General features: G+C 39.2%; 1 protein-coding gene, 3 long non-coding RNA genes and 4 pseudogenes across 7 annotated transcripts; 3 read left to right on the top strand and 5 right to left on the bottom strand.

The window, feature by feature from the left end:
* Positions 1-110,842: 110,842 nt before the first annotated feature.
* On the bottom strand, positions 110,843-145,829 carry AQP7P3 (aquaporin 7 pseudogene 3; annotated as a pseudogene). Its single transcript, NR_026558.1, has 4 exons — positions 145,762-145,829; positions 144,612-144,662; positions 120,687-120,857; positions 110,843-111,082 (listed from the first exon to the last, which is right to left on the bottom strand). The product of NR_026558.1 is annotated as an aquaporin 7 pseudogene 3 (transcript).
* Positions 128,558-145,860, bottom strand: LOC112267859 (putative aquaporin-7-like protein 3). Its single transcript, NR_172916.1, has 8 exons — positions 145,762-145,860; positions 144,612-144,662; positions 138,283-138,412; positions 130,577-130,700; positions 130,012-130,149; positions 129,685-129,803; positions 129,257-129,474; positions 128,558-128,898 (listed from the first exon to the last, which is right to left on the bottom strand). It is a non-coding gene; the product is annotated as a putative aquaporin-7-like protein 3 (long non-coding RNA).
* A 268-nt stretch (positions 145,861-146,128) lies between these two features.
* Positions 146,129-186,433, top strand: LOC101928195 (methylenetetrahydrofolate dehydrogenase (NADP+ dependent) 1 like pseudogene; annotated as a pseudogene). Its single transcript, NR_135597.1, has 5 exons — positions 146,129-146,284; positions 146,727-146,829; positions 147,704-147,811; positions 150,153-150,305; positions 186,184-186,433. The product of NR_135597.1 is annotated as a methylenetetrahydrofolate dehydrogenase (NADP+ dependent) 1 like pseudogene (transcript).
* BMS1P13 (BMS1 pseudogene 13) lies at positions 191,707-195,283 on the bottom strand (annotated as a pseudogene).
* Positions 197,996-202,437, top strand: LOC107987071 (uncharacterized). 2 transcript variants are annotated; one of them, XR_001746686.1, is made up of 3 exons: positions 197,996-198,271; positions 200,001-200,171; positions 201,035-202,437. It is a non-coding gene; the product is annotated as an uncharacterized LOC107987071 (long non-coding RNA). The 2 variants fall into 2 exon arrangements; XR_001746687.2 differs by lacking the exon at positions 197,996-198,271 and adding an exon at positions 198,728-198,865.
* Positions 202,438-203,734: 1,297 nt separating this feature from the next.
* LOC124902171 (formin-2-like) lies at positions 203,735-207,642 on the top strand. Its single transcript, XM_047424302.1, has one exon. It carries the CDS (start codon positions 205,931-205,933, stop codon positions 206,552-206,554), a length of 624 nt encoding a protein of 207 aa, XP_047280258.1. The 5' UTR covers positions 203,735-205,930; the 3' UTR covers positions 206,555-207,642.
* A 13,733-nt stretch (positions 207,643-221,375) lies between these two features.
* LOC101928381 (uncharacterized) lies at positions 221,376-232,282 on the bottom strand. The gene is made up of 5 exons (NR_121570.1): positions 232,201-232,282; positions 224,932-225,082; positions 224,276-224,679; positions 222,356-222,492; positions 221,376-221,864 (listed from the first exon to the last, which is right to left on the bottom strand). It is a non-coding gene; the product is annotated as an uncharacterized LOC101928381 (long non-coding RNA).
* IGKV1OR-3 (immunoglobulin kappa variable 1/OR-3 (pseudogene)) lies at positions 251,934-252,255 on the bottom strand (annotated as a pseudogene).

Genomic DNA, 262,325 nt, shown 5'->3' with positions numbered 1-262,325 from the left:
AATATGTATATACACACACTGAGAGATAAGGCATTGACATAACATCTCATTATAGGTATTAGAAATGCAGTCTCAAGAGCAGGTTCTCGTGGGGTGACAGGCAGGGTATTCTAGGGGAAGGAATATCCCAAGAAAGGTGGCATTACAAAGGAAGAGGAGAAAGAAAGATGTAAATGAGGAGACACTGATTTTCTTCCATTGCAAAGTTTTCCAAGGCTGGCCCCTTTTCTATTACATTCTTACCCAGTAACTCATACTTTCCCTAGAGCTCTTGCAAGAAAGAACTATTGAGAAAGTAGCCCATCTGAAAGTACATTTCCTGCTGTTTATCTGCCTCCAGAACTGGCTGAAGTTTACTTTTTGGTTCTCCAGAGACCTAGCTTCTTCCAATGTGGTCTATTTAATCTCCTGTCATGTGGGAAATTATATTCAAAATCTCCATGATCCTCTGTCCATAGTAAGTTATGCATGTAGTGAGAAGTACATGCCACAAGGTCTTGAGATTATATCTGCAATGTGTTGCTGCTGGCTGTTGATCAAGATAGGCTGGGAGAAGATCATTTTCAGGTGTGAAAAACTGTCACCTTTATCAAATAATTCTTCTTGCATATTTCCCAAGACGTTGTAGCCTGTCTAAACTTGGGAGGTTAATTTTGTAGCATTCATTATGACCGAAAATGTAGTTCACACAATCATGATGCTCTCTTTATTAGGTGTTACTGTTAAACAATATTAAAATACACACAATGTGGCTGGTCTTTTGTAAGCTACATGGCATGTTTACTTCTTTGCCAGGTTTCTTAATTGCATCTCTTCATCTTTCCGAATACCAGTGTCACTGTCACCCACAATATTTGCTGTTTTGAGCACATGGTTTACCTTTTATTTTGCCCAATAATAGAATATGATGGGGACATCTTATCTGAGTGTTTCATAGTATGCTGTAGTTTGAATTCTTGGCTGTTGGTTTCCCAGAGTCCCAGCTCCTGCCACTGCATTCTGCCTTTGTAAATGGAGAATAATGGCTCTAAAAAAAATTCACCTAAGAATGTCATGATAGTGGAGAGGGAGGACCATGGAAATGCTAAAGCCACCCACTCGGCTTCTGTAAATCATGCAGAGGATCAGGAAAATGATTGAAAGTAACGTATCCCAAACAAAGCAGTCAGCTGTACAATTCAAGACCTGTGTCTGGCTGTAAAAAAAAAAACAAAAAACAAACAAAAAACACAAACAAACAAAAAAATGGAAAGAATAACCTTGCTACTCATCTTGTTCAAAAAACTGGAGCAGATTGAGTATCTAGACTCAGTTTCAGAAGAAATGTTAAATATTGACAGGGGCATATTCAAGATCTTTAGGATTTTTTGGGGGGAGGAGAGGGGAACATAAAAAAGCAATAATAAAGATAAATTTGAATGCAGGAAAAATACACATAATCCATGAATCTAACACCTGTTTTCGCATGTTTATCATCTTTGTCCCTATGTAGATCTATGTTTTCTTTCACAGTTGCAGTCATAGAATATATTCTATTCTCTAAGCTTTTATCCTTCAACATTATAGGAGAATGTTGTTCCATGTTACCACATAGCCAACTGTTTCAAAACTTGTCTAGTAAATTCTGTGCTGTTGTTTTCACAGGGAGAAACATGCACATGTATATTACTTTTTTTTTTCTGTTGAATCATACTCTTGGAATAAACTTTTTTCAGTGAGGTTTTTGGTTCCAAAAAGTATAAACATTTTGGTGATCTTTAGTAAGTTGTATTGCTTTCCAAAGAAGTGATAGGAATTATACTTGCCACCCCAACAGTGAAAGAATTGCAATTTAATTTCAATGTAAAAGAGGATGCTACTGTTGCTATTATATTTTCTATTATAATGAAAACCGTTAAAGATTTAAATCAAGCTGGATTGTCTTTCAGGAGCTGCTGTTAAATGAACACCTTGATATTTTCGTTCTTGGAGAGAAATGAGCCAAGGAGGAAGACCATCTAAAAAAAACCACTAGACAATTTGTGCTCACTGGAGTGGTCTCTGCTGGGCAAAAGGTCTTTAGAATGACTCGTGGATTTTCTGGCAAGTGGCAAACCATACAAGTGCTATGTCAGGCCAGGGAGACAGGTGCAGCCCTGTCAGTGTCAAAGAAGAACACTGGTAGCAGAAGAGCTAAGAGTGAATGAAAATTGAATTATCTTTATTTCTAGGACTTGTCTATTGAGAAACAACAGTGCTGGCAACCATTTACTACCAACAAGAGGCAGTTCCAAGAGAAGAATATAAAATATGCTCTGCTCAATCCCACGAAACTCAGAGTGTCTCACAATGGCCAATTTCTTATTTTTACCCTGTCCAGAGACAAGGAAGGATGCATCAGGGAGCTGCTAGCCTCTGCGATGAATAACTTGAGTCAGGCTGCAACATGTGAAAGAATTCAGCTGATCAGGATTTATAACACTAGCTGGATTTTTTGCTTTCTTTGGGGTTCATGAAGCATGGTGTTGTGAGATACCACAGGAGTCCCAGAGTAAAGTTACATACCTATTTCTCTTCCTTATTTTTATTTTTTTGGCATGTTCATACTATTTTATTACCAACATCGTTGGCATCCCTGAGTATGAGAGTTCAGAAGAAACTTAGAGGCTATTGTCTGATTCAATCCTTGCAGCTTACAAAAAGAAATGTGGGGAGCAGTCACTGTGTGACTAGCCTGAGGTCACTCAGGAAGTTAGAGGCAGAACTGCAGCCAGGGTCACCTCTCTTTACTGCTACTAGTGTGCTCCTTCTACTGCACCCTGATCATAAAACATCTCCCAACCCAGGAACAAGGTCTACCGCATAGGTGGGCACAGCAGCGTGATCACTCTCTCAGTCGTCTGTACTCCTCCTTTGCTTTGACCAAAGACACAGGAAGGGACCTTTTGCCCCACATAAAACACCTCTCAGAGGCTTGGCAACAACAACAGATAATAGAGAGCATTGACCTAAGACCAACATTTCAACCATGGTGTCAAAACAATATTTTATTTCAGCAAAGAAAAACTATGTCACAAGTGGATTATTATTACTAATAATCAGACTAGTGGTACTTGCGAATGACTTGGTTTCATACTCACACTTGGACAACTATGCACACTGAGTATAACTGACCTTATGAGAACATCATTCTCACTAAGATTATGATGTGCTTTCTCACGTGGGAACTGTACATAATATTGCGTGTACACTTGGGAGGATGTCCTGCCTGTGATGTTGTCTTTCAGGGGAAGAAGAATGGTTGAGAACTGAGGGTATATTAAACATTTACTCCTCCAGATTTTTCAAGATTTCTGTTAAGCCAGATCAGAAGAAAGCCATCTATTTGGATTGCATCACTCTAACCTGGTAAGTCGAATTGTCTACACAGAATTATAATTTCACGATATGTCCAGATTACTTACCAAGAGCCAATTTGAGACACCAACAGGACTAGTAAAACATCTTTGCACTGTGGGTAGCGTTGCTATCAAAGACCTTATACATTATGCCATTCAAGAACCTTTATATTAAGATCCTTATGGAAAATCCTTCCCAAAGTTTAACCCTATGATAAAGGGTTTTTTTCTCCTGGTAACATAGTGGGCAATTGGGAACTGTTTAACCCAATGCATTGATTTCATTGATTGTTTTGGTTGCCGAGAAGTATGGATGCTCAGAATAGGTTTTCTTGTTTTCAACTGCTAATTCCTTTATTTAAATTGTAATAAATGTTTCCCTTTACTTCTTTCCTTTTTCTTTTTAAGAAATTTAATGTATTTCATAATAAATTATAAATTATCAATAGATCAATTAGCATAGAATAGTTTGGAATAATGCTTAGAGATCTCCCATTGAAAAAGACCCCAGTACCATAGGGTTCACAGCTGAGTGTTAACTGAACTTGAACAAATTCTGATTTTATTTAAAATGTTCAAAGCCTAGAAAAAAAACTCCTGCAGATCACATGGGGCACATAATAACTAAAAAAGAAAGAAACAAAGAGGGGTGGCTTTCTTCAATTAATTTTATAGTGTAATATCAAAGCTTAATAGTTAATATATTTCATCTAATGTAGAATGTCAATGTTTAGAAATCAGACATTATTTCATGTACCATTAGAGATATACTGCCAATTAAACTGTGACTTCCTTAGCAAAAGCAAAACAAGGAATTTTAAAGATATTAAAACATGTAAAGAAGAATATAAGCACTATACTCCCAACCCCTTCAAGTAACATGTTAATATTTTATTGCATTGGTTTTCAGTAATTACTTTTAATAAAATAAATCATTATTAGCTAATGTTCCACCCCTACCACTCCAATCTCATTCTCCTTCTAGGTCCCCCAGGCCCAATTGCTAAAATAAATTTGTTGTACACTTTAAAGTCAATTTTCTATACGTTTGCACATAAATATGTGCATTCGTAGAAACTATTTTTGTGCCGAGAAGGTAGAATAAGCCCTTCAAAGTTGTTGATGTTCAGATTCCAGTTGGCAAAAGTCTTACACATGTGGCATTAAATATTTTCAGTATTAAACATGCACATTCCACAAGTTCAGCAGTTCTGTAATATACATCCAGAGTCTGCCCTGAGGGATGCTTACAACCTTAGTATAAACTCTCACTCACCCCTTTTAGAGAATAAAACTTACACCTATGTAATGACCAGTCCAGGTACAAGGGTGTCCTCTGAGAACATTCAGGAGAAAGAGTGGTGGCATCGGCAGGAAAGTGCAGTGGAAAGGAGGAGCTGACTTTGGCAGGAAAAAGAACGATATTACTTTGAATTTATCAACACTGACGTAACATCCTGATAAAAAGTGCCATATCCAAATCACGTTGAAGATTCTCAAAGGACAGTACCAAAGTTGAATAAAAACACAGTGCCTCAAATGGGAAGTGGTATAGAAAGGCCTGAGGCTGGGGTATGGAGGCACACGGTGTGCCGAGAACGAGGGAAGAGAAGAGTGAACAACTGCTCGGGGTCGGGTTGCATTGATGGCGAGAGATGGGTGTAACATGCATTTATGAGGACAGACATGATCAGGTTTAAAGAAAAAGAATTTTTTCTTTTTCCAGCAGTCCCACTATGGGGCATTTATCTACAGGAAAGGAAATCAGCATATTTAGGAGATACCTGCACCCTCATGTTTATAGCAGCCACTATTCACAGTAGCCAAGATTAGAATCAACCTAAATGTCCAAAAACATAATAGATTAAAAATGTAGTATCTATTCACAGTGGAGTACTATTTAGCCGTAAAAATAATGAAATCCTGTCCTTGGCTGCAACATGGATCAGCCTGGAACACTACATTAAGTGAAATAACCTAGGCACAGAATTATAAATCTTGCATGTTCTCACTCATATGTGGGAGCTAAAAAAAAACGAACTGAGCTCATGGAAGTGGAGAGTAGAATTCTGGTTATTACAGGCTGGGGAGAGCAACAGGGAGAAGAGGACAGGGAGAGGTTGGTTAACAAATACAAACTTACAGCTAGATAGGAGTAATGAGCACACCTATGACACCAAGCTGGGAATCGACAAGTGTGACAACTCCTCCACGTCCCTGAAGATGGGATACACGCAGGGCGCTCATCAGAGCGGCCAGGCCTTCGGCATGGGCCTACAGATATACGACCCCAGGTACTACTGGGGAGGCCCAGTGGCCCACGGCGCTCCCTCGGGCTCCGGCCCCTGAATATCTCCCTTACTACCAGGAGGAGACCGGCTACTGAGGCTCCCAGCACGCTCTCTCCACACATGATCTCCCCTCTGGGTGTTTGGGTTTTTCTGTGTTTTCATCTTTTTTTTTTTAAACCTGTTCAGTGCTGCCAGTCAACCGAGGGTCTGTGAGTGGCAGCGTGGGATCAGGCAGCAGGGATTTTTCCCCACCTCCCCCTGCTTTGGTTCCTTCTCAGGACTGAGCCACCGGGCTGTGGGGGAAGGGATCAAGGCCATATCCTGATGCGTGTAGGGTGAAGGTGCCCGCTGGCACTTCCAGGCTGTAGGCTGAGCTGTGCTGGAGAGAAGAGACCTGGACATGGAGGGAACCGGTCCCTGAAGGTTTCTGGTTGCCTCTCCTCTTCCCCTTTTCTCAGCCTATCAGTAAGTGGTTTCTGTACCCGCAAAAGTTTCAGGAAGTATTAACAAAATAAAAAAAATTTTTTTTCCCCGAGGAATGGGGCGGGGACAGTGGAGAGGGTGCTAGGAAGTGTGTCCCCTGGGAGAGGGGGCTCAGCCACGATGCTAAAATATCTCAGGCTCCTGAGCGGCTGGATTTCCCTAGGACCCTCAGACCAACAGACCTCAGACCTACGCTGGGGCTCCTTGAGGAAACTGAGGCCCGTACAAGGTAGTGGAATTTTGAGTTGTCAGGGTTAAGCCTGACCCATCTCCATCCTGCTCCCCCACCTCCGTGGCCCTCAGTAGGGCTTTTTGTTTGTTTTTGTTTTTTTGAGATGTAGTCTCACTCTGTTGCCCAGGCTGAAGCGCACTGGAGTAATCTCGCCTCACTGCACCTCGGCCTACCGGGCTCAAGCGATTCTCCTGCCTCAGCCTCCAGAGTAGCTGGGACTACAGGCGCCCACCACCACGCCTGCCTAAATTTTTTGTATTTTTAGTAGAGACGGGATTTCACCATGTTGGCCAGGCTGGTTTGGAACTCTTTCCCTCATGTGATCCGCCTGTTTCGTCCTCCCAAAGTGTTGGGATGACAGGCGAGAGCCACCGCGCCCAGGCCCTCAGTAGGTCTTAAGGAGCCCCGGCCCTCCTTCTCCCCTTCCGGGCCTGACCAGGTCTACTGCTCTATCTCTCCCGGCCCCAGGCCACGCCAAGTACTGCACAGAGCCCTCCACCCAGGGGCCCTGCGCTATGAGATAATGTGAAATACCGACTGTGGACCAAACGCAATAAAACCTCTGTTTTTAAGAAGAAAATGAAAAGACTTAAAATTGGCATTTTAAGACTTTACTATATATTATTAAATATATATTAAATATAAATGTTATACAATTTAGCGCCTCTATCTCCCAGTCTCTGGTTAGGAACTTAACTTTCCTAAGCCTCAATTAGTAAACACTTATGGCCTAGCCACGTTGACCCGCCTCTCTCCTAACATCATCCAGTACATTTCGGAAGCGCATGCAAAACTCTCCCACCTTCTGTTTCAACAGATATGTCAACTGATACAATTATACAATAATTGCATAATATTAGATTTAATCTCACAATCACACTCAGCTTGATTACTAACCCTTCTCCTACACCTTGCTCACCTAAATTTATCTACATTTTCTATGAATTGAAATAGCTTAGAAATGTATGTTGTCTGTGTATTATAGTGTAAGTTATTGTAATATAGAAATATGGACTTTCTTTAACTCCCATTTGCTGCCTAGGAAATACCAATATTTTCTAAGCATGGCAAGTGTTTCCAAGCATTCAGAAGTGGAGAGTGTAGGAAATCCACTGCAGAATGAGGTCTGCTCGTCATCCTCTCAGTCTCAACTGCTCTCCCTCCTTCATCTCTCTCTGTTTCATTGGTGAGTATAGAAGATCAGGCATTTTTATATGAAATGAAAATTGATGGAACTAAGGTGTTGATTTGAATATCCAACCGACCTTTTATTGAGTGTCTATTACAAGTTAAATTGTGTTGTAGAGAACAGCTCAGGAAACGAATGCTTGACATTGATGTACATAACAGAAATACAAACATGCCATTAAAAAATCAGACCTCTTATGAGCATCCAGATTCTCACGTAAGTTTTGTGAAGCTCTTTCAAAATGAGAATGTAAAATTTCAAAAAAAACATCATTTTCACAAGTCATTCTTGAGACAGAAAAGTGGAAATAGAAGTTCATATATGGTTGTTTCACTAGCTCTAATCTTATGTACAGTTTTTAGTCAGTTGACAGCCATATAATTCTTAGTTTTATATACTGATAGTCATTAGAAATTACAAATTTTAAAAAATATTCATGTCTCATTCTACGAATCAATGTAAAAATTTCATTCACTTGGTTATATTTCTTCATTTTACCTGGCCTTGACTACTTCTTTCCTGCCCAGCATTAAATTTAATTAATGTCTAATTTGTTTACTTGGTTTAGTTATTTTGGCCATGTTCAGTACACTTGTTATGAAGCAGGCATGTAGGAATGTTGACAAGTTTATGGTCCTCACTCTTCCAAATCCCTAATGGCGGCACCCCAACAGACACATACCACAATGTAAATACATACACATACACACAATCCACACCCACCCATACTCACCCACGTACACACAGACACACACACACACTCCAGTGGATCAACACATAAAACACTCCACAGGCAGGCATCGTACAGCAGGGATCTCTTAGTGCACTACACACTTCTGTAAATTATCAGGACTCTTCAATTGAGGTGAGTCTACAGAGATTTCAAAAGCTATTTGAGTGTTAAGCTATCTAACTAGTGGTTGGACACTATTTAAATAATGCATTAAACACAACTCTTGAGGCTCTGAAGAATTTCTGTGCTTTCCAATTCACCAGGAGTTACAAGGTCCTGAAAACCACAACTGTGTTACATCCTTTAATAGATAAAGCAAAGCTGATTTTAATGTGAATATACTTTATAGTTATTTCTATTCCTGTTAATTTTTGTTTGCTTGTAATACACATTTTTATGTAACTGGGAGTAAGGAACATCTTAGGAAAAAGAAAACAAAAAATAAAATTTCGCTGTTTACACTGTGCCTTGGTCCAGTAACCCTGCACTGCACATATACACTTTAAATTGGTGCCTTGGGGAACCACTTCGGTATTTCTTTTTTTTTTTTCTTTTATGTTGTAAACCTTTCTTGTAAAAATAAACAAAAAACAAAAAAAAGACAAACAAACACATTAGACTATGTCAACATGAGGTCAGGATAATCAATATTACTGTCTGAACCTCCACATCTTGTCCCACTGAAAAGGCTTCAGAGATAATTACACTCATGGAGTTGTTATTTCCTATGGTAATGATGCTTCTTTCTGTAATACTTCCTGAAAGATTTGCTTGAGGCTATTGTACAGATTTAACTGTTTTTCCATAAGTAGAAGGGGTAATTCTAATGATAAAAATTGTAGTATATAAAACAAATAAACCAGTAACAGAGTTTATCATTATCTAATACTATGTACTGCACACAATTGTATGTGTACTTTAGTATCACTGAAAGAAGAGCAAATTTGTTTACACCATCATCACCACAAACAGTAGCAATACATTTTGCTACAATGTTAGGTGGCTTACAATATCACTGGATGATAGAAATTTTTCAGGGCCATTAGAATCTTATGAGGTCAACATCATACATATATGGTCTGTCATTGACCAAAACATAATTATGTGGCACATGAGTGTATATATCAGATACATCAATCAATATATTCAACATTTCTCCCCTGCTTATCCTAATGATAAAGATGATATAAAATGTAATTTAAAAATATAAGAAGAAATGGTGTAATGGTCTCTATATTAAAAACTAGAGTTAAATTGTTTAAAAAATTATAAGTAGATGCTAAATACACAGATTGAAATACATTAAATACATTAAGAATGTTTGTTCTGTTTCTTATATATTGCTGGTTTTCTGTCATTGAAAGTTTAATTTAGACCTCCTTATTTCATGTAATCACCCCAATAATTTGTCTTACAAACAATTAACAGAAGTTAACACTATATAACATAGTTGTATATTGTCTTACTCTTACAATGGGATACTTTACTTTTCATGAGGGAAACAGTAAGCTATAAAGTTTACACAATCTGAGATGTAGATAAAGATTGATGTGCAAGATTGCTTCTAGATATATCACTTTATAATGGTAACATAAAAAAAGGAAAGTAATGTGTAAAATATCTTCTAATGCAACCCTTTCCACTCTTCCTGACTCATTGGCCTTTTTTTTTTTTTGACTTCTCACGAATACATTAGGAGGCTCCCTCATCCTCTGGCTTCAGGTTAGGTTCAGCCTGTGGAGAACCCTGTAAGAAGGCAGAAAGGAAGAGGAGAAAAGGGTCATGGTGTTTATTCTGTTGGTCTCTTCCCCATGAGGCTGTCTTCCCTACATGTGTCTCTTTACAGAAGGTCACTTTTGTTCTCCAGGTGGTCTGATCTTCTACTCCTTCTTTTTCCATGTTTTGTTTTTATCCTCACTGAGCGCCAGTTCCAGATTTATTGCTTACAATTCTTTCATGCTCCTTCCTTTGTATGGAAGCATTCCTCAAATTATTCTTAGTTGTATTTACCAACTGTTTTCTGTTGAAATTCTGACTAATCCAGAATATAAAACTTTTTAGAGTCCAGTCATTCTTTGCCATGTTCTGTTTCCCCCCATCTCTGTGGCTATGAAAACATGTATCAAATATTTTACCTGACTCGCAGGAAGGGGAAGTCCCACTGCTTTGCCTGTTTTGGATAGGTAGCATCAGTTAAACTAAACCTTTCATAAACTACTGATACATCAGTGGTTTCTTGTTACATAGAATGAACAGTATTCACCAGAATAACATCCTGACTAGCAAACACATCAATTGCCACTCGATGTTCTAAGTGTTATGAGTAAAATAAAAACTGAATAAAGATTTTGCCCTCAGGATGTTTATGTTCTCCTACGTGAGAAAGATAATTAAAAATACAAAATATAATATCAATTTTTGAATCATAAGTGTTACGCAGAAAGTGAATTAGGGTAAATTTCCATGCTTGTAGTTTTGCTTATGGTTTACTATTTGTATTCATTTTTTAGGACTGTCATACAAAATACCACAAACTGGGTAGCTTAAAACATCAAAAGCTTATTCTCTCAGTTTTGGAGGTCAGAAATTCAAAATCAAGATGTTAGCAATACCATGCTCCCTCTGAAACCTGAAGGAGAGAATCTTTCTTTACCTCTTGTCTTCAGGTGCCAGTTATCAATTCTTGGCACATTTTTTGGCATGCAACTGCATCAGTTTGTGACTCTGTCATCACAGGACATTCTCCCTATATGTATGTATCTCTGTGCCCAATTCTTATAAGGACAGCACTCACCTGACCTCATCTTAACTAGTGACATCTGCAATAGCTCTATTATCAAATAAGTTCACATTTTAAGGTACTGGAGTTTAGCACTTCATTGTATCTTTTGAACAGACACAATTAAGCTCATATGTAATAAATATTAGTATTCAAATTAAGTATATCCTACACTTAAAATATACTGATAAAATAATTTGTAATTTCTAAAGACCTCATAATCATACAATCAATATTTATAACAGATTTCTCTTCATTTTGTTATCTATAAATCTGTATTTTTGTTTTTAGTTACAACCATGACATCCCCAGAAAGCTTTTCTATACAGAGAAGTGGCTCTGAAACTGTTATCAACATCTAAACTTTTGTAAAAATTGAAACTATTGTAATTTCAATTTACCTGAAGAATGTTTTCTTTTGATGTATTTGAACTGAGTATCCCTGTGATTGACAGGATGAAATGTTTATGAAATAGATCAATATTGCTCATTGTGATATTCATCATTGAATAATTATATTTTTATTTTGTCAATTCTGAGTTATTTGGAAACAAAAATCCACAGAATGTTACCTTATATAAATATGTTAATACATTCTTGATTATTAATAAATCTGTTACTACAATGTCATATCCTCTCAGTAATAAAAGCATATTTAATTTATGCTTTTATCCATTAGAAAACAGTGAAGCTAGAAATTATTTAAAATTTTCCCCTAAGAAATATGTGGAAAAAATAAGAAAATTTATATTTTAAAATGAAATTGCATTAAGAAGCCAACATTGATGCATTTATTGACTAAAGACCAGAGTTTACATTAGGGTTCACTCTTTGTATTATACAGTTCCATGGGTTTTGCTAAATGCATGATGTCATGTATCCACCATTACAGAATCATAGATAATAATTTCACTGCCCTAAAAATTCCCTGTGCTCCACCTACTTATCCCCCACATGCCCAACTCCTGGTAATGACTAAACTTTGCACTAGCTCTATAGTTTCGCCTTTTCTAGAAGATTATATACTTGGACTCATACAATATGTAGACTTTTCAGACTGGCTTCTTTCACATAGAAATATGCATTCAAATTTCCTCCATGTCTAATCATGACTGGATGGCTTATTTTTTTACCCCTGATAATTATGTCATTGTATGGATATAGCAGAGTTTGTTTATCTAATTAAGGAATGATTACCTATTAAAGGATAAGCTGGGTGCTTCTAAGTTTTAGTAAGTAAGAATATAGCTGCACATGCAATAAACATTTGCATGCAAGTTTCTGTGTGGTACAGTATACCATTTCTTTGTTCTTAAATACTTTTCACTGGTGTGAACCAATGAGATGCTAACATTGCATTGCTCGTACTTGGTTGGTTTCTAAACTTTACTTACTTTTACAATTTTTAAAGAGAAGTTTCTATTGCCAGTTTTTTAAAGTGATATGCTCTGCTGGCCTTGACATAACAATACACCATCATTAGCTTTTAAGTCCTTAATATGCTCAAAAAATTAGAGAGCAACTATATCCATGAACCACCATCTAGATTGCAGGAATTAAAGGGAGAACAAATGTTCATTGAATAGATGCAATTTACCAGGACTTATGCTAAGCATTACAGATCTATAATCTCTTTATATATATATATATATATATATATATATACACACACACACACACACACACACACACACACACATATATATATAAGAAAATTAAGGTGAGAAAGTAATAAACAATGCTAATTAGCTCTGTTTTTAAAAGTAACAATCCAAACTTAAACTCAAATTATTTTTACTGTAAAACCACTGTAGAAAAATAAAAACAATTAAATTCAGAGTTCTATATTGCATACTAACTGTAAACCACATCATTGTTCAGATTGATTTTTTTAACAGATCAAAACATATTTAATCCGTTGCATTGAATTTAATGCATTGTGTTGCTACTCCTTATTTTATTTTGTTTTATTTTACTCAATTTTATATTTTATTTTCTTTCTAGTAGACTATTAGCAGGTACATCTGAATACCAGAATGTAAAGAAAGGAAGAACAGATCCAAATAAATATTTAAAGTAATAATGGCTAAGAATTTTCCAAAATTAACAGCAGATACTGAATACAGATTCAAGAAGTGCAGAGAATACCAAGCAGAATAAATGTCAAAAATCTATACTTAGGTATATATTTTTTAAACCAAAGAAAATCAAAGACAGAGAGACATACTGAAAGGAGCCAAGGGTAAACAAGAAAACTTACCTGTAAATAAATAAGGCTAAGAATTACAGTTGGTTTTTCATTAGATGAAAGGAAGAAGAGAGTGGGGGGAAATACTTAAAGTGTTGAAAGTGAAACACACAGAGACACACACACCATCTACATTTCTTTTCTTTTTTTTTTTTTTTGGAGACTGGAGTGCAGTGGTGTAATCTTGGCTCACTGCAACCCCCACCTCCTGGGCAAGCAATTTCTCCTGCCTCAGCCTCCCGAGTAGCTAGGACTACAGGTGCATGCCATCACACCTGGCTAATTAGTTTTGCATTTTTAGTAGAGACGGGATTTCACTGTATTAGCCAGGATGGTCTCAATCTCCTGACCTCGTGATCTGCTCGCCTCGGCCTCCCAAAGTGCTGGGATTACAGGTGTGAGCCATCGCATCTGGCCTACATTTCTATATCTAATAGAATTATCCTGCAATAGTGTAGAAGAAATAAAGACCTTCTCAGACAAACAAAAACTGAGAAAGTTTATGGTCAGTAGACATGCCTTGCAAAGAATGTTCAAAGAAGTTCCTAGGGAGAAGAAAAAGGGTATAGGTCAGAAATTGGTCTATATAAAGAAAGGAAGAATATCATAGAAGGAATGAATGAAACTAAAATAAAATGTTTTATTTTCTTATTCTTAATTGACCTAAAAGATAATATTTTGTTTAAAAGGAATAACTGTAACAATGTATTGAATGAATATAGTATATAAATGAATACATTAAATGGCAGTAGTGTCATAAATAATGGTAGGAATTGGGATTACTTGTATCTTAGTTTGCTCAGGCTTTTATAACAGGATACCATACACTAGGTGGCTTATAATCAACAAAAATGCAGTTTTCAGTTCTGAGACTGGGAAGTCCAAGGTCAAGCCATGTGCATATTAAGTGTCTGGCAAGGGCTTGTTCATAGAGGATGGGTCACTGGGATTTCACACGGCAGAAGAGCAAATTAGCTCTCTAGGGTTTCTTTTGTAAAGGCACTAATTCTATCCATAACAGTTTGCCCTCATGACCTAATCACTTCCCACAGACCCATCTCCAAATACTCTTACCATAGGGATTAGGTTTCAACATACACATTTTGGGGGAATAGGGGAATACAAATATTGAGTCTGTAACACTCTTGTAAAGTGATATTTGTGTTGAGTTATTCAAAGTCTTATTTAAAGGTAGATTGAGATTAGTTAAAAATGTGTATTGCAAACTCACATAAATCACTAAAACTGTTCTAAAGTATAACTGACATGCTAGGAGAGGAAATGTAATGGGATTATTTTAAGTGTCAATTAAAACAATAGAAATAAGAAAAAGAGTGATTGTTGGGAGGCAAAGAATAAATGATATGAATAGAAAATAGTTATAAACATAATAAATACCAGCCCAACTTTTTTACCACCCAATAATTACTTTAAATGTGCATGATCTAAATATACCAATTTACAAGACAGCTGTTGTCAGAGAAAAACAAAATAAGACATCTAGTTAACAATCTTTTTCTTTCTTTATTTAATAAACCTGAACAACATTTTACATCTAATTTAATCCCAGCACTTTGGGAGGCGGAGGCGGGCAGATCACGAGGTCAGGAGATCGAGACCATCCTGGCTAACACGGTGAAACCCCGTCTCTACTAAAAATACAAAAAAATTAGCCGGGCGTGGTGGCGGGCACCTGTAGTCCCAGCTACTCGGAGAGGCTGAGACAGGAGAATGGCGTGAACCCGGGAGACGGAGGTTTCAGTGAGCCGAGATCGCGCCACTGCACTCCAGCCTGGGCAACAGAGCGAGACTCCGTCTCAAAAAAAAAAAAGAAAAGTTGATGAGTAATTTTTGTCATATGGAGTTCAGTGATATTTATAATAAAAATTGCATACCACACAACTGATCAAAGCACAGCATATCCGTGCCACCGTAGTCTTACTTATGGCTACCTGTCCAGAGCTCACTTTGAAAAGTCACTTCCCTACTGAAATTCATGACACTTATGGAATTGTCAGAATCTATAAAGAATGTATAAGGAATTTTTATAAATTATGAATTACTCTAAGTAAGATATTTTGTTAAAGCAGCAGGAATGTCCTAAAACACCATGTGATGGGAACAAGAAATGACATCCTTAGTCATAAGCAAAACTTGTTGATGAAATGGCTAAAAAATAAATATGCCCAACTCAGCATCATTAACAAGGGAAATCTCATAGGTGATAAGGAACAGAACCTGGCCCTAAGGTTTCTAATAGGGCCAAAGTCTCCCACTTCATGTTTTACTCCTTTGGGTGTCTCTATGCAGTAAACTCACTAGTTTAGGTACTAGGGAACAGTTGGTTTAGAAAGGTCATGCCAAAAGGTCAATATAAATTTCTTCACTGGCCTTCTTTTAGAGTAATGAGACCTTTCTGTAAAATAAAGATGGTTTTGTTGCATATCCATACAGCAACCTATCATTTATAGGAGCTATTCTTTCTGCAACATCCATATTAATACCCAGATGAAAAGTGAACCAAAATAAAAATAAGATAAAAAGATGAATGAATTTTTTTTCTTAATTTGGGCAAAATTACTTCAAAATGTTTACAGTATATACAACATCTCAAAATATGTAATTGGAAAGAAAATTTTACAAACTAAAAATATTTACATTGTGCATGTTTTGTTTTTTTATTTAGAAATAAAAGCCAAACAGGTACCCAGAGAAGCCAAATACAAGATAATAATTACTTTGAACACTTTTTCATTCAAGCAAATTTCTAACTGTGAATGTAGGGTTACAAGTACATTCCAGAAAGTGAAGGTACATTCGGTCTACTAAATTTCTTGGCCATGATTTTCTAAATTTTACTGAACTTGGAATCACAGCACTGGGGAATATTCATTGGGGAATATAAAAAGTAGCTTTCTCATTTTTGCAGTGATTTCATATAAAAGAAGAAACATTATTTATATAAAATATTTTCTTCACATGAAAATTTGGTTGGTATATCTGTGCTATTTTACCTTTTGCTAGATATATGTTAATAACTTCAGAAAATATAATACGTGACACATTTTGATTTATCTTCTGTCTTCATATATCCCAAAGCTTGAGTTAAAATGAAGATAAATCATAAAACACTCAATGATTTTGTATGTTATATTCAAAATAAGGCCACATTGATCCAAAATCACTCTGTAGTATTCAGTTACTTAGAGGAGCATGTTAAAGTTTTCATACCCATATAGGATAATCAATTGTAAGAATTTCTGTCATTTGCCTCAATGGTGGTAACAATGTTTATTTATTAGTAGAATAAAGAGAATTTATTTCCAAGAAATGCAAGAGTTTTATGTATTTTGCATTTAAAAATTAAGTACAGTTCAATGAGTGTTTTGATTTAAAAAAATAAAAATGAACAGAATTTTAAACTACACTTATGATGTAGCCATGTGGCCAAAATACTAACAATCTGACTTAAAATATATCTTCATCTAATTATTCCTTCTGTGCAAAAGATGAATTGGATTTGTTGGGAAGGATGCTTTGAAAGCATGAATTTAATTTTCCTTCTTCCAGGGTATCTATTTCTTCCATCATTGTAAGTAGGAATTGCTTGCTCACATGCAAAAATGCAAACACTGGTTTTTAAGTGCTATCTGGAAGAAATACTAGAATACATATATTCTACATACATATAATATTTACAATACATATTCAAGATATCTATAGATACATAAAAATAAACATTTAATGAAAATTGAAAATATTAGAAAGGCCTAAGGTACTTCAGGTAGGTAATCTCATTTATTTTTACAGGAAAAGGATATTTCCCAATAACATTAAAGCTTATATAAAATTTGATAATTGGTTAAGTCAAGCTTCTAATAAGTGGTAAATAAAGATTTACTTGTTAGTATCCATTATATGAGTATTAGTTCATTCTCACACTGCCATGAAGACATACGCAAGACTGGAGACTGAGTAATCTATAAAGAAAATAGGTTTAATTGACTCACAGTTCTGGGGAGGCCTCAGAAAACTTACAATCATGGCAGAATGCAAGAGAAGCAGGTACCTTCTTCACAGGGTGGCAAGACTCAATGAGTGCAACCAGGGGAAATGTCAGATGCTTATAAAACCATCAAATCTCAAGATAACTCGCTCACTATAATGAGAACAGCATGGGGGAAACCACCTTCATGATCTACTTACTTCCATCTGGTCCTGCTCTTGACACATGAGGATTATGGAGATTACAATTCAAGGTGATATTTGGGTGGGGACACAGAGCCAAACCCTACAGTATGTATGGTATCCTACTATGTATTGCTTGAATCTACACAATACAGTTCTGTCTCTTCAAATGGATTCCAGCTGAGGATAGTAAGGAACAAAATTGACACATAATATGTAGAAAATAATGTATCAACAAAATGTATTATATAATAATTTTCTTCATTAAATAATATTTTTTAGTAAGAATTATGTTAGGTGCTGTAGGAATAAGAGAATAAAACAAGTGTGTATTTTACTCTTTGGAGAAAAGTAATACAAAAAAGAAAGCCAAAACAAAGCAGAATCAAAGTTGGACCTTCATATAGATATGCATGTAAATATATATGCATTTGTGGACTTTCAAAAAATTTAAAAACATTTTTATTAGAGAAATGATAAAACTTTATGATAAAATTGCATTCAATTTGGATTTAGAAAGGGTAAAATTATGTGTCTTAGACCATTTTGTGCTTCTAAAACAGAATACCATAGATTGAGTAATTTATAAAGAACAGAAATTTACTTCTTACCATTCTGGTGGCTAGGAAGTCCAAGATCAAGATACCAGGCTCTGAGGTCTTCTTGATGCATCCTCACATGGTGGAAGGTGGAAGGGGCAAGAGAGAACCAACTCTCTCTGTCAAGACCCTTTATAAGATCACCTCATCCCATTCATGAGAGAGGATCTCTCATGGCCTAAACACCTCTTAAAGGCCTGACCTCTTAGGACTATCACATTGGCAACACTTGAATTTTGGAGGAGATTCATTAAAGCCATGTCAGTATCCATTTCTTACTAAAGGTAAAAAATAATTTGAAGTATGAAGGGAACACAAAATGAATAATACCTCCAAGAAATATTCATTCATTTGTCCACTCACTCACTAAATAAATATTGAGAGACTGACTTGTAAAAGCTAATTTACTCTCTTCTAAGCTCCATCATACCAGGCTGGGAAACTCCCAGTAGATAATATGGGCACTAAGATCCAACCTAATATAAACTCAGATCAATTTACTTCAGATATCAGGATAAAAAGTTCTGCACCATTGTGAGCCAGGGTTCTTCCAGACAGCAGTACAAGGAAGTAGAAGAGACAGAGTTGATCCAAAAAGCAATGAGCCTGGGAAGTTTTTATAGCAGGTAATTTCAAATAAATCATTTTCTATACAACTGAGATTCTTCTATTCATGAATAGAACCTTCTTAAATGCACTCCAGCATTTCTCCAAAGTGGGGCATTGTAAACAAATAAAAAGAGGGCCAGAAATGGCTATTTATCTCACTTAAGCGTAATAGAGCATCCAATACCAGCATCCAGGCTGGGTCAATGGAAATCTGGTTCCAGACTTTGCTTTTGCCTTTGAAGATAATTTTTTTTTTCTTTAAACTGTATTTGAAGTGAGATTCTATATGGACTGCTATGTAAGGGAAGGGATTCTTTGAAAATGGGTCCAACCCACTAGAAGAAGAGATAACAAATGGAGATAAGCTGAACCCTGATTACTTTACTTGGAGCCTGAAATCACCTTTAGCTTAAATCATACTACCCTTGGGCTTAGTTACTTTAGTCTACTTTTTTTTTCCATTTATGTTACTTGCCCCCAAATGAGTCTTAATGGGGACAAATGGTCATTCAGGTACAGGCCTCAGAAGAGCATTCCTGATGAGAGGAAACATTTCCAAGGAATGTTAATGAGATTGTTCTGGGACAGGATAAATAAAAGAAATACATTTAGAGGAGTTCTACATTTAAGGAACAGCACAGAAAGAGAAACGTACAAAACAGCTAGTGGTGGAACAGTAATAGAATGAAAGGGAAAACCAATTTCTTTGAAACGTTTACAGTCATGCCCCACATAATAATGCTTTGGTCAATGACAGACTGCATTTAAAATAGTGGTCCCATAAGATTCTAATGGAGCTGAAAAATATCTTCCATGTAGTGACATAATAGCCATTATAACTTCAAAGCTCAATGCATTACTCAAGTGCATTTGGTGATGCTGATATAAACAAACCTATCGTGCTGCCAATCATAGACAAGAATAGTGCATATAATTATGTACAACACATAATACTTGATAATGATAATAAATTACTATGTTACTCATTTATGTATATACTTTACTATTTAATGTTATCTTAGGGTATACTCTTATTTATTAAAAAAAATTATCTGTAAGACTGTCTCAGGCAGGTCCTTCAGGAGATATTTTAGAAGAAGGCATTGTTATCACAGCAGACTACAGGTCCATGCATGTTATTGCCCCTGAAGACCTTCCAGTGGGATGAGGTGTGAAGGTAAAACACAATTATATCGATGATCCTGATCGTGTGTAGGCCTAGGCTAATGTGTGTGTTTGCATTTTACTTTTTAACAAAAAGGTGTACAAAGCTGAAAAAGGAAAAAATCTTATAAAACAGAGCTATAAAAGATGATATTTTTGTATAGCTGCACAATGTGTTTGTGTTTTAAGCTAAATGTTATTATAAAAAATCAAAGCGTTGAAACATATAAAAGCGTTAAAATATATTAGATTAAAAGGTATAGTAAGATAATGTTAATTTCATGGTCCTTAAGTGTATCATTTTTATAAAATCCACAGTCATATACAGTAATGTCCTAGGGTTTCACATTCACTCGCCATTCACTCACTGACTTATCCAGAGTAACTTTTAGTCTTCAAGCTCCATTTATGGTAAGTTCCCAATATAGACGTAACATTTTTCATCTTTTACGCTGTACTTTTACTATACCTACTCTATGTTTAGATACGTTTAAATACACAAATACTTGCCGTTATGTTACAATTGCCTACATGTTCAGTATAGTCACACGCTGTACAGGTGTGTAGCCTAGGAGCAATAGGCTATATCTCATATAGCCTAGATATGTAGCAGACTATGTTGTCAAGGTTTTGTAAACATCTATGATGTTTGCATAATGACAAAATTGCCTAATAATGCATTTCTCAGATCATATCAGTATTACTGTCACATGATTATACATATTTAATTTCTACTGGTGAAATATTATTATTCATATTGAACAGAATTGAAACTCTAGCTCTATTACTTATCTCTCCTAGTTAAAGCCAAGCTTTTTCCAACAGATTGGAAAACTATATGCTACTGAGAAAGTTACTGCTATTGGAGTTCTAAAATACATACGTATGTCTCTTAGCTCTCAAAATTATTTTGTAATATCATATGCCCAAATACAAAAATATAAGTGCCCAAATATTTAGACTTGTATAGTCAATGAGTATAATTAAGTCTTGACACTAAGTAATATTCAAAGAGGGAAGTTTGCTCTTTATTTTCCTAATTGCCATGGGCAACCATCAGTTATTTACTTCATTTCCTTTCAATAGTTCTTGCTCTCAGCAAGTCGGGATCTCTCAGAGAGAAAGATTCATAGAGGCCTGAGAAAAACAGAAGAATCTAGGGACAAATGTAAAACCATCTTCCTAATTACAATCCATTTATTAGATACACCATCCTAAATTTTGTCCTAAAGAATAAGCAGGGCTCATATTCTATTTCTTATATTTTTTGAGGGACGATTTCAGTGTAAGCAACAAAGCAGTGGAAATAATTTCAAATGCTAGAATAGTTTTTTGAGTAAAATCTGGTCCTACTAATGATTTAAGAGCTGGAACACAACTTCTTGCAGATCTAGAGCTGGATCCTAGTCCAAGTGTTCCTGGAAGGGATGGGGTAAGGGTGAATGGAGTGTGGGAATGCAGTCCTGCTGAGTATGGGCAGCTGTTCTGGAGCCAAGCAATTCACAGTTTCACTTTGCCAAAATAAATCCACTTGAATGATTTTTTTTTCAGGGATGAAACTGAGAAATTGGTGGTGAGTAGTTCTGCTTAGGAAAATTTTTGACATTTCAGGATAAATGACAAATATTACACTTTTTCTGAGACTATCTTAAAAATTCATTTACATATCTAATTCTCATTATTTTGCTAAACTTTCTATACTTGCTATTCACTTATTCACATTTAAATTTTTATTGTGACAATTATATAAATGGAAATAGCTGTATCTTTTAAGTATAGAATCCCTATATTTTTCTTCTTGCTAGCCATATCTATCTTATTTATAGTGAGTATCCAACTTTCATGAATTCTGAAAGTGTTCAGTGACCTCAGAAAGCAATACAATTGTGTGGTATACAGAATATTAGATGGTCATGACCTTAGCCTCCCAGTGTTACTTTGATGATTATATTGTATTACATGGCAAAATGGATTGCGCAGATGTAATTAATGTTAATAATCAGTTGATGTGAAGACAGGAAGATTATCCAAGTGTACCTAATCTAATACAATGAGCTCTGTAAAATTTTATTTATTTTTGCCCGACTGTCTTATTTCTGAGAGCCAGTTTTCAAGCTCTGAGGTCCTTTCCTCAACTTGGTCCATTCTGTTGTTAATACTTGTGATTGCATTATGAAATTCTTGTGGTGTGTTTTCCAACTCTAGCCAGTCAATTTGGTTCTGTTTTATACTGGCTATTTCACCGATCAGCACCTGAATTATTTTTTGTGTTTGTTCCTTAGTGATATGGTTTGGCTCTGTGTTCCCATTCAAATCTTATCTGGAACTGTAATCCCCATGTGTTGAGAGAGGAACCTGGTGGGAGGTGATTGGATCATGGTGGTGGTTCCCCCGTGCTGTTCTCATGATAGTGAGTGAGTTCTCATGAGATCTGATGGTTTAAAAGTGACTGTCCCCCTTCACTCTCTCTCTCTTCTGCCACCCTGTGAAGAAGTTACTTGCTTCTCCTTCACCTTCAGCTATGATTATAAGTTTTCTGAGGCCTCCCCAGCAATTCAGAACTATGAGTCAATTAAATCTTTTTCCTTTATAAATTACCCAGTCTCAGAAGTTCTTTATAGCAGGGTGATAACAGACTAATACACTTAGCTTCCTTGAATTAGGTTTCGATGTTCCCCTGAATTTCAATGATCTTTGTTCCTATCTATATTCTGAAATCAATTTATGTCATTTCAGCCATCTCAGCCTAGTTAAGAACCCTTGCTGGGGAACTAGTGTGATCTTTGGGAGGAAAGAAGACATGCTGGTCTTTTGAGTTGCCAGAGATCTTGCATAGGTTCTTTCTCATCTGTGTGTGTGTGTGTGTGTGGGTGTTCCTTTAATTGCAGTGTAAATTGAGTACAGTCAGTAGACTTCTTTCCATGTTTTCAGAGTCCTAAGGCTTTGTTTAGGGCCTTTATTTGTAGCTAAATTCTTGTCTTTCTTTTCACAGCAGGGTATGATAGCAAAGTATTATTGGTGTTGAAGTTTTGGGGTGTGATCTAGTAGCTGGTGCTGAAGTGTAATGGTCACTGTGTAGGCTCCTGCTCAGTCATGTGGCTCCTCCGTATTTCCTCATGGGTTGCAGCTATGCTTCCTCTCAATGTTTTGAAAGTCAGTGTAGGCTCCTCTCCCACTTGAGTGCTCACTGCAGATCTTGGCTTGGTGCATCCAGGCTGCACACCATAGTTCTGAAATGATCATAGGCTTTATGTTACTTCCCCAGCTTGGAAGCAGCAGAGGAGACCCTGTGGCTCAACGTCTTTTCTTGTCACTTGGGGCTCCATTGCAGAAAGATGCAGAACTGCAATCAATTAGCATGATCAGCCTGACATGGGGCAGCTGCACTGTGAGCCCACGCTGGGGGGATCCTGTCTGGTGACTAGCAGAGAATGTGGGTAGGACCCGTGGGAGACAGACTGGCCTCCTCTCATTAGAGCAACTACAACTTGCGGGATAAAGCACTCGGAGTCTTTGCTCCTTCCCTAGTTCAAGGGTAAACAGGGAAGTTAAACTGGAGAGGCAGTGGCAGAGGGACTTTTGGTTGCCCCTGGGAGCTCCATCTCTGAGAAATGTGGAGCTGCTGCTACTGGGAGTGTTCAGCCAGAGGGTGAAGCAGCTGCACTGCTTGCCTGAGCTAGAGGCTCTGCTTGTTGGGGAACAGGGGGTCAAGGGCCCATAGCAGCAAGAAATGGGGCTTTTCTCTAAATGGTGGCTGTGGTGTGCTGTACGCATGGGGAGAAAGCAACCAACTTAGAAAACATATTTCAGGATATCATCTATGAAAACTTCGTCAACCTCTCTAGAAAGGCCAACGTTCAAATTCAAAGAATATAGAGAACCTTTACAGGATGCTAAAAAAGAAGTCCATCCCCAAGACACATAATCATCAGATTCTCCAAGGCCAAAATGAATGAAAAAGTGATAAAGTAAGCTAATGAAAAAAGGCAGATCACCTACAAGGGGCACCCCATCAGGCTAAAAGCAGAAATTTCAGCAGAAATCCTACAAGCCAGAAGAGATTGGGGGTCTATATTCAACATTATTAAAGAAAAAAAATCTTCATCCAAGAATTTCAGATGGAGCCAAACTAAGCTTCATAAGTGAAGGAGAAATAAGATCTTTTCAAACAAACACATTCAGAGGGAATTCATTACCACCAGACTGCCTTACAAGAGTTCCTGAAAGGAGTAGTAAATATGGAAAGGAAAGACTGTTATCAGCCACTACAAAAACACCTTTAAGTACACAGACCAGTGACACTATAAAGCAACCACACAAACCAGTCTGCATAATAATCAGCTAAGAACAGGATGAGAGGATCAAATCCACATATATCAATAATAACTTTGAATGTAAATGGCCTAAATGCCTCAAAGAAAAGGCAGAGTGGCAAGCTGGATAAAGAAAAAGACCCAATGGTATACTGAATTTAAGAGCCCCATCCTACATGCAATGACACCCATAGGCTCAAAATGAATGGATGGAAAAAAAATCTACCATGCGAAAGGAGAACATAAAAAAGCAGAGGTGGCAATCCTAATTTCAGACAAAACACACTTTGAACCAACAAAACTCAACAAACACAAGGAAGGTCATTACATAATGGTAAAAGGTTGAATTAAACAAAAAGACCTAATTATCCTAAATATACATGCACCCAACACAGGAGCACATAGATTTGTAAAACAAGTTCTTAGAGACCTACAAAGAGACTTAGATTTCTACAAAATAATAGTGGAAGACTTCAACACCCTACTAACAGTATTAGACAGATCATTAAGGAAGAAAATTAATGAAGATATTCAGAACTTGAACTCAATACTTGATCAAATGGACCTAATAGACTTCTACAGAACGCTCTATCCAAAAATGACAAAATATACTTTCTTCTCATTACCACATGACACATACTGTAAAATGGAACACACAATCAGACATAAACCAATCTTCAGCAAATTTAAAAAAAAAACACTGAAATCATACAAACGACACTCTCAGACAACAGTGCAATAAAAAATGTGGCACATATACACCATGGAATACTATGCAGCCATAAAAAATAATGAGGTCATGTCCTTTGTAGGGACATGGATGAAATTGGAAATCGTCATTCTCAGTAAACTATTGCAAGGACAAAAACCCAAACACCGCATGTTCTCACTCATAGATGGGAATTGAACAATGAGAACTCATGGACACAGGAAGGGGAACATCACGCACTGGGGCCTGTTGTGGGGCAGGGGGAGGGGGCAGGGATAGCATTAGGAGATATACCTAATGCTAAATGACGAGTTAATGGGTGCAGCACACCAGCATGGCACATGTATACATATGTAACTAACCTGCACATTGTGCACATGTACCCTATTATTATTAAAGTATAATAATAATAATAAAAAAACAAAAAAAAACCAGTGCAATAAAAACAGAATTCAGTACAAAGAAAATCACTCAAAACCATACAATTACATGGAAATTAAACAACCTGCTCCTAAGTGACTTTTGGGTGAACAATAAAATTAAGGAAGAAATCAAGACATTCTTTGAAAATAACAAAAAGATAAAACAAGCAAGAATCTCTGGGACACAGCTAAAGTGGTATTCAGAGGGATATTTGTAGTCCTAAATGCTCACATCAAAATGATAGATATCAAACTAAAAACCCAGCATTACAACTAGAAGTACCAGAGGAGCAAAAGCAAACAAACCTCAAAACTAGCAGAAGAAAAGAAATAACAAAAATCAGAGCTGATATCAAGGCGTTCGAGACATAAAAAAAAAAAATAAAAAGATGAACAAATCCAAGAGTTGGATCATTGAAAAAATCAATAAATAGATATATGGATACCTAGACTTTTAAGAAAAGGAGAAGCTCCAAATAAATACTATCAGAAATGACAAAGAAGATGTTACCACTGATCCCACAGAAAAAAAAAAATAACCACCGTAAACTACTTTAAACACCTCTATGTACACAAACCAGAAAATGTAGGAAAAATTGATAAATTCCTGGACACATACATCCACCCAAGATGGAAGCAGGAAGAAATTGATCCTTGAACAGACCAATAATGAGCTTCAAAACTGAATCAGTAATAAATAGCCTACCAAAAAAAAATGCCAAGGACTAGATGGATTCACAGCTGAATTCTAGTAGATATTCAAAGAATAGCCGGTACAAATCCTACCGAAACTATTCTAAAAAATTGAAGAAGAGGGACTCCTCTCAATCTCATTCTATGAGACTAGCATCATCCTCTATGAGAACAGCATCATCTTCATATGAAAACCTGGCAGAGAAACAGCAAAATAAAAAATAAAATAAAAAAATAAAAAAAAACTTCAGACCAATATCCTTGATGAACATAGATGCAACAATCCTCAACAAAATACTAGCGAACAGAATGCAGCAGGACATCAAAAAGCTAATTCATCATGATCAAGTAGACCTTATCCCAAAGACGAAAGGTTGGTTCAATATATGCAAATCAATAAATGTGATTAATCATGTAAACTAAAGACAAAAACCACATGATTATCTCAATAGATGCATAAAAAGCAAAAACCACATGATTATCACAATAGATGCATTCAACACTGCTACATGTTAAATAACCTTCAATAAATTTAGGCATTCAAATGACCACACTGCCCAAAGCAATTTACAGATTCAATGCTATTGCTATAGAACTACCAACAACATTCTTCACAGAACTAGAAAAAATCTATTTTTAAAATTCACCTAGCCCTCAAAAAAGACCCTGGATAGCCAAGGGAATCTTAAGCAAAAAGAACAAAACTGAAGCCATCACATTATATGACTTCAAACTCTTCTACAGGGCCACAGTAACCCAAGTAGCATAACACTAGTACAAAAACAGACACATAGAACAATGGAACAGAATAGAGAGCCCAGAAATAATGCCACACATCTACAGCCATCTAATTTTCAACAAAACCAACAAAAACAAGCAATAAAGAAAGAAGTTCCCATTCAATAAGTGGTGATGGGATATCTGATTAGTCATATGCAAGAAGATTGAAACTGGACTCCTTCTTTATACCATATATAAAAATCAACTCATCATGAATTAAATACTTAAATGTGAAACCCAAAACTATAAAAACTCTGGAAGATATCCTAGGAAATGCCATTCTGGATATAGGAACTGGCAAAGATTCCATGATGAACGTGCTAAAAGCAATCGCAACAAAAGCAAAAACTGACAAATGGGATCTAATGAAACTAAAGAGTTTCTGCACTGCAAAAGAAATTGTCAGCAGAGTAAACAGACAACCTAAAGAATGGGGGAAAATTTTTGCGAAGTAGCCTTCTGAAAAAAGTCTAGTATCTAGAATCTATAAGGAACTTAAACCAATTAACAAGCCAAAAAATAAAAATAAAAACAAACTAATTAAAAAGTGGATAAAGGACATGCACAGACACTTTTCAAAAGAAGACATACATGCTGCCAACGAGCATATGTAAAAACCTTAACATCCACTCATTAGATAAATGCAAATCAAAACCACAGCAAGATACCATTTCACACCTGTCAGAATGGCTATTATTAAAAAATCAGAAAGCAACAGATTTTGGCAATGTGGTGGAGAAAAGGGAACACTTACACACTGCTGGTGGGTGTGTAAATTAGTTCAGCTATTGTGGAACGCAGTGTAGTGATTCCTCAGAGAACTAAAAACACAATTACCATTTGACCCAACACCATTACTGGATATATATTCAAAAGAAAACAAATTGTTCTACCATAAAGATACATGCACACATATGTCCATTGCAGCACTATTCAAAATAACAAATACATGGATCAACCTAAAGGCCCATCAACAGTATATTGGATAAGGAAAATGTGGTACATATACACCACGGAATATATGCAGCCATAAAAAGAATGGAATCATGTCCTTTGCAGCAAGATGGATGGAACTGGAGACCATTATTCTTAGCAAACTAATGCGGGAACAGAAAACCAAAGACTGCATGTTCTCACTTATAAGTGGGAGCTAAATAAGGAGAACACGTGGACAGAAACAACCAACAATGGGGCCTACTAGAAGGTGGAAGGCAGGAGAGAGAGGATTTAGAAAGAATACATACTGGGTACTATGCTTAGTACCTGGATGATGAAATGTTCTATATACCACAGCCTCGTGACACGAGTTTACCTATATAACAAATCTGCACATGTACCACTGAACCTGAAATAAAAGTTAAAAGAAGGAAAAAAGGAGTCTTACCTGGCTTGCAGCCCGAGAAGTCAAAGTGATTTGAATCACAAGAAGGGTTCAGTGTATTGTTGCTGCCTTTGAAGACAGAAAGGGGCCACATGCAAGAACCAAAGGGTGTCTTCTAGCAGCTTGTGCAATCCCAAGTGGACATCCAGAGGAAATGTGAGCCTCAGTGCTACAATCACAAGAAACTGAATTCTTCCAACAACCTGAATGAGCTTAGAGGTGACTTTTCCCCTAGTTTCCAGATAAAAACTTAAAGTTAGCCATATCTTCAGTATCACCCTGTGAGTTCCTAAGTAAAAAAACTGGTGGAGTCTGCCTGGACTTTTGATGTACAAAACTGTTAGAAAATAATTGAGTTTAATGTTAAGTAAAAAATATGAGAAATCAAACCTACGTAATAATTTTGTTAATTTCTACAAGTCTTTCAAATCAAATAGGTAGGATTTTTAAATTATATATTTTGTTGTAAGGTTGTGTATTATTCTCTATATAAATAAATTCAAATTTTAAACTTTATTCCAAGGGTTGGTAAAAACATATATTATTATATTGTGAAAAATGATTATAATTTCAGTTATAGTTCTCAGTTGTGGTTTTATATTTTCTTTCGTATTTTTCTTGCGTGTTTTCTATGTGGTTTTCAAGTGTTTTTAAAGTTTTCCTCCATCCTGGATTTTCTTTCTCTCAATCCATGTATCCTCCAACTTTTTCAAATATCCCCATCAAATTGCCTCCCTCTCCACTTACTAATATACTCCTTTCAACTTTTCAGTTGTTTCACACTTTTGTTTTTAGTTCATATTTTAGTGTTTTAGTTTATTTATATTTTATCTTCCTAAATAAAAAAGTTCTTCCTGGAGCATTTATTGACATTCTCAAAGGATGAACCACTTCTATAGAGCTTAACCAACACATTTACTTACAGTTATATTCCCATATTATCAAAACTTTATACTACTCTAAACTTCTTTTTCTGTAAGCAAAAGCCAATTGGTAACTATAATTTGAATTTTCATGTAAAATGACTTGTACAATTGTTTTGTGCAAATGTTATTTTCCTTTTTCGTGTTGAACAATGGGACCAAAACATAAAAACAACCAAATGGCAAACATTTCTTTGACATATTTACTCTGTAAGTGGGCTATAAAGAGGTCTCATAAAATTATTTTTTCTTTAAAAAAATCCTTCTTTTCTGTATCTTCCATTTGATATTAAAATATAACATTAAGCTACTATTTTTTTTTTAGATGAAATCTCACTCTGTATCCAGGCTGGGGTGCAGTGGCACAATCTCGGCTCACTGCAACCTCAGACTCCACTCCCTAGTTCAAGTGATTCTCCTGCTTCAGCCTCCACAGTAGTGGGGATTACAGGCTCGTGCCACCGTGCCCGACTAATTTTTGTATTTTGAGTTGGGATGGGGTTTCACCATGTTGGCCAGGCTGGTCTCGAACTCCCAACCTCGTGATATGCCCGCCTTGGCCTCCCAAAGTGCTGGGATTACAGGCGTGAGCCATCGCGACCGGCCTTGTGCCTGTTTTACCTGTTATTGCTTACATTCTGTTCTCTTTACTATTTAATTCTATTCCATTTACATAGACTCAATGCCTAAATTTTATTTAACTTTGAATCATAATTTTCTTTAATTATCCTAAATTTTCTCTGCTTTCCTTCTTGACTTATTCCTTCTGGTACTTCATTTCAATTACTAAAATTTACTTGGTTGGTTATTGTTAACCGAACTTCTAATTCAATATAAAGTAGTTCAAAATTATGAGTCTTTATTTTTCAAAAGGTTTTCTTTTCCAGTCATCATCTAGTAATATGTGATTTTAAAATTTCATTAAATTTAGTCTATCTTTTAATTATCTTGGTTTAATGAAGGATTGTTTTAGATATATGTATTTCTTCCTCAATTTCCTTCCTTGATACTACTGCATTGCTTTGTGCATGTGCCCAGCTGTATTTCTTGGTATATAATTTTTTGAGAAGTGTGATGTAGTAACACTTCTACATAAGTGTGATGTAGTAACACTTCTACACTTCTACATATTTCTTTTACTTCTAGTAAAAGAAATAATATTCATGAAAGGATTTTAGAAAAACTTTAAAAATAGGTAATTTAAATAGAGGTTTCAGCAGCATGCCGATGCTCCTCAGTAAGAACTAGATGGCATACATAAAGTCAAAAGAGGTTTGACTTTGACTTCAAAAACAATTCAACTAGATAGAAAAGAAATAATAGGTAATTTAAAAATTACTATAGCCATCCCACCTAAATTGAAATGCAGAAATATGTAGAATTAGAAAGTAAAGTATTTATCAAAATATAACGGTTGATCCAAATTATTGCTTTTCTTGTCAGAAATATTCAGGAACTAGGAAATAATAGTCATTACTTTCCCAAGTCAGTTATTCTTTATGTTCATAAGTAATTGCTTATTTGCTATAGCCAATACTCATGGAAGCCTTTGTCTTCTGTGACATAGCAGGTTTACAGTTCTGCTTCAAATTTTTGAAGTTTTCACTGTTACATTCACTGGCTCATTTTATTTCATGATTTTGAGTCTGGGAGACATTCCCTTGGCTCAGTGTTTTCGTCTATTGTAAATTCACTTCACTCACAATTTGCACCTTTTCTTCATTTTTCATTATAATAAATAACAGTTTCTTTGGTTTGGAAATCTACAGTCAACCTTAAGTTTACATTCATATTATTTTAATTTGTCTCTATTTCATTCCTGCTCTCATAACCCTTACCTAATCAATGTCTAAATTGTGAAGAATAAGCATTGTAGTGACAAATGTCATGCTTGTCTACATTTCTTTAGACAATATCTTTTTATTTATTTTTCTTTCTTTTTTTTTTTTTTGAGATGGAGTCTCGCTCTATTGCCCAGGTTGGAGTGCAGTGGCGCGATCTTGGCTCACTGTAAGCTCTGCTAGGTGCAGTGGCTCACGCCTGTAATCCCAGCACTTTGGGAAGCTGAGGCGGGTGGATCACGAGGTCAGGAGATCGAGACCGTCCTGGCTAACACGGTGAAACCCCATCTCTACTAAAAATACAAAAAATTAGCCGGGCGTGGTGGCAGGCACCTGTAGTCCCAGCTACTCAGGAGGCTGAGGCAGGAGAATCGACAATATCTTTTTAAAACATAATTATTTGATTCCTGAATTGCCAAATCCCAGTCTGTTTTTTAGTCCTTTTCTTATTGCTTTCTAAGGCATAATAAATGTAACTACTGGGAGAAATGTATCAATGTCATCTTTGAAAATTTTTAACTATCTAAATTTGGTGAAATGATAAGATATGGATATATATATTAAAATATTCGCTTGAGCAATGACTCAGTACTTCAGAAACAAGTAGCAGGCTTTAAAACCTGAGGAAAAATTAGGCTTGTGTCACAACACAAACCACAAGAAATCCAAAAACAGTAAGGGTGACTGTGCAAGGAGGACAGAAAAGAAGTACTAAACCACTTTAACACTATCTTACATTTATCAGAAATAACAGAAATTATACATATATGCTCTATAGAATTTTAAACAAAGAAACAAAATGTGGTGCTTTTCTCCAGATGTTTTGGCCAGAGGACATAATCTGAATGATTTAAATTCCTTGAAATTGACTGTGACTTGCTATACAGCCAGCATATGGTTGTTTTATTTTGTAAAATATCCTATATGCTCTTGAAAATAATGTGCCTTCTGTTTCTAAGCCAATTCGGTTAAGTCAAAACAAAATTCTAACTATAAGATAATAATAACCGAGAATAAATAGTCACCTGCAGAGGACCAAAGCATTCTATCAAACTTTTACTGCAACTGGATTGCAAGAAGGTAATGGCATATTAAAAAAGAACCCAGAAATAAACCCTAATACCTAACAGCCAACTGACCTTTGACTAAGCAAACAATAACACAAAGTGGGGAAAAGACACCCTATTCAACAAATTGTGCTGGAATAGTTGGCTAGCTACACGTAGGAAATGAAACTGGATCCTCGTCTCTCACCTTCTGCAAAAATCAACTCAAAATGGATTAAGAAATTAAATCTGGCTGGGCGCTGTGGCTCACGCCTGTAATCTCAGCACTTCGGGAGGCTGAGACATGCAGATCACCTAAGGTCAAGAGTTCAAGACCTGCCTGGCCAACATGGCAAAACCCCATCTCTACTAAAAAAATACAGAAGTAAACCAGGTGTGGTGGCATGTGCCTGTAATCCCAGCTTGGGAGGCTGAGGCAGGAGACTCGCTTGAACCCAGGAGGCAGAGGTTACAGTGAGCTGAGATTGCACCACTGCACTCCAGCCTGGGGCTACAGCAAGACTCTAAGACTCTATCTCAAAAATAAATAAACAAATAAATAAATGAATCTAAGACCTGAAACTGTAAAAATTGTAGAAGATAACATTGGAAACACACTTCTAGACATTGGCTTAGGCAAGGATTTCATGACAAGAACCCAAAAGCAAATGCAATAAAAACAAAGATAAATAGGTGGGAAATAATTAAACTAAAAAGCCTTTGCAAGGCTGAAGGAATGGTCAGCAGTGTAAACAGGCAACCCACAGAGTGAGAGAAAATCTTCACAATCTATACATCTGACAAAAGACTAATATCCAAAACCTACAAGGAACTCAAAGAAATCAGTAAGAAAAAAAACAATCTCATCAAAAGTGAACTAAGGACATGAATAGACAATTCTCCAAAGAAGATATACATAATGGCCAATAAACATATGAAAAAATGCTCAACATCACTAATGATCAGGGAAATGCAAATCAAAACCACAATGCGATACCACCTTACTCCTGCAAAAATAGCCCTAAGCAAAAAATCAAAAAACAGCAGATGTTGACATGGATGCGGTGATCAAGGAACACTTCTACAGTGCTGGTGAGAATGTAAACTAGTACAGCCACTATGGAAAACAATGCGGAAATTCCTTAAAGAACTAAAAGTAGAACTACCGTTTGATCCAGAAATCCTACTCCTGGATATCTACCCAGAGGAAAATAAGTCATTACACGAAAAAGATACTTGCACATGCGTGTTTATAGCAGCGCAATTCGCAATTACAAAAACCTGGAACCTACCCAAATGACCATAAATCAACAAGTGGATAAAGACACTGTGGTGTGTGTGTGTGTGTATACACACACGATAGAATATTACTCAGCCATAAAAAGGAATGAATTCATGGCATTTGCAGCAACCTGGATGAGATTGGAGACTATTATTCTAAGTGAAGTAACTCAGGAATGGAAAATCAAACATTGTATGTTTTCACTGATAAATGGGAGCTAAGCTATGAGGATGAAAATGCATAAGAATTATACAATGGACTTTAGGGACTCAAGGGGAAAAGGTGGGAAGGGGGTGAGGGATAAAAGACTACAAATAGGGTGCAGTGTATACTGCTCGGGTGATGGGTGCACCAAAATCTCACAAATCACCACTAAAGAACTTACTCATGTAACCAAACACCATCTGTTCCCCAATAACCTATGGAAATATATTTTATAAAAAAATTATAGAAGGAAAACAGCTATAATGTAGAATTTTATATCCAAATGAAATGCTGTTGAACATTGAGAGCATTTTAAAAAATATTCCCAGACTCATCCTCCCTCAAGTGGTTTGCTACCCAAAGCAGGGTACTAAAAACATTTTTAGAGAAATTATTCAAACAAGAAATTCAAATATAGATGATATGTCAAGAACTATCAGATGTACAAATCATCTGATGTCATAATAAAATTTACTGTTATTCATTAATTTTCTTTCAAATAAATGTTTTATTGTTGTTTCACACCCCTAAAAAATATACAAATCATAAACATAGATCTCAATGGGTATATCATAATAAACATTCAATGGATATTATAAAATTAAAAAAAGTAAGCTACTATTTTGCAATAAACATAAATAACCATGCAGGTTAGGGAATTAGCTATTACTGACAACCCAGAATTCTCCTAAACTCATTCCTAGGATAATACTTGCCTACCTTTTCCAGGTAACTAATGTCCCGACTTTCAACAATTTTCTCATAATGCTTTCTGGGTTTTCATTTTCAGATTTTGTATTCTAGTTAGAAAATTAATTCCTGTATAATTGATGTTTCTGATGTATTGTTAGAGGTATCTTTTTTTTTCAAATTTCAATTTTAGAAGTTCTTCTTTCCTTAAAAAAGAAATGCAATTGATTTCAAATATTATCTTATAGGCACATACCTTGTAAATGTATTCATATAAGAGTTTATCTGTAAATTGTTCATTTTTTTGGTGAAAAATTATCTTAATTACTTCTCCTCAAGTTCTTATATCTTTTTTATTTCTTCTTTACTTTCTCACTAGCAATTTTGTCAGGTGTAAGGTTGAACAAAGTTGATCATAGTCAGTATCATTTTCTCATTCCCAATGTCAGTAGGAAAATGTTCAACACTTTGCCATTACAGAGGTGCTCATCACAGTCATTTTGGAGGTAGCCTTTAATAATTTAAATATTTTTTCATCATTGCAACTTAGGTAATAGGCTTTGTCACTCATAGACTTTGGAGTTTTTTTTTTTAGTTATAGAGAATGTCATATGATTTTTGGCTTTTATTCTGTTAAGAAAAACACACTGCAGTTTTAAAATTTTGAATATTAAAACACGTTCATTCCTGTAACAAGCCCAACCTATGTTTGTGGTTTACATATTGCGGAGTTTTATGTATAATATTTAAATTATTTTTAGCTAGGTTGTAAGAGAGACTGGACTGTTACTGTCTTTTCTTCTAATGTCCTTGTCACATTTCTATGTTAAAATTATCGGTAACCTTATAAAACAAGCTGAGAAATTTTTCAATAGGGGAAATATGTAAGTAATGTTAGTTTTCTTTCCTGTTAATATGTTTTGGAGAATTCTCTAGTGAAACATCTGGACCTAGAACTTTTGTACATATATGAGAAAAAGTTATTTATTATGGATTTTAAAAATAGTTACAGGAATATTCCGATTTTTATGTCTTCTCATGTCAGTTTTGGTAAGTGACTTTTTCAAGTTTTTTACAAATTTTATTGAAACTGTCAAATATGTACTGCAATAATGTAGCTCATAACTTTGAATTTCTTTCTTCTGTAGGATCAGTAGTAATACCTTTTCTTTTTATATTACTGTGCTCCCTCCCTCCCTCTCTCTCTCTCTCACACTTTTTTTTGGTCTCTGAATTTTGTAAAAGATTATTTTAACATTATTACAAGGAAAAACTTTTGGCTTTTTTTTTGATCCCCTTGATTATGTGATTCTTTTTGAATGTATTATTTTCCATTAATATCTCTTGTATGACTTCTATTTTCATTGGATTTGGTTTACTGTTTGGTTTTCAGCTTCTTTAAATGTACCATTTTTAAGCATGTTCTATTTTCAACCTGTGGGTATTTGGACTACTGGCATTTAATCTTTTATTCTTTGCAATATCACCATTAAGGCTATAGTTTTTTTAAAAAAATCAATAGCTTTAGGGCTAAAGGGTTTTTGGTTACATGGTTTATTGTATTGTGGTGAAGTCTGGGCTTTTAATATAGTCATCACCTGAATAGTGTACCCTGTACCCACTAGGCAAGTTTCCATCCCTCACTCCTCTGTCACCCTCCCCGCTCTGAGTCTCCAATGACCATTTTACCATCTGTATGACTTTGTGTAACCAAGGATATCCATTTTCTTGAGTTTCAATATGTCATACATTTATTCTCATTTTCTTTCTTTTTCTTTCTTTTTTTTTTCTTTTGAAGACGGAGTTTCACTCCGTCCCCCAGGCTGGAGTGCAGTGGCGCGATCTCGGCTCACTGCAAGCTCCGCCCCCCTGGGTTCATGCCATTCTCCTGCCTCAGCTTCCCGAGTAGCTGGGACTACAAGCGCCCGCCACCACGCCCAGCTAATTTTTTGTATTTTTAGTAGAGACGGGGTTTCACCGTGTTCGCCAGGATGGTCTCGATCTGCTGACCTTGTGATCACCCGCCTCGGCCTCCCAAAGTGCTGGGATTACAGGCGTGAGCCACCGCGCCCGGCTTATTCTCATTTTCTTAAAATATTTTCTAATTTCCATTGAGACTAATTTTGTGACTTGTGAATTATTTAGGAATATGTTGCTTGATTTTAAAATATTTGTGGATTAAGTTGTCCTTTTGTAAATGATTTCTAACAGTTTAACTGATGTCAGAAAATGTATTATTTCTATTTTCAATTATGAAAATTTGTCACGGCTTGATCTATGACACAATATAGAGCATTTGAATAAATATTAAATGTGCATTCACATTACATATTCAATTTTAAGTTTATCGAGTTTAATATTATGCTATATATATCAATTAGATCAAATTTGCTAATAGAGATATCTAATTCTTTATTATTCTTAATTACATTTTTTTCTACTTCTTCCAACCGTGTAAGAAAAGTGGGCAAAAGTCCCCAGTATGATATGGATGCATTATATTTCTCCCATTATTACATTAATACAAATTTTAAATTGTCACATCATGGTATACTGCTCATTTTATCATTTTGAAAGGTATTCTTTTGTCTTAGTACTGCTTCTTGCCACTAAATTTATTTCATCTGATGTTAGTACATCTATCTCAGCTTTCTTTTGGTTATGTCAGCCTAACAGACCATTTTTACATTTTTTTTTTCAGACTTCCTCAGTTCTTATTTTTAATAAAACACATTCAATTACTTTTAAAATTCATTTTAGATATTTTTATTAGCCGAAGTATGAAAATCATTTATATTTAACTCAAGATATTTTGATTGTGGTCTACCACTTTGCTATTTTTCCATCTGTTGTATTTTCGACTTGCTCTTTCTTGCCTTTTTTCTCAATTAAGCATTTTTTTCTCCAATATGCCCTTATAATCTCCTATAAGTTTAAGTATCTTTTGATTTTGCCCTAGATATTATTTCATGATTCCTTGACTTATTAGTGTCTGAGTATAAAGTAAAATTTTCATTACTTTTCTTAGACTATGAAGATCTTATAATACTTTTGATATTTTGTTAGGTAGTTTTGTTGATATTTATTTTAAATTTTATATGATGGATTTTATTTATATAGTCACTATTTATTTAGATTTATCCAGATGTTTTGTCCTTTCTTTTCTTGATTTCATTTCTAAATTTCTACATTTACATGTAAAATAATTTTTCTTCTGCTTGAAAGACATTATTATTTCATTTGGTGTAATGTATAAATGATATAGATAGTTCCCTTATTTTTTGTTTTCCTGAACATGAATTTATTTTTTTCTCATATTCCATAATATTTTATTAGGAATAAAATTCTAGTTACCAGTTGGCTTCCATTTGAGAAGTCATCCCTAAGTCATATTGCCACTTTTTGAAGGTAATATGCTTTTTCCTAGAACTATTTTTGAGATAGTCTCTTTGTCGTTAATTCTCTAATATGAGCTATGTAGTTGTCTCCATATTTATCATGCTTCACTCTGGCACTTCCTGAGACTGTGACTTACAGTTTTTCCATCTTTTTTTTATTTTTTATTTATTTATTTATTTTTGAGAGAGTCTCACTCTTGTTGCCCAGGCTGGAGTGCAGTGGCACGATCTCGGCTCACTGCAACCTCTGCCTCCTGGGTTCAAGCAATTCTCCCACCTCAACCCCCAAGTAGCTGAGATTACAGGTGCCCACCACTACGCTCAGCTGATTTTTGTATTTTAGTAGAGACGGGGTTTCACCATGTTTGTCAGGCTGGTCTGGAACTCCTGACCTCAGGCGATCTGCCCACCTCAGCCTCCCAAAGTGCTGGGATTACAGGCATGAGCCACCATGCCTGGCTTCCAACATTTTTGAAAAATGTTAAGTTTACCTATTTAAATGTGGCTTTTGCCCTTAATATTTCTAATATTCTAATGAAATTGCAGCCAATAGTTAATTCTGGTTAACTCTAACTCTGTTTTTTGGAGGGTTATCTAAGGTGTGTTACAGATCATATTCATATAATCAGTGATTAAGCTGGTTTGAGACCAAACTGCAATTATTGTGAATTATAATCTATTTATTTCCATTAATATTCCTAAACCTTTGAAGTGTCAAATGAAGCCTGGGGTGTATAAATCGGCCTTTCTCATTGATAAGTCTTGAGCCATATATTTTATTCTCTTAAAACTATAAGACTATGAATATTTCTGCTTAGGTTTTTGGTCTATCAATAGCCACATACATGTGAGAAAATCTTTCATGGGTCAAGGGATAGTCCATATTGTTCTCAATTCTCTGAAGTGCTGTTTTCTTCGGTATTTTAGCCCTGTAATCTTTAATGCCTTGGAATATTTTTGATACCTCCATGCATATTTTATACAATTTTCATAAGAAGAGAGTTGAGTAGAGAGTCAGTTTATAGTTTAGAGAAAAGAGAAAAACAAGGAAAAAAATAGAATGCAAATTTTAAAACAAAAGCAATTCAGAATTGAAATTATAGAAATTATCTATATAATGAGAAAGATGAAATTGAAATCTAAGAAACACATGACTATGACAAAGCAAATGTATCTTTAGATACAATATACAGATATCAATAGTTTAAGAAAGTAATATTTATTTTCTTATTTAAAATGTTAAGATAATTACCACAGAGATAAATTTAAATACTTGTTAAACTAATATAGTGAGCTGTTCTATAGACAAACAATAGAAGAAATGGGGAAAGGAAACAAACTAAAAATGTGAGTAAATGTATAATATGATGTAAATTGGCCGAACTAAGTTAAATGTAACAATAATGACAATAAATGCAAATAAGTTAAAAGCAGTAATTAAAGGATCCTGACTTTTATAAATTTTTTAATAAGAGCCAAAACATGTTGTTGACATAAGTTAAAATTTAAAAGAAAATATATATGTATATAACTACTAACATTAAAATTATTTTATAACACACCAGGCTTAAATACTAAAAAGCTAGAGGGGCAATATTTACATGACAACATGACATAATATAATTTAAGGTAAAAATATGTACATTGAAATACATTTATTATTAAAGATTAAAATTATACGAGCTCTATTTTTCAATTAAAAATTGGAGAAAGAGCAGTGGAGGAAACCCAATAGAAATAGTTAATGAACAAAAATCTTTAAAGCAACAACAAAGAATGTTATTCTAACCAAAAGTTAGTTTTTGAGAAAACATTTAGGATACAGAAACCTGTGGAAGGTTAACCAAGACAATAAGAGAGACTGTGTAATATGCACAATTAAAAAATTTTAAGTATTAAAATAGCTTCATTGTAATAAATGTGAATGCTAGAGATGGAAAGATGTAAGGACTGTAACAACTAAGATGTATTAATAATAGGAACTAAAGATAAAGAATATAGGATTTTACAGGAAGTATCTAACAATCATTTCAATATTTATTTCTTAGTCTATTAAAGATCATTCCTTCAAATCCTCAGATAAGTAAATTCTATCAGAATTTTAAGAATCTGTTATTTATTATGCTACTTCTGAATATAGAAAAACAAATTGCCTAGCTAAGGCTAGCATATGTTTTATTCCAAAATCAAGTAGGTAGCAGTAATTACTCTTAAAATAATATTTATGCCAGCAAAAGAGCACATCATTTTGTCCGACAATTTGTATGAGACAGCAAACTGTTTTAGTCAGGGGTTTGAGCTAGATATAGATTTTATCGTGATTATCATTACCTTCAGTCCACACAGGCTTCAAATTCCTATAGGAATGGCTGATGTTGGCTGGGTTTAAGGTGGGTCCTGGGGTGCTGGAGGATTTTGTTTAGTACCTCTGTTCCCCTCTCAGCTTTCAGCATCCTTACCTTCCTGCACCGCCGAGGTGTTCTCTGTCTTTCCTCTTTCCCTTACTCAATACGTAGACAGCTGATGCTTATTATTTGGTATCAGGCTTGGCATAGGGGTAAAAAGTGGGGTGTTTTATGTTGCCCTGTCTCAGCCTCATTCAATCTTAGGTATGTCCTGTGTGAAAAAAGTCCAAGTTTTCATTCCTTTTTGTCTTTTTGTTATGTTGGTTTTAGACTACTGTCATTGAATTAAGCTGAATTTTTTTTTTTCTCAAAATGGGGCATTCTTAGTGTTCTTGCATTGTGTCCAACTCATCTATGACAATGAAACTCTGTCTTGGATCTGTGGTTGGTTTTGGGTGGAAATATTTACCACTCTATAGTAGTTAAAGGCTTCTTCTTGTTATTGGTATAGAATCTTAGCCACAACTGTTTCCTAGCACTCTTCCAAAGATATAGGATGCATTCTTCCACTTGTTCCCAAGCCTCAGTGCATCTTTGCCTGTGATTAGTGGAAATGACAGTTGTGCTGTCTCTTCTATAGTGGCTTAAAGCTTTGCTTCCTAAGAAAGAATGTTCTGGGGTAGTGGGCAAGGCTTTTTGCCAGTCCCCCAGCAGCAACTGATTATTACCCGAAGCCTGCACTATGCAGCAGGGTCTCTCTCATCTTCTGCCCAGTTCCCAGTCTTTCCCTTCAACAGACAAAGTTCCGTGTAAAAGAGTTTAAGAAATGACCATTTCTTGTGCCTGAGGCCTCCTGCTATTCTAAACTTACAATTTACCCACATTTAGCCTTTAAGAATTTATTAAAGTTTAGCTGATTTCTTATATGATTATATGGTGACTTCCTCTTCATTTTTTGATTGGTCAAAGATGAAACTCATTTTGTGTCCTTTCCATCCTTGAGGGCTTGTCCCTCTCTGGAACCAGTTTACTTGGTTGCCATGCAACTTCATCTCTGATGGGCTGAAAACAACTTATGACTTTGTAGATAATTCAAATATTTCTCACCTTAAGGGTGGGAGCATCATTCTTTTCACCTTTCTACATCCTAATCAGAAGCTGAAAATCACACTGAGTTTTTAGAAATTACTCTTCCAAGCTGCAAAATATTAAGAATTTCCATTTTAAATCTTAGCAGAAAAAAATTACTCTAGTTGGAGTTTCACCAAATAATCTTGTAAAATTTGAAGTTTTCTTGAGAGACACCTGCCTTCATCTGGTGTGAATTATGAAAACCTTAGTTACACTTGGAAGAGTAAATCCTTACAAATCAATATATTTAACATTGGTAAACAGACAAGCAATAAAAATAAATTATAAAGAAACAACAAAAATAAATCATTTAGATATCTAACATGATATATATGAGGATTTATCAAATTTTACCTCATGGTTTAATAATTTCTTCAAATTAAAGAGAATACCTTAACACTAATCTGCCTTTAACAAATAAAATTTATTGCTTATAGTTCATACATGTTGTCTTATTAATGCATTAGAAAAAACCTTTTAGTATAATTTTAAAAATTATTTAAAAAATATTTAAGTATGTTTCAACAGAATTGGTACCTTTTATAATACTGTGCTTTCCTTTATGCATTTTCAAAATTGTGTTGAATTAGAAATCAATAAAATTAAAACCAAAAAATAAATAGAAAAAAACTGATGAAAGAAAAAAGCTAGTTATTTGAAAACATCAATAATATTGATAAACTTCTATCAAGATTAACTAAAACAAATAGAGATGACATAAATTATTAATACCAGAAATGAAAGAGAGGACATCATTAGTGATCCCATGTACATTAAAGGATAGTAAAGGAATATTATGAACAACTTTATGCACAAAAATTTAATGACGAGGGTGAAATGTACCAATTCCTTGAAGGACACAATCAACCAAAACTCACATGAGGAGAAATAGATAATCTGAACAGGCCTTTATCTATTAAAGAAACTGAATTAATAATTAATACCCTGCTAAATAGAAAGCACCAGGGCTAGATAAGTTCACTGCTAAATCTTACCAAACATTTAATCAGGAAATTATATCGATTCTGCACAATCACTTCCAATAATAAAAGTAAAAACAAGTTATTCTGGAAAGAGGGACCATGGCACAAGAAATGTTTGGCACAGCACAACCAGTCCCCAGAGACCAAAGCTAGGCCATATCTTCAAAGCCCAGAGTGTGCATAGCCTGAGTCAAGCTGAAGGAAGGAATAAAAAAAAATGAGGAGAAAGTCAGGGAATATATGATGAAGCAAAATCTTTATGTCTGATGTTCTCAGAATGAATAAAATTATAAAATGCAAAGTGCATATATCACAGTTTCAGAAGCAATATTGGTCCAACTGCTGATTTTCTAAAATGGAGAACAGATCAACCTCTACACAAACTGATAGTGAGGCAGAATATCCTGGTCTTCTTATTGTAAGAGAAGAAAACGTCTTTCATGGAAGTAACAGTGAAAGAATCCGTTATCAGAACATAGGACAGAACGTTTAGGGGTATTTTCCCTGCAGGCACTAATTAGATATATATCATAAGAGCTATGAGCACACAGGTTTACTATCAGTGAGGCTGAAGCAGTGTAATTTCTGGGAATTATAGGCATGACACACATTTGTGACAAATAAAAGACAATACAGATTAAACTGCTAGATCTAATGTCAACCTGTTTTTTGTAGAAAGCCTAGGGATAACTGCCCAAGGTAAATTTTTACAATATGAGCACCTAGTATTTCCAGGGACTTCTTTACTCCTTTCCACATTGCTTTTTTGATGTATGACACTTTGATTTTGTCTCCGATACAATGACCACAGCATAAAGAATTAGTGCCAGTAAAGTTAGATTATAAAATCAAAAATTTGACTAAGACCATAGGAAATAAATCAATAGAATTACAAGATGTAGATTTTAAAATTACTTGGTAAGAACTTGCTTAACTCAAAATACAAGTACAAAATGATATATCAGACAGGAGTCAGACAGGGGAGCAAAGTTAGTAATGTGTTTTATGGGATAAAGGACTTATTAAAGGAATTAGATATGTAGAGCTGTACAAGTAGCTGGGAAACTCAAGGTCTGAAAGGGAAGTTCAAGAATCAGAGGACCTCTCACTAACAAGTCAATATGAAATACCAAACATATCTCTTTATGTAAGGGTTGCTCCTGGGATGCCCTTTGAGAGGCTGTGATTTTGTGTAGCTACAACCTCTGTTGATTCACATCTAAGAATCTTTTGGTGAGTCTTGGGCTGCTGTTGATGGACAGAGGCAACAGTAGGCAAAGGTGTTGAACGTGGAATAGAGCAGATTTAGGACAGGTTGCAAGCCGGCTGGAACCTCTGCATTGATCCGATACTGCATTTGATTATGATGACCTTCAGAGAATAAGGGCCACCACCTTACTTCCTTTTTCCTAGTTACGTACAAGTTCCTCTTTTGGATAATACAGAGAAGGACATCTTGAAAAAAAATGTACTTTTTTGCCTACTCAAGATGACACAATGCAAAACACCACAAATAATTACCAGAATTGAGGAAAATAAGAATTTTCTTTCTCATGAAAAGTTTAGTTGGGAAAGGTGTTCTAGAATAGCCACATTGGATGGGAGGGTAGCAATGTTTCTCCACTCAGGTGAGGGGAGAGTATTTATAAAGCTCGATGAATATCTCCAAAATTTAGGAGTGGCACAGGAGTCTGATGTTTAATTAATTATTTTCCAGAATTAGAGTAAAAGACAAAGGCTGATAAGCTGTTTTGCTGGTAAATTAAAGAACAGCTGCTAATACATTTAGATTGTCAATTTCATGGGTTTGTGACCACTGTAGTTGTATAAGAACCCACATTCAGTGGATCCTTCAAAACTTTACTGTTACTGTCTTGAAATCCTTAATAATTTTATCTTTGAATTTGTGTTTTGTAAGTGAACTCTGATGGGACAATGGAGCATGAGCCAGGAGCATGGGGCCTCAGCTCACATGTGATCTCACCTTTTGCCATCTTGCTCCCCCACTGATACCTAGAGACCACTACACCACCTCTTACCCAGCAGGGGTCTGAGGCCAAATACAAGGAGACTCAGGGTCATATCCTGAGTAATTTTGAGCGCTCTGTGAGCATCCCTGTTTCCAAGGCAGAGTGAAATTAAGAGCAAAGAAAAAACATCATGACAGGTCAAGAAAGAAACCATAGGAAAAAAAATTCTATTATATTTTCTTTTGTTTGTAAAAGGGATCCTGCAAATTAAGTAGCTGACCTGGGGTTTCACTTTCTGGATTTCAGGGCCCACGAATGCATTACCTTTTAACCCAGATCGGAAATGATCCACATGAGCAATGAAAGATGGCAGATGGCTTGAAGCCAAGTGTGCTTTAAGAACACTTGGGTGGGATTCCATTGCATGGAATGAACTTCTAGAACAGGGGTGTTCAATCGTTTAGCTTCTCTGGGCCACACTGCAAGAAGACGAATTGTCTTGGGCCACATATAAAATGCACTAACACTAACGATAGCTGACAAGCTAAAGAAAAAAAAATCACCAAAAAAAATCCCATAATGTTTTTAAAAGTTTACCAATTTCTATTGGGCCTCATTCAAAGCTGTCCTGGACTGTGTGTGGCCTTTGGGCTGTGGGTTGGACAAGCTTATTCTAGAAAGTGAAAAGTTTCATGGGAATTGACAGTTGTAGATTAAATGATCACTTACTATCAGTTAAGAAAGAAATTTCTCTCTTCATTACCACTCCTATTTCCAGACTTCAGTCCTAGAGTGGTCAGTAGAAGCAGTTATCCAATAGGAGAGGGGGTAAGTAAGGTGAAAACTGCTGAAAAGGAAAAGAAACCAAGAATGACCCCTTCCCACAGCCTACAGATGAAAGAGGTAGGGGAGAAAACATATCTGAATTATATTTTAATTAAAATATAGAAATTCATATTATAATTTCTGAAATAAAATTGTGGTTTACAACATAATATAACTATCTGTTAAATACCAATAACCAAAAGAAGTCATGAAAGCTGCTAGATTTTTTTACAGATCTGGAAACTTTTCCTGAATACATATTTAAAGAACTACAGAAGACAAAAATGAAATTGCATTGAATGACAATTAGAGACAAGTTTGTTCTTTCGAAAAAATTGGATATTTGCTTTGTAATTTTCACCAATTTTATTTTCCTGAATTATTTCTATTTTTAATGTAGAAACAAAAGTATCTGAGATGGGTCTAAGATATCAGAGAATTATCTGTATTTGTATTGAGATATATCAAAATATAATGTTAATATGATTTGTCACTGAACTATATGATAACTCAGTCGTACTTCTGTCTTTTAAAATTGGCTACAGTTAAACTTCAATCTGTCAATAAAGTAAAAGCTACCAAAGTGGGAATTCTAAAATTATAACATGTGATAAAATCTCAGGGAGAAGTTTTGGATTCTGTTGTTTTTATTTTCTGCCATTTGTGCCGATTTGAGCGGTAACTGACCTCATGAAACATGGAAGTATTATTTATGTACAAGGAACTGACCCCTGAGAAATTGAAGGTCAGCACTAAAATAAAAATGTAGGGGGAAATGCAACTAATAAAATGTAGGAAAAAAAATGTGAACAGAAAATATAATAAACCTACATGGTGGTGCTTACGTAGATAAAACTGAAAGAGGATTGTAAATAGAACTGTAAGAATGGATTTGTCTACCATTTATTATATTTTGTTAAAAATAAAGAAATTCAATTTACAATATTGAATTTTACTAGACTTTCTGGTTTGAAAAGCTAGAGTTTCTTTTTCCTTTCAGAAGGCTTGTATTCAGGTAATACTGATGAAGAGAATCCTCAAGACCTTTACACTCTGGGTCAGTTCCAAGATGGCTGAGAGCTGTTTCAAACAACCAAAAAACAACTTGATAGGATTGACAATTTCATGTTTTTTAATAAGTGTTGAATGAGACTGCTAACTACAATCAGCAGATATACATATGTGGTGTCATAGATGTTAGGTTTTCAAAAATAAAGAATGTGTTAGAAAAATGCCTGCAAATCATTCGAATGTTACAACCTTTTAAAAAAAATCTGGCTGTTGAGTGCAGACTGTGCTGTTTCACCTTTTATTACAAAGACTCAGTGAATGAAACATATTTGATAGCTTGGTAATAGAAGAAAAATTTGTATTTAAATGAGGACAGAAGACACTGGGCTGGAATTGATATGATTATGCCACAATTGATGAGTCATAACTAATGACAAAGTCTAGAGCTCAGGAAGCAAATCTGACAACGGGAGTGAGAGGAATGCAATCAGCACACTGGGAGGAAGGCAGGTGCATGCCCACAGGTCGTGCCACAGAGGGGTACTTAGCACAACACTTGCTCCTCATTGTGTATCTCTTGGTTTCTAAGCAAAGGTCTTTGGGGAGAAAAGATGTTATTAAATACTATAAAACTGAAACAAAAATAAAATTGAGCCTAGCTAGGCACTTGAAAATATACTAGTCTGTGACACAGTAAAAGAAAAATCATGTGGATAGGCAACAGATAGTTTTGGAAATTTAAAACTCAGGTTTTGTTTTATGTCTTCATATATGATGCTGAGGTAACAGATATAAAATTAGGAATTTGTCAGCAATAGCTCCTCCTGCCTTTATCATATGTTTTAAATGATTTAACAGTGACATTTTATTGTATTTTCTTTTTTATTGAGATTCATTTCCTATCTTGTCTAATATTCTCCTATTCTCCTGATAGTTTACACACAATTATCACAAAACACTAGCAGTTCCATTAATTTTGTCTTCACTATCCTCAGAGACTTTCTGAGGAAATAATAATATTGTTTCTTTTATCTTTATCTCTGGAGCTTAGTAGGGTACCTTGCCCATTGTAGTTGAGAAATGATAAATAGGAATGACTGAAAAAAAATACATTTGAAAGCAGCTTGAACATAAGAAGAAGCTTGAGATATTTATAATATGGACACTTGTTTTTTTCCTAAAGCAAAGCTATTACTATTAGTTAGAGATTATGTAGATTTTAATTTCTTTATAGAAGACAAAATAAAACTAGTAGATTAAAAAAGTTAGTTCCTGCCACTATTCTTCCCCCAACAAGATATCTGGGGACTGAGTGCCAAAATGAGCAAAGAAAGATTCAAGGACCAAGACTGGTGGAATCCTCTCACTCCAGTATTCTTAGAGTCTTGCTTAGGCTTGAAGCATAACACTGTTGTCACATCACTTGACAATGCATTTACGGAATAAGATTCAGTGAGAAAGAACAAACAAGAAGTGATTATATCCTTTAAAGAGCTTTCTCAGAGGCATCGGCTAGTATCTTGTTTGCTTCTCATTTGCCAGAGTTGCATCAAGTAGCTTCTCCCAACTGCTCAGGAAATTGGGAAGTATAGTTTTCTCAACATTTTCATACCACCACAAACACTCCCAAGAATGTTCATAAGCAGTCTGTAATACACAGGACACGTCCCAATGACCAAGAATTATCTGGTCTGAAATATCAATAGTGGTGAGGTTGAGAAAACTTCCTCTGAAGCACCCGGCATTGGGATAAGGTCTCAAAGGAAACGTTAAAAGACAATGCAAAATGAAGAAGAATATGGGGTACCAAAATTATAGTTATCAATCAACCACAGAACTTAGTTTTCCCCAAATATCTGAAAGGTTGTTTGACTTGTCAAAATGGAAACAATGTATTCAGTACTGCTTCAGAAGGCAAACCTAAACCAAAGTTTGAAATCTGTGATGATGAACATATTAAAATTATAGAATCATTTGAAGGTTATTATTATCCAGCAGTAACACAGTAGATGCCTTTACAGAACTGAATGTAATGAGAGACTAGTATTGTGTCCCTTTGTGAAGTCTTTAAATTATAACAGTTTCAAAATATATGAAGATTTTGACCAAATCAGAACAAAGGCCATTCATGATATAAACCACTTTGAGACAGTAAGAGCTATTGGTTGGGTCTATAGGGCCACTAGTCTAGGCCTCCGATAATTTATGCACCAGGAGAAATGTCTTTGAGGAACAGATAATTGCCTGCATGCCTCTCCTAGACATGTTGGTGGAAGCTGCAACAGGAGTGGTTATTATTAATCCCTTTTAGAGGACAATACTAGTCTCACCTCTGAACCACCCATCAATATTGTGCTCAATTAGCACTTTGTTTCAATTGACAATGAAATTATATACTGAAAACAGCATGAATCCATGACCTGACCAGAAGCATTCTCTAGCCAGTGAATGATTTTTCTATCCTTGCCTCCTTTTCAATTTAACAAAAGAGGATAACACTGAATTCAGACTACAGGTGTGCAGATCCTCATTGTTTTAAGTCATCAGAAAGAACACAATTAAAAATTAATTTAAAAACTAGGAATATTTATATCGTCTTTCCTCATAGTTTTCCTCTTCTGGTCTTTTGCCTTAATAGTTATTTACTATTTCTCATTCATATTTGGTAGAAAGTGTCATTATACAATGTATAACAAAGGTCTTGAGAATACAAATGTATAACTCTTTCATATAATTATAATCCAAAGAAATCTTTAATATATTCATGTTAAACATCGGTTTATATGATATTTGCAATCCATGTGAAAAAACCATTTTACAAAAACATTAAAATAAAGCCCAAGTTTTTGTATTTGAGTGATTCAGCTTAAGAAGACTTATATAATTTATGAAATAAATACATATCATTTGAGCATAATGCAACACACCTTTAAAAACCACTTGTTTGAAAAGAAGCAAGGCATATCCACTGATTATATACAACTACTGCTTTCAAAATTTTCACTTTTAACCAGTAGACTTTTCATCAGTGTTTTATATTGTCAGGGTGTTTTTTGTTTTTGTTTTTATGATTTAATGTATTTAACTTGTTTCTCTATTAGAACAGAAAAAACACATACTTCTTTATTTCTTCTGCATTCCTTTCCATTTGTTGGCCATGACAGCAGTTAGATTATACCCCTTTCTACTGAAGCGTTGTGCTAAGTTTTGGGAGGGCAGGAGAAAATATCTTCAGCTTGAAAAAAAAAATACTTGAATAAACAGGTAATTTTTGTATTAAGATATACAATGGTCACTTTCTTTAGTGAGTTATGACAATCTACCTCTGAAGTACAACATGTTAGAGTCATTTGCTCTGGACAAAGTCACTTTCAGGAATGGTTTTATTACAATGAAAAGGAATAGGTATACTGGCTCTTAAGTGCCACTATTGCCCTTTATGAGAATGAGAACTAGATTAGCTGGCACGCTTATATCCCACACTCTTTATGAGCCTTATATGTTTTGGGGTATTTTCATCATTTTAATCTGGATGATGTTATTTTCAGAAACATCCTAAAACAATTTTCAAAGAAGCAAGGAAAAGGTTAACACTGAACTTGCATAATATTCAGTCATGAAAATGCATTTGAATACATTTGTTTAGCAATGCTAACATAGCAATCTTCAGAAGTTGCCCAGAGATATCTTTTGAGGTTTCATATTATGTTAAACATGCAAAAGCATAAAAACAGGGAAAAAGGAAATGGTATAACAATAAAAAGGTTTAAAATGATGAGGAATATTCATTTGCTTCCCTGATTAAAATTAAGTTATATAATTATATAGATACCAATATATTAGAATTGTTATATACAATCTAATTTAAGGCATAAGAGATAAGTGTGTTCAAGGGGAGTAGCGAAAAAAGTGCTCTTAATTTTTCTTTTTGATTTTTTGCTGTGGTTAGTGTTAATACATGTATATTGAATGGATATCTTATTTTTAAACAACAAAACCTTATTTCAACAACACCAATCTACATATACCTGATATTTTATATAATGCACTAATGAAAGCATTGTGATGTTAAAATTAGCATTGTAGAAAGGAAATTGATAAATGTAACTAGCAAACATTAATTTTGGGGGATGAATATTTTCTAATCTATTTCTGAAAAACTATTACTTGGTTATACTAATTTATTTGAGGGTACCTTCCCCTGTATCATTTTTACCTCCACTTTTGAAAGAAGCAAACAATACTCCTTCTGAAAAATAAATTTTAATTCTACAGCTTTCTATGACAACTTTTTTGTTATTCATACCAAAGATGAAGCTATGCCCATACCTTATTGATTATATATGCAAAGAGTTCTCTATCAGGAAAGTTTCAACATGAAAGATTTCTTCCCACTGAGGAGTCTCTCCATTACAGAAGGTCAACTGGTAAATGTTATTCTGTTTCCACTAATAACCATTTGATCCTCTTTTAGATTTTCATTCACTCTAGTGTTAAATGAATCTTTGCTGAAAATTATTAAATCAAAACTATAATACCTTAATAGAGAAAAATGAATGTTATGAGGCAGTATCTCACCATCAAAGTTGCAGGGACATGTCTTTTCAAAGTGAAATATATAGCTTATCTAGTTAACAAAAGGGCAGCAAATTCCTTTGCAGGTCTAAAATTGAGCCAGCAAAGTGGTGGTTTACAAACAGATGCCAGTTTCAATTTTCATGTTAGATGATCAAATATATATTGAGTCTGCATAGGAAATGCTGTTATCACAGGATTCAACACACAATGTCGAATTCCTGCATAGAGAAATTTCATTTTTTCATTACGTTCTGTACATGCAAACTTCCTAGCTAGTGTGGAGAAAACCTAGGAAAAAAAAAAGTTTAAGGTGAACCTTGAAGGATGAGAATGAATGAAGTACAGACGATTATGTAAGGTTTGAAGGCATGACACTGTATACAATTACTGAGTAAGGATGGAACACATCCACACTAGTGATGAGAACAAATTTATATTTTGAGTGCAGTACATCCATTCATTCTTGATTCCTTCTTAGACATTATTTCCTAAAATTGAGCCACAGGATGGTCAGAATGGTCAGATCTGCTACCACAGGGAACTGGGACTTTTGTTTAATAATACATACTCCACAAACATGCACAACCTCTTCTCCTCTTTTCCCCCAGAGTAGCTGATTCTACTACAGTGATTCATATGACCTGGATGGGTAAAGGGGTATATGCAATCAACTGAGTTCATTAGAATAAGTTTTAAAGTGTTAAAGAAATGATGAGGCTGGGCGTGGTGGCTCACGCCTGTAATACCAGCAGTTCGGGAGGCTGAGGCGGGCGGATCAGGAGGTCAGGAGATCGAGACCATCCTGGCCAACATGGTGAAACCCTGTCTCTACTAAAAATACAAAAAAAATTAGCCAGGCGTGGTGGCAGGTGCCTGTAATCCCAGCTACTCCGGAGGCTGAGGCAGGAGAATCGCTTGAATCTGGGAGTGTCGGAGGTTGCAGTGAGTCAAGATCGCCACGGCACTGCAGCCTGGCAACAGAACGAGACCCCGTCTCAAAAAAAAAGAAAAAAAAGAAATGATGACTCCCTGTAACAATTGCCTGGTGACTATATTCAACTTAGATCAAAACAATGCAAAAAATCTACTGTAAACTGTGCCATTTCTGTATCAGGATTTTACCAAGTTAGCACAGGAGTAATTTATATTTTGAGTTTAAACTTTAGAGCAGAGGTTTTAAATGGAAAATTCTGTGACAATAAAAATTTCTATAATATACTGAAACCTTGGAACAAGAATTAAAGGCATACAATGGTATATTTATGGAACTTTTATTTTATTTTGATTAATTTAAATACAAATGTAAATAACCTCATGCGTCTATTGGCTACCATATTGGATAGCACAACTGTACAGCATCAGTAAGATTTAAACTCATACGAGTATTATCAAATCTACTAAAAATAGATAAGACTTTTTCCTATCTTAAAATAGAACTAAGGTGACATTTTTTTTCCACAGCCATATTAATGGATAGCAACCTTTTCAATACTGTTTCCTCATAAGTGTATGGATAAACGGATTCCAAATATATTTGGTTAAAAGCAAGGCAAACAAATATATTGAATTCAGATAAGGACTCTAGGTCAGAGATCAATCGAAAGTGGGTCCTGATTTCAAGACTACATTATTTTGTGCTGAGTGAAACAAATGAAAGCTAACTAAAGTAAGTATAAATGAAATAAGATTTGTAATATAGGTAAAGCAAAGTGCCCTAGGAGAGCAGGAATATTTCTTTCCATTGTCAGATATAAGCATGATATTTGTGGTGGGCCTTGAAAGACTAGAAGAATAAGAGATGTAAACAACAAGACTTAAAGGCATAAAATGGTATATTATATTTATGGACACTTGGAGTTCTCACTATTAAGTGGGAGGTATTGATAAGAACACATGGACATGTAGATGGGAACAACACACAAACCGGGGCCTTCTGGAGTGCAGAAGTTGGGAGGAGGGAGAGGATCAGGAAAAATAATTAATGAGTATTAGGCTTAACACCTGGGTGATGAAATAATCTGTACAACACATCCCCATGACACAAGTGTACCTATGTAACAAATCTGCACCTTTATCCCTTAACTTAAAAGTTATATATATATTAAAAAAAAACAGTGAAGTTTGAAGTGATGCTAAAAGAGCAATCTGGCAATAGGACATGAAAGGTCATGATGCTATGTCTGGAAATCTGAAACTTACTCTGTGGATGATAGAGCCAAAAATATTTTAAGTATAACAACATGATTTGATCTCTGCATTAGGAAGATAGCCCTATGGCAATATCTGGGGATGACTGCAAAGGTAAGAAATTACAGGCAAGGAAACCAGTGAAGAAGTTACTAGCTATAATTCAAGAATGATAAATACTTGAATCAGGCTAGTATTTTAGAAGGTATGCAAAGTAAAGGCTATCTTTCTGGGCCATTGCAAAGTTGGGAGGTGATTACTGAATAAACCAAGCATCTTCGGGAGAGGAGACAAAAACAGTCTGTGCCATTTCATTTCGAGGCCTGGAATAAAGAGTGATGACACTAAGAGAAGGTTTGGTTCTAAAATACTTCTTTATTTTCCTGATTTTTAGGTTTTTTGTTTCAATTGGAAAATTCCTAGTATTTTTGTGATGTCAGTGAAGAAACTGATGATTAAAGAGAAAGAACATGAGTTAAACAGAATGTACAATTCAGAAACTAGGTTTTCAATTATAGTTATATTTTTAGGAAAAAAAGGTAATGCAAATCTAATTTTAAAATTCAGTCAATACGAAAGTGTGTAACACAAAATAAAAAGCAAAATTAACCTCACACCTACCTGTTAAAAGAGTTTCCACTGTTAGTAATTTGCAGTATTTACTTTCATAACTTTTTCTACATATGTATAAACATATATACATTTTTAAAATATGAATTATTTCTCTTCACTGTATATTTGTATGCAGAAATATCTATAATGCATACCTAATAGCACTGCTGAATTATATACTTGCTTGAGTTGCATAATGTTGCAGCCCTACAGGTACATATTTTTATTTACACAACTTGGATGATTTTCATTCAGTGAAACAATTTATTAATTTATTCCTTCCATGTCAATGTACGTAGAGCTTTATTATTATTTTCCATGGTTTTCAGGGTATTCCATAACACAGACACATCACCATTTATTCTTTCTGTAGTAGACATTTAGGGGATTTAAAATGTTTACATTATAAATACTGACAATTTAGTAATTAGTGTCTTAGAGAATTTATTCCAAGTTAAAAACAAAAATAGAGATTTAATGTAAGTCCAACTGAGAAATCTATAAAGTAGGCAAAATTTTAAAGTTATCATACACATAAAAATTCAAATGTATTCTTATCTACTCGTAGTTTTAGTAACTCCTCTGATAAAAAAGAGATCATAGTAGAAATAATCAGATATGAAAAAAATTAAAGATTTAAAAATTTGGTATGTATTACTCTCCACTGAAGACATGATCTTATTGGTAATTATTGGAACATCATGCTATCTACATACCTATTATTTTAGATATTTATCTATCCACATAGTTTCCACGTCATGCTGACACACACACATCCAGGTGTACACACACAATTTGGGCCCTTTTACACTATATCATTTTAAAGTGATACGTGCTGAGATTTCATCTATGAAATAGTCACCCAATTACAGTTCAGAGAATCTCCATCTGAAAAGAGGTGAACACAATTTTCACCTTGTGAATATTCAGAAATTGAATCCAGGGAAGAAATTTACTGCTAGTGAACATTGTTTGTATATGAAAAATGAGAACCTAGGAAGTGGCTATTTTCATAATGATATAAATCTGGAAACACAACTAGAAATACACTTCAGCTAAGTAAGAATTGCAAAGAAATTTGTACTCGTTCAAATGAAATTATTTCCTGGCAGGGAATTTCTTTTTTCAGTTTCTCTTTAATTTCATTCAGCTCAATTCTATTTTGTAATTACCACCTTCATAAAAAGTAATCATAATAACCAGTTCTTCTGAAGATAGAGAAACAAGAATATGGCCAACTAATTACAAACGTTTGGGAACACTTATCAATAAAATGTATAAAACCAATTCATTTTCTGCCAATAACATGATCATGTATGTCTCAAATCACAAAAGACGATGAATTATGCAATTATTTTTCTCTTGAGATCCTTAAAGATTGGAGTAAGAATAAGGAAGTTATATTATTTTTCCATAGGGACTAAAACGTAATCCACATGCTTTAATATAATGGGCTGCTTGTTTGCCTTTCTGTGAGACAAGGCAAGCATATCCACCATACACATGGCATTGATCAGTCAATAAATCTTGCTATGCCAAAACCACAAATTTAATTGGTTCAGCATTAGGGATCCCATATATTAGTTTTTCTCACGACCAATCCCATTTGGGAAGATTCTAATACATCTTCAAATGCAACTTCTCTATTGTAAAACTGATAGGTCTAGAAAATGTGGAGAAATACAGTGGGAGGAGAGGAAAAGGGGAGAAAAGAGAGATGAGAGAGGGGAGAGGGAAGAATGGGGAGAGAGACAATATATGTTTTTAAACATTTGGAAACCATTTGCTTCCTTTTTTCTTTTACATAAGGCAAATAAGACAATATGCATAGAAGTACTTTATGTTTCAATTTTGAGAGGAATAAGTTAAGAAATGTGATCCTAGGCTTATTGTAAGGGATAGACTCATTCTCTTATCTTCTAGGAGCAATTTTTCTTAATGGTTTTTGAAACTGCTGACCAACCATTGTCATTAAAACCCTCTCTCGGTTTCTAAAATACTGAATTTTCCTTATACCTTATAATCTTCTTGACTACTTTGACTTAACTTTTGACTTAGTTTCTATTTACGATCTACCATAAAATAGAAATGTTTATTTAATAATTATTTATATTCTCTCTGTGTGTACACATAAACACACACACACACTTCCACAATCCTGTTAGAAAGTTATTATTTCTAATTTATAATAAGAATACAATGAAATTGTCCATTTAATAGGAAAGCCCAAGATAAGATAGTAAATCCTGAAGCCACAATACAAACACAATTCAGTCTGATTTCTAAGACTATGTTCTCTCGTCACGCCATGCTACATGTGCCCTTAATACCATGGTTCAACGTTCTTCAGTTCTCTTACTGTCATCATTTATAATTGCCTTTTGAGAGATCTCATCCATTCTTAAGATTTGAATGTCCACTTCTGCATGGATGGCATGCAACATCTCCAGTACTGGCATTTTCCATATATTGCAGTACCACTTTGGAAATGCACTGACTCTTTAAAAGCCACATAAATGTTCAGCCATTAAATTCAAAGTTATTATGTCTTAATAAAAATGATTTCCTCCCATCTCAAATCATTATTTTCTTTCAACTATCATATACAATAACCTGTTACACAAATCCGTACGTTGTTTATGGTATTTTGAAACCATATTTTTATCTTCATTCTTGTTTGTAAAAGATAATCTATTATTGAATTCTTTCACACATCACTCTAAACTCCTTTGCATTTTTCTCTTATCCACTTTTACTTTCAAGATTTTTATCTAACCGCTTTATCCCCTACATTGTGATTCATACGCAGCCCCTGGGAAGTGAGGAGTGCCTCTGCCCAACCACGATGCAACCCTCCAGGTGTGAGGTGGCAGCCTTATGTGTGATCTTTCTGCCCTCCCCAAGTTTGCATTTTCGACACTAAAGTTTACTTTTACATTAAAAATAATAATAATAATATAGAAAAAGGTTTTCCTATTAGAGTTTCTGTTTCTAAATTCTGCCTTAAATCCAGGTTTTATAAAACTATCGTTCGGGCATTGTGCCTCACACCTGTAATCCCAACACTTTGGGAAGCCGAGGCAGGTGGATTACCTGAGGTTAGGAGTTCGAGACCAGCCTAGCTAACATGGTGAAACCCCGTCTCTAGTAAAAATACAAAAATAAGGCAGACATGGTGGTGTGCACCTGTAGTCCCAGCTACTCGGGAGGCTGAGGCAGGAGAATTGCTTGAACCCAGGAGGCAGAGGTTGCAGTGAGCCGAGACTGCACCATTGCACTCCAGCCTGGGTAACAGACAGAGACTCATTCTCAAAAAATAAAATAAAATAAAACAAAACTATCAATATTTCTAGTGAAATTCATATCACTCTAATACCTTAAGATATATTATCAAAATCTCCTACTTAATCAAGCCCTGTAATCTCCCAGCAGTGAAACTCATACATACGTGGGACGGGGAAAAAAACAAAAAAACACCTTTTCTTATTGCTGGAAACCTAGAGTAGTTTTGAATTAGAAATTCAGAGTTGCTTTGAGTTACTGTTATTCCATGAGAAAAACAGTATTTTATGGATATTTCTAAACTTAAAAAGATAGATCTAACCAAAGATGGCTTCTCCCAGTGATTTTTGATCTTTCTAGGGGCAGTATATAATCCATTGCAGGAAGCTGTGGTGCTATCAGAAGCTGAAACATCAAGAACCCAGATTATTCACATTCCCCTGCCTCCTATCTCCTCTCTCTCTCCTTCCCCCACTGCCCCACTCATTGATCATTTACTATTTCTTTTCACAGTGAATTATGCTTTTATCATGAATAGTATCTAGGTTTATAAGTGTACAGTAATATAAATTCTAAATTCTTCGGTTTAAATGTATTAATTTTCTCTCATACTTTACATCCTAGAATGATTATCTTGGATTATGGTGTTCCTAGACATTCTTGGAGTATTCTTTATCCCAAACTATTTCAAATTTAGAGCTTCAATATCTAAAAGACTGTTAGTAAAATTAATTTATTATTTTACCTGCTCACCTCTTTGCTACACTGGGTCTTTCCTATCTGTGGATTCTATATCCATGGACTCAAAGGGACACAGATTGAAAATATTTGAGAAAAAACAATAAAAATAGCAATACAACAATAAAAATAATACAAAAATACAGCATAACAACTATTTACAGAGCATTTACATTGTATTAGGCATGATAAGTAATCTAGAGTTTATTTAAATTATATAGAAGGATGTGTGTGAGTTTTATGTAAATACTATACCATTTTTAATCAGGGACTAGAGCATCTGCAGATTTCGATATCTGAGGGGTCTTGAAACCAATACTTCACAAATACTAAAAGAAGATTGTACTTCTGTATCTATCTGTTTTTTGTACAATTGAAAGATTCAGATTCTTCCCTTTTTATCTCAGTTTATAAGCACCCCCCATAGTTTTTCTTTCATCTAAACAAATGATGGACCATTTAAAACAGAAATTTCATGCCCACATTCTTAGTGTTTAAATCTCTTCATTTATGTTCTACCTTCCATGATGATCACAAGTACTGGATCACTGTACCAATTTTTTTTCTCTTTCTGTATCTTGATATCAGAATGACATTAGAGGAAACCACGTATTTGTGTAGATTATGACACTCTAAACCTCATCTGGTCTATATGAACTAGTTAAACATGATCTTTATCAGTCACCTTTTCCATTTCCCACATAAGTTATTCCAAATGGATACAAAGCACCTCAAGTCCCTCATATTTCCACCGCTACAAATGCAAAGGGTGAATATAATCATATGGGAAATTGTGGTTATTAGTAAGATTCCTTCAATGTCCTGTCTGTATCTCTTTATATAACAAATAAAAAGAAAAGCAGCCGAATTAGAATTTTACTCATTTTCACATCTTTTTCTATAGGCCCACAGGATGAGCTTTTCACCATTCCCTTTTTAGAGGGGATTTTTCCACCAGTGACTTTGATTTCTATACTTTCATTTCTACCATAACCTGAATTCTGATCTCAAGTATTTTCAACTAATGTTCAGACACGGTGGCTCTGTCATAGTTCTTACAGTCAAGTCTCTTATTTTTCTCTCACAATTTCCACCTCCGAGTAGAAACTACCCTAAATCCTCGCCTTTCATTTTCAGTCAAGTTTCTGAAAAGAATATTCTATGAAATGTTTTTCAAATCTGGCTTCACATTAGAGTCACCTTGGGGAGGTTTTGAGCCACACTGATGTCCTTTTCCCTCCTCAAGAAATTCTGATTCCGTTGGTCTAGGGTACAGTGACAGGCATAATTTTGTTGTTGTTGTGGTTTTCTCTTTTGTTTTTTGTTTGTTTGTTTTTAAACTTCCCATGGGATGGGATTCTTTTTTTTTTTTTTTTTTTTTTTGAGACGGAGTCTCGCTCTGTCGCCCAGGCTGGAGTGCAGTGGCGCGATCTCGGCTCACTGCAAGCTCCACCTCCCGGGTTCACGCCGTTCTCCTGCCTCAGCCTTCTGAGTAGGTGGGACTACAGGCGCCCGCCACTATGCCCGGCTAATTTTTTGTATTTTTTAGTAGAGACGGGTTTCACCGTGTTAGCCAGGACGGTCGCAATCTCCTGACCTCTTGATCCGCCCGCCTCGGCCTCCCAAATTGCTGGGATTACAGGCGTGAGCCACCGTGCCTGGCCCTTCCCATGTGATTCTTATACGCAGCCGTATTTTGAAACCACTGTTCTACTAACTCAGACAATGGTTTCTCATTCCTCTCTCATGTACTCCAAATACTTTCTACTTCTACTTCTCCCCTAAAACAGTTCTTTTGAAGGGCACTAATATCTCCCTTGATTTCCAAGTCCAGTTAATTATTTTTAGTTTTTGTATTATTTTTTCATACTGAGTCTCAACTTTTCTTTAAAAGCCTTGCTTTCTATGACATCATTCTTTCCAAATCCATTTCTATATTTTTCTCAGTTTTCAGTTCTGGTTCTTTTTATCCTTCCTTCCTCTCAAAGGCCACTGTTTCCCAACCTTCTGCTCTTTGCTCCTTTTTCGTCCTTCTTTGTAAGCACCCTCATGACTCCCTCCTCTTGCAGGGTTCCATTATTACACATTATGTTTCTGTAGCCCGTACAGACTTTTGCTGTATAACATCAGATTCACATTTAAGAACCTACTAATGGCTGGGCGCGGTGGCTCACGCCTGTAATCCCAGCACTTTGGGAGGCTGAGGCGGGTGGATCACGAGGTCAGGAGGTCAAGACCATCCTGGCTAACACGGTGAAACCCCGTCTCTACTAAAAATACAAAAAAAAAAAAAAAAAAAAAATTAGCCGGGCGTGGTAGCGGGCGCCAGTAGTCCCAGCTACTTGGGAGGCTGAGGCAGGAGAATGGCGTGAACCCGGGAGGCGGAGCTTGCAGTGAGCCAAGATAGCGCCACTGCAGTCCAGCCTGGGCGAAAGAGCGAGACTCCGTCTCAAAAAAAAAAAAAAAAAAAAGAACCTACTAAGTCCTTCCAGAATGGTGTTCCAGATCCACCTCAAATACCACGTTTCTGTCAAACAGCAGCTTCTCCACCTGAACTATTCTTTCTTTAGTATCATGATTCCCCAGCCCTGACACTCATGAGAATCACTTGAGGAAATTTAAAATTCTGAGACTGGGCTGGGTGCAGTGGTTCAGGCCTGTAATCCCAGCAGTACCTTTGGGAGGCCGAGACGACAGGATCACCTGAGGTCAAGAGTTTGAGACCAGCCTGGCCAGCGTGGTGAAACCCCATCTCTACTAAAAATACAAAATTAAGCCTGGCATGGTGGTGCACGCCTGTAATCCCAGCCACTAGGAAGGCTGAGGCAGGAGAATCACTTGAATCCAGGAGGCAGAGGTTGCAGTGGGCCAAGATTGTGCCACAGCACTCCAGCCTGGGCAACAGAGGAAGAAAGAGACTCTGTCTCATAAAATAAAAATAAAATTCTGAGTCTGACTTTCAGAAATGTTGATGTAATTGATCTGGGGTACCTAGACATTGAGATTTTAAAAATATTTCAGGTGCCCCTAAAAGGTTCAGGCAATCTGAAAGTTAGGAAGCACAAGAATGAATTTTAGTATCAGGGTATTCAAAGGTGGTTTCATATTAGAATCACCAGGAGAGCAATTTTTAAATACTATTGTAGACCCAAACCCATTTCAACTGAATAAGAATCTCTGAGGTTGGATTTCAGGAATTCGTATTTTTTTAAAGTTCCGCAGGTGATGCTTATGTGTAGGCAAGGTTGAAAACCATTGCTTTAGTAGTTTCATCTCAATGAATGGCACTGTTTTCCACACAATTGCTCATCCAGGACTGGGAGTCATGTTAAACCCAGACTTTATCCTCACCTTTCTCTTATTCCACACTCAAATAAAATCCACATCCCATGAATCCTACATTTATAAAATATTCCTTTTAAACATCTTCTTTTGAATGTCTAATGGCCATTTCAAGTTTTAACATACATAAAATTAAGTTTTTGACATTTCTACCCAAAACAGGACTTGCAAAGTCCAAAATATCATTTTGACATTTTTTCCTAAAATAGTACTACAAATAAAAAATCAGTATTGCCAATTTTTTGAAGCGAACTTATTTGAATAATATAGACTTTTTAAAAAGATCTTTGGATTTTGTTTTTCTTTGTTCCTTTAGGAAAGAGTATTAAATAATAATATTTAAGATTATAGTACTTTGAGTATATTTAGATAGAATGATAGAACAAGAAATTTAAAGAACTTCTGTTGTTGGAAGAAAAAAACTTATAAAAAGATTTCATCTCTTTGTCATGAGTTAAAAACAAACATTTTAAATGTCAATAAATTTCCAAAGGAAATTTGGCTTATAGTAAAAAAAAGGAAGAAGTAGTAGTATATTGAGAGTTAGTCTCAGCTCCTTGAACTTGAGATGTTTCTGTCTATGCCCGTTTCTTGTCTTTTTAAAAATAATTTAAATTTAGAGCAATAATCTGTTATATTATCCTCTGTTTTTAATATTGATTCATATAATTTCTTAGTGTGCTGCTTCTTTTGTTCTTTCAAGAAAAATGAAACTACCCAGAGATGGATTTGCAATCTAGGTTTTCACTACCTTTTGTGCCCCTGAGAGCCAGTAAATCCAGTCTGTTTTGATAATATTTTAGCCATGACACAGGCCAGTCATGGCAAGGAAAAAAAATGAATTCATAAGAAAAAAATCTGTATATTTGTGAAAAAATCAGGATCTATCATATCCCAAGTTTATTTGGTGGCATTAACATATAATAGTCCATTTGCTTACTCCCCATAAATATGTAAAAAGGCAAAGAGAAAGTAAAAAATAAAATTATTCTTCCACTCACACAAGTGGCTGAATAGGCCTAATCAATATTAACTTCATTGTTCCCCCATAATTCTATATGTTTAGCTTTTAAACCTCTATCTTTTAAATATGCTATTTTTATTAATTTGAAGTTAATCAACTAAAATAGGTTCATTCCTTTCACTTTACCAGTATTACAAGTGACTGTCTAGGAGCCTGAGTTCTAATGAGGCAGCCATTCCAAACATGTACAGACAAAGCAGTGGTTTCCCTGGCAACGAGAACCATGAAAAAGCTCTTAGAATAGTTATTCCCACCCTTACACACAACTCCTTTTCATTTCAGTAAAGCTTCCTGTCAGAACACATTCATCAATGTAATTTGCCAACAAAGTTTAAGAGATTAAATCCCCCTCCCCACAAGAATGTAAAAATAAAAAAAACAAAATAAAACCTACAATCAAAAATCAACAGCTATGCTGAAATTGTAGTTAGGTCATGAGGTAATGCTTCAAAGGAAGTAAAGGACATCCTAAGACTCCTGAATACAGTTAACACCACTTTGAACCTGAGATTAATTTTCATTTGATTTTTATCAGAGGATACAGAAGGTAGATGCATCAGGAGGAGGGGCAGGTGCCTTTAATCATTACCTCTAGCATTATCACTTACAACCTCAAAGCAGCTTTTATTTAATTTAGTAAAAGTTTATAAAAATTTAAATTATTGTATGCATCAAATTAAGATTTAAGATGTCCTTCATAAACATTAACCTTTTGTTGGTGATGTTTACCAAGAAAGGTAAACTCTGAAAACATGATGTCATCGTTTCAATTGGTGGAATTAAGTAAAAGATTTTCAAATGAAACACTTGAACCTATTTTCTATCTATGCATGCAGTAGAAAAAAGCACACAAAACAGGCAGCATTTTGTGTCATGTGGCATTTCAAACAAGAGGGAAAACACATCTGGAAATAAAAGGTGTTTAGTTGAAAGAATTGACCTTAAATAAAACAATTGCAACACTTGATTTGGGCTTCTTACTGGAAATCAAATTCTTTGAGTTTAAAATACACCTACTAAATGTAATACAAAACCAAAATAACACACTTTCAGCATTTCTCAAAATGTTAGCACCCAGCAAATGCAGAGTTTACAGTTCTAGTGATTTTCCCTGTTCTTTTCATGGAATGCATATCTAACCCGTTTTTCAGCCAGCATGCTACAGCAAAGGAAGATTCATGTTGTCCAGGGCTATTTCTTTAAAACAGTATGGAAATTACTTTTACCATAAATTAGGTTGTGCTTTAATGCTGAGAAAGGTCTATTTTGCCTTCATTTTGACCCATGACATACTTAGCCTTACAACAGCATAATGAGCATAATGAGGTCAAAACTAACACTGCAAAATAAAACACACACCCCCACACAAACACACATTATTTCTCAAGGAAGATGAAAAAAAAAAAAAAGGTCACATTGATTTTCTTTTTTTTAAAGCGGGACATTCTCACTACTTTTTTCACCTGAAGATTGAAAAGGAAACTCATTTCAGTTTGTAACATTGCACTGACTGTTCCAGACACAAAATGAATCAAGTCTCCTGTTGGATTATGTGGTTAGCATTTCTTCTCTTCTCTGGTGAGATAATTCGTTACTTAGGACAGCTGTGGTATAAAAACTCAAACATTGTCTTTTGCAGAATGGATTTGAAAAGTGGGCCCCCATTCTATTTTTGTTAGAAAATAATAAAATCACAAATTTTATCATGTATCAAAAATGAAAAGTGAAATATAAATGTGAAAGGTCTGATATTTACTTAATGAATATTTACCAAATACTTAGCATTTGCATATTAAGTACAAGCCTCAGGGAAAAAAATGTAGCCGTGTTTAAATCTCAACTTTATTTCTTCCCCTTGCTTTATTTTTTGAAAAATAAGAAATATTCACATTAAAGAAAAAAGAGAACATATTTAAAAATATTTTCATCTATATTCTAGTCTAACCAGAGTATCTATAATTTATATTAGTTACCAAATGTATTAGACAAATTAAAACACAAGAGTTTTTATTATTATAATGCTTTTTTAAAATATGGACATTCACAATTTTATGCTTACAAGAGAATATATAATTCAAGTACTCCCATGAAATAAAGTACCAGTTCTCTACAATCAAACCTACAGTGCTAAACGTCAGCTGAAAATTACTTATAAAACTTTCAATTAAACTTTTACTAGTTTAGGTATTCTCTTCATAGTTGAGAATATAATGCAAATAAAAGTTGAGTATGCCTCCCTGCCTCCAACTAGGACATAAAGTTGATCTTCCATGTCATGTTTCTTAAAAGTAACTCTAAAATAAGTTTCTTTCAAACCTTCTAAATTATTCTCTTTCCCTAATGGCTTGTTGTATTCTTCCCCAGCAGAAATGACTAAAATAGCCCTATTGCACTTAATCTAATTAGGGATTTTTGGAGAAATGGTGGTTACATAGTTCTCATTAACTGACTAAAAAACTGTACCATCTCCAGAGGTATAGATATTAAAAAGCGGGGGAGGGGGATGATTCCTTTTAAAGCTCCAGAAATGAATGTAAGTGTTCATATTCTGGTACATTAACAGTTTGTTCCAGTACATTGATATTTTATGTGGAAGCCCTACTCTGCAATTAATATGCCTGATGCAAATTGAAAAACCCATAATCCATCCTTCTCTGTTGGAATGTAAGAGTATATTATTATTGAGAAGCTACAGGATACCAGAACCATTTTTTAAACTTGACTGCTCACTACCTTAAATCTGCATATAAAACAGTTTTGCATTCAGACGAGGTAATACATACCGGAATATATTGTGGCGCATATTAAAAAAAGTGCTCCAAATAAAAACGACCTGTGGGCTTCCTTTGTAGAAGAAATTTATGCAGTTCCAGGCATTAGGGATTAATGATAGCTAAGAGCAAAAGAGAAGGAATGAGCATTAAAACATTGTGCCTAACTTTCCTGACTACCCCAAGGCTAAAAGACAAAGTGAATTGTCAAATCTCCTTAAAGGTAAGGACTATGAATTTATATTAAGTAAATATGATATTTGGGGATTGCATCTGGTTCTGTCACATTAGTATTCAGAATATTTCTTATAGCTTTAAAGGAGAAAAGACAACCTTAATGGAGGTATGAGAGAAGAAAGATTTTAAAAATCCTTTGTTTCTAACAGCTTAGAGAGCCTCTTTCCTTTGTCTTGTTTCCAAAATTATGCATACAATTCTTCACAGGACATAAAATGCTATTGTCTGCTATGACTGACAAAATCCAAGATTTTAATGAAATTATACTGTAACTATTTTAAAGGGAAGGGGAATCACACATCCCTAAGAGATTCAAATGTAATATATTCTCAAAAATGGAAAGATCCCAGGGATACAGATTTCTTTCTTTCACGGATTTCTCCTAAGCCTGTTCAATTCATTTGATCATCACCGCCTGTGATCTGGGTTTTATTAACATTTCAGCATTTGATTGGACCCTTCTTACCTCTCTGTCTATCCATCACTTAAGACATTTAGTGCTGCCTACTGGCAGTTATCTGTGTAATTGTTTTATTTCACTCACTAAGTGATAAGATCCTTGAGGCAAGACGCTATGCCATATGGCCTGTATCTTCCACAACAAGTAATCACATTGATTCAAAAGATTCCCTCACAATACATTTTTATTGCAAAAATGATTTTGTATTTATCCATTTTGGAAAAGAAATTTTATCTCTTGAGCCCCTAAAAATGGAATTGTACACATTAAGACCCTTACACATATCACATAATAATCTTCAGGGTCAAACATTATAGTTTTCACCTGCTGCTATTCCTTTGCAGTAGACTAGAATAGAGAATTATATAAAACTTCTATGACTGTCAAAAAAATGATATATTTTTTGAAATCATGTAAAATCAACCTTCTTTATTTTACAGATATAGAAATTTAGATCTGTAAGGACCATCAGTGTGGTGAAGGTCACATGGTAAGTTAATTACAGAATCAAATTTTTCCCTTTCATTTCAATCTGTTTTTAAGTTTTACATGATTCCACTTTCAGGAAAAAGCAATTAAAATACAGACTGGCTTTGGTAAGAGTGATATATATTTTTATGTTTCAGACCAGCATGTTGTTTCATGCTGATGTTAAAAGATAATGGTTGATATCAGATAAATACCCACACATACACACAAACACAAACTAACTTGGGGTCCAATAAAATAAGACTGGGTGGTTCACATATTTTTCCATTAGTGCAAATATTTTACAGAGATAATTTTCTTTGATAAAATCTGTGTTCTTAAAACTGATTAACACATAGTCCTTACTAGAAACTCTTTACAAAAAAAAAAAAAAAACAACAACAAAAAAACAAAAATGAGAGTGCAAAAATTGAGAGAATAAGTCAAAGGAGAAAGAGAAGTTCTCCCATAACTGAAATTCATTGTACCTGTACATTAATCAAAGAACAAAATTGACTGTCATGTGATTTGACTCATGCTAAAATGTCCCTCACAATGAAAATAATCTCTTTTATTGGCCCCTCACAGTGTTTAAAATTTTTCACCATTTAAAAAAAAATTGACTTAAAATACTTCATCTTCTGACATTTTTGTTCACAAAAATAGTAAAAGTAAAGGAAAAAGGTAGATAATATACCAACTTTGCAGGGTATTGCAGGAAGTTCAGAGAGGGAAAGAAAGAGGAACTATAAATAGTTATCATAAATTACAGCTAAATATTTTAGTTTAGCATAAAGAGGGTATGATGAATGTAAACAACATCACATATAGTTCAAAGTAGAGTTGTGGAATTACTTTTCCATGACAATGTTTAAGAATTGTACAGCTTTGCTGTTATCTAGTGATGTGTCCCCACCCAAATCTCACCATGAATTCCCATGTGTTGTCAGAGGGACCTGGTGGGAGGTAATTAAATCATGGGAGCAGGTCTTTCCCATGCTGTTCTCATGATAGTAAATTTCATGTGATCTGATAATTTTATAAAGGGAAGTTTCCCTGCACAAGCTCTCTTCTCTTGTCTGCTGCCATGTGAGACATGCCTCTCACCTTCTGCAATGATTATGAGGCCTCCCCAGCCACATGGAACTGTAAGATCATTAAACCTCTTTCTTTTGTAAATTGCCCAGTCTTGGGTATGTCTTTATCAGCAGTATAAAAACAGACTAATACAGTAAATTGGTACCAGGAGTGGGGTGGGACTCTGCTCTAAAGATAACTGAAAATGTGGAAGCAACTTTGGAACTGGATAACAGGCAGAGGTTGGAACAGTCTGGAGGGCTCAGAAAACAACAGAAAAATGTGGGAAAGTCTGGAACTCCCTAGAGACTTGTTCTACGGCTTGACCAAAATGCTGATAGTGATATGGACAATGCAATCCAGTCTGAGGTGGTCTCAGATGGACATGAGGAACTTGTTGGAAACTGGAACAAAGGTGACTCTTGTTATGTTTTAGCAAAGAGACTTGTGGCATTTTGCCCCTGCCCTAGAGATTTGTGGAACTTTGAACTTGAGAGAGATGATTTACGGTATCTGGCAAAAGAAATGTCTAAGCAGCAAAGCATTCAAGAGGTGACTTTTTAGCCGGACATGGTAGTGTGCGCCTGTAGTCTCAGCTACTCGGGAGGCCGAGACAGGAGAATTGCTTGAACCCAGGAGGGGGAGGTTGCAGTGAGCTGAGATCATACCCCACTGCACTCCAGCCTGGGTGACAGAGTGAGACTTCCAAAAAAAAAAAGATGTGACTTGTGTGGTGTTAAAAGCATTCAGTTTTAAAAGGAAAACAGATCATAAAAGTCTAGAAAATTTGCAGCCTGACAATGTGATAGAAAAGAAAATCCCATTTTCTGAGGAGAAATTCAAGCTGGCTGCAGAAATTTGCATAAGTAGCAAGGAGCTGAAAGTTAGTCACCAAGACAATGGGGAAAATGTGTACAGGGCATGTCAGAGACCTTTGTGGCAGTCCTTCTCCTCACAGGCTGGGAGGTTTTAGAGGAAAAAATGGTTTCATGAGGCAGGCTCAGGTTCCCTCTATGTGCAGTCTAGGGACCTGGTGCCCTGCATCCCAGCTGCTCTAGCCATGACTAAAAGGGGCCAAGGTACAGCTCAGGCCGTGGCTTCCAAGGGTGCTAGCCCCAAGCCTTGGCAGGTTTTACATGTTGAGCCTGAGGGTACACAGAAGTCACGAATTGATTTGGCAACCTCTGCCTAGATTTCAGAGAACGTATGGAAGCACCTGGATGTTCAAGCAGAAGTTTGCTGCAGGGGCAGGGTGCTCATGGAGAACCCCTGCTAGGATATTGTGAAATGGAAATGTGGGGTGGGCACCCCCACACAGAGTCCCCACTGGGGCACTGCCTAGTGGAGATGTGAAAAGAATGCCATCATCCTTCAGACCCCAGAATGGTAGCTGTACCGACAGCTTGCACTGTGCACCTGAAAAAGCTGCAGACACTCAATGCCAGCCCATGAAAGTGGCTGGGAGGGAGGCTGTGTCCTGCAAAGACAGAGGTGCAGAGCTGTTCAAGACCATGGGAACCTCCTCTTGGATCAGTGTGACCCAAATATGAGACATGGGGTCAAAAGAGATCATTTTGGACCTTTAATATTTGACTGCCCTGCTGGATTTCAGAATTTCATGGGGCCTTTGTTTTAGCCATTGTTTTTTCCATTTGCAACAGCTGTACTTACCCAATGCCCGTACCCCCATTGTATGTAGGAAGTAACTAATTTTCTTCTTATTTTACTGACTCATAGGTGGAAGGGACTTGCCTTGTCTCTGATAAAACTTTGGACTGTGAACTTTTGAGTTAATGCTGAAATGAGTTAACACTTTGGAGGACTGTTTAAAAGGCGTGATTGGTTTTGAAGTGTGTGGACATAAGATGTGGGAGGGGCCAGGGTGAAATGATAAGGTTTGGCTGTGTCCCCACCCAAATCTCATCTTGAATTGCCATGTGTTGTTTGAGGGACCCAGTGAGAGGTACTGAATCATGGGGGCAGGTCTTTCCCATGCTGCTCTGGTGACAGTGAATAAGTCTCATGAGACCTGATGGTTTTATAAAGGAGACTTTCCCTGAACAAGCTCTCTTCTCTTATTTGCTGCCATGTGAGATTTGCCTTTAAACTTCCAACACAATTGTGAGGCATCCCCAGCCACCTGGAACTGTAAGTCCATTAAACCTTCTTCTTTTGTAAATTGCCTAGTCTTGGGTATATTTTTATCAGCAGCGTGAAAACAGACTAATACAGCTAGGGTGGTTAAGATAGAGATATGGGCAAGATAGAAATCCTTAACAATAAATACATACATTACATTGTTTCTTCCATCTAGGATGGTTCTTTTAACCTACAGGTAATCACTTTGTGTGTTTCATTAAGGTATTTTCAAAATCTCTTTGAACAGCATAACTTTTAAAAGCAAGTACTAATACTTTATAAAAGTATTTCATAAAGTAGTTTACAGTAACTGAGGTTGATTTGTGCCGTTAAGGAAAAAACTTTTACTTTTTTATTACTAAAAATGTATGTAAATCTCACTGGCACTGAATGCATTTTTCAAACAAATAAAGAGGCTTGAAATGGTGAACAGCTATTCTTTTCTGCCTACTAGGGATGAGAAAGTACAGGCTGTTTTCAAATTAAAACCGGAAGCATATACAATGAGACATTATGTGGACTGTTGTGACTATTAGGGTTGTTAGATCATGTGCTGTGTTACTGTGGGATGTTTGGGAGGATCCTTTGAATATATTTTATTATCAAAAATTTTATTTTTCTGATGTATATAATCAGAAACTCTTGAAGTAGACAACTATATAAATATTAAATGCTCACTTCCAATATAATATTCATTTGATTAATAAAACTGGAGACAATTTATCTTAGTTGGTGGATTATACTATACTCATCCTTGGTAGATTATACCATAAAACTGAAGTATTTCCACCTCAGGAAATATTCCCACCAGTTAAGTTGATGTGCATTGCCAGAGTATAGTTACTTTGTTGAATTTCCACATGTAAACTCTTTTATTGAATTAGATATGTAGAAAAGTCATTGTTCTATGCTTCATCACCAGTTACAAGTGGCATTTGTTCTTCTCTATATAAACTTAACATAGAAAAATTATAACCTACCTATCTGTATATTCTACACAATATAACTGCTAATTTTATCATCGGTGAGATGGTACAAATAATTCAACTGTCAAATTAGACTCATATGAAATAGAAATGTTTAATCATTTTTAGGATATAAAAGTCTAGTGTCTAGAGGCTCAGGGAGAACTAAGGTGAGAGGTTGAGTATTCACTGGATCTCTTCCTACTACGATAAATAAGTTCTGGCACATTACTTACACAAAAGATAAAAAGTATCAGTAATAAACACTTCCATTTTATAATCAAATAGGCACAAAGGATGCATAATATTTTCCAGGAAGCGATGCCCCATATATCCATAGATTCTAGGGTTGCTTTTTTTTTTTTTTTAACACAGGAGATGCTAAACAACCAAGTACATGCTGCTAAAAACACCTTGCAGATAAAAACCCTCCCACTAGCTAACGTAACTAGCTTGTTTGCAAAAAGTCTGCTTTTAGCATGTTTACAAATGTATTAGTCTGCTAGGGCTATTATAACAAAGTATCATCAACCAGGTGGCTTAAGAGTGGGAATTTATTTTCTCACAGTTCTGGAGGCTAGAAGTCTAAGATCAAGGTGTCAACAGGTTTGGTTCCTCCTGCGACCTCTCTCCTTTGCTTGCACATGGCTGCCTCCTTACTGTGTTCTCACATTGCCTTTTCTTGATGCAAGCACTTCACTGGTGTCTTTTCCTCTTCTTAAAAGGACACCAGTCCTATTGGACTAGGGTCCCATTCATATGACCTTAATTAACCTTAATTACCTCTTTAAAGGCCATATCTCCAAATGCAGTCACTTTGCGGGTTAGAGACTCAACATATAGGTTATAGGGGAACTTGATTTATTTCATAACAACAGGGATATGACTTTTATTTCCTTGTCCTCTATATAAAGGAAGAGCCTAGATAGCAGATCTGCTTCCCATCCTTTTTTTCTCAACGAAGAAGGATTTATGTTTTCCAAAAACAAAAAAAAACAAAAAACTCTTGAATTTTATCTCACGAGAGCAAATAAATTCAATCATTCAGCCCCTAAATGCCTCAAAAGTCTGTAGAATAGAGCAGCTTCAAAAGAACAAGTGGGAAGTAATGAGGAAGAGTAAGAGACAAAGCTTCACAAAGGCTGTGTTAAAGAAGAACTCTTACTCCTAGTGAATTCTGAGATGATATCACAGACTCAATTTATATGCAAACCTGAATTTAAGTGTACTAAAAATATAAAATTCACTTTGGAGCTAATGAAGTAACTTTTCATCCAAAAAAAATATATTACTTTAAGTATTTCTCCTGTAGTAAAAGTATTTACCGTTTTATTCATAGCTTTGGATTGAGCAAATATATCTTAAGATATATGTGTCATAATATAGACTATAACATAAAATGCGGGTGAACACAGTAACTCACTTTTACATCATAATCAAGTCATTAGCTTCTCATTTCCGCAATTAAAAGAAATATGTCTTATGAGCTATTCAAAATCTTAGGTTAGAGAAAGTTACCAAGTAATTAGCTGCCATTCTGGACACACAGAAATTAGAGTAACAAAACCAGTTCACACATAGATACATTCTTTGAGAGACAGAATAGTGGATTAACCACAAATATAAAGTAGAGAATGCAGAGAATGCCCCTGATGGAATTCTCAAGAAAACAATTTCTAGTGCACACAGTTGGCTGCCTAACCCTCTTACATTTTCCTTATCTTTCTTTTTTTTAACAGAATCCATATTTTATTCAGATATCCATTCTATCTGTAAATCGTCCCTGTGTTTAGGGAAAGATCAGCTTTATCCATAGAAGGGATATCTGAATAAAATAAACAGAACTCCCCAGTTCCAGAGTTGGGCCTCAGTTACTCTTAGACAATGTGGGTAATTATTTTCCCATTGCTCCTGGTTGTTTCAAAAAATCAGACATACATCAGTCAGTACCTGTGTTTGTAAATTGTTATCTGGGAATAAGCAGACAGTGCAAATAGTTTCTATTATAATATAAAGAAGGAAAGACTTCTATTCATAAAAGGGGAAAACTCTTTCCCTTGTATTCACTGGATTTGAATGAGAAATCCTGTACTGCTCATTGCTCTTACCAGCCATTGCATACTACAAGGGGAAGCAGAAGTAGGATGAAGCTAATAGGTGAACTGCAGGGTGGAGAGGCAGAAAGAATGTGCTTCCTTGCTGAGATCTCTGAACCATAAATCAAGCAGAGCTGAAAACTTTTCTACCTATCTACTTCAAATATATAATATACAATCTCTTCATTGTTTAGGTGGGCTTTATTTGCAGGGTATAAGCTGTAAGCAAGTACTAATACTTTATAAAAGTATTTCATAAAGTAGTTTACAGTAACTCAGGTTGATTTGTGCCGTTAAGGAAAAAACTTTTACTTTTTTATTACTAAAAATGTATGTAAATCTCACTGGCACTGAATGCATTTTTCAAACAAAGAGGCTTGAAATGGTGAACAGCTATTCTTTTCTGCCTACTAGGGATGAGAAAGTACAGGCTGTTTTCAAATTAAAACCAGAAGGGCCAAAGATGTAAATAAATGTGACTGATAGAGGACAGCATAAAAGAAAAAATAAGTTTTTTTTTTTAAAGCAGGACTGTGAGAATTTTAATAGAGTCTAGATTGGTGAATAAAAAAGAATAGAATATCCCAAAAAGTGTATATTAATGCTCAAACCAGTAAAGAAATATGAGTTACCACTTTGTGGAAAAATAACATGGGTAGATTCATATGCCCCTACTGCGTGTAAGATTATTTTTAAAGAGATTAAAGCATTAAATGTAGAAAATAAAACCACAAAGGCTCTAGAAGTAAACATAGGACATTTCCTTTATAACCTTTAAGTGGTTAAGGTATAAGTAATTATAACTAAAAGTCTAGAAGCTAAAAGATTAAAAAATGGGTATATGTGAATACAGTAACAATAACTTCATGAAAAAATATTGTAAACATTCACTTCTCAGTCTTTTGGCTAAGATCAAGTGAAATATTGTAAACAAATTGAAACTACAAGTAATCAAGTAAAGAATAATATTTACTCTTCATATAGTATAATTTCTTTACTATATGAAGTGTTTCTAGAAATTTATGAGCAAAAGACTCAAACTCAAAAGAAATATAGGCAAGTATATAAACAATTGATAGAAAGTAAATGCAGGCCGTCGCGGTGGCTCACACCTGTAATCCCAGCACTTTGGGAGGCTGAGGCGGTTTGATCACGAGGTCAGGAGATCGAGACCATCCTGGCTAAAGCGGTGAAACCCCGTCTCTACTAAAAAAAATTAACCGGGTTTTGTGGCGGGTGCCTGTAGTCCCAGCTACTCGGGAGGCTGAGGCAGGAGAATGGCGTGAACCCGGGAGGTGGAGCTTGCAGTGAGCCCAGAATGGCGTGAACCCAGAAGGTGGAGCTTGAAGTGAGCCAAGATTGTGCCACTGCACTCCAGCCTGGGCAACAGAGTGAGACTCCATCTCAAAAAAATAAATAAATAAAATAAAAATAAAAAATTAAGTAAATGCAAATGACTTTTAAGTATACAAAAGTGTATTCAAGTTCAACCATAATAAAACTACAAATAAAACTCTATCAATATTCTTTCACTTATTAGAATAGCATATTTAATAACACAAACTTCAGCAAACATATAGAGAAGTAGGTACTACCATTCATGCATCCACATGATTGGAGTATAAATTAGTACATATTTATCAAATAAAAAATGCATGTGTGCATGTCCAATCAATTATACTCTAGGCAGATTATCCTAAATAACTACTTACATATAAAACGACATATATGACTATATTCATTGCAGAAAAATATATAAGAACAAGATTCTGAAAACAACAAAGTTTTTAATATAGTACGACTTAATGATGACACATCCCTTTGATGTTCTGCAATAGTAAAAATACTGAAAATTTTCTATATGTATTAATGTGGAAAGTTTTTCAAGATAAATTGCTAACGAATAAAGCAATGTGCCAAAAGGATACGTGTTATGCTGTCCAAATAAAGGAAATCAATAATGTATTTTGTTATCTCTTATATATACATAAAATACTTAAGACACCAAGAAGCTGTTGTTAAGAGGTAAGAACTGGGCAGACAATAGAAAAGGATAGAATGTGGAATTTTCCAATTCTGTATCATGTAAATGCATCACCTGTTCAAAAAATAATGTTCACGGTTCCCTACATTTTCTGAGAAATATCCAACTCTTTAGCCAGTAATTTACAGCCTTTCAAAATTGTTCCGGTAATATTTCATTTTTCTTGCTCATGCTAAACCACCTTCTCATCAAACTATTCAGTACCTTAAATTCTACTAAAATTTCTTTGTGGCATCACACACATACCCATTTCGATACACTCTTTTTCTATTATCACCTGTAGAAACCTACATAACTTCACAGCACATCTCAGATGCCAGCTCTTTCAAGATCTTCTCTGATAAACCCAAGGAGAAATAATTTTTCCCTCATCAAAATCCTTAGTGCACTTGGGATTACATCACATATTCTTCTTATAGGAGTGGTCTTTCTATTAGCATTGAAGGTCCTTAAGAGCAAGATTGCTTTTTAAACATCTGTATTTCTTAAAGTATTCTGTGCAAAATACTATGCTAAACCCTGTATTTACTCAAACATTTTAGCTTAATGAATTAAAATATGACTCAAAATGGAATGGTAAGTTGTTCCATCTTAATATATTAAGAAATATCACCAACAGCAACTACATCAAGAAACCAAGAAGACGACCTTTAATGGAATATTTGATGGACGCTGAAGTGAGTCTATTAACAAAAACAAACAAAAAGAATCAGGGACTACATTTGCCATTAATTCTAAAATTGTTGCCATTTAGGGCCTCACTGAAATATAGGGCCAAATAGCTGTTGCTCTACCAGTAGCAGTTCTCATATTAAATGATGAATTTGCAAGGCATGCCCCCTAGGATTTCATCTGTTCTCCTTGAGAAAATGTCAATAACTTCTATAAAGAAAGAGTGGCCCTAGTTAGAGTTTTTTAGTTCCAAGTCTATGTTTAACCCATTAAGAAATAATTCATACTTAGTATATATTTTTAAAAAACACTAAAATATAGTCTAAATTTTCCTGATTTTTTAAACTATGTAGGAATTATATAATAAAATGTGATTACCTAAGAGAATGTTCTGGTTTTTAGGACATATACAATAAAGTACTTAGGATTAAAATAATAAGATGGCTCCAATTTGCAAATAGTATAGAAAGGAGAGAGAGAGAGAGAGCACACTACCAATATATTCAAATGTAATTTAGAAAAAAATCTGGATAAAAGGGTATATAGGACTTTCTTCTACTATTCTTGCAACTTCTTTCTAAGTTTAAAATTATGTCAAAATGGCTGGGCGTGGTGACTCACACCTGTAATCCCACCACTTCGGGAGGCTGAGGCAGGTGGATCACCTGAGGTCAGGAGTTCGAGACCAGCCTGGCTAACATGGTGAAACCCTGTTTCTACTAAAAATACAAAAAATTAGCCTGAATTGATGGTGAGCACCTGTAATTCCAGCTACTCGGGAAGCTGAGGCAGGAGAATCGCTTGAACCCAGGTGGCGGAGGTTGCAGTGAGCCAAGATTGTGCCACTGCACTCCAGCTTGGGCAACAAGAGCAAAACTCCATCTCAAAAAAACATAGTATATAAAAATAAGAGTTACACACACACACACACGTTAATGTCCAACCAGGCAAACTGAGTCTATGTTAAAATTCGGTCATCACCTGTAAACTAGTTCAACCATTGTGGAAGTCAGTGTGGCGATTCCTCAAGGATCTAGAACTAGAAATACCACTTGACCCAGCCATCCCATTACTGGGTATATACCCAAAGGATTATAAATCATGCTGCTATACAGACACATGCACATGTATGTTTATTGCAGCACTATTCACAATAGCAAAGACTTGGAACCAACCCAAATGTCCAACAATGATAGACTGGATTAAGAAAATTTGGCACATAGACACCATGGAATACTATGCAGCCATAAAAAAGGATGAGTTCATGTCCTTTGTAGGGACATGGATGAAATTGGAAATCATCATTCTCAGTAAACTATTGCAAGAACAAAAAACCAAACACCGCATATTCTCACTCATAGGTGGGAACTGAACAATGAGAACACATGGACACAGGAAGGGGAACATCACACTCTGGGGACTGTTGTGGGGTGGGGGGAGGGGGGAGGGATAGCATTAGGAGATATACCTAATGCTAAATGACAAGTTAATGGGTGCAGCACACCAGCATGGTACATATATACATATGTAACTAACCTGCACATTGTGCACATGTACCCTAACACTTAAAGTATAATAAAAAAAAAAATCTCAGAAACTAGAGTCAGAAGAATAGCCAAAAAAAAAAAAAAAAAAATTCAGTCATCACTATCTTTAATGGATGGAATGGAGTTTAGAGTAAATAGTGCAGGGAAGGTAGGGTTATGAGGTTTTAGTGTTCTCTTTCTTAATCTGCATTCTGATTACCAGATTATTGTTCACTTGATAAAATTTTATCAAATTGTGCCCTGATAATCAGAATGTAAGAATGTCACATTTTCTGTAAGATATCCTTCAATGAATTTTAACAAAAATATTATGAAAAAATAAATTTCTCTTTTTTTTACTTGATTACCCTATTATAGAATGCATATGTTTAGTGACTTTGTATAGTGATAAGAAAATACCTCAAACAGGATTTTAAAAAACGTAAAAAGATGTAAATGACACTTTTCTTTATTTTTTATTTTATTTATTTATTTATTTATGATAGGATCTCACTCTGTCACCCAGGCTATAGTGCAGTAGCATGATCACAGCTAATTTCAGCCTTGACCTTCTGGTCTCAAGTAATCCTCTCAAGGCAGCCTCCCATTTAGCTGGGACCACAGACACGTGCCACTATGTCTGGCTAATTTTTTGAATTTTTGGTAGACAGGGTCTCACTTTGTTGCCTAAGGTGGTCTTGAATTGCTGGGCTCAAGCAATCCTTCAGCCTCAGCCTCCCAAAGTGCTGGGATTATACGCATGAGCCACCAGGCCCAGCCACTTTTCTTTAATTGAAGTGCTATAGCCAATACCAAAGTTGATGGCCTCCCATCCAACTTACAATTTACAGTATAGCACCTATACATTTAGTCTGCTGCTCTAAATGTCTCCCAGTAATCAAACTGTGTGTGAAATTCATAGTATGGGGCATACTATTTTTTAATCATTCTAACTACTGTAATTATGTCCTTATCTGTATTCATGTCCTGAAAGTTTATGCAAGTAAAATTAGCATAATGACATTTAAGTTATTTCATGTTTATGTGCATGCATTTACTGGACATTGCTATTTTTTACAACCTTACATTTTAAATTTCTACTTTTCATCCAAGAACTCTCTCAAAATGTTTGACTTACCTTCTTTTGTTTTTACATTTTTCTGTTCTTCAATTTTTTCATTCATCCAACATATACTTAAATATCTAAGTTTTAAGGTAACTATATGTGCCGGTATATTTGCCTATAAATCATCATGCACATAGAAAACACTTTTAGAAGCTTCCTCTTTCATACCAAATTCAAACCATAAGGTCTAAAGGAAGTACTTAGAGGTTGTGGTATACACACATTTATTTTACTGAAAACTGAAAATAACGCAGACAAAAGGATGAAACTTATTGGGAATTGGTATGATATATAAGATATCTTTCACTCAGAAAAAAAGTAAGAATATACCATACTAAGTTCATTTTCTTCAAAAATTTGGATCCTTTCATTTTCTAGGGCTGCATATCCTTTTTCCTAAAGAGGAACTCCACATTTTATAAGTTGCAGTTCCCATAAAGACTAGATCTGTCCCTAGTTTTGATGAACTATACCTGGGAAACCAGAGGTATGGCAATCCTAAAACAAATATAGGAAAAGAGTTCCAATAGACACAGATTCCCTTCCCCTGGTGAAAATGAAGATAGAAACAACAACAAAAAAAGATATTATGTAATATAAAATAAAACAAATGTTCATTATATTTGAACCTGTATTCTCTTTTCTAAACTGAGTTTCAGAGGGCAAGGAACATGTCTGTCAGATACTACTTTCTATCCAGTACACATAGTAGCTGCACAATAAACATTTATGACATGAATTAATTAGCGTTTCTCTGGCCTGCCAATGCCCTGTATATAGAAAATCTGTAAATTTCCACTAACTTTAAAAATACTCATATTTTCCTGGAACAGAAAGTAAAGATTACATGGCAGACAAAATTGCATCTGTCTACTAATGATTACCATGTAATCTCTACTAGATGGCCTTGTGGTTCTCAGTAAGAGTCAAGTGACAAAGGAGACAGAGGGAGCAAAGCTGAAAGACTTTAATAAACTCTCTTTGCAAATAATGTTTTTATTCAATGTCAACTTCTTATTAAAACATCCCAGGGCTTGACTCTTCTGAGTCTTTTATATACTTTTTTTCTACAACAAAGGAGAAAGCAATCACTATTGATTTGGGCACATATCAAAAAATGAAAAAAGAGAAATAAATAAATAGTTGCATTTCAATTGTGGCCACCATACAGCTAATAGTTTATCATAACTCTTAAAGGTTGGTCCCTAGGCTCTTATACAGGTTCACCCTTTGCTGACCTCTTACAATCTTTCTGTCAGCATTTTGAATGCTACTGATTCTGTGAGTAATATTTTCAACGGAGGTCAGACAGGCCAGTAAGTCCAGCGTGCCCTCTCACTTACGAATTCCCCTTCTTTTGTGGCTTTTCACCATGGGTTCACATGTCATGGACTCTACATCGCAAACTGCAGTAAACAAATTTCAATCGTGAGTGAAAGGAGAAAAAAGCAAATCCTACTTGACTATTGCTAGCTTGTTTACACCATAGGGCTAGAGTAAGCTGAAATCGACAGAGTATAAAGAAAAGAAGGTCCTCTTGAAGTAACACACACACTCATTTTCAGACTCATAGTTTAAATGCAGTCTTTTATTTGTCACTACCACTGCATTGTTATCAGAGGATTTATATGCCTAGAGCTGCCAGAAGTGTCACCAGCTCTGACAATGCCCATTTTGGAGCTTTTTCCGATGGCTTATTTTATTTATAGTCTTGATGAAACTGGGGCAGTCACAAAACTGATTAGCGATCTGGCAAACAGGGCCTGCTCTGCTAATGATCTGTGTAAATATTGTGCTGTAGAGCCTTTCTGTGACAGGTCATTGCTGCTAACAAACCGCAGAATGCAAACAGAGACCTGTGCTGCCTTCACTGCAGATGCACAGCAGCCAGCTTACACTGACAAAGCAAATGAAAATCCTCTTATTGTCGATCATCTCAAGTAAAATGGCCTAAAAATCAATTCTAGGATAGGCTTTCTTTCTTTCTCGAAGCTTTAATCTGGGGATGATGACAGTGATAATGGTATTTCATTATACACATAAAGTAAGAGAGAAAAACGTAATAAAACAAGATATAAAAGATGAATTTAAACAATGGATTGTGAAAGCCTTGCTGTTTGCTTCTGTTTTTAAAAATATTTTGCTATTTTTTCTTGGCTGCTGCCGTTACTACAGTTGTAGTCTGCACAGAATGAAGCCTTAATCACACAGTCATGCTGAAACATGTTTACAAAGGTAAAATTAATGGGTTTATCTTAAGCAAGATGTCTTTCTATGGCATCATTAATATGCTTTAGATTTTTTAAATAAATGTGTTTTTATTCTTCCAGTACATCAGAATTGGAATTGGAGTCATGTCAAGATGTTCTCACTGGCAAAGACAGGAGGAGGTTAAAATAGCTCCTTGTAGGGCAGTAACCTCGGGAGAAAAAGAACTAATAGAAAATAAATGGCGAGTATTTTTTTTGAATCATTTGTATGATAAGCTTATAATGTACTTGTCTCAATGCAGAAAGCACAAGGAAAAAATAAATATGTCCTCATCACATTGGTAGACAAAGCACTAAGCACGTAGGTTGTCAGAAATTCGATATCCCTTTCTCTTTTCTATATCCTCTACCAAACAGAAAGTTCCACATACATCTGAGACTTCAGTGTCTATGTGACTTGAGTACAATTTCCTTTTTCATCTTTGTTTTTCCTTTACTTACTCGTTTCCCTTTATTCTTACCTGAGATATAGAGAATAAAAAATAACACTATAGAATCAACCTTTTTTTCTAGGTAATTTAGAATAAATTTTCCAGAACATAAAAAGGATAATGATGGCATTATGTAAATTTGAGACCAAAATTTTCTGAATTAAATTATTTTTACATAGATAATGGTTCACTTCTGATTAGGAACATTAAATAAAAAGTAATCTTAACAATATGACAATACAACTTAGCCTTCTTGCATTATCTTTTTTAGCCTAAATATTTAATTATTATAATTTGCACAACATCGAAATTATAGTGCAATTCTTTTCTTTACAAAATAATCACAATAAAGTATTTTAATCAAGCAACTGAGCACATACAATTATTATTCTATGTCCATAAAATTTTTTTGCAGAAAACATTTATATAAGAATTTCAGTAGTCAAACATTGAGTAGCAGGAAAATACTATTAAATTTTAAAAACCAAACAAGCATTGGAAACAGAAAAATGGATACGAAGAGAAGCAAGTATTCTCCTGTATTTATAATTGTGGTACTTTACAATATATGTAATATATCTTTAGAAAGATTAATTGTCTTTTATTCTCACAGAAATTCTATGAGCCAGGCAGAGGAACTGTTTTTGTTCCCATTTTACTTCTGTAAAAACTGAGTCTCAAAATAACTGCTCCCCAGAAGTATAGAATGATTAAAGGTCAGAAACAGAGCCTGCATATTTTCATATTTGTTACACTTTTTTAGCTATTGTTGTCCAAGAGTACTCTTACTTTTGAGATACTTTCTTTATTTCACTGTTCAGAATTTTTATATTTGTATGATTTAACAAAATAATTGGTAAATTTCATTTTTGGGGATTAAAAATTAGGTTGTGGAAGCTACATTAGGTTGTGGAAGTTGTGCCCCATCTGAGACAAATCTTGGATTAATCAGTGATTGATTAAATTATTGAAAGTTTAGTTATTCAAAGAAATTGGCATAGAAGTACATTAAGCTAAGCTTTATCTGGTAAGATGGAGAACTAACATGATGTGGGCTTCTTTCTGTGACCACAACCCTGGAAATGACACAGAAATCAGCATCTAATACTAAAAGATGTGAGAAACCTTTGCAGTTACAAACTACAGTAAAGTCTGCGAGTAGAGAAAAAAATGACAGCAAAGAGCAGAAAACTGAGATGTAAGGAAACCAGAATATGCTGGGGCGGAAGTTTTTAGTGGTCATCATTCCTTTTCATTGCATTCCTGTATTTTTTTCTGCTCTTTCAATAGTTAGAGTACCCACAGTGTGCAAGGCACTCTTCTAAATACTGAGAATACACTACAGAGCCAGAAAGACAAAACTTTGACCAAATGGAGCTCCCATTCTAGCAAAACTAGAGTTGAAAAGAGACCACTGCTAACTCCTTTAAAGCCATTTTGGAGTCGGCCAGGCAGAATATGACTCAACCTAGCTTGGAAAATGAGGAAATAGTGACAAATGCAGAAAGACCATCTGAACCCTAGGCATTCTCCTCTAACCCAGCTACTCCATACAATGAGTGTTAGGATGGTGATTAAAACTGAGGGAGACCAGTCTTGGTAAACAGCACCACCCAGGACACGTGAATACACCAACTTTTATGGAGGAGGAAGGCAAACAAAGGGTGGCAGAATCCAGTTATTTCCTAAGGAGTCCTTCATTCTAAACACTTCTGGTGGGTCAATCTTGAGCCTGATTTTAGTGCCATGTATTCTTAATCAGCATAATAAATCTTACTAGGAAAAAATAGGCCTCAAAGGAATTCAATGACTCTAAAATAAAATACATGTATATCAAAGACAACCAGATTTACAAAAATTAACAATAGTTTAAAATATGTGACCATATGTGGTGGTTTACATCTGTAATCCCAGCACTTTGGGAGTCCAAGACAGGAGCATTGCTTGAAGCTAGGAGTTTGAGATCAGCTCGGGCAACCAAGAGAGCCCCTGTCTCTACAAAATAAATAATAATTAAAAAAAATACCTAGGTGTGGCGGCATGCACTTGTAGTCCCAGTTACCAAGGAGGCTGAGGCAGGAGAATCTCTTGAGCCCAGGAGGTCAAGGCTGCAGTTAGCTAGGAGGCTGTCACCACTGCACTTGCTCCAGCCTGAGTAACCGAAAGACACTGTCTCTGAAGAAAAAAAAAAGTTAAAATAAATCCAAAAATATGTATAGTAAATGTTCTCAAAGACATAAGGCACAATATTTGAACCTGAAGAAGAAATTAGCAATCATAAAATATTTTTTCAGTATGAAAACCATATCTGTTGAAATGAAGGATTAAATATATGGTATAAACAGCAGAAGGGTTAAATTTGAGGAGTGCTCATTAGTGAGATGGAAGATAATGTTCAAATAATAACAAATTTTTTTTTAAATTTAGAAAACTAGACTTCACATGTACTGCTGATGGGAGTACAGACTGATGCAACTATCCAGAGAGCAATGTGGAGTGAAATGAAATCCAAACCTATGAACCAGCAGTCCTACTCTTGATCCACATGGCAAATAAACTTAAGTTTAAACTCATGAAAGGATATGATATCCAGTAGAGACAATTGTTGTTGCAGGGAGTTGGAAGGAGGCAAAGAATCTATCACTGTAATACACACACACACAATTGTTTATAAAAATGGAATACAGGCCAGGTGTGGTGGCTCATGCCTATAATCACAGTGCTTTGGGAGGCCGAGGCGGGCAGATCACAAGGTTAGGAGTTTGAGACCAGCCTGTCCAATATGGTGAAACTCCATCTCTACTAAAAATACAAAACTTAGCCAGGCGTGGTGACACGCGCCTGTAGTTCCAGGTACTCGGGAGGCTGAGGCAGAAGAATCGCTTGAACACGGGAGGCAGAGGTTGCAATGAGCCGAGATCACGCCACTGCACTCCAGCCTGGGCAACAGAGCGAGACTCCATCTCAAAAAAAAAAAAAAAGAAGAAGAAGTAATAGTGTGCTGTGCAGCATGAAAAAAAAATGAGGTAAAGATACACACGATAACAATAATAGGTCTTAATAATATAGTGTTGGATTTACAAAAGTAAAAACTATATATACAACATATAACTCAAAAACAACCACAAAATTTTATAGTTTTCAAAAAATGCATATTCAAGGGTCTACCACAAACACATGAATGCAATTGAAGTAAGAGGGAGAAGCAGAAGGAAATAAAAATAGAGATTAGAGATTAGGGCAAGATAAAATAATTAGATAAAATAAACCAAGAAATTCCTATTTTATTTATCATGATAAGAATGTACTTTAAAAAGAGGATGACTACATAAAATGAGTTAGGGAGGAGTACCTCTTTTTCTATTGTTTGGAATAATTTCAGAAGGAATGATACCAGTTCCTCTTTGTACCTCTGGTAGAATTTGGCTGTGAATCCGTCTGGTCCTGGGCCTTTTTTTTTGGTTGGTAGGCTATAATTACTGCCTCAATTTCAGAACTTGTTATTGATCTATTCAGGGATTTGACTTCTTCTTGGTTTAGTCTTGGGAGAGTGGATGTGTCCAGGAATTTATAAATTTTTTCTAGATTTTCTAGTTTATTTGTGTAGAGGTTTTTATAGTATTCTCTGACGGTAGTTTGTATTTCTGGGGGATCAGTAGTGATATCCCCTTTATCATTTTTTATTGTGTCTATTTGAGTCTTCTCTCTTTTCTTCTTTATTAGTCTGGGTAGTGGTCTATCTATTTTGTTGATCTGTTCAAAAAAACCCCTCCTGGATTCATTGATTTTTTGAAGGACTTTTCATGTCTCTATCTCCTTCAGTTCTGCTCTGATTTTAGTTGTTTCTTGTCTTCTGCTAGCTTTTGAATTTGTTTGCTCTTGCTTCTCTAGTTCTTTTAATTGTGATGTTAGGGTGTCAACTTTAGATCTTTCCTGCTTTCTCCTGTGGACACTTAGTGCTATAAATTTCCCTCTAAACATTGCTTTAGCTGTGTCCCAGAGATTCTGGTATGTTGTGTCTTTGTTCTCATTGTTTTCAAAGATCTTATTTCTTTCTGCCTTAATTTCATTATTTACCCAGTAGTCACTCAGGAGCAGCTTGTTCAGTTTCCATGTAATTGTGCGGTTTTGAGTGAGTTTCTTAATCCTGAGTTCTAATTTGATTGCACTGTGGTCTGAGAGACTGTTTGTTATTATTTCCATTCTTTTGCATTTGCTGAGGAGTGTTTTACTTCCAATTATGTGGTCGATTTTAGAGTAAGTGTGATGTGGTACTGAGAAGAATGCATATTCTGTTGATTTGGGGTGGAGAGTTCTGTAAATGTCTACTAGGTATGCTTGGTCCAGAGCTGAGTTCAAGTCCTAAATATCCTTGTTAATTTTCTGTCTTCTTGATCTGTCTAATATTGACAGTGAGGTGTTAAAGTCTCCCACTATTATTGTGTGGGAGTCTAAGTCTCTTTGTAGGTCTCTAAGAATTTGCTTTATCAATCTGGGTGCTCCTATATTGGGTATATATATATATATATATATATATATAATCGTTGGCACTCCTTGTTGCATTGATCCATTTACCATTATGTAATGCCCTTCTTTGTCTTTTTTCACTTTTGTTGCTTTAAAGTCTGTTTTATCAGATACTAGGTTTGCAACCCCTGCAAGGCTACAGTAACCAAAACAGCATGGTACTGGTACCAAAATGGATATATAGACCAATGGAATAGAACAGAGGCCTCAGAAATAATGCCACACATCTACAACCATCTGATCTTTGACAAACCTGACAAAAACAAGTAATGGGAAAAGTATTCCCTATTTAATAAATGGTGCTGGGAAACTAGCTAGCCATATACAGAAAACTGAAACTGGACCCCTTCCTTAACACCTTATACAAAAATTGACTCAAGCTGCATTGAAGACTTAAACATAAGACCTAAAACATTAAAACCCTAGAAGAAAGCCTAGTCAATACCATTCAGGACATAGACATGGGCAAAGACTTCATGACTAAAACACCAAAAGCAATAACAATCAAAATTGACAAATGAGATCTGATTAAACTAAAAAGCTTCTGCACAGCAAAAGAAACTATCATCAGAGTGAACAGGCAACCTAAAGAATGGGAGAAAATTTTTGCAATCTACCCATCTGACAAAGGGCTAATATCCAGAATCTACAAGGAACTTAAACAAATTTACAAGAAGAAAAAAAACAATCCCATCAAAAAGTGAGCGAAGCATACTAACAGACACTTCTCAAAAGAAGACATTTATGTGGCCAAAAAACACATGAAAAAAATTCAACACTGGGCTTTACAGAAATGCAAATCAAAACCACAATGAGATAAAAATGATGAATTCATGTCCTTTGTAGGGACATGGATGAAGCTGGAAACCATCATTCTCAGCAAACTATCGGAAGGACAAAAAAACAAACACTGCATGTTCTCACTCATAGGTGGGAATTGAACAATGAGAACACATGGACACAGGAAGGGGAGCATCACACACCGGGGCCTGTCGTGGGGTGGGGGGAGGGACGAGGGATAGCATTAGGAGATATACCTAATGTTAAATGATGAGTTAATGGGCGCAGCACACCAATATGGCACATGTATACATATGTAACAAACCTGCATGTTGTGCACATATACCCTAAAACTTAAAGTATAATTAAAAAAAACCACAATGAGATGCCATCTGGCATAAGCCAGTTAGAATGGATATCATTAAAAAGTTAGGAAACAACAGATGCTGGAGAGGATGTGGAGAAATAGGAACGCTTTTACACTGTTGGTGGGAATGTATATTAGTTCAACCATTGTGGAAGACAATGTGGTGATTCCTCAAGGATCTAGAACCAGATATATCATTTGACCCAGGAATCCCTTTACTGGGTATATACCCACAGGATTATAAATCATTCTACTATAAAGACACATGCACATGTATGTTTACGCAGCAGTATTCACAATAGCAAAGACTTGGGACCAACAAAAATGCTCATCAATGACAGACTGGATAAAGAAAATGTGAAACATATACACCATGGAATACTATGCAACCATAAAAAGGATTAGTTCATGTCCTTCCTGGGGACACAGATGAAGTGGGAAACCATCATTCTCAGCAAAAATACACAGGAACAGAAAAACAAATATCGCATGTTCTCACTCATAAGTGGGAGTTGAAAAACGAGAACACATGGACACAGGCAGGGGAACATCACACACTGGGGCCTGTTGTGGGGTGGGGAGCTAAATAAATATAAATATAATTTAAATATATACATAAATATAATATAAAATGTTATGACTAAATTCTTTGTTAAATAAAAAGTGAATGAACAAGTAAACAAATGAATCAATAAAGGTAGATCAGTAAGATTGGACCTGTTACGTTTCTGATACACTTCTGTCAGCATCTATGCCAAGCTTTGCCTAATCACCTTAAGCTCCCAATGGTCCCAATTTCTTTATTCTTGACAAATGAACTCATTTCTATTTTATTGAAACCATCAGTGACCATCTATAAAGAGCTCCTTTATGTACCTATAAATCATCCTAGCTCACATTTTCCTACATTTGAAATCACCCATTCTTGAATTTTCAGTGCCCATTGTCCAGACTAACTTTTCCACTAGAACTTTAAATTCAATCAATTCCTTTTATCTCTAGCATCAAATATTCTCTATCAGCTTTAAGCTGTTAATCCTCTGTGGTTCCTCCTGTACTAATGCAGACTCATGCTAGTCCATTCCAAAAGACCTCCTTGATATGGCTACTATTACATAGTCCTTCCTTTATTAAAAATATTTCATCTCTAACTCCCTATTGTAACAATGTGTTGTTATGCTTTAAGTTTCTTCCTAAAATTTTTCATTAATAACCTACTAAGAAATAAAATATACTAACTTATAGTATTCTGTGACTAAGATATCTAAAGTTTGGTTTGATAGTCCATTTAAGGAGTAGATTTTCCCATCTCTCTCTTTGGGAAAAGGAACCTAGCCAAGCCCAGATTTGTGTGTCTATGTGAATCAGTAACACTTCAGGAAGGAAGTATGACATAGTGGTTAAGGTCACAATCTCTAAAATCAGACAAAGTATATTCAAATGCCAATCTTAGCAGTTATTAGGTATGTAAAGTTGAAGAATTTCATTACATCTTCTGATACAATTTTCTCATCTGCAAAAGTGTGTATTGGTAGTACAGGCATTATATTTTTGTGAAAATTAAATAAAACAATAAATACAAAGTAATATTTTTAGTGTTAGGCTCATAGTAAAGTGTTACTATGTATTATTGTCATTTCACTGTGGCTCTTATTTCTGAAGGACAGGACAGTCTACTAAATGTATTGTAATGTAATGAAAATAACTAAGCCATGTTATTCTATTATTTTGAAAAGTATCTCTGGTTTTTCATTCATTAAAAAACATGCCTCTCTTTTGGGGACACTCCATTGTCCTTTTCTTCTAGTCACATTGAAGTCTGTTTGCCTTTGAAGGCAGCCACATTAACTCACTGTCTACAGGAAAAAATCGCACCCCTTTTTATGGGAGGAAGTACAGATTTTTGATTCCTGAGTCCTGTTAATACAAGTAGCACCTCAGACTTTACCTAGATTGATATCCCTCTTTCTCCATTTCTCAGCTTGCAAAATGGAGTGGGCAATTGTTTAAGGGGAAAAGTGTATGTGCTTTCAAATTCCAGTTCACTTCTCATTAGTGAAAACTGTGGATTGGTGAATACAATTAATCTCCTGAATTATACTTTGCAAAAACAACCAACACTTTTTCTTAGACACAATACAATGCAATTTCATACTAAAGAAAGAATGTTACCTATTAGCATAATCATGCCCATTATTTTAATAACAATAAATGGATATTCATTATCCATTTTTGTGCTGAGAATCATTTGGTGTTTTATTCCTTTCCTATAGACCTGAAGGTATCAAAATGCTACAGCAGTAGTAAATAGTAATCTTTGTTGTTAGAGAAAGAGGCAATGGTTTTGATTACATTCTGGTTTGAGGTAATCTGATTGTGATAGCATGTTTGGTGAGAAATTTGTGATCAATTTCTTTCTAACATTATTATTTACTGTAATATTTTTAAAATCTATCAACCTGTCCTTTTAAGGCTTCTATAACATGAACCTATCCTGAATATTTTTGTTTCTGTCTAATGCTTTATTTCTTTTCTTGATTTTTAACTTTCCATCTAAACCATTACTTTTTCTCAAAATAGTGTAAACCATCATCTCTATGTAAATGAGTATACTAAAAATACATCATAATACCTATCCTGAGATCCAGTCTCAAATTTCCAACTTTTTTCTGGCCATTTTCATTTTTCACTTTGTTTTATGTATAAAGAAAACAAACAAAAACTAGCAAAAACATAAAACTGGCTCCAGCTCTTATGCCAGGTGCTATGAGTAAAGGACAAAGTTCCTGACTCAAGTTTCTCCTATTTATGTCAAAGGTACTATTGTCAAACTGATCAAAAATTTGTGGTCACAGACATTGTCATTACCTTGGTTTGCCTATGCCTACTCATATACTTAAATTCTTTTTTTCAATGATTTCTCAAATTTATTTCTACTTTCTTTACCTTCTGTGACCCTTACACTTAAAAGGTGAAAGTGGAAGACAGTCTTTTGATTTTTTTTTTGAATGCACAAAATACATGTTATTCCCTGACTCTCCTTTTGATGGATAGCCCTTTTTTGAGCAATTTACAATCATTTTCTTTTTTTGATTATTTATGAATAAAGTTCAAATTCTCACATCTAATATTCTAAATCCTTCATAATTTGTCCCAACATTTACTTCTAATTGTATATTCAAATATTCTGAAACAATCACATTATTCTGTCTAATGTATGCATTCTATACTTCTGAATGTTTTCTATGCTTATCACCAAATTTGCACTTGTCTTTTGAATAATCCATAATGCACTTTTCCTCTTCCCCATATTGTTGAAGAGTATCACATAATAGGAAGCTCTATTAACCTTTCTTTGATCATCATAGTCCACGATGGCATCTCCCTCCTTAGAAGATCCCCAATATATATTGCATAGCACTTTTCTGAAAGTTACTTTTTTGTGTTTATGTTTCTTATGTTCAGACTTGGATATTAAGTGACCTGAAGATAAAAGATCTGTATTCTACATCTTCTGTTCACACATAGCACTTACTGAGGAACTATACACATAGCAATTCTATAAAGTAGGGAGTGTTTTCTAGAAAAGAAGTGACTATGTGTTGATACGTCTCCTTCAATTTTATTAATAAACTTTCATTTACGAATATGTATTAAAAGTGTCTTTAGGCTCTCTTTGTATGTTTGACCCATTTCGTGGTAAATGTGAACAGTGGAACAAGATAGTTGCAGTGCTAAACTTAGACTAAAGGGAAGAGGAACTCAGGTTCTAGGCCAGCCCTTTAGAGTGAACCACAAACCACTTTCACCTTCCTCCCATGGGGGCTGGGAAGGAGAGTAGAAGGGGAAGTGGCGATGAGTCCACAAAACAAGTGAATGTGCTCATGTGAAACAAGACTCATGCCCATCCATGTGCTATGCCAATGTACCAATACTCAAGACTCTGGATTCCTCTTTAGGAGAAATAAAAGGTCCTAAGATTGCTTTCAAGGTCTATTCAAGGCCATTCCCTACATCAGCCTTTTTGAAGGTGGACTGGTGTGTACAACCCTTGGTCAAAGGGATGTCTCATGAGGAGATGCTGGACAAATAGGCTGCAGTATCTTGGATGTAACAAACCCCTCATCCAGCAAGATGGAAAGAGGGGTGGAAAGAGAATGAAATTGGCTATGACCTGGGGCCTCTTTCCAATCCTCACATTCCATTGTGGACCTCTCTTGGCAGTCCAAGAATGCAGATTTCAATTTAATTTTTTAAGTTGTTATGAAGTTGTCAATGTAGGAATTTCAATACACTTTAACAGTTCTTAAGCTTGATTGATGTCTTATAAATATGTAGTCATTAATATGTGGGTCTAGATTTGCAATACTTCTGAACTTCCACAAATGTTAGGGACAGGCCTGAATAGCTAACTTTTTTCTTTTATTTCAAGTTGACTTAATATTATAAAAAACATTTTATTTTTTCCTTTAATAGAGTCAAGTATACAGTTTCTGTTTTCATCCAGTAACTTTAGCAGAGACTTTTTCTCTCTGCTAGTGAAAGAGAGGACTCAGGTTTAGAGGAAATTTGCTTTTTCAGAACATTTGATCTTCGTAACACATCAAGATGTATTTAGAGAAAAGAACACACGGACTTAGTACTATTTATAAATAGCTTCTTTACCCTTACTCCTAAATTAAAACAAAACTAAAACCTAGGAAAAGCACTTGCATTATACAAAATTTATACTTTAGCTATTTCTACATTTAAAAATAAAATAATATAAATCACCAATTTTACGTTTTAAGCAAAAGTGTATTCTCAAACTTTATATTATTCAGCAATACCTATTACTCTCCAAGTATATGCATGTATCATTTCTCTCATTTAAAGTCTCTGACCACATCTAGAAAAAGTGAAAAATGGTGCAGTCATTACATTTTGGTTTTGGAACTGGGAATTTTATTTAGCACAATATAAATAATTAGGGAGTAATTCCTTTTATACTATTTTTCATCCACTTTTTTTTTTTTTTTTTTTTTTTTTGAGACGGAGTCTTGCTCTGTCGCCCAGGCTGGAGTGCAGTGGCGCGATCTCCGCTTACTGCAAGCTCTGCCTCCCGCGTTCACGCCATTCTCCTGCCTCAGCCTCCAGAGTAGCTGGGATTACAGGTGCCCGCCACCAGGCCTGGCTATTTTTTTGTATTTTTAGTAGAGCCGGGGTTTCACCATGTTAGCCACGATGGTCTCAATCTCCTGACCTCGTGATCCGCCCGCCTCGGCCTCCCAAAATTCTGGGATTACAGGCGTGAGCCACCGCGCCTGGCCTCTTTTTTTTTGTTTTGTTTTGTTTAACCATTTCTGATTTACTGAAACCCAGTCTGTATTTAATAAGGCTTAAACATTTGTATGTTTAATATAACAATATGTCCTCAGTGGCAGCTTGATTAGATTTGGATTTTAAAAGTCACTGTAGAAGGGAGGAAAAATATCAAAGAAGGGATACATACTGGTGACAAATACTTTTAAAATAGCATAACTCAAGTAACGCAAGTCAGTCTCGCCAGCCAAATGAAAATTATAGGTGGAAATCTCACACTGAACCTGGAGAATTTCCCGTTCCTGTTAAAGTATTTTCTTACTGATGTATTCATAAAACAATACTGTCCATTTATGTCTTTCAGAAACCATTCTATTATTTTCATTAACATACCTGTATATTAGAATAAAAACTTTACAAGGTTATGTTTTCATTTTCCACTTTTTTTTCTTGTTTCTGTATTACTTTTTATATCAGTTTAATTTTGGCATTTAACCTAGCTATCTAATACCTTGGCAGTAAACACATTTCCCACCCTTGCTCTTGAATATAATGCTGTCAGAGAGTGGGATATGAGAAAAACAAGAGGTTTTCTAAAAGGAAAATATCTATCTATCTATCTATCATCTATCTATCTATCTATCTATCATCAGGAGGACCTAGAGACATTATAAAAGAATTAAATTCAAATTGTAAGATCATAATAAAGTTTAACACATCATGATTTATAAACTACAGATATAAACTAAGTAACTTGTTTAAAGCTCCAGGTGCTGCTTTCCATAATATTTTAAGTGAAATACTGTGTGTATAACTTAAAACCATTAGGCCATGAAGACCATGGAGAATATTTTAAGAATCAGTCACAATCTGAAGTGACATTATTGTTTTTTGTTTCAGTACACATTAGTACCAATAGTTAATTTTAATTTGTGGAATGAATCAGTAAACAATAAAAGGGTATGAAAGGGTAAAGCACAATTTAAAGTGTTTTGGAAAATGTGGTCAGAAAACAACATAAGATCAGTAGAATAATTCTAGCATATCCATCGAATAATTAATATTATCACTATAGTAAACATGATTTAGCTCACACTATTTGGCGAAAAGAAAATTCACTTGCAGTATTCTGCACATTGTGTTATTTCTGCTCAAATGACATACTTACAATAATTTGATTGAAATCATGTGACTCTCCTGAACAATCATGTTCTATCTTCTGGTTTAAGGCTATGTAGATATTAAGAGACATACAGTGATCCATCTTCTTTGTGTGGAAACGATCAAACACTACAAGTCAGTTAATGTGTTTTCAACGGTGAGGGGTTAATACCAAAAGATTTATATTAGAATTGTATAGCATCTATATTTCTAATCCTTAGTTATTTGTATGAACAATTAGAAGTCTGACCTGTTTGGAACTTATTTTGGGGTAAATAGGTTCCCAAGCCTTCTTGCAAAGGACATGCAAATAATGAAAATATGATATTAAGAACCACTCCACTGTTATTAAATGAAGATGAAAAGAATTAAATCAAAGTCTGCCATAGAATAATTTATAGATACCATATTGAACATTTTCTAAATATGCCCACATTCTTGGAGTGGCAGATAATGTGTTAACATTATAATAAGCATGAGTTAATAAACATTATGCATATTCTCTACTACAGATGAGTATACTTTTTGGCCCTTTTAATGAAGGATGGGAAATAAGCAACTCCCTGTAAGAAGAAGAACAGAAATGGATCCATTTTTGACTTGAAACTTTTATAAAAATAGCTGTATTTAATAATGTTTTACTTATCATGGGTACATTTTTTTTAACTTGTGTTCATAAGGTAGATTCATTCAGCAAAAGAGTAACCGGTACTAGAAGAGAAGTAAGAAATTCATGGCTGAGTTAATATAGTTAAACTATATCCGTCTGAAACTCTTTCTCTCTGAGGAAGCTTTTAAAATTATTTTTTTCATTTTTCCAGACCTTTTTTCTTGATCTCTGTATTTTCCTCTAAAGCGAAGACTATCAATGACATTCTTAAACTTTGAAAGATTTAGGATGAAGGGAATATTTACTTATATTTTAGAAATAGTGCAATTTTGGAGACTGAGAAGTCTCTCAGGTTATTATCATCAATGTAGAACTTACCAGAGATGACTTTGGCTTTCTAAAGCATCTAAAATAAGCTATAGTATGCCCATGTTCCTGCAGCATTGGACTTACATAATTTCAAATGTTAATAATACCTTTCATGGATGCCTTTACAGGTATGCATAAACAAAATATCTCATTTTTTTAAATCATTCTGCCCTCCATATGAAACTATTGGTCTATTAGATATATTTTTATTTTTTAACTGTTGATTTGAAATTATTATAGATTTACAGAAGGCTGCAAATATAGTACAGAGAGGTCTCTCATACTCTTCACCTAGTTTCCCCAGTGGTTACATTTTTTTTGTAGCTACAGTAAAACATTAAAACCAAGAAATTGACATTGAAAAAATGTGTATGCATACATCTGTCATTTTATTACATGTGTAAATTCTTGTGACCACTACCACTATCAAAATATCTAACACTTCTAGTGAAGTGTAAAAATCTTATCTCGTTGGAAGTCTCTTTACCCATCCTTGTTTATATAATTTTAAAAATTTTTCATTTAGGTATTGATAACCATTTCGATGTTACAGTTTTTGATTCAAAAGTCAAACATAATTTAGAAAACTCAAGAAGAAAAATCTGTTGTACTTATTCATATTTTTGCTCTTTCTGTTACTCTTACATTTTTCTGATGATTTCAGGCCCCTTATTCATTTTATGTTTCAAGAACTTTTTGCTTTTCTTTAGGGTAGGTCTGTTTGCAACCAATTCTTAATTTTTCTTCTTCTGAGAATTTATTTAATTCTCCTTCATTTCTAAAGGACATTTTTGCCTAATACAGAATTCTGGATTGACAGTTCTTGTTTTGCAGTACTTGAGAAATATATCACTTCCTTTTGGCCACCATTATTTCTGACAGGAAATCATTGTCATTCAAATTGTTTTTCTTCTGGAGAGATGAAGCATTGTTTTACCTCACTGTTTCCAAGATTTTTTCTTCTGCTGTTTTCTGAAATTGACCTGTTTCTTTGTTGATTTTTTTGTATCTGTCCCGTTTTAGATTTTCTCATTTCTTGAATCTGTAGTTGTATGTCTTTTGCCAAACTCGAAAACGTTTTGGACATTATTTTTTCAAATATATTTTTAGCCCAACCCACTTTTGCCTTTCCTTCTAGGACTCTGATGACATGAATAGTAGATTTTTTGCTATAGTCTTATAGGTCCTTGAGGCTCTGTTCTTTTTTTTTTTTTCATTTTCAGTCTATACTCCCTCTGGTCTTTGGATTAGTAAATTTTTAATGTCCTATTTTCAAGTTCACTTATTCTTTTCTCTATTTCCTCCATTACCCTATTGAGCCATCAAGTATTTTTTAAAGTTTCAATTATATTTTTCGGTGCCAAAATTTCTATTTGTCTCTTGGCATCTTCTATTTCTTTGTAAAGCTTTCCATTGTTTCATTTGTTCCAGCATATTCGCAATTGCTCATTAAAACATTTTTATGGTGGTGGCTTTAAAATCCTTGTGAATAAATCTAATTTATGTGTTATCACTGTGTTGGCATGTGTTATCTCATTCAAGATGAGATTTTTTTTCTGGTGCTTGATATGCTGAGTAATTTTCAACGTATCTAGGGTAATTTGGATATTATGCTATGAGGCTCTGTATTTTAACTCTTGGAAATAAACCTCCTGTGACACCACACATGGTGAAAGTGGGGGTGCCTTGTTATTGCTAGGTGGTGATAAAAATTTATCCCTGCTCAACCACCTTTGGAGAGTGGGGGATTTTTTTCTTGTTTCTGCTCCCACTATGGCCTACACTGAAGGGAAGGCAAACATCAGGAGGCCTTGGACCTTTTTACCACTAGATGATGGTGAAAGTTCCAACTTCTCACTTAGTTTACTTTGACACCTAAGGAATCTGGTGGAGAAGGACGGGGCACATTGTAACTACCTGGCAGAGAAGAAAGTTCTAGATTCCCACACGGCCTTCTCTGATATCACCCAGACATTGATAGGCGGCAGGGCCTGTTAGTTTGTGTGTGTGTTTAAATTACACATTACCAATAGTATCACTTTGCATAAACCTATACTAAACTAAAAGCACGGACCCCACAGAAGATATGTAATTAAAGTTACCTTGTAGTATGCAGGTCTTTTTCACAGATGCATTCAGTGTGTGGTTTAAAAGGAAGTTAAAAGTTTAGTTCTAGTTACCATGCTAGAAGAACTTAATAGGTAAAGGATGACATCATCAAAGGCAGTGAAAGTCCTCTTTAATGTCTCAAGGCTTTTCATTGTGTATCACGAAATTTTGGTTATCTGTTTCTTTTCAGTAAATATTTAGTCTATTTTTCTAAGTTTAATATATTAGGATTTTCATTTTCATTAATCCTTAGTGTTTGTACTACTGATATTTGCACATACAGTATGAGAACATACATTTCAATTGATCATTTTTTAAAAATTTATTTGAGATATATCAAAAGTTCTATACCATATAAAGGAAAGTTATTCTACTATTCTAAAGCAGCTCATAAAATACAATGTACAAATAGGACAAAATACATGCAAGAAGCGGGAGAAATGTTCCTAAGCAGCTCCACTGATACAGTGGAGATATAATCTCTCCTCTCTATTGAATGAATTTGCTGAGGGTCGGTGCATATAGTAGTCAATGGAATACAAACCAATAAAAATATGATAGATAAATAGAATGAAAAGTATCCAAGGGTCAAGTGCTAAATCTGTTCTGCTGATTCCAGCTGGTATTTCCTTTTCTTCTTTAACCCACATGAAGACACTCTACTAAACAGTCATGTATAACTCAGGCATACTGGTTTTCATTTGTAATTTTCATTTTATTGCACTTTCAATTTTCAGGTTTTGTCCATCTTTCTTCCCCTTGGCCCTTCCATCACTTCTGCTACTTGATGAATTCTGTCTTAAACAGTAGCTAGAATATAAACATTTAATAAAATATTAACCTGATTGCTTGCCCTCCCTATAAACAATAAAATGACATACATGAACAAATGACAAATACAATATTTTATGTTGTGTTTATTTCTACCTTTCTCCAAGGCTTCTTTTAATCTTTATTAAAGTTTATTATAGCAAACTACTATCAAATATTTCCATGCATTTAACTGGTTATTGTAACATCAACACAAGAGAGCAAATGAAACTTGTGAAGCTTATACTTTCTATTGCTCTAAGGTGTCTATGCAGATCATTATGTATTCTTCACCACAGGTCAGTTGCTTAGCGACCAGAGAAGTAGAGAACTACTAATTGAAAGTATTCTGTATTGCTGGCAAGGCTTGCTGCAGGACGTTGAACTTGGAAACAGCAGAGACTGTGTCAGATAAAAATGTTGCAGAGGATGAAAGAAAAATTGCTGCAGCATTATCATACTAGGAATGGTTATTATTTACTTTATGGTAAATTCTGCAAAATGCTTTGCTGTGCTTCTGTTTTATAAGATATTAAAATTGATTTTACTATTAAGGATCATTTACACAATCAGATTAAAAATCAGAGTTGTGGCATCTATTTTTAAAAAGTAAAACAGAACACAAAGGAGAAAAAGAAGAGGAGGACAAAAGGGAAGAAACAGAAGCAACAGCACTAAGTTAGATCCAGGTCCCTAAAGATAAGTAACAATATCTGTATGAACTTTTCTGATTGCTTATTTTATTTTGTAATGAAAACAAAGAAAGAGGATGAGGAGGAAGATGAGGATGAGGAGACTGAGGAGGAAGGCAAGGAGAGTAAGGAAGAGGAGCAAGAGGTAAAGGAGAAGAAAAGAAAAAAGAGAGAGAGAAGATTATTAAAAATCAAACTAAATACATATTGGAAAAACAATTGAAAAACAAACCAAAAGTAGCAACACTAACAGAGCAATAGTATAAACAAATTTATTCAAAGCATTAATTTTATATTAGTCTGTATCAGGCTTTCTAACCTGTACATTATATAAAATTAGGATTATTTTCTCTCTTCTTTCCATGTAATGTACAATTCATGTATCCATCAAAAATAGATGAGTGGTCATTGTGTGACATCTTTCACTTAATAGAAAAGACTAGGTCAGAAAAGAGAAAATGTCCTTCACAAGACCAAGACTAAGTTGGCTCAATTTTCCTGATAGCTTATTTGCTACAAGAATTCTGATATAATTCTGTATTTACAGGCTCATTCTCTCTCTCACACAATCCACAGGCATACAAAGTGTGTGTGTGTGTGTGTGTGCACATGCGTTTGACAAAGAGAGAGAGAAAAAGACTTGAATAACTGTTTCTTATGAGAATTCATTTGTGGTAATGGTTGCTACTTGTATTTCTATAAAGATTACTCCTAGTAATGATTGAAAAACAGGACATATGTTAATTAAATGTTCAGTGACTTTATAGTTAAATATACATATAATGCACATTCCAAGTTTTTAAAAAAATAACAATCAATAAATAGCTAAATGTTTTAAATCATAACTGGTCAGAATTTAGTTGTTAATATTCAGATACCATTTCAGTATCGTGTAGAGTCATTATGAATATCATTTGTCTGCAGTACTCTGAAGATAAAGGTGGTAAAACATGTGTTAGTCAATGGTCTACCTGTTATACAGCCTTTTAAAACAAATCCTTGGCATGAGATTGTCATTTGTCTGTTTCTCATAAAAGCTGAGTGTAGAACATCCTAAAAATCCAGTTCAGCTTTTTTATTCTTGTTACATTTCTGCAGAATTTTAATATAACTTTCCTTTTGTGTATTTATGCCTACTGTTTCTATTTACTTACGGGTGGCCTGAATTTTTTATCCAGAGATAAAGTTAATGCAAGAAAGAATTTAAAAATGTATGGTAGATTATCAAAATTCTTAACTTAAAAAAAGGTCAAATCCACCTTTGCTACAGCACACAACCTAATCTTATATCTGTTCATCTTTTTTGTCTTTGTTTTAAAAACACATACTTGATAATCATATTAGATGGTTACAGCTTTCTATTGCTGCATAATAAACCAGTCTAAACATAGCAGCTTAAAACAGCTAAGTAGCACAGATGGACCTGCTCATGATTCTTCAATCTGGGCTGAACTCAGCTGGGTGGCTCATCTCTTCCCTAGATGGTGTCTTCTGCTGGACTATTTAATATGTTTGTATTTAGAGGCAGCTCCATAGGGACTGGAGGATCCTAGCTGGCCCCATTCATATGTTGTGCTGGAATGACTAGAAACTAACTGGGTCTTCCTCTCTATCTTCCCAGTCTTTCATTCCTCCTGGTCTTTTTCATCATAAGGTGTCTCATCCACAAGGACGCTAACCTAGACATCTTTGCACAGTGGCTCAAGGTAAAAGACAGAGTAAACAAAAGCTATAAAGCTTCCTTAAGCCTAGGACTGAAACTTATACAGTGTCTCTTTAGCTGCATTCTCATGGCTCAACTAATTCACAAGGCTAATCTATTGTCTGGTTGGGAGGATAATGCAAGGACATGAAATCAAAGGACATCCATAATTCATTGGGGACTGTTTGGTAAGAATATGAGTTAAGGCTTAAATTTGTTCGAACACAACTGGTTCTAAAGCATCACATTGTTGTATTAGGTTTCCAGGGTTGTCATAACAAATTACAACAAACTTGATGACTTAAAGCAACAGAAATTGATTCTCTCACAGGTCTGGAGGCCAGAAGACAAATGAATGTGTTGGCAGTATTGGTTTCCACTGGAGACCCAGAAAAAACCCATTCCATGCTGTCAGCAATTCTTAGCGGTTTTTGTCTTTCCAGTCTCTCTGACTCTGTCTTCACATGCCTCCCCGCTTTTTCTGTGTCTTTCTGTTATTCTATCTCTTATAAGGACACTCATTAGATTTAGAATTTATTGTAATAGAGGATGAGCACACTTTATTACCTTATTACATCTTCAAAGATGCTTATTACGATTGAGGTCAGACTGTGAGATTCTGGGTGGACAAACCTTTTGGGCAAACACCATTCAACTCTTACGATTTTCTATCAAAATGTATAATTTTCTCCCATACTTTTTCAGTAATCTCCACCATAAAGAACTTGGATTTAGAACACTTGGATTCAGTAATCTCCATCATAAAGAACTTGGATTTAGAACACTTTTTTTCCACATGTATTTAAGCAATATTTCTCAAAGTATATTCCTGAGAAAAGTATTTCAGTTATTCTATGAGTAAAAAGTTTCTTGGTCATGCAATTTTGGAAATTACTGCTTACTATTAACACCTCCTGGATATTTGCTTTGTGCATTAATTTATTAATGAGAAATCATATAGGAAAATATGCTAAAATTTTAGGAAGCACATGTTTTTCCCAAACACCAATAAACACTAAATATCACCAATTTTATTCAAATGATACCTATCAACACCTTACAGAAAAAGGGTTATGTGTACCAAAGGTCCTGATTTGACCTATTGTGTTGACTACATGATATCTGTTTCAAAAATATAAACAAAATTACCATGAGTATTACTAAACATTTTAGTAATCTGTGCCCTTGCAATTCAGCAAGCCATTTCAACTACCTGGAATTTTCTTTCTCCTTTTTATGGATAACTCCTACTGGTCCTTTAGATATGAGATTAGAGGTTATTTTCCAAAGAAAGCTTTTCTTCACTCCCCAAAGATTCAGTTAGTTGTTCTTCCAGTGATTTTTATAGCTCTCTGTTCTTGGTGGTAATATATCACTGAAACACTCTACTGTAATTACCTTGGTTTTTGTTCTTTATTTAGTGTTCAACCATATGCTTGCTGAAGTTTAGGATGTTATTCGTCATTGATTTTTAAGACACAACAGATATTTAATCAATTCTTATTAAATGAATAGATGAGAAAATTTGACATTGGGTAGAAATCCTTTAAAATATTTTGCATGGAAATCACTTTTTGCTTTCAAAGTAATGTAATTAAAGACTTTTAGTTCCCACAGTTTGCAACAATAATCTTAGGAACTTAACTATTTGTTTTGTGAATATCTAGCACTAAACAATGAGCTAGAAATTTGATAAAACAGTTCAAATAATTTTTAAATCTCTTTGACTCAACTAGTCATGACTGAATTCATTTATACCATTAGGATATTAACACATCTTTTAAAAAACAGTGTTAAATGGAGCTGGTCAAGCTATGCATTTTAAGAAGAAAAAGTACTCTCTTTTTAATAGGCTCTGCATAAGTAAGGCTATCCTCTTTTTCATAGTTTTTCAGAAACAATAACTTTGTCATTTTCTATACTTATTGATAATTTCCCCAACATATTAACAATTAAGAAATAAAGTTATGGCAGCCTAATTAGTCGAGTCAATACAGGAAGTAAATTGTTAAGACAGTGGGCATACCATCTTAGTTAGTAAGATATGGACATTCAACCACTCTCTTTCCCTACCCTAAGACACACACACTGTCAGAGAAAATGTTATGATGTGACTGAGAACTTTATGCTCAAAGCTTTCCAAAATTTCATATATAAATATTGTACTTTTATCAATATAAGATTTCACACTGTAAGAAAACATTGGCATAGGAATCATTCTCTTTTACACAGTTTGAAAATGAATTTTAATGACACTCATATCTGATAAATAATATAATGTCATGGAGTAAAAGTTATTTTCTTGATATAAATATTTTATCATTTGAGTATATTCTCCCTGAAATCTAGGTGTCAGTTTAACAAAATGCATTTCTCACTTCACTGAATATGACTCCAGGATAAATAAAAAAGAACATTCATATTCAAAAAAAGTAATTTATTTACCTAGTTTATCCCAAGATTTATACTGTCAATGCCTTCATTACAAATTAAGGGCTAAAATATATAGTAAGTTCCTGAAGCTCTACCAAATGTTATCTATACTAAGTAGAACTAAATTAAATCATTGTGTTAACTTTTTATTCCTATTAAAGGATTTAGTCTTCTTCTAGTTTAGCTATAATAACAAAAGCAAATGTACATCCCTGGTTTCTTGCCAATTATAGCTTGGTCACACCTGCCTAAGTAGTGTTTTATAATAAATACATGGTAAGTAAATTAGTATCCAACCCTCAGGCCTACATGGAATAAATTTGGTGGGGTACTTCTCCCTTGGGAAAAAAAATGTTGTTAGCATTTTTTGTTTGCTAGTATCCTTTAGACCTACTACCTATAAAAACCCCTCTAAATGAAGACTCTGGCAGCATTTCAATAAGCTAACTTCCATAGGTTTCTTCAGTTCATGGGGGTATTTTCCTCCTTTAATTTGCCAGCAGAGATCTGACATGAAAAAGTTCAGGTGCTGTTTTATAATATAAGAAAACATATACATGAGACTCCTTGTTCCTTGTCATAATCACATGTACAGTGCTTTAATTTCAACAAATCATATAGAAAAAAGAAGGTTGGTTTAAGTCATCATCACAAATAAAAAAGCCCATAAACCTACACCTATATTGTGGTCTTGTAATTCACCACTTGTAAGCTTGTAAAACCTAAAACTTAATATGCCTACAAATTTTGAATTTTTTAGAATATACTCAATTTGCTTCTACTTCTTCCATTGGGGTTCATGGCTATCTTACATTGTAAGACAGTTAGTAGACCCAGCAGAAATGACTTCAAAATATTTCTGGTTTCTGTGAAAGTTTGAAAATCTGTTGACTCCCTGGTTGTTCTGTTTGGAAGCCTTTTACGCGTTGCTTTCCCTTTCTTATTTCTCCTTACACACATACAAGCTCTTTTCTTGCCTATTGTGTGTACTTGGCTGATCTTCTGGGCACAGTGCCCAGTTGGTTTAATGTGTGCTTATTATTGTCTATAGCATTCCTGATTCTGTTTTGGAGATAGGTATTCTATGAATTATTAATGATTATTATCATCCTTTAGAATCAACTTTGCTTTTGGAATTTAGAAACAAAAGATGAACATTGAGCCCTATGGGTAATCACCAGCAATATCAAGGCCATGTCCAATGCTTGACTGTAAGGGAAAGGAATAGTGAATATACTGAAGTGAACAAAACAGGATTACTCCTATAAACAGATAAAATTAACAGAAGAAAACTTAAAGTTCAAAATGTATTACTTGAAAAAATGCTCGTAATATTATTTTACCATACCCATTTTACCATTTAAATATTACCAGTAGTTTTTTTCCTCAATATCCATTGATAAGCTTATTCTTTAAAAACAGAAGTGGGGAAAGTGCTAGCTTTTTTGCTTCTTATTCACAGGAACTTGTGCACCTGATGTAGTATAGCACATTCTCAAACATCTAATAGGTCACTTCTGAATTTTTCTCTGAATTTTGAATAAGATAAAAGTAATTTGAATTTAGCTATCATTTCAAAGAAGAAAAAAGTTGCATTTGCAAATTATTTACACAAGCACAAATTTTTAGAGAAAGAAATACTAGAGAAAGAAAAACATAGAGGAAAATAGGTGGTGAAAAAATTCTTTGGAAGTGCAAAAGAAAGAAAACGTTTATTGGCAATGACACATGATTATTAATCCCCATGTCTAAGTAAATTTGGGGTCTTTACCCTTGCTATAGTTTGGACATGGGTTATTCTCTCCAAAATTCATGTCGAAATTTAATTTCCCATGTAAGGTGTTAGGAGATCGTGCTTTGAAGAGGTGATTAGGTCATTAAGACAAATTAATAACTTTCTGGTGAAACTGGGTTATTTTTCATGATAATGGATTAGTTCTCATAAGAGCCGGTCATTCTAAAGAAAGTTGCCTCTTTTATAAAGCAATGATTTGCCTGATTTCCATTTTGTTTCTCTGCCTTGCTGTGACATAGCATGTGGCTCTCATCAGAAGCTCAACAGATGCCAATGCCATAGTCTTGGACTTTCCAGCCACCAGAACCATAAGCTAAATAAACCTTTTTTTCTTTATAAATTACCCAGTCTCAAGTGTTGTTACAGCAACACAACACAGACCAAGACAACACTACACCTGTAATACGTAATATTTTGAAATTAGATTTTAGCTTAGGAACAATACATACCCAATAAAGTGGAACTCAGAAGACATCACTTAAGAATTGTTAAATAAGTGCCATCTTTTTGTTTTTATACTGAAAAACAAATGTATCGATTCTCAATTATTTTCTCCCTAATGTAACAATAATAACATAATATTGTATTTTCCAAAACCATTCCTCCTTTCTCTCAATTGTATGTATTTTTCCTTTTTTCTTTCTCCTTTTTCTTTTTGGAGTATGATAAATATTTTTAAATCTATCCTCCTGAAATTGCATCTAGGATTTGGATATATTTTGCTATAAATCTTTGCTTCCTTGGAATAAAAATATTCTCTACATTTTTATTATTCTAATGTTGATTCAGCTTTGGAGTTAATTTATATGCAAAGCAAATAATTTACCCAAACTTGTAAAGGATATGCATTATCAGAACACAACACCTGCAGGATTTCACATCACGACTATCTGTTCCATTACTTCCTCCATGTTAATGAATTCAAGTCTTGATTTTCTCCAAAGAAAATGGGGCAATGAAAATTGCATTTCCTAAAATTCTCCTTGAATTATGTTTTAACATTTCAAGTGTGTTAATGTAATGCTTTAGAAGCTAAAGGGAATGATTATATAGGAAGCTAAAGTCATCTATGTCTATCCTCGGGATTGATTAAGTTTGCTATTTATACATGTTTCCCCCACAACATTGCTGTGTTGGAATTTATCAGGATAGGAACCATCTAAATTGAAAATGCCCCTTCGTATATTTTTATCACAGTGAAAGTCAAAGCCTAGAATAACAGAAAGGCACAAAATTAATATCATCAGGAAACAATTTACTCAGCTAATTAGCATAACATTCTCATATAAAAAGACAGATGGATTAAGGGATCAGGTCATTCATAGCCTGCAGCAAACTGCTTCAGTCTTTAATCCCCTGCTGTTACCTATCAAATGGTACTCTTTTTATGGATTTGGACAGATCCCTGGGAAGATTTAGATTCTCCCATTGGACTGATTCACCTTGTTCCTTTAACTTTTTATTGATGATATATTTCATTATTTCCTGACTAAAACAACAGTAAGAACTCTAAATTAGTTAGCAGCTAAAGAATTGAACTAAAGGCGTATCTCCACATTTCTCATATAGTAGCTTCTACCACACACACACACACACACACACACACACACGATGCCCTGCAGTGCTAACAAATAGGCTCCGGCTTGAAGACAACCATAGAAGAGTTATATATATATATATCCTACTTCAATAAAAATTGGGATTTCATGCTACATACGCAACATTCAAGACAATTAGGAATAGCACAGTAACAGCCAGTAGTAACTATGAAAAATATCAAATTCTTTACATGGAAGTAGTCAATCAGCATAGATTATAGATTTCCATGAGTCCTTTAAAAATGTTTCCAAAAATAATGTCTAAGAAAACTATTAGTGAAGATGTTTGATCTATTGTATAGAAACCAAAACCAACAAATGAAAGAAAAGGCCTCTGGGAAAAAAAAATTATTTTAAAGTTTTAGGCTACAGGGAGATAATTTATTTCCCTTTGACTATTGTATTAGCTTTCTAGGGCTGCCATAATAAAGTATCACAATATAGGTGGCTTAAAAAAAAAAAAAAAACATTTGTTGTCTCACAGCTCTGTAAGCTAGAAGCCTGAAATCAAGGTGTTGGCAAGATTGTTTCCTTCTGAAAAGTTCTGACTTAAAGTCCGTTCCACATGTGTCTTCTAGTTTCTGGTGGTTGCCAGCAATTTTTGGTGTTCCTTGACTTGTGCATGCATCACCCCACTGTCTGCCTCTGTCATTACATGGCCTTCTTCCTTATATTTCTTTATGTCTCTCTGTGTCCATATTTTCTTTCTTTATAAAGAAACCAGTCATTGAATTAGGGCCCATCCCATTTCAATATGACCCTGTTTCAAAATAACATCTGCAATAACCTATTTCCAAATAAGGTCACATTCACAAGTATTGGGATTAGTATTTCATTTTGGAGACTCGATTCAACACACAATGACTATAAACAATCAGAATGTTAGTTTATTAATTTATAACAAGAACTATGTTATATAAAATAAAATTCTTACTTCAGCATAAACAGTACATACTTTCCACCCAAACGCACATCTGTATGGGAAAACAAAATGTAGTCACATGATAGCTGGGTATGTATTAGATCAGAAAAATAAAGTTCAATGATTAGAATATTTAACACCATCAAGCTAATATAAATGTGCACATGCATTTATTTTTATTGTAGGAAGGCTTACCAACTTAACTGGCAATTTCACTTGCCCAGACTTCCTGCCTCAGGAATTGGACTTCCACTTAGGTGGAAAAGAGATTTATGCCTTAAAGATTCATCTGTAGCTCAGTTTCCATAGGCAACTAATTCTCCTTTCATTGACAGACTCTTTCTATAACTATGTTAATAAATTCAGTTCCAACATAGTAAAATCCTCTGACTTTACCCCCCTTAGGTTAGTTTACAGTGCTTCAGAAGGCATTCTTTCTTCTCTTAGTTTTATATATTTATAAAGGGTTATATAAAACTAAGAGGGTTGTATTTTTGTAGCCATCTTTCTGATTATCCCCATGTACTGAGAATATGTGTGTGTGTGTGTATTGATACATTTTATTTAGATGTGTGTGTGTATATATATATATATATATATGCAAGACTATATGTATATAGTCTTGTCCTATTTGGAGGCCCATTAAAGTATTTTTTCTTCCCATTCTTTTACTTCAACTATGATATACAATTAATTCTGTTATACACACACACATACACATACATATACACATACATATATATGTACGTGTGTGTATACATATGTTTTAATAATCAAAGTTACAATTTATTTTGAACATATTATTTGCCAGAATTTATATGGCATACTTTGAATTCACTAACCTATTTAATCTTTAATATCTAAATGGGATAATTATTATTATTTATTTTTCAAAGATGGAGTAACAAAGGCTTCTGTTACCCCTCAATGTTGCCCATTCTCTACAGACTGTATAATAGAAGTTAAAATTATTTTTGCCCAACATCAAATATCTTGCATCATACTGCATTCCTTTCAGCAACCTGCATTTTTCAGCATCCTGCAATTTCCCTATAACCTGGAAATTTTGAACCTCCATGTCTTCGTGTGTAATATTTTCTGCATGAAAAATGTGTCATTTCAACTTATCTAACTCTTGCTTACTATCTAAGGTAAGGTAGAAGTGCCAACTTTTTCAAGGTTTTAGATAAAAGGTGAAAATAATAGTCTCTTGGTCCACACTCACATAGCCCTTTGTTTATATTAAACACTATATTATATTATGCTATATTAATAGTCAGCTGTTTATTCATCTCCTTCAGCAGACTCTAAAGGCCATTAGGGACTTGCTAATTCATTTACTAATTAATTAAAGAAATTTGAGGAGAATATCAAGAATAACCCTCTACTTGTTCCCGGCCACCATTCATCACTCACTTTCTTAATTGTTCATTCACAGTGTACATATACGGTGATGTCAGAAACGTTACACCATACTTCCATGAGAAACAACTTTATTAACTGGAGCACTGTGCTTGTATACACTTCCTTTCACCTTTAATTTTACAGTCTCCTCTCATTTCTGAAATTACTTATTTCAACGCATTTTTTCCCACCCATCTCAGTGAGGTTGTTTCATATATTTTCAATACAGTTATAATATTTTGTCACACTCTGCATTCCATCTTGCAATCCCTCTACTTCCTAAAGGATAGTTTTTTTTAAAGTTATATAAATTAATGTTTCCTCCTCAAGCTCAAAAACTCTTATGGATTTTGAGAAATGCATAATGTTATGTCCACCATTACAATATCATATAAAATAGTTTCAGTACAGTAAAAAATTTGTTTTCATGTTTCACATATTTAACCCTACTTCCTCTCCCCTCACCTCTGGAAGCACTAATCTTTTATACTATATTGTTTTGCCTTTTTTACCATGTCATATATTTAGCAATATATAATACGAGGCATTTGCTGACCAATTTCTTTCACAGAGCAATAAATATTGAATATTCATGTATTTATTCCTGTAGATTTATATTTATTTCTTTTTTCTGGATGTACCAGTATATCAATTCACTTACTTAAGGTTTAAGGCCATGTAGGTTGCTGTCCATTTTTGATAATTATAAAAAAGAACTCTGATAAACACTCACATTTTTATGTGATATAAATTGTCACATCATTGGGATAAATACCTAGAAGAATGATAGCTGAAGTACGTGGTGAGACGATATTTAGATTTGTAAGAAACTGCCAATCTGTCTTCCAGCGTGCAGTACCATTTTTAAAATTCCCTTCAGCAAACAGCTACTATTGCTCTACATTTTCACCAGAATTTGTAATACTTCGGTTCATGGATTTAAGCCATTTTAACTAATGTGTGGTAGTATCACAATTGTTTTAATTTGTGTTTCTCTAAAGAAAAAAAAATACTGAGCATATTTTTATATGCCAGTTGCCATGGGTATTTCGGGGGCAGGGGTGAGGTGTCTTTTCAGATTCTATGCACATTTGTAATTGGTTTGTTTGCTTTCTTATTATTCAGTTTTCAGAGTTATTTGTATGTTTAGATACCAATACTTTATTAGATATATGGTTTACAGATATTTTCTTCTAGTTTGTGGCTTGTCTTTTAACTCTCTGGAGTCTTTCACAGAGCAGAAAATTCCATTTTAAATTTAACAAACTCTAACATCATTTTTTCTTTTGTAGCTAGAACTTTTCGTATTAATATTATATCTAAAAATCCATTATCAAACCTAATGTCACTCATTACATGTAAAGCATGCTTTCTTTTTCAACTATTCTAGTGGTTCCCCAGAGTATCCAATACACATTTGTTACTAATCTAAGATCACCTTCAAATAGCACTCCACCAGTTCACATATAGTGCAGGTACCTTAATAAGAAGTTACAGCGTGCTGGCAGCCCTTGCTCGCTCTCCGTGTCTCCTCGGCCTGGACGTCCACTCTGGCCGCGCTTGAGGAGCCCTTCGCCCCACCGCTGCACTGTGGGAGCCCGTCTGTGGGCTGGCCAAGGCCGGAGCATGCTCCCTCTGCTTGCGGGGAGGTGTGGAGGGAGAGGCACAGGCGGGAACTGAGGCTGCGCGCGGCACACGCGGGGGCGGCCCTGCACTCAGAGCGGTCAGGCTGGTGCCACAGGCCCTGGGCAGTGAGGGGCTTAGCACCCAGGGCCAGCCGCTGCGGAGTATGCGCTGAGTTCCGCATCACTGCCAGCCCGCCCGCTCTAGGCTCGAATTCTTGCCAGGCCTCAGCCGCCTCGCTGTGGGGCAGGGCCCGGGACCTGCAGCCCGCCATGCCCGAGCCTTTCCCCGCCCGCGCCTTCCCCCGTGGGCTCCCAGCGGCCAGCGGGAGTCTCCCCAACGGCACTGCCCCCTGCTTCGTGGCGCCTGGTCCCATCAACCACCCAAGGGCTGACTAGTGCAGGCACCTGGCGTGGGACTGGCGGGCAGCTCCCCCAGCGGCCCCAGCGCCGGATCTGCTAGGCAAGCCAGCTGGGCTCCCCAGTGAGGTGGGGTCTTGGAGAACTTTTGTGTCTAGCTGGAGGATTGTATATGCGCCAATCAGCACTCTGTGTCTAGCTCAAGGTTTGTAAACGCACCAATCAGCACCCTGTCAAAACAGGCCAATCAGCTCTCTGCAAAATGGACCAATCAGCAGGATGTGGGTGGGGTCAGGTGAGGGAATAAAAGCAGGCTGCCACAAGGGACAGTGATAACCGGCTTGGGTCCGTTTCCGTGGTGTGGAGGGTTTGTGTTTTTGCTGTTTGCAGTAAATCTTGCTGCACACTCTTTGGGTCCACACTGCCTTTATGAGCTGTGACAACCACCGGGAAGGTCTGCAGCTTCACTCCTGAGGCCGGTGAGACCAGGAACCCACTGAGAGGAATGAATAACTCCAGACGTGCTGCCTTAAGAGCTGTAACACTCACCGCGAAGGTCTGCAGCTTCACTCCTGAAGCCAGCAAGACCACAAACCCACCAGAAGGAAGAAACTCCGAACACGTCTGAACGTCAGAACAAATTCCGGACACACCATCTTTAAGAACTGTAACACTCACCACTAGGGTCTGCAGCTTCATTCTTGAAGTCAGTGAGACCAAGAACCCACCAATTCTGGACACGTTAATAGAATAGTCCCAGTTCATCCTTCATATCTTTTGTAACATAACCATCAGGCATTTCACTTACCCACATCCTGTAATTGCCCAAAACATTTACTAATATTACTTTAAACAAACATGTAGTTTAAAAAGATTTACAATAAGAAAAATAAAAAATTTTTTTTCCTTTTTCAACATACTTGCTTTCTTATTGTAAATACAGGTTTCTGATCTATATCACTCTTCTCCTCCATGAATAACCTCTTTTAACACATTTGCAGGAAAGTTTTCTGGCAATATATTCCGTTAGTGTTTTATTGTCTGGTAAATTCTGATTTCCCCTCTGCTTTTGAAGTATAATTTTGCTAGATGTAGAATTCTAAGTTGGTGCATTTATTCCTAAACATTTCCCGCAACTCTCTTCTTTCTTGCCTGGTTTCTTACTGGAAGTGGGCTGAAATCCTTGCTCTTTTTTCTCTACAAGGAATGTAGTTTTCATTCCAGATTCTGTCAAGATTTTCTCTTTGTCTATTTATTGATTTATTTTATTTTATTTTATTCTACATATAGGAAATGCTATGTCTGGTGCTGTATTTTTGTTGTTTGTCATGAATTGTATTCTCTGAGCTTCCTGGACCGGTTGTTTGTTTCATGTCATTATGTTTTAAAATTTCTTGACCATTACTCATTTAGATAGATTCTCCTCATTTCTCTCTTTCTTGTCTTTCTGCTATTCCAGTTTCCCATTTTGTACAACTTTAGAAACTGCCCAGCGGGTCTTTGATGTCCTTCACTTTTTTTTTCCGTTTATTTTTTCTTGGCACTTTGTTTTAAAATGTATTTTTGACCTATCTTTAGTTTCACCAATTCTTTCCCCAAACATGTCTGGTCTACTAATGAAACCATTGAAAGCATTTTAAAAAAATCTATTGGCGTTATTTTAATTTCTAGCCTTTTATTTTGGTTCTTTGTTAGAATTTTCATCTCTCTGCTTATACTAATCATCTTTTATTGAATATTTTCTACATTTTCCACTAGTGTCCTTAACATCTTAATCATAGTTATGTAAATTTCTTGATTGCTATTTCCAAAATATGCATCATCATCACTGAGTCTTGTTCTGATGATCATCCTGTCTCTTCAGATTGTTAATTTTTTTCTTGCCTTTTACCATGTTTTGTAATTTTGTTGCCATTGTTGAGAGCCAGACATGTGGTATCCATAATAGATATTGAGATAAATTGATGCTGAGATAAATTGATACTGAGATAAAGTTAATTGAGGATATATGTTAATCTGTCTTGGAGTTGAACTGCATTTAATATTTGTTATAGCTCAAGTTTCTGAAGGTTTCAAATTCCTCTAGTGTCCTTGTTTTTGTCTCCTCCCTTAACTTTAGGTTTCCTTAAGTACTCATCTTCAAACAGTGTCTGTTTCTTATAGCTCTTTTGTCTGTCTCCTTATATTGGAGTCATGTTGGTTTAAATTTTATGGTATGAGCAGAGAAATATGTTCTACAGTGCTCTGATTGAATATCCGCCTTTCAGTGGGCCTATGTCTTAGGTTATGACTTTTACGAGTGTTTTGCCAGTAGTTTATCTTTTGTCCCTATTACAGGACTGCCAGATTCATATGCCCACTGAGCAGCAATAGACCAATACACTGAGACATCATAATTTGCAGCAGAAAAAGAGTTTAATAATCACAATGCCATTGGGCAAAGAGATGAAGGAATCCTCAAGCTTCACATCTGTCTGCTTGAGGGGTTCTGGGCCAGGGTTTTTAAGGGGATTGTGGCGGGTGAGGTTCTGGAGAATTGGGGTTGTCAATTGCTCAGGTCAAGGAAGATTAAATCATCATGATGTGAAAACTGCATTCTTCTGTGAGTCGGCTCCTTGCTGGGACCTTCAGATCAACTGGCATCAACAATTTTATCAGTATGCGTAACATAAAGGAGAAACTCAAACAGAAAGCATATCATCTCATGTGCCTTAGATCTTATCTATAGAAAAGAAAAGGAACACATTCTTGTGACAAGGGCTACACTATCTTGGGGGAGTAAGAAGTAACTAGCTACAAGGAAGTAGGCCAAATTGGGAAGTGGATTTCATGATTGCCACTGATTATTCTGCAAGCCTAGTTGAATTTTATTTTCTCCCTTAATTGGTTTATAAACTTTTCTTTGGGACAGTTTCATCCTTTATCCCCTTTAGATGAGAAAAGAAGGTTAAATGAGGAGGTGCCAAGATGGCCAATTAGAAGCAGCTGTGGTCTGTGACTCCCATCTAGAAGAACAAAAATGGCGAGTGAATTCTGCACCTTCATCTGAGGTATCCAGATTCTCTCACTGGGAGTGACAAGGTGATTGGCCTGACCCACAGGGAGCAAGGAAAAGCAGGGTGGAGCAATGCCTCACTTGGGAGCTGCATGGGGCAAGGGGCACTCCCACCCCCAGTCAAGGGAGGCAGTGAGTGATTGTGCTCCCTTTCCTGAGGAACCATGCTTTTTCCATGGATCTGTGCAACTCACAGATCAAGAGATCCCCTTGTGAGTCCACACCACCAGGGCCTTGGGTGCCAAGCACAGAGCTGTGCAGACTCTCATCACCGCTCAGGCTGTGGCCAGTGACAGCAGACTGGAGACTGTCTAAGATGACTGAGTTCCCAGGGGAAGGGGTGGTTGCTATCACTGTGGCATCAGTTGGCTGTTTTCCCCTGGTGGTGCTGGGGAGACAGGGAGGTTTAGACCGGGAGCACAGCAGCTGTGGCAGATCATGGCCAGACTGCTTTTTTAGGTGGAACCTGGATCCATCCCTACTCATTGGGTGGGGCCCCCTTGTGGGAATTTCACCAACTCCAGCCAGAGGTTTATGGACAGAACTCTGATCTTCCTGGGCAGAACTCCTGTGGGGAGGGACAGCCACAGTCTCTGCGGTTCAGCAGACTTAGTCTTTCCTGCCTGCTGGCTCTGAAGGGTCTGGACATTCTGGACAAGGGAGATTCCCTCCAGTGCAGTGCACCCTCTCTGCCAAGGGGCAGCCAGAGTGCTTTGTTAAGTGGTCCCCGATCCTGTACATACTCCCTAACTGATTGAGACCACCAACAGGGGTCTCCAGGCACCTTATACAGGAGTGTTCCTGCTGGCATCACATCAGTGCCCCTCTGGGATGGAGCTCAAAAAAGAAGGAGCAGGCAGCCATCCTTGCTGTTCTGCAGCTTCCACTGGTGACACCTCCAGGTAGGGGAGGGACCAAGTGAATAGGGTCTGGAGTGGACCCCCAGCAAACTGCGGCAGCCCTAAGGAAGAGGGGTCTGACTGTTGAAAGAAAAACAAACAAACAGAAAACAACAACAACAAAAACATCCACAAAAATGGCCCCACAAAAACCCCTTCCAAAGATCAGCAGCCTCAAAGATCGAAGATAGATAAGCTCATGAAGATGAGAAAGAATCAATGCAAAAATGCTGAAAACTCAAAAAGCCAGAATGCCTCTTCTCCTCCAAATGATTGCAACACCTCTCCAGCAAGGGCACAGAACTGGGTGGAGGCTTGAGGTGGATGAACTGATAGAAGTATTCTTCAGAAGGTGGGTAATAACAAATTTTGCTGAGCTAAAGTATATTCTAAAACAATTCAAAGACGCTAATAACCATGAAAACATTATAGGAACTGTAAACCAGAATAACCAGTTTATAGAGGAACATAAATGACCTGATGGACCTGAAAAACACAACACCAGAACTTCACAATGCAACCACAAGCATAAATAACTGAATAGACCAAGCAGAGGAAAGAATCTCAGAGCTCAAAGACTATCTTGCTGGAATAAGACAGGCAGATAAGATTAGAGAAAAAACTGAAAAGGAATGAAAAATAATCAGAGAACTATGGAATTATGTAAAAAGACCAAACCTACAACTGATTGGGGTACCTGAAAGAAATGAGGAGAATGAAACCAAGTTGGAAAACATACTTCAGGAAATCATTCAGGAGAATTTCCCCAACCCAGCAAGACAGGCCAACATTCAAATTCAGGAAATTCAGAGGACTTCAGTAAGATCCATGAGAAGATCAACCCAAAACACATAATTGTCAGTATCTCCAAGGTCAAAATGAAGGAAAATTGTTAAGAGCCACGTCACCTAGAAAAGGAAGTCCATCAGAATAACAGTGGACTCCTCAGCAGAAACCCCATAAGCCAGAAGAAATTGGGGGCTAATATTCAACAGTCTTTTTTTTTTATACTTTAAGTTTTAGGGTACATGTGCACATTGTTCAGGTTAGTTACATATGTATACATGTGCCATGCTGGTGCGCTGCACCCACTAACTCATCATCTAGCATTAGGTATATCTCCCAATGCTATCCCTCCCCCCTCCCCCCACCCCACAACAGTCCCCAGAGTGTGATATTGCCCTTCCTGTGTCCATGTGATCTCATTGTTCAATTCCCACCTATGAGTGAGAATATGCAGTGTTTGGTTGTTTGTTCTTGCGATAGTTTACTGAGAATGATGATTTCCAATTTCATCCATGTCCCTACAAAGGACATGAACTCATCATTTTTTATGGCTGCATAGTATTCCATGATGTATATGTGCCACATTTTCTGAATCCAGTCTATCATTGTTGGACATTTGAGTTGGTTCCAAGTCTTTGCTATTGTGAATAATGCCGCAATAAACATACGTGTGCATGTGTCTTTATAGCAGCATGATTTATAGTCCTTTGGGTATATACCCAGTAATGGAATGGCTGGGTCAAATGGTATTTCCACTTCTAGATCCCTGAGGAATCGCCACACTGACTTCCACAATGGTTGAACTAGTTTACAGTCCCACCAACAGTGTAAAAGTGTTCCTATTTCTCCACATCCTCTCCAGCACCTGTTGTTTCCTGACTTTTTAATGATTGCCATTCTAACTGGTGTGAGATGGTATCTCATTGTGGTTTTGATTTGCATTTCTCTGATGGCCAGTGATGATGAGCATTTTTTCATGTGTTTTTTGGCTGCATAAATGTCTTCTTTTGAGAAGTGTCTGTTCATGTCCTCCGCCCACTTTTTGATGGGGTTGTTTGTTTTTTTCTTGTAAATTTGTTTGAGTTCATTGTAGATTCTGGATATTAGCCCTTTGTCAGATGAGTAGGTTGCGAAAATTTTCTCCCATTTTGTAGGTTGCCTGTTCACTCTGATGGTAGTTTCTTTTGCTGTGCAGAAGCTCTTTAGTTTAATTAGATCCCATTTGTCAATTTTGTCTTTTGTTTCCATTGCTTTAACTCATTTTATGAGGCCAGCATCATTCTGATACCAAAGCCAGGCAGAGACACAACAAAAAAAGATAATTTTAGACCAATATCCTTGATGAACATTGATGCAAAAATCCTCAATAAAATACTGGCAAAACGAATCCAGCAGCACATCAAAAAGCTTATCCACCATGATCAAGTGGGCTTCATCCCTGGGATGCAAGGCTGGTTCAATATATGCAAATCAATAAATGTAATCCAGCATATAAACAGAGCCAAAGACAAAAACCACATGATTATCTCAATAGATGCAGAAAAAGCCTTTGACAAAATTCAACAACCCTTCATGCTAAAAACTTTCAATAAATTAGGTATTGATGGGATGTATTTCAAAATAATAAGAGCTATCTATGACAAACCCACAGCCAATATCATACTGAATGGGCAAAAACTGGAAGCATTCCCTTTGAAAACTGGCACAAGACAGGGATGCCCTCTCTCACCACTCCTATTCAACATAGTTTTGGAAGTTCTGGCCAGGGCAATTAGGCAGGAGAAGGAAATAAAGGGTATTCAATTAGGAAAAGAGGAAGTCAAATTGTCTCTGTTTGCAGACGACATGATTGTATATCTAGAAAACCCCATTGTCTCAGCCCAAAATCTCCTTAAGCTGATGAGCAACTTCAGCAAAGTCTCAGGATACAAAATCAATGTACAAAAATCACAAGCATTCTTATACACCAAAAAGAGACAAACAGAGAGACAAATCATGAGTGAACTCCCATTCACAACTGCTTCAAAGAGAATAAAATACCTAGGAATCCAACTTACAAGGGATGTGAAGGACCTCTTCAAGGAGAACTACAAACTACTGCTCAAAGAAATAAAAGAGGATACAAACAAATGGAAGAACATTCCATGCTCATGGGTAGGAAGAATCAATCTCGTGAAAATGGCCATACTGCCCAAGGTAATTTACAGATTCAATGCCATCCCCATCAAGCTACCAATGACTTTCTTCACAGAATTGGAAAAAACTACTTTAAAGTTCATATGGAACCAAAAAAGAGCCCGCATCGCCAAGTCAATCCTAAGCCAAAAGAACAAAGCTGGAGGCATCACGCTACCTGACTTCAAACTATACTAGAAGGCTACAGTAACCAAAACAGCATGGTACTGGTACCAAAACAGATATATAGATCAATGGAACAGAACAGAGCCCTCAGAAATAACGCCACATATCTACAACTATCTGATCTTTGACAAACCTGACAAAAACAAGCAATGGGGAAAGGATTCCCTATTTAATAAATGGTGCTGGGAAAACTGGCTAGCCATATGTAGAAAGCTGAAACTGGATCCCTTCCTTACACCTTATACAAAAATCAATTCAAGATGGATTAAAGAGTTAAACGTTAGACCTAAAACCATAAAAACCCTAGAAGAAAACCTAGGCATTACCATTCAGGACATAGGCATGGGCAAGGACTTCATGTCAACAGTCTTAAAGAAAAGAATTTCCAGCTCAGAATTTCATATCTGGCCAAACTAAGCTTCATGAGCAAAGAAGAAATAAAATCCTTCTCAGACAAGCAAATACTCAGGGAATTCATCACAACCAAGACTGCCTTGCAAGAGCTCCTAAAGGAAGCACTGAATATGGAAGGGAAAAACCATTACCGGCCACTACAAAAACACAGTAAAGTACACAGACCAATAATATTATGAAGCAACAACATTAACAAGTCTGCAAAATAACCAGATAGCATCATAATCACAGGACCAAATTCACACATAAGAATATTAACCTTAAATGTAAATGGACTGAATGTCCCAATTAAAAGACAAAGACTGGCAAACTGGATAGTCAAGACCCACCAGTGTGCTGTATTCAGGTGAACCATCTCATATGCAAAGACACACATAGGCTCAAAATAAAGAGATGGAGGAAAATTTACCAAGCAAACGGAAAGCAGGAAAAGGAGGGGTTGCAATTCTAGTGTTTGAGAAAACAGGCTTTAAATCAACAAAGATAAAAAAAGACAAAGAAGGGAATTACATAATGGTTAAGTATTCAGTTCATCAAGAAGAGGTAACTATCCTAAATACACATGCACCCAATTCTAGAGGACCCAGATTCATAAAACAAGTTCCTAGAGAACTACAAAGACATTTAGACTCTCACATAATAATAGTGGGAGACTTTAACACCCCACTGTCAATATTAGACAAATTATCAAGACAGAAAGTTAACAAGGATATTCAGGACTCAAACAGCTGTAGATCAAGTGGACCTGATAAGTATCTACAGAACTCTCCATTCAAAAACAACAGAATATACATTCATCTTGGAGCTACATGGCACTTACTCTAAAATCGATCACATAATTGGAAGTAAAACACTCCTCTGCAAATGCAAAATAACTAAAATCTTGATAGTCTCTCAGACCACAGTACAATCAAATTAGAACTCAAAATTAAGAAACTCACTCAAAACCACACAACTACATAGAAATGTAACATCCTGCTTCTGAATGACTACTGGGTAAAAAATGAAATTAAGGCAGAAGTCAAGAAGTTATTTGAAACTAATGAGAACAAAGAGACAATGTCCCAGAATCTCTGGGATACAGCTAAAACAGCATTGAGGAAATGTATAGCACTAAATATCCACATCAGAAATATCTCAAGTCAACATCCTAACATCACAGTTTAAAGAACTAGAGAACCAAGAACAAACAAACCCCAAAGCTAGCAGAAGGCAAGAAATAAGTAAGATCAGAGCAAAACTAAAGGAGATTGAGACAGGAAAAACCCTTCAAAAAATCAACAAATCCAGGAACTGTTTTTTTGAAAAAAATTAACAAAATAGACTTTTAGCTACACTAATAAGAAAAGAGAGAAGATCAAATAGACACAATAAAAAATGATAAAGGGGATATGAACACTGAGTTTACAGAAATACAAACAACCATCAGAGAATACTATAAACACCTCTATGCAAATAAATTAGAAAATCTAGAAGAAATGGATAAATTCCTGGACACATAAACTCCCAAGATTGAACCAGGAAGAAGTTGAATCCCTGAATAGACCAATAACAAGTTCTGAAATTAAGGCAGTAATATATAGCCTACCAACCAATGAAAGACCAGGACCAGATGGAATTATGGTGGAATTCTACCAGATGTACAAAGAGGAGCCAGTGCTATTTCTTCTGAAACTATTCCAAATGATTGAAGAGGAGAGACTCCTCCCTAATTCATGTTATGAGGCCAGCATCATCCTGATACCAAAGCCTGGGAGAGATACAACAAAACAAGACAACTTCAGGCCAATATCCCTGATGAACATCGATGCAAAAATCCTCAATAAAATACTGGCAAGCCAAATCCAGCAGCACATCCAAAAGCTTATCCACCACAATCAAGTTGGCTTCATCCCCGGGATACAAGGCTGTTTCAACATATGCAAATCAATAAATGTAATCCATTACATAAACAGAACTAAAGATAAAAACCTCATAATTATCTCAATAGATGCAGAAAAGGCCTTTCAACAACACTTCATGTTAAAATTCAACATCCCTTCATTTTAAAAACTCTCAATAAACTAGGTATTGAAGGACCATACCTCAAAATATTAAGAGCCATTTATGACAAACTAACAACCCATATCATACTGAATGGGAAAAAGCTGTGAGCATTTTCATTGAAAAGAGGCACATGACAAGGATGCTCTTTCTTACCACTCCTATTCAACATATTATTGGAAGTTCTGGCCAGAACAATTAAGCAAGAGAAAGAAACAAATGGTATTCAAATAGGAAGAGAGGAAGCCAAATTGTCTCTGCAGATGACATGATCCTTTATCTAGAAAACCCCATTGTCTCAACCCCATTGTCAGCAAAATCTCAGGATAAAAAATCAATGTGTGAAAATCACAAGGATTCCTGCACACTAACAACAGACAAGCAGAGAGCCAAATCATGAAAGAACTCCAATTCCACAATTGTTACAGAGAATAAAATACCTAGGAATACAGCTAAGAAGGGAAGTGATAGAAAGAACCAATATGATTAAAATGGCCATACTACCCAAAGTAATTTATAGATTCAATGCTATTCCCCTTATACTAACATTGACATTTTTCACAGAATTAGAATAATCTGTTTTAAAATTCATATGGACAAAAAAGAGTCTGTAGAGCCAAGATAATATTAAGCAAAAATAGCAAAGCTGGGGGGATCATGCTACCTTACTTCAAACTACACTACAAGGCTACCAAACCAGCATGTAAACAAAACAGCATAGTGGTGGTGCAAAAACAGACTCATAGACCAATAGAACAGAATTGAGAACTCAGAAATAAGACCACACAGCTACAACCATCTGATCTTCAACAAACCTGACAAACACAAGTAATGGGGAAAGGATTTTCTATTTAATTAATGGTGCTGGAAGAACTATGGAAGAACTTTAGCCATATGCAGAAAATTGAAACTGGACCCCCTTCCTTACACGTTATACAAAAATTAGCTCAAGATAGGTTAAAGACTTAAGTGTAAAATCCAAAACTATAAAAACCCTAGAAGAAAATCTAGGCAATACCATTCAGGACATAGGCATAGGCAAAGATTTCATGACAAAAATGCCAAAAACAATAGCAACAAAAGCAGAAATTAACAAATGGGGTCTAATTAAACTAAAGAGCTTCTGCTCAGCAAAAGAAACTATCATCACAGTGAACAGACAACCTACAGAATGGGAGAAAAATTTGCTATTTATCCATCCGACAAAGGTCTAATATCCAGAATTTACAGGGAACTTAAACAAATTTACAAGAAAAAAACAGACAATCCTATTAAACAGTGGGCAAAGGACATGAACAGGCACTTCTCAAAAGAAGACATTTATGTGGCCAACAAACATGCAAAAAAAAAGTTCAACATCACTAATCATTAGAGAAATGCAAATCAAAACCACAATGAGATACCATCTCACACTAGTCAGAATGGTGATTATTAAAAAGTCAAGAAACAACTGATACTGTTGAGGCTGCAGAGAAATAGGAATGCTTTTACACTGTTGGTAGGAATGTAAATTAGTTCAACTATTGTGGAAGACTGTGGCAATTCCTCGAAGTCCTAGAACCAGAAATACCATTTGACCCAGCAATCCCATTACTAGGTATGTACCCAAAGGAATATAAATCATTTTATTATAAAGATACATGCATGTGTGTGTTCATTGCAGCACTATTCACAATAGCTAATACATGAAATCAACCCAAATGCCCATCAATGATAGACTGGGTAAATAAAATGTGGTACATATACAACATGGAATACTATGCAGCCATAAAAGGAAATGAGATCAAGTCCTTTGCAGGGACATGGATGGAGCTGAAAGCCATTATCCTCAGCAAACTAATGCAGGAACAGAAAACCTTGAAATATGAGCTATAATGAGGGGCACTAGAGGTACTTGGCTTTAAAAAGACATAGGTGCAGTGACATGATGTTAGTTACATAGCCTTTGAAGTCATGTTGTGTGAAAGAGCAGTTGGATATTGATGTTGGCTACCAAAACCAATGGGTAGGCATTTAGATTTTGGTTCACTAGAAAACCTGAACTATCTATCGATTAAGCTCTCAAAAACTAAATAGACTGCTGTCTCCTAAATAAAATATGTCTCCCACTGTGGAAATGTCATTGATTTTCAATTTGTATAGCTTTTATTATTATTATTATTGTAAGGCCAGGAATGACAACTTCTGAGCCCTTCACATGTTGGTGATAAATCCAAAAGTCCTGTAATGTATTTGTTTTCTCATTTTTTAAAACCAAATATTTGAAGCTATTTTATTAAGGGTTTCCTTTTCCTCAAAAAGTAAATGCATTAAATATAATCTAGATATTCTACACTCATGAGAAAGATATTTCATTGTATATAACCAGAGCTATAGGCCTACAAACATTTGGACTTTATCAGAGGTAAATAATAAGAGATAATACTATTCGTTAAAATTAAAGTATAAATTTAGATCATTTTTAATTGGTTATTTTTTAAAGCTGACATAACTTTAATTTACAATGTAAACTCAGGAGTGAAAGAGCATTAAGTAACTCATGATCTGTAAAGAAAATTTCAAAATTTAAGGTAAGTAATGAGATTTCCCCATATTTCTGTGTTTAATTCATCAATGTTTTTAAAATACTTAAACCAGCTAAGAAGTGTGTTCAGGTTTCTATTTATTTTAAAAGTGACTTACGTATTTTTCTCACAAGGGAGGATGATTGTAGAGGAGTTTAGAGCCTGCATCGTGGTTCCAAGTTAGCATCACCGTTCCTGGTCCTTCCATCTTTCTGCTTAGTCATATTTAACTTGTGTTTATTTCTTCATGATCAGAATATGTGTCTTTCTCAACTATCATATGTATGTTCTAGGTAGAAAGGAGAAAAACAAGAATTTATGTTGTTCTGTCAAATTATAGAAAGTTTATTTGATAATAAATCAACTGTTAAAAAGTACCCCTTAAAAGTATAGTAAGTATACAATATTAAAAGAAAGCATGGGACTTTGCACAATTGTGAAATCTATTGAGAATTTTGTAAGTTTTTAAATTTTGATCTGTGCTGTCATTTATTAATTCAGTCAAAATTTGCTTCAAAAACACATAGTTGTCAGAATATGTAAGTGCCTTAGAAGAGTGCAATCTATAAGTAAAATAATTCTGAATATTCATCTGAAATAGTTTGAAAAGGTTTTGAAAATCTACTGTCTCTCTTATTTCTTGTAATCAACATATTTCTCAATAGGAAAATTCACCATTTGCCATCAAAATGTATTGTCTGAAACTTCCACTGGAACCTTCATATGGCAAAATATTTAGGCATTCTGAGGAGATGCAAAGTTTGCTAAGCAGAATAAATGTGTTTTAATATTTAATAATTATAAATGATATTTGGAAAATTATAAAGATGTTCTTAGTTCAATTAATAGAGTAAGATTTATATATCTATTAAGAGTGCTGGGCCAGACAGGGTGGCTCACGCCTGTAACCCCAGCACTTTGGAAGCCCGAGACGGGAGGATCACCTGAGGTCAGGAGTTTGAGACCAGCCTGGCCAACATGGTGAAACCCCATCTCTACTAAAAATACAAAAATTAGCAGGGCATGGTGGTGCTTGCCTGTAATCCCAGCTACTGAGGAGGCTAAGGCAGGAGAATTGCTTAAACTCGGGACATTTCAATGAGCTGAGATCTAGCCACTGCATTCCAGCCTGGGCAACACAGTGAAACTCCGTCTCAAAACAAAACAAAAAAAAAACAAAAGTGCAGGCAACACATTATAATCAATATTAAAAGTTTTTATGTTGAAAGATGGATAAGAATTAAAACTTTGATTTTTCAACTGAGATATTTAGTTGAGATATTTGAAATTACTGGAAAGCAAAAGGAAATTTTAATGTACTGCGGAGTAGCCTCGGGTAGTATGTGTATGTATTTCTACTAAATGCAAAAGAAAGTACCAGATAAAAATGCAATAGGCTTCTACTTCTAGTTCAGGATGGGAAAAGATGGGGAAGACCAAAAAAGATCTGCATAATGCACAAATCCATGTGATTTCTGAAGGGAGTGGACACGATCAGTCTTGATAAACTGATAACTAGTTAGTGGATCTGCAGGTTTCATCTGAGGTATTTTCTTTTAGATGATTTGTGTAGTGACTAAAAAACAGTCAATACATTTAAATAAACTGCACATTGTGCACATGTACTCTAAAACTTAAAGTATAATAAAAAAATAATACAATAAATAAATAAACTTATTTTCTGGTTTAGTAATTGAGGTTGGCCAATGTCTATTATTAATTGTTAACTATTTCCTAATCAATAATCTGTCTTATATTAAACTGTACATACACTTTACAAGAAATTTCAGTTACACTCACACATAACTGAATAACATATTTAATGCTTATATAGGCATGCATATAATGTTAAAATCTAGATATAAAAATAAGAAAATGAAACCATAATTTTTAAGTAATGGAACTTGTTCCAAAAGATCAAATGTGGTTATGCATTGGTATGACAATTCTGAATCCTGCACTCAGGCAGCATCTGAACACTGTTTTATTAGCTATCAATAAATTGTCTGCACTGCAGGCCGATGATGGTTTAAGGACAGCAGTGTTAATAATAATGTTCAAAGTGTCAGTCTGGAGGGGAGGCAATAATTGACTGTATGAGACTATTAAGCTATAAAAACAATGTTTTATTTTGAGCATCAAAATATGATAGACAGAGCTTCAAATGCTCTTGGTGAAGTCATTATTAACACATACAAAACTGATTTTCATTCAACATTTACTGTAGAGAAAATTATATTCCATCAGGCTTTAAAATTGAGAAGAAAACAGAAAGAGTAAGTCTTAAATTCCTTTCTTCCTCACCTTCCTCCTTCACCTAGTTTGCCTGCGGACCTACACTGTTACATTCCCACATACCTCCTGTGTGTATTTCTTTGCAGATCATTTACCTTACATTTCTACATTTCCCCTTAATTTTTTCCTCATCAATAGATGAGAAAAAAAATTTGTTAAATCATGGTAGATGAATATGGACCAGATCATCCCATGAACTACGTTCAATCATTGGTTTTACCTTTCAAAAAATTCTGAATGAAATATGTAATAATTTAATATTCTAAAACTTTATTTTTTCAGGAATATTTACATATATTCACCCTTCCTTCTAAAACAGTGGCCAGAGCAGTTAGAAAACAAAAGCATGAGAAACAGTAACTCTTACAGTTGTATTATGCCTGTATGCCTTCCCAGTTCTGCAAAGATTATGAGGATTTTTTTAGGTCTGTACATAGTTTTAAAATATCCTAAAACAATCCACATAAATAAACTCATTACCATAATAATCTGCAAGATAGACATTGTCATCCTCAAGTAATATCAAATAAATCTTATTTGCCTGCAAGATCTGAATCTGAAAATCCCAAAGCTCAAGTTTACCTAGCTAATAGGTAGTAAGACTGGGGCCTCAATCTGGTTTATCTAATTCTGAAAAGTGTTTTGCTATAAAAGCACTATAGGAAATAAAACATTAGACTTTATACCTTTAGATAATAAGAATATTTATGTCATTGAACCTGAAAAGATACTGTTTAACTTTCATGTTCTACTTGTCATTTTTCTTTTCTGCTTTTATATGTAATTTAGGTAATAGATACCCAGGAATCAACTTAAATTCCCATCAGTGGTAGACTGGAAAAAGAAAGTACGGTACATATACACCATGAATTACTATGCAGCCATAAAAAAGAATGAGATCTGTCCTTTGCGGCAACATGGATGGAGCTTGGAGGCCATTATCCTTAGCAAAGTAACACAGGATCAGAAAACCCAATACTCCCTATTTTCACTTATCACTGGGAGCTAAATAATGAGAACACATTGACTGAAAGAGCAGCACAATAGACACTAGGGTGTGCTTGAGGGAGGAGGATGAGAGATGGGTGAGGTTCAGGGAAAAAAAAATTGTTGGGTACTATGCTTACTACTCAGGTGACAAAATAATCTGTACATCAAACCCCTGAGTCACGAATTTACCTAAAGAACAAACCTCCACACGTTCCCATGAACCTAAAAGTTAAAATATTTAAAATAATAATAATAATTTTAAAATGTGAAATGTTGTGATAATTACTAAAATGTCAAATAGAGACACAAGGTGAGCACGTTGTTGGAAAAATAGAATGAATAGACTTGCTTGATGCAAGATTGCCACAAACCTTCAATTTGTGAAAAATGTGTTATTTGTGAAGAGCTATAAAGTGAAGCACACGCAAAAAAAGTGAGTTTGATTAATGCAATTCATTGTTGCTGAAAGATACCTTGAAATATGAGCTATAATGAGGGGCACTAGAGGTACTTGGCTTTAAAAAGACATAGGTGCAGTGGCATGATGTTAGTTACATAGCCTTTGAAGCCATGTTGTATGAAAGAGCAGTTGGATATTGACGTTGGCTACGAAAACCAATGGGTAGGCATTTAGATTTTGGTTCAGTAGAAAATCTGAACCATCTATCGATTAAGCTCTCAAAAACTAAATAGACTGCTGCCTCCTAAATAAAATATGTCTCCCACCATGGAAATGTCAAGCTAGGGTCACAATTCAAGTAATGTAAATATGAATCTAATGACTTCCAAGATGCTTTTCCAACTTAAAGTGTTAGACAAGTACCTTTTAAAACAGTATACCATTTGAATTACCTGCAACCATTTTAATATTTCTGAGAGGGTTTTTTTTGTGTGTGCTCCTTCTTTCATCACATGGAGAGTTATTTTGCCTTTTAGGGTAAAATATAAAAACAAATGCACGTCACAATATGATGTGGCAAACGTTACCCAGAAGCCTTAGTGATGTTGTTGCGATGGTATTAGCATGCACAGAGTATGCAACTCGCAGCTCTGCTGTGTGCACTTGTTCTTTTGCTTTCTCTCATGTGTTCTGCTCCATATATTTTAAGAGAGTTTAATGTGGGTGTTCCAATTCAATCCCATTAGAGTACTATGTATATTATTGTTACTAAACCTTGCCTTCATAATCATTCCTAAGTATGTGGTCTATTGAAAAGCAATCATTTATATCTTTAGGAGGATGAATGGGAAGTCACAGATCTAGAACAATAATCAACTTGAACTCATGCTGCTAGCACAGGTATGGATTTTTAATATAATCTCAGGCAGGGAAGTGCTTGCAGGCATGTTTTCTCAGTCAGGAGCTGAGAGCATATGCACGATGGCAGACACAAGGTAACTACCCTTTGGCTGGTTGAAAGATGAAGTCATTATAAAGCTGGATTTTAAACCAAATGTAGTGCTGGCTGCTGTCTGAACTTACCTAAAACATACACTATATTTTAAAAAGAAGGCTGAGAGTCACAGAAGTAAAACAAATAAATTCCAAAGTTGGTGTTTTATATTATCATTTATCTGCAATAAGTGATAATTGATATTCCAAAAATATACTTTGCTTTGAATTCAAATTGTTTATTTTGAACAATTAGTGAGTTCATCTCTGCACATGCCTAAAGAAGATAAATCAATAAATAAAAGAATAAAAATTAAAACTCTATATAATAAACACTTGATTTCTTAGTCCTGATTTCTCTTTTATTATGAAGACCAGAAGCAGAATGTTATTCTATTTTACCTAAAAATATATATATGATCTTTAGAAACTCCTTGTCAGCAATCATCTATCTGTGTGTGGGTATATATATATATATATATATCTCATACAAACAATATGTATCACATTTATATGTTATCAAGCACAATCATATAATAAACTCACAAATGTCCAACTCCAAAACTAGAAAATTATTAATAGCTTGTACTACTCCTGTGTTCTTCCCCATCTGCCTGTAGGAATTATTTCTTTTTCTAAAGTAGTTTTCTTACATACATATATATATATCAAAGAATGTGTTTTTGCTTATTTTTCAGCTACAAGTTTGTGTCACACTGTATATAGTCTACCGTATTACTTTTTTTTTTTTTTTTTGAGACGCAGTCTCACTCTGTCACCCAGGCTGGAGTGCAGTGGCACAATCTCCATTCACTGCAACCTCCGCCTCCCGGGTTCAAGGGATTCTCTCCTGCCTCAGCCTTTTGAGCAGCTGGGATTACAGGTGCCCAACTACACCAGGCTTTTTTTTTTTTTTTTTTTTTGAGACCGAGTCTCGCTCTGTCGCCAGGCTGGAATGCAGTGATGTGATCTTGGCTCACTGCAACCTCCGCCTCCCAGGTTTAAGCAGTTCTCGCACCTCAACCTCCCGAGTAGCTGGGACTACAGGTGTGTGCCATAACACCCGGCTAATTTTTGTATTTTTAGTAGAGACAGGGTTTCACCATGTTGGCCAGGATGGTCTTGATCTCTTGACCTCGTGATCCACCCACCTTGGCCTCCCAAAGTGCTGGGATTACAGGTGTGAACCACCACACCCAGCTACTGTATTACTTTTTATGCCTCCAGAATTTTTCTGTGTTGTTGCAGGTGTCTGTTGTGCCTTAATTTTTGCTATTGTAGAGGATTCTATTATGTGCAATTGCGCAGCAGTGTATGTATCTGTTCCCCTGTGGATGGACATTTGGGTTGTGTCCAGTGTCTCTTGACCACCTACCTTGTGCCATGCCCCCGACCCTCCTGCCATTACTCCACAATCTAGCTACATCCACAAAGCCATGACTTCACAAAACCCTGTCTTCCACTTCTGAGCTCCAGACCATATAAAAGGCATAATGGTGTTTATTGAGCACTTACTCTGAGCTAGAAACGATTCTCAACATTTTACATGTGGTAGCGCATTTAATATTCACAGCAACACAAATGGGAAGTAATATTCTTATCACCGTTTTACAAATGAGAAGACCAAGGCCCAGAAGAGTTGAATATCTTGCTCAAGATCACACACCTTTTGCCACCCCCCATTCCAAGTCCCATAGGCAACTCAGACTCAGCACATCCATGATGTAACTTATCATCTTCCTCTCCAAACAATTTCCTCACTTGTGCCCTACTCTCAGTGGGGACATCTCCAATCCCCAGGCCCAAGCTGGAAACCGGAAGCCATTTCTGACTCCTCCCTCACCCACTCCATCCAAATGGAGCCCAAGTCCTGTACATTGTACTTCTCGGGTATTGATCAATCCCGGCCCTTGTCTCCACGCCCACGGTGCTGACCCATTGTTAGGTGCCCGGCTGCTGCTCCTGGGTCATCACTTCCCAGCACTCTCTTCGCAGGCCCATCTCCACCATTTCCAGCATCCTACACACTGCGGCTCAGGTGTGCTTTCTAAACCTCACCTCACCATGTCCCCACCTCCAGAATGAAGCCCAGCCTCCTCTGCCCATCCCCTCAAACTGTAAAGTGCAATCCCAGCCCCAAAAAGGACACCCCCCACCACAATACCCTGCTCTGTCTCCTCCTCTGGGAAGCCTCCTGGCCTTGGCCCAGAGGCTGGATGTGAGCTCCCCCACCCCAAGCCCCACAGCCTCCAAGCCTCCCACTCTGCACTCACCTTCTTCCTTATAATTACCTGTCACCCATTAAACTGCAACCCTCAAAGGCAGAGCCCAGTGCATCCACTGCGCATCCCCAGTGTCCAGGCAGGGCCTGCACACAGTAGGTGCACAATAATTGTTGAAAGGCAAAATACATGAGCAATGACAGGAACCATGGGTGATACTGCCTTCTGAGCCCCAGGCAACAGAGTGATTCCTGCCTGGCCCCAGGGTCAGTGGATCCTGGCCCCTCACCCCACCCAACCTCTGCAGCTGCTTCCCTGGAGCCCTTGGAGCCCTAAGAGGCCTCTTCCTGTGTCTTCATGTGTTCGAAGGATTTCCCTCTTTGCATCTTCCTTTCCTATTCCTTCATGTGGGAGCACTCTGGCACCAGGAAGAAGAAAGAGGAGCCCAACCCCTTACCAGCCTTCAATCTATAACAAGCATTCTCAAGGGAATTAAAACTGATTCTTAAAAGGGGAGGTGAAAAAAAATCTTACTCTTTTTTACGTATAAAGCACAGAACATATACAGAACATAAACAGATGTATAGTATATCTGTGGTATTAAAATTTCATGTGATTAAGAAAAAAAATCTGGAAGAATACTAGGGAAGGCACTAATGAAAAAAAGGCTAAAAAATTCTGATCTACCTTCTTGGGCCATGCCTTGTCTGGTCCAAGAACCGGCCAGAACTCGGGGAAGGGAACAACCAGGGGAGAGTCTAGAGTCCAGTCTCAGGATCCCCTCAAAGTATTTCCAAAGCCAGCCCCCCACCAGTCAGCTACAGTCCTTTCACCAAAACTGCCCTTCCTTCCCCCTTGCCTGAAAATCCCTCATTCTGTTTCTGTCATTCTTTCATCTTACCTTGTTCCTACTGAGGGCGCAGGTCAGCTCTTCCCCATTCTCCCCCTGGGGCACCCCAGTTCCCAGGGCATGAAAGACTTGAGGTGCCTCACCTCTACACCTTGGGCTAAGACATAGCCCTAGAGCTCCTGGAAGAACCCAGGAGGGAAGCCCAGCCACAGGAGGCCCCCAGGAAGTGGGGGTACTGCTGTGGGACAAGCTTCTCTTTATTGGGGAAGGGATGGGATCACAAATAATCTCTGCTTAGAAGTGCTCTAGGGCCATGGATTCATGTAAGGGTGGGGCAGGGTGGACTGAAGATCTGTTGGCAGGGCTCACGGAGATGAGGGTAAGGGGAGAGATCATGGGTTCATGAGATCCCATCTTGGGCAATACGGTTATCCCGTGGTCTTCATATGCCACAGAGTCCTCCAATTTCAGGGGCTCCCGTGGGATGGTGGAGCCAATGAAGACCAGGTAGATGATGCCACCTAGAGAGGCACCCAGAAGTGGTGCCACCACTGGCACCCACCACAAGTTCTCCCCATCGCTGCAGGCAAGAGGCAGAGGCCGGCTGAGGGGGCTGATGCCCAGGACAGCACCCTCATCCACCTCGGGCCAAGACTGGTTGAGCAGAGGAGTCATCCTCAGGCTAACCCAGGAAACACCCCCAACCCGGGGCCCTGGTCAGCCTCAGCCCGATTCAGGGACAGGGTTGACACTCAGTGCAGGTGCAGGATCTGTATCTGTACTGGCCTGGGGAAATGTTGGGACTCACTCCTGCTCCCCAGGCCACCTGGGGGCTCTGCAGGACCCTCCTGTGCTGCCCCTCACATCACCCCCCACACCTCAACACACAGGGGCCCCACAGAAAATCTCAAAGGAATGGGCCTGGGCAGGGGCAGTACCTGAAGACCAGTTTGCCCCAACCAGCAATGAAGGTGAAGATGCGGGGGGGCAGGTCCCGGGACGGATTGATGGCATATCCTGTGTTCATGCCATGGTACACCCTGATGATGACCACGAGGATGCCTATCACCAGTGCGTGTGTTCCTGGCAGTGCTGGGTTGTTCTCCTGGTCCACGATGGCGAAGAGACACAGCTGGAGCATCCCGGTCAGCCACTCCTGAGGAGCAGATGCTGTGGAAGCTCACCTGGGCCCCTCCCCAAGCCACAGGACCTCGGCAGTGCCCCAGACCCAAGCCCACCAGCAGAGACACATCTTGGTACAGTCTCCATCCAGAGTTCTTGTCCTGTCTATCCGGAGGGACTCCCTGCTGGCTCCGTCCTGAGGGGTGGAGGGCAGGGGGAGGGGTACTCATCCTGGACCACTGACCTCATTCAGGAAGCCCCGCCACAATGTCATGTGATCAGGAAGGTAGGTGGCAAAAATGCCAACTGTAGCAACGGGACCGGTCACCATCAGCTCTCCACCCGAAAAGTGGAGAATGGCCGCTGTGGAGACACAGACTATCATGCGAACCTGTCCCCAGCTAAGCCCCACCAGGGTCCCGGAAATTAGGTTATAGGTTAGAGGGTGGGAGACCTCCAAGGCTTTTTTCTCCCAGCTATTTTTTACAAATCAGGACACTGAGGTCCAATCTGCCCATATTTCATAGGAGGCAGCTGAGGCCAGAGGCGGACACCCGGGCAGGACGCTCACTGTAGAAGAGACTGTAGATGGTGGCAGCTGCCAGGAAGGAGCCCAGGAACTGCCCCAGCACATAGACTGGAAACTTCCTCCAGGGCACACGGCCCAGTGCACAGTTAGTGAGGCTCACAGCTGCGTTCATGTGGGCTCCTGCGGGCAGCAGGCAAGTGTGTCAGGGAGTGAGAGCAGAACAAACAACAGTGACAAACAGTATGAGAACAACGATGGCTAGTGTGTATGACAGCATGCTCCGTGACAGAGTTCTCTCCTTGAGCCCTCACAACCACCCCGTGAGGCAGGGGCCACCGTCTTCCTTTCACTCTTAAGGAAACTGAGGAACACAGAGGCGATGGCTTGCCTAAGATGACCCAGCCAGTGAAAATGGTAGGTCGGGGGGGCCAGGAAGAATCTGGGGCAGACACGTCATAGGCACGGGGTTCAGAGGAGACTTCCTCCCGCCCGGTGGCCAGGCTGAGGCACTGGCTGTGCTGGCAAAGGAGCTGGCTGAGGCGGGCAGGAAAGAGCCTGTTGGGGACACCTGGTCTTGCCCGGTCCGGCAGGGCCTGGGCTCACTCACCAGAGGTGCGGCCTGCCATGTGCACTCCCATGGTGACTCCGAAGCCAAAACCCAAGTTGACACCAAGGTAGCTCCCAAATGTTTTATTTAGAAGCATATGGGCCACGGAACCAAGGCCGAATACCTACAAGGGAGGGCCTCTAAGGGGGCTGCCTGCCCAGAAGCCCCAACCTCAGAGGAGGGCTCAGAGCTCAGTTCTAGCTCCTCACCCTCATGCCCTGGGCCTCCCTGGCGTTGCCTCGAAGACCCTCTGCCATGCCCTCTTCCTCCAGAGCCTTCCCTCCTCACTGCCTCCTCTCCTTGCCCCTGCTGAGGCCTCTCAGACCTGAGCCACTGAGAGCCGGGTGGAGCGGCAGAGTTAGAAGCTCTTACTACAAACATCCAAGCACCTCAGCCCCAGGCCCACCTGAAGTTTTGGGGTGAGGCAGGGCTGCGAGGAGGGGATGGCTGGCATGCATTGCACCCCCTCAGAGTCCCTCACACTTCAGGCTGACCTGAAGGAAGTTTCTTCAAGGGACCTCCAAATCCATCCATGCCTGACTCTGCCAGGAACCCCTCCCTACACACACACACTCCACCGCAATTCCCACAATGCTGGAACAGTGGGCCCCTAACTGTCTTGCCCTCAGCTTCATTTCCACTGACCTCAGGCGGCATTCCCAAGCTGCTGCTTCTTGCCCATCCCTCACGGCTCCTCAGATAATGCTGCCTTCACAGGGGAAGGGGCCTACCTTCAGGCCCATTACCCTCAGTCTAGAGCCACTGTTCCCTTCAGCCCTGGCTCCTGTGCTATCCTCTCCCTCTGCAGAGGCCTCCGTCTCCCCCATACCTTCCATCCTCCCATTGATCGGTTCCCACACACTGGAGTCTCATCCTTCCCAGCAAACTGTCCCACCCCTGCCCAGTGTCCTTCTCCAGCTGTGGGTTCCTGGTTGCCCCCTCCCTGTTTCAGTCAGGCTGCAGGAGAGAACACACTGGCCAGCTGCTTCACCCCTTCCCTCGCACCCCCTCCTCAATCTGGCTTCCATTTCCACATGTCACAGACACCAAAGCTCTCTCCAAGGGCTCCAGCAACCTCCTGATTTTCCAAAGGTCTTTTCAGGCATGGTTTTACCACGTAGACAGTCTCAGCTATGCCTGATGCGCTGAAATTCCCGTCATCTCCGTGGGGGAGCCAGATGCCTATTTGCAAATCCCCACTGCAACTCTCCTGGTGTTCCGCGGACGTCTCAGGCTCTGTTGAAGGTTCGCCATCTCACAGCACACCTGCTCCTCACTCTATGTTCCCCATCCCCGTTGGCCGAGCCAGAAACTCAGATGTTGCAAATGATAGTTAAGCACTATTATTCTCCCCCACTTGACAGATGGGTAATCTGAAGCTTAGAGAACTTGAATGGCTTGTCCAAGGTCACACAGCCTGTACATGGTGAGCCAGGATTAAATCCAGGCAGTTACCTGTGCCAGATGGCCTCAAACCAAACAACTGCGCTGCTCCATGCATGCCTTGCTTTCTTGTGCCTCTGTTTTATTTGTTTGTTTGTTTGATGCTTGAGATAGGGTTTTGCTCTATCACCCAGGCTGGAGTGCAGTGCCATGATCAGGGCTCATTGCAGCCTCCATCTCCTGGGCTCAAGTGATACTCCCACCTCAGCCTCTCAAGTAGTTGGGACTATGGGCATGTGCCTCGGCACGCAGCCAATTTTTTTTTTTTTTTTTTGAGACAGTCTTGCTCTGTCGCCCAAGCCGGAGTGCAATGGCGCAATCTCGGCTCACTGCAACCTCCAACTCCCGGGTTCAAGTGATTCTCCTGCCTTAGCCTCCCGAGTAGTTGAGATTATAGGTGCATGCCACCATGCCCAACTATTTTTTTGTATTTTTAGTAGAGACAGGGTTTCACGATGTTGGCCAGACTGGTCTCAAACACCTGACCTCAGATGATCAGCCTGCCTTGGCCTCCCAAAGTGCTGGGATTACAGGCATGAGCCATTGAGCCCTATCCCAGCTAAGTTTTTCAATTTATTTTGTGTAGAGATGAGGTTTCACTATGTTGCCCGGGCTGGTCTCGAGCTCCTGGCCTTAAGCAATCCTCTCACCTCAGCCTCCCAGAGTGCTGGGATTACAGGTGTGAGCCACCATGCCTGGCCAGAATATCCTAATAATTTTACATTGATTGCATCTTGAAATAGGATTTTGGCTATATGGGTTAATTATTAAAATTAATTTCACCTGTTGCTTTTTACCTTTTTAATGTGGATACTAGAAAAAATTAAATTATACAGATGGCTTGTATTGTATTTCCCCTGGAGAACTCTGTTCTAGAGTTGATAAAGGAGAAAACCTGAAGAATTGTAGACATAAGGGCCAAAGTCAAAGCCGACAGAGGAGAAGGCCCCAGGAGAGGGTACAAGGTAAGAAGGCAGACCAGGCCGGGTGCGGTGGCTCATGCCTGTAATCCCAGCACTTTGGAAGGCCGAGGTGGATGGATCACTTTAGGTCAGGAGTTCAAGACCAGCATGACAAAACCCCGTCTCTACTAATAATACAAAAATTAGCCAGGCGTGGTGGTGCTTGCCTGTAATCCCGGCTACTCAGGAGGCTGAGACAGGAGAATTGCTTGAACCCAGGAGGTGGAGCTTGCAGTGATCTGAGATCACACCACTGCACTCCAGCCTGGGCGACAGAGCAAGACTCCATCTCAAAAAAAGAAAAAAAAAAGAGTTGAAAGGCACCAGTGTAGACTCCTCTTCGAGAATTCGCCTGAGGAGCGGGGAAGAGAGAACATGATCCCGTGAAGGGGCTGACAGGGTGAAGGGAGGGATGTTTCATTTTGTGTTGTTTTCAGTGGAGAAACTTCAGTATGTTTATAGGCTGAGAGAGGGATGGGCTGAAGATAAAGGACAGAGAAAAAGGACAGAGTAAAGTACCTGAATAGGCTGGACAGCTGGATTGGTGCAGAAGTGGAGGTGTCCTCCAGGAAGGAGAGGACCCCACCCCAGCCAAGGGGTGATATGTGGATACACGGGTGGTTAATGGGTCTGGTGGTAAGAGGGACAAGAGGGTGAGCTGAACATAGGAAGTGTTGATTATTTTACCTATCAAGCAGCAGATCAAGCCATTTGCTGATTTAAAAAAAAAAAGAGTACAGAGCAGCTTTGGGGAAGTCTGAGAAAATGTGAAATAGCCCAGATATGGTGGGGGAGAGGCAGCTGAGCAGGGCCCACTGGGTCCCTCAGAAGCCCCAGGACAGGAGCAGGGGAGCCCAGAGCTAGGCTGGCTTCAGATCCAGGATAAGATACAGCAGGAGAGGACAGGAACAGATGGGGGTGCAGGGGGGAGTGAGGTCAGGACAGGTTGACAGGCTGGCAGGGTCAAGAGGTAGAGGGACTGGAGGAGGCATGGAGGGTCTGAAAACAGAGGGGCCCCCATGGCCTTTCCCGCATTCCAATACCATGTGCTAAAAATACTGGATGAGCATAGGCCAGGTGTGGTGGCTCACGCCTGTAATCCCAGCACTTTGGGAGACCGAGGCAGGCCGATCATGAGGTCAGGAGTTTGAGACCTGCTTAGCCAACATGGTGAAACCCCGTCTCTACTAAAGATACAAAAAATTAGCCAGGTGTGGTGGCACATGCCTGTAATCCCAGCTACTCGGCAGGCTGAGGCAGGAGAATCACTTGAACCCGGGAGGCAGAGCAGTGAGCTGAGATCACACCACTGCACTCCAGCCTGGGCAACAGGGTGAGACTCTGTCTCAAAAAAATAAAATAAATAAAATAAAATACTGGGTGAATGAATGAACCCCACATGATTCCTTGTGTCAGGGTTGCCAACTGGCAACTCATGCACCTAATTCATCCAGCGCACAGATTTTGTTTAGATAACTTGGTTTTGAAGAACAGAAGTTTCCGTCTCTCTTGAAAAATGAGCAGCTCAAGCAACACTGGCCTGCATTCCACCCTCCATGGCAACAGTCAGCTGGAGTGGCAGCAGCTCTACAGCCTTGCACAGATTGGCACTCTGCAGCCAGCCAAAGTCCCCACCGCCCTGAGTTGCCGCTCTCTTGGCCCCCGTAGCATGTGATCTACAACCCTTGCCCCGTGTCTCATGTGTATGGCTGGTTTTCCAGGGCCCGGATGGCTCCAGCCCCTCCTCTCCCTGATCAGTGAATGTGGCCCAGCCCATCCAACTCTCCCCCACAGCCAGGAGGCCAGCTCCAAGGGCAACACACCTGGAAGCTGCAACACGGATCAGTCCACTTCCCTTGTCCTGGCTGCAATAAATGGGGCCAAGGTCACACTAGCTTTTTTGGCAAAACTTCACCCTGGTGACTCACTGAGATTCCTATATATATATTTACAAAAAAAAAAAAAAGCCCTCACTTCTTGGCACAGCCTGGCAACTAAAAATAACAACACCACAATATCCGATTTAGGCTTACGCCTCACAAAGTTCTTTTACAAGTGCTACTGTCTTCAATCCTCACAACAAATCTGCACAGCAAGAATTTTTCTCCCACTCTATAAATGGGGAAACTGAGGCCGAGAGAGGCATCTTGAACTACCTGAAAGTGAGGACTTTACCCTGGCTGGGGGAGCATTAACAAGCGAGTCTTTAAAAGCTGGCAATATTTAAGCTAAGGTACAGAGCATAGAGGTTAAGGGTCAAGACTGTGATATTGGGCTGGGCACGGTGACTCATGCCTGTAATCCCAGCACTTTGGGAGGCCGAGGTGGGAGGATCACTTGAAGTCAGGAGTTCAAGACCAGCCTTGACAACATGGTGAAACCTTGTCTTTCCTAAAAATACAAAAATTGGCTGGGCATGGTGGCATGCACCTGTAATTCCAGCTACTCCAGAGGCTGAGATGCAAGAATCGCTTGAACCCAGGAGGTAGAGGTTGCAGTGAGCCGAGATTGCACCACTGTGACAAAGCAAGACTGTATCTCAAAAAAACAAAAACAAAAACAAAAAAGACTGTGATATTAGACTGCACTGGATTTAATCTTGACTTAAAGTGTGACCTTGGGCAAAAGGCTTAGTCTCAAGGAGCCTCAGTTTTCCCATCTGTGAAACTGGGATAATAATAGTACCTACTTCACAGGGCTATTGCGAGGATTTGGGAAGATGCTGCACGTAAGGGGCTTAGCATCACAGAGCCCGGGATGCATTAGGTGCTCAATGAAAATCTCAACAAAAGGAAGAGGAACACAGATGTGGGCAGGTATCAAGCATGTGGGCGGTGCCTATTTCCCTAACAGCTCTCAGAGGATGCACCCTCCTGCCTCCGAGGCTCCAAGGGTTAACAGCCCTCATGGGGCTGGAATGTCTTGTGGTAAGTGAATTACTTTGCCCTGGATTAAGGAGGGACAGGATCCAACTGCTGTCCTCACAGCTCAGGAGCCAAAGCAGGTGGGGAGGTAAGAGAGGAGTAGGGGAGGGCCAGAGACAGAGAGGAGACAGCAGCTAGAGCACCCGTCCTAATAACAAGGGACCAATACATGGGTACCACACTGGGTGCTGAGACTTGGCCTTCTTCACACAAGTCCTCCTGTTAACCAATAAGGAAGCTAAAGTTGTGGGCTGGGAGAGGTGACTCACGCCAGCAATCCCAGCACTTTGGGAGGCCGAGGCAGGAAGGTCACCTGAATTCGGGAGTTCGAGACCAGTCTGGCCAACATGGTGAAACCCCATCTCTACTAAAAATAGAAAAATTAGCTGAGCACAGTGGCACATGCCTGTAGTCCCAGCTACTCAAGAGGCTGAGGCAAGAGAGTCACTTGAGTATGGGAGGTGGGGGCTGCAGTGAGCTGAGATCGTACCACTGCACTCCATCCTAGGAGACAGAGTGAGACCCTGTCTCAAAAACAAGAAAGCTAAATTTGTGAACAGTTAAGATACTTGTGGATAGTCGCACAGCTAGAAGATAACAGAGCTAGGATTCAAACACAGCTCCAAAGCCCACGAAGGCCTAATTCTACACGATATAAGTGAGAAGTCAGGCTTTAAGCCAGGGAGAGACCTGCCCAAGGCAACTGGTCACTCAGTGGCAGGGTCAGGCTAAGAAACCTGGTGTTCCAATTTCCTCTCTCCCTTGAGCTCCATGGGCCCCACCACACACACGAACAGCCTCTCTCACCCCACCTTCCTCTAGCATGCACCTGGCTGCCTTTGCCTCCCTTCCCAGAGGCTGCCCCTTCTTTCTCTAGACCCTGGACCCTGCATAAGATGCAATAAACATGGCTACAGTCATGTTAAGGGCAGAGGCTCACTGGGGTAAGTGGCAGGGCTGAAGCAGGTGGAGAGGGAGCAACCTCACATCCCACCTGCAGTCTGGATTCTGTCCCAATCACACACTAAAGAAGAGCCCTTGTCAAGGTTACCAGCAACCTCCACATTGGCAAACCCTAAGGCCCCTTGCCAGTGCTCACCTTGCGTGGCCCATCTGCCGCTGCCCATGCCGCTGATGGCTTCTTCCTGGTGGAACCACTGCCCCCCTCTGTCATGCAGTCGGCTCTGGTTCTCCTCCCACCTCTCTGACCATTCCTTCTCAGGCTCCTTTGCGTGCCCCTCTTCATTCCTCAGGGCTCTGTCCTCAAACCATCCTTTTCTCTTTCTGTACACTCCTTCTAGACAGTGTTGACAACCACCACCTGTGTTGTGATGAACTTCAACTTTTTCCTTCCAGACCAAGCCTCTCCTGAGCTCCAGACCCTTGCCTGTGTTTAACTATCTCCTGGATTTCCCTACAGGCATCTTGCCTCTCACCCTGTGCTGGGCCCCGTGCTCCAGAACAGCTCATCGGCGCTTTGCCCACATGTTCTGCTGGCAGAGTCTCCCCGATTCCATCTTCCACAGCCCTCTCAAACATGTGCTTTCTTCTCCAACCCCAGATCAGTCATCACCCTCTCTCTGTCCCAGATCAAAAACAGCCTCTTAACTGGTTCCTTCTTGCCAGCCTTGCCTGTCCTGCTTATGCTCCACACTGCACCCAAAATTACCTTTAAAATCCAAATCTGATCATGTCACTCCCCTGCTTGCCAGCCTTCAACATCGCCCATTGCCCTCTGGATTCATTATCAGAGCCTGATCATCAAGTTTCTCTTCAATCTCTCTCTCTTTTTTCTTTTCTTTTTTTTTTTTTTTGAGACAGAGTTTTGCTCCTGTCACCCAGGCTGGAGTGCAATGGTGTGATCTCAGCTCACTGCAACCTCCACCTCCTGGGCTCAAGCGATTCTCCTGCCTCAGCCTCCTGAATAACTGAGGTTACAGGTGTCCGCCACCATGCCCAGCTAATTTTTGTGTTTTTAGTAGAGACGGGGTTTCACCATGTTGGCCAGGCTGGTTTCGAACTCCTGACCTCAGGTGATCCACTTGCCTAAGCCTCCCAAAGTGCTGGAATTACAGGCATGAGCCACTGCACCTGGGCCTCTTCAATCTCTTTACTCTGGGTTTCCCTTCTCCCCATTTCCAGCCTTGCCCCGGATACCCCAGTGCATGGTTTCATTTGACCCCCACATATTATGAGCCCTTTCTGTCCAAAAAGACTTGATGAGAAAGCCCCCCCCCCCCTTACTTTCCTCGCTGCTTCCCCAGGCTCCCAGCTCAGAGGCAAGGAATGGACAATGTGACCCATGGGGTCAGAATGGGGAGGGGGTCATGGAAGGCCCTGGCAGAGCCCACCCACTTCGTGCTGCCCGCCCACTCACCATCATGACATATGTGCTCATGAACTCGGCCAGGAACTCTCGCGCCATCTTCCTCTCATCTTCCTCGCATCATATTTCCTGGATCTTTGCTATCACGGACCAGGAGACCATTTTGGAGCCACGGGTGGACCTGATACAGTGGCCCGAGCTCATGGACAGAAAGGAGACTCAAGTCTGCCTGCTGCCCATCGGCTCTTCAACTCACAGCTGAGTTAATAGGTAACCCAGCAGACTTGCCACACACACCTCCTCTTGCCCGGGGCAGCTGGGACAGCTGGAATTGGAGACACTTGAGAGCCATGGGGACATGGAGAGGAACTGGGGTAGATGGCCAAGCCATGCCCCTTGTAGTTGGGACTGGACCAGTAAAAATGGCACACCAATGAGGCCACTTTGCAGACGGACAGGTGGGGAGCTGAAAGTGCAATCCACGGTGCCAACAAGCCTCTGGGAAAAAGTAGGGTGGGAGAGAGCAGGCTGGAAAGTAGAGCTCAGTAGTCTATGTCTGTCCATCTGTCTGTCTGCCTATCTGCTAGAGCCAGAACTTTGGGGTCACAGGCCAGGGCCTGGCAACAGTGAGGCACTCTACAAACAGCATGAAGTGTGACAAAGTCTGCTGCCGAGCTCTGTAAACAGCACTGAGCACTGAAACATGCGCCAGGTTCTGTCAAAAATGAAGGGGTCAGCAAAATGCACCAGGCTGTGCAACCAGGTCAGTGCAAACAGAGGTTTGTGAGAGAGTGAGTGAATGAATGAATGAATGACCAAGAGAGCGGGAGGGAGAAAAGGAAGGACTGGATCTACTTCCTGGTGTATCTTTAGTGCCCAGCACCATGCCAGGCACATAGTAGATGTGCAATAAGTATTTGTTGAATGGGTGAAAACTGGGGAATCTGTCTTACTCCCAACTAGATCCTCAGAGCTTGCCAAAGGGCCTGGCACTTGATTTATATTTAGTTAAGTGCACGGTTAGATGGAAAGGTAGATGAAACAGGTGAGTAACAGGTTCCAAATCTGCGTATAGGGAGAGGTATAGGACTGGAGTTTGGGGAAGGTGGCGGGGTGGGACTGGAGGATAAAGAGGAAGAAGAGGGGCTGGGCCCGGTAGCTCACGCCTATAATCCCAGCACTTTGGGAGGCCAAAGTGGGCAGATCACCTGAGGTCAGGAGTTCGAGACCAGCCTGACCAACATAGAGAAACCCTATCTCTACTAAAAAATACAAAATTAGCCAGGCATGGTGGCGCATGCCTGTAATCCCAGCTACTTCGGAGGCTGAGGCAGGAGAATCACTTGAACATGGGAGATGGAGGTTGTGGTGAGCCGAGATCTTGCCACTGCACTCCAGCCTGGGCAACAAGTGCGAGACTCCATCTCAAAAAAAAAAAAAAAAAAAAAGAGGAAGAAGAGGGATACAGATACCTCTAAGTGTGGCCTTAGTCACTCTGCTATCTCACTGTCTGCATGCCCGGAAGCTGACACCAGCCCCTCAACTCCTCTGGCCAGCCCATCCTTGCATATCACGTACTGCCTTAGCTGCAGGCCTTTGCACATGCCAGTCCTACACCGAGAATGGTTCCCTGCCTCCCCAGAGGCTCCTTTACCCGCCAGCCTTCTTTTCTTGACCTAAATTTCCCTTTCTCTGGGAGAGCCTCCTACCCTCTCCTCTAGGCCATTCACTTCTTCCACATGCCCCACGGTGCCCACTCTTTCAGCTGGGGCAATGCTCATCACACTGCATAGTAATTGCTCAGTTAGGCCAGGCACAGTGTCTCACGCCTGTAATCCCAGCACTTGCTGAGGCGAGCTGATCGCTTGAGCCCAGGAGTTCAAGACCAGCCTGGGCAGTATGACAAAACCTCATCTCTACAAAAAAAAAAAAAATACAAAAATTAGTCAGGTGTTGTGGTGTACGCCTGTGGTCCCAGCTAATGGGGAGGCTGATGTGAGAGGATTGCCTGAGCCCAGAAGGCAGAGGTTGCAGTGAGCTGAGATCACACCACTGCACTCCAGCGTGGGTGACAGAGCGACACCCTGTCTCAAAAAAGAAAAAAAAAAAAAGCTTAATTAATTAACGGTTTTTCTTCCTAAGGGCTGGGATCATACCAGTTTGCTTCACTGCAGTGCCTGAACATAGTAGGCATAGTAGATTCAATAAATCTTTGGTTCCTTGGCTGGTTGTTGCCTGCTCTGTGCTGATGAGAAAGGAGCCAGGCTTCCAGGATTCCCTTGGTGTTCTTGGCTCCCTGCTCTGTCTACCTCTCCCCTGCCTCTATGGTACCTTCCCAGGACTGTCTTTGGGCTGCTGCTTGCATTGATAGGGTCTCTTCTTCAGGGCTGAGGAGGCTGGTCATGGGATAATGAGACCCCTATACGATGCTGCATGGGAGCTGGAGTTGGATGGGGGCCAGTGGAATATCCGCGCAACTCTGCATCCCCCTCCATCTACTCATCCCTGGTTTTGTTTCTCTGGAGTAAGGAATAGAGCAAGGACTGGGATGGGTGAGCCATGAACAGAGGGTCTCAGCTGAAAAGTGGAAGATGTTTTATTCCATGCCTGGACGTCTCTCATTCCCTCTGCTTACTTTTTGCTGCTGTGAGGTCAGGGGAATTTAGGAGCCCTGAGGAATGCTGCTGCTCTCCCTAGCAGGGCGAGGTGACCCTCCACTGGCTCCCATCCAACCCCACCTCCCATGCTGGAGGTAACCACAGAAGAGGAGAGAGAAGTGGACAGAGCGGAAAGACAAGAACACCAAGAGAATCCTGGAAGCCTGGCTCCTTCCTCATCACCACACAGCAGGCAAGACACAGTAAGCAACAGATAACCACCAACCAGCCAATGAACTCAAGATTTCTTGAATCTACTGTGCCTAGAATGTTCAGTCACTGCAGTAAAAGACACTGGTACAATCCAGCCTGTGGGAAGAAAAGCAATCAATTGAGCAATTACTATGCAGTGTGATGAGCATTGCCCCAGCTGAAAGAGTGGGCACTGTGGGGCATGTGGAGGAAGTGAATGGCCTAGAGGAGGGGGTAGGAGGCTCCCAGAGAAAGGGAAATTCAGGTCAAGAAAAGAAGGCTGGAGGGTAAAGGAGCCTCCAGGGAGGCAGGGATCACTCTGGGCGTAGGACTGGCATGTGCAAAGGCCTGCAGCTAAGGCAGTATCCAATGTGCAGGAATGGGCTGGCCACGGAGGAGTGGAGGTGGCATGAGATGGGCAGAGAGGGGCCAGGGCCAGGTGGCAGAAGGCCTCATGGCCCACATTAGGGAGTCTGAACTCTACCAGAGGGCCATGGGCCAAGTGGAGGGTTTCAGCAGGAGAGCTGCCTCCCCTGTGGAGGCCAGGATGGAGGAAGTGGAGTGGAGGCAGGGTGAGCATCAGCTTCTCCACAGATGGGTGGAGAAGTGGTGGCAGTCTGAGCCACAAGGATGGCAGTGCCAATGGCCACAAGAACACAGTCAAGCTGACAGGCTTGGTGTTCGGTTAGAGAGGGAAGGGAGCGGGGCAGCTCAGCGATGCCCTCAGGTCCTGGCTAGGGCAGCGGAATGACTAGCGTGGGGCACAGCAGAGAAGCTGTGGAAGAATGGACAAGGAGGCCCTTTCTGGACATGTTGAGTGTGAGGAGCCTGCTAGACACTTGGGTGGGATGGCCAGTGAGGAGGCAGCTGGTCATGTGGTCTCACTTACAGACACATTTGGAGGACAGCAAATCACAGATGGTCATCTGAGCCATGGGCATAGATGAGAGAGCTCAAGGAGAGGGTACAGACTAAGAAGAGGGGCCCAAGAAAGCCAGCCTACAAAGCAAGAAACTGACAGCCAACCAGATCCCCTAAGTAATCTGTTAACCAAGGAACTAAATAGCTAACAACTCACTAACGCCTGTTTCTTTTCTTTTTCTTTTTCTTTTTTTTTTTGAGACAGGGTCTCACTCTGTCGCCCAGGCTGAAGTGCAGTGGCACAGTCACAGCTCACTGAAGCCTAGACTTCCCAGGGTTCAAGTGATCCTCCCACCTCAGCCTCCCAAGTAGTTGGGACTACAGGAGCATGCCACCATGACCGGCTATTTTTTCCTATTTTTTGTAGAGATGGGGTTTTGCCATGTTACCCAAGCTGGTCCCAAACTCCTGGACTCAAGCAATCCTCCAGCCTCAGCCTCCCAAGGTGCAGGGATTTCAGGCATGAGCCAACATGCCCGGTGGCTTATTAACCCTTTGACTAACCTATCAAAAACCAACTAACTGATTCTCCTGTTAACCAGCTATTAACTCATTGAATTATCTAATCAACCAGTCAACCATAAACTATCCAACTAACCACGAGCCAACAATTCAACCTGCTAACCAACATTTCTTCATTCAACAAACATTTGTTGGCCAGGCATGGTGACTCATGCCTGTAATCCCAACACTTCAGGAGGCCGAGGCAGGTGGATCACTTGAGGTCAGAAGTTCAAGACCAGCCTGGACAACATGGCAGAACCCCATTTCCACTAAAAATAAAAAAAAAATTAGCTGGGCGTGGTGGCAGGCACCTGTAATCCCAGCTGGGGTGGGGGCTGAGATGTGAGAATCGCTTGAGCCCAAGAAGCAGAAGTTGCAGTGAGCTGAGATCATGCCACTGCACTCCAGCATGGGCAACAGAACAAGACTCCATCTCAAAAAAAGAAAAAATTTTTGTTGAGCACCTACTTATGAGTCAAGCACCAGGGATACAAAGTCAAAACCCACTCTCCACTCTTGGGTCACTCTGTTTAATAGAAGAGATGGGTAATGGCAACACCACCAGAGAGAAGCAGCCTGGGACTGGGGGAACTCAGGGGAGGCATGGGAGGTGAGGCCTGAAGGGAGTTTTGAAGAATGGGCGGGTGGTGGCCTGACATGGCCATGGGGGAGTAGGGTGGTGGTAGAAAGAATGGTGGAAGCTGTGCACATTCTAGATATTTTAGGAGATTGGTGACTGGATGTGAGGCATGGGGAAGAGGGAAGTATCAAGGACATGACCTTGACTTCTGGCTTGAGCAACTGAAGAGAAGGGGACCCCTGACTGAGCCAAGAGCACAGGAGGAGTGGACTTGTGGGGGGCGGAGGAGGCTGTTTCCATCTAGGAGCTGAGTTGCCTGTGAGACACCAGTGGGTCTCTAGAAACAGGATCTAAAGCCCTGGAAAGAGACGTAGGCTAGAGGCAATGATGTCAACAGAGGGGCACTATTCATTCTCTCCGTCCAAGTGTACAACAGGCAAATATCCCTGCTTGCGTGGAGCTGACAGCAATGAAATGTAATAAGTAAGTACATTTGTATAAGCGAAGGTACCAGCTCCTATGGGAAAAAACAGAGCAAGGAGAGGGGAATTGGGAGTGCAGGGGCTGGAGATGGGGTGTGATTTCAAATAGGGCAGTCAGAGTAATCCTTGTTGAGAAGGTGGCCTTGGAGCAAAGCCATGAAGGAGATGAGAGTGGGCTGTATGTTAACTGCAGAAAGCCTCTCAGATGGAGGGAATAGTCACCAGAGGACTCTCAGCATGTTTGAAGAAAGCAAAGAAAGTCAGTGTGAGGCCAGGTGCAGTGGCTCACACCTGTAATCCCAATCTTTTGGGAGGCCGAGGTGGGTGGATCACCTGAGGTCAGGAGTTCAAGAACAGCCTGGCGAACATGGCGAAACCCCATTTCTACTAAAAATACAAAAAAAAAAAAAAAAAAAACAAACAACTAATTAGCTGGGCATGGTAGTGTGTGCCTGTAATCCTGTAATCCCAGCTACTCAGGAGGCTGAGGCAAGAGAATCGCTTGAACCCGGGAGAAGGAGGTTGCAGTGAACCAAGATCTTGCCATTGCACTCCAGCCTGGGCAACAGAACTGGATTCCATCTCAAAAAAAAAAAAAAAGAAAAGAAAAAAAAAAACCAGAAAAGAAACTCAGTGTGGCTGGAGGAGGGAGAGCAGGGGGCTGGAGTGGGGAGGCCAGAAAGCTAACAAGGACTACATAGGCAGGGCCTTGGCCATTGCAAGGACTGGCTCTTTTTCACCCCAAAGACAGCTGAGCCTGAGAGGGTGAGAGGTGCTGAGTGCAGTTGAGTTGAAGGCCACCTGCATGCCTTGACCCTCATCCAAGTATTTCTGAGCCTCCCCTCACCCCAGGACCCAGCCCAGGCAACAGGTGGAAGATGCTTTTCTTCTGGGACCTCAGAGGCGAGTGGGTGGGTGGGGAGGAGGAGGTCGAGGGGGGACAGCTGCCCCAAGGGAGAGGCTGAGGATGGAGCAGGGAGGGCACTGAAGTGGGCTGGGTGGAGGACAGGGGGCTGGAGGGTGAGAAGAGGGTGGGGTACTTACCGCCTGTGCCCAGATGCTTGAACCATGTTTTGTCCTTCAGATTTGTAGATGCTGAGGAGCCAAAGAGAGGTCACTAGGGCTGGAGGACACAGAACTTGGCCCCACACTTCCATCAGATCTTTGTCCCCAGGGGAGAAGCCCTGGGGCAGCTCCTGCTAGTGCCACTCCCTTAACCCAGCCAAGGAACAGGGAGGGAGGAGCGGTGCTCAGCCAATGAGGCGACGCCCTGGAGCCCCACCCCACCCATGCTGGCCCCAGGACCCCAACCCCAGGCCAGACCCTCCAGTGCTCCTGCTGACCTTCCCTGTCTGCAGCCCAGCTTTGGACTGTGGAGATGCCCTCAGCCTCTACTCAGTGGCTCCAGCCTCATATTTGCGTGCTATACCTTTAACCTCAAGTTCTCTTGCTGCTAACTTAAGCTGTGACTGTCCAGGACCGGCACACACACATACATGCACGCATGCACACACACACACACACACACACACACACAGAAGGTGAACACACAGGATGAGGCCCTGAAAACTCATTTCACCCGTGTACCTCACCCAAAAATTCCCCTTTGTACTCCTATCTTTATCTCTAACAGACAGCATGAAGGTAGCCCGAAGTCCCCTCACCCTGTCTGTCCTCCTGATTCTCTAGCCCAGTTCCCTCTAGCTCCAGCACAGACTCTTATCTCCAGCCCTGACTGCTGAAACCCTCCAGCCCCAGCTCCAGCCCCTCAGGAGGGGACTGCGTGGGAGGAATGACTCCAGCAAGCCGGCAGCTGACCCGTCTCTGGCCTGCATGCCTCCCCCTGTGGTCCACTGCCGGTGGTCTTCAGCTCTCTCCTCGTCCCACCCCCATGGTCTGCTGACAGCCCAGCCCAGTGCATCCCTGCCATCTCTGCTCTACCGCTGGTCCTCCCAACAACCAACTTACAGGTAAGGAAACTGAGGCCCAGAGAGAAGGTGTATGTGCCTGTGTCACACAGCAACACAGGACTGCACCATAACAAGAAAGCCGGGACTTCCACTCCCAGCCGGGGCTCCTTCCCCAAACAATCCCTCAGTCACCTCCTCGCTGTATGGTACCCAGGGAATGACCCTTCCAGATCTGGGCACTGAGGAGGCTGCCCCATCCCCACCCTGCCTGGAGCCCCACTCACTCTGCTGAAATGTCTTCTGATTCTCAGCCTCTGCCTTGGGGGCTTCTCAGTTAAAGCGCATCTTGATCTTGTTCCTCTGTGACTGTCTCTGGCTCAGCTTCCACCCCCAGCTGGGGCTCAGCTATCCCTGTGTCCCCAGTCCAGAGCCTGCCTCTCAGCCCTCCCAAGGCGGCCTTGAGCGCTGCTCCTGCTCCTCCAGGGGAGAGGTCAGTAAGGCAGGGATTTGGCTGGTGCCACTTGAACCAAGTCCAGATGCACTGCCCAAAATAACTTCCCTCGTCTGGCCAGCAGTGCAGTGGAGACTGAGTTCTGAAGCAGGCCTTTGTGAGGTCAGAGGTGGAGTTCTGGGTGGGCACTCTGGGCCTCACAGTCCCAGAGGAAAGGCCTGTCCTCCAAGCCAATGTGCAGCCTGACTCTGGGGCCAGCGCCTGAGGAAGCCCTCCCTGAGCCCCAGCCCTGGGGAAGGCTGAAGAGGCCTCTGAGCTCCCAGCGCTGGGGAGCGCTGTGCAGAATAGGACTGGAGGTGGAAGTGTTGGAGATTAACAGCCAGATGGAGGGGACGGGGGGAGGCCCTGGGTCAGTCCTCAGGGAACCCCCATTCTGAAGGGGGAGAGGGAAACTCAGGCCCAGTCCTCAGGGGCCCCCAGTCTGAGAGGAAGGAGGACACACGAGCCATATTTGCAGAGAAACACCAGCCTGCGAGAGGAGGTAGAAGCCCAGGCCTGGCCCTCCGAGGGCCCCTAGTCTGAGGAGCAGTCCACCTGCCCTCGGGAAAACACCTCCCTTAGGAAAGGCCAGCAAGGCCCCCGTAAAGGAGCCACAGCTGGATCGGGGCATGGGGCTCGGGGCCCAGCGGTGTGGGAGCTCCGGGACCGAGGTGCAGTCAGGAGAGACCCTGGGGGCCAGTGGCAGTCCAAGAGGACTTTTGGAGCCAAGGCCTGACTGGGTCTCAAACAATGGGGCAGGCAGTTTGGGGTTTCAGCAGGTGGCCCAGTGCTGAGACACAAGGGAGTTGTTTCTGGTCTGCAGACACTGAGGACACTTGCTATGTGGCGTGGTGGATGGTGGGTAAGTCCTGGGAATTTCTGGCACCAGGTTCCCTGGGTGGGAAGGGGCATAGGATTCAGTTGTCCAAAGCTCAGGTGTGGGAATGGAACTGTCCTGTAGAGGGTGCCAAAGACCAGGTCTGGAAACTGCATAGCCCCAGTCCCCACCCCCACACACACCATCCCACCCCTTCCAGCTTTTTCTGCAGATCTTTCTGCAGGGGTGAGGCAGGGAGAGGAAGGGGTCGGCCGCAGTTCTGGGGCTTCCTAGTCAGAAGCCCTCTGTAAGGCACTAACTTCCCTCTTCCCTCTGCAGATTTTTTTTTTTTTTTTTTTTGAGACGGAGTCCTACTCCACCCAGGCTGGAGTGCAGTGGCACAATCTTGTCTCACCACAGTCTCTGCCTCCCAGTTCAAGTGATTCTCCTGCCTCAGCCTCCCAAGTAGCTCGGATTACAGGCATGCACCACCAAGCCCAGCTAGTTTTTTTGGATTTTTAGTAAAGACGGGGTGTCACCATATTGATCAGGCTGGTTTCGAACTCCTGACCTCAGGTAATCCACCCGCCTCGGCCTCCCAAAGTACTGGGATTATAGGTGTGAGCCACTGTGCCCGGCCTCCCTCTGCAGATTCTACATGGGCTCTAGGCAGCCTCTAAATTGCCTGAACACCTAAGGCTTATTTGCTAGTTGACATCCGATCTATTCTGACACTGAAAATTTCAGTGCTTTAGGGTGCTAAAAGGAAAAAAGAGGGTTTGCAAGGAATCCTGCAGTTGCTGAGGGGGTACCCTGATAAGGGAATTTTAAGCAATTACAGTAAGTGTCACTAAACTTTTAAAAAAATCTTTAACCAGATTAAACTTACACAATTTTTTTATAATTTGTGTTTCTGCAGCTTCCAATTGTGGACAAGATAAGGACCATTGCCCAGGCTGTCTATGGAGCCAAAGATATCGAACTCTGTCCTGAGGCACAAGTCAAAATAGATCGTTACACTCAGCAGGTAAAAGTTGTACTTTTAGGGGAAAAGAAAAAATTCACCTTAGGCTCTCAGAATACTCAGCTTGACTTGAGGATTTGTACATGTCTCACCAGCTAACCTTTGCTTAATCTATTTTCTGGTTAACAAAGATGAAAGCAATATCCTCGGGTAGAGTGTAAACTATATTTAGAACTTTATGGTGAGGCATGTATCCTCTGATCCATGCATCATTTACTTCTGTGACTATAAATGTGTCTGATATGGGTGGTATCCCTGTTTGTAGGTGATGTGTGATCTTTCATCCCTCCCACTCAGCCCAGAACGTTGAAACTATCCTTTGGAGTAGAGCTGCGGAGTCAGATTTGCATGAATTGCAATGCTTCCTCTTCCTTACAGGCCTCTTACTACCTTAAAAATGCTAGCAAGGTGCCAGGGTAGGCAGATAGGAGTGCAGCCTATAAAGATGGGAATGTTTGCTGTTCTTATGCAAGCGGTTCATTGGCTTTTTACTGAGCTGGTCCACTGAGGTTGAAGGCTCCATCATCTTCTACCTCTAGCCACTGAGAAAGGCAAGTAGGCAAACAGCTGGGAAAGTGGCTACGATCTGACAGCATGTGTCATCACCTAGTCCAGTGACAGTCATGATGAATCAACTCCATTATAGGAGGCTCAGCCACCTTTTACCAAAAGGATCATGTGCCTCCAGTGTCCCTCCTACTTTGGTGTAATCAGATAGATAGAAGTCAGAACATTTTAAGAGCCTGTTGGCTAAAGAGCTTCATGATTGGTAGTGTTGACCTTATCTTTAAAAACAATCTCCAACTCCTTATTCTTTTTTGTAAACCCATTTGAAATTTTGTTAAATGCTACCATTGCCAGCCAGGGTATTTGTTCTCCTAGGTTTGGTAAAATAGGAACTCAGAAAGTTCTAAATTCTTAGAATTTTCCCTGATGTTCTTGGCTTACCCTTTACAAAAAGGATTCCCAAGCACTGCTCTGTGCCTAGGCATTGTGGTGAAGTTTTCATTCATGTGCAATGAACCAAGTAAAATAAGGTCATTCTCATGAGGTTGCTTTGTTTTTTATTCCCCGAGTTTTTAATAATGATATTTAAGACTATCATTTATTGTAATATTAAGTCTTTTCTCCTTTCAGTGTTAAAATGTTATTTCTTTTATGAAGTAATCTGGTGACAGTATATAGCATACTGGTTGGTTTCTGTTTCTTTTTAATATGCCTACTAACAAAATTTTTACATTAGCAAACCTATAGAAATTACTTTAATATTTAACCATGTCTGAAATTCAAAATTCTGGCACCATTCTGAAAGGCAGTTGTGATTCTCACTCAGCAAAATTCTTATCAGTATAGAAGAGTGGAGATTTCAAAAAGAAAATGGCCCCAAGCCCAAGTCCTCCCTAAGTTGATAAGACTCTAAGATCTTCCAAATAGTTTTAGGCTAAGTCTTATGAAAATTTGACTAAAGATTTCATTCCCTTTATCTCTATCAAGGAAATACTCCTTAAAAGTCGTGTCAACCAGGCACGGTGCTCACACCTGTAATCCCAGCACTTTGTGGGGGCAAGGCAGAGGATCAGTTGAAGCCAGGAGTTGAGACCACTCTGAGCAACATAGCAAAACCTCCATCTCTATTTTTATTTTTTTTAAAGTTAGTGCCAAGTATGTGGTTGCAATGAATTAGCAAAGCCTCTGAAGGAACACTGTGTGCCATTTAATCAGAAACAGGCTTATAGGACACTGTGCTTTTTGTGAGACACCACATGTGACTTCCTGCTCTTTCACCTTTGGAACTCTGGGTCAGACATAGACTTTTGTCCTTAAAAACAAGAAGCTTAAATAGTGACCTCATCTTAGCTCTTGTAATGTAGTTGCAGATCAAATAACCATGATTCATAAACCAACACAAAGGAACCCTTTGCTTCTTGACTGACTCCAGAATGAGTGAACAACATGACTAAGAGCCTAGTCGCAGAGCCTTTCTCCAGACTACCTTGCTGGGTCCCGGATATTAATAGTCTTGGAAAGCGGTTTCTACAGCTGCTGCTTTGCCTGCAAATAGCAATGCTTTTCCCAAACATGCACATAACACTGCCTTCTCTTAACGAGAACCTCCAAAATAAACAATAGTCACCCCTGACCTACTAAACAGTCATCACATGGAGATGAGTTTTTATCCTCACCTTCTTGCTTCTTCAGTGAACAAGTAGTAACAAGCAGCTCCTGCGTGTGCCTCGATCTGAGCTGGCATACCATTGCTGCCGAGACTGTATAAAGTGCAAATTGAAAAACACAGGAGACTCACGTCTATATCAGTGAACACATTTTCTTTCCTTTCTTACAGGGTTTTGGAAATTTGCCCATCTGCATGGCAAAGACCGATCTTTCTCTGTCTCACCAACCTGACAAAAAAGGTGTGCCAAGGGACTTCATCTTACCTATCAGTGATGTCCGGGCCAGCATAGGTGCTGGGTTCATTTACCCTTTGGTCGGAACGGTGAGTGAGTCACATTTTCCAAAATCCCTCCCCATTCTGCATTGTCGCAGTGCCTCAAATCGTTATGCTCCACCCGCTCTTTAAAAATCATGGATTAGGGAGAATTGGGAGTAATTAATAGTACAGTATTCGCTATTTTTCTAAACACTCTGTCTCACCTACCTTTGCCATTGTGCTTTGGGTTTTTCTTTTTTTAGATCATGTGTTCAGGATCCTTAGAGTCATAATACTAATTTCCTTCCTAAGGCAAGTAAGAACATAACTTGGGAGAATTCAGTCTATTTAAATGGTAGAATGGCTTAGGACAGTGGTTGTCAACCTTTATCACACATAGCACCCAAAATGATGTAATCAGTAGGGTTGAATGCTCACACCAGACAGGATCTGCCCAGTCACCCTAAGGGCTGGGGAAAGCAGTCCTCACCCTCTCACTTCCCCAGCACATCAGGTGGGAAGTTCTGGCTTAGGAAATTACTGAATCATATGAATTCTCATTTTTGATGTTGTTGTGATGGGATTACGTTGCTATTGGTTGATTATTCTGTTATTTTGTGTTATCTATGGAGGTAAACGAGATGAGCAGAGATATAAAAGCTTATCAAAGTGCTTAAAATCCATGAAGATTGGCTTCATTTGGTATAGCTACACAGTGATAGCCTTCCGTTGGTACCATCAGTGGCCTAAATTTGATTTCTTGTCTTTGGGAGTGCTCCTGAATTTGGTTTAGAATAAAAAAGAATTCTTAAAACCTGGCAGATCCCATGGCAAGAAAAGAAAAAAAATTCTAACCCATCATTATCATCATCATTAGTGCAAAGTGATCTGAGCTTAAACAGCATACATTATAATAATTTTTTATAATAAACCATGTGGCTCTATTGTGCAAACAAGCAATAGACAGACAAAAAGTGCAGATTCTTGCCTTGATATTTACATGCTTCATCTAATATTGGACACAATGTTTTTTCAATCAGCATCATTTGAATTCTTCCTGCATGTGAGGCACAGAGATTTTAAGATGAGCAGGTGTGAGATGCATGGATTTGAATAGCATAGAGGTATCTGGAGAGCATTGTGTTGGTATTCTGAATGCCCTCAGATCCCAGGGGGATAACAGCTCATTATGCCTGGGGTAGAACTTACCTGGGCTGTGGAAGAAGAGGGGATTCTTCAAAAAGGGCTCAACCTCTGAACTGGCAAAACAGTGAGTTTTGACTCAAAGGCACCAGAGTACTAATACATGACATCCTCTCCTGGGGTGATCCAATGTGGCTGGAGTTGGATGAGGTGGGGAGGCTGGGGATGGGAATGGGAATGGGATTGGGATAGCAGGACGGGGTCACATGGCCAAGGATCTTGAAGACCATCTCACGGAACTTGAATCTGATCTCTACACACTGAGGAGCCACGGTAGGGTGGGTTTTTTGTTTGTTTCTTGGTTTTTTATTTTTTTGATTTTTTGTTTTTAAAGAAGGAGGAGAAGAATGTGGTCTGATGTGTATTTTAGAAAAATAGCTCTGGCAGCAATGTGGAGAATGTTTAGTGAAAAGAGAACCAGGCCCAGAGAGGTGGGTTAATTCAGCTGGGGCCAGAGGAAATCAAGGTCCGCACTTTGGCCACAGAAGTAGATACAGAGAGTGGGGGTGAATTGCAGACATACTCTAAAAGTATCCTCCTACAGTAGGGGCCGGGTGAAGGGACTGTTCTAGCTTGGTGACTGGCTGGTGATGCCATCACCGTGTCATGGAAAGGACACGGGAGGAGGCAGATTGGCCAAGCCAGAAATGAGCCTGGCTTGAAGAGAGAGAGCTCAGAGGGTTAATAGGATCTAAGGAACAGTCTGTGTCTCCACTGGAAATACAGATACAGCTCTCCAAAGAAAGGGGCAGGAAGGTCGCCCTGGTGGGTTTAAGGATATGGGTGAAGGCACTCATTAAACAAGAGACACAGGGATAGCTGGAAATCAGTGAGAAGAGAGTAAAGGAAGACACCCCTGAAACACCCACTTTAATGCAGCCGACTCCTGGCAGGGGTGCCTTCCAGAAGGCAGGAAGGAAGGAGCAGGGGCATGGCAGAGAACGTCCAGAAAAATCCCACAGACACCGCTCACAGCAATGTTGACACAGAGAGAAGGGTCCAGATGAAATGGGTTCTGAATGACATTTTCAGGTCTACAGTTCAGATCAGCAGTTGCCAGGAGTTGGGGGAGGGAAGTGTTTGACTGCAGAGGGGCAGGAGGGAACTTTTTGGGATAATGGAAATATCCTATGTTTTGACATGGTAGTGATTCCATGGCTATATACATTCTTCCAGACTCATAGACCTATACACGTGTGTTGCCCAGGCTGGACTCAAACTCCTGATCTCAAGCAATCCTCCCACCTCAGCTTCCCAAGTTGCTGTGACTATAGGTTTGTGCCACTGTGCTGGGCCTGTGTATCATTTAGTTATACCTCAGTTAACAAAAATGGGTACTGAAGAGCTTGCTGTATATTCCTTAGAATGGCCTCAGTCAGCCGGGTGCAGTGGCTCATGCCTGTAATCCCAGCACTTTGGGAGGCCAAGGTGGGGGGATCACAAGGTCAGGAGTTTGAGACCTGCCTGGCCAAAAGGGTGAAACCCCATCTCTACTAAAAATACAAAAATTTGCTGGGCATGGTGGCGGACACCTATAATCCCAGCTACTTGGGAGGCTGAGGCAGGAGAATTGCTTGAACCTGGGAGGCAGAGGTTGCAGTAAGCCAAGACTGCACCATTGTGCTTCAGCCCGGGTGACAGAGCAAGACTCCATCTCTAAATACATACATACATACATACATAGAATGGCCTCAGTGATGGCCACTTTACTCCTGAGCTTTAGTTGGCAAAGGCCTTGGCTTAGGGATAAGAGGGTGGCTGGACAGTGCAGGCCCAGAGAGACTGGACCATCAGGGGAAGTGAGGGGTGATGGAGGTGCCCAAACAGAGCATGAAATGGTAGAGTAGATGAGAAGGTTAGCCTCTATCACGATCTGTCCTGTCCTACCCTCTGCGGACTCTAAACCCCGCAGCAGTTCACCCAACAAATTCATTCACTCGGCCAATGCTGCATAAGACACTCAGCTCGGGGCTACAGGAAGCCCCAACCTAAAGAAACTTTCTCTGCTTCAGGTAGTTTACAGCTGGTAGACGCAGATAGAAGTGAATTAGCAAAGAAAATAGTTTGATATAAAAATTGTGCATTTAACTGCAACCTTAATTCACTTCTGAGCATTTAATAGCCATTAAACAAAAACCAGGGCCCACACAGTGGTTCACACTTACAATCCAAGCACTTTTGGAAGCCAAGGTAGAAGGATTGCTTCAGGCCAGGAGTTCAAGACCAGCCTGGGCAACATAGCCAGACTGTATCTCTACTTAAACCAAAATTAGCCAGGAGTCATGGTACACACCTGGAGTCCCAGCTACTCAGGAGGCTGAAATGGGAGGATTACTTGAGCCCAGGAGTTTGAGGCTACACTGACCTATGATCATATCATTGCACTCCAGCCTGGGAGATAGAGTGAGACCTCTGTCTCTAAAAAAATGGAATAAAATAATAAAAAACACAATATAATTTAAAATCTTTGGAGTCACTAAACAAATATACAATGTGAATCTCCTCCCACTCCAGCTAACACTACCATATCCAACACCAGGTAAAGACCAAAGCCGTTCTGGGAAATCAGAATCTGTTGCCATGGCTCATGCCTGGACACCAGGCTGTCCGCTCCTGATGTCACTCTTTGACTTATGACTTGTTAGAAAATGAATGCGTGGAATGGCCCTGGAGGAGCCGCTGCAGCTCTCTGGGTTTCCTGAAGTGAGCCCTCTGTGTCATTATCTGGTCTTCTCAGCCCTCAGCCGAGTTCCTCCTGTGGCCACATGTGGGGTCGCAGTGAGCATCAGTGCACAGTGATAAAATCTGGAACAACAGGGTGTTGGGTGTGAGGGAAGGGAGTGGTGCCTGACTACAGAAGTTCCTGGAGGTCAGGAAACTCTCACTGGAGGCAGTGGCCCTAGAGGGCTGCTTTCTATGACAGAGCAGGAAGCTGCATGTGTACTGGGACACATGCAGCAGAGGGGCCAGGATCTCCTAATAAGGACTGGTATTTACTTTTACTTGAACCCATTCTGGGCCTTACCACAGTGTGCTGAAATGCCTTGAACATTCATCACCCATGTGGGAGAAAGGATAGTAATTTCCTGCTGAGATGACTGAGGGGACAGGGAATGGGGACACCAGGGGGACTGGCTCCTGCAGGTTGGAAAATTCTAGCAAAACGAATCACTCTTCTGCTTAGTCACCCAATGTGCGCTTATTAGAGTGCTGCTGAAAAACATATTCGTCTATCCATTCCAGAAAGATAGTCCAAACTGAGACCTCAAGATCAGAAAGGCTCCCAATCTCCTGCAGGGTTCATTCATTTACTCAGTGAATTATTAAATGCCTACAGCACGCAGGGCCATCAGCCCAACGGCTATGAGAAAGAGATTCAGTCCTTTCCTCACAGGCCTTATGATAGACTCCAGTAAATAAAACAATACAGGCACAGAATGTGGCAGGCTTTATAAGAAAGCCTCTCTTTTTGTGTCCTCAAGGGAAGCAGAGAATCTCCCCTCTGGCTCTAGTTGGAGAATCCCAACCCAAGCAAGTCCATCTTTGAACAATAAACATCTCCAGTACTGCTGGCTTTGGAAGACCCCATGGTGAGATGCTGGAGCTTTTTTCCACTCCTGATTTCACTTTCTAAATATTTACTTTTACTTTCCATGTTCACTTGTAGGCCAGATTTTTTTTTCCTACCATTGAATTATTTCATCATGTTCTATTTAATTATTGTTTTAATTGGCATTGGTGACCACAAATAATAATAAATACTATTAACTGATGTAACAGCTTCACTAGTCTATTTAACTTCCCCATGCTGTTGTAACTGAAGCACCCAGCACAAGCATTCCCAGCTCGTGGACGTCTAAGACCTTTGAGGTCATTCTTACATGCATTGCTAGTGTTTTCCATATTCCTTGATGGTAACCAATTTTTCCTTCCTAAAATAACTTTCTTCATTCCTAGTAAGCTTCATATGTATTTTGTGTATTCTTCCCTCTTTTTTATGACATTATACATATTATTGAAAGCTAGAAAATAATACAAGATGCTTGACTGACATAATACCACTTAGTACATCTTTTTGTAAGAAATAGATTTTCTAATACAAATCTTTGATATAGGAAGAAATGAGCAAGTGTTTTTTAAGGTTTTCCAACCCTATATTCTACTACAAATTACCCTGTTATCGTATGCTTCCAAAATTCTTTCAAGGATTACAGTTTATAGTGTTCAATAAACCTAATAGTTTATAAAACTTCTCAAAAAATAATCTCATGCCAAAAATAATTTAGTAGTAGGTGGTCTTTGTCTTGTGGTCACATTGTTTTGATATTGTCTTTAAGTTTCTGTAATTTACAAGGGCTGTTTAATCAGTTGGCATAAATTTCATGACAAAAATGCTAATATGTAAGCAAAGAATATGAAATGATATTTTTGAGAAGTAAATTACATTCCATATAGAAAAAGACTAGAAAGACTACACCAAAACCTTAAATTAGACAGTGATATTATGAGTAGCTTTTTTTCTTCTCTTTTTTGTATAGATCAAATTACTACGTTGGGTGTATATCACTTTTATAACATGAAAATACAGTAAATAGGGCGATGATAAACTGCAAGTGCTTGGGGAGAAGGCTTAACTCAGGCCAGTTGCAAGAGAGTGAGAACACACACGCAGCCTGTGGGAGCGGGCTCCGTGCCATCACCTGGCCGGTCCTGGCTGTGTTGCTGTGTTTTCGCACCTCAAAAGTTGGGACAGCAAGGAAAGGCCATAAGAGCTAGAATGTTTCTATAAGAAGTGTATTCAGTATGATTTGTCTAGCTCTGACTAATGTGTGCAAACCCCAGATTCCACTAAGCAAATGCAAGATTGTTTTTCCCTGTTAATTTTTTCCTGGGCCCTTCTTGCTTACTGTGTTGGGCATTGGAGAGGGGGTGATTGACTTCTTTCTTCTCACAGTGTTTTCTCTCGCTCTCTCTTTTTTTTTTTTTTTTTTTTTTTTTTTTTTTTGAGACAGAGTATTGCTCTGTCACCCAGGCTGGAGTGCAGTAGCATGATCTCGGCTCACTGCAACCTCCGCCTTCCAGGTTCAAGTGATACTCCTACCTCAGCCTCCCAAGTAGCGTGGACTACAAGTGCATGCCACCACATCTGGCTCAATTTTTATATTTTTCATAGAGACTGGGGTCTCACCATATTGGCCGGGCTGTTCTCAAACTCCTGACCTCAAGTAAGCCACCACGCCCAGCCATCTCTCACAGTGTTTTTTAAAACAACAATGCATTTTCACAACAGTTGGCCTGGAGAGGTGTCCAACCAAGTTGGAATTCATAGCAGATATCCATTTGAAGTTAATTTTTGGTGTATTTGACTGTTTTCCATTGACTTCACATTGAGGCAGTGAGAGAGACTTGAAGAACTTAGAATATGAACCCTTTTCTCACTGGCAAACATGGGACATAGAGGCATGTCTTGACAGCAATTTATGGCAACACTCTGGGCTGGAATCTAGGGGTTAGGCAGCCTGGCCGGTTTTGTAAATTAGTCAGGCCACCCTCAGAGTCAGTTTGAGGGTTTAGTGGGAAGCCTGAATAAAAAGAGAAGTTAAACTTTTAAGAAAAGGGTCAAGCTTTAAAACTGGAATTGGCTTTTCAAATTTAATGAGTAAAAAGAAACCCCAAAACTGGAATTGTAATTGTGGAGAAGTACAAATTATAATATTTGGAATATCATCTACAAGGAATGAAACTATCCAGAAGCATTTAGATGGTAGTCATTGATTGTAGGGCATCTCTGGGGGCAGGGTGGCTCCTGGCACTGTAGAGAAAGACCATCGGTGCTTCCGTCTCCCAGTTGGAGGAAAGGGATACACTGTGGAGGTCCCAGCAGCTTAGGGCCTGCCCCCATGTGGTTATGTCTGCATGGTTTCCTTCCCTCTGTCTTCCTGTAACTCTTTCACCCTGGCCCCTGTGCCCTTTCTGGGCAGAGGGTGACAGGAGGCACTGCATGGGTGCATTCTTTTTTTTTTTTTTTTTTTTTTGAGACAGAGTCTTACTCTGTTGCCTGGGCTGGAGTGCAGTGGTGTGATCTCGGCTCACTGCAACCTCCATCTCCCAGGTTCAAGCGATTCTCCTGCCTCAGCTTCCCGAGTAGCTGGGATTACAGGTGGCCACCACTACGCCCAGCTAATTTTTTCCAATTTTAGTAGAGACGGGGTTTCACCACATTGTTCAGGCTGGTCTCAAACTCCTGACCTCGTGATTCACCCGCCTCAACCTCCCAACGTGCTGGGATTACAGGTGTGAGCCACCGCCCCCGGCCAAGTACATGCTTTTTTTCCTCTTGTTGGGATTGGCCTGGGCTATACCTATCTCATGGTGGAAGCCTGCCTAGGGACCAGGCCCTAGAAGACCAGCAGTTTATTTAACTGGGTTGGCCTTTGTCCCCACTCCCTGTGACCCGGCCCTGCCATATCTTTACCCAGGTGCACCACTGACATCATGGCTCGGCTGGACTCTGGAAAGCAGGAAATTGCTGGAGCATGTTTGGGCATCAATGATGTCATCCGCTACGAATGCCGGGTGGGGTTACTGGACTGAGGGCCATGAAAAAAGAAAGCTGCGGCCCTGCCCCGTGGACTCACTGCCATTCTGTTCTTTCTCACGTTTCAGTTCAGCTCACTTTGTTTTCCGTCCCCCTCCCTCTACTGTAAAAGTATGTACTCAGTGTTTCATTTCCTGCTGGATCTGATTCAGGTCAGTGATGAAGTTCTTTGCGAGCTCAGTGGGGAGGCGTTTCCTCCCTTTCATACCGGCCCTGCTTAGGGATGCATGGTTGGTTATATACTTGCTTCACTCGGTTAGGCATGGAGGAGAATTCATTCAGACCTCATAGGTTTAAATCAAATGCATGACCCTTCACATTTTCCAGAGATTTAGACAGTTACAGTGAGACAATTAAACATTCACCCCCCAAGCTGCACTTGGAGATGTGTAAGCAGTAATGTAGTCATGCGCTCCCCATGATATGAGAGTGTGCAGAATGCCACGCCCCACAGCAGGTCCACCAGGACCTCCTCAGGGAGCATCTTGCCTACAAAATCACCCATCCCTTTTCCCCCACTTTCTTCACTTTCCCTACGTTTCCACTCCCACACCCACAAATAAACAAAGAAACTTTGAGCTTATTTTACAAAAGTCTTTGAAATGGCCCTCCTCTCTCCGATGCTCCTGGGCCCTGGTTTGGCCCCATCTGTGCAGTCTCTCTGATGAGTGTGAAATAAGCCAGGTTTGGCTCATGCTCTCCCTGTGAGCTTGCTCTCCCCGTGAGCCTGCCCTCTCCATCTGGCCTCACTTTGTTTGTGTCCCTGGGTCCTTTGTCTCTGATCCTGGGATCCTGGTGGTTTCCTCCTCCCCGCCCAGCTTGGGTCCTTTTCCCCAGGGTTCTTCCCTATCTCTACATCAGAATTTCCTGCTTTCTCCCAAATATGCATTTCCCTGGCCCAGGCATCCATTGCTTCCTCTCATCGTGAGGTCCCTGCAGCAGACTGCCAATGGTGTTGTGGCCATGCCTTCCTCCACAACCCAGGGAAAGCTACATGTGTGTCTGTCCCATAGGGAAGGAGTCATCCCTGTCTCTTCAGTGTGGCATGTTCAGGAGGAAGGAAAGTAACCAGCGTCATTCTCAATTTACGGAAACTGTTTATCATATTGACAAGAAGAAGAAAGCTTTGCGACTCATGAGAATGATGTTTTCTTCTCTGGTACATAAGGTTATGTAGGTCCAATCCATTGTGTAGAAGATCTTTTCTCCCTTAATGGGATGTACACTTATTTTTAGCACAAGTATAAAACTACTTTAAATGAAGTCAGCCTCAGCCAGGGAAATATGCTGAGTAATAATGTTGCCAGGTACTATACCACTGAGTTGAGTTTGCAATTCACTGCTATTAATCCCTGCATGTTAGTTCTGAATTTTTACTCTTTGCATACGTAGAAAAAATGGTGTTTCTCTTCAGAGTCAAGGAGGGAAAAAAGAAAAGTTAAAAGACACTTATAACACTTTTGTGTCCACCCCTAAAATCAGCATATTGATCTACTATTTTTCTAGGTATTGATGGAATATTGACTCATATACTTTCATACAACTGCTAATATATATATATATATAGACTCATTTTTCTTCTTCCACTTTCATCTACAGCCTATTTGTTTTTCTCCCCCCATTTTTCGTTTGGATTCATAGCATAAATTGACAACAAAGATACATCTCAATTTAGAGCTTCCAAAAGGCACCCATAAAAGTATCTGGTGCTCATGGAATTTCTCTTTCTTCTGTGTCTCTTAGTTACACTTTTCTCTTATTACACTTTTCTATCCAGCCGCGGCTAAGAGGCATATAATCAGAAGCAGCTAAGCAATGTATGCAAGGGAAATAAAATGAACACAAACCAAGATAACCGGTTTTGTAAATTAGATAGCAAGGCCACCCTCAGAGTCAGTTTGAGGGTTTCGTGGGAAGCCTAAGAAATATAACTGATATAACTGATATATTATCAGTTATAAAAAAAGTTATAAGAAAAGGGTCAAGCTTTAAAACTGGAATTGGCTTTTCAAATTTAATGAGCAAAAAGAAACCCCAAAACTGGAATTGTAATTGTGGAGAAATAGAACTGATAATATCTGGAACTTGCAGCAGTTTACAGGCTTAACTATGCATGTGTTCCTTAAATTATCCACCCGCAGATATCAGATTACAATAAGTCCTCACTTAATGTCATTGATAGGTTCTTGGAAACTACCACTTTAAGCAAAAGGACATAATGCATACGAAACCAGTTTTCCCATAGTCTAATTGATAGGAAAAAGAGTTGAGTTATGAAGCCACACAGTACCTCGTTTGGCTTAAAGTCACTGTTTCCAAGAACATATCCACAATGTTAAGTAAGGACTTACTGTAAATGAAAATATTTGCAGTAAATCGCTTTTGAGAGAATTGGTTATCACACTCTTCTCTGGGTATCACTGAAAATTCAGAATGTTTAGTTACATCAGGCTATACTCACTGGTATGAAATCAGGGAGCAAGTATAAAGTAGGTGTAGGGAAATAATTTATGTTGGATTAAATGATCCAATGAAGGAATTTTATTAAGCCCCTAGAAATCCCAGAATGAAAATGTATAACTGCATGACTAACCCCTGTAAGAATTTGCTGGGGTTTCTGCATTATGTACGCTTCCCAGGCCATTTGTAATGAAGCTACCGTGATCTGTTAAGGAAGAGACCTACACCTGGGAACATAAACAGCCAATTCCATCCTGGACATCAGTCTCCTGTTTGACTCATTCCAACCCCAAGAATATGTTGTAGAGTGTAGGACCCATGAAAGTTACCTACAGTGCTTCCCTGTACCTTCCATCATCCAGTTCCCAAACATACCTGTGTTTCTTCTCTGAATGCATAGTTACTTGGGATCCCATGTTGTATTAGTCTGTTCTCACACTGCTGTAAAGAACTACTTGAGAGTGGATAGTTTATAAAGAAACAAGGTTTAATTGACTCAGTTTTGCAGGCTATACAAGAGGCATGGCTGGGGAGGCCTCAGGAAACTTACAATCATGGGGAAGGCAAAGGGGAAGCAAGTACATATTCACATGGCGGCAGGAGAGAGAGTGAAGGGGCAGTGCCACACACTTTTAAACAACCAGATCTCAGAACTCACTAGCACGAGAACAACAAGGGGGAAATTCACCCCCATGATCCAGTCACCTCCCACCAGGCCCCTCCTCCAACACTGAAGCTCATAATTCATCATGAGATTTGGCTGGGGACACAGCGCCAAACCATATCATATGCCTTTCCCAGGACTGGTGTTGGAGGAACAGTGCCTTTGTCACACCTACCAGAATATACTCACCCACTTCCAGACACTCCATTTCTCTTTCAAGCACACCTCCTCACTTGTGCTGCCAGCTAAGGTTTACTGCAGTTACTTCCTTTGTGTGTCCTCTTACCTTACCAAGTCGCCTCACCCACCACCTACTGTTAATTAAATTACCACCTCCCCCACTTCCCCACCTCCAGAGTAGAGACTGTCTCTTCAGTTCTCTTGGCCTTCCCACAATGGGAAGTCTGGTGTGGAACATACCCTAGGAGCCAACTAAATGTGGTAGTGGCCTGCCAACCCTGCAGAGGGCTAGCAAATCTTCAGGGAGTCTGCTGCCGGTGGAAACTCACCAGTACTAGAATCCCAGGCTCCAAAGAAGTCTAGAAAAGTACGTCTTTTAAGGAGCTAATAAGAGGTTCAAGTTTCCACAAATCCTATCTGCTCTTGGCCTAGTTCTTTTGGGATCAGTGTGCTAGTCTCTCTTGTCAAACTAGTTACTGACCAGCAAGACTAAAAAACCAGGCCCAAACACATTCTATTCATGTGCTTAGATATAGACCTATGGATCAAATATCCCACTGTAAAGCAAAAAAGCAAACTGTTTTTCCCTTGTACTCTCACACTCAACAATAGCACACTTCTGTGGCTGGCTGTGTGGGGGCTTTTCCTTACACACCAAACATTTCTCACAGAGACCAACTGGGTGTCCTCTTATTCAATTCAATCCTGACACTGTCTACCTGCAGATAGTGTCCAATCCCACAGATTGACGGCTCGATCCCATGAGACCAGCCCCACTTCAGGCACTAATTCCAAGTCCAGGCGACGCATACTTCTGACTGCCTGGCTAAAAACTACATCCACGGCCGGTCATGGTGGTTCACGCCTGTAATCCCAGCACTTTGGGAGACCAAGGCGGGTGGATCACTTGAGATCAGGGGTTTGAGACCAGCCTGGCCAACATGGTGAAACCCCGTCTCTATTAAAAATACAAAAATTAAACTGGGCACGGTGGCTCACACCAGTAATCCCAGCACTTTGGGAGGCCGGGGCAGGCGGATCACGAGGTCAGATCAAGACCATCCTGGCTAACACGGTGAAACCCCATCTCTACTAAAAATACAAATAAAAATTAGCCAGGCATGGTGGCGGACGCCTGTAGTCCCAGCTACTTGGAAGGCTGAGGCAGGAGAATGGCCTGAACCCATGAGGTGGAGCTTGCAGTGAGCAGAGATCATGTCACTGCACTCCAGCCTGGGTGAGAGAGCGATGCTCCATCTCAAAAAAATAAATAAATGAAATAAAATACAAAAATTAGCTGGGTGTGGTGGCGGGCTCCTATAAGCCCAGCTACCAGGGAGGCTAAGGCAGGAGAATCGCTTGAACCTGGGAGGCAGAGGTTGCAGTGAGTTGAGATCCTGCAACTGCACTCCAGCCTGGGAGACAGAATGAGACCCCATCTCAAAAAAAAAAAAAAAAAAAAAAAGGGTTCGCATGAGCCCCCTCCCTGGGTTCAATTAAGTTCCTAGGATGGCTCACAGAACTCAGAGAAACATTTACAGAGCTGTTATGATATATATTGATTTTCATTGATGAACATTGATGCAAAAATCCTCAATAAAATACTGGCAAAACGAATCCAGCAGCACATCAAAAAGCTTATCCACCATGATCAAGTGGGCTTCATCCCTGGGATGCAAGGCTGGTTCAATATATGCAAATCAATAAATGTAATCCAGCATATAAACAGAACCAAAGACAAAAACCACATGATTATCTCAATGGATGCAGAAAAGGCCTTTGAGAAAATTCAACAACCCTTCATGCTAAAAACTCTCAATAAGTTAGGTATTGATGGGACATATTTCAAAATAATAAGAGCTATCTATGACAAACCCACAGCCAATATCATACTGAATGGGCAAAAACTGGAAGCATTCCCTTTGAAAACTGGCACAAGACAGGGATGTCCTCTCTTACCACTCTTATTCAACATAGTAATGGAAGTTCTGGCCAGGGCAATCAGGCAGGAGAAGGAAATAAAGGGTATTCAATTAGGAAAAGAGGAAGTCAAATTGTCCCTGTTTGCAGAAGACATGATTGTATATCTAGAAAATCCCATTGTCTCAGCCCAAAATCTCCTTAAGCTGATGAGCAACTTCAGCAAAGTCTCAGGATACAAAATCAATGTACAAAAATCACAAGCATTCTTATACACCAACAACAAACAAACAGAGAGCCAAATCATGAGTGAATTCCCATTCACAATTGCTTCAAAGAGAATAAAATACCTAGGAATCCAACTTACAAGGGATGTGAAGGACCTCTTCAAGCAGAACTGCAAACCACTGCTCAAGGAAATAAAAGAGGATACAAACAAATGGAAGAACATTCCATGCTCATGGGTAGGAAGAATCAATCTCGTGAAAAAGGCCATACTGCCCAAGGTAATTTACACATTCAATGCCATACCCATCAAGCTACCAATGACTTTCTTCACAGAATTGGAAAAAACTACTTTAAAGTTCATATGGAACCAAAAAAGAGCCCACATCACCAAGTCAATCCTAAGCCAAAACAACAACGCTGGAGGCATCACACTACCTGACTTCAAACTATACTACAAGGCTACAGTAACCAAAACAGCATGGTACAGGTACCAAAACAGAGATATAGATCAATGGAACAGAACAGAGCCCTCAGAAATAACGCCACATATCTACAACTATCTGATCTTTGACAAACCTGAGAAAAACAAGCAATGGGGAAAGGATTCCCTATTTAATAAATGGTGCTGGGAAAACTGGCTAGCCATATGTAGAAAGCTGAAACTGGATCCCTTCCTTACACCTTATACAAAAATCAATTCAAGATGGATTAAAGACTTAAAAGTTCAACCTAAAACCATAAAAACCCTAGAAGAAAACCTAGGCATTACCATTCAGGACATAGGCATGGGCAAGGACTTCATGTCTAAAACACCAAAAGCAATGGCAACAAAAGCCAAAATTGACAAATGGGATCTAATTAAACTAAAGAGCTTCTGCACAGCAAAAGAAACTACCATCAGAGTGAACAGGCAACCTACAAAATGGGAGAAAATTTTCACAACCTACTCATCTGACAAAGGACTAATATCTAGAATCTACAATGAACTCAAACAAATTGACAAGAAAAAAACAAACAACCCCATCAAAAAGTGGGCGAAGGACATGAACAGACACTTCTCAAAAGAAGACATTTATGCAGCCAAAAAACACATGAAAAAATGCTCACCATCACTGGCCATCAGATAAATGCAAATCAAAACCACAATGAGATACCATCTCACACCAGTTAGAATGGCAATCATTAAAAAGTCAGGAAACAACAGGTACTGGAGAGGATGTGGAGAAATAGGAACACTTTTACACTGTTGGTGGGACTGTAAACTAGTTCAACCACTGTGGAAGTCAGTGTGGCAATTCCTCAGGGATCTAGAACTAGAAATACCCTTTGACCCAGCCATCCCATTACTGGCTATATGCCCAAAGGACTATAAATCATGCCGCTATAAAGACACATGCATACGTATGTTTATTGTGGCATTATTCACAATAGCAAAGACTTGGAACCAACCCAAATGTCCAACAATGATAGACTGGATTCAGAAAATGTGGCACATTTACACCATGGAATACTATGCAGCCATAAAAAATGATGAGTTCATGTCCTTTGTAGGGACATGGATGAAATTGGAAATCATCATTCTCAGCAAACTATCGCAAGAACAAAAAACCAAACACCGCATATTCTCACTCATAGGTGGGAATTGAACAATGAGAACACATGGACACAGGAAGGGGAACATCACACTCTGGGGACTGTTGTGGGGTGGGGGGAGGGGGGAGGGATAGCATTGGGAGATATTCCTAATGCTAGATGACGAGTTAGTGGGTGCAGTGCACCAGCATGGCACATGTATACATATGTAACTAACCTGCACATTGTGCACATGTACCCTAAAACTTAAAGTATAATAATAATAATAAAAAAATACATCACCAAAAAAATAAAGAGGGCATTATAAAATGCCTCATGGAAAAAATATTATTTTAACAATTAGTAAAGTAAAATAAAAATTTGTGACTCATAAAGACACACTTCATTTTAATCCTCTATTTTTTTTTTACAAATGGGACTTGAATATTTTAAGATAAAATTTAAAAAATCAAGTAATTTTAATCAGAAATTTCAAAAAAATAAAACCCTGAATCCAATTCAAATTTCACTTACTTGGAAATTGTCACTGATATAAATTTATTTATATAAATGTGATATAACCAATAAAGATATGCAATAGAGTCATTGTTAATTTGGGTAAAATAATTTTAAAAACAATGCAAACTTGTATTACCTCCATATGTATGTATGTACACATGTACACATATATGAATATTTATATATTTGCGTACACACACCATATATGTACCTGTGTATAAATGAATAACAATGGAATATCAGTTGGCCTCTACTACAACATTTGAAGGCCCATTGCACAATGGCCAGAACAGAGACGACATCAGAATGCAACTTAAAATTTCCAAGATGACTTGAATTATATCTGAATTTCTAACAGGGCATAGAGAAATTAAAATCTTGTTTGATTATGCTTCTTTGTTTATTACTGGGAGAGCCTCACATGCAAAGCAGATCAGGATATTCTCTTACCAAATGTGTTAATTAACAGTCAGTTCATAATGTAAGGGTGACTCAAATAGCAGATTCAATATCAAACAGGAAGGGCTTTTGTAGCCCGTTCTATTTTCGGTCAACCACAAACCACCCACTCCTGCTGAAATAAAAACTTAAAAGGCAGGTGGAGGAAAATATGTTCTAGATCAAGGGGTAGGTTCCGGGTCTGCAAAAGACATAGTGTGCCACCCACAAACACACAACTTCAAGGAGCGTGGCTCAATCCTTCAGAAAATTGGTTCTAACTTTCAAATCATTAGGGATCTTCTTTATGAAAGATATAGCAAACAAAAACACAAAATATACCCCTCTAAGATTATTAGGAAGTTAAAAAAAAGTGACTTGTAACTTTTAATAAATAACTAAGGAGGTAAGCTTGTTCATTTCTGAGATTCACAACTTTTATAAAGGTGCTGTATTAATACTTGAATTGTGCTATGTTCAATAGAAGCAGAGACATAAGCCATACTGAGAGAAGAAAAAAATTTTACAACAAGAAAATCTAATGCTGTTTAATTTCTTTAAATATTTATTAATTTCTGAATGCTATGTGATTGCTTTTATATTAATTTTTCAGTAGGGAAAATGAATACAATTGAATACAATTTCTCAGTTGAGAAATTAAATACAATGGATTTTAGTGTGATGACATACTTGATGGGATAATTTTAAAATCATGATTTTAATTAGATATAATATTTTTAGGTAGAATAATAAAAATAAAGGAAAACCGATTTTCTTTAAATTCCGTCAATTATTTCTTTCTCACAATAATTAATATGTAATTTACCAATGATGTAGTAGATTAATACCAAATTCTCTTACTTTTGGTTTCATCAAAAAATGATGAGCATTTTTCTCTGATTGATGTTCAGTTACTTTCAGATGGCTTGTAATCTTGTACTTTCAACATTAAAGATTTTTTTTCACATATTGATACCAATCATTTTATGATATATCTGATTTTATAATTATGTATTCATTGTTTTCAAATGAGAGTTATGGTTGTATACAGTAAGAATTATAATAGAGGAAGTTATCTGGTGTTCCAGGAATTTAAATAAGAGAAGATATAAAGATCTCAGCCTTTGTATCAATATTTTAATTGGATCCTGAAAAATGAATGGAGATAGACAGAAAACAAGTAAAAAATGGTCTAAGCAGATGGAATAGAAGGAGTAAAAGGAGAGTGATAGAAAAGTGTGTGTGTCTTTGAAGGAACATAACCTGTTCTGGGTGTGGCTACAGCACAGGTTTGTGAAGGAAAATGTTAAATGATTGAGGAGAATGTCTCTCAATATCAGTGATTTTGTATTTTACCCTTCAATGATGGGACATAAGTAAACAATTTTTAAAAGCATAGTGGGTGTGTGTGTATATAAATATATAGTATATATAGTATATAGCATGTCTATACTTATACTATATACATACATATAGTGTATATGTATATATGTATATATAGTATATATATATATACTTATTTTCATTCTAGATAGAAGTTTTTGAGATGCAGTTAGAAGAAAAAGTCAGAAAGAATAGTCAAGATTATTCCAGCAGTACAGGCATGATGTGATGAATAACTAAATTAAAACATTAGCAGCAACACAGAAGAGAAATGGCAGAATAGAAAGGTAATTCAAGGTAGAAACAGCTGAACTTAATAATTCATTTAGAAGGAAGAGTCAAGGTATAAATACTCTAAATTTTCTTGGCGACTGGCTTGATATTATCATCATTAGCTGAGATGGGCAATGCTTTAAAAGAAATAGATTTATTTGCCAAAATATAAAATGTGTTTATGGCTATGTCAAATTTGAGATGCAGGTGGTGAAGACAGAGGGAGAGAATCAGTTGATATTTTAAAATACAGGTTTGAAACCTACAGGAAAATATTGGAGTAAAAAAAAATAAAGAAAATCAAACGTCAAAGGAAATGCTGGAAGTGTGGGAATGGATAAAAGGAGCACAGGAAAAGTGTGCAGAGCATTGTTACCCAAAGTGCTGTGGGAATTTTATACACATATGAATACAACTCGCAAAACACACAAATATTTTTGCTTCCCTGGATCATTTACTGGAGTCTTTTACATACACATTCTGAAGTATAAGGTATGCAGAATTTTCTAAGCGTATCATACAATTCCATTCCAAGAATACATTTCAGGAAAACTGTTGTCAATCAGGGAAACATTGGTGCAGAATAGTAAGAAAAGAAATACCCATTAAGACTAGTAGTTACACAGTGGACATGAAAAAACTAGGCAGCAAGGAGTTATTAAAAAGAAAGCATGGGCTGGGCATTGTGGCTCATGCCTATAATCCCGGCACTTTGGGAGGCCGAGGCGGGCGGATCACCTGAGGTTGGGAGTTTGAGACCAGCCTGACCAACATGAAGAAACCCCATCTCTAGTAAAAATACAAAATTAGCTGGGCATGGTGGCACATGCTTGTAATCGCAGCTACTCGGGAGGCTGAGGCAGGAGAGTCTCTTGAAACTGGGAGGCGGAGGTTGCAGTGAGCTGAGATCACACTGTTGCACTCCAGCCTGGGTGAAAAGAGGGAAACTTCATCTCAAAAAAAAAAAAAAAAGAAAAAAGAAAAAAATGAAAGCATGGGGCCAACATTGAGTGGTCTTAAGGAAGTCAAGGTAGAAGGAAATTTAAAGAAGGAAATGAGAAGCAATGCAGAATGTTTAGAAAGTCAATTAGGAAGCTCCCATAAATATTCTCACTATGTATTATAGGGAATTCATTTATAACTTCAAAAATACCACTCAAAAAAGATGGTAATTGTTGAAATGAGATTTCAATGGGTGAAAGAGGCTGGGCACAGTGGCTCATGCCTGTAATCCCAGCACTTTGGGAGGCCGAGGTGGATGGATCACGACGTCAGCAGTTCAAGACCAGCCTGGCCAAGATGTGAAACCCCATCTCTACTAAAAATACAAAAATTAAACGGGCATGGTGTTGGGCACCTGTAATCCTAGCTACTTGGGAGGCTGAGACAGGAGAATCGCTTGAACCCAGGAGGTGGAGGTCGCAGTGAGCCGAGATGATGCCACTGCACTCCAGCCTGGGTGACAGAGCAAGAGAAAGAAAAGAGAAAAGAAAAGAGAAGAGAAGAAAGAAAAGAACGACGGAAGGGATTTTAAAAAGAGATGAGAAGTCAGTATACTGTTTTGGAGGAAGTGTAATTTATGATTTTGGCTATAACTTGCTATGAATGGAAACAGCAACACACCACTGGATTTCAACTTTTGAGTGCTTAAGAAGGTGGAGATGGTGATTAAAATAATAATAATAATAATAATAATAATAATAATAATAATAATGCTAAGTGTGTAATAGTTGCTAAGTGTGTGGTGTCTGAAACCAGGATATCAGGATGTCTGGAACTGGGATTGAATCCCAGCTCTTCCACTTTCTGGTTATGTGAGTGACTGTAGGCAAATTACTTAATCTTTTCATGCTCCAGTTTCCCATATGTAAAATGAGAATTATAATAGTAAACTACTTCATGGCTTGTGAGGATGAAGTGCATGTAGAGTACTTAGTGAGTTCTCTTTGTGTATTATGTATTAGTTTCAAAATGCAGATTCTAGAGCCCTTAGATTCTCATTCAATAGGTATGAGGCAAGCACGGGCCAGGATTCTGCATTCTTTAAGGAGGTGTAATTTCCTATATCTGCTGTGACAAAGTGGTTCACATTAGGTCGCTTAAAATGAGATAAAGTTATTCTTTTACGGTTCAGAAAGCTAGAAATCTTAAATGAAGGAGTTAGCAGTGCTGCATTTTTCTCTGAATGACCTGGAAAAAAATCCTTTCTTGCTTCTTCTAGCACCGGGTGATCACTGAGCTTCATTGTCATTGCTTGGCTGGAGGATACCTCACTTTATTCTCTACCTCCATCCTCACATTGCCATCTCCTCCCTGCGTCTCTGTTTCCTCTTCCCTTCTTATGAGGATATCAACCATATTGAATTATGGCCCACTCTAATGCATTATGAGCTCATCTAGCATATCATAATTATACAGCATCTGCAAATAATTTGATTTCAAATTAAGTCATACTCACAGACATCAGGGGCTAGAACTCTAATATATATATTTTCTTTTTGAAGACACAATCTAACCCACAAAAGGGGGGGAGCCGCTTAAGATCATAAATAACTCAAGTAACAAGACTGTGTGTTTAAAATAGCATTTAAATTTCTCCAAATGGCAGACAGCTTAATTCAGATCAATACCAATCAGGAGATAAACAAGTGTTTGTCTCCTAATTGGCATTTACCTGAGATTAAAACATTATGGTAAAATACATTATCTTCAGTGATCTTTGGTTTAGGTGAGCATTCACAAGGCACACAGTTATTATCACTTGAGCCATCTCTCTCTAATAACTCTTTTCTAATCTGCTGGCCAACAATATCAGGTTCTTTCAAATCTCTGATTATCGGACCAAACCATAAGGTCCTCCACGTGAATTGGTAGAAATATTTTTTACAAAGGTAAATGAAATTTTATTTACTTGATGGATTTCTCTTCTCCTTTGTACAAAGGGGTGACCCTTTGACAGCACAGGGAAAGAACATGATAGAAATAGACTTTCAGAAGGAAGGGCCTTCCATAACAAGGAATGCCATCTGTAATCCAGACTTTTTTCTCCTCAGGAATCCAGTCATAGGCAAATCTCTATGAATCACAGATAAATAGAAAGAAGGGTGGGAGTGTGTCAGGAGTAGGATGCTGAAAATGTGAGTAGCCTGTTCATTAATTGGTCCCTTGGAAACTGAGAAGGCAACGTGGCATACATGCAATTTCCATGGAATGATGGAAGACTGGTTGTAGTTACTATGATCCTATAATGCTCAGATCACAACGGGGTCACCCTTATTCATGACTGAGCATTCCTTCTTATTAGTATCCCAATGTGAAATTGTTTCTCAAAAAAGGAGGGGGCGGGTAATTTTTGTACAAAAGGCTTTTACTCCAAAATAAAGTGGCTTGTACTGTATTTCTCCTCTGGAGCCTTGCCGCTGGCTCCATAGGAAAATTCTGCCTCTCATAGATACCTGAGGCATTGGATTCCCTAAACAAAATTGTAGATCCACTTGTACTGCAGGCCTCTGTAGTCCAAAACGTTTCTCTTTCTCTGAGTCCCACTCACAGCTGACATCCTTCTTGACATTTGCATTTTATTTAGAATACACATCCAAATATGTTTTATGTTGCCTCTAACATTCAAAAGAGCCTCTAACAGTCTTCCTTTCCCTATCCCTTCCTTCCATTTGAAAGATGTTTGCTCCACATCACTTTCTACTGCATTCTTAGACTCCCTGAAGGTAGGAAACCCACATTTTTGTCATTGGCTCGATGTGTCTTTCCTGAAGTCTATGGTAGCTGCTATTTTTCTCTAGAGCATATCAACCGGATGCTGTCCATGTATTCCATAAGTTATGTCCATTTGGCTAGTGACATGGCCAGGGTTCCTGAGTACAAAATTGTGACACAGACAAAAATAGTTATACTTCTACAGCTACATAGTGAAGACACTCTGCCTGGAAAAAGTAAGAAATTTCAGGTATTTACCATTTATTTAAGATACAGAAAAATAATTTGCCTAAATGTATAGCAGGAAAAGGAGGTAAGTGTATTCACTAAAGCAAGGAGACTACATCTGGATTTTAAATGTGTGCCCTCAGATAGGATTCCAGTACACAGTGGCTGGATTCTGAGTGTTTGTCCCTCACACAGGATTACAGAACACTGCTACGAGGTTCTGAATGGAAAAGGAAATATCTTCACATAAAGACAAGAAAGAAGCATTCTGAGAAACTTCTTTGTGATGTGTGCATTCACCTCACAGAGTTGAACTTTTCTTTTGATTTAGCACTTTTGAAATACTCTTTTTGTAGTGTCTGCAAGTGGATATTTGGAGCGCTTTACATTCTATGGTGGAAAAGTAAATATCTTCACATCAAAACCAGACAGAAGCATTTTGAGAAACTCCTCTGTGATCTATGCATTCATCTCACAGAGTTGAATGTTTCTCTTGATTGAGCAGTTCTGAAACACTGTTTTTGTAGAATCTGCAAGTGGATATTTTGAGTGCTTTGGGGCCTATGGTGGAAAAGGAAATATCTTCACATAAAAACTAGACAGAAACATTCTGAGAAACTTCTTTGTGATGTGTGCATTCAACTCACAGAGTTGAAATATTCTTTTGATTGAGCAGTTTTGAAACACTCTTTTTGTAGTATCTGCAAAGTTGGAGGACTTTGGGACCTCTAGAGGAAAGGGAAATATCTTCTCTTAAAAACTAGACAGAAGCATTCTGAGAAACTTCTTTGTGATGTGTGCATTCATCTCACAGAGCTGAACATTTCTTTTGATTGAGCAGCTTTGAAACACTCTTTTTGTAGAATCTGCAAGTGGACATTGGGAGCGATTTGAGGCCTATGGAGGAAAAGGAAACATCTTCACATAAAAACTACACAAATGCCTTCTGAGAAACTTCTTTGTGATGTGTGCATTCATCTCACAGAATTGAACCTTTCTTTTGATCGAACAGTTTTGAAACACTTCTTTTGAAGGATCTGCATGTGGATATTTGGATCAGTTTGGGGCCTGTGGTGGAAAAGGAAATATCTTCAAATAAAAACTACACAGAAGCGTTCTGAGAAAGTTCTTTGTGATGTGTGCATTCAACTCACATAGTTGAAGATTTCTTTTGATTGAGCAGTTTTGAAACAATCTTTTTGTAGTATTTGCAAGTGGATATTTGGAGTGGTTTGAGACCTATTGTAGAAGAGGAAATATCTTCACATAAATACTAGACAGAAGCATTCTGAGAAACTTCTCTGTGATGTGTGCATTCATCTCACAGAGTTGAAACTTTGTTTTGATTGAGCAGTTTTGAAACACTCTTTTTGTAGAATCTGCAAGTGGATACTTGGAGTGCTTTGAGCTCAATGGTGGAAAAGGAAGTATCTTCAATTAAAAACTAGACAGAAGCATTCTGAGAAACTTCTTTGTGATGTGTGCATTCAACTCACAGAGTTTAAACTTTCTTTTGATTGAGGAGTTTGGAAAATCTCTTTTTGTAGAATCTGCAAGTGGATATTTGGAGTGCTTTGCGGCCTATAGTGGAAACAGAAATATCTTCACATAAAAACTAGACAGAAGCCTTCTGAGAAACTCCTTTGTGATGTGTGCATTCATGTCTCAGAGATGAACCTTTCTTTTGATTGAGCAGTTTTGAAACACTTTTTGTAGAATCTGCAAGTGGATATTTGGAGCGCTTTGTGGCCAATGGTGGTAAAAGGAAACATCTTCACATAAAAACTACACAGAAGCATTCTGAGAAACTTCTTTGTGATTTGTGCATTCAACACACAGAGTTGAACCTTTCTTTTGATTGAGCAGTTTGAAACACTCTTTTTGTAAAATCTGCAAGTGGATATTTGGAACGCCTTAAGGTCTATGGTGGAGAAGGAAATATCTTCACATAAAAACTGGACAGAAGCATTCTGAGAAACTACTTTGTGATGTGTGCATTCATCTCACAGAATTGAAACTTTCTTTTGATTGAGCAGATTTGAAGCACACTTTTTGTGGAATGAGCAAGTGGATATTTGGAGGGCTTCAAGACCTATGGTGGAAACTGAAATATCTTCACCTAAAAACAACACAGAAGCAGTCTGTGTAACTTCTTTCTGATGTGTGCATTCATCTCACAAAGTTGAACATTTCTTTGGATTCAGCAGTTTTGAAAAACACTTTTTGTAGTATCTGCAAGTGGATATTTGGAGCGCTTTGGGGCCTATGGTGGAAAGGGAAATATCTTCACCTAAAAACTACACAGAAGCATTCTGAGAAACTTCTTTGTGATGTGTGCATTCATCTCACAGAGTTGAACATTTCTTTTGATTGAGCAGTTTGGAAACACTCTTTTTGTAGAATCTGTAAGGGGACATGCGGAGCTCTTTGAGGCCTGAGGTGGAAAAGGATATATCTTCACAAAAAAACTAGGTGGAAGCATTCTGACAAACCTATTTGCGATATGTGCATTCATCTCACAGAGTTGAACCTTACTTTTGATTAAGCAGTTCTGAAAAACCCTTTTGGTACTATCTGCAAATGGACATTTTGTGTGGCTTGAGACCTACAGTGGAAAAGGAAATATGTTCACATAAAAATTAGACAGAAGCATTCTGACAAATTACTTTGTGATGTATGCATTCATCTCACAGAGTTGATCATTTCTTTTGAGTGAATAGTTTGGAAGCTCTCCTTTTGTAGCATCTGCAAGTGGACATTTTGAGCGCTTTGAGGCCTATGGTGGAAAAGGAAATATCTTCCCATAAATATTAGACAGAAGCATTCTGACAAATTCTTTGTGATGTGTGCATTCATCTCAGAGAGTTGAACCTTTCCTTCGATTGTGTAGTTTTCAATCACTCTTTCTGTAACATCTGCAAGTGGACATTTGGAGTGATTTGAGGCCTAAGGTGAAAAATGAAATATCTTCACATAATAACTAGACAGAAGCATTCTGAGAAAGTTGTTTGTGATGTATGCATTAATCTCACAGAGTTGAACATTTCTTTTGATTGAGCAGCTTTGAAACACTCTTTTTGTAGAATCTGCAAGTGGACATTTGGAACACTTTGAGGCCTATGGTGGAAAAGGAAATATCTTCATAGAGAAGCTAGACAGAAATATTCTGAGAAATTTCTTTGTGATGTGGGCATTCATCTCACAGAGTTGAACTTTCTTTTGATTGAGCAGTTTTGAAACACTCTTTTTGTAGAATCTGCAAGTGGATATTTGGAGCGCTTTGCGGCATATGGTGGAAAAGGAAGTATCTTCACTTAAATATTAGACAGAAGAATTCTGACAAACTTCTTTGTGATGTGTGCATTCATCTCAGGGAATTGAACCTTACTTTTGATTGAGAAGTTTTGAAGCCCACTTTTTGTAGAATCTGCAAGTTGATATTTGGAGCACTTTTAGGCCTACGGTGGAAAAGGAAATATCCTCACATAAGAACTAGACAGAAGCATCCTGAGAAACTTCTTTGTGATGTTTTCATTCAACCCACAGAGTTGAATCTTACTTTTGGTTGAGCAGTTTGGAAACACTCTTTTTGTAGAATCTGCAAGCGGACATTTTGTTCGCTTTGAGGCCTATGGTGGAAAAGGAAATATCTTCACTTAAGATCTAGACAGAAGCATTCTGAGAAACTTCTTCGTGATGGGTGCAGTCATCTCACAGAGTTGAACATTTCTTTTGATTGAGCACCTTTGAAACATTATTTTTGTAGGATCTGCATGTGGACCTTTGGAGCGCCTTGAGGCCTATGGTAGAAAAGGAAATATTTTCACATAAAAACTATACAGAAGCATGCTGACAAACTTCTTTGTGTTGTTTGCATTCATCTCACAGAATTGAACGTTTCTTTCCATTGAGCAGTTTTGAAACACTGTTTTTGTACAATCTGCAAGTGGACATTTGGAGTGCTTTGAGGCCTATGGTGGAAAAGGAAATATCTTCACTTAAGAACTAGACAGAACATTCTGAGAAACTTCTTTGTGATGTGTGCATTCATCTCACAGAGTTGAACCTTTCTTTTGATTGAGCAGTTTTGAAACACTCTTTTTGTAGAATCTGCAAGTGGACATTTGGAGCGCTTTGCAGCCAATTATGGAAAAGGAAATATCTTCACATAACAACAAGACAGCAGCATTCTCAGAAACTTCTTTGTGATGTGTGCATTCATCTCATGGAGTTGAAACTTTCTTTTGATTGAGCAGCTTTGAAACACTCTTTTGTAGAATCTGCAAGTGGACATTAGGAGCACTTTGAGGCCTATGGCAGAAAAGGAAATATCTTCACATAAAAACTAGACAGAAGCATTGTCACAAACTTCTTTGGAATGCGTGCTTTCATGTCACAGAGTTGAACATTTCTTTTCATTAATCTATTTTGAAACACTCTTTTGGTAGAATCTGCAAGTGGACATTTGGAATTCTTTGAGGCCTACGGTGGAAAAGGAAATATCTTCACAGAAAAACTACACAGAATTATTCTGGGAAATTTTTTTGGGATGTGTGCATGCATCTCACAGAGTTGAACTTTCTTTTGATTGAGCAGTTTGAAACACTCTTTTTGTAGAATCTGCAAAGGGACATTTGGAGCACTTTGTGGCATATGGTGGTAAAGGAAATATCTTCACATAAAAACTAGACAGAAGCATGCTGACAAACTTCTTTGTGTTGTTTGCATTCATCTCACAGAATTGAACCTTTCTTTCCATTGAGCAGTTTTGAAACACTGTTTTTGTACAATCTGCCAGTGGACATTTGGAGCACTTTGAGGCTTATGGTGTAAAAGGAAATATCTTCACTTAAGAACTAGACAGAACATTCTGAGAAACTTCTTTGTGGTGTGTGCATTCATCTCACATAGTTGAACATTTCTTTTCAATGAGCAGTTTTGAAACACTCTTTTTGTAGAATCTACAAGTGGACACTTGGTGTGCTTTGAGGTCTATGGTGGAAAAGGAAATATCTGCTCATAAAACATGGACAGAAACATTCTGAGAAACTTCTTCATGATGTGTATATTCATCTCAAAGATTTGAACCTTTCTTTTGATTGAACAGTTTGGAAACACTCTTTTTGCAGTATCTGCAAGTGGACATTTGGAGGGCTCTGAGGCCTCTGGTGGAAAAGGAAATATCTTCACTTAAGAACTGCAAAGAATCATTCTGAGAAAATACTTTGTGATGTGTGCATTCATCTGACAGAGTTGAACCTTACTGTTGATTGAGCAGGTTTGAAACATCCTTTTTGTACTAGGTACAAGTGGACATTTGGAGTGCGTTGATGCCTATGGTGTAAAAGTATATATCTTTACATAAAAACTAGACAGAAGGATTCTTAGAAATGTCTTTGTTATATGTGCATTCATCTCACAGAGTTGAAACTTTCTTTTGATTGACTAGTTTGGAAATCTTTTTGAAGGATCTGCAAGTGGACATTTGGATCACTTTGAGGCCTATGGTGGAAAAGGAAATATCTTCACATAAGAAGTAGACAGAAACATTCTGAGAAACTTCTTTGTGATGTGTGCATTCTTTTCACAGAGTTGAACCTTTCTTTTGATTGAGCAGCTTTGAAATGCTTTTTTTGTAGAATCTGCAAGTGGACATTTGGAGCGCTTTGAGGAGTGTAATGGAAAACAAAATATCTTCATGTAACAACTATGCAGAAGTATTGTGAGAAACTTCTTTGTGATGAGTGCATTCATCTCACAGAGTTGAAACTTTCTTTTGATTTTCTAGTTTGGAAACTCTCTTTTTGTAGAATCTGCAAGTGGACATTTGGAGCGCATTGAGGCCAATGGCAGAGAAGGAAATATCTTCACATAAAAACTAGACAGAAGCATTCTGATAAACTTCTTTGTGATATGTGTATTCACCTCACAGTGTTGAACCTTACTTTTAATTGAGCCGTTTTGAAACTCCCTTTTTGTACTATCTGCAAGTGGACATTTGGAGTGCTTTGAGGCCTATGGTGGAAATGGAGATATCTTCACATAAAAACTAGACAGAAGCAATCTGAGAAACTTCTTTTTGATGTGTGCATACATCTCACAGAGTTAAACATTTCCTGTGATGGAGCACTTTTGAAACTCTCTTTTTGTAGAATCAGCAACTGGACATTTTGAGCTCTTTGAGGCCTATGGTGGAAAAGGAAACATCTTCACATAAAAACTAGACGGAAGAATTCTCAGAAATTTCTTTGTGGTGTGTGAGTTCATCTCACAGAGTAGAACCTTTCTTTTGATTGAGCAGTTTGGAAACACTCTTTTTGTAGAATCTGCAAGTGGACATATGGAGAACTTTGTGGCCTATAGTGGAAAAGGAAATATCTTCACATAAAAACTAGACAGAAGAATTCTGAGAAACTTCTTTGTGATGTATGCATTCATCTCATAGCCTTGAGCATTTCTTCTGATTGAGCAGCTTTGAAACACTCTTTTTGTAGAATCTGCATGTGGACATTTGGAGCGCTTTGAGGCCTATAGTGGAAAAGGAAATATCTTCATATAAAAACTATACAGAAACATTCTTACAAACTTCTTAGTGATGTGTGCATTCATCTCATAGAGTTGAACCTTTCTGTTCATTGAGCAGTTTTGAAAAACTCTTTTTGTGGAATGTGCAATTGTACATTTGAAGCGATTTGAGGCCTATGGTTGAAAAGGAAATATGTTCACATAAAAACTAGACAGAAGCATTCTGACCAATTACTTTGTGATGTGTGCATTCATCTAACAGAGTTGAACCTTTCTTTTGGTTGAGTAGTTTGGAAATTCTCTTTTTGTAGGATCTGCAAGAGCACATTAGGAGTGCTTTGGGGCCTAAGGTGGAAAAGGTAATATCTTCACTTAAGAAGTAGACAGAAGCATTCTGAGTAACTTCTTTGTGATGTGTGCATTCATCTCACAGAGTTGAACCTTTCTTTTGATTGAGTAGCTTAGAAACTCTCTTTTTGTAGAATCTGCAAGTGGACATTTGGAGCGCATTTGGGCCTATGGTGGAAAAGGAAATATCTTCATTTAAGAAGTAGACGGAAGCATTCTGTGAAACTGCTTTGTGATGTGTGCATTCCTCTCACAGAGCTGAAACTTTATTTTAATTGAGCGGTTTTGAAAAACTCTTTTTCTAGAAATTGCAAGTGGACATTTGGAGTGCTTTGCAGCCGACGGTGGAAAAGGAAATATCTTCACATACAAACTAGACAAAAGCATTCTGACAAGCTTATTTGTGATGGGTGCATTCATCTCAAAGAGTTGAACCTTACTTTCGATTGAGCAGTTTTGAAACACTCTTTTTGTAGAATCTGCAAGTGGACATTTGGAGAGCTTTGAGGCCTGTGGTGGAAAAGGAAATATCTTCACACAAAACTAGACAGAAGCATTCTGAGAAACTTATATGTAATATATGCAATCATCTCACAGAATTTCAACTTTCTTTTGATTGAGCAACTTTGAAACACTCTTTTTGTAGTATCTGCAAGTGGACATTTTTGGCGCTTTGAGGCAATGGTGGAAAAGGAAATAGCTTCACATAAAAACTATACAGAAACATTCTGAAAAACTTCACTGAGATGTGTGGATTCATCTCACAGAGTTGAACCTTTCTTTTGATTGAACAGTTTTGAAAGACTCTTTTTGTAGAATGTGAATTTGGACATTTGGTGCGCTTTGCAGCCTATGGTAGAAAAGGAAATATCTTCACATAAAAACTAGACAGAAGCATTCTGACAAACTTCTTTGTGATTTGTGCATTCATCTCACAGAGTTGAACCTTTCTTTTGATTGAGCGGCTTTGAAACACTCTTTTTGTAGAATCTGCATGTGGACATTTGGAGCTCTTTGAGGCCTATGGTGGAAAACGAAATACCTTCACATAAAAACTATACAGAAACATTCTGATAAACTTCTTTGTTATGTGTGCATTCTTCTCACAGATTTGAACCTTTCTTTCCATTGAGCAGTTTTGAAAAACTCTTTTTGTGGAATCTGCAATTGTACATTTGAAGCGCTTTGAAGCCTATGGCTTAAAAGGAAATATGTTCACATAAAAACTAGACAGAATCATTCATAGAAAATCCTTTGTGTTGTGTGCATTCATCTCACCGGGTTGAACATTTCTTTTGATTGAGCAGGTTTAAACACTCTTTTTGTAGAATCTGCAAGTGGACATTAGGAGCCCTTTGAGTCCTGTGGTGGAATAGGAAATATCTTCATTTAAGAACTAGACAGAAGCATTCAGAGAAACTTCTTTGTGATGTGTGCGTTCATCTCACAGAGTTGAAACTTTCTTTTCATTGAGCAGTTTTGAAACAATCTTTTTGTAGAATCTGCAAGTAGACATTTGGAGCGCTTTGCAGCCTATGGTGGAAAAGGAAACATCTATACATGAAAACTAGACAGAAGCATTCTGACAAACTTCTTTGTGATGTGTGCTTTCATATCACAGAGTTGAACATTTCTTTTGCTTGAGCAGTTTGGAAACACTCTTTTTATAGAACCCGCATGTGGACATTTGGAGTGCTTTGAGGCCTACGGTGGAAAAGGAAACATCTTCATATGAAAACTAGACAGAAGCATTCTGACAGACTTTTTTTGATGTGAGAATTCACCTCACAGAGTTGAACCCTACCTTCGATTGAGCAGTTTTGAAACACTCTTTTTGTAGGATTTGCAATTGGACATTTGGAGTGCTTTGAGGACTATGGTGGAAAAGGAAATATCTGCACATAAACACTAGACAGAATTATTCTGAGAATATTATTTGTGATGTGTGCATTCATCTCACAGAGGTGAACCTTTCTTTTGATTGAGCAGTTTTGAAACACTATTTTTGTGGGATCTGTAAGTGGACATTTGGAGCGTTTTGACGCCTATGCTGGAAAAGGAAATATCTTCACATAAAAACTGGACAGAAGCATTCTGAGAAATTTCTTTGTGATGTGAGCATTCATCTCACAGAGTTGAAGCTTTCTTTTGATTGAACAGCTTTGAAACACTCTTTTTGTAGAATCTGCATGTGGAAATTTGGAGCATTTTGAGGCCTATTGTTGAAAAGGTAATATCTTCACATAATAACTAGACCCAAGCATTCTGAGAATCTTCTTTGTGATATGTGCATTTATCTCACAGCGTTGAAATTTTCTTTTGATAGAGTGGTTTGGAAACTCTTTTTGTAGAATCTGCAAGGGGACATTTGGAGAGCTTTGAGTCCTGTGTTGGAAAAGGAAATATCTACACTTAAGAACCTGACAGAAGAATTCTGAGAAACTTCTTTGTGAAATGTGCATTCATCTCACGGAGTTGAACCTTTCTTTTGATTGAGCAGTTTTGAAACACTCTTTCTGCAGGATCTGCAAGTGGACATTTGCAGCCCTTTGGGGCCTATGGTGGAAAAGGAAATATCTTCATATAAAGACTAGACAGAAGCATTCTGGCAAATTTCTTTGTGATGTGTGCATTCATCTCACTGAGGTGAACCTTTTTTTGATTGAGTAGTTTGGAAACTCTCTTTTTGTGGAATCCGGAAGTGGACATTTGGAGTGCTTTGGGACCAATGGTGGAAAAGGAAATATCTTCACTTAAGAACTAGACAGAAGCATTCTCAGAAACTTCTTTGTGATGTGTGCATTCATCTCACAGAGTTGAACCTTTCTTTTGATTGAGCAGTTTTGAAACACTCTTTTCGTAGAATCTGCAAGCGGACATTTGGAGCGCTTTGAGGCCTATGGTGGAAAAGGAAATATCTTCACATAAAAACTAGACAGAAACATTCTGAAAAACCTCTTTGTGATGTGTGCATTCATCTCACAGGGTTGAAACTTACTTTCGATTGAGCAATTTTTAAACACTCTTTTTGTAGTGTCTAGAATTGGACATTTGGAGTACTTAGAGTCCTATGGAGGAAAAGGAAATATCTTCATATAAAAACTAGAGAGAAGTGTTTTGAGAAACTCTTTGTGATGTGTGCATGCATTCATCTCACAGATTTGAACCTTTCTTTTGATTCAGCAGCTTTGAAACACTCTTTTTGTAGCATCTAGAATTGGACATTTGGAGCGCTTAGAGTCCTATGGTGGAAAAGGAAATATATTCACGTAAAAACTAGACAGAATCATTCAGAGAAAATTCTTTGTGATGTGTGCATTCATCTCACAGAGTTAAACCGTTATTTTGATGGAGCAGTTTGGAAAAACTTTTTTTGTACGATCTGGATGTTTACATTTGGAGCGTTTTGAGGCCTATGGTGTAAAAGGAAATATCTTCAAATAAAAACTAGACAGAAGCATTCTGAGAAACTTCTTTGTGATGGGTGCATTCATCTCACAGAGTTGAACATTTCTTTTGATTCAGCAGCTTTGAAACACTCTTTTTGTAGAATATGCAAGAGGACATTTGGAGTGCTTTGAGGCCAATGGTGGAAAAGGAAATATCTTCACATAAAAACTAGACAGAAGCATTCTGAGAAACTTCTTTGTGACGTGTGCATTCATCTCAGAGTGTTGAACCTTTCTTTTGATTGAGCAGCTTTGAAACACTCTTTTTTTAGAATCTGCATGTGCAGATTTGGAGCGCTTTGAGGCCAATGGTGGAAAAGGAAATATCTTCACATAAAAATGATTCAGAAATATTCTGAGAAACTTCTTCCTGATGTGTGCATTCATGTCACAGAGTTGAACCTTTATTTCATTGAGCAGTTTTTATTTATTTATTTATTATTATTATACTTTAAGTTTTAGGGTACATGAGCACAATGTGCAGGTTAGTTACATATGTATACATGTGCCATGCTGGTGCACTGCACCCACTAACTCGTCATCTAGCATTAGGAATATCTCCCAATGCTATCCCTCCCCCCTCCCCCCACCCCACAACAGTCCCCAGAGTGTGATGTTCCCCTTCCTGTGTCCATGTGTTCTCATTGTTCAATTCCCACCTATGAGTGAGAATATGCAGTGTTTGGTTTTTTGTTCTTGCGATAGTTTGCTGAGAATGATGATTTCCAATTTCATCCATGTCCCTACAAAGGACATGAACTCATCATTTTTTATGGCTGCATAGTATTCCATGGTGTAAATGTGCCACATTTTCTGAATCCAGTCTATCATTGTTGGACATTTGGGTTGGTTCCAAGTCTTTGCTATTGTGAATAATGCCGCAATAAACATACGTGTGCATGTGTCTTTATAGCGGCATGATTTATAGTCCTTTGGGTATATACCCAGTAATGGGATGGCTGGGTCAAATGGTATTTCTAGTTCTAGATCCCTGAGGAATTGCCACACTGACTTCCACAGTGGTTGAACTAGTTTACAGTCCCACAAACAGTGTAAAAGTGTTCCTATTTCTCCACATCCTCTCCAGCACGTGTTGTTTCCTGACTTTTTAATGATTGCCATTCTAACTGGTGTGAGATGGTATCTCATTGTGGTTTTGATTTGCATTTATCTGATGGCCAGTGATGGTGAGCATTTTTTCATGTGGTTTTTGGCTGCATAAATGTCTTCTTTTGAGAAATGTCTGTTCATGTCCTTAAAAATCAATGTACAAACATCACAAGCATTCTTATACACCAACAACAGACAAACAGAGAGCCAAATCATGAGTGAACTCCCATTCACAATTGCTTCAAAGAGAATAAAATACCTAGGAATCCAACTTACAAGGGATGTGAAGGACCTCTTCAAGGAGGTGCTACAAACCACTGCTCAAGGAAATAAAAGAGGATACAAACAAATGGAAGAACATTCCATGCTCTTGGGTAGGAAGAATCAATATCGTGAAAATGGCCATACTGCCCAAGGTAATTTACACATTCAATGCCATACCCATCAAGCTACCAATGACTTTCTTCACACAATTGGAAAAAAATACTTTAAAGTTCATATGGAACCAAAAAAGAGCCCGCATCGCCAAGTCAATCCTAAGCCAAAAGAACAACGCTGGAGGCATCACACTACCTGACTTCAAACTATACTAGAAGGTTATAGTAACCAAAACAGCATGGTACTGGTACCAAAACAGATATATAGATCAATGGAACAGAACAGAGCCCTCAGAAATAATGCCACATATCTACAACTATCTGATCTTTGACAAACCTGAGAAAAACAAGAAATGGGGAAAGGATTCCCTATTTAATAAATGGTTCTGGGAAAACTGGCTAGCCATATGTACAAAGCTGAAACTGGATCCCTTCCTTACACCTTACACAAAAATCAATTCAAGATGGATTAAAGACTTAAACTTTTGACTTAAAAGCATAAAAACCCTAGAAGAAAACCGAGTCATTACCATTCAGAACATAGGCATGGGCAAGGACTTCATGTCTAAAACACCAAAAGCAATGGCAACAAAAGCCAACATTGACAAATAGGATCTAATTAAACTAAAGGGCTTCTGCACAGCAAAAGAAACTATCATCAGAGTGAACAGGCAACCAACAAAATGGGAGAAAAGTTTCACAAGCTACTCATCTGACAAAGGGCTAATATCCAGAATCTACAATGAACTCAAACAAATTTACAAGAAAAGAACAAACAACCCCATCAAAAAGTGGGTGAAGGACATGAACAGACATTGAGCAGTTTTGAAAAGCTCTTTTTGTAATATCTGCAAGTGGACATTTGGAGCGCTTTTTGGCCTATGGTGGAAAAGGAAGTATCTTCATTTAAGAACTAGATGGAAGCATTCTGTGAAACTGCTTTGTGATGTGTGCATTCCTCTCACAGAGCTGAAACTTTATTTTAATTTAGCAGTTTTGAGAACTCTCATTTTGTAGAATCTGCAAGTGGACATTTGGAGCACTTTGCGGCCTATGGTGGAGAAGGAAATATCTTCACATTAAAACTAGGCAGAAGCATTCTGACAAGCTTATTTGTCATTTATCTCATGGAGTTGCCATTTATCTCATGGAGTTGAACTTAACTTTCGATAGAGCAGTTTTGAAACACTCCTTTTGTAGAATCTGCAAGTGGACATTTGGAGAGCTTTGAGGCCTGTGGTGGAAAAGGAAATATCTTCACACAAAACTAGACAGAAGCAATCTGACAAAGTTTTTGTGATGTGTGCATTCATCTCGCAGAGTGGAACCTTAATTTCGATTGAGCAGTTTTGAAACACTCCTTTTGTAGAATCTGTAAGTGGACATTTGGAGCGCTTTGAGGCCTAAGGTGAAAAAGGAAATATCTTCCCATAAAAACTAGACAGAAGCATTCTCAGAAACTTGTTTACGATGTGTGTACTCAACTAACAGAGTTGAAACTTTCTTTTGATAGAGCAAAACAGTAAATTGAAGTTTAAAATAATTGTAACAATTGCATCTTATATATCAGGTGAGATTTCATAGTTTGGTTCAAGTAGTTTTCAAGTGACAAATTTTCAAGTTTTTAAGTTTTCAAGAGTTGTGCAAGTTCATCAGCCAGAAATCAAGCAAAAGGCTAGATAAGTAGCAGCAGGTGCAGGATTCTTGATATTGAAACTTTTAGGACTTTTCTCCTTCAGGATTCCAATGTTGTACATTTTATTTCCAGTATAACCCCTATGCATGGGATAAAGTAGTTTCACATGTTTGATTTTTCTAATTAGTTATTTGGGTTTCAAAATGTCCAGTTTATCAAAAAATCTTGTGCTGTGTACTGGGGACCATCTACTATAGCCTGATCATTGAATTTTTCAAGAACCTAAGGGGTTCCCTAAGTCCAAGGAAGACAATCAGTGTCTACAAGTCAGGAGGAGAAGGGGAAAGGGCATTCTAATCATTGCTTTGTTTTCATTGATTCTGTTGCTGCTTTCTTGCCATTGAAACTACTCTTGCAGTCTGGTAATGATTAACCTTTGCCACCAGGATGCCCTTTCTGTTTGAGATCCCTCAATCTTCATGTTGATCCATAAAAAGGCTTCAAAGTTACAACTATTTTTTTTAGTTCCCAGACTAACAAAAATAATCTAGCTTTTTGTCTTGACTACCAACCACTCTGGATTTTTTTTTTTTTTTTTTGAGATGGAGTCTCGCCCTGTCACCCAGGCTAGAGTGCAGTGGCGTGATCTTGGCTCACATAACCTCCACCTCCCAGGTTCAAGCAATTCTCTTATCTCAGCCTCCGAAGTATCTGGGACTATAGGCACACACCACCACGCCCGGCTAATTTTTGTATTTTCAGTAGAGATGGGGTTTCACCATGTTGGTCATGCTGCTCTTGAACTCCTGACCTCAGGTGATCCATCTGCCTTGGCCTCCCAAAGTGCTAGGATTACAGGCATGAGCCACCATGCCCGGCCCACTCTGGATTTAAGGACAGTTCTTCCTTCAATCAGCAGCCAAAGAGTCCTGATTCCTGATTCTAATTAAGAAGTTTAACTTGGTATTCTATTTCTGATGGAAGGATGGCTGAAAGAAGGGAGACTCAAACAACAGATGAAGGCAAAATACTCTGTACTGAATTTTCAATGTAATCTTAAATTCTATGTTTAATTGAGATGACCCAAATTCTTTTTTTTTTTTTTTTTTTGATACGCAGTCTCGCTCTGTTGCCCAGGCTAAAGTGCAGTGGCATGATCTCGGCTCACTGCAACCTCCACCTCCCGGGTTCACACCATTCTCCTGCCTCAGCCTCCCAAGTAGCAGGGACTACAGGCACCCGCCACCACACCTGGCTAACTTTTTGTATTTTTAGTGGAGACAGAGATGACCCAAATTCTTAACTGCCTCATAAATACTGTTAATATATTGAAAGTTTTGCCCTAGGCTTTTATTAAAGTCAACTATATAGAAAAAGTTTCTCCTATCTTGAGATGTATTATTAAAGACATCATCCCCAATAATATTCCATATTCTCTGTTTAGGAACCCCAATTGTTTTCAAATTCAAGAATTCAGAGAAATCTACTTGTTACAAAAGAGTAGAATGGATAATGGGCACCACATCCTGAAGTGTATTTTAATAAAAATTCATGTAAGATGGTTCAAAATTTCATTAACTACTTTATATAAAAAGAAATGCCTGGGAGAATTCTGTTTCTAGCAGAGTGGCAGACTGATGCCTTGAACAACCCTCCTATTACAAAACTGAATACTCCACATGAAAACAAATCTTTTCAAATGCATTGTTAAGCTGTGAAGAGAATAACGAAAGTTCTAAGAAACCAAAATCTAAATGAAAACACAAGTCCAGGCAGGCACTGAAAACCTAAAAAAAAAAAAAAAAACTGAAGAGGCCAATTGTTGGCAACCATGTGGAACAGCAGGAACTCTTCAAGCTGCTGCTGGTGGCGGAGGCCAAGCCACTGTGCTCCCAGAACACAACACAGAAGCCTCCACACTGAAGCAGAGCACAGGTGCCCTGGAGTCTCCACCCCACCCAGGGATCCTCCAGCAGAAGTGGGTGTGCCCCTGCATACCTGCAAGTCCCATATGCAGACCTACTGTTCAGGGCCGTGGGATAACAGCCAAAAATAGGAAATCATTTTACTCATCAATGGAAAAATGGTGACACAGTCATATAATGGAACTCAACAATGACGATAAATCAATGTCTGCCATAGACAAGAACATGGATGTGTTCTGTAATACTGAACCAAAGAAGCCAGGCTAAATAGAATGTGCTGTATTTTATAGAAGTCAAAACCAGGCAGAACAAATCTACATCAGGAACTGGGAAAGTAGCTATTTTGTGGGTTGGGGCAGCAGTGCCTGGGAGAGGCCACAGGTCAAGGCTACTGCTTGGTCCAGGGCGTGGCAGCCTGGTGTGCTACAGTTCATCTAGATGCACACTTATGATTCGGGCACTCTTCTGTATGTACATTAACATTTCAATAAAAAGCTTATTAAAACATTAAAGCTTTCAGAAAAATCCACATTGCTTCAGTAGAAATTAGCACATTAACGTTTAAAAAATACATGTATATGGTGGGGGAAAAAAACAGTTCAAAAGAGTATCCAGTGAAAAGTTTAAGAGGGAGTGATGCCAGCTAAGGGCTGATCAATAGCCCCTTGCACTCATCCCCTGACAAAGACAGCCAAAGCAGCAAACAGCTATATTTTGATGAAAGTCACTAAAGGAGAGCCCCAGAGTGCATCAAGGAGTAGCAGAAATCCAGTAGAGCCCGGAAAACAGGACGGTCACATAAAGGAGGGAAGGAAACATCTGGCCCCCACCACCCATTCCCCCAGAGGGATCAGCCTGAAGCAGAGGGGATGTCTCCCTGCAGGAATAAGGAAGCAAGAGGGGCCCAGTAGCCCCAGCACTCCCCTCAGAGAAGGAACTGACATTGTGCCCCACCCCCATGGACCAGCTGCTGCTGCAACGTGCCCTCCTGGACCTGGACCACTTCGGGAGCATGTCCCACCCAGGGTGAGCAGCCACCGCACCCTTCTTCCATCCTCAGGCTTTGTTGCTCTATATCACACCCACCTAGTGGCCCACCACCCCCGAGCCGCTGTTACACTGTCTTAGGCCATTTAGTGTGGCTGTAACAGAATACTTGAGACTCGGGGTAACTTATTTTATAAAAAAGGTTTATTTGGCTCACCCTGCTTGTGTCTAAAAAGTCCGAGATCGGGCAGCACAACTGGTGAGGGTCTTGTGCTGCTTCATCTCATGGGGAAAGTGGAAGGCGAAACAGGTGTATGCAAGGGGCTCACATGGCAAGAGAGGAAACACAAGAGTCTAGGAAGCTGAACTCACTCTGATAACAATCCACTCCTGGTAACTAATCCAGTCCCATGAAAAGGCATTAATCTATTCATAAAGGATCTGCCCTGTGACTCAAATAACTCCCACTAGGCCCCACCTCCCACACCACCACATTTGAAATCAAATTTCAAATGGATGAAATTTCAAATGGCTGGTGGGAACAAATGATGTCCACATCACAGCATACACCCCACCTGCGGGGCCACGCTGCTGTGCCCCTCCCCTCCCAGCTGCCATTGCGCCCTGCCCCTTGGAGCCTGAGCTGACTTGGTGCCCTGCTTTCCAGGGAATCAGTGTCTTGGCCAGTCTAAGCAGTCACACCCCCCACTGCATGAGAGCTGAAGCACTGCCCTGCTTCACAGGGAATCAGTGTCTTGGCTGAGCTGAGCAGCCACACCTGCCAGGGATGAGCCAACATGGCACCCCCATATCCCAGGAAAACGGCATTGGCTGAACTGGGGTACCTTGCCCTTCAGGACAAACAACTGTAGAACCCTGCTTCCTTGGAACTGGACTAGCCCTGGAGAATCTGAGTTGCCCAGGCACCTGCCTCCCCAGGGAGAGAAGTAGTTGCTGTACTGGTCCCTGCCCCCGAGGGCTCAAGCCACAGTAGTGCTCCACCATTCTGGGGTCCTTGCTGATGCTGTGCCTGGCCTTTCAGAGACTGAGATGCTGCTGTGTCCCACCACTGCAGGGTCCAGAGTCACTATCATGTCACTCCCATGTCCAGAGTCACTCCCATCCCCTGGGAGTTTACTTCTTAAACTCTTCGCAAAAACAGAGTGAGAGGAAATAATTCCAAACACATTTTACCAGGCCAGTATCACCTTAATACCTAAGCCAAACCAAAACACACACACACACACACACACACACACACACACACACACACACACACACACCGAACAAAAACTACAGGTCAACTTCTCCAATAAATTAAATACTGATGCAAACATCCTAAAAAAATTTTAGCAAATAGAATTCAACAACACATCAAAAACATTATACATCGTGTTTAAGTGGGATTTATCCCTGGCATGCAAGGCTGGTTTAAAATATGTAAATCAATCAATGTGATACATCACATTAACAAAATGAAAGATAAAATGACATGGTCACCTCAATTGATGCAGTAAAAGCATTTAACAAAGTTTAGCAACATTTCTTGATAAAACCTCTTAATAGTTTATGTATAGAAGGAAAGTTCCTCAACATAATAAACACCATTTATGAAAAACCCACAGTCTAATCATAGTTAGTGGGGAACAACTAAAGCTTTTCCACTAAGATTGAGTACAAGATAGGGATGGCCAGCCTCATCACTTTTATTCAACAGAGTACTTGCAAGAGCAATCAGATGAGAAAAAAAAGGCAACTAAATTAAAGAAGTAAAATTATCTCTATTTGCAGATGACAAGATCCTTTACGTAAAAAACTCCAAAGAGTCCACAAAAAACTGTGAGAACTACTAAATCAATTCAGTTAAGCTGCAAGGTATAAACTCAACATATAAAAATCAGTTGCATTTCTGTATACAAATAACCTAGCTGATGAAGCAATCAAGAAAATAATCTCATTTACGATAGCATCAAAGAAAAACAAAAACTTAGGAATAAATTTAACCAAGAAGGTGAGAGATGTGTACACTTAAAAACCATAAAACATTGATGAAAGAAATTTAGACATGAACAAATGAAAAGACATCCTATGTTTATGGATCAGAAGAATTAATATTGTTAAAATGTTCACACTACCCAAAGCAAATATACAGATTTAACACAATCCTCCTCAAAGTTCTGATGACATTCTTCACAGAACAGAATAAAACAATCCTGGCCAGGCACAGTGGCTCACGCCTGTAATTCCAGCACTTTGGGAGACTGCAGCGGGTGGATCATGAGGTCAGGAGTTGGAGACCAGCCCGGCCAACATAGTGAAACCCTGTCTCTACTAAAACTACAAAAATTGGCCGGGCATAGTGGCATGTGCCTGTAGTCCCAGCTACCTGGGAGGCTGAGGCAGAAGAATTGCTTGAATCCAGGAGGCAGAGGTTTTAGTGAGCCGAGATTATGCCACTGCACTCCAGCTTGGGTGACAGAGTGAGACTTCACCTCAAAAAAAAAAAAAAAAGAAAAGAAAAGAAAAAACAATCCTGAAACTCATATGGAACCACAAAAAACCCCAAACAGCCAACAGATCACTGTGAAAGAAAAAGTTGGAGGCATCACACCTCTTGATTTAAAATTGCATTACAAAGCTATAGTAATCAAAACAGTATGGTGCTGGCATAAAAACAAAAAAATAGACCAATGGAACGTAACAGAGACCTTTGAAATAAATCCAAACATATACTGTCAACTAATTTTTGACAAGGGCAAACAAGACAACACAATGGTAAAAAAGATAGTCTCTTCAATAATAGGATTTTCACATGCAAAAGAATAAAATTGGACCCTGATCATACACCATACACAAAAATCAACTCAAAACAGATACAAGACCAAAGACCCAAATAAGACCTGAAACCATAAAACTCCTAGAAGAAAACATAGGGGGAAAGCCTCTTGACATTGGCCTTAGCAATAATTTTTTGGATATCGCACCACAAGCCAGGCTACAAATGTAAACATAAACAAGGAGGACTGCATCAAACTAAAAAGCTTCTGCACAGCAAAGGAACAACCAACAAAATGAAAGGGGAACCTACAGACTGGAAGAAATATTTGCAAACCACATATCTGATAAAGTGTTAATATCCAAAAATCAGTAAAGAACTCTTACAACTTAAGAGCAGAAAAACAACCCAGTTGAAAAATGGGCCAAATAGGAAATGACCAATAGGAAATGGGGAGATGTACATTAAAATAATACAAAGTAGCAGACATGTAGGATGAACAAGTTAGAGATCTAGTGTACATCATGAGGGCAATAGTTAATAAAAATATATTGTCTTTGGGATTTTTGTTAAATAAGTAGATTTTAGCTGTTCCTGTCACACAAACAAAAATCTAACTATGTGAGATGGTAGCTATGTTAATTTGCTTCACTATAGTAACCAGTTTACTATCTATATGTATCCTTTAAGATCATGTTGTCAACCTCAAATATATAAAATAAAATTTATTTTAAAAAAGAAAAGTTTTCCTTCAATCCAGAAAGAACCACTATTACCATTTTTTGGTGTTCCATTCCAAAATATCCCACAAATATACAATTGTTCAATCAAATTTAACATTAGACTTTATACTTGAACATTCAAAGTATGTAAGAAATTATAGAAAAGTGTCTGTGTGACTCCCTGTCTGTAGAGCACAGGCTTCATCTCCACTAACACACACACGACCAGTACCTTATACAGAGAGTCCTTGTTTGTCTTTAGTCTGACACCATGGGCGAGCCTGAGTTGGCCCGTGGTCCACATTCCTGACCAGGTGTCTTTCTCACCCACTGGTTTCAACAAAGATGTTACTGGGTTATAGAAGGCTGGGATGGAAACAGGATACCAAGTTCGCATGAAGACAATATCTGAAAAGAGGTAATTTACTTTAACGTTTTCAAAAGAAGATTCATATCCATATTGTGAAGAAACAAAGAACAAAATCTTCACTCCAAACTTCTCTACCTGACTGCAAAGTATTTGAAGGGAAAGCTCGCTAAGGAAACTATTCTCATAGATCAAAGAACTGTTACTGGGTGTGGCCAGGGGACTGCAGACACAAGGCAAATGGGCACACTGCATAAGACTGGGAGATCTAAGGCTGGAGCTGCTCAACTCTCTGGAGACCTGACTCCAGCCTCTCGTCACACTGGCTAGAAGTCAAGCATGAATGGTAACACCCTGCCCTGAACACTACTTAAGACACTCACCGCTCATCCGCAGCTTATCCTCAAAGCTATCCTGGAAAGCTCCTTCTGGAGCTCAGAGTGCTCTCTTGATCTGCCCCCTTATCCCACTGACAGTTCGAATCACAGCATCTTCAAATTTGGCCACTTCCAAGGCAGAATTAAACATTCCCTACAGGTATAGCAAGATAAAAACACACACACACACAAAATCATATACTTTATGCTTTACTTCTTACTTCAAACATACATCCGTGATTAAAGAACAAAAACAACTCACTGAAGGGTGATAAAATAATCAAAATGTATTTGCCCCTGAAAGTGGAATTACTACCTCAAAAAGAATACAACTCTTTCATTTTCCCCAAAATAATCATGTGAGTTCATGGGCATGCTCATCACTGCTGTCTGTGTGGAAGAGAAGATCGAAGAGGGATTTACTGGACTGAATTGGCCTAGGAAGCCTTTGCTGGCATCTCTCAGACTGGACTGCAGCCCAGATCCTTTTACTCAGATGCATGCACTTAGAACATGAAAACAGTAAGATAAACGCCAGTGGTATTATTACCTTATATTGCAAGAACATTTTATGACTTCCTAACTCTGTTTTCAATAGAAACATCCCCACTAATGAAATTGTCAATAAATGCTGCTCAAACCACCCTCCCAAAATACTGAAAAACAGTACATCCGTTTCTCTGTACCCTTGCCAAGTTGTCTGCAAATGCTTTGTCGATTTTTCTACTGAGTTAGACAAACTTGTGATTTTTTTCCCTTTCTTAACACCAATTTAAAAAGTAGGAAACAAAACCTAGTGGATAAAATGACATATTTTCAATATGAGTTCTGTGGCAGTCTCACATGGAAGTCAGGAGTAACAGCCTCAATTCCTAAATAGCTGTTTACCACTGCTTTTTTGAGCATATTTAAGTAATACAGAATATAAAGGAGCAAACAAAATATGAAGTTTATAAAAGATTTCAAACACTTTTCTAAAAATAAGAGGCCCACATTTTAGAGGTATTTCATTCCTTTTCTCAAACAATATGGACATTTATAAATATGAGAATATATAGATATACAGACCTTAATAAATGAAGTGTTCTTGAAAATTTTATATGGAAAACCAGTTAGCTTTAATTTCTTCACAATTTTTATGGATTTATCCAGATCAAGGACAACTCCTGTGGCAGCTATCTGAAAATCAGGCTAACAGGAGCCCCAAAATTTGAAAATAGGAATAATATTAGCAAGAGAAAAACTTCAATTCTATGTGACACAATAAATTACCAAAGTGAATTTTACTTACAATTAGTTAAGAAAAACAAGAGAGACCATCTGAACTTGCAACCCATTGGTTTGACAAAAGCAATCCAAAACTTTAAAGTTGGTAAGCCAAACTAACAAGGGTGACTTGAGGCCAGGCACAGTGGCTCATACCTGTAATCCCAGCACTTTGGGAGGCCAAGGCAGGTGGATCACCTGAGGTCAGAAGTTTGAAACCAGTCTGGCCAACATGGCGAAATTCCGTCTCTACTAAAAATACAAAAATTAGCTCGGCATGATGGTGCATACCTGTAATCCCAGCTACTCGGGAGGCCGAGGCAGGAGAACCGCTTAAACCCAGGAGGCAGAGGTTGCAGCGAGCCAAGATCGTGCCACTGCACTCCAGCCTGGAAGACAGAGTGTGACTCGGTCTCAAAAAAAAAAAAAAAAAAAAAGAAAGAAAAAAAAAGGCTACTTGAGTACTTTCCTGAGAGTGATTTCAGAGGAATGTAATTTTACTATAATGATTTATTTGGAACGAAATGGAAAAGAAAAATACAGTTGCAATGTTTAGGAAATTAAAATTTGGACCTCCAGGGAAGATTCCATCTGCTCATTATTCTGCTTTCTTCTCTGTTAAATGGGACCAGTAAACCCTGCCCTGCCTGACTGGTCAAATGAAAATGGAGTGAACAGACTGCTACCCCAGCACAGCTGCAGGGAGTCTTGTGTCTGGGTGGTCTCTGACGGCTCCTCATAACCTCATATAGTGCTTAGCACATGGTGAGCACTGCTTAAATACTTGCTTGGATAAATAAATGCAAAAGATGCATAAAAATAGGAAATGTACCATTATAATTCTTCCACCTCCCCTCCTCTAATCCCACACCCTACTGAAAAGGATGTACGAAGATTAAAAGCAAAGGGAAATTTACTTTATATTAATAAAAATGAGTAATTTTCAACTTAAAGTCTCATGTACATAATAACCCACATTCAGGATATATTTCTCAAACCAATCTGTAAAAGAAATCATCCAAGATAGTTACCATTATGCCACTGACAGACTGTATTGCCAAGAAACCAGTTCCCTGTGGAGTGATAGGGTCTTAAAGGAAAAGGAAAAAAAGAAATATAGCAAACCAGAAATTTTAGATTCTAGTTTAACATACTGGATATGGACACTTAGATTTGGATATAGATGTACATATATACTCCAAACCACCTCCCCGCTCCCAGAAAAGAGAAACATCTTAGGAGTGGAATTTTATGAAAGGAAAAGCACAAAGCTAAAATAACACAGCCTGTAAAGTTTAATCTCGGCAATAGGCAAGTTATTGTAATCATATTTTACCCCAAAAGGCGGCTCCACAATGGATATGCTGTGGCGTATACTTTAGAAGCCTTTGTCTTCCATTGTGGTCTTCGATATAATAGAGCAGGATGGTCTGAAACCTCCTCCACCCTACAGAAAATATGATTGGATCTTGGGACTTGAGGATTTTCTTATACCAGAGATGTTTCTTCAGACGCATCTGAGGGGGATGAGAGGGTAAGATGATTGATGGAGGGGAAATCCACAGAGCCTCAGGCACCAAATACGCAGCAAAGGGACCCACCTGCACATGTCCAACATTTCCCTCACTGTTGCCCAAGCCACCCAGGATAATGGGGTAAAGGGGGTCAAAGTTCTGCACAAATTCACAGGGAACATTTTCAATCTCAACGCGGACATACATCCCAGGTCGAAAACCCTCATACTGAACTCTGGCTTCATCATCTTGATCTTCAAATTCTACGTGATTCAGCTGTACATGATGGGGTGGGGGGGGGGAACCTGTATGCTGTTATTTGTAATAAACATAGGATTAACATGAACAAATGAGCAATTTCTAAGTAAAGGAACTGTGGACAGAATTATGTAGGCTTTATCCTATTAAAAATACTACACATTTGGCCGGGTACAGTGGCTCATGCCTGTAATCCAGCACTTTGGGAGGCCGAGGCGGGCAGATCACATGAGGTCAGGAGTTTGAAACCAGCCTCGCCAACATGGTGAAACCCTGTCTCTACTAAAAATACCAAAATCAGCTGGGCATGGTGGTGCGTGCCTGTAGTCCCAACTACTCAGGAGGCAGAGGTGAGAGAATCGCTTGAACCTGGGAGACGGAGGTTGCAGTGAGTCAAGATCGTGCCACTGCACTCCAGCCTGGGCAATAGAGCGAGATTCCATCTCAAAAAACAAAAAAAACAAAAAAAACCCTACACATTTTACCTCTACAGTCTGTTCAGAATATGTCCCAACCATTTTCTTCTCTCCTGCTCCAAGGGACAGCAAATGTAGATAACTGTGGAGCCCTGCGTGCTCAAACATTGGAAACATCCCCAGTCCACACTTTCTTTCCTTCCTCTCCAAATAATTCTTTCACACTTTTCCCTTGTCTTCAAACACCCACCACCACCCTCACCTTCACTCAGCTGATGGCTGTTTCCTGATTCACTCCAAAACCAAAAGAACCTCTACGGTCAACCCTATACCAGGGTTTCCTCCCATATCCAGCCTTATCAGAGCTCTGACCTGCCCCATAGAGGAGCTATGTGTGGCTATTTAAATTAAAATTAATTACAATTACATAATATTTAAAATGCAGTTCCTCAATCACACTAGTCACACTGGAAGTGGTCCATATCAACCTGTGGCCAGTGTTACAATATTGGGAAGCACAGATGTGCATCTCCATGATCACAGAAAGTTCTACGGGCAGCTCAGGCACAGATGATTTGTCCATGCCTCTACTCAGGGCCACACATCACTTGCTCACTAGACACCATCCACTCTTCCTGGACTTTATTCCAACAGCTCTTCCCTCTGTTCTCTCTCTCATCTCAAAACCTTTTGATTCCACTTCTTCCACCAAAAACTGCTTCATTTCTCTGCTTCTCTCTGCAGCAAAACCCCACAAAAGTTTTCCACAGTTGCAGCCTCCAGTTCCTCTGCTCCCATTCTCCTACATCCATGAAAATTGGTGCTTGCCAAGATCGCTGAAGGCCTCCACGCTGAAAGACTCCTCCGGTGGTCAACTCTGCCTTTACCATAGTTAACACTGCAGCGGGATCTGAACAGTGTTTCGCCTCCGTGTACAACTGGACTCCTGCGTGCCTGCAGGCTCACACTGCTTCTCCCTCTCCCTCCTAGGCACTGCTCAGGCCTCACGGCCGCAATCGCCCCATCTCGCCCATGCCAGTCTTGCTCCTCCCAGTCACTCTGCACTCACTCCCCGGCCACCTCACAGAGTTAAGTGGCATCTACATGCTGAGGGCTGTACATCTAAGTCCCTGGCCAGACCTGTCTCTCCAGACTTGACACTCCGCTTGTCTGCATGATACCCAGCCGAAACAAACATCATCTTCCCAAAACTGCATCTGCAGACAGTTTCCTATCTAACCTGCAACAACCCATCCTTCCAGGAACTTCCAGTCGCCATCCTCATTTCCTCACACACCCCACATTCAGTCCACCAGGAGATCCTACTGACCCAGCTTCCAAATAAACTCTATCCGGGTTTGACTCTTTGTCTCATCTCCACTGCTAGCCCTCTGGTTTGTGCCACCGGACTGATCTCTACCGGACTGATGTCTTGGCAGAGTGATCTGATTACCTGAATGTCTCTCCTCTGCTCAAAACCCTCCAAGGACTCCCATTTCAGAGTGAAACATTCAGTCTCTTCCAATGGCCCACAAGGCTCTAGGTAATTTTAAATTGTAAATGGTGTGAAGCAGAAACTTCAGAGTTAGCCTAGTCATGCCTTTCAAAGGTCAACACAGACTAGCAACCACTAAGCTAATGCCTAATCAGGAAACAGTCCTTTGACTAGATGAAGATCTAGGATGAAACTCCGTTTCACAAATCATATACCTAATCTGTTCCAGCTTACACAGGCACTCCTGGCCTCACTAACAAGACGCAACTCAGATGCTCACCATCAACTGTACACACATTTCTGTGTCTGTCTCCTTCAGAGTGAGATCACCGCCTCCAGCAACCTGCTCAGCACCCCCAGGCAGGAGGGCCACACCATCTCCCTTTATCTCCGCATCTGACCTTATACTCCACATGTCCTTCTGAACTCTGACCAGGATGAGTTTTCAGAGCTGGGGAGTGGAGCCTGGGCCTGCGCCTCTCCGCGCCTGCGCCGCCGCTGTGCGCCTCTCCGCCGCTGTGCGCCTCTCCGCGGCTGTGCGCCTCTCCGCCGCGCCGCCGCCGTCCGCCTCGCCGCCGCCGCCCGCCTCGCCGCCGCCGCCCGCCTCGCCGCCGCCGCCCGCCTCGCCGCCGCCGCCCGCCTCGCCTCCGCCGCGCCGCCGCCGCCCGCCTCGCCTCCGCCGCGCCGCCGCCGACCGCCTCTCCGCCGCGCCGCCGCCGACCGCCTCTCCGCCGCCCCGCCGCCCCGCCGCCGACCGCCTCTCCGCCGCGCCGCCGCCGACCGCCTCTCCGCCGCGCCGCCGCCGACCGCCTCTCCGCCGCGCCGCCGCCGACCGCCTCTCCGCCGCTGTCCGCTTCTCCGCCACGCCGGCACCGGCGCTGTGTGCCTTTGCAAGGGCGGAGCTGCGTTCTCCTCGGCACAGACCCGGAGAGCATTGCGAGGGCGGAGCTGCGTTCTGCTCTGCATAGACCTTGGGGCACTGCCTCGCTTTGGGACAACTCGGGGCCGCATCGACGGTGAATAAAATCCTTCCTGTTTGCAGCCATGTTTGTGGTTGGTGGCAGCGATGGACACTGCAGCCAGCCAGTGTAGAAAGGCATTGGGGTAAGTGCGCCATCCAGGCTGCACTGCTGGTGGCCTGGGACGGGTTGGGAGCCCTATCTCAGGCGTCACTGCCCGTCTTGGGTGGCTGGTTGGGTGTGCTATCTGGGGCTGTGCTGCCTGCCGGGGGCGGGGGGGGGGGCGGTTTGGGGGCTCAAACCGGGGCTGCACTGCCTTTGGCGGGGAGCCGGTTGGGGGCACTATCCCAGACTGTATTGCTGGCAACAGTGAGGTGGGTTAAGTGTGCTATCTGGGGCTGCACTGTGTGGCTGTGGGGGGGGGGTGGCGGTTTTGGGTTGAGGGCGCTATGGGCTGCTATAATGCCCATGGTGCGGGGAGGCGGGGAGGTTAGGGTATGTTGGGTGTGCTATTGGGGGGGGGCGACACTGCTGGTGGTAGGGGGCAGGGTGGGTTGGGGGCCATATCAGGGGCTGCACTGATTGCTTTAGCTAGGATTTCTGGTACTATGTTAAACAACAGTGGTGACAGGGGGCATCCTTATCATGTTCCAGATCTTAGAGGAAAAGCTTTCCATTTTTCCCCATTCCATATGATTCTAGCTGTGGGTGTCTTTCCTGTAGTTTTTATTATGTTGCGGTATGTTTCTTCTGTGCCTGTTTCTTTGAGGATTTATAGCATGAAGGGATGTTGAATTTCATATGCTTTTTTGGTTTCAGTTGACATGATCATACAGTTTTTGTCGTTTATTTGGTTGATATGATGTATCACATTGTATGTTGAGTGACTCTTGCATTCCAGGGATACATCCCAGTTGATCATGATGAATTATCTTTTTAATGTATTACTGAATTTGATTCACTGGTATTCTGTTGAGGATTTTTGCATCAATATTAGAGATCCTGTCCTGTAGTTTTCTTCTTTGATGCTTTTATCTGATTTTCGTATCACAGTAATAATGGTCTCATAGAATAAGTTTGGAAGTATTCCCTCCTGTTTTTCAAAATAATTTGAGCAGGATTTGTACTAGGTCTTTAAATTGTTTGGTGTGAAGCCATCAGCAGTGAAGACATCATCAGTTCCTGGGCTTTTCTTTACTGGGAGACTTTTTCTGATGGCTTCAATCTCATTACTTGTTACCAATCTGTTCTGGTCTTGGATGTTTTCATTGTTTAACCTAAGTAGGTTGTATGCATCTAGGAATTTGCCAATTTCTACTAGGCTTTCCAATTTATTGGCATATAATAGCCAGTTATGATCCTTTGAATTTCTGAAGTATTAGTTGTAATGTCTCCTTTTTTTAATCTGTTGATTTTATTTATTTGAATCTTGTCTCTTTTCTTAGGCTGGTTAAAAGTTTGTCAATTTTGTTTAGCTTTCCAGAAAACCAACTTTTCGTTTAATCTTGTGTGTTTTTTATTTCAATTTTGTTTCTGCTACGATCTTATTTATTTTCTTATTTTCGGTTTAGTTTGTTCTTACTTTACTAGTTCTTTAAGATGTATTGTTTATTTGAAGTTTTTCTTTTGTTTGGATGGTAGGCACTTATAGCTGTAAATCTCTGCCTTTGTACTGCTTTCTGCGTAACAAGTTTTGGTATACTGTGTTTTCATTACCCTTTGTTTCATGAAATTTTTGAATTTCTGTCTTAGTATCTTCATTGACCTTTATTTATTCAGGTCATTTATTCAGGAGGGTAGTGTTTAACTTCCATGTGATTGTATTGTTTCCAAAATTACTTTTCTTATTGATACCTAGTTTTATTTCTTTGTAGTGAAAGAAGATTGCCACGGAGACAGACAGCAGCATGGTCAGTGTGGTAGGAGCCGGCCATCAGCGAGAGCTGCTCCATGCCTGGCTGCTGGGAGCTAGAGCCTGCGGCCCACTGGCTTGCCTCACTGTAGTTGGTGGTGGCAGTGACAGAGACTGCAGCATGACCAGAGTGGTAGGACAGGGGCTATCCAGGGCTGCACCTTTCGCAGTGTGGGGTGGGTTGGGGGCGCTATCCAGGGTGTCATTGCCTGCATTAGGGGTACTGGTTGGTAGCACTGCACAGGACTGCACTGCCCACAGCAGGGAGGGTGGGTTATGGGTGCTTTCTGGGGCTGCAATGCCCATGGAGGAGGACAGGTTAGGGCATATCGGGTATATGCTACTGGCGGCATTGGGGGACGGAGGTGGGGGGCGCTATTGAGGGCAGGACTAGCCGTGGAGCGGGGGCGAGTTCGGTGCTATCAGGGGCTGCACTGCTGGCGGCAGTCAACAGAGTTGGCATCCAAGGAAGGAGTGGTTCTCCTCTCCCTGACTCCACACTCCAGAGGGCGAACCACTCTTGGTCATACTGGAGTGCGGCAGGGCACGCAGCGTTTGCATGGGAATCCTGAGCATGGCAGAGCCCCCACACCCACCGTGGTTCCTGGGCCTGTGCACTCTGGGTCTGTGCCTCAGAGGCTGCCAGGCACCCCTGGGGACACCACGGGGAACAGGGCCCTGTGTGTGGAGGCATCCGGAACAGGAATTAGCACCTGGGTGCGGAGGGCTGGCTGGGTCTGAATTTTTCTGCTTCTCCTGTTCCCCGAGGAGTGCAGCCCCGGTGGGCCCAGTGGTTCCTGTGGAGTGGGGAGCTGGGTGCTGTGGTGTCTCCAGCACCCACCCCAGACCCCAGTTCCCGGCCAGCTTGGGCCAAAAGGAGAGGCTGGACTTTGGAGGGTGGGTGTGAGTGCCTTTGCTGAAACTGGCCCCTGCCACCCAGTGGCCGGCATGACAACTTGAGGCTCTAACGCTTCCACTCTTCACAACTTCCTCTAGGCTTTTCTGGCTTTGCCCGCCCAGCTGCTCCATGCCAGGAGGAGGAGGAGACACCTAGAGCCTGCAACACCACGGCTCACCTCGCTGCAGGTGGGTGGCAGTGACGGAGACTGCAGTGCGCCAGAGCGGTAGGAGAGTGGCCACGCTAGGAGGGCGGGCGGCTGCAGGCAGGGTTGGGAGTCAGGCTTACAGCGATGGACGGGCTGCAGCAGTGGCCAGGTGGTAGGAGCCTTGTAGGGAGGGCTGGTGCATTGGCAATGGGCCTGGCTTTGCCCTGTGCCTGCCGTGGATCTGGCCCTGTACTGCCCTGCCTTGCCCTGTACCTGCCCTACTGTTACCTGGACTCTCAGCCCTGTCCTGCTCTGGTCCCATCCTGACCCTGTCTTGGCCCCGTGCTACCCTGTCCCTGCCCTGGTCTTGCCCTGGCACTGGCCCTGCCCTGAACCTGCACTGGCCTGACCTTGGCTCTGGCCCTGGCTCTGGCCCTGCCCCTTGTCCTGACCCTGGTCCTGTCATGGCACTGGCCCTGCCAGTGGTCATGGTCCTGCTCCTGTTCTGGCCCTGACCTGGCCTTGGAAATGTCCTGGCTCTGCTTTGGCCCATCCCTGCCCTGGCCCCACCATGGGCCTTCCTGTTCTGCCCTCTCCTGGCACTGACCTGGCCCTGTCATGGCCCAGTGGTGCCATTGCCCTGCCTTACCCTGCGCTGGTTGTGCCTTGGCCCCGCTTGGTGCTGGCCGCTTCCTGGACCTGCCCTGGACCTGCCCTGACCCTGCCTTGGCTTTTGCCCTGCCCTCACTATGGCCTGGCCCTGGCCCTAGCCCTGGTCCTGCCATATCCCTGACCCTGCCCTTATCCAGGCCCTGCCCCTGCTGCTGCCCTGGCCCTGGCCTGGAACCTGGTCCTGTCAAGGACCTGCCCTGACTCTGCCATGGCCCTGGCCCTGCTCTGCCTTGTTCCTGGCCCTGACCCAGACCCAGACCCTTTCCTGGCTCTGCACTGGTCTTTCCCTGGCCCTGAGCTGGCAGTGGTCTGCCCCTGGTCTTGCCATCACCCTGCCCTGCTGTGCTCTGGATGTGTCATCACCCTGCCCTGGCTCTACTCTGCCTTTGACCCTGCCCTGGCCTTGCCTTGGCCCTCACCCTAGTCTTCGCTAGGCCCAGCACAGACCTGGCTCTGACCCTGGCCCTGGTCTTTGTCCTGCCATAGCTTTGGCCCTGAAGTGGACTTGGAGGTGTCCTGGCCCCGGTGTAACATGGCTCTGCATTGGCCTGTCTCTGCCCTGCCCCTACCATCGCCTTGCCCTGCTCTGCCCTGTCCCAGTACTGACCCGGCCACGCTATTTCCCCGCCCTACCCTGCCTTGGCTGTGCCCTGGCTCGGTTCTGGCCCTGGCCCCGGCCCTGCCCTGCACATGCTCTGACACTGCCTCAGCCTTGGCACTAGCCTGGCTCATTCTTGGCATCAGCCCTGCTCTCTCTGTGGACCGGCTCTTGTCCTGTCCTGCACTGGCCATACCATGCCCTGCCCTGCCCTGCCCTGACTCAGCCCTGACTCAGCCTTGGCCTTGGCATTGCCCCTGGTCCTGCCATATTTCTTGCCCTGTCCCTACCCTAGCCTTGGCCCTGACCCTTACCTTGCTCTGGCCCTGCCCTTGCCCTAATGCAGCCCCTGGCCCTGTCATGACCCTGCCCTGGACCTGTCCTGGCCCTGGCCCTTCCCTGCTTGAGACCTTGCCCTGGTTCTCCCATGGCCCTGACCCTGAAATGCCTGGCCCTACCCTGGCCTTGCCCTGCTCTGGCCCTTGCCCTGACTCTGGTCCTGTCACTGACCTAGCCCCAGCCCTGTTGCTGGTCTTACCATGGCCCAGACCCTGCCTTGGCCCTGCCCTGACACTGTCCTGGACCCTGGCTGTGCCAAGAACCTGCACTGTCCTTTCCCTTGTTTTGCTCCTGCCCCAAACCTGGTCCTGCCCAGGCCGTTTCTATGGCCCTGGCCCTGGCCCTGCCCAGGTCTTGGCACTGGCCTGGCCCTGCCCTGCCCTGGCCCTATGCTTTCCTGGCCCTGCCTTGGCCCTAGCCTGGCTTTGACCCTGCCCTGGCCCTACCTTGGCCTTCACCCTAGCCTTACCAGGGCACTGTGTTGGACCTGGCCATAGCACAGACCTGGTTGTGGCCCTGGCCCAGACCCTAGCCCTGCAGGTACCGGTCCTGGCCCAGCTCTGGGCCTGGCTTTGTCCCTAATTCTTAGATGACCCTGCCCCTGCCCCTGCCCTTGCCCTTGCCCTGGCACTGGCCTTGGACATGTCCGTGGTCCTAACCCTGGCCCTGCCCTGGAGCTGCCACTGTCTTGGCCCTGCCCTGGCTCTGGCCCTGCCCCGGCCCTGGCCCTGCCCCGGCCCCAGCCATAGACCTGCCCTGGTTGGTCGTGCCCTACCTTAACCCTGTGCTACCCTGGGCCTGCTCCACCCTGCCCTGGCCCTGCCCTCCCTTTGGCCCTGCCCTGACCCCGTCTTGGCCCTCACACTGGCCCTAGCACAGACCTGGTCCTATCTGTGGCCTTGGCCTGGCATTGACCCCTGCTCCTGACCCTGGTCCTGCCATGGCCCTGGCCCTGCCAATGACCCTGGCAGCCCTTACCCTGGCCCTGAACTGGCCCTGCCCTGGCCCTGAAGTGGATTTGCAGGTGTCTTGTTCATGGTTTAACCTGGTCTTACCATGGCCCTGTCCCTCCCCTGGCTCTGTCCTGGTCTTATGCTGACCCTGACCCAGACCTTGGCCCTGCCACAGCCTTGTCCTAGACCTGGCCATGGCCCTGCGTCTGCCCTGGACCGGCACTGGCACTGGCATGGACCCTGGCCCTGGCCCTTCACTACTTAAGGCCATACCCTGGCCCAGCCCTGGCCCTAATTTGGCCTGGCTCTACCCTGGCATGCTATTCTGGCCCTAGCCCTGACCCTGTCCCTGTCCCTGTCCTGGTCCTAGCCCCGTTGCTGGTCCTGCCATGGCCCTTGTCCTGACATTGCCCTTTCCTGGTTCTGGCCCTGGCCCTGTCCCAGCCCTGCTCTGGCCCTGGTCTGAACCCTGGCCCTGCAATAGACCTGCCTTGGTCCTGCCCAGACCCTGGCTCTGGCCCTACCTCTGCCCTGGCCATACCCTTGCCCTGGCCTGGACCCCGGTCCTGGTCCTTGTCCTGCCCCAGCCGTGGCCCTGGCCCTGCCCTGCCTGTGCCCTGTTCTATCCTGGGCTGGCCCTGCCATGGCCTGGTCTTGCCATTGCCCTGCCCTAGCTTGCCCTGCTTGTGCCCTAGATCTGCCCCGCTTGTGCCCTAGATCTGCCCCGGCCTTTGCCCCATCTTGGTTCTAGCCTTGACTCAGCCCTGGACCTTCCCTGACCTTGCCTCAGCCCTGGCACTACCCTGGCATTGCCTTGGCATTTGCCCTACTCTCTCTATGGCCTGGCTGTGGTCCTGCCCTGCTCTGCTCTTGTTCTGTCCTGGCACAGCCCTGGCCCTGGCCCTGGCCCTGCCGTATCACTGGCTCTGGTCCTGCCCTTATGCAGACCTGACCCTGCCACTGCCTTGGCTTTGGCCTGGACCTTGGCCATACAGTGACCCTGCCATGACATTTTCCTGGTCCTGGCCTGGAACCTGGCCCTGCCAAGGACTCGCCCTGGCTCTGTCATGGCCCTGGCCCGTTCCTGGATTTGGATGTGTCCTGTCCCTTATTTGCCCCGGCCCTTCCCTGGCTCTGCCATACCCCTTCTCTGGGGTAGGGCCAGGGTCAGGACCAGACCAGGGCAGGGTCAGGACCAGGGTAGGGCCATGTTAAGGCCTGAAGATGGGAAGGGCCAGGGCAGCGGCTGGACCAGGGAAGGGTCAGGGCCAGGGATGTAGTAGGACTAGGGGCAGAGCCGGCACTAGGGCTGAGCCAGGGCAGAGCAGGAGAGATTACTTTAGGCTATTACTAAAATTTTTATTTTAGATTTTTAAGATAACTATAGTAGTAGTAATGTCTATACTATGTTGTTTGTAATAGTAATAATACTTGCAGTAATCACTAAATTTTAACTAATACTATCTTTGCTTCCAGTAGTGTTCTATGAGTATAATTTTATCAACATGTAAATATGTGAGGCATTGATTCTCATAATAATTCTATATGCTAGGTACTTAAAGCATCCCCATTTTCCAAATGTAGGAAACAGGCAAAAAGAAGGTAAATACTTGGCCAGATTACTCCTGTAATCCCAGCACTTTGGGAGGCCAAGGCAGGCAGATGGCTTGAGCTCAGGAGTTTGGAACCAGCCTGGGCAACATTGTGAAACCCCATCTCTACTAAAAATGCACAAAAAGAACTAATTTAAGTTTCTTGTAGGATTCTGGTTATAAAACACTGGTCAAACACACAGGGCATGGATAGGGCAGGGCCAGGGACAAGGTCAGGCCAGGAAGGGGCCAGGGCCAAGGCAGGGCCAGAGCTGGACTTGGAGGTGTCCTGGTCTGATTTGCCCTGCCCCAACGTTGGCCCAGCCCTGCTCTGGCACGTCCTGTCATGCCCTGTCCCTGGCCTGAGCATTGGCCCTGGCCCTGTCCTGCTTCTGGCCCTGCCCCGGAGTTGACCAGGCACTGCCATGGCCCAGTCCTGCATTGCCCTGCCCTCCTCTGCCCTGGTGCTACCATGGCGCTGCTTGGGCCCTAGCTCTGCCTCGACTCTGGACCTGCCCTGACTCTGCTCAGCCCTGGATCTACCCTGACTCTGCCTTGGTGTTGCCCTCCCATCTCTATGGCCTGGCTCTGGCCATGCCTTGCACAGACCATGCTCTGCCCTGCGTGCCCCAGCCTGGGCCCAGCCCTCATCCTACCATATTCCTGACCCCAGCCATACCCTTGTTCTCGCCATGACCCTGCCGTGGCCCTCTCCTGGCCCTTCCTTGATCCTGCCCTGCCCTTCCATGCCCTGGCCTTGCCCTCACCCTGCATTGGCCCTGCACTGGTCCTGCCCTGCCCTGGCACTGCCTTGGCCCTGGCCCTGCCTTCTTCCTGGCCTTGCCTTTGCCCTGCCCTGGCCTGACCCCAGGCCTACTGAGTCCATGAAATGGCCCTGGACCTGCCTTGCCATCCTCTGTCCTGGCCCTATATTGTCCCCACCATGCTCTGGTCCAGCGCTTGCCCTAGCCCTGTTGCTAGTCCTGCCACTGCTATGGCCCTGCTCTGTTTTTGGCCGTGCCCTGTGCTACCCTAGCCCTGCCCTGCCTTGGCCTTGGCCCTACCATGGCCTTCTCCTACCCTGGCCTGGCCCTACCCTGGCCTTTTCTACCCTGGCCTTGCCCTTCCCTGGTGTTGCCCTGCCCTGGCCTTGCCCTGCCCTGGCCTTGGCTTTGCCTTATCCTGGTCCTGGTTCTGCCCTGACCCTGGCCTTGCTCTGGATCCTCTCTGGTTCTGCTTTCTCCCTGGCCCTGCCCTTGCTCTGGCCCTGTCCCTGGACCAGCCTTGACCCTGACCCTGACAATCCCCAGGTCTGACACTGGCCATGCTTGGCCCTGGCCCCTCCTTTTGGCCCTGCCTTAGCCCTGTGCTATCTTAGTCCTGCCCTGGCCCTGAACTCGCCCTGGTCCTACCCTCACCCTACACTGGCCCTGCCCTATCCTGGCCTTGCCCTGCCCTGGCCCTGCCTTTGGCCTGCTCTGGCTCTGGTTCTGCCCTGGACTTGCCCTTGCCCTGGACCCTCCCTGGCCATGTTTTTCCCATGGTCCTTCTCTGGCCTTGCCCTTGCCCTGTCCCCTTTCTGGTCCTGCCATGTTTCTGGCCCTGCCCTGTCCAGGTCCTGGACCTGACTCTGGCCCTGGACCTCCCTGTCCCTGCCCTGCCATACCCTGGCCCGTTCCTTGCTCTACACTGACCCTGCCCTGCCTTGGCCCTGTGCCACCCTAGCCCTGCCCTGGCCTTCTGCTGACCCTGATCCTGCCATGGCCCTGGCCCTGCCATGTCCCTGCCCTGGCCCTGGTTCTTCCCTGCTTCTGGACCTGGCCTTGGTCCTCTCATGTCCCTGGCTGTGACCCTGCCCCTGGTTTTTCTCTGGCCATGACCCTGCCCCAGTTCTGTCCTATCCCTGGCCCTGTCTCAGTTCTGTCCTAGCCCTGGCCTTTCACAGTACTTTATGCTTAGTAAGGGCTCCATGGTGTCTGTGAGTTGAATGTTGTGTTCATAGTATCTGCCAAAACAGAAAGAAAAAAGTAAAATATTTTGATAAGAAGTTAAAGCTTTGTATATAATATGCCTTGAATTGTAAGTGCCTGTTATTAGTTGTATTACATATGGGTCATGGCTTTGTACACGTAACTCCAAACCATTGATACTGTTAAAAGGATATATGAATATATGAAAGAATGTATAAACGTAAGAATGTATCAGTATCTAATGACCTTTCCAAATTAATTTTTATTTTTAGCTCTATTAGATTTTTCTCAGTGTAACAAATGTTTATTCTTATGTAATTAAGGGTGTGTTTCCTGTACAGAATATTCATAATACCTAATTGAAAATTATATGATACAAAAATATAATACTATTTTTAGGCCAAGCATGGTGGCTCATACCTGTAATCCCAACATTTTGAGAGGCCAAGTTTGGAGAATCATTTGAGTCCAGGAGTTGACCAGCCTGGGCAACATAGTGAGACCTTGTCTTTATTAAATAAATAAATAAATAAATAAATAAATAGGTTGGGCACTGTGGCTCATATCTGGCATCCCAGCATTTTGGGTTGCCAATGCAGGAGGATTGCTTGAGCCCAGGAGTTTGAGACCAGCCTGGGCAGAATAGCAAGACTCCATCTCTGCAAATAATAAAATATTAACCAGGTGTGGTGGTGCGCACCTGGGGTCCCAGCTACCTGGGAGGCTAAGGTGGGAGGTTTGCTTGAGGCTTCAGTGAACTGTGAATGCACCACTGCATTCCAGCCTAGGCCACAGAACAGGACCTTGTTTATAAATAAAGAAATAAGTAAAAATATAAATAAAAAGTAATAACTATAAGTAAATATAAATATAAAAATGCATACATGAAAAGAAACAATTTTTAAATTTAACATCACTGAGGGCATCCTATCCATTTCATTTCATGATTCCATTACATCATTTCACTTAGATGAAATGATGACTTGAGATGAAATGATGAGATGAAATGACGAAATGATGAGATGAGATGATGAGATGAAATTTTGAGATGAAATGGTGAGTAGAAATGATGAGATGAAATGATGAGACGAAATGACAAAATTGAAAAGAAATTGAAAGGAGAGGAGATGAGATAAAATGAGATGAAATGAGATGATGGATGAAATGAGATGAAACGAGATGAAATGAAATAATGAAATGATATGAAATAATGAAATTGTAATGAGATGATATGAGATGAAATAATGAGATAAAATGATGAGATGAGATGAACGATGAGATGAAATGATGAAATGAAATGAGATGAAAAATGATGAGATGAAAAATGAAATGAAATAATGAAATGAGATGAAATGAAATAATGAAAGGAAATTATGAAATGTAATGATGAAATTGAAATGAGATGAGTTGAAATGATGAGATGTAATGGTGAAATGAAATGATGAAATGAGATGAGATGAAATGAGATGAAATAATGAGATGAAATGAGATAATGAGATGAGATGAAATCATGAGATGAAATGATGAAATGAAATGAAATGATGGATGAAATTATGAGATGAAAGATGAAATGTAATGAGATGAAATGAAATGACATAATGAAATGAAATAATGAAATGAGATGAAATAAAATAATGAAATGATGAAATAATGAAATGAAAATGAAATGGAAATGATGAGATGAGAAGAAATGATGAGATGAAATGATGAAATGATGAGATGAGATAAAATGAGATGAAATGATGAGATGAGATGAAATATGATGAGATGAAATGCCATAATAAATGAAATGATGAAATGGAATAATGAAATGGAAATGATGAGCTGAGATGCAATGAGTTGAAATGAGATGAAATGATGAAATGATGAGATGAAATGATGAGATGAGATGTGATGAAATGATGACATGAAATGATGACATAAAATGAGATGAAATGAGATGTAATGATGGAATGAGATGAGATGAAATGATAGATGAGATAAAATGATATGAAATGATGAGATGAATGATGAGATGATGAGATGAATGATGAAATGATGAGATGAGATGATGAAATGAAATGGTGAGATGAAATGATGAGATGAAATGAAATAGTGAAATGAAATTGAAATAAAATCGAAATGAGAGATGAAATGATGAGATGATGAAATAAAATGATGAAATGATGAGATGTGATGAGATGAAATGATGAGATGAAATGATGAGATGAGATGAGATGACATGAAATAATGAAATGAAATTGAAATGAGATAAGATACGAGATGAGATGAAATGATGAGATGAAATGATGAAATGATGAGATAAGATGAAAAGGGTTGAGATGATGAGATGAAATGAGATGAAAAGATGAAATGATGAGATGAAATGAAATGATGAGATGAAATGAGGTGAAATGAAATTAGATGAAATGTAATGAGATGAAATGAAATGACATAATGAAATGAAATAATGAAATGAGATGAAATAAAATAATGAAATGATGAAATAATGAAATGAAAATGAAATGGAAATGATGAGATGAGAAGAAATGATGAGATGAAATGATGAAATGATGAGATGAGATAAAATGAGATGAAATGATGAGATGAGATGAAATATGATGAGATGAAATGACATAATGAATGAAATGATGAAATGGAATAATGAAATGGAAATGAGCTGAGATGCAATGAGTTGAAATGAGATGAAATGATGAAATGATGAGATGAAATGATGAGATGAGATGTGATGAAATGACATGAAATGATGACATAAAATGAGATGAAATGAGATGTAATGATGGAATGAGATGAGATGAAATGAGATAAAATGATAGATGAGATAAAATGATATGAAATGATGAGATGAATGATGAGATGATGAGATGAATGATGAAATGAAATGAGATGAGATGATGGAATGAAATGGTGAGATGAAATGATGAGATGAAATAGTGAAATGAAATTGAAATAAAATCGAAATGAGAGATGAAATGATGAGATGATGAAATAAAATGATGAAATGATGAGATGTGATGAGATGAAATGATGAGATGAAATGATGAGATGAGATGAGATGACATGAAATAATGAAATGAAATTGAAATGAGATAAGATACGAGATGAGATGAAATGATGAGATGAAATGATGAAATGATGAGATAAGATGAAAAGAGTTGATGAGATGATGAGATGAAATGAGATGAAAAGATGAAATGAGATGAAATGAAATGATGAGATGAAATGAGGTGAAATGAAATTAGATGAAATGTAATGAGATGAAATGAAATGACATAATGAAATGAATGAAATGAGATGAAATAAAATAATGAAATGATGAAATAATGAAATGAAAATGAAATGGAAATGATGAGATAAGAAATGATGAGATGAAATGATGAAATGAGATGAGATAAAATGAGATGAAATGATGAGATGAGATGAAATATGAGATGAAATGACATAATGAATGAAATGATGAAACGGAATAATGAAATGGAAATGAGCTGAGATGCAATGAGTTGAAATGAGATGAAATGATGAAATGATGAGATGAAATGATGAGATGAGATGTGATGAAATGATGACATGAAATGATGACATAAAATGAGATGAAATGTGATGGAATGAGATGAGATGAAATGAGATGAAATGATAGATGAGATAAAATGATGATATGAAATGATGAGATGAATGATGAGATGATGAGATGAATGATGAAATGAAATGATGAGATGAGATGATGAAATGAAATGGTGAGATGAAATGATGAGATGAAATGAAATAGTGAAATGAAATTGAAATAAAATCGAAATGAGATGAGATGAAATGATGAGATGATGAAATAAAATGATGAAATGATGAGGTGATGAGATGAAATGATGAGATGAAATGATGAGATGAGATGAGATGACATGAAATAATGAAACGAAATTGAAATGAGATAAGATACGAGATGAGATGAAATGATGAGATGAAATGAAATGATGAGATAAGATGAAAAGAGTTGATGAGATGATGAGATGAAATGAGATGAAAAGATGAAATGATGAGATGAAATGAAATGATGAGATGAAATGAGGTGAAATGAAATTAGATGAAATGTAATGAGATGAAATGAAATGACAATGAAATGAAAAAATGAAATGAAATAATGAAATGAGGTGAAATTAAATGAGATGATAAAATTAAATGATGAAATGAAATAATGAAATGGAAATGATGAGATGAAATGAGATGAATGATGAGATGAAATGATGAGATGCAATGATGAGATGAAATGATAAGATGAGATGAGATGTAATGATGAGAGGAAATGAGATGTAATGAAATGAGATGAAATGAATGAGATGAAATGAAATAATGAAAGGAAATTGAATTGAGATATGAGATGAAATGAGATAAAATGAGATGAAATAAATGATGAGATGAAATGATGAAATGCTGAGGTGAGATGAAACGATGAGATGAAATGAAAGGATGAGATGAAATGATGAGGTGAGATGAGATGAAATGAGATGAAATGAGATGAAACGAGATGAAATGATGAAATGAGATGAGATGAGAAGAAATGATTTGATGAAATGAGATGAGATAAAGTGATGAGATGAAATGAAATGAAGTGAAATGAAATAATGAAATGAAATTGAAATGAGATGAGATGAAATGAGATAAAATGAGATGAAATGAGAAGAAATGAGATGAAATGATGAAATGAGATGATGAGATGAAAAATGATGAGATGAATTGAAATGAAATGAAATAATGAAATAATGAAGTGAAATGAAATGATGAATTGATGATATTGAAATGAAATTGAAAGATGAGATGAAATGATGAGATGAAATGAAATGTTGAAATGATGAAGAGATGTGACATGAAATGAGCTGAAATGAGATGAAATGAGATTAAATGATGAGATGAAAAATGATGAGATGAAAAATGATGAGATGAAATGATGAGATGAGATAAATTGAGATGAGATGAGATGAAATAATGAAATTAGGTGAAATAATGAAATGAGATGAAATAACGAAATAAAATTGAAATGAGATGAGAGGAAATGAGATGAAATGTTGAAAAGAAAGGAGGAAATGATGAGGTGAGATGAAATGATGAGATGAAATGAATTGAGATGAAATGAGATGAAAAATGATACGAAAAATGATATAAAAAATATGACATGAGATGAAATGAGATGAAAAATGATACGAAAAATGATATAAAAAATATGACATGAAATGAAATGAGATGATATGAAATGACATAATGAAATAAATGAAATTACATGAAATGAAATAGTGAAATGAAATGATGAAATAATGAAAATGAAATGGAAATGAGATGAGATGAGATTTGATGAAATGATGAGATGAAATGATGAGATGATATGAAATGATGAGATGAGATGGGATAAGATGAAATGAGATGAAATGATGAGGTGAAGTGATGCACTGTCACGTGTGTGTCTTTTTCCCAACCAACAAAAATTATAATTCATTAATTTTATTATTTAAGAATATTCTTAAGAGTTGAAGGAAAAATAATATCTGTACATTATGGGTTACAATTAAGTATAAATAATACATAAATATATTAAAACTTACAAAGAATATGTTTCGGAATCGAATATACCATGCTTCTGTGATGACAGTTATTTCATGCTGGTTGTCACAATTTTACATGAAAAACTAATGAAACAATGTTTTTAACTGTTTCTAAAAATAACAGTTTCCAAAACAGTTTTACATTCAAAATATGAAAAAGATGTCTTTGTGTTCCTTAATCTGATGAGATTTTCACACTCTGCACATGATAGTTAGATTTTTATTGTGTTGATAAATTGTATATCAAATAAAAAATGTTATTACCTCTTAAATTAGGATTTTTAGGTGATATAGGCAGAAAGGAAGGCAAGTTTTTATAACTTTGTCTAAATGAACTTTCTAAATGCCTGAGTATTAAAAGATAGCATGTCTATAAATGACAATGTATATATTACTGTATGACCTAGGACCAATCAAAACCGTTACCTCTGATAACATTATATTGTGCCCAGTATAAAATAGATATAATAATACCTCAAATCCAGGCATTGTCATTGAATATGTTAAGAATATGCAGCAAAGGTGCTTTTAAAAATACAAGCTAGTGATTGTACTAAATTTGTAAATCACATAGGATAGTGGGTCATTTTAAGAATATTATTTCAATCTATAAACGTGGATGTCTTTGCTTTTTTATGTTTTCTTTAATTTCTTTCATTAATATTTGTCATTTTTGTTGTCGAAATCTTTTACTTGGTTAAATTTATTTCTAAGTACATTTTTGTAGCTATTGTAAAAGGAATTGCTTTCTTAATTTCTTGTTTCAGCTAGTTTACTATCAATATATAGAAATGCTACTGATTTTTGTATGTTGATTTATATCCTGCAACTATATTAATTTCATGTATCACCCTGAGAAGCTTTTGGTAGAGTCTTATTTTTTTCCATGTATAAGATCACATTGTCTTTAAACAAGGACAATTTGACTGTCTCCTTTCCAATTCAGATGTCCTTTATTTCTTTCTCTCACCTAATTGTCCTGGCTAAGACTTTCACTATGTGAAATATGATTGGTGAGAATAGGCATCCTTTTCTTGTTCCAGTAAAATCTTTTTCTTGTTCACAGTAAAATCTTTCACCTTTTCCACACTCAGTATGATCTTAGCTGTAGATTTGTCCTTTATGTCCTTTGTGTTAAGGCATATATTTTCTATACTAAATTGTTGAGAAGTTTTTTGTCATGTAAGAATATTTAATTTTGCCAAACGCTTTTATTGTGTTTATTAATTTAATCATATGGTTTTCAGTATATATCCAAAGGAAAGAAAATCAGTATATCAAAGAGTTACCTGCACCCCCATGTTTATTACAGCACTATTCACAATAGCCAAGATATGGAATCAACAAAAGTGTCCATCAACAGATGAATGGATAAAGAAATGTGACATACATATATAATGGAATATTATTTAGTCATAATAAAGAACAAAATCCTGTTGTTTGTGGCAACAAGAATGCAAGTGGAGGGCATTATGTTAGGTGAAATAAGCCTGGCATAGAAATATAAACACCACATAACTACGTGTTCTCACTTATGTATGGAAGCTAAAATTTTTAATCTCGTAGAAGTAGATAGTAGAGTTTTGGTTACCATATCCTGGAAAGAGTAGGAGAAAGAAGAGTATAAGAAAAATGTGCTTAATACATACAAAATTACAGCTGGAGAGAAGGAAGAAGTTCTAGTTCTCTACAGCACTGTTGGGTGACTGTAGTTAATGGGAATTTATTGTGTGTTTTCAAATAACGAAAAGAAAAGATTTTGAATATTCTCACTGCAAAGAAATAATACATGATTTAGGTAATGGATATGATAATGACTCTGACTTGATCTTTACGCATTGCATAAATATATCAAAATATCACTCTGTACCCCATAACATGTACATTTATTGTATGTCAATTAAAGTAAATTTAAAAGAGAAAAAATGAGGTAAAGGTAAATGTACAGAATTTAATTACTTTTTCTTCTATAAAACCCGAGTCAGTACCAAGAAGAGTCAATTTATTAGTTTTCTAAAATAAAAAAAATCAAAATCACCAAAAAAGAGCAATATCCAAGAAAACATTGAAAAGGAAACACAACATTTAGTAAGAATAGAAAACTTGGGCACTGTATCACCCTGTTCCTAGATACCGATTTACTGATGGCCATTTAAATAGAATTTTATTCTATCTAATTCATTTATACTCCCAGAGTTTGAAATTACATTTTACCTACAATAAATGAGATAACACTTGTAAATTATATGGTACTCTGCCTAACACACGTTAATAACTCAATAGATGTTAGCAATAAACTTTTAGTATAGTAGTCAAAGTATTAATTTCTCACATTGCAATTTCCTTCAAAGACATAAATACAACCTTTCTAATTACTCCTTGTTCATCAAGATACCTCTTCAAATTATTCTATTTGTTTCATTCAGTATATTATCTGTGTATACCGATATTACACTCTTTTCTTTTTTTGAGATGGAATCTCATTCTGTTACTGATGCTGGAGTGAGGTGGCATGATCTCGGTTCACTGCAACCTCCACCTCCCAGGTTCAAGCGATTCTCCTGTCTCAGCCCCCCAAGTAGCTAGGACTACAGGTGCACACCACCATGCCTGGCTAATTTTTGTATTTTTAGTACAGTCAGAGTTTCACCCTGTTGTCCAGGCCGGACTCGAACTCCTGACCTCAGGTGATCCACCCACCATGGCCTCCCAAAGTGCTGGGATTACAGGCATAAGCCACCGCACCCAGCCTGATATTGCACTCTTGGATTTTGAACACTGAATATCTTTTTGAAAGATTACACCTCTTTACCTCTTCGTGCTTCAGAAATTATTTTCCTTCAAGTGTTCTAAGAGGCTAATGAAGAATGAAGTCATGTTTTATCACTTTTGTCCTTAAAGATTTCAGACATGCTGAAACTGATTGAAGTATCATTTGCTACCAGATAGATTAGTTATCTCTAGTTGTAGGAGTGGATACATCTTTAATGGTATATTTTGGTTTATTGTCTTATTTTTGATGTAGTATTCTATCAATAATTTATTAAACCTGGCATCCTTGAGTGAGCATGGATTTTTCAACTTCGGTGTTATATTGTGTTTGCTTTTAAAAACTGCTTTTGAGGCCAGGTATGGTGGCTCTTGCCCATACCCAGCACTCTGGGAGGCCAAGGTGGGCGGATTACCTCAGGTCAGGAGTTCAAGACCAGCCTGGTCAACATGGCAAAACCATGTCTCTACTAAAAACACAAAATTAGCCAGGCATGGTGGTGCATGCTTGTAGTCCTAACCACTCGAGAGGCTGAGGCAAGAGAATCACCTGAACCTGGGAGGCAAAATTTGCTAGGTTGCTGTGAGCCAAATTCGCATCATTGCCCTCCAGCCTGGGTGAAAAGAGCAAAACTCTGTCTCAAAATAAAAAAAAAAAAAACGACCAAAAACTGCTTTTGAATGGAGTTGTACATACAATTTTGATGAAAAAAATTACCAAGTGCATAAGTTCATAATAGAAAAACCAATAATACTCCAGGCACAAGTTAGTACTAAAAAAATTATGTTGAATATGCTCTAATACAACATGCTTTTTCCCTTCATGAACAATTTGTGTTTTACTGAGAAGAGTCATTGTTTATGGTAGACATTAGACTACAGATGAATATGCACTTTAAACACTCTTAGTTGCTTTCTTAATTTTATATCTGCTGCTTTATGCTTCTGTTTATTTTCATTCTTTCCAATGTCCACATTCTAGTAAATTTGAATATTTTAATCCAAGTTTATATACTATTTAATATTGCTTGTATAGTTTAGTATTGTTAAGACTCAAAAAGGTTTACAGAAAGAAGAAAAAGATCAACATGTTATTAATCATTTAAAGATCATTTTGAAATCTTTGACCTTTATATTTTAATGAATAAAATATTAGTAGTTATTAGTATAAAATAATTTATGTCTTTTGGACTTAGCATCCAGTATTTCTTTTTTAATAAAGAAAATAATTATTCTCTTGCAATATACTATGTTTACCTGGGTTTTGAAAAGTGATGTTTCCTAATATGAGAAAGCCATTTACATTTTTAAATCTACAAAGGCAAATGGAATGGTACTAAATTATTTATATAATAATGTTTAGATGGTGGCCCTTATAACATTCTTTCTATACTTCCTACAGAGTTGGGGATATGCAATCCTGGAATATTTCTGGGAGCTAATCCTTTAGCTTGATGAATGAAACAAGACTTTTAAATAAAATTAAACTTTCAAATTATCCAGGTAATGGGCCTGTCTTTTAATTCAATGGATATGGAGCATAATGAATTATCCCCTGTTCATTGGGTAATAAGTTCTCATTCTTAATTTATAATACTCAAAATATCCTTTAATTTTTAATTTTTGATAGTCATATCATTATCCCTAGGTATTTTAGCTTCTATCTTAAATTCTAAAATAATTTTGAGACAGGAGAAAGTATTCTTTATTACTATATGTATTAAACATCATGGTTTTCAAATTTAACTGCAAATGTATCTTTTCATTGCTTCTTGGTGACGCCCTTCACCCTATCCATATTGTCACTACCAAGTGGTGATTACTTTTCAGGTTCACATACTTATTCTTTAGAAAAATCTTCTCTGTGCCTTATAAAGAATATGATTGTTGGCATTGAAAAGCCAGTGAAATATACATTATTAGCCTGTTGCCTAACTCATTTATTTAAGAAACTACACTAATTACCCACATACTTATGTTTTTATTTACTCATTATTTCTGGAGAAAACAAATACTGCTAACATGATATTTGTAAGAGAGAAAAAAGTCTTTTCTTGAAAAGTGCTGTCATTGTAGTACTAACTTATAGTATCAACTTCTTTATCAACTCCTTATACACTTTTTATTCTGAGAGAAATAAAAAAGCTAAAAGTGAAATGACTTTGTAACTCTCCATATTATAAGCACCCATCTTGGTAATTTAGGGTCTTTATAGTTAGGGTAAGTTGTGTCATACCGAGGTTACAAAATAAAAAGTATTTTGTCTCTTTGGGCCTTTCCTTATTCAGTAATACTGTCAGTTTGGCTTTTTTTGTAGGTCAACTTATTGAACTCAGTATTCTGAAATAATGTGTTTACTATCTTTTGATAAGCATTTAAAATATTAGATTTATTGTTACTCGTCTGCCTTCATTGGGCTGGAAGAATAATTGTTTCACTCCACAAAAGCCAAGTTGCAGAGAAAAACACATAGACATTCAACTGCAAAGCAGAGAAACTTGACTATTTTCTGCAATTTTAAAGTGTATATTGAATAAAACCATCTTTTTATTTTCTTTTTTGCTCACTGGCAACTATTAACAACATCAAGTGCGTTATTATAATGTTATCTAGTTAAAAATCTCAAAAAGTTTTCATAATTACCATTTAAAAATATATAAATAAGTGACCTAATGTTAATTTTTATTGTCTGAGACCATGTCTGTTATTTCACTCTTTAAATTCAGTTAGTAATGCAGAACCTAGCACTTAGTAGATACTCAAAAATTATTTGCTGAATAAAAAAAGGTTAAACATGTAATATACACAAAATGTACTGGAAAAAATGCACCAAACAATTTTGTTATACCAGTTTAATGTAAATATTGTCTTTAAAAGATAATATAGTTTTCAGGTGTCTACAGTGATTTTGTAATATTTGTGCACATATAAAGTAATATTTCCAAAAATGTAATCCAGTGGGGAAATATACTTTCTAAATTCTAGATTTATAATTTAGGGTTTAAATTATAAAATCATTAAATAAGACACAAGTGAAATATAGTCAAATATCCCCTTGGAAAAAAATTAAGTGGCCTCTAAAGTGAGGTATTCATATATGTAATTTTACAATCCTCTAGTGATAGAATTAATTAAATATGCCACCAAATTGATTAATTCCTACAGTGTTAAAAGAGAAGCACTAACAATGCCAGTGACCATGTAACATGGATTTAAGCTACAAGTCATAGAAATGTGATGAGAAGCCTCAGCACTGTAAAACCGAGGGTGGAGGAAAGCTTTTCCTCTCTCAAATGAGCTTTGCGAGGTATACTTCTTGAAGGATAGGAAGTTGAAGTGTTCAGGACTTTTATGTCTATTCTACTTTGGCTTAGTTTACATGATTCTTAGTTTATTAGCCTAGAAATGGCCAAGAAAACTTAAGGCTCAATATTTAGTTATAAATATGAAATATCCCCAATTTTTAAGATAAAAACAACTTATAAATGTATTTGTCTGTAAAAATTGTGTATATTTTTACAGAACATCTATTTCTTTCTTTATTTTTTTATTTTTTTTATACTTTAAATTCTAGGGTACACATGAACAATGTGCAGGTTTGTTGCATATGTATACGTGTGCCATGTTGGTGTGCTGCACCCATTAACTCATCATTTATGTTAGGCATATCTCCTAATGCTATCTCTCCCCCCTCCCCCCACCCCACAACAGGCCCTGGTGTGTGATGTTCCCCTTCCTGTGTCCAAGTGTTCTCATTGTTCAATTCCCACCTATGAGTGAGAACATGCGGTGTTTGGTTTTTTGTCCTTGCGATAGTTTGCTGAGAATGATGGTTTCCAGCTTCATCCATGTCCCTAGTAAGGACATGAACTCATCATTTTTTATGGCTGCATAGTATTCCATGGTGTATAATGAACCTGAAACGGGAAAGGGCGAGATTAACTAAGCCTGTTTGCCATGGACAGCAATGGGGTTGCTAGAAGATTAGCTGTGTGGAAAAATTATGCATTTACCTTTGGGCATAATAAAATGCAATTGACTCTCCATATTCATGGGTTCTGCATCCACTGATTCAAACAACTGTGGAACAAAATTGTCAGAAAAAACAATACAACGATAAAAAATGATACAAATAAAAAACAACATGGTATACCAACTATTTACGTAACATTTACATCGTATTAATTGTTATTAAGTAATCTAGAGATTATTTAAAGTATATAGGAGGATGTGTGTAGGTTATATGCAAATACTACACTATTTTATACCAGTAACTTGAGCATCCATGGATTTTGGTATACAAGGGGGATCCTGGAACCAATTCCCCATGCATATCAAAGGATGACTGTATGAGTTATCTGTAAAATGGTTTGGTTGAAATGTTTAGAAAACAGCTAGAAATACAAGACTGGCTGTTGGATGAAAAAAACATAGGACTAGGAAATTCAGGTATGCTAGTCTTTTTGAGTATTGCTTAAAGCCATGGGAAAAGAGCTCTCTGTGAGTTCCAAGACAGATGCAAGGACTGGCATTCATGCACAGCTTCTAACAGATAAATCTGAAGAGTTCTTAGTATGCATGTTGACTGAAATTACTTTAGAAGTAATTTTTCTCCTGGTGATAAAAGGCATGTAAGGCTATTTTAGGAAATTGAAAAATGCAAAAAGGTATAAAGAAAAAGAAAAGATAATCATTAATAGTACGTTAGTAAACAAGACTTGACTAAAGATACGACTTTCCTCCCGCTTGTTTTCTTATGCATATAAAGGGATAGGAAATATGTATGTATGTATGTGTGTGTATAGGATCATGCACTGTATATAGCTTGCTTCTTTTTCCATTATGATAATTTTCCCATGTCATGAATTACGGCTTGCAAGTGCTTATTCTTAAAGGGCTGCATTATTTTTCATTATTTGGATTTATTGTTATTTAATTGGAGCTCTATTATTGAACATTTAGATTGCTTCCAAAATTTTTTGCTCTTGTTAATATATTGTAATAAACTTCTGTGAAACACATACTCTTCACCTGCTACTTACATATGACTTCTGTAAGCAGAGACCTCTGTATCCCCAGGACCTAGAAGGTTACCCAGACATAGTAGTTGCTTAATTAAAAAAAATTATTGATTGAATGAAAGAAGACTATTAAATGTTCAGTTCTTCTTTTTTTATTCTGATTCCCTGTGTATCCAGGGGCCTCTTATTTGGCTGCATATATGAGTTTGGCTGTAATGAAAGTATTGGCCGTATATGACCATAAACAGGCATTCCTATTTCTGTCACAGTTATATTTGTCATTCTGTATTAATACATCTATATCCTGATTTCTATTGAAGCATGGTTAATTTTGTTTGCTTCTAAGCAATGTAGCTACCCTGTTGATGCTGATAAAAATAAATTTCTGAACCTATAAGACTGAGGATTGGGCCTAGGTTGTAGTAAATTGGCAAGATAATGGATGCTACCCTGTCAAGAGTCCTCTGAAGAGAAAAGTCTGCCACCCTTCACCAGGTAGAAACTCCAGGCAGTGCCACATTTTCCAGTTTGACGCCCTGTGATACCCTGAAAAGACAGATGTTTGACTCTTTTCAAATAATATTTTAACATATTTTAAGACGCAAAGGCATTGTGTCGGACTTTTTTCTTAAGAATATATTTCATTACCACTCAGAAGTTAGCTTCCAAAAGAAATAAGTGTGTGCAAAGGTTTATGATAGTGGTGTAGAGAAGTTTTTAAAATAAATGTGCATCTTTTATGGTAATAAAAGTACATTACGAAGAATTTTTTAGGTCCAGTTCACAGATTCCTTGTGCCTGGGGAAAACTTTATTAGAAAATTAGATAATTTCTAATTTGATTAGGGGAAGTCTAATGGGAAAACTTTTTAACTGAGTGGTCCAATTTGAAACATGAATATCTGTGCTGGAAGCTTCTATTGAACTTTACTTAAGTCACATCTGAGCCCCTCTGCCTGTCAGTCCACCATTACCCTAACAGTGGTAGAAATTCTTTATATGACACCTAGATCTTTTTTTGTTGCACTTTTAAGCTGTGTAGGAAACACACTGCCCACATGTTCATACAACACAGAGTGATTATCCACTTAGTTCCTAAAAAGTTGTGTTTGGTTATGGGATTTGATCCCACTTGTCCAGGGTTTAGGTCAGCTACTGAAGATTAGGATATCTGGGTACCTCTTACTGGAGAATCCATTCCTGTTTTCATTTCATTCCTGGGGGCAATATTCAATCTGGTGTGGCCCTCTGTATTATAAAATGTTTCCCAGATTGTGTTTATCTGAAATACAAATCCAAGAAGAAGCATGGTGTTAATTGCCATGTAAAAAAGATTCCAGAGTCAAGAGCTTGAGAAGTTCTATTCCTTCCTTCATAGGTTCAGTTGTTTAACTCAGCATTTTTCAAACATATTTTACTCCTAGAACCTGTTTTTCCTCAGACATATTTAAGAAAAAAGCGTTTTGTAGAACACATTTGGACAAATGATACTTTATATCATTGCTTTGTTTTTTAAATTTTAGTTTGACTCAATTTTACAGTTTCAGGATTTTGTTTCTGTTTCAGGTTTTAAGCTTTTCTTTTATAAATAGTTACTTTCCTAGTCTGAAATCTATACATTGTTTCAGTAATGAATTCATTATGTAAATTTGCCCATCATTCATCTAAAGGGAATAAACATTAAATTGTTTTTTTAAATTTTGACTTGTGTCACATATGAGAATATAAAGTATATCTGTACAATAAAGCAAAATGAAACATCAAAGTATCTACCTCAGGTTAAGAAGCAGAACTTGGCTGGGCATGGTGGCTCACACCTGTAGTCCCAGCACTTTGGGAGGCAGAAGTGGGAAGATCACTTGAAGCCAGGAGTTGGAGACCAGCTTGTTCAATAAAGGAAGACCTCATCTCTAACAACAACCACAACAGCAAAAAATTAGCCAGGCACGGTGACACATGCTTATAGTCCCAGCTACTGGTGCAGCCTCGAACTCCTGGTCTCAAGCCATCTTCCCACCTCAGCCTCATGTTGTAGTGAACTTTGTTATGCAGTGTCTCCTATTCTACTTGTGCAGGAGTATTTTTCCAGTATGTACCTGGAGTGGAATTGCTTGGTCATTGGGCATGTGTGTGTTCAGCTCTATTGAGTGGCATCATACTGTTCTCCAAGGCAGTTGTACCAATCTACACCCTCACCAGCAGTGAATAGTCTTCCCATTGTTCTTCCTCAATGAAACTAGATATTCACAGCCTTTTAGGTTTTTCCTAGAGTATGAAGTGGTATCTCTTTGGGGTTTTAATATTTATTTCCCTGATTAGAATTGTAGTTGAGTATCTTTTATTATGTTTATGGGCCATTTATGTTTTCTCTTCTGTGAAATTCCTATTCGGGTTTTTTGCTCATTTTAAATGTTGTTGTTTGTGTTTTTCTTATATAGGAATTCTTCACGCATTCAAGATGCACGTATGTTGTTCAGCATAGTACCTGAGACATAGAAACAACTTTGTAAGAATAGCTATCATTACATTACCATTGTATTTAATCCTTTGTTTTTATGTGTTACAATTATCTTCTGCTAATTTGTGGCTTATTTTTCATTTTGTAATGCTCATTTTTTAACCTAGTATTCTATTATTTTAAAAATACACAATCTTGAGTAGTCTACATGTTCATAACCATGACATATTCATGTTGCATTTGTTCTGTGTCATAACCCAGAACTTTCTTTTTTTTTTTTTTTTTTGAGATGGAGTTTTGCTTTTGTCACCCAGGCTGCAGTGCAATGGCGTGATCTTGGCTCACTGCAACCTCTGCCTCCTGGGTTCAAGAGATTCTCCTGCCTCAGCCTCCCGAGTAGCTGGGATTACAGGCACCTGCCACCATGCCCAGCTAATTTTTGTATTTTTAGTAATGGTGTTGTTTCGCCGTGTTGGCCAGGCTGGTCTCGAAATCCTGACCTCAGGTTATCTGCCCACCTTGGCCTCCCAAAGTGTTGAGATTACAGGCATGAGTAGCTGCACCCGGCCAACTTTCAATCTTAAGTACCATTTTTTGCTGCTGTTTCTTTTTTTGAACCCCAGGAAAAAATTAACTCATTTAATCCCCTATTCAAACTGCTACAATTTTATTTTCAGTGTTGTCGCCTGGTTGTAGATGCATTTGTCTCTCCAAATGCACTGTGATTATTTCGAAGACAAAACATTTTTGGCATTGTGATATATATATATATATATATATATATATATATATATATATATATATATGTATGTATATATGTATGTATATATGTATATAATATATATTGTATAAATATGTTTTATATATCATATAAAATTTATATATAAAAATTATATATATATATATATATATATATATATATATATAAAAATGCCACTTATCCCTAATATAGGGACTCGATTAGTTTCTGCTAGTGTGGAGACAAGTCATATCATGGCTAGGGGCCATGATGGTAGGAGCAGTCAGAGGATTTCTTGCATTGTGATGAGTGCCTATAAGTTAAATGAGCCACTTATCAGTAGATTTGATAGCAGGATAATAGTTATATCACTGATACCTAGGCAGTACATGACACTCGGTAAAGAATAGATTAATCCTCGTGCTCTTCATCTTCCTCCTAATCTCTTTACCTGTGCTGCCCTCCAGCTTTCAAAGTGCTCTGAGTCATCACTTACACAGTGTTCCTTAGCTGCCCCTTCAGTGAGCCAGTGTTTCTGTGCCCCAGTGTTCCTGAGAGTTAGAACACAGAAAACAGAGCAGGCTCTTGCCCACATCACAGAACATCTTTGTCTCCCTGTGGATCCCGCACATTTGTTCATTAGAGCTCAGGAATTGCCAGAGACTGGCTTTTGTGGCAATGGACACTAGATTCTTCAGAAGAATATTGGTTGAAATCTTCCTGCTGTGACAATTCCCTGCATGCAGGGCAGGAGTGTGTGCTTCTTCCCAGCAAAGGCAGAGGCAGGGCCTACAGAAACTGTGCCCGCAGCCTATAGTGATGGGGTCTATGAGGTAATTCAGGCAGATGAGGCAGGTGAGTTCTTTCTGGAAGGCTTGTGGGAAGTCTAAGTCCATTTTTCTGAGGGAAGAAAACCAGAAGAATTTATTCTTATGCCACAGAGAGGCAAAGATCTACACAAAGTTTGAATCAGGTTTTGAGTAGGATTCGCTCACAGGTTTAAATCTATAGCAGGATACGATTTTATTTTGCACATAACAAAAATGAAAAACTGAGGCATAGAATTCAAGCTTTGCAGAAAAATGTGTTGGCTCCCTAACCAACACACACACACACACACACACACACACACACACACACACACACACCTACTTTCCAAATTCTTTCCTCCTGTATGAAAAAAACTTAAGGCTGGGCACAGTGGCTCATGCTTGTAATCCAGCACTTTGGGAGGCTGAGGCAGCAGGATTGCTTGATCCAAGGAGTCCAAGACCAGCCTGGGCAACATGATGAGACCCTGTCTCTACAAAAAGAAAAGGAGAAAAAAATTAGCTGAGCATGCCAATAGTCCCAGCTACTAGGGAGGCTGAGGTGAGAGGATTGCTTGAGCCTAGGAGGTCAAGGCGGCAGTGAGCCATAATCCAGCCACTACACTCTAGCCTGAATGACAGAGCAAGACTCTGTCTCAGAAATGAACAAAGAAAGAAAAAGAGAGAGAGAGAGGGAGGGAAGGAGGAAGGAAGGAAGGAAGAAAAGGAAGGAAGGAAGTTTACAGAGTTTTTTGAGGTGTTAGTGTTCCCTAAATTGTATGGTCTTCAGAGGTTTACCCTCCTATAGCTTCAAGGGGTGAGTCCTGACTGGTAGGAAAATCAATCACACTCTTACTTGCCAGTGATTCATTTAGGGAAGACAGCTAACTAAGCTCTTCCACTTTGATTATTTCATTTAATTGTAACAACCATCTTATTATGACTTCTTCAAAATTACCCTGCCAGTAAGTGTTGGAGGACTCCCCAGAAGCAGAAACCACCATGCTTCCTGTATAGCCTACGGAACCATGAGCCAACTAAAGGTGTTTCTCAGGTATTTCTTTATATCTTTGGCCAAAATTAAAGAGTTAGGCTTTACTCTCCAAGATACTGCAATGGACAAAAACAAGCCACCACTGTTTTCTAATGTTGTTGTCTTGTTAATTCAATCAACAAGTATTTTCTGGTAAGTTTAGTGTTCCAGAGACTGGTAACCTGGTGATGCACCAGTTAATAAAACATCCTTAAGAGAAATAAAAGTTGAAAAATGAACCAGATGATAAAATGCAGTAGTGTACACAATGCCACTTATCCACAGGTCTTCTGTGTGTCACCCATGATCCAGAAAATGTCTTTAGTATAAGCCATTGATAAAGATGCCTGAAAAATTTACGTATAGAAGACATAGTCACAAAATTATTTTTTTCCTTTGATATCCCTTGTTACTTCAAACAGAATTTACCACTCCAATTCGATTTCTGAATACATGGGAGTTAATAGAATACTTCTAATCCATTTATAGGATCTACACTAAGTAAAAAAATTAAAGACATCTGAAAACTATTTTGTGAGTCCTTATAATCCATATCAACAATCATGGAATATATTAAGTAATAGACCAAAAATTAATCATCATATTAACCAAAAACACATAGCAAGACAAGATAACTAAATATTTTCATTTGGAAATTGGGAAATTTAGTCAATTTTAAAACTCAGCAAATGAGATCATTTCACAGAAGCAACCTAGGTTTGCTGGTAAATTAAAATTATGACGTTTTGGTTTGGGAGGGTAGTTCCTCTTCTGTAAATTGTGTACTCACATAAGAAATATATCTATGTTCTCACGGACACTTGCTGTAGAGGTAATAATATGAAGTTAGCTCAGGGATCAGGGCCTCACAGTGCAGTGCTGGTAGTTTTTTTTGTTTTTTTTTTGTTTTTTTTTTTTTTGCCCTGCACCTTGAGTAAAAGTTTCCTGAGGCCTCCCCGGAAGCAGAAACCACCATGCTTCCTGTATAGCCTATGGAACTGTGAGCCAACTAAAGGTATTTCTCATGTATTTCTTTATAGGAATGCAAGAGCGTACTAATACAGCTAAGCAGAGGCCATCAGGACCAGCAAAAGTCTGAGCTGGATGAGAGACAAAGCTAAACTTTGAGCAGCAGCAGGAGCTGCCAGGGATTACAGAAAGGAAGGACTGACTCCTAAATTCCAGGATGTCTCCTTTAAGTCTGTAAGAAGCTCAGCCACTGTCTCCTTACCTGACTCCTCTGGGAAAGAGTTTCCCTAGGTTAAACCATACAGGGATAGGGTAGGAGATGCCATTTGGATCTAGGAGCAGAGGGCAGAGACTCAGCAGGAAGAGTGTCTCTTTGAGAAGGATACACAGTGGAGCAGGTGTGTAGGTTCACAGGGCCAGCTATGGGTAGAGTCGGGTGTACATTTTTAGAAGCCACAATTCCCAAAAATCTCCTGACTATAAGATCAGTGCACAGAGCCAGTCAAATGGAGGAGGAGTGGGTCCAGGCAATTCAGGAAGAAGGAAAGTAACAAATGAGTGGTTGCAGGAGGACACTTTTTCTGTCGAGGTCACTAAACAAAACATTGTCTCCTCCCCTTAACTTCGGAAACAATGGAGGGTAAAAGTGTTGCCTGGGCCCTGGGGGCAAAGGCAGTAGATAACTTCTCTGTCGTGTTCTCCAGAAGGGCCCATTCCAGCCTCACAGGCCGAGAAGTCTGTTCGGTTCCCAAGTACTAGAGATGCTGCTATAAGGGACTCCTGAATTTCCTTCCTGAACCAGAGGCTGCCCAGCCTTTTCTTCCTGTTTTATTTTTTCCCAGGAAGAAACTTGCCTGTACAATTACAAGGTTCTACGGTTCTAAATTCCAATCTAGTCTTCCACATCATTTTGAAGGTATAATATTACTTGTCAAAGTGGGATGATAGAAGATATGTGTGGACATAAATTGTTGACAAGGAAAAAAACTAAAATCAGAAAATAAGAAAAAATATATGTATGTACAGTGGTTAGCTAGAAATGTGCCTTTTAAATATTTGGCATGTGGTATGTGGGCCTCAATGTGTACTATTGCACTAGCTTCCCAAATATTAAAGGATGTCTTTTAAAAGAAAAACCTCTTGCTAAAAGGTTAACAGTTAAAATAACCAGAGTGGCACAGGTACCAGTCATTAAGTGAAACCTTTCATCTTCCCAGAATAGTACCTGTTCCCAAGCCAGCTTCTTTGAAAATCACTTTTCTCTCCTTTACTATTTAGTTTACAGATTGTATAGTAACAATACAGAAACCACAATAGTAGCAAAAAAAATAAAGAATATTTTTAAATGAAAACTCACATCCTAACTCTACCAAAACATGAAAATTAAACCTGAATGCCTCCCATTCCTGATATATTTTCACCTAAATATTCAGCTCTGGGATTGCATTGTTTTTGGATTGAGTGGAAATTATTGCCTGGTCTTGAAATCTTCCATAATGTGTGTGTGTGTGTGTGTGTGTGTGTGTGTGCGCGCGCGTGCGTGTGTGCATGTGTGTGTGTGTATATGTATGTATGTGTGGTGAATATATTTCTTTTTGTTCGGAGCAAAGATTTTTTCAATATGTATATTTATTTTAGGCAGATTATGCTAGTAATTTTCTACAAATGTGCTTTTTAAAAAATAACCTTTAATTTAAAAAAAATTATTCTTACTCAGTGGCCCACAATTGTTAAAAACGCTACTAATGGAGCTGGGTATGGTGACACACACCTGTCATCCCAGCTACTTGGGAGACTGAGGCAGGGGTATTGCTTAAACTTGGGAATGTGAAACCAGCCTGGGCAACATAGTGAGATCCCAATCTCAAAAATCAATCATTAAAAAATAAAATAAAACACTACTAATAGCTTTTTAAAAAATAGTTCTTAACCAATTTTCCTAGCACCTTCCTTTCCTCAGTGAAGTATAGAAATATGTGGTCAGTCACTGTGGCTCACACCTATAATCCCAATAATTTGGGAAGCCAAGGCATGAGGATCAGTTGATTCCAGGAGTTCAAGACTAGCCAGGGTGACATAATGAGACTTGGTCTCTAACGAAATTTTTTTTTCTTTAATTACCAGGGCATGAGGGTGCATGCCTGTAGCCCAGCTACTTGGAAGGCTGAGGTAGGAGAATCACTTGAGCCCAGGAGGTGAAGGCTGCAGTGAGCCATGGTTGCACCACTGCACTCCATACCTGGGTGACAGAGTGAGACACAGTAACAAAAACAAACAACAACAAAAAGTATTTGTTTTAGAAAAAACATTTGGTGAGATTTGGGCTTAAAAATATATTATTCTAAAATATTCATAAATATTCTCTAGTAATGATAAGATTAAAGTGACAAAGACAAACTTTTTTCCTGTGCAGTTCCATCTCTCACCTTCCTGTAATTTGTCTGTCCCATCCAGCTTCCAAAGGAAATTATTTACAAAATAATGTCTGCATCCTGGGTCTATATATCTATTGCCTATGAGGAGAGCGTTTAAGATCTGAGCCGTCTTCAAGTCTTATACTTTGTGTATAGCTCTCATGTTTTTGCAGGTTATGTAAGTTTGTATACCCTTTCTTTTATTAATCTGTGTATGGTCAGTTCATTTCCGGTAATCTTCAGAGGGTGAAAGGGGAAGCTTTTCACTTCACTCCTACTGTGACAACTAACTACCTTCTTACTTATTCAATTTTTTAGTCTATATCAACATTTTTATATGCATTTACTTTTAAACAAAATTTTGCATCATTACACTTAAAATTTTATTTAACTTTTAAAAAGGAAATTAAAAATAAAATTAAAAATTATAAAATTTTACATAATAAAAATAAAATAAATGATTTATATAAAAATTAATCTGACCTGTGAAAAACACTGTCCAGAGGCCAGGTGCGGTGGCTAACGCTTGTAATCCCAGCACTTTGGGAGGCCGAGGTGGGTGGATCACGAGGTCAGGCGATCTAGACCACGATGAAACCCCTCTCTACCAAAAATACAAAAAATTAGCGGGGCGTAGTGGCGGGCGCCTGTAGTCCCAGCCACTCGTAGAGGCTGAGGCAGGAGAATGGCGTGAACCCGGGAGGCGGAGCTTGCAGTGAGCCGAGATCGTGCCACCGAAATCCAGCCTGGGTGACAGAGCCAGACTCTGTCAAAAAAAAAAAAAAAAGAAAAAAGAAAAACACTATCGAGAGAATAAAAAGACAAATCACAGACTGGGAGTAAAAATTTACAAAAGCTATATCTGGTGAAGATACATTTGTTATCCAAAATATGCAAAGAACTCTCAGGACTCAATAATAGGAAAACAAATAGTCTAACACAAATGTAGAGATCTGAACAGACATTTCACCATAGAATACAGATGGACGATACATAAGCACATCATTCATCATTAGGGAAATGTAAATTAAAACCACAATGAGATACTGTTACTTGCCTATTAGAATAGCTAAAATTTAAAAGACTGACCATACTAAACATTGGTGAGAACACAAAGGAACAGGAATGCTCATATACTGCTGCTGGAAATACAGCCACTTTGTCAGTTTCTTTAAAAGTTAAACTGGCTGGGAGCGGTGGCTCACGCCTGTAATCCCAGCACTTTGGGAGGCCAAGGCGGGCGGATCACGAGGTCAGGAAATCGAGACCATCCTAGCTAACACGGCGAAACCCCATATCTACTAAACATACAAAAAATTAGCCGGGCGTGGTGGCGAGCACCTGTAATCCCAGCTACTCCAGAAGCTGAGGCAGGAGAATGGCGTGAACCCGGGAGGTGGAGCTTGCAGTGAGCCGCGATGCACCACTGCACTCCAGCCTGGGCGACAGAGCGAGACTCCGTCTCAAAAAAAAAAAAAAAAAAAAAAAAAAGTTAAACATATCACACCACCTAGTCATTCAAATCCTGCTTATTTGCCCAAGACAAATGAAAGTGTATGTCCAAACGATTGGACAAACATTCGTAGCAACTTTATTTGAAATAGCAAAAACAACTGGAAGCAAACCAAATGTCCATCAAGAGGTGAATAGATACACTAACTGTAGAATATCCACACAATAAAACTATTTTTTTAAAAACTACGGGGCAAAAAACAAAAAACCAAAGATAGAATCTAATTTCTTGGTAAATACATTCACTATTAGGGTTTTTATAACAGAGAAGTCATTCTTTATTAACACTCTTTTGACTATGAAAATATTTTGACATCAAAAATCTGCAAAATATGAAGAAACAAAGGACACACAGCTTTTTCTATTTTTTATTTTTATTTTATTTTTATTTTTTTGAGAAGGAGTCTCTTTCTGTCACCCAGGCTGGAGTGCAGTGGCGCGATCTTAGTTCACTGCAAGCTGCGCCTCCCGGTTCACGCCATTCTCCTGCCTCAGTCTCCCGAATAGCTGGGACTACAGGCGCCCGCTACCAAGCCCGGCTAATTTTTTGTATTTTTAGTAGAGACGGGGTTTCACCGTTAGCCAGGATGGTCTCAATGTCCTGACCTCGTGATCTGCCCGCCTCGGCCTCTCAAAGTGCTGGGATTACAGGCGTGAGCCACCACCCCCGGCCCCAGGACACACAGCTTTAAAATTTCTCCTTGGTCTCACCCAGTGCCAACCACCTAAAACCTCTCATTTTCCCCCAGACATTTCTTCTGCCTCCAGGATGGAGGTAGAGAATCTTGGCCTTGGACCACGCACTGGGGACCATGCTGGGCTGCCGTGGACAGTGACGGACTCAGGTTCTCACCAGGATCCCCAAAATAGGCCCCTGAAAAAAATGTTACCATCAGGGTGCGCTCCCTGATTCTTGTGTCTGCTGGAAGGAGGAAATCAAGCCAGGAACATTGTCAGGATAGAGATGAAAATGGGGCTCACTTTTCTGTCTTTTGTGATGTCAGACAAGCCTTTCAGCTCTGTCTCTTCAGCCCTCATGGAATTGTTTGGTGTGGACGCACCGAGATTCTGAACTGGGTCCCCTTTCCCTCTGCCCTTCTCTGGGGCCAGATTCTGAGCTCTCCATTCCAATTTTTCCCCCAATTTTCCCTTGCATTTATTTATCTGGATTACTGTCTGCCTGTCCCAAAGAATAAAAGCTTTATCACAGTGGGGATTTTGTTTAAAAAAATAATAATAACAGCTATATTTTTAGGATCCATGACACTGTCCAGCATATCGGTGGTATCTGATAAAAAATGTTTGTTGACTGGATGAACAAATATATTATTCACAATTCACATTATCCTGAACTGGCTAGAAAATTAAATATCTGATATCAGTATTGGCAATATTATGAAGTAAATATAAGTCTGATACAGTGCTCGTGAAAGTCTAATATGCAATGCTCATTTTAGAAAACATTTTCTTGTAGATTTGAAAATGTTTCATCTCCATGAACTAGTTGTATATCTGCAAGTTGTGTATCTTTGGGTTAGGCAGAATAATTGCCCCCCACCAAAGACAGCCACATCCCAGTCTTCAGATAAGGTGAACATGCTAACGTAAGTTAGCATGTTCAAAGAGACTTGGCAGATGTGATTACCATTAAGGGCATTGAAATGGGGAAATTACCTTGAATTACCTTGGTGAGCCAGTCTAATCTCATAATTCCTTGAGAGCAGAGAATATTTTCTGGATGCTGAGATTCAGACAGATGGCAGTATGAGAAAGATGTGGCCTGCTATTACTGGCTTTTAAAACAGTGGTAGGGGGCCACAAGCCAAGAAAAGCCAGTGACCTTTAGAAGCTGGGAATGACCCAAAGTTTACAACCAGGAAGAAACTGAGGATCTACAACCACAAGGAACTGAATTCTGCCAACAACCCAGATGCTCTTTTAGAGCCTTCAGAAAGAAATGCAGCCTGCCAACATCTTGATGTTAGTTCAGTGAGAGCCATGCCAGATTTCCAACCAAAACAATTCTAAGACAATAAGTCTGTGTGTGTTTTTTAAAACTGACTCAAATCTTACAAAAATGTGTTCTTTTAAGCCACTGAATTTGTGGTAAATTGTTACAGCAGGAATAGAAAACTGATACAACCCTAGAGAAAGTCTTGTACATGTGCCCTATAAACACACAGCAGAATTTTTTTAACTTTTTATTGAGTTAAAATATATATATATATAATTTACCATCTGTACATTTTTAGAGGACAGTTTAGTGGTGATAAATACATTTATATTTTCTTCTCTTAATCTCCTCTTCCCACTCCCCTTGCTGGCCTCTAGCAACCACCAATTTACTTTCTATCTTCATGAGATCCACTTTTTTACTGCCCACATATGAGTGACAACATGTGGTATTTGCCTTTCTGTGCTTGGCTCATTCCACTTAACATAATGGCCTATGTTCATTACGTTAAACCAAATGGCCAGTGCCACCTATGTTGCTGTGAATGACAGAATTTCATTCTTCTTTGTTTCTGAGTAGTATTGCATTATGTATATATATGACTTTTAAAATCTATTCATTTGTTGATGAGCACTTACGTTGATTCCATATTTTGTCTATTGTGAATAGTGCTGCAGTACACATCGGCATGTAGATATGTCTTTGATACATTAATTTCCTTTATTTTGGATATACATCCAGTAAAGAAATTGCTGGACCACATGGTAGTTCTATTTTTACTTTTTTGAGGAACCTCCATACTATTCTCCATAGTGGCTTTATTAATGTGGATTCCCACCAACAGTGTACTAGTATTTCCCTTTCTCCACATCCTTGCCAGCATCTGTTATTGCCTGTCTTTTTGAAACAAGTCATTTCAACCAAGGTGAGATGATATTGCATTGTGATTTTGATTTGCATTTCTTTGACGATTAGTGATACTGAATATTTTTTGTCTTCCTATTGGCCATTTGTTTGTCTTCTTTTGAGAAAATATCTGTTCAGATCTTTAGCCCATTTTTAAATTGTATTTATTTATATATTTTTAACTATTTTTTTTGAGAAGTAAGGTCTTGCTTTGTCACCCAAGCTAAAGGGCAGTAGCATAATCATAGCTCACTGTAACCTCAAACTCCTGGGATTAAGAAATCCTCCTGACCGGGCGCGGTGGCTCACGCCTGTATTCCCAGCAATTTGGGAGGCAGAGGTGGGCGGATCACGAGGTCAGGAGATCGAGACCATCCTGGCTAACATGGTGAAACCCCATCTCTACTAAAAATACAAAAAATCAGCCGGGATTGGTGCCGGGCGCCTGTAGTCCCAGCTACTCAGGAGGCTGAGGCAGGAGAATGGCGTGAACCCCGGGGGAGCAGAGCCTGCAGTGAGCCGAGATCACGCCACTGCACTCCAACCTGGGCGACAGCGAGACTCCATCTCATTAAAAAAAAAAAAAAAAAAAAAAAAAAAAAAAAAAAGAAATCCTCCTACCTCAGCCTCTTCAGTAGCCCATTTTTCAATCAGATTTTTTGTTTGTTTATTATTGAGTTGTTTGAGCTCCTTATATATTCTACTTGTTAATCCTTTGTCAGATAGATAGTTTGAAAATATTTTGTCCCATTCTGTGCTTGGCTCTTCACTTTGTTGATTGTTTCCTTTGCTTGAGGCTTTTTAGTTTGATATAATCCCATTGTCTATTTTTGCTTTTGCTGCCTGTGCTTCCGAGGTCTTACGCAAAAAAATCTTTGCCCAGACTAATGTCCTGGAGCATTTCTCCTATGCTTGCTTTCTTTCTTTTTTTTTTTTTCACGCCATTCTCCTGCCTCAGCCTCCCGAGTAGCTGGGACTACAGGCGCCCACCATCATGCCCCGCTAATTTTTTTTTTGTTTTTTGTATTTTTAGTAGAGACGGAGATTCACCGTGTTAGCCAGGGTGGTCTCGATCTCCTGACCTTGTGATCCGCCCGCCTTGGCCACCCAAAGTGCTCAGATTACAGACAAGAGCCACCGCGCCCGGCCTTTCCTATTTTTTTTTTTTTTTACTAGCTTCATAGTTTCAGGTCTCAGATTCAAGTCTTTAATCCATTTTTATTTGATTTGATTTTTGTGTATGGTGAGATGGGATTAATTTTATCCTTCTGCATATGGTTATTCAGTTTTCCCAGGATCATTTATTGAAAAGACTGTTGTTTTCCCAGTGTATGTTCTTGATGCCTTTGTCAGAGATGAATTGTTTGTAAATGTGTAGATTTGTCTGCGATCTCTATTCTGTTCCACTGTCCTATGTGTCTGTTTTTATGCCAGTAGAAATATATTGGCAATAATTAGTACAGAAGAGCTGAAACAATGAAATGACAAAAGTGAATTATACTGATATAATTCATTATGCTCACTAAATGCAATAGCATACAGCTAGGAAAACAAAGTAGTGCACACGGTATTAAAATACAACACAATTCAATATACACAGTGCTCACAGTGGCCATCGTTAGAGTGTTGAAGAAGGGGATGTAGTCAGCAAAAGTTGTACAGGTGACTTCAAAAGTAATCATAAGCACTTATGATTACTTTTGGCTTAATTTCTTAAACCAAGACTGGAGACACAGGTGTTCATTATGTGCTTATTATATATATAAAATAAATATTTTATAAATATATTGTTTCTATTCAGTATTTAATAAAGTAAATCAGTAGAAAAGGTTAAAAAGCAATGCACACATATTTCAAATATTTTTTGCTCCAAATTATATAAACATTGCATAGTTATTGCCCTGGGCCTGGCAAGGTGACTCACACCTCTCATCCTAGCACTTTAGGAGACTGAGGCAGGAGGATAGCTTCAGCCCCAGAGGTCAAGGCTGCAGTGAGCCTTAATTGCACTACTGCACTCCAGCCTAGGTGACAGAGCAAGATGCTGTCTGAAGATAAAAATAAAAATAAGTTAATAAATATATGTTTATATATTAACTGATTTTATTAACTATATATATATATAGTTGTTGTCTTGGTCTATAGGCAATCTTACAGTGCTTAAGACTTTGATACTGAGAACAGATCTCCTAGGTATATGCTATGTTTCTGGGGTGATATGATGCTCTCATCTGGCCTCCGTGAGCCTAATTCTATCTTACATTTACCCCACTCTTCAACAACAACTTGGGGAGGTGTCCCTAAACATTCCTAGGTGAACCCAAACCTGTGGCCCTCAACACATTTCTAGGTAAAGCAAGCTCCTGACATATCTGTGGATATCCTCTCACTGGAAGAAGGGGGAAGAGACCATCTCAAAATAATTCATTTAATATAGCTTTTCAGCATTAATTTTATTTTGATAAAGAGACACACAGTAAATAAAATTTCTAAAAAACTATAAACTTTCAAGCATTCTCACGCTAAATCTAGCCCTGCTTACATGCCAGGGAAATATAAAGGTAATCTGTTTCTCAACCTGACCAGGATGCTACAGTAATTAAAAATAAACTCAATCCCTGGATCCCTACCAAAGGGACATTTCATATGGATCAAAGTTCTGGAAAAATTATTTGTCTGGAAATAGACTAATTCTCCAAAATGTAATTGAAATAACGGCCTCTGGAAAGGGCCAAATACGACTCTTAATGAAACAACAGCTAAATATAGGTCTGATGCTCATTCCGTGTGGACAACAATAGCAGCCATTCCCACAAATGGCTGATTTGTGGGAAGTAAACACTACTTTTGCAGAATCTTACATGATTTCAGTAGAAGGTCAAGGACATTTCAGTTGGGAACAGATTGCTCCATGGTAATACGATCACTATGTACCCAACAATGGCTCTTTCTTCCTAGCCTCAATGCAGATGTTATTTTCACCTTAACTATTATCATTGCTGTTTCTAACCACATAAAAGTGTATCCTTTATATATCTGAAGTAAATTCATACTAGTGGTGTAACATCTCCAGCCATTTAAGTGTAAAAACAGAAAACATATGATGTGTTTACTTACTGTTTTATACTCCTAACGCATGAAGAGAAGATCCTTTTATTCATTGCCTATACTTTTATTTCTAAACTTTCTGTAACACTTTATCTTATATCCAGCATAGAATTGAGATTTGCTTTTTGATTTAATCTGACAATATTTTTTCCTCTAATAAGAGTCAAGCCCACTTACTTTTAATGATAAATTGTGTTTGGTTATATTTTGATTACAGTATATTATGCTATGATTTATATGCACATATCTGTCTTTTGCTGTCTTGTTTTATTGCTTTTGTTTTGATGTTGTGATATTTGGAAGAGTTAAACTTTTATTCTGATGGCTACCTTATGTAATTTCATAAAATCATCTCTTTCTTTAGACAGTAGCTAATGTCTCTAAACTAAGAACAATGGTATTAGCTGTATTCTCTTTCTTGTCCTCCCTATGTGATTTTTCATCCCACAATTTGATTTAATCATATTAACTTTGTTTCCCCTGGTGCCATTAAGTATGCTTACATTTCTATAAACAATATCCTTTGACTCCCAGGCATTACAGATGAGCAGTCAGTAAAATCATTCTGAGGAATACTTTCTCTTTCCTTTTCTTCCATTTTTCTTAGTTGTATCATTTCTATATTGCCAGAGCACCTACAGTTGCATTTCTTTCTGTCAGCTTTATCCAGCATTTGTTCTTGTCTTTTATTTGAAGTTAAATATATTCCTTGCTCACTACAACACTGGGGGAAGGAAGGTTTCTGTTGTCGTCGTGCTTGTACAATTGTTTATTTAAAAACATTGGTGAAAACAAAAACTGTATGTAGATGGAATGGAGATAAGACAGAAAATGAGAGAGACTGATGATGAGTGTGCCTATTCTAGACTGGGAGGCATGCTACACTGAGTAGTGTCTCCAAGGCTGCAGGAAAGGATGGTTGATTGTGAGCAGGTGGACTTTCCACTGGAGGAGAGAAGTCCTGCGCTCAACAACCTGTGCAGAACCAGAAACTGGTAATGCTTCAAATCAACTTACAGACCTGGAGGTAGAAATTTAAGAAAACTCGTTTAGCACATAGTTTCCTAGAAAATATTAGCTACTATTTGCTGAGCATCTGTCAGGTCTGTCTGTAGTATGGAAGATCTGAGTACAGGGGAAACTGGATTAGTAACAGTGGGTCAGAAAATTATATAATATTCAACCAAAATTCCTGCTTTACATACACAGCACCTGGTATTTCCAGAACTAGAAGGTAAAGAAATTATTTGTGCTTGAACTTGCAGAAAACTGCCTTTTCCCTTCTTCTCTTGCATCTTAACCTGGAGCTTCCCTTTTCTTGAGCCTCAGTGTGCTTCCCAACTCAATTTATAATTGACTTCCTGCAGTTTCTCCTTAGGACAGGGCTTTGTTTTGGGGGTGGTTAATTTGTAGGGTTCATAGGAAACAGACCACTCACAGCACTGCTTTTTGCCACCCTCACTCTCAGCTATGAGTTGAGGCCCAGGAAGCCTTCTGCCAGCCTCAGCTGCTGTTCTCAGATTAATCTGCTGAGTTCTTTTTGCCTAGTAAGAATCTCTGAATTTAGGAACACAGATGTTAGCACTTGTATTTCTAGGTTTTCCAGTTCCCAGGGCCATTAAACATTTTTTTCCTTTCCTTTCCTTCTTCCAAAAAAATTGGTGATTCCCCTGGGTCCCTGTGGTTTAACCTCACAAAACGTCCATGATGACACCCTGTTACATTGTTTTGTCGTAGTTAATACCTTGTTATCCCAGTTGCTCAGTCAGTTTTTGTGAGAGATTCAGGGATCTTAATAAAACTGTGCTGCTACTGCTACTAACATCTTGCATAAAAGCCCGATTAATTAAAATGTTTATTTTGCATGTGATTTGAACTTGTAATTTTTATTCAAAGTTTTTCAACAGAGATCCAGAAAAGACCCTCCTTATATTTTTAGTTTTGTGCATTGCAACACTTTTTAGTGAAAAAAAAAAATGAGAACAACACAAGTGATTTTAAAAGAATAAACCTACAATCCATTAATTATAAAATGAAATACTATGCAGGTGTTAAGAATGAGGGAATCAATAAGAACTTGTGTGGGGTAACTATAAACTTTTAAAAAATAAATTTAATGCTCATGTGACCATATTATCGTTAAAAAAAATACAAGCATACTTGCACACACCTTCAAGCAAAATGGGTACACGCATTTAAAAATATTTAAATTAAGTAAATGGCCCAATAATTTAACTTCGTACAATTCTATGTTCTCTGATTATTTTATATGCCAGAAACAGGCATTACTGTTTTGTTTATTTCATTTGAAATAATTGTAGTCACATGAGGTTTAAGTTATAATACAGAGAGGTCACATATGCCTATTTTCTAATTGGTATCTTATTACCATTGAGTTTTGAGAATTTTTTACATATGCTAGATGTAAGTTCTTTGTCAGATATATGGTATGCAAATTATTTCTCCCAGTCTGTAATTCATTTTTTCAACCTCTTTACAGGGTCTTTCTAAGTAAAAAAAAAAAAAAAAAAAAAAAAAAAAGTGTTTATTTATTCTAATGAAGTCCAGTTTTATCACTTTTTCCTTTTGTAGATTTTGTTTTTAATATCAAGCCTAAAAATTCTTTGCCTAGCCCAAGGTCTCAAGAGTTTTCTTCTATTTTAAAAAGTTTAGTGAATTTATTTATTTATTAATTATTTTTGAGACGAGGTTTCGCCCAAGCTGTAGTGCAGTGGTGCCATCATTGCTCACTGCAGCCACTAACTGCTGGATTGAAGTGATGCTTCCACCTCAGCCACTTGAGTAGTAGCTGGGATTACAGGCACGAGCTACCATACACAACTTTAAGTTTTATAATATTACATTTTACATTTAAGCCTGTGATTTATGTGAGCTAAATTTTATATAAAGTATAAATTTAGGTCAGTCTTAGTTTTTGTACCTGTGAATGTCCAATTGCTGTAGCACCATTTGTTGAAAAAGATATCCTTCCTTTAAACTGATTTTGCATCCTTGTTAAAAAAAAATCAGTTGAATATAGTGTGGTCTGTCAGCTTTTAATAAGATAAAAACATTGACACTCACCAGATATCGAAGTTTAGAAATTTTTTTAAAGCTAAACTTCTGAAAATAGAATAAAAACACCTTCACATGTCAAATTAGTCAATTTCTATAGGACTAATTCATTTAAATATATTAAAATACAAAATAATTCAAACTACTAAAGTGATAATACAAGACTATAAATTTAAAGGCTAATTATTAAGTCAAATTGCTGTATTCTACGTGTTAGAGTGAGTTCAAAAGATCCATTGTATTACTGAATAGGCAAAAGTTTTAATTTCAGAGGATGAAACTGATATATTACTGCCACCTTGTGGATATTCTGTTATTACAGGCTATTATAAAAAGCAATGAGGGTATGTAATCTGTTCTAAGAAGAAGCATTTCCTTTTTTTGAGGTTTTTATTATTGTTATTATTACATTTTAAGTTCTGAGATACATGTACAGAACGTGGAGGTTTGTTACATAGGTATACACATGCCATGGTGGTTTACTGCACCCGTCAACCCATCATCTACATTAGGTATTTCTCCTAATGCTATCACTCCCCTAGCCTCCCACCCCCCTGACAAGCCCCGGTATGTGATGTTCCCCTCCCTGTGTCCATGTGTTCTCATTGTTCAACTCAAAAGAAAAACAGAAGCATTTTCTGCTTTCCCAATTTCTTAAATACAATGCAACTTTATGTTTAATTTAACTAACTTAATTTTTTGAGACAAGGTCTAGCTCTGTTGCCCAGGCTGGAGTGGAGTGGTGTGAATATGGTTCAGTGAAACCTCCACCTCCCTGGCTCAAGTGATCCTCCTTCCTCAGCCTCTCGAGTAGCTAGGACCACAGGCACGCACCACCATGGCCAGCTAATTTCTTTTTTATTTTTTGTAGAGATGAGGTCTCACTTTGTTGTCCATGCTGGTCTCAAACTCCTGGGCTCAAAGGATCCTCTTGCCATGGCCTCCCACAGCGCTGGGATTTATAGGTGTGTGCCATGGCACCAGGCCTAAGCAACTGTAGAGAAGCCTTTTTTTCTTTCATAAAAACAGTTGTAGATATTTTCCTTATGGAATTTATTTGTGGTGAAATATTTTAATAGATGGTTTGTTAATAATTTGTCTCAGATAATAATAATTGATTAATATTAAAACTACAAAACAAGTAGGATCTTCTTTTTCTATGAAAAATGAAAGTTGATTCTGACATTTATGTAAACATTTTAAATATTCAAAGTATATAAATGTGAAGTCCTATCAAGAGTAATTAGACAAGAGAAAGAAATAAAGGGCATTCAAATCGGAAAGGAGGACATCAAATTGTTCCTATTTGCAGATGACATGATCTTATATATAGGAAAACCTGAAGACTACCAGAAAACTTTTAGAACAAACAAATTCAGTGAAGTTGCAAGACACAAAACTAATACATGAAGATTGGTTGCATTTTTATATATGAACAACAAACTTGCTGAAAAAGAAATTAAGAAGGCAAACCCATTTACAATAGTTACCAAAAAAAAAAAACCCAGACATAAATGTAACTAAGGAGGTAAAATGAAAACTACAAAACACTAATGAAAGAAATTGAAGAGGATACAAACAAATGAAAAGACATTCATACTCATGGATCAGAAATATGAATGTTGTTAAAGTGACAGTACTACTCAAAAGCAACCTACAGATTCAATGCAATCTCTATCAAAATACCTATGAACATTCTTCACAAAATTAAAAAAAAATCCAAAGAGATTTTATGGAATCAAAAAGTATCCTGAATAGCCAAAGCCATCCTAAGCAAAAAGAACAAAGCTGGATGTATCATGCTACCAGACCTCAGAATACACTACAAAACTGTAGTAACCAAAACATCATGGTATTGGCATAAAAACAGACACATAGACCTATGGAATAGAATAAAGAACCCAGAAAATCCACATATCTCAGCCAACGGATTTTTTACAAAGATGCCAAGAACACTCATTGGGGAAAGGATAGTCTCTTCAATAAATGGTGCTGGAAAAACTGGATATCCATATGCAGAAGAATGAAACTAGACCTCTGCCTCTCACCCTATACAAAGATCAACTCAAAGTATCTCAAATACCCAAATATAAGACCCAAAATGGTAAAGCTACTAGAAGAAAACATAGGGGAGATCCTTCAGGACATTGCTCTGGGAAAATATTTTATGAATAAGGCATCAAAAGCACAGGCAACAAAAGAAAAAATAAACAAATAGGATCACATCAAGCTAAAAATCTTCTGCACAGCAAAGGAAATAAGAAAGTGAGTGAAAAGACAACTTACAGAATGGGAGAAAGTATAAACTCATCTGGCAGGAAATTAATATCAAGAATATACAAGGAATTCAAACATATCAACAGCAAAGAAGCACAACAATCTAATTAAATATAAACAAATGCTCTGAACAGACATTTCTCAAAAGAAGACATACAAATGACCAACAAATATATGAAAAAATGTTCAACACCACTAATCAGCAAGGAAATGCTAATCAAAGCCACAGTGAGGCATCATCTTACTTCAGTTAGGATGGCTATTATAGAAGAGACAAAAATAACAAATGCTGACAAAGACGTGAAGAAAAGGGACTTTTTTTTTTGACAGAATCTCACTCTCCGTCCAGGCTGGAGTGCAGTGGTGGTGTAATCTGGCTCCCTCTGCTTCTAGGGTTCAAATAGTTCTCCTCCCTCAGCCTCCTGAGTAGCTGGAGAAAAAGGAACTCTTATGCACTGTTGGTAGGAATGTAAATTAGAGCAGCCAGTATGGAGAACAGTATTGAAACACCTCAAGCAATCCCACTACTGGGAATTTATCCAAAGGAAAGAAAAGCATTATATTACAGAGACATCTGCATCCCCATGTTTATTGCAACAGTGTTCACAATAGCCAAGATATGGAATCAACCTAGATTTCCAACAACAGATGAATGGATTTTTAAAATACGGTATATATACACCAAGGAATGCTATTTAGCCATAAAAAAGAATAAATAAAACCCTGTCATTCTCAGCAACATGGATGGAACTGGAGGATATTATGTTAAGCAAAATAAGCCAGGAATAGAAATTTCAACACCACATGTTCTCACTCACGCAGAAGCTAAAGAAAAGTTGATCTCATAGAAGTAAAAAGTAGAACAGAGGATACTGCAGGCTGAAAAGGGTAGGGAGAAAGGAGGAATGGTAAGAGATTTGTTAATGGATACAAAATTACAGCTAGGTAGGAGTAATAAGTTCTAGTGTTCTATAGTACTGTAGATGACTATAGTTAACAATACTATATTATGTAGTTTAAAATACCTAGGAGTAGTTTGAATGTTCCCAACACAAAGAAATAATAAATGTTTGAGATGATAGATATGCTAATTACCCTGATCTGATCACCATCTACATGTACTGAAACATCCCCATATAGCCATGAATATGTATAATCTTTGTCAATTTAAAAAGTAAAAAAAAAAATTAATCTTGGAGAATGCATTTGAAGAACTTGTACTCAAGAAATCAACTTAAGAACCTGAGTCTCCTTGGAATTTGTGTTTTCTAGACCAGTACTTCTCCAAATTAAAGCAAATTTAGGCTGGGCATGGTGGCCCATGTCTATAATCTCAGCCTTTGGAAGGCTGAGGCAGACAGATCACTTGAGGTCAGGAGTTCGAGACCAGCTGACCCAACATTGTGAAACCCTGTCTCTACTAAAAATACAAAAATTAGCCGGGCATGATGGCATGTGCCTGTAATCCCAGCTACTTTGGAGGCCGAGGCAAGATAATCGCTTGAACTGGAGAGGTGGAAGTTGCAGTGAGCCGAGATTGCACCACTGCGCTCCAGCCTGGGCAACAGAGCAAGACTCTGTCTCAAAAAAAAAAAAAAAAAAGCGAATTTAGTTCACTTTGGTATTGTGTCAAAATGTTGATTCTTTGAAAGTAAATCTAAAGAATTTAGATGTAGTTGAAGCTTGTCATCTGTTCTTAATTTTTTTAATAAAAATATAATATTTAGATTCAGAGTAAATCTAAAGTGAGACCTGAAGCTGCTCCCAGGTGATACTGATGCTGCTTATTTTTGCCCAGATTTTTAGTCACAAGGTTCTAAATTATCGTTTTGAAGTCCTACATGAGTAATCACTTGGGGAGCTCAATTAACACCCAGCAACAGACTAATTATTAATAAACCAGAATCTTCAGTATTAGGCTTCAATCATTGGCAATTTTTTTTTTTTTTTGACACACAGTCTCCCACTGTCGCCCAGGCTGAAGTCCTGAGGCCAGAATGAGACTAGGACATGGTTCCTTTGCCTAAGTAAACTGAGGCAGAAAATGGAATACTTCAGACTTCAAATTAGTATGGTAAGTGCTATGAAGAGTATGATTAGAGTTCATTATTTACCCAGAAAAGGGTCACTCAGCCCAGCCTGGGAGTTAGAGAAGGTTTCCTGAATTCTTGACATGTGAGTCGTGAAAGGACATAAGGAGTTAACCACGTGACAAAATAAGCTAAGAGAATTCTCAACAAAAGACAAAATATTGACAAAGGCTTTTAGGCATATACTAGCTTAGTATTATTGGGAGAATGTAATGATTTTCTGTATTTCAAAAGTGTAAAATACAAAGTGGGCCATGATATGAGATAAACCAGTAAATATGTTCTGGGAACAGATCATAGAAGGGCGTGTATGCTGTCCTAAGGAGCTTAAACTTCAACTTCAGTTCATGGGAGCCAATGACAAGATCTGAGCAGGGGAAGGATGTGGCTAGAGGGGCATCTTAGACAGACAAGATCCTCTGTGGATTACACCTAGGCTAAGCAACGGGTTAAAGTTGTTGTCTTAAGACAATAGTCCAGGTAAAAGATAATAAAGTTTTAAATTAGGATGTTAGTAGGAATGAGGAAGAGGGATGGATTTCAGAAATAGTAAGGAAATGTATTAGCAGGACTTGATTAGTGATTGACTTGGGGAAGGAGGGGAAGATAGAGTTCAGGATGACTCCGAGACTGTCTGGTGTCGGTGGCTAATAACTGAAGCTATTAATAGAGGTAGGAAATGCAGACCAAAAGCAGGCCCGGGGTGAGAGATGATAAATTTGAATTTTAACATGTTGAGTTTGGACATCCAGGATGAAATAATCACAAAACATTTAAATATACGAATCTGAAAAGGTAAGCATCATAAGCATATGAGCTATTGGTAAAATTCTGATACTTAATGAAGTCTCACAGGGAGGCAGTACAGAGGCAAGCAATGGGCTGGGGATAAAACATAGGGAAATATTATTTAAATAAAGATGAAAGAAAAGGAGCCCACAAAGGAAGCTGAAAAGGCATAGTCAAAAAAAGAGGCTTGCCAAATGCCACCTTTGAAGCTCTGCTGTTACACTTTATAAGGAAACTTTTGGTTACCTGGGATTGCATGCATTTATAAAAGTTTCTATTATTAGGAAGACAATAATAATGATAAGGCTCTTTCTCATTGTTGTCAGTGTAATTTATCTATTTAATTATAGAACCTAGTTCCAGGATGCTTAATCTGAAGTATATACTTGGGGCAAAATGAATTATATCTTAATAATAATCTGGAATTTTTATCTCTAACTTGACATATTTTAATTCTTGCTAGATTTTCAAAATGTCATACCTTGAACCACCGCCAGATGGCTATGAGAATGTTACAAATACTGTGTCACCATATAATGCTTTCTCAGCCCAAGGCATGCCAGAGGTAAAATAAAATACATTTGTAACCCAAGTCTTTAAATGGTTCTTTTGCTATATAAAACCTGTATAGAGGACTAAAACCAAGGAAATTAGGTGAATCATTCATGCGGATTCATTGTTTGATATTCAGTGCTATGAAAACCTCATCCCTCAAATTTAAAAAATTATAATAAAATAGAAAACAACACCAGACAGAGAAAAAAGAAACAAAACAAATACATTAAAAACTGACCCTGCTGAAGCAGATGACACTCTTCGAAATAACAAAGAAACTGCTGAACACACCTTTAATTCAGTGAGGCAGTAGGTGTTTTTTTCTTTGTTTGTTTTTGTTTCTTTTTTTTTTTTGAGATGGAGTTTCGCTCTTGTCACCCAGGCTGGAGTGTAGTGGCACAATCTGGGCTCACTGCAACCTTCGCCTCCCAGGTCCAAGCAATTCTCTTGCCTCAGCCTCCTGAGTAGCTGGGATCACAGGTGCACACCACCACACCCTGCTAATTTTGTATTTTTTTTAGTGGAGGCGGGGTTTCTCTATGTTGGTCAGGCTAGTCTCGAACTCCCAACCTCAGGTGATCTGCTCACCTCGGCCTCCCAAAGTGCTGGGATTACAGGCGTGAGCCACCACGTTAAAAAGGGAAACTTCCTATTTGCCCTCTGAAGGTTTGCAGAAAATGAATGGACAAAACATAAATTAATAGAAGAAAGAGGCAAAAAAAAATTCTGTAAAATGTAGGGGAAAAATCACAGGGTCTCACTCAGTTGCCCAGCATGAAGTGCAGTGGTGTGATCATGGCTCCTTGCAACCTTGAATTCTCAAGCACAAGTGATTCTCCCCTCTAAGCCTATGGAGTAGCTGGGATCACAGGGGCATGCCACCATGCCCACATACATAGGTATTTGCTGGAGAGGAGATGGAGACTCTCTGTCCTGGATGTGAGACAGGTGGCTGGCATCTGGGTAAGGATGACATTCCCTCATTGCTAAAGAGTAAAAGAGAAAAGTGTCATGGATAGTGCAAGCAGGGACATGCCCTGACCTAGTGAGGTCCAGAGGCTTATATTGTCCTTCATAGGGGAGTGGGAAGAAGCGAGTGTAGGCAACCCAGGGGAAATAAATGACCTAAAATAAAAGAAATAGATCATCAGAAGTGTAGATGTATTAGTCAGGGTTCTCTAGACTGACAGAATTAAAGGACTATATACATATATATATGAAGGGGAGTGAGATGGTTAATAATGAGTGTCAACTTGATAGGATTGAGGGATATGAAGTATTGATCCAGGGTGTGTCTGTGAGAGTGTTGCCAAAAGAGATTAACATTTGAGTCAGTGGGCTGGGGAAGGCAGACCCACCCTTAATCTGGTGGGCACAATCTAATCTGCTGCCAGCAAATATAAAGCAGGCAGAAAAATTTGAAAAGGAGAGACTGGCCTAGCTTCCCAGCCTACATCTTTCTCCCATGCTGGTTTCTTCCTGCCCTCAAACATTGGACCCCATGGCTCTCCTTTCTCATCAGTTTGCAGACAGCCCATTGTGTAACTTATGATCCTGTAAGTTAATAAACTCCCCTTTATAAATAAATATATATATGTGTGTGTGTGTGTGCATATATATGTATGTGTGTGCGTATGTATATATATATGTATATATCCTGTTAGTTCTGTCCCTCTAGATGTCACTGGCTAATACAGGAAGTTTATTAAGTATTAACTCACACAATCACCAAGTCTCACAATAGGCCATCTGCTGGATGAGGAGCAAAAAGAGCCAGCCAGAGTTCCAAAACTGAAGAACTTGGAGTCCATGTTCGAGGGCAAGAAGCATCCAGCATGGGAGAAAGATGTAGGCTGGGAGGTGAGGCCCGTCTCTTTTCACATTTTTCTGCCTGCTTATAGTATGGCTGGGTTGGCAGCTGATTGGATTGTGCCCACAAAGATTAAGGGTGGGTCTGCCTTTCCCAGCCCACTGACTCACATGTTAATTTTTTTTGGCAACACCCTCACAGACACACCCAGGATGAATACTTTACATCCTTCAATCCAATCAAGTTGACACTCGTTATTAACCATCACAAGCCCACCCCTTGTGAACTTGAACCCACACACATCTCCTGAGATCATACATAATCTTAAAATACAGACAATAGTAAGGTCATAATTACCCCTAACATAATAAACTATCCTTCCTACAACTGGAAATGCACCCATCCCCAACCCAAATACTCTTACATAAAGTAAACAATACTTAAATGCTGATATGAGGTCAGCAAATCTATGTCACCTGATAAAGAAAAGGGAAATGAAATGAAGATATTTTCTTAGTACAAGTGCATACATGCACAAACATGTTTCTAACAAAAGAAGGAAATACTCATGATAGTTCCAGTCCTCATTTCTGCAGCTGGTCAGGTGTTTGTAGCTGGTATTGATAACTACTTTCTTCCACTATTCATTCTGTATTCCCTTTGCCTTCAGCAAGCACCTCAGAAGGTCGTGACCCGGAGAGGATCTGGACCGTTTGTAGTCCTACCTGGATTGGGTATAGTTTCCCATTTACCTTAATCAGAGTGCATGATAATACCAAGAGACGCCCTAATGGATCTCCTATATTCCATGCATACTCTTCCTCACTTCCATTGTGGAGTAGCGGACTGACTTCATCTTGATAGTCTGGGTCAATCACTGCCACCAACACTGTAACTCCATTCTTAGCTTGTTGACTTAAAGGTAGGAGGACCCCAAAGCATCCAAGTGGCCATCTTAACTTCCAGTTTAATGGAATTGTTATTGTGTCTCCTGGTAGCAGCGTTCTTCCCTCTGGAGTTAAGATGACTAGTAAAGCAGAACCTAATGTCGTGGGAACAGAAAGCAAACATTTTGCTAGTGCATCATAGTGAGTGGTTCCACTTTCACATCCACCCCTTGAATCCTGGATCTGTGAATCCTGGCTATGGGAGAAACAATACCATACATTGGGCGCTGATTCAGAGCACACATGGTCTTCTGGAGTATGGTGCCCCGGCCCGGCAAAGTATTGCAACCTAGTTGATGTTGTAATCGCGACCTCAAAAGGCCGTCCCACCATTCTATCAATCCAGCTGCTTCAGGAAGATGGGGAATATGGTAAGACCAGTGAATTCCGTGAGCATGAGCCCACTGCCTCACTTCTTTACCTGTAAAGTGAGTGCTTGGTCAAAGGTAATGCTGTGTGGAATACCGTGATAGTGGATAAGGCATTCCTTGAGTCCATAAATGGTAGTCTTGGCAGAAGCATTGCATGCAGGTAGGCAAACCCATATCCTGAGTAAGTGCCTGTTCCAATGAGGACAAACCTCTCTCCTTTCCATGGTGGAAGAGTTCCAATATGATCAACCTGCTACCGGGTAGCTGGTCGATCACCCCAGGAAATGATGCCATACAAAGGGTTCACTGTTAGTCTCTGCTGCTGCTGCTGGCAAATTGGGCACTCAGCAGTGGCCACAGACAGTTCAGCCTTGGTGAGTGGAAGTCCACATTGCTGAATCCATGCATAACCTCCATCCCTGCCACCATGGCCACTATGTTCATGGGCTTATTGGACAATGACAGGGGTGTCTGAGGAAAGAGGCTGAGTGGTATCCACAGAACGGGTCATCTTATCCACTTGATTATCAAAATCCTCCTCTGCTGAAGTCACTTGTTGGTCAACACTCACACAGGGTACAAATATCTTCAGTTTTTGACCACTCAGAGAGGTCCATCTACATACTCTTTCTCCAAGTTTCTTTGTCACCAATTTTCCAATCATGCTTCTTCCAAGTCCCTGACCATCCAGCCAAACCATTGGCTACAGCCCATGAATCAGTATATAACCGCACATCTGGAAATTTCTCCTTCCATGCAAAGTGCACAATCAGGTGCACTGCTCAATGTTCTGCCCACTGGGAAGATTGTCCTTCACCACTGTCCTTCAGGGATGTCCTAGAAAGGGGCTGTAGTGCTTCAGCTGTCCACTTTTGGGCAGTACCTGCCTATTGTGGAGAACCATCTGTGAACCAGGCCCTAGTCCTCCCTTCCTGTGTCAACTGCTCAAAGGCAAGTCCCCATGAGGTCATCAGTGCAGGCCATGGGAGAGAAGGCAGGGTGGCAAGAGTAGAGACCGTGGGCATTTGAGCCACTTCCTCATGTAACTTACTTGTGCCCCCCAGGACCTGCTTGAGCCCAATCACTTATACACCATTTCCATTTGATGATGGAATGCTGCTGTGCATGACCCACTTTATGGCTACATGAGTCAGAAAGCACCCAGTTCACGATAGGCAGTTCAGGTCGCATGGTGACTTGTTGACTCATAGTCAAATGTTCAGTTTCCACAAAAGCCCAGTATAGGACAAGAGCTGTCTCTCAAAAGGAGAGTAGTTAACTGGAGAAGATGACCGGTCCTTGCTGCAAAATACTAGAGGCCTCCACCATGATTCACCTATGGAGGCTTGCCAAAGCCTCAAAGCAGCATTCCTATCTGCCATGGACACCTCAGGGGGACCCAGCCTCCCCTTCATTCAAGGGGTTCTGGGTCTGTAAACTGGCTCAAGGCTGGAAATTGATTGAGGGGCCATGAATCTCTGTTTTTATGATTCCAGTTAGTCTTTTATCTGTTTGACCTTAAGTTTCCTCCTTACATAAATTAAGTAGGAATGCATTAGTCTTCCTGTCAGTTTCACTTCCAGGAACACTGTGATTAGTTAGCCAATGCCAGAGCTCTACGTGAGTCAGACTGTTCAGATTGCTGCTTTGTCTTTTCTGCCCATTACGGTAGCTACGCCCACCGTGCCTTTGAGGGTTGAGTGCTACCACTTGGCCCCTGCCACTTCAGGATCCAATTATTCCAAATTGTATTTAACTTTTGTAACTGAGTGACTGCAGTTCTCACCATTAGATCTGACATACAGAGAAGAGCCTTTACAGGGCTCTTCAAAGATGCAGGTGCTGTCCTCACAAATCTATTTTGCAAGGTGTTTGTCAAGGGTATTAGGTACAGAGTCACTAAACTCCTTGCCTCTCATGAGCGATGATTCATTAGTGTCAAATGAATTTGTTTTGCATAGCTCTTTAAACCTTTCATGCCAAGAACTGTCAATATTCTCTACACTATTAAAAGTAGAGTCCTTAGCATTTTGGGATCTAATCATATTTAGCAGCCAAATCCAGAAACCCCAAAACCAACAAAAGAACTCCAGCCTTAATATTCTGATCCTGCAGAACCATTCCTGGTACCAAAATCTGTATTAATGAGGGTTCTCTAGAGGGACAGAACTAATAAGTTCAATATATATATATATATATGGGTTTATTACATATTAACTTACAGGATCACAAGGTCCCACAGTAGGCTGTCTGCAGGCATGAGGAGTGAGGAGTAAGGAGAGCTAGCTCGAGCCTCAAAACTAAAGAACTTGGAGTCCGATGTTCAAGGGTAGGAAGCATCCAGCACGGGAGAGAGATGTAGGCTGGGAGGCTGGGCCAGACTCAATTTTTCACTTTTTTCTGCCTGCTTTATATTCACTGGCAGCTGATTAAATGGTGCCCATAGATTAAGTAGGGGGTCTGCCTTCCCCAGACTACTGACTCAAATATTAATCTCCTTTGGCAACACCCTCACAGACACACCCAGGAGCAATGCTTACATCCTTCAATGTAATCAAGTTGACAATCAGTATTAACTATCACAGGATTACAGACCTGAGCCATCACACACAGTGTTATTGTATATTTCATACAATATAAAATATTCCTGATTTTCCCATTTTATCTGTGACTTAATAAAGTTTTTCAGCTATGACCCCAAACTGGTAATACTTGAAAGCACATTCAAATGTATTTTGCAACAATTCATAACTGGCAAAATGTTGAGCCTTGTGGAAAGAGTCACCTTACTTCCCCGTCAGCTGTCAATTCCCCATCATTACTATCACTTCCGGGAGCACATTTTCCAAAACTCCTTTTCTCTCTATGGTTTCTTTAGAGTTGCTCCATGAGGTTACAATAAGTTACAACTAATTACTGTCATGAGATTGGGAAGTCAGAGTGGTGGATTCATGTACACTGACACCTGAAGTAAAACACATGCAGTTAGGTGTGGACTGGAGAATCACCTGGAGATGTGCTGCAGGCAGCTGAGAGCATCAGCACCCCCAGCCCTGGGCTTCCCAGACAGGACTGAGGATCATCACACGGTGTTCAGCACATACCACCAGGGGCAGGTGCATCCTGGCTTCTGAAGTAGCACCTGAGAATCCCCTGTGTCTAGTACCTGCTTCATGAATAACACTCCATAGGCTTCGGAAAGACTGTGGTTTAGACTCTAATTTATTCAACTTGAATAATTTCTCCTTGAAATACTGAGAATAGCTTCTCTTTTGCTGTACAAATTCCGATTATCCCATAACACAGACTCCTCAGCTGGACTTATCTCTCTTCTTTATTCAGTCAGGACAGGCATTGTCACGTCTTTTCTGCTGGGGATGAGGGCGAAAGAGGCTTAGGGTTCAGAGGAACCTCCCTGGCCTCCTCTAGGAAAATCTCCCGATGACTTTCCAAACCTGACTGAGTTTGAGAACTTCCCTCAGCAGATAGAGGCACCAGAAGGAGCATTGGGGCAGCCCAGCCTCACACATCTGCTTCCTTGGGGTTTATGTTATGACTTGTAACACTGTGGGAGGGTTACTGTCACTCTGTTGACAGTAATAGGTTGCAAAATCTTCAGGCTGCAGGCTGCTGATGGTGAGAGTGTAATCTGTCCCAGATCCACTGTCACTGAACCGAGAGGGAATCCCACTTTGCAGACTGGATGCAGCATAGATCAGGAGCTTAGGAGTTTTCCTTGGTTTCTGCTGATACCAATTTAAATTATTGCTAATGCCCTGACTCGCCCGGCAAGTGATGGTGACTCTGCCTCCTACAGATGCAGACAGGGAGGATGGAGACTGGGTCATCTGGATGTCACATCTGACACCTGAAGTTAGAAACATAAAAACAGATATTCTTGCAATTAATCATGTTATCAGAGGACTTCCCTGAAGTTCCAGACAGTACTGAGCACACTGACCGAGTATAATCCTAGTGTTCTCCTTCCTTACCTGGCAGCCAGAGCCCCAGGAGCCCCAGGAGCCCCAGGAGCTGAGTGGGGGCCCTCACGTCCGTGCTGTGTCCTGACTGGGGCTGACTCCTGCACCGGGTGTGGCCAGCCTATAAGAAGTCTTCAGGGCAGGGGGCTGTGCTCTAGGAACAGGCAAATCAGCAGGGGATGGGGCAGGCTGAGCACAGCTGCAGGGCTGGCTCATCTCAGTAACTCAGCACACGGGCGCAGTATCCCCAGAGTCCCAGGTCAGACCAGGGCAGCACAGATTTACCTTGAAAGAGTACACTTCTCATTGGTGGCCATATGGTTACAGAACATATTTTTGGAGTGAATTTTCAAAATTTTAAATCAACCTAAGACTAGATTAAATAATATATTTATACTTGTATTAAGAGTGTATAGGAAAGCATCATTTTTGGCAGAAAATTTACAATAAAGTTATAGAGTGTGGGGCTGTCAGAAATTTCAGTTAGTCTCAAAGGAATTTGATGAGTGTAAAAGTATTTAGTGCTATAATAACAATGTCTCTGTCAGTGTGAAATTGCTTCTTTTTTGAAATGAATATAAAAAGAATTTATCAGAAGCATCTTTAATAAATTCAATAGAATTTACTAACAAACTTAAGACATTGTTCCTAGGAGTAAAAGGAAAAACAATTCTCTGAAGATGCACAAAGATGATAATGTGTCACGCATAGATCTGCCATTATCCAGAGCTATGGGTCTCTTTAAGACCTAGGGGCTAAATGGGCTGCACCTTATTCTTGGCGTGATGATCCCCATATTCTATCCCCTTTCCTGCCTTTGGTATAATTTCTTATGTTTCTCCAGCATGGAGAGCTGACTAGTAATACCAGGTCTCATTATTTCAAAATCTCTGTTTCACTCGCGGACTATAGGAGCCAGGATTAAAATCAACTTGAAGCCCTCTATCAATCTAGGCTCAAATAATCAATTGTTTCAAAGTAGGATGACAAAGGCCACATCCCCTGAGTAATGCTCTGAGCTGCGCTCCCCACCAGCCTGTTCCTGGGGTCTCAGGAGCATCTGCCCTAGAGTCTGGCTTTCTGGAGAGCAGGTGAGGGGGGAAAAGCCAGGTCAGTGAACCTCTCTGCTTAGCGAGGACAGCTGCTGCCCAATGCATGTTCTTGCCATGCACCAGGGCATCATCCTGACCCAGATGCCAGCCACCCTGTCTCACATCCATTTAGAGAGAATCTCCATCTTCTGCCAAGACACTGCCCATGTAGATGAAAAAGTATTTTGCCTCCAAACATATCTTAAGCACTGATTTGAACCTCAATACTTCACACAGATGCCTTTGCCCAGGGCGTGTCGGCCTGGCTCAACAGCAGGGGAAGTGGAGCCAATTACATCAGTGTCAGTGGACTGAGAAATACTCCAGGGAGTAGTTCTCATGCACGACTACCAGTGGCCAGACCAAGGTAGTGCAGCCTGTGCACAAACCTCCTGCTGCTTTTCCAGAGAACTGGATTTCTGGGAAATGGCTACTGAACAGGCTGCCAGGATCCATATATCCAGATTCAGAGAGATACATCTCTGGATTCAAATGCGCTTTTTCTTTGTGCATAATTTTAGCAGTCATTGTTACTACGCCTTGGGGATTCTAGTCATTATACTTCAGCTGACTCTCTATGGCCCTTTCTCCCCTTCACTGCTCTGTCTGAACCTGGGGAAGCAGCTCAGGCTGCAAATGAGGCAGACCTCATGGCCTGGAATTAGCATCCCCTAGGACGGCTGTCAATCAGTGATGACAAGGGAGGTGTACACATCCCGCAGCTCCCTCACCTCTCAGGTGGAATAACAGAGGCATTTTTCCTGTGTTTCTATGTGGGCTTGAGCTGTCGTCATCCTCAGAGGTGGCTCCTTCTGAGGCACCTTTCACTTTCCCTTTCCCTCCTCCCCTCCCTTGCTCATTTGCTTGTTTCCCGCACTTTGTAAATATACTGCCTGCATGCGAATCTTTGGCATCCTTCTCACTGAGGGGACCCAACCTAATGCATTGGAAAAATCCTCATTCTTGGAGGGCATCGTTGGTTTGAATTATTGCCACTTCTCATGCTTTAATGCATAGGGAAATTCCAAAAATTTAGGAAATCTTTAAATTCCCTTTGCCAATCTTTCTTAGATTTGATTTTAGCAGAGATTCATTTTCTCTAGGTCACAAAATCACAGAAGCCTTCCACAAATGGCTACACAACATAGAGTCCACATAGAGCAGAGACTCAGAATCTCCCAGGATTTGACATCCACACATCAGACAGTCCTAGATTCTCAGGTTTTTTCTAGGTCGATCGCCTCGTAAATCTGCCTTGTGATATTTTTATTCTACCTTAGGGGAAGACCATTGTGTGGATGATGAGGGTTGTTTGTGGAATGAATAATACACCCACTAAAGACATCATTGTCCTAATATCTGGAATCTATGATCATTACTTATGAATATGTCAAAAATAACTTGGCAGACATGGTTGAGAATTTGGGGGTCAGGAGAGTATCCTGAATGATCTGGGTGAGACCATCATAATCACAAGGGTCCTTATAATAGGGAGGGAGGAAGGTAACAGCCAGAGAGGACCTGGGACAACGGACAGGGAAACTGGAGTGATGGAGGAAGGGGCCATGCTGCTAGGAATGTGGGAACATCAGAAAGATGGAATGCTCGATATTGGATTCTCTCTCTTGAAGCCTAGAATGAATAGAGCCCTATTACTCCTTGATTTTACTTCATTGAGACTTCTGACCTCCAGAAATGTAAGATAATACACTTGTGTTATGGGGAGCAGTAAGGTTGTGGTAATTTGTTACGGCAGCAACAGGAAACCAATGCAAGGGGAAGGGGTGTGTTTTACTTCCCTAGTGTATCACTGTCCTCTGTTCTCCCAAATAGTTCTGTGTTTTTGTGTTTGCTGTCAATTTCAACAAGAGACAGAAAACATTTTTCTATGAGGAGAGCTAGCACCACAATTCTTCTTACGTAGAAAGTGTCTTGAGTAATTCTCTGGGTTAGGTCTTGTACAATCTTGGTATCTGAGAGCCTGGAGGTCATCCCTCACAGCACATGAGAAGAGGAAGGGGATGTGGGTTTGCTGTTTTAACATTTGTAGGGCAAATTAGATGTACAAGACCCATTATTATTATTATTATTATTATTATTGTTCTTTAAGTTCTAGGGTACATGTGCACAACGTGCAGGTTTGTTACATATGTATACATGAGCCATGTTGGTGTGCTGCACCCATTAACTCATCATTTACATTAGATGTACCTCCTAATCCTATCCCTCCCCCCCCCACACCCCACCCCACGACAGGCCCTGGTGTGTGATGTTCCCCTTCCTGTGTCCATGTGTTCTCATTGTTCAATTCCCACCTGTGAGTGAGAACATGCAGTGATTGGTTTCTTTGTCCTTGCGATAGTTTGCTGAGAATGATGGTTTCCAGCTTCATCCATGTCCCTACAAAGGACATGAACTCATCCTTTTTTATGGCTGCAAGCGAAGACTGAGTCAGAGAGATGGGGATGGCAGAGGAGACAAAATGTGGTCAGGGCCGTGTAAGATGTGACCCTGCTGCCATATCTGAAAGAAAGGCTGTTGGTGTTTGTAAAGGCTTTGGGCAAATTGTGCTTTGTAGACAAAACTGTAGAAGGGTCTGGGTTTAAGCTTAGTGTCAGCGTGATGAGGAGTAGAGGTCGCAGTGAGCTTGTGTTAAGAAATCCACCCTGCACTTCTGGCTTTGTCTCTTTTCTGGTTTTATAGGTGGTGGGTTCCTCTATGGAATGAACGTGGCTCTGTGGAAGGAACATAGTTAAGGTCAGATAGACCTAGATTCCAAGTTCAGCTTCAACAACTGCTGACCAAGTGACTTTTATGCAAATCAGCCATGTGCTGTCATGAACAGTTTCCTCATGTGTGAAATGGGGCACTGAGGATGTGAAGGGGTGTCCTGAGGGTTCTGCCAGCTGATGCACCATGAAGTGTACATACATGTATAGACAGACACACACACATACATGAGAAGAGTATCTAGTGCCCCTTTTATGCATTCTTGAGTAACTCAGAATGTTATGTGAGATATTAACAGTCATATGTCATTTTCAACTAAAATTATCAATATTTATCTTATAACTAACAGATGCTTCTCTGTACACTGTAGGTTTCATGTACATTTCTTCATTCACAAAATTTTTCACCAATCTATTTACGTCTAGTATCAGAAAGTTAAGCAAGGAGATTGCAAACCAACACAACACCTTTAGTCTGGATTTTCCCGGAGCCCCATTTGTGTTAGTGTCCTCGGGCTACTGTAACAAGTTCTCAAAAATGTGGTAGCTTCAAACAACAGGAATGGAATCTCTCATAGTTCAGAAGTCCAGATCAGTTTCACTGGGCTAAGATCTTGGAGTCATCAGTTCTGGCTCCTTCTGAAGCTCTAGGGAGCAGTCTGATTTAGCTCTTCCAGCTTCTGGTGGCTTCTCTCTCCCGGGATGTGGACACATCACTGCAATCTCTGTCTCTGTGTTCACACTGCCTTCTCCACTTCAGTCTATGCTAAATGTCTCTCTACCTCTTGTTTTTATTAGGACACTTGAGTTTGCATTTAAGTCCCAGTTGATTAATCTAAGACCATCTCCCTGTTTCAAGCTCCTTAATTTACACCTGCAAAAGCTGTTTTCCCAAATGAGATACATGCATAGTCTTCTTGGAATGAAACCTCACTATTTGGGGATGATACTCATTACTACACCATTACATAACCAGGTCTCAGTGTTAGTCCTGTACATACATCACAATCTCTCTCTCTCTCTCTCTCTCTCTCTCTCTCTCTCTCTCTCTCTCCACACACCCTGGCTTCCTCCTTTTCTCAATGTCATAAATCTCTTCAATTCCTTAAGTGTATCCTGTGATACCTATAAACAAATAAGTATCTGAGAAAAGTCTCAATCAGTTTAGAAATTTATTTGGTCAAAGTTAAAGAAATATCAGTGAAACAGCCTCAGGAGGTCTTGAGAACGTGTGTCAAAGGTCGTCGGGCTACAGGTTGGTTTTACACGTTTTAAGGAGACATAAGATATCAATCAATACGTGTAAGCTGTACATTGCTTTGATATTGAAAGGCAGGACAGCCCGAAGGAGGGGGGATATTGGGGACTTCCAGGTCATAGGTGGATTCAAAGATTTCATAGGTGGTTGAAAGAGTTTATCTAATGACCTGTAATCAACACAAGGGAGTTTCTGGGTTTAGAAAAAGGGTTTTGGAGCCAAGGTTGCATCATGCAGATGAAGCCTCCAGGTAGCAGGCTTCAGAGAGAATAGATTGTAATTGTTTCTTAGTAGACTTAAAAGGTGCCAAACTCTTAGTTAAATCTCTCTGGGTCAGGAAAGAGACTTAAAAAGGAATCTCTACAGAATTTAGATTTCTCCCACAAAAACCAGCTTTGCAGAGGCATTTTTAAATACATTAAATAACAATATCTTGGGGAAAATACTTTGATTTCTCTTAGGACGTGGTATCTGTCACATTGGTATCTTATTGCTATAAAGAGTTTTCTTTGTCAGTCTCAAGGTCTCTGTCTTCATATTAAAAGCTGGTCAGTTCTGCCTGAATTTTAAAGGGAAGAGGGTAAGTTAAGGCATGTCCAATCATCCGTTCCGATCATGGACTGTATTGTATTTCAGGTTGATTTTGGTGTGTCCTTGGCTGAGAGGAGGAGTTCATTCAGTTGGTTAGGGAGCTTAGAGTTTCATTTTTGGTTTACACACCTATGTCCAGGTAAGAGGGCCCCACACAGGAGGGCTTGCTCAGAACCTGGCTTGCAGGGCTGCTTACAGACCTTCTATGTCTCCTGTTGTCATGCACAAGGAAGGACACAGCCAATGACAAAACTCAGCCATCCGGGGAGAAGCTGTGTCTGCAGAGTACGGTCATGAGCTGTGAGTCTAGAGACCTGTGATTGTCTTCAGGGGCCTGTGGTCCTCGGCTTTCATAGGAGTTGTGGGGGCATGGCTCAAATAGCATCCACCAGGATTCCAATCAGAATATCTCATTCACAGAAGGCAGTGGGTGATATGACAGCACAGAGGGACTCCGTGGGTCCAGCTGCATGGAGCACTCTGGGAGAGTCACTGGCACCCGTGCTAGACAGAGCTTCATTCAACTTCTGGAGCACACGGATTTAGATCTCTTTACATCATTTTGAAAGACCATTTATCATTCTGAAGGAAACCACTGTAATTAACTAAGGTAACATCTTTAATAGGTAGAAAGAAAAAAGTGACTATTTTATTGCCAAGATGATGACAAGAAAAGAAACAAAAATAGCATGAAGGAAAGAGCAACACTAGACTGAGGGCTTTGGGTAAGAGGTTGAGACTTAGTAGTGAATGCCCTGGGCCATCTTCTGTCAAAAGGGAGGGACAATCAGCAAAGGGAAATATGCAGTAGAGGCAAAATCTTGGTTAGTAAAAGAATCCTAAGAGAAAACAAGAAGTCTCCTTCCTGAGCATCATGTTGGTGTCAGGAAGATGCACATAATCCCCCCATTGCATGTCTTACACTTTTCAGCAATTAGGGCTCAGCATGAATTTAGAAGACACCATTCACTTCACAGCAGATGGGGACACAGTCAAGGCAGTGGTGAGAGGCAAGGCTGGGCTTTCAGTCTCAGAGCACAGAGCAGGTTCCCCACTACTCCGCACCCTGGTGTCTCCCCCCAGATGTTCCACCTCATTCTTGCCTTAAGGGCTCCAAGTTGTTAATGGGACAGTAGCCCTCTTCCTTTCCCAGGGTTTCTAAGAATTTGGCTCTCTTTTGTGTATTGCGGGGTTTGTTTGCCATCTAGAGGCAGGTTTTTGGCATAGCAACTTATAGGCTTTTTCTACTTGTGATAGCGAAAATAAATACATAAATAAATTCATCATAAATAATAAATGGACTTAATGCATTCAATCTGTAAAAAAATATAAGGTCAGTTTGAGAGCTTAAAAGGAGCCTGATGAGGTTAAAAAGACAAATTACCTTTAGTAAAGAGCAGTTGGAGCAATAGATGATTCTTTAATCAATGACATTTTAGGAGTAACTATCAAATGGTAAATAAAACTTGAAATAAGATGATAAACTATAATTTTATATGCAAAAAAAATATTTCCAAGAACCATACAAATACATTTTCAGATTAAAACAAAAAATGTGGGTTTATCATCATATCCGCTAAATGGAAGATTTCTCAAATGTGTGCTTGGAGCAAAAATAACACTTATCCCTATTTGAAAGTTCAAGATTTTTGAGCTTTCGAAGAAAACAGCTTTCCCTTCACTCTGTTCCACTCACGCTTCTGAGGATGGCCATGGGGCAAAAAGCCACGGGGGCGGGGGGCAAAAAGCCGCGGCGCCTGGGGTGCAAAAAGCCGCCGCGGGCAAATAACCGCGGCAGGGGGCGGGGGGGCGTGGGGCGCAAAAAGCCGCCATAGCGGGGGAGCAAAAAGCCGCGGCGGCGGGGGTGAAAAAGCCGCGGCAGCGGGGGTGGGCAAAAAGCCGCGGCGGCGGGGGGTAAAAAGCCGCGGCGGGCAGAAAGGCGCGGCGGCGGGGCAAAAAGCCGCGGCGGCGGGCGGCAAAAAGTCGTGGCGGCGGGGGTGCAAAAAGCCGCGGCAGGCAAATAACCGCGGCACCCGGGGCGCCAAAAAGTTGCGGAGGGCAAAAAGCCGGGGCAGGCATAAACCCGAGGCGGCGGGGAGACAAAAAACCGCGGTGGGCAAAAAGCCGCGGCGGCGGGGGGCAAAAAGCCGTGGCAGCGAGGGGCAAAAAGCCGGGTCGGGCAAAAAGCCAGGTCGGGCAAAAAGCCGCGGTGGTGGGGGGCAATAAGCCGCGTCGGCGGGGGGGGGGGGCAAAAAGCCGTGGCGGGCAAAAAGCCGCGGCAGGTAAAAAGCCGTGGCGGGCAAAAAGCCGCGGCAGGTAAAAAGCCGCGGCTTTTGGCGGGGGTGCAAAAAGCCGCGGCGGCGGGGGCACAAAAAGCTGCGGAGGCAAAAAGCCGCGGCGGGCAAAAACCCGAGGCGGCGGGCGGGGGGGCAAAAAACCGCAGTGGGGAAAAAGCCGCGGCGGCAGGGGGCGAAAAGCCGAGGCGCGCAAAAAGCCGCGATGGTGGGGGGGCAAAAAGCCGCGGCGATGGGGGGCAAAACGCCGCGGCAGCGGGGGACAAAAATCCGTGGCGCGGAAAAAGCCGCGGTGGCGGGGGTGCAAAAAGTCGCGACGTGCAAATAACCGCGGCACCGGGGGGGTGGGGGTGTGGGGGGGTGCAAAAAGCCGCGGCTGTCAAATAACCGCGGAACCGGGCGGGGGCCGCGGCGGTGGGGGGGGCAAAAAGCCGGGTCGAGCAAAAAGCCGCGGCGGCGGCGGGGGGGGGGTGGGGGGCAAAAAGCCGGGTCGGGCAAAAAGCCGCGGCGGCAGGGAACTAAAAGCCGTGGCGGGCATAAACCCGAGGCGGCGGGTGGGGGCAAAAAACCGCGGTGGGGAAAAAGCCGCGGCGGCGGGGGAAAAGCCGAGGTGGTGCTTGGGGCAAAAAGCCGCGGCGGCGAAGGGCAAAAGAGCCGCTGTGATGAGGGTCAAAAAGCCGCGGCGACGCGGGGCAAAATAGTGGAGATGGGGTAGAAGGCCGGCACAGCTTGGCTTTGCTGGAGTGTGATGTGATAGGAAATGTGCAGCCAAAGACAAAAAAAGATGTAAGTAGGCTTGACTCATTGCAGCCAAGAACCCAGATGTTATCTTGAGGGTTTTAACTAATAAGCAGTTTAAATCAGAATGGCACATTCTGATTTGTTTTTTGTATATTCACATTTGGCAGGCATAGATACCGTTCGAAGAGAAAAATGTCAGTAGATAGAGGTAACAAACTTAAATATGTGCCGAGTCTAGAAACAAGAGACTAGGGGGATAAGGACCTTTTGAAATAAAATGCGAGATTTGAAAACTGATTGGGGGATGAGGAAAAGGCAGGTCTTTAAGGTCAATCCCTGTTTTGCTTTAAGTTGTTAGGGGGTGGTTTTATCACATATTGTAGAATACGTCATTTCAGTTTTGAACATCTTGAGTTAAATCGTCCTAACATAGCTTATGAATTTGATTTTCTTCCCTGGGAAGCTAATATTTCAAAAACTGAAAGAGTATATAGATTTCCAACTTGTATCCAATTTATAAAACTATCTCTAGGCTGCTGATTTCAGGAGGAGGCTCATGAATATTCTATTTGCAGAGAATATATCAGGAGTTAACATCAGCGTCAATATTTGTGGACGACCAGTTAACTAAGCCACCTCTTAGTGTATTTAGATGGGAAATCTTAGCTGAAGATATTCAATAATGAACCAACAGTGACTAAAAAATGCAATATTTAAGTATATTTCATTGTAATTAATTTGAATTGAAGTAGCCCTATACAGCTAGTATTTACTACATTGAACAATGCAAATAAGAGGAAAAAATAACCATCTCTAATACCACATGCCAAAATCCTCATCAATTTATTCTAGCTGAAGGAGTTGATCAGAAGCAGCAGTTGAAAGCATCAATTAAACCAGCTGGGGTTAGTTCACTGTCATTCTCTCAGAACCATCTCTTCTCTGAACAAAACAAGTACAAGAGTTCATTGTAAATCTGCATTTTCCTTGCCTATTTTAAGGTTTTGATGTTGACACTAATTTGTGAAATCCCTCCTGTGGTGTGATATTTCATTTTCCTTGCTTTTTGTTAGGACAAGAATGCTTCAGCTCTTAATTTAAAATTATGTTTCTCCCTCCTAGGTTGAGTGAACTTAGAATGCATTCTCTGACATATCCAAGTTTTTGTTAATATAAATTTGGGGAACAAAGCATACTTAATTAGCTAAGACTTCTTATTCTAGGCTTGACCCTGTGTTCGACA

Source organism: Homo sapiens, chromosome 9, assembly GCF_000001405.40.
Source record: "Homo sapiens chromosome 9, GRCh38.p14 Primary Assembly".
NCBI lineage: Eukaryota > Metazoa > Chordata > Mammalia > Primates > Hominidae > Homo > Homo sapiens.
Note: the sequence above shows the minus strand (reverse complement) of the source record. Positions and strands in the feature narration are given on the sequence as shown.

Bases quoted from the DNA above. Each gene is read 5' to 3' on its own strand.
- LOC124902171 (XM_047424302.1), top strand. From the start codon at position 205,931: ATGACCCTGCCGTGGCCCTCTCCTGGCCCTTCCTTGATCCTGCCCTGC.